General features: G+C 42.1%; 2 protein-coding genes across 3 annotated transcripts; one reads left to right on the top strand and one right to left on the bottom strand.

Annotated features, from left to right (window-relative positions):
- Nucleotides 1-68726: 68726 nt before the first annotated feature.
- LOC126272439 (BTB/POZ domain-containing protein 1-like) lies at nucleotides 68727-89784 on the bottom strand. Of its 2 annotated transcripts, XM_049975313.1 has the most exons (6): nucleotides 89498-89784; nucleotides 83758-83801; nucleotides 83528-83646; nucleotides 72907-73037; nucleotides 71050-71254; nucleotides 68727-70893 (listed from the first exon to the last, which is right to left on the bottom strand). In XM_049975313.1, the coding sequence occupies exons 1-6, from the start codon at nucleotides 89575-89577 to the stop codon at nucleotides 69883-69885; spliced, it is 1590 nt and encodes a 529-aa protein (XP_049831270.1). In that variant the 5' UTR covers nucleotides 89578-89784; the 3' UTR covers nucleotides 68727-69882. The 2 variants fall into 2 exon arrangements, with proteins under 2 accessions (XP_049831270.1, XP_049831269.1); XM_049975312.1 differs by having other exon boundaries at nucleotides 83528-83801; nucleotides 89498-89697.
- Nucleotides 89785-90701: 917 nt separating this feature from the next.
- LOC126272440 (frizzled-7) lies at nucleotides 90702-201453 on the top strand. The gene is made up of 2 exons (XM_049975315.1): nucleotides 90702-92205; nucleotides 197193-201453. Exons 1-2 carry the CDS (start codon nucleotides 91014-91016, stop codon nucleotides 197714-197716), a joined length of 1716 nt encoding a protein of 571 aa, XP_049831272.1. The 5' UTR covers nucleotides 90702-91013; the 3' UTR covers nucleotides 197717-201453.
- Nucleotides 201454-273073: the final 71620 nt, after the last annotated feature.

The raw sequence follows: 273073 nt of genomic DNA, 5'->3' as shown, positions 1-273073 counted from the left end.
ACCAACAACAGTGTACATATAGCTAATAAAAAAATCCTAGCAATGATGTACTGAGTTGGAGTGGGGTAAGTACAACCTTAAATTGTACTACTTGAACAACAAAAATTTTTGTTTCTGTGGTCAACAAAATTTCTAGAATTTACTGTTTATAGAGGCTTGATGTCTTGTCCATTGAACATGGAAGGCAGTTAACTAACTATGTCCTAAAGTCATACTACAAACTTACAATGAAATCCAAACCTTTAGCTGCTGACGGGCAATGATAAATATCAACGGGGATAGTTGAAAATGTGTGCCTCAACCAGGACTCGAACCTGGGATCTCCTCCTTACAAGGCAGACACTCTGTCCGCCTGAGCCACTGAGGACAAAGAGAATAATGCGACTGCAGGGACTTATGGCACGCTCCCTGTGAGACCCACATTCTCAACTTATTGTTCCAACACTACATTTGTAGTTCCCCTGCCCACAAACTCATTATTCGCGGCAGTCAATCTACCAATTCCCGTAAGAGTTCGGGCACTATGAGTGCACTAAAGAAGATCATTGGCCAGTTAGCCTTATCTATATGTAGATGGTATCTGTTCTTGCAGACATGGCTAAAAGAACAGATACCATCTTCATAAAGTAATACTATTTCAAGTTCAGTGGTATGCAATGGGTAAGTACAGTCAGAAGTTTCAGAGTAACTGCTGCTACTCTTTCAATGGTGCAAGAGGCTGCTTCATCTACACCCTCATCATCCTCCTCCTCCTCCTCCACCACCATCTGCGGTTTCTCACCACTGACAGGGTCTGCTTGGATCAGAAGCCTCTACATCTTCTCCAGTCTTCCAACCCCTCTCCATTGCTATTCTGCCCCAGTCTCCCAAATACTTGATTGTAATCGTTTTCGTTTTAGCCAATAGTCTCTTGGCCTCCCTTTGTCTCTTGTCCTCCTTTTCCATCTCACACTTCTGGGCACCCTCTTCTCATCCATTTTCTTCATATATCCATGGCACTTTAATCTATTTCCTTGATCTTCTCTTGTACTGGTTACTCATATGTTATCTCCGAACATTTTTATTTCTCATCTTTTCCATTTTTGTTACTCTTATCCAATTTCTCAAAAACTTAATTTCATTTGCTGGCACAGTACATCATTTCCCTTTCCTTTACTTTCAGTGTTTCTACATCATACAACAGTATTGGTATGTAATATGTTTGATGTATCACCTTAATTTTCTAGGAGACTTAGTTGTTGTATATAATTTCTCCCACACTTCTAACAAAGCTCTCAACCTGCCTTGCATGTTCATTTATCTCTTTGTCATTCCTTCCATGTTCCTGCATAATACTCCCCAGGTATGTGAAACTTCCCCTCGTTTTCAGCTATTTCCTACCCAGTGCCATTTACCTAGTACCCACCACTTTTTTCTGAATATAATGGTTATTTACTCTGCTTGAGAGTATCATTACTTCTTGTTGAAAGGCAGTGCGAGCTGCAATTATTAACAGAAAATTACCATTCATGAAGTACAAGCACAACACTGCTAAAATAAATATTATTGCATTAATGTCAATTTACAATGACTTAATACAATGTTCATGCTGTATTGTAGCAAGTGAATGATACAAGAAAGACATTTTCTGCTCATCTTCTTATTTACATTTATGTTCAATATTTCAGATTTCAGTGTTATGTTGTCCTTAATATCCCCAAAAATAATCAATTTTGGAAGATATAATGTAACTGTATACACAAAAAAAACTACTCACTAAGTGGTGAAATTTGCAAGCTTTTGGAGTCATTGGCTCCTTCTTCTGGCAGAAGGGATAAAGGGGAAGGACTGGTGAGGCTTAGGAAATGGGCAAAGTTCAGAAGAGTTGCCCAGAAGCCCAGGTCAGGGGAGACTTACTTGATGGGATGAGAAGGAAAGACTTTCTCCTCATCCTGTCTGGTAAGTCTCCACTGACCCAACGTTCTGAGTGAACTCCCACTGTTTCCTAAACCTCAGTAGTCATTTTGCTTAAGTCTTCTTCCTTCCCCTTCAGTCCTTCCACCACTGGCTGTGAAAGCTTCCAAACTTCAACACTTTTATGTGTGGTTTTCCTGCTACCACTTATGTTTAGATTTTTTATGTATCCAATTACATTATATTTTCAAGCTTAGTATCTACGTGGCATAAAAAGTCTTGGACTTTTTTGCAAAATTTTGTATTAAAATCCATTTTCTAGAAAAATTTACGTTAAGTCCTGGGTAAATTTTGTCACATCCATTGCGTAAATCTTTAATGTCTTCTATTGAGCCATTGACATCTAAAGTACTACTTTCACCTCTGGAATCACTTGTATTGTGTAATTCTGAATTTTTTGTATGTCCCTTTTTTTCACTATTGATCAGTTTTGAGTAGAAATTAAAGAGCCTTATTTCTTAAAGAGCCTTATGAGGTAATAACTTCACATCCTGTAATTACTATTGTTTGTTTCACTTTAATCTGCTTATAAAGCTCACACACTGTTTCTAACTAAAGTTCGTGATATGGAACCTTTGGTTCTGGAGTTGCTTTCTCTGATGAATCTGTCACAATTGCAGTTGCTCCAGTATCTTATTCCATAATGTTTACTTTTGAGAGAGACTGTATTTTCGTTTTGGTATGGGTCAAATCTTTCTAAACCAAGAGGAACAATTCTTTTCTGTGACAAATTGTCTACATTTCTGATGGGATTTGTTGCATAATACAAGATCTTCAAGACACTTTTGCAGCAGGTTAAAGTACTCCCTGATAAAGAAGGGATGTGTCAACTTGAGGTATTTGCAGTGACAAGCATTTCTTTTCCTAAAATTTAAAAACCACTCTTGTGGACTGCTGCTCTTGAAAGAGTTTTAACTCCAATTTCAACAACATACTGCTCCACTAGTGAAAACATTTCCTTCCTGCTAACACTAAATCTGCATTTTTCCATTAACTCAACCTCTTAGCGAATTCTTTTCCTGTATTCAGTGACAATGTTGAAGTGCGCTGCCAAGTTTTAACTTTCACTGCTCTCTGTTGTTTGTAGAGTGCCGTCTTTGTTATACTATACTGCTTTGTGGATTTATAAACACTCATGCTGTACCCCCTACTTCCAAATGGTGCTTCTTGCAGTAAATCCTGGAGATATGCAATTTCTTTATCACTTTTACTGTGGTAAACATGGGTCATGGCTGCTCTGCAAAGAGTAGACACAGGCTACTTGTATACTGTGATGTTTACTTCTCCCAGAACACATATGATAAATTTTCACCATAAAAAGTAACCATGAGGACACGAGTTCAGAGAGAAACAGAAATATTGAAAGACAATAATTGGCATGAATTACAAAGTGGAATCGACCACGGATAATGTTGCAGCTATCACAGCCGATTCTTACCTAATGTCAGTTTAAATAACAAGTGTTTTCACTCATTTAATGGCTCCTTTCATCATGTTGTCATAGATATTGAAATATCTCTGACACTGACAATGTCGACTGTTTATGGAAAAAGTTTAAGGCAATTGTAAAATGCGTTTTAGACAGGTACGTGACGAGTAAAACTGTGAGGGACGGGAAAAATCCACCGTGGTTCAACAACTAAGTTAGAAAACTACTGCGAAAGCAAAGAGAGTTTCACTCCCAAGTTTAAACGCAGCCAAAACCTCTCAGACAAACAGAACCTAAACGATGTCAAAGTTAGCGTAAGGAGGGCTATGCGTGAAGCGTTCAGTGAATTCGAAAGTAAAATTCTATGTACCGACTTGACAGAAAATCCTAGGAAGTTCTGGTCTTATGTTAAATCAGTAAGTTGCTCGAAACAGCATATCCAGACACTCCGGGATGATGATGGCATTGAAACAGAGGATGACACGCGTAAAGCTGAAATACTAAACACCTTTTTCCAAAGCTGTTTCACAGAGGAAGACCACACTGCAGTTCCTTCTCTAAATCCTCGCACAAACGAAAAAATGGCTGACATCAAAATAAGTGTCCAAGGAATAGAAAAGCAACTGGAATCACTCAACAGAGGAAAGTCCACTGGACCTGACGGGATACCAATTCGATTCTACACAGAGTACGCGAAAGAACTTGCCCCCCTTCTAACAGCCATGTACCGCAAGTCTCTAGAGGAATGGAAGGTTCCAAATGATTGGAAAAGAGCACAGGTAGTCCCAGTCTTCAAGAAGGGTCGTTGAGCAGATGTGCAAAACCATAAACCTATATCTCTGACGTCGATCTGTTGTAGAATTTAGAACATGTTTTTTGCTCGAATATCGTGTCGTTTTTGGAAACCCAGAATCTACTCTGTAGGAATCAACATGGATTCCGGAAACAGCAATCGTGTGAGACCCAACTCACTTTATTTGTTCATGAGACCCAGAAAATATTAGATACAGGCTCCCAGGTAGATGCTATTTTCCTTGACTTCCAGAAGGCATTCGCTACAGTTCCGCACTGTCGCCTGATAAACAAAGTAAGAGCCTACGGAATATCAGACCAGCTCTGTGGCTGGATTGAAGAGTTTTTAGCAAACAGAACACAGTATGTTGTTATCAATGGAGAGACGTCTACAGACGTTAAAGTAACCTCTGGCGTGCCACAGGGGAGTGTTATGGGACCATTGCTTTTCACAATATATGTAAATGACCTAGTAGATAGTGTCGGAAGTTCCATGCTGCTTTTCGCGGATGATGCTGTAGTATACAGAGAAGTTGCAGCATTAGAAAATTGTAGCGAAATGCAGGAAGATCTGCAGCGGATAGGCACTTGGTGCAGGGAGTGGCAACTGACCCTTAACATAGACAAATGTAATGTATTGCAAACACATAGAAAGAAGGATCCTTTATTGTATGATTATATGATAGCGGAACTAACACTGGTAGCAGTTACTTCTCTAAAATATCTTGGAGTATGCGTGCGGAATGATTTGAAGTGGAATGATCATACAAAATCATAAATGTAGATGTAGATCATGTCATTGTAACAGGGGTGACTTCAACTTGCCAAGTATACAGATCGGGAGTGTTATGCCAACAAAACTGGCGACACAGACAGGGATTCATGTGGCCTTGTTCGGGATGTCTTGTCCGAAAATTACCTTGAGCAGATAGAGAACCAACTCGTGAGGGTAATGTCTTAGACATCCTGGCAACAAACAGATGTGAACTTATTGAATCAGTTAATGTAGAGGAAGGTATCAGTGATCATAAGGCTGCAACAGCATCTATGACAATGGGTCCTACAAGGAGGAGGAGGAGGAGGATCTTAGTGTTTAACGTCCCGTCCGGTCCTACAAGGAATGTTAAGAAAGATAGGAAGATATATCAATCACCGAGGATGACAGGATACAGATTTAAGAATATCTCAGCAGACAGCATCAAATATTCGGTGATGAGGACAAAGATTTGGAGGACAAATGGAAAAAATTCAAAGGCATCATTCAATATGCCCTAGACAAGTGTTTCTGAGTAAGTTTTTAAGGGATGGGAAAGATCCACCATGGTTTAGTAGCCATGTTGAAAAAGCCCTACATGAACAAAGAGCACTTCATCTCAGATTCAAGAGAAGTAAAGGCCTAGCTGACAAATAAAAGCTGAACGAAGTGAAAATAAGCATAAGGAGAGCAATGAGAGAAGCGTTCAATGATTTCAAAAGTAAGACGTTGTCAATCAACCTGAGTAAAAACCCCTTTACTTTTGATCATACGTAAAATCAGTAAGTGGGTCCAAATCATTTATTCATTCTCTCAGTGAGCACACTGGCAATGAAATAGAAGATAACAGAGAGACAGCCAAAATACTGAATTTGGTCTTCCAAAGTTGTTTCACCATGGAAAACTGTAACACTGTACCTCCTTTAAATTATCATACAAATGTCAAAATGGCACATATTGAGAGAACCGATTGCAGAATTGAAAACCAGCTACAACTGCTTACTAGTGGAAAGGCATTAGAATCTGATGAGATATGTATAAGATTCTATAACGATTATGCGAAAGAACTTACTCCCCTTCTAGCAGTAATTTATCGTAGATCGCTTGAGCAAAAAAAAGGTACCTAATGACTGGAAAAATAGTGCAGGTAATTCCCGTTTTTAAGAAAGGCCATAAGACAGTCCACGCAATTATAGACCTACATCATTGACGCCAATCTGTTGTAGAATTATGGAACATGTTTTATGCTCAAGAATTATGATGTTTTTGGAAAGTGAACATCTCCTCTATAAAAATCATCACGGATTTCACAAACAGAGATCCTGTGAAACTCAGCTTACTCTGCTCCTGCAGGAGATCCACAGCTCAGTAGACAAAGACACTCAGGTTGATGCCATGTTCCTTGATTTTAGTAAGGCATTTGACACCATAGTGCATTGCCATTTAATGAAAAAAATATGATCTTATGGAGTATCAGAGCAAACTTGTGATTGGATTCAAGACTCTCTTTTAGATAAGAACTCGACACATCACTCTTAACAGAACAAAATTGACAGATGTAAAGGTAATATCCAGAGTACCATAGGGAAGTGTGATAGGACTGTTGCTGTTTACAGTATATATAAATGATCTAGTAGAAAGCATCAAATGCTCTTTAAGGCTATTCACAGATGATGCAGTTATCTATACCAAAGTACCAATGCCAGGAGATAGTAAGAATTTGCAGAATGACTGGCAGAGAATTGATGAATGGTGCAGGCTCTGGCAGTTGGCCCTGAACGTAAATAAATGTAACATATTGCGCATACGTAGGAAAAGAAATCCACTACTGTACAGCTACACTATTGATGACAAACAGCTGGAGACAGTATCTGCCATAAAATATCTAGGTGTAACTATCTAGAGCTATCTTAAGTAGAATTAACACATAAAACAGATAGTGGGAAAAGCACACACCAGACTCAGATTAATCATAATAATCTTAACTAAATGCAACTCATCCATGAAAGAAATGGATTATGAGGCACTCGTTTGCCTGATTCTTCAGAATTGTTCATCTATCTGGGACCCCTATCAGGTAGGATTGATAGAGAAGATAGAGAAGATCCAACAAAGAGCAGCGCATTTTGTCATGGGATCATTTTGCTGGCGAGAGAGCATTACGGAGATGCTAAACAAACTCCACTGGCAGACATTACAAGAGAGGCATTTTGCATAGCAGAGAGATTTACTATTGAAATTTTGGGACAGCACTTTTCAGGTGGAGTCAGACAACATATTACTCCCCCCCCTTCCCTCCCCTCCCCCCACATACATCTCACGTCTTGACCACGAGGAAAAAATTCGAGAAATGAGAGCAAATACAAAGGCTTACTGACAACCATTCTTCCCACGCACTATACACGAGTGGAACACGGTTGGAGGGATCAGATAGTTGTACCAAAAGTACCCACTGCCACATACCATTAGGTGGCTTGCAAAGTATGATGTAGATGTATATGTAAGTTATCGTAGGTTAAGACTGAGATAACTTTTGGAGTGGAGATATATTGTAAGGATACCTCTCATCTGCACAGTAGTTTGTGGTGGAGGGGAGCACCCAGAGGTCTGGGTTATGCAGCATCCTTTGAAATCAAGCATGTTACGTTCAGCTACATGTTGTGCCACAAAGTGATTCACTTTGCTCTTGGCCACAGTATGGCCGTGGCCATTCATCCTGGTGGACAGCTAGCTGGTAATCAGACATATATAAAAAGCTGTGCAATTATTGCAGCAGAGCCAGTATATGGCATGCATGCTTTCAAAGGTGGTCTGACATCTGATGGAGTAGGATATATCTGTGACAGGACTAAAATGGGAAGTGCTGGCTGACAGGGTTGAACGGGTCTTGATGCCTGGGTCTTCTACAAGGATATGATTGGCTCGGATTGGGAGTGGCGTAGGGGTGAACTAAGATGTTGTGGAGGTTGGGTGAGTGATGCAACACTACTTTAAGAGGGGTTGGAAAAATCTTGGGTAGGATGTCACTCACTTCAGGGTATGGTGGTAGATAATCAAAGCTCTGGCAAAGGATGTGCTTCAGTTGTTCCATTCCGGGGTTTGAATTGGGTGATGGAGGAGGTGCTCCTTTGTATCTGGTTCTTGAGTGTGGTGGGAGGATTTGAAGTATGTGGGGATATGACACAGGAAATCTGTTTGTGGGCAGCGGTATAGTGCCCGTCTGTGGAGGCCTTTTGAGACCTTCCGCGTACTTGTCACTGCAAATATGCTGTCCCAGGTGGCCAGGCTGAATGGGAGGGACTTTTTGATGTGGAAGGGAAGGCAGCTGTTGAAATGCAGGTACTGTTGGTGGATGGTGGGTTTAAAGTGGACAGAGCCATCAGAGAGGAGGTCAATGTCGCAGAAGGTGGGGTGAGGAGGAACAGGTGAAGCACATGGGAGAGGTGTTGAGGATATGAAGGAATGAGAACAGGGTGTCTTGATCCTGAGTCCAGATCATGAAGATATCATCAATGAACCTGAATGAGACATAGGGTTTTTGGAGGGCTGGAAGGTTTCCTCTACATTGCCCATGAACAGGTTGGTGTTGGAGGATGCCATGGGGATGCCCACAGCTGAGCCATTCATTGGTTTGTATACTATTCCTTGAAAAGAGAAGTAGTTGTGTGCTAGAATAAAGTTAGTATGGCATATGAGGAATGACGAAGAATGACATAGTGGGTTTGGAGTTCTCAATAGCAGCAGGTACCATGGGTATGAGGGATGTTGGTGTACAGGAAAGTGGCATCAACAATGACAAATAGGGATTTATCAGGTAAAGGGTTGGGGTTGGTGGAGAGTTGGTGAAGACACTGTTTGCTATCTTTCACATTGGAGTCCACATTTTGGGGCGATGGGTTTTTGATATTGGTCAATAAGAGCCAAAATTCTTTCAGTGGTCAGCATAATAATGTGCTCCAATTGGGTATCAATGATCGTTGGGTTCATGGACTGTGGGGAGTATGTAGAATGGGGGAGTGTGGGATATTGTAGGGGTGAGGAGGGAAATGGATTCAGGGGAGAGGTTCTGAGTGTAGTCCAAGGCTTTAAGCAGTGAGCGGAAGTTATGCTGTACTTCTGGGACGAGATCACTGTGGCAAGGTTTACAGGTGATGGAGTCGGCTGCAGTCTGGCCAGTGTGTGCAGAGATAGTGGTCACGTGTGCGTTAAGTGTGCTTACTTGTGTGCATGTGTTTGTGTGTTTTATTTCCTTTCTGAAGGAGGCTTTGGCTGAAAGATAAGCGTGTAAGTCTTCTCATTGTGCCTGCCTCCAACTCAGTTTATCATCTTTGTGATGAGCAACAACATATCCTTTTCATAATATTTGATATTGAGACATATAATACAGTTCATAAAAGTACTGGTCTGTATCAAGAGGCCTGGAAATGTATTTCTGAGTGTTTTTTGCTTCATAATAACGTTTAGAATCTGTTGCAGATTTGTTTTTTGGTCACACTGGCATTACAATTTCCTTCAGAAGTTCTGCTGACATTTGTGGTCTCCATTGTCTAAAGTATCTCTCTTCACACCACTGATAGTGCCAACATTTTTAGTTGTGTGTCCTTTCACACCTTTGACTCTCCTAGCCATGGATGTCAGCGAAACATCAACAAATTATAGACAATAGATTGTTTCTGAGAAACTAATTTCCAAGGAAATCTGCAAAGATTCATTGCCAACAAGCAACAGTACCTCCATTTTGACAGCTGCCACCCATTTCATATCAAATGGTCACCTCCTTACAGCTAGGTCTTCATAGCAAACAATTCTGCTTCAGTCCTGAATCCCTGAACCATTATACCATCAACCTGAAAACAGCTTTCACATCCCGCAACTACCTTCCCAACCTGGTACAGCAGCAAATATCTAGAGCCACTTCCTCATCCCCTCAAACCCACAACCTCCCACAGAACCACCCCAAAAGTGCCCCAGTTGTGACAGGATACTTTCCAGGACTGGATCAGACTCTGAATGTGACTCTCCAGCAGGGATATGACTTCCTCAAATCCTGCCCTGAAATGAGATCCATCCTTCATGAAATCCTCCCCACTTCACCAAGAGTATCTTTCTGCCATCCACCTAACCTTTGTAACCTCTTAGTTCATCCCTATGAAAACCCCAAACCACCTTCCCTACCCTCTGGCTCCTACCCTTGTAACTGTCCCCAGTGTAAAAGCTGTCCCATGCACCCTCCCACCACCACCTACTCCAGTCCTGTAACCCGGAAGGTGTACATGATCAAAGGCAGAGCCACGTGTGAAAGCACTCATGTGATTTACCAACTGGCCTGTCTACACTGTGAAGCCTTCTATGTGGGAATGACCAGCAACAAACTGTCCATCTGCACAAATGGACACAGGCAGGCAGTGTTTGTTGGTAATGAGTATCACCCTGTGGCTCAACATGCCTTGGTGCACAGCCAGCACATCTTGGCACAGTGTTACACTGTCCGGGTTATCTGGATACTTCCCACTGACACCAACCTATCAGAACTCTGGAGATGGGAACTTGCCCTTCAATATATTCTCTCTTCCTGTTACCCACCAGGCCTCAACCTCCACTAATTTCAAGTTGCCGCTGCTCATACCTCACCTGTCATTCAACAACATTTTTTCCTCTGTACTTCCGCCTCGACTGACATCTCTGTCCAACCTCTTTGCATTTACATATGTCTGTATGTGTGCGGATGGATGTTGGATGTGTGTGTGTGTGTGGGGGGGGGGGGGGGTGCGTGTGTGCGAGTGTATACCTGTCCTTTTTCCCTCTACGGTAAGTCTTTCCACTCCCGCGATTGGAATGACTCCTTACCCTCTCCCTTAAAACCCACATCCTTTCGTCTTTCCCTCTCCTTCCCTCTTTCCTGATGAAGGAACCTTGGGTTGCGAAAGCTTGAAATTTGTGTGTGTGTTTGTGTGTTTATTGTCTCTATCAACATACAAATGCTTTTGTCTGGTAAGTTACAGCATCTTTGTTTTTAGATACATTACATTTAATATGGATGTACAGTAAGGTACACACAAGATGAGAAATGTTTTTTCAGTTGTTAGTAAACAGCTCTAGTACTCCTCTGATAGCAGCCAACTTGTTGGTCTCTCAGTCTCACATCTGTCTCGCAAGTCAAGGGTACTATCAAACCTCAGGCATCACAAGAGCAACGTGAATAGGTTTTCATTCATGCAGGAGTAACATGAATCAAGTCTGTTGCCCTTTGTATCATCCCACAAGTACCGTAAATTGTTTCTAGAATGTCTCAGAGATCCATGTAGATATTGCAAACAAATGAAGCTCTGATCTCTGTGACATCTGTTTCTTTAGCATTCTTTTACTCACAAAAGCTACCACAAACTTCATTGAAGTAAACATTTGTACATGTTGCAATAATACATTTTATCTTTTCATACAAGAATAACATCAGAATATCTACTTCTGTCTTTGTTGTGCACAATTCATTTTGAGCTGTGGGCCAATCACTGGCACTCCCGAAAACAAATGATTAAAGAAACAGCAGAAAAGAACAGCTGACAGACTCAAATATGATGATCTTTGACATGAAAAGGACAAAAGAATAGGTTTCTGGAATATTAGAACATTGAGTGAAGCAGGCAGACTGAAACAGGTTACAAAGGAGATGATTAGTTACAGGTTGGACATTCTCGGACTTAGTGAGGTGAGATGGTTAGATTTTGGAGAAATCCAAACACAAGATGGATACACCTTTTTATACTCTGGACCCGCTGAAGAGGATTCAGAGCACAGAAATGGAGTTGGACTTTTGTTAACCAAAGGAGCAAAAAGGAGACTTATGGAATGGAAAGGAAATACGTTTTCCTGAACTAATTCTTCCTGTGATTCAATTTCCTGTTCCTGAATCATGAACACTTCCGTGTACACAGTCCTCACTACCTGACTCAGCAATGTCACTGTTTGACATTTCTTTCACAAACTAAAAATAAAGAGAATATTTACTTTCCTTAGGGAATATTCTAGGTAGAAAGCAAATAAACTGCAGTTAGTTGCAATATGCCCAAAATTACACACATGGAAGTTGAATTGAATAGATTAGTTTTTCGTTCCATAAATCCATGCTGAAGAGATCCTCGTGGATGTGGAACTTGTCAACTGTTTTTTTTTTTGGTTAAATAACAATACTAATAATATGAATATACACAATACATCATTTATTTCTATTAAAAAATTCATCAATAGAGTAGAAGGCATCAATAGAGTAGAAGGAGTTGGCCACTAGTAAGTCTTTCAGGCTCCTTTTAAATTGATCTTTATTTGTAACTAAATTTTTTTATGTTTGCTGGCTAATTATTGAAGATGAGTGTTCCTGAGTAGTGGACCCCTTTTTGAACTAAAGTAAGTGCTTTTAAGTCTTTGTGCAGATCATTTTTGTTCCCGGAATTGTATGTATGAACTGAGCTGTTTGTTGGAAAAAGAGATATATTATTTGGGACAAATTTCATTAAGGAGTAAATATACTGAGAGGCAGTGGTTAGTATACCCAGTTCTTTGAAGAGGTTGCTACATGACATCCGTGAATTTACTCCACAAATAATACGTTATCCACACTTTTGGACTCTGAAAACTTTTGTTTGATTTGAAGAGTTACCCCAAAATATTATACCATATGAGATTATGGAATGAAAGTAGGCAAAGTATGCAAGCTTTTTCATTTTTATGTCGCCTATGTCTGCTAACATTCGAATTGCAAATACAGATTTGTTAAGGCGTTTCTGCAGTGTGCTCCTCCCAACTGAATTTATTATCAAGTTATAATCCCAGGAATTTAAGACTGTCAACCTCTTCTATCTGCTCTTCTTCATACTTTATGCATATACTGGGTGGAAACCTCTAACAGGTTCTGAATTGCATGTAGTGAGTCTTTTCAAAGTTTAATGTCAATGAGTTGGCTTTAAACAATTTATTAATATCCATGAAAATATCATTAGCAGATCTTTCTAGAACTACACTCAACATACTATTTATTGCAATACTTGTGTCATCTGCAAACAAAATGAACTCTGCTTCTGGCAGCGTAACTGATGAGAGATCTTTAATATACACAAGAAAAAGCAATGGCCCTATGATGGATCCTTGTGGGACACCACATGTAATTTCTTCCCATTCTGATGATGACTGATGACTTAGTTCACTAGTCCCTTGTACTGACACCCTTTGTTTCCTGTTAGCGAGGTATGATTTGAGCCATTTTGCAGCACTGCCCGTGACACCATAGAATTCTAATTTATTTAAAAGGATGTTGTGGTTCACACAATCAAATGCCTTTGACAAATCACAGAAAATACCTGTTACTTGTAATTTGTTATTTAATGAATTAAGTACATTTTCACTGTAGGTGTAAATAGCCTTCTCGATATCAGAACCCTTCAGAAATCCAAACTGTGTTCTTGATAATATGTTATTTGTGGTCAGATGGTTGAGAAGCTGACTGTACATTACTTTTTCTAAAATTTTTGAGAATGCTGGCAAAAGTGAAATCAGTCTGTAGTTTGATGGTATCTCTTTATCCCCTTTCTTGAATAGAGGCTTAAGATCTGCATATTTTAGCCAGTCAGGAAATGTCCCAGTTATAATTGACTTGTTACACAAGTAACTTAGAATTGTACTAAACTCACAAGAACATGCCTTAATTAACTTTGTTGATATTTCATCGTAACCACTAGAATGCTTTGTTTTCAAAGATTTTATTATGGAAGTTATTTCTTTTGGTGAAGAGAGTGACATATTCATGTAGCTGAAGCTATTTGTAAAGGCTAGTTTCAGATATTCAAGGGCATTATTTACTGATCCTGACAACCCCATTCTATCAGTAATGGATATAAAGTACTTTTTAAATAGATTTGCCACACTATGCTGATCGGTTACTAATGCATCATCTACCCTTAATGCTATTTGCTCCTGTTCCTTTCTGGTTCTACCAGTCTCCTATTTCACTATATCCCATATTGCTTTTATTTTGTTCCCTGACACTGCTATCTTCTTCTCGTAGTGCATTTGTTTAGATGTCTGAATTACTTTTTTTAATATTTTCAGTATTCCTTGTATTTAGCTAAATCATCAGTATTGGAGCTATTCTTGGTCGACAGATACAGTTTCCTTTTTGTCTTACAGGAAATCTTTCTTCCTTGTGTAATCCATGGTTTTGTTATAGACTTCTGCTTAATTTGAGTAACTTTTAGATGAAAACAGTTTTCAAACATGGTACTGACATTGTTCATGAATGTATTATATTTTTCATTCATGTCATGGGCACTATAAACATCTTTCCAGTTCATATCTTTGAGCAGTTTTCTAAAACACTCAATTTTTGATTGACTGACTACTCTCCTGTACTCAGACTTAGCAGTCTTGATAATCTGCTCAGAATTTACATCTAGATTAGATTAGATTAGATTAGATTAATACTTGTTCCATAGATCATGAATACGACACTTCGTAATAATGTGGAACGTGTCAGGTTAATAAATAATAAAAGATGTCTGTACAAGATATTGCATTACACAAAATATTGCATGACACTAATGTTTAAGCTAGTATATATATATATATATATATTTCCCATGTGGAAGTTTATATATATATATATATATATATATATATATATATATATATATATATATATATAACAGAAAGAAACTTCCACATGGGAAAAATATATTAAAAACAAAGATTCCAAGACTTACCAAGCGGGAAAGCGCCGGCAGACAGGCACATGAACAAAACACACAAACACACACACAGAATTACGAGCTTTCGCAACTGGCAGTTGCTTCGTCAGGAAAGAGGGAAGGAGAGGGAAAAATGAAAGGATGTGGGTTTTAAGGGAGAGGGTAAGGAGTCATTCCAATCCCGGGAGCGGAAAGACTTCCCTTAGGGGAAAAAAAGGACAGGTGTACACTCGCACACACACACACATATCCATCCGCACATACACAGACACAGACACATATATATATATATATATATATATATATATATATATATATATATATATATATATATATATATATATATATATATATATTAAAAACAAAGATTCCAAGACTTACCAAGCGGGAAAGCGCCGGCAGACAGGCACATGAACAAAACACACAAACACACACACAGAATTACGAGCTTTCGCAACTGGCAGTTGCTTCATCAGGAAAGAGGGATGGAGAAGGAAAAATGAAAGGATGTGGGTTTTAAGGGAGAGGGTAAGGAGTCATTCCAATCCCGGGAGCGGAAAGACTTCCCTTAGGGGAAAACAAAGATTCCAAGACTTACCAAGCGGGAAAGCGCCGGCAGACAGGCACATGAACAAAACACACAAACACAAACACACACACAGAATTGCTAGCTTTCGCAACTGATGGTTGCTTCTTCAGGAAGGAGAGGGAAAGACGAAAGGATGTGGGTTTTAAGGGAGAGGGTAAGGAGTCATTCCAATCCCGGTAGTGGAAAGGCTTCCCTTAGGGGAAAAAAAGGACAGATGTACACTCGCACACACACACACACACACACACACACACATATCCATATGCAGATTTACCAAAATCCTTATTAGCCAATTCTGAAATATGGTAAGTGCGAAAGGCAATAATGTCTCTGTCAACAAAACTTTCAAGTCCAGGAACACTTGGTACTCCAGTACCTCCTCGTACAATGGCAACAGTAAACCATCCATTACCATGACCAAACGTATCGTTTATATCTAAACTAAAATTAAGTCTACAACCGACGAAAACAGCAGGACCATCCAGCAGCGCTTGTGCAGCGACAGACTTAACTGGAATACGATTCTTCTTGTCTCCAGCTGTTGTAGCAAACTCGATGTTCTCGATGGTTTTGTAGACTGTTTGTTTAGAAAGACAGCGATATCTTCTGTAAGGCATCTTGGCAGCGTTCAATGCAGTTGCCTGTGCAGCAGCAGCAGCGCGACGTAGCCGCTGCGCGGCAGTCGCTCGCTTATATACATGTCCGAACACGTGTGACCTTGATTCGGACTTAGAATATTTCTGCCGGCTGGCGGAGCGTTATCCCGGACGCGAGCACTAGCCGTACTAGGTGCTCGCGTCCGCTGTGCGCCAGCCAGAGGGAAAAATGAAAGGATGTGGGTTTTAAGGGAGAGGGTAAGGAGTCATTCCAATCCCAGGAGCGGAAAGACTTCCCTTAGGGGGGAAAAAGGACAGGTGTACACTCGCACACACACACATATGCATCCGCACCTACACAGACACAAGCTGCCAGTGTGTAGAAGGAGTTGTCATCTAGAAATTCTTTTAATTTATTTTTAAATGTTGGTTGACTATCTGTCTGGCTTTTGATGCTGTTTGGTAGGTGACCTAAGACTTTTGTGGCAGCATAATTTACCCCTTTCTGTGCCAAAGTCAGATTTAACCCTGCATGGTGAGATCATCTTTTCTCCTGGTGTTATATCTATGCACACTGCTATTACTTTTGAACTGGGTAGGATTATTAACAACAAATTTCATAAGTGAATATATATACTGTGAGGTTACTGTGAGGATCCCTAGATCCTTAAATAGATGTCTGCAGGATGACTGTGGGTGGGCTCCAGCAATTATTCTGATTACACGTTTTTGAGCAATGAATACTTTTCTACTCAACGATGAATTACCCCAGAATATGATGCCATACGAAAGCAGTGAATGAAAGTAGTCATAGTAAGCTAATTTACTGAGATTCTTGTCGCCAAAATTTGCAATAACCCTAATAGCATACGTAGCTGAACTCAGACGTTTCAGCAGACCATCAATGTGTTGCTTCCAGTTTAGCCTCTCATCAATGGACACACCTAAAAATTTTGAAAATTCTACCTTAGCTACAGACTTCTGTTCAAAGTCCATATTTATTACTGGAGTTGTGCCATTTACTGTACGGAACTGTATATACTGTGTTTTATCAAAATTTAAAGAGAATCCGTTTGCTGAGAACTAATTAATAATTTTGTGAAAGACATCATTTACCATTACATCACTTAGTTCTTGGTTTTTGGATGTTATTACTATACTTGTATCATCATCAAAAAGAACTAACTTTGCATCTCCATCAATGTGGAATGGTAAGTCATTAATATATATCAAGAACAGTAAAGGTCCTAAGACCGAACCCTGAGGGACCCCGTACTTGATAGCCCCCCAGTCTGATGAATCAGCTGTTGTTTTAACATTACATGAATCACTTATTTCAACTTTCTGCATTCTTCCAGTTAAGTATGAATTAAACCATTTGTGCACTCCCCCCTCAAACCATAATGATTTAGCTTGTCTAAAAGAATTCCATGATTTACACAATCAAAGGCCTTTGAGAGATCACAAAAAATACCAATGGGTGATGTCCGGTTATTCAGAGCATTTAATATTTGATCAGTGAAAGCATATATAGCATTTTCTGTTGAAAAGTCGTTCTGAAAACCAAACTGACATTTTGTTAGTACTTTATTTTTACAAATATGGGAGGCTACTCTTGAATACATTACTTTCTCAAAAATTTTTGATAGAGCTGTCAAAAGAGCGATTGGGCGTTAGTTGTTGACATCCGTCGCATCCCCCTTTTTATGCAATGATTTTATAATGGCATATTTCAGTCTATCGGAGAAAACACCCTGCTCCAAAGGGCTATTACATACGTGGGTGAGAATCCTACTTATCTGTGGGGAACAAGCTTTAAGTATCTTGCTGGAAATGCCTTCAATTCTGTAAGAGCTTTTACTTTTCAGTGAGTTTATTATTTTACTGATATCAGAGGGAGTGGTTGGTGTAAATACAGTTGTTTCAAACTGCGCCGGTATGGCCTCTTCTATTAGAAGCCTTGCCTCTTCTAGTGAAGATCTAGATCCTATTTTCTCCACAACATTTAAAAAATGATTATTGAAAATATTTTCAATTTCTGTTTTTTTGTTAGTACACTTGTCATTCAGTTTTATGGCACTAAAGTCTTCCTGTGCTCTTGGTTGCCCTGTTTCCCTTTCAATAATATTCCAAATTGCTTTAATTTTATTATCAGAGTTACTGATCTCAAACATGATACACATGCTTCTGGACTTTTTAATAACTTTTCTTAGTACTGCACAATTGGTTTTATAATATTGAACAATTTCGGGGTCAGTACTCCCTCTTGCTGTTAGATACAGTTCTCTTTTACGGTTGCAAGATATTCTTATTCCTTTAGTTATCCAAGGTTTTTTATATGTTTCCTTAGAATTATGTTTAACTATTTTCTTGGGAAAACAATTTTCAATACCCTTAAAAATGTATCGTGAAATAAGTTATGTTTCAAGTTTGCGTCAGGTTCCTTATACACTTCATCCCAGTCTAGCTGCTTTAGGCTTTCCCTAAAGTTTGCAATATTTATGTTGTTAATTGAACGCACTGCTTTGAAATTCTGATTTGATATACTGCATGGAGCTATGTCATGTACTGTAACTAACTGTGCACCATGATCTGAAAGACCATTCTCAACAGGATAAGCATTTATGTCCTTAAATTTATCTAGGTCTATAAAAAAGTTATCTATCAGTGTCCTGCTGTTCTTTGTTATCTGAGTAGAAAAATCAATGACGGAGCTCAAATTGAAAGAACTGAGTAATACTACAAAGTCATTTTTCCTATTACACTCTTTCAGGGAACCAACATTGAAATCCCCACAAATGATAATTTGCTTCCCCCTGTCTGACAGATAACACAACAAAGCATCCAAGTTTTCTAGAAATAGCTGGAAATTCCCTGCGGGGGACCTATACACTGTTACAATTATGAAAGTGCCATCATTTAGTTTTAGTTCAGTGGCACATGCTTCCATATGTTGCTCTACACAAAATTTTTTAGTTTCTAAATTTTTTACACTGTGGAAGCTTTTGACATATATGGCAACTCCTCCTCTCATCATATTATCTCTACTTACATGTGTAGCTAATTTGTACCCATTGATGCTAACCTTTTGCATATCAGTGACAATGTGATGCTCAGACAGGTATAGCACATCCATTACATTCTCAGTTTCTATATTTTCTAAACAAAGCAGAAGCTCATCAATTTTATTCTTCAATCCCCCAATATTTTGATGAAATATACTAACATTATTTTTCACTTTATTTTTGTGAGTATCTTGAACTTTATTAACATCTTTAGTACTTGCCTGGCTGAGTTTCCCACTGGACACTGATCTTACACTAAAAAAGAGTTTCTAAAACAAGGAGATGCATGTCATGATCCGATAGTCCATTTATTACAGGTTTTATGATATGATTTTGTTTCTTTGATTTGTCTATAAAAATGTTATCAATGGCTGTCCTTGAGGATTTAGTGATCCTAGTTGGAAAGTTTACAGTGTGAGTTAGATTGAAAGACAACATTACTAACTCCAGTAAATGTTTACTGGAAGATTGCATTAGAAAATCTGTATTAAAGTCACCAGCAATCAAAATTTCTTTGTTTCTTCCTGTTAAATAACCCAAAAGAGCTTCTAGATGATTTATGAATAGATTATAATTTCCTGCAGGTGCTCAGTAAATAGTTACTATTATATAGGATCTGTTATGGAACTCTACTTCTGTTGCAGATGTTTCTAGATGCTGGTCTAAACAGAATTTATTAATGTCAACGTTCTTGAATTTATGGCAGTTTTTAATAAATGTGGCAACCCCTCCATCCATATCTACTCTGCATAAGTAGAAAGCTAGCTTAAATCCTGAAAGGTCTAACATATCTATACCAGTGGTCACTTGATGTTCAGAGAGGCAGATTATGTCAATTTGGTTAGATGAATTCATTTCATCAATACAAATGAGTACTTCATCAATTTTATTTCTGAGTCCCGGAATGTTCTGGTGTAATAAAGATAACTGATACTGCATACCACATCTACATCTACATCTACATCCATACTCCGCAAGCCACCTGACGGTGTGTGGCGGAGGGTACCCTGAGTACCTCTATCGGTTCTCCCTTCTATTCCAGTCTCGTATTGTACGTGGAAAGAAGGATTGTTGGTATGCTTCTGTGTGGGCTCTAATCTCTCTGATTTTATCCTCATGGTCTCTTCACAAGATATACATAGGAGGGAGCAATATACTGCTTGACTCTTCGGTGAAGGTATGTTCTCGAAACTTTAACAAAAGCCCGTACCGAGCTACTGAGTGTCTCTCCTGCAGAGTCTTCCACTGGAGTTTATCTATCATCTCCGTAACACTCTCGCGATTACTAAACCATCCTGTAACGAAGCGCGCGGCTCTCCGTTGGATCTTCTCTATCTCTTCTATGGGATTATAACTGCTTTGGCGACGATGAACTAGCAGTTTCTGATTACTTTCTGTTAAACATTGTTTAAATGGAATCTGTGTGCTAAAATCTGACTCCTGTTCATCTGTTTTCTCAAACTGAGTGTGTCTGCCAATCTCTCTTAAAACTCGTTTTCTTTCCCCCTTCCTAAAAAAGGCATTCCTCTGACACCTGTGACCACTGGTATTTTACCACTTGTGACAGTGCCCCCCCCCCCCCCCCCTCCTTACGTTTTCTGCAATCAACTCAGACAGTTTTCCCTTACCTAATAAAGTAATATGCACTTACTCTGTTTCATATTGTAGCAGTAGAGCTGATGTGGATGGCCAGTGTCCTCCAAGCTATGACAGTGCTTCATAAACAGTACAACTTGCATAACTGAAAGCCAATAATGTCTGAAGCTAACAGATAGAGTATTAATGGAAGGGTACTGAAAATGGCATGAACTTGATCCAGTCAGTCATACAAAACTGAGTGGTAAGATCATGTGGATGACGAGTTCATCCACATTAACAGTGAATGGTTAACCATAATGAACTTTAAAATGGCAAAATACCCCATAAATTTGGATAATGTGATCCTGAGTTGTAACAGTCTAGATCACAATAATAGTTGATTAATGACAGTTTTCGACTTCATGTAGAAGTCATCTTTAGCAAGGGAGCACCACATGCGTCCTGCTGGTGGCCCCTCAGATGCTCATGCAACAACACGACTGTAAACTGTCACTATCAGCCAGATGCCGCTAATTTTGTACAGATGGTTCCTAGATGAAGTCAAAACCGGACATTAATAAAATATTTTTGTGATGTAGAGTTTTGTTAAAAACCCAGTGCTAAAATACACACAATTTGCATGCATTAACACAAAAATTAATGATAAATATGCAACTTCCATTCTATAGTCAGAATCAGTGGAACGACACATGCAGATGGTGCATCATCATTTATTTGCTGCTACTGTGAATGCTCCCCCCCCCCCCCCTCCACCTCCCCCAACCATTTAATTTCACCCATTCTATTCTACCCTAACTTGTCTAGAAGCTGAAATATTTCTGGTATTATTTGTCATTGATCCTCTACACACTGTCCTTCCCATGCTGTTGCTACCTTAGTGGATGGTAGATGGAAGAATACAATGGGTGCCTACAACATGTTCACCTAGAGACCCGGAAGTACAACAAACATCTGGAGACTTACCGGCCAAGCTCTTTAATCAGTAACAGTGTATAAGGTAAATAAAAGTTCACAGATGAATCCAAAATAAAGCAGTAATAAGAATTTATATTTTAACAGTTATAGCTGTAAATCCATATATTAGATCCTGGACTGTCTCAAGAGGAGCTAATATGAATTTGGCAACTGTACCATGTATCCTGTACCACCACAGATTTCATCCATGTCATTTCTTCCTTCAAAATGTAGATAGCAAACAATTTGACAGTATTTTCAGTTTGTCAATGGAAGTGTAAATCTATGATGATAGAACAGTGGGAGGTCATCTCATAGGGCAGTTTTCTTAGAGATGTTGCCAAATGCTAATTACTATGTTGACTTTTTAATACAGTGCCCTTCACTTCTGTTAACATTATATTCTGTCAGATGCAAGGGGAAACATTTATTATCACAATTCCATTTACCCTGCTCATAGTACAGATGTTCTACAGCTTATTGTACATCCACGTTTTCTTTGATGCAGTTGAAAGAAATACCACGTGTACAATAAAAATTCAATACTATCTCCACAATAAAAAGTCATTTTTTACAAATTCTATATAACTTGTCTTTAACCGTTTTTTTCCAGAGCAGAATTGGGAAAAAAATAACTGCAGCATGTTTCCCACAGCTTACATCAATTGTTTTTTTCAGTGGGCAATTCCTACTGTAATGAAAGAGACTGGGTAAGGTACTGCAGTGAATAAGGCAACAGATTAGCGTTTGAGAAGAGTAGGGTTCACATCCCTGTCCAGCCACCCAGATTTATCTTTTCTGTGGTTTCCCAAAATCAATAAATATGAATGCCAGCACAGTACATAAGAAACTGCCAGTGCTGCATTTTTCACAGTTTAAAAGCTAGCACTCCAATCTGAGCCTACCATTTGGTTCCTGCCATTGGCTGCTGCTGTATCCTGTTATTAGTATGTGTGAGTGTGCTAAGTGCAGTGTCACCACTTGTGTGTACTTAAATCAAGTGCCATCTGTAACAGTGTGGTCTGGCCACAAAAGACTGCCTGTAGGAAGCATGTACACGGTGCAGTCTCTGTTGTGCAATCTACCAACAACTTGTGTCTATATACATGCAGAGCAGTACTAACTCACGCTCACTTTGTTCTTTTAGTTTGTACTGCTCATGTAAGCTATTGTTTATCATTTAAGTTGTACCTTCTGAATGATTCTTTTGTCTTGTTACATGTTGAGTCACAAGAGGTTTATTTATGCTATTGTTCAGAAGTTTACAAATAAACCAATATTTATGTTACAGCAGAGTCCCGCTAATTTGTACCCCAGTAATCTGAACATTCGGTTAATCCGAGCATGAAAAATGTTAGTCTAAGTATGGAAAACTGTGTGGCAAACTGCTGTAAATACACACTATTTTAATTTACACAGTAAGGTAAATGTGTATCAGAAAAAATGGCAAGAAAACATTAGGTCTGAACAATGCATAACAATGAAAGAAAAGCTGTCAAACTTACTAAACTACAGCAGACATTTTATCCCTACATTTTAGATGACAGTAACTCAGTCATTGTTTTTTGCCATATTGATGACAGTCTGTTATATGATGCATGGCTGTGCCATCATCTCATAAACATCAAATCAGCAGGTGTAGCAGCGGACTGTTGCTCCAAATAACATAGTGCGAGGTCAAGGGCTTCTGCTGCGTCACTGAGTGGCACCAGCTCTCCCTTGTCGCTTTCAGGCTCATTATCACTTCTGTCACAGCAGTCCACTTCTTCCTGGTCTCGAGTCGCAGCAGCAACTAAATCAGTGTCAGTAACATTCTCCACACATGCCCCATCTCCTGCCATCCACTCATCTACGTCTCCTTCACTAGCTTCTTCACATTCAGGGATTGTCTGTATGATTTGTAGTAGATTTTCCTCTTGATGTTCAACTAGGTAGTCCTGAAATTCAAGAGACATCCACAGTTTTTTCTACGATTTTCTCTGAGTATTTTTTGAAATATTCTGCCGTGTCTCAGTGGCCCAATAAACAACATTCTTCACATTGGTCTTTTTTATTTTGTCCACTAAAGGAATGCCATCATCTCGGATCAGCATTCTTAAAAATTGTTTTCTGTAAATCAGTTTTAATGTTTGCAGTACACCCTGGACCATCGGCTGTAGAAGTGGTGTAACACTCGGTGGCAAAAACTTCACCACAATTTCTCCATCACATAATTCCTCAGTGCTGGGGTGAGACGGGAAGACAAATTATTTTTCTTAGAAAACCATCTACTGGCTGTGAAACCATTCTTTGAACAGCTTACCATCCATCCGTGCTTTTTTCTGGTTGCGATAATATATGGGCAGGGACTTCCTGTTGCAGTTTTTAAAAGCTCTGGGCCTAGCAGATTTACCAATCAGCATTAAAAGGTAGCTTGTGATTACCAGCAGTAATGCTGCAAACTAATAAAATCACATGATCTTTGCACATTTTAAAACCAGGAGCCTGCTCTTCTGCTTTTGATGCCAGGCTTTTTGTTGGAAATGCCCCAAAATTAATGCCAGTCTCATCAGTGTTATACATTTGTTGAGGAGCATACTTTCTCTCTCTTATCATTTTTTCAAACTCCCCCAAGTAATTCTTTGCTGCATCATGGTCAGAAGAAAGCTTCTTTCAATTAATTGTTAACTGACATATTCCATGGCGTTTCTTGAATCCGTCCAACCAACCCATATTTGCACTAAGACTCATCACCATTCATTAACTTGCTCAGGTAAACAGCCTTCTCCTGAACCAGTGCTCCTCTCAAACGAGTTCCCCTTTCTCTTTCCTGCATAAACCAAAGGAAAAGAGCTTCAGCCACTTTATCATATTGGGACTGTTACAAAGTCTGCCAAATTTCGAGTGTTTCTCCAAAGACATTGCACAGGACTGTTCAAGCTTCATTCAGTTATTCTTCTAATCACAAATGGTTGCTTTACCAACACACAGTTCTGTTGCCAGTTTAGATACATTCGCATCATTGTCTATCTGCTTCAAAGCATTCAGTTTTTTCTTTGAGAGTTAATGTTGAATGTTTCCGTTTACTCATGATGAAAATATGTACACCATTACACCTGAACGATTACAATACAACTGTTACGAGTGTCAGTGGTCGACAACTATCATAACCAAGCACTTTGTGAACCAACTGGCAGTGCACTGACCTCAGACACTACAAAGGTGTCAACAATACACAACAACAAGGGCAGGGAGTGAGAGTGAGGCATTGTTCCCACACTTGTTCCCATTTGTTACTGTGGTGTACCTACTTATCTTCTTGGTATACTTCACTTGAGAAACTTGTTATCTTCATTCTGACTAATGTGAATAAATCGGTAATTTAAACAAGGTATGGTCTCAGTTAGTTCTTATTAACTGGGCTCTACTCTGCTTGGATTGGTTTCATGTATTACTTGGTTACTACATGGTAGTGATGAGGATGGAATGGTTTCTGCATGTGCAGTCTTTACGTGCTGTTTTATCATGTTTAGTCATCATGGACGCTGTGCTACTAGCCCTGATTGAGCAGCTTACCTTGGTAATGACAAATTGTTGGCTTCCATTAAGATACAGGGTACTGTTCCACTGCTCTATCTGCCCACTTTTCCTCAAGATAACGATTCAGCCAAGGGCTGGGAAGCTTACAAAAAAAGACTCACACCATTTCCTGACTTTTGGTGTGGCAGATTCGGATTCATGCAAAGCCTTGCTCCTCTCGTGGATTCCACCCGAGGCATATCAATTACTGTGTCAGTGTGCTCCTTTACAGAACTGGCAGCTATTACTTTTGATCATGTGCAGTTTATTGTCCAGCTACCATTGCAAACAAATGCATGTCATAGTGGTTTGTTTTGTTTTGTTTTGTTTTGTTTTTGATGCAAAAACAACTAGTGTCATAGGCACACAATTCAAAACTATATAACACAAACACAAAGAGGGGAGTTGAAAATGACTATACATCAATCCCAATCAATAGAAGAGAAGACAGCTAAAATCAGGGACATGGAGAAAGGTCTATAAAATATGCTATAGAGAAACAGAGGTCCAGAACTAAAAATTAAATGGCCTTCACCACATTGCTACAGATAAAAAGTAAAATGTGGTTGACAACCTGCATGTTGATGTAAAATGGCTGATAACTCACATGACAAACACAAAAAAGAATGTAAGCAGTTAAAAAAAGAGCATTCTGTCAGGAAGTGGTGGACCTTCAAAAGTTACATGCAATGTGCACAAAGTGGTGGGAGAGCACCACTTAACAAATGGCAATGGCTACATAGACAGTGTTCAATATGCAACCAAGTTAAAATGATCTCCTCGCAGTGAGAGGGCTGAGAGGAGGTCATCCAAGCCACTGGGAGAGGCTCAATAACCTGGAGCTTGTTCCCATGAAGGTAGGTCCAGTGGTGATGCCAAAGTGACACTACCTGCTGACAGATGACAACACGGAGATCATCAGAAGGAATGGAAGAACTAGTGGGCTGAGGCATGAGGACTTCAACCAATGGCAGCAGCAATAGCAGCCTCGTTTCCTGTCAGACCAACGAGACCAGGAATCCACATAAATATCACTGTCGCTCCATTGAGAGTGAGCAAGCGACAGCTTCCCTGAATCTGTTGCACTAAGGGATGGATGGTGTACAACACGCAGAGCCTTTGAAGGGCACTAAGAGAGTCCGAAGAGATGACACAATTGAAAAGCCTGTGTCGCCAGGTGTACTGCGTGGCCTGATACAGCTCCCTGCTGTAAATACTGAGCAGTGTTCCAGAAGTTGACACCGAAAAATGTTGGTGCCAATGCCGAAGGCACATCTGGCACCACAGTCGATCCAAGAGCCGTCAGTATCCATGAAGGAACTATCGCGAAGTTTGATGTGAAGGTCATGAAAGTGAAGGCAATAGACTGAGGCTGGAGTACTGTCCTTAGGAAACTAATGAAGGCCAAGGTCAACAAGGTCTGCCACATGAAGCCAAGTTGGTGAAGGGTACATACCCAATGGCAAAGTTGTAGGTAGCGGGAAGTTAAGCTGGAGCCGAACAGATGCCACGATGATGGATAGTGTTGAGATGGTGTAAGAGGGATGAACCTGCAGATGCATAAACAAAACACCCATAGTCTAATTTCTAACAAACAAAGGACTGGTACAAACAGAGGAGGGCTAATCGATCCACTCCTCAGGAAATACCAGTGAGGACACGTAGGACATTGAGGGACCACACAGAGCGGGCTGATAGGTAAAACACATGGGAGGACCAAGAAAGTTTCCTATCAAGCAGAAGCCGGAGAAATTTTGTAGTTTCAATGAATGGAAGAGCAACAGGCCCAAGATACAAAGACAGTCAAAGAAACCAATTGCACCACCAGAAATTCATACAAACGGTTTTATCAGTAGGAAAACAAAAACCACTGTTGATGCTTCATAATTTAAGATGATCAAGACAGCACTGCAGATGCTGCTCAATGAGACAAGTCTTTGGAAAACTGCAATAGATGGCAACATCGTCAAGGACAAGGGAGCTGGAGATTCCCGGCAGGAGACAGGCCACTATAGGGCTAATGCAATAGCAAAGAGAATGATACCCATGACAGAACCCTGAGACACACCGTTTTCTGTATAAAGGTAACCGACAAGGCAGAACCTATATGTACCTTGAAAACTCGGTCTTTTAAAAATTCCTGAAGGAAACAAGGCATGTGGCCTCGGAAGCCCCAAATGTAGAGAGTACAGAGGATACCAACCTCCACCAGATGTCTTAGGCTTTCTCCAAATCAAAAAACACAGCCACAGTCTGGGATTTCTGTAGAAAATCATTCATGGTATGGGTGGACAAAGTGACGAGATGGTCAATTGCAGAACGGCGCAATCAAAATCCACACTTCACACTGGTTAGTAAATTGCGAGACTCAAACCACCACACCAGTCGGACATGAATCATATGTTCCACCACCTTGCAAGCACAGCTGGTAAGAGAAATAGTGCAGTGACTGGAAGGAAGATGTTTGTCCTCACTGGGCTTGGGTATGAGTATAACAGTGGCTTCACACCAGTGCCTGGAAAACATGCCCTCTGCTCAGATATGGTTGTACGTATAAAGCAGAAAGTGCTTGCCTGCAAGAAAAAGGTGCTGCAACATCTGAACGTGAGCATCATATGGCCCTGGGGTGGAGGATTGGGATGAAGTGAGAGCATGATCTAGCTCCCTCATAGTAAAGGCGGCATTGTGGCACTCAATTCTGGGAAAAGAAGAATATCGCCCGAGCATCCTCTGCTCATCCCCAAATCGAGCAAGGCAGGGTGATACTGGGTGGAGCCCAAAATCCCCACAAAATGGCAGCCCAAGGTGTTGGAGATAGCAATAGGGCCCACTATGACATCAACTGCTACTGTTAGGACAAACATTGGGGAATGGATCTTGGTCTCAGAGACCTGTTGGAGGATGGCCCACATGATGGAAGAGGGAGTGGAACTGTTAAAATAACTAGTGCATGAAGTCCAGCTAGTTTTTTTGCTATCCTGAAGAACACAATGACACTGTGCACACAACTGTTTATAATGAATGCAGTTTGTTATCATAGGATGATGGTTAATATCTCAGGAAGCACATCTCCACGCACAAATTGCATTGCAGCATTTGCGATGGTAAGGATAACATTTGTAAGATATTCTACCTGGTCATCATAACTGGGGAAGTGTTGTACATTGAAGGTTGCCATGGAGGAGTAAAGCCTCCATTCAGCCTTAGTAGGCTGCCATTTGGGTGTGTACATAGGTGGGGTAGAAGTCAGCAAGCAGATATCACATGGGAAATGGTCGCTCGAGTCTGAGAACGGACCACTCAAGACAGTGGGTAAGCTGAGAATGCAGACGGATAGATCCAAATGGGAACTGATGTGTGTGTGGAACCTGAAAGAAATGTAGGTGCTTCTGTGTTAGGGCAGAGGAGGGTAAGCTGACTGACAAGGTCTGCCAAAGGGGCAGAACCCCAAAGGGGATGGTGCACATTAAAGTCACCGAGCAGCAGAAAGGGGTGACGTAGCTACCCAATAAGCTGGAGAAGTCTGCCCTGGAGACATCAAATGATGGAGGGATGGGAACGGCACAAAGGGAAGTTAAAACGAACTGGGGAGAAATTTGAGAGCTCAAATCGGTCATAAGGACACAATTTTGTTTCCTGAAGGCAGAGAAAAAATGGACACTGTGATTCTAAGAGCAGCCGTAAATCCTCTTTGTTGGATTGAAGATTGTAAATGTTCCATTGGAGGAGAGTCACGAGTAGAAAAAATGAAGGGGTGTCACCTGGGCAGCTGCTGTGTGCCAGCCTTTGAAGACTTGCTGCTACAGGGCACAAAGGTAGGAGGATCCTTCTCACTAATGTTTACAGAAGTGTCAGCATTCTCTTGTCAGCCTGTGGAGAACAGAGTAGAAAAATGGTTGGTGGTGTGCACTGGCGACACGGAGGTCATCCGGGTGAGGGTATCATGTGGTGACTCCATTGAAGAGGATCTTTGAATCAGCAAAGGAGAAGACCATTTGCCTTTGTTTGACTTCTTGGCTCCTTTCTGATTGGCAGAGGAAGACTCGGATGTTGGTTAGCTGGAGGACTGTAGGAAGCCTTCAGGGGAGTATTCCTTCTGTCCTTTTTAGCCTCCCAGTTGTGTAGCTGGTGACTTCGCCCTGTGAGGCGAAAGATTGGCGGCTTGTTAAACAGCTGGAGGAGGAGATTGGGACGCTACCATGATGCTGGGTGATTTCACAAACACAGTGCTAAATTTGAGGTCGCATATCTGCATGGCCATGTCCTTCGTGGGGCGAGATGTAGCAAGAACAGTGCTGTAGGTGCCAGATGGTAGAATACAGGGTTTCTGACTAGCCAAAGCATCCCCACCACAGGTAACACATTTGGCTGGGTGTTGACTGGACACTCGAGTGTGGTTGTAACAATGACATTGGTAGCAGCGCATCAGGTTTGGTGTGATTGTAACGATGACATTGGTAGCAGTGCATCAGGTTCAGAATACACAGTCAGACTGTGGTAACTTCATAACCTGCATTGATGGAATAACCACTCTGTCAAAAGGGAGAAACAGTGTGTGTGTGGGCACTAAGGAGGCATCTACTTTTTTCATTACCCAATGGACTGTAATGACACTCTGATCTGAGACCTAAATCTGGATTTCTGCCTCGCTCAGACCTTCAAGCAGCCTAGTTTAAATAACACCACAGGAAGAATTTAGCATTCGATGAGCCTTGACACGAACAGGATTGCCATGGAGGGACAAAGCTCTAAGCAGTTGTTGTACTTGAGGATCAGAAGTAGTCTCCAAAAGCAAAGTGCCACTGGTACACAAGAGCATGATTTCACAGGACCAGCAATTGCATTGAATAGTAAATGGATCTACCACATCGACTTACCATCTTCAGTACGTGAAACTACGAAGAACCACGGTGCAGCTGGGAGGGTCCTTGAATCGTTAGCCTCATTCTGTTTATGTTTCGTAGCCATTGACTGTGCAGATGATTGGCTTATTATGAGAAAATCCCCCATGATTGCCAGCATCTCTGATGGTGCACTCCTTCCTACTGGGGCTCCCTTCAGAAGGGGGCGCATCTGAATTAGGTGATCGTTCACATCTCCCAAAGCTGACAGATGGAACAATTGGCAATTTGGGAAGGTAACAGCTCAGGCAGTACCCCTCTCCCAGGGCGTGGCCTGTGCCAGGGGGTACATGTGAACCCTACCTGTTGATACGGTCCTGGCAATTATGCATTACCCAGTCACCAGTAACACGTCAGGGGTATGGGCCGGCCTTCAGGAGCGCACAGGCAGCAAGAAGAAAAAGAGGAATCTCAAACGCCGAAGTGGAGGAAGCATAGGAGAGGGTGAATGAAGAAAGAAAAAAGGAATGAAAAACAATGGAGGATATTCTAATATTGACTAACAAAAATGCAGAATACATTTCCAAAAACAGCCCAGACATGTTCCCCAACGGAGGGGAAAAAGAACAGGAAGAGGATAGACATTCAGCATGGAAGTGAAAAGATGCAGCAAAGGCTGCAGATTCATTGTAGTGAAGCACGAACACGCCAAAGAGCGGCGAGCACCTTCGGGGGATGTCATAGGGGTGCAAATTGAATTCTACCAATCTAACAAGGAGCCAAACAAGTCATACAGGGCTTGGTCAGCCGAACTCCACTGTCTTAAGCTTACCTAAGTGGCAGTTTGTTACTGATGCCCATAATGACTCTTATGGTGCCTCTATGGTGCATGACACAACTATCTGTTTAGCTCCAGAGAAGGAAGTGCACCTTAAGGCTTTGCTCTGTGAAACCCCATATTGGGTTTTGCAAATAACAAGGCATGCAATGGGTGGGCCAATGTGGCCATCCCCGACAGGAATTTATGGTAATAGGTTGAAGTTTCTCAGGCAACGGGAGACCAATTGTGGGGCCACGTGGCAGTAGAGCCACAAGACGTGCCCAGTAGGATGACAGCTAGCGTGCATGATGAAGCAGCATTGGTGGCAGTAAACATGTGGGCCCAGTGCAGAGCAGACCAAGGCTGGCCCAAGCTACCGTAACGCGCACAGCACCAGCATCAGCATTCTGTTTCTGTATTGCACTTTCTGTTCTGACCAGCATGAACATTTGGTGTGCCTAAGTGCTGGGCTACTTACAATGCTTGCCAGAAGAAAGGCCACATTGTTTCCATGTGTCGTTCATTGGATGTTACTCAGGATAAGGACATAGGCATAAACTGTGTGGCTCCAATGCTTCTGACTTCTCCATAGTTGTTTATCAAGATCAGCGCATTTCACCAAGTGCTCTGGCTATAGGTTGATACAAGTGCTGCAGTGATGATATTGAATTTTTAAATTTACGTGAGTTAAGCTTGCCACTGATGACACCGGCCACATAACTGCTGGTCATTTGTGACGAACGGAACATTGCACTTTGGAGATAACTTACAGTGTCTGTCTCTTACAAGTCAGTGGTTCAATCCATTACATTTCTCGTGGTTTGCTGAGGCTGGTGTTGAGAACTTGTTCAGGATGGATTCATTTCAGCCATTTGGATCTTACGTCAAAGAGGTAGTTCACTTGTGTCTGATCAGGCACTATGTTCTCAATTGGAATCACTCTTTGAGCAGTTTTTGGATTTGTTTTCAGAATATGTACAAATTTTTCTTCTCACATTTCTTTGAAATTCACAGCTCATTTCTGTCATGCACTTGATCTTTCAGGATGACAAGAATAGGTCTGTTCTTGTTGTAATGCAACCTGTTACAATTAGTGAATGGTTGTCTCCACTAGTTGTAGTTCAGAAGCTATTGGGGAAATTTTGCCTCTGTGACAACTTCAGTAGTACAGTCAATGTGCAGTTGATCGCGGATATGTATTTGACATGTATCCTTTCTCACACCAGGAGGAACTGCTGGTGTAAATATCAGGTAGCCAGTACTTTTTTTTTTAAACTAGATTTGTTCGAAGTGTATCTGCAGGTTCCTGTGGATGAAGTGTCTCGGCAAGTTCTGGTTTTAAATACTCCTTTTGGTCTCCATCAGCATTTGCACTTTCCTCTTTCTAGTGATCCTGCTATTTGTCAATGACTTTTAGAGCAACTGACTATGCCTGTCCTGGGCTTCATTAATTAGCTGGATGATACTGTTGTCACAGGTCCCTCCATCGTTGGTTACTTGAAAAAATTTTCATTTTGTTTTCTGTCTTACAGTCCGCAGGCTTCCGATGTAACCTTGTGAAATCTCGGTTTTTTCATTATTCTATTGTTTATTTGGAGTTTTAGGTCTCATGGAATGGGGTTTGCCCTCTGCCAGACCACATCTCTGCTGTTACTACTATGGCTCACCACTTGGGCACAAAGGAGCTTCAGTCCTTCATAGGAAAGGGGGCACATTGGCCCACCTGTTGCATTCCTTTTTGTGCAAGAATGTGCTTGTTGACTGGAGCCTGGATTGGGAACAAGCTTTTCAAATGTTGAAATCCAAACTACTCTAGGCCCCTTGTTTAGCTATGTTCTCTCAGTTTTGGTGACTGACACCTCACAGTATGGCCTCAGCACAGTCCTAGCACACTGATGGCTCTGAACGACCTGTTGCTTTTGCCTCTAAATCTCTCACTCTAAATCTCTCTCCCACATCAAAAATGCAAGGCTCTTTCCATAGTCTATGCTCTCCAGAAATTTCATGTATTTTTGTATGGCTCCAAGTTTTACATTATTATTAACCACAAACCCTTAGTTTCCTTGTTTATCTCTCACGTGTGCACACTGTCAGTTCTTGTCTCGCTACTATCACGAAATCCATTTTCGACCTATATCTAAACATGCCAATGTGGATGCATTGTCCTGCCTTCCTGCAGGTCTTGATTCTGAGTTTGATGATGAAGAATTGTTTGCTTCCATCTTGATATTGAAATGCAAGCCACAGTTAAGGATCTCCCAATTATGAGCTTGTGCATACCAGCTGCTATTGCCGCTGACCTGGTTCTCTGCCAGATGGTCCAGTTTGTTCAACAGGGGTGGCAAGATAAAACATAAGGCTGGACTTCGGACATTCTGCACAACTATTTTTCATTACTTTTATTTAACAATGAAATTGGCTAAACAGCAGTCCACTGAGGAAGCATTTTATTATTTTTTTTCACAACCAGTTTCAGCAATTCATTATGCCATCTTCATGTGCACCTATCGAAAATAATCAATATTGGCATGTTTCTGGATGTCGTAAATTCCCAAGTCCTTCCTTCAAACACTTGACTGTTACTCAAGCAAGGATCACCAGTGTGGGTGCAAGGGTTTGGTCGCTAGCCCAAGTGGGTATCAGCCAATATCATGTATTTCTGAGAGATGCATTTAGACCCTGAAGACGACATAATTAACTGCCAAAACTGGCAGCAAAAATAAAATAAAACAATTTCTCAATTGCACGACGTTTAGGCAACTTTCATTGTTAAGTGTTTGACCGCCTGCTGTCCCATGTTCACTACGGATCACTGAAGATTTTTCCTTACAGTATTGCCTCTCTTTTCTTGGCAGTGTTTTGCTGTTTTCCATTGCAGTGTGAGGTTCTAAGCCACTGGGGAGTTTCACACACTTAACTTTTACCCAGGAGACATGTTTTTTTGGTCAGGGGTTGATGGCGAAACTGTCAGTTTTGTCGGGGCTTGTGATCAGTGTGCCCAGCAACAGGCAGCTCCCAGGGTGTTCCCATTGTCTCCTCCACACCAGCCATGGGAACGCATACATGTAAACCTTGCTGGTCCCTTCTTGAACTCCAATTGGCTGTTGGTTGTGGATGCATTTTCCCGGGTTTCTTACATTCTCCGCTGTGAGTCAACGTCAGCTGAGGTCACAATTCAAATGATTTTGACAGTTTCTTCTATCAAGGGGTGGCCTTATACCTCAGTTTCTGGCAATGGTTCCCAGTTTGTTTCCCACACCTTTCAATTCTTTTTTGGTCCTGTCATGGCATTTTTCATGTTACAGCTCCACCATTCCACTCTCAATCAAATGGCAAGGCAGAATGACTAGTGTGTAAGTCCCAAATGAAAACTTTTATGATGGGTTCTTCATTATACAATGCCCTTCTTTGTTTTCTGAGCACATATTGCTTCACACCTACGGAGAAGCAAAGCCTGGCTGAGTAATTGATGGCCGGCAACCACATATGCTCCTCCACCTTCTGTGGCCTGCACCACTCCTGCTATTCATTCAGTGCGGGTGCAAGGGTTTGGTCGCCGGCCCAAGTTGTCAACTGCTGGGGATGCCACCTTTGTGATGTCCATATGGCTGACAGACTGGTGGCACCCCACTTCGACCATTTGCGCCTCTGCTCTTGAATTAGAACAAATTTTAATCATTCAACTACAAGATATGGAATACTTTGGTTTCCCTAATGTGGTTAAAGTGAAACCCAAGTAGTTCCTTTGAAAATGGCAGGGCAGATTTCCTTCCCCATCTGTGTCGCAGGAGAGTAATTTGAAAAGTTCTCAAATTCAATAGAGAGCAATAACTTCCCTTAGTACTTGTATGGAGTGTAGCCATGTATGCAAGTGAAACATGGACGATAAATAGTTTGGACAAGAAGAGAATAGAAGCTTTCGAAATGTGGTGCTACAGAAGAATGCTGAAGATTAGATGGGTAGATCACATAACTAATGAGGAAGTACTGAATAGGATTGGGGAGAAGAGAAGTTTGTGGCACAGCTTGACCAGAAGAAGTGATCGGTTGGTAGGACATGTTCTGATGTAGGTTGCAGTAGGTACTGGGAGATGAAGAAGCTTGCACAGGATAGAGTAGCATGGAGAGCTGCATCAAACCAGTCTCAGGACTGAAGACCACAACAACAACAGTGAAACTTTTTTCATTTTTCAATGTAGTACCTCTGAACATTAATGCATTTGGTCCAGTCATGTCCCAAAGCCTTGACTCCTTCCCAAAAATTAGATTCCTGCAGACCAGCATAATACCCGTCAACTTCAGCAGTCAGTTCTTTGTTTGATTAGAATCTCTGTCCACAGAGGAAAATTTTGAGCTTGGGGAAGAAATAGAAGTCTCATGGAGACAAATCACGCAAACACACCAATGTGGCAATGGTTTGTATCGTAGTTCATGTATTTTTGTTGTGGTAATGACACTTATGACTGAGTATGCATTGTCTTGATGAAAGATGATTTTCTTCCTTGCCAAACCTGCCCTTTTTTCGTCTTTGGCTGCAGTTGGACCAGGAGTATTATCCCATAATTGTTTGACCAGAAAGAAGATAATCTATAAGCAGAATCGCTTTCACATCCCAGACAGCTAATGCCATGACCTTTCAGGCTGTTTGTGTTGTATTTTCTTTCTTTGATGAGTCAACATATTTCCACTGCTTCAACTGTTCTTTTGTCAGTGGTCACCATTTATCATTTATTGCCATAGCTACACTGTTTGCTAATCAAGACTGGATAGAATACGTCAGTGTTATAAGATTAAGATTACGCAAGCATTATAATACAAGAATAAATTAGCATAAGTATGCAGAATAATTTGCATCAGCAGAGCATAACCCTTAATGACACATACAGTGAGAACTTTTTAAAAAATACATGTTGATTTCATTTCATACAGTTGTGCACTATTTGTGCAATCAATTCTCTGTTCTACTATCAAAAACCTCATTTAAACTGTTCAGTCGTTTTTGGCATAGATTTTGTGGCATTTTTCCTTCAGATGTCACTAATTCCAAGAACAGGCTTTTGGTATTTAGGGGACTGAACATTTTAATAGCTGCTGTTGTAAAAATACCCCATGTCACGGAAATTTGACAGCTTGGTATGTTTATGTTTTCCTTGGACTTTGCTCCTGTTGATGAATGTTTCATGATCTTCTATCACTTACTTGAGACAGGTGAATACATATTGACTAAAAATTGTCACCATTCTCAGACATATGAAGATGGGCTTGAGGTGGTGTAGTGATACTTCCCATTCCTTAAATGAGAATTATCACATCCTTAAATACATATGTCAGAGAAAAGATGTTTGTCACTGAGTGCAGATGATAAGTAATGAGCACCAAACTGTTGGGAGGTGTTCTAAATCATGTGTGACAACAGAGCTAATGATCTAGTGACTGTATGGAAGTGGGTAGCAGTCAGATGAACCTACTTGCTGAGGTGGAGACAGGAGTTCCATGGAGTGGATGGTGCAGAAGAAAGAGCTCCAGGAAATCTAAGAAAACAAAATGTCAAAGATAACAAATGTATTGTAAATGTTAATTATGAAGTTCAATATCAGATATTTTATGTTTGTAGTGCACTGAGGAAGCTCTTCTCATTTATCATGTAGTGAGTTGTAATTTTGAATATAACATAAGAAGGTGAATTGAATCTCACTTCTTAATTATGTGTGGAATGAATGAGAGGATGAGAAGTTAATTTTTGCCACCTTTATCTGCAGCCTGTAAGGAGGCACAGTCTGAGCCAAGTGGCAGGAAGAAAGCACATGGATTGAAGGCACAGACTAGCTAGATCCTAATTAATAATACTTAATGGCGACTGAATATTCAGTATACAACATTCATTGTATATAAAATGAGAGTGTAGGTAACAACTTATTTAGGGGCTTTGTGCATGAGGTGAGGTATAACAAACCACCATGCAGTTCAAGTCAACCTGAAACACTTCACATGGCGATGTTAGTAGCTAAAATACAGATAAATAGTAACAAAAGAGACAAATTTCAAAAAAATTTCGTAAGAAAGCGCCAAGGAGAGAACAGGTTGCCAAGGGCAATGGGAATAAAACAACCAGATGTTCTATACAGTACAGATGTTGAACCAGAAACGAAAAATAAAATTAATTGAAAAAGGGAGAAGAACTCTGTTGTGCAGAAACAAACCAGTATTCAACCAATGAAAGAACACAGCCTACACGCAGTCATCTAATGATTGCAGCACACACACAGCTGTCAGCACATTGCAGCCTACTAAACATGCAGTTTGTCAGCAACACACAGTCATCCACAGATTGCAGACCACACCCAGCACATAGCTGTGAGCAACTAGCAACTGATACACAGTCCATCGGCAGCACACAGTATAAAGTTAATGGTGAGCTGTACTTGTGAACAATTTCAGAAGTTGTAGATGCTGTGAGTATACAATAAGACAAGTATAGAATACAATTAATTTTAAAATTAAGAATGTCAATATAGATTAAATGCATATAGAGGCGACAAATGAAATATTTGTTTATGCCTGCCATCACAAGAAAGAGGAATGAATTTAGAAACAATTTTGGGAAAATTCAATGAATTTACTATGCCGATACAAAATCAGTTTAAAGATATTAATAATAAAACACAGTCATCCAATGAGGAGGTACTTACCAGTAACAATGACAGTTTCTCAATTTGATGAGAAACTTGAGCATTTGGAGGAGCATTTAGTGAATACACTAGATCATAAATTAAATGCTTTTAAAAATGAAACTCATACTGAAATGCTTGAACGATGTGACATTGCACATAATGAAATTCACGAACATATTAGGGAAATTCATACTGATGTAGATAGCTTGCGAGAATTTGCAGTAAAGGAGTGTAAACTTGTACAGAATCAGATCTCGGATGCACTAAATTGTATTGAACTTTTAGAGCAAAGGAGCAAGAACAGATATTCTGTTTCTTCACTTTGATATCTTTACATGTTTGGAGAAAAAAGTACAGGCCTTAGTAGACAAAAAATTTCAAGAGGGTGCACAAATTATAAATAGTGTACAGCTTTCCAGGGATGAAGTACCTCATTAAATTAATGAATTTAAATGATTGTGGGATGAGTAAGCTAAAACGAGACAAGAAATCACAGAAAGTCAGTGTAGAGAGAAATCCTCAGATAAAAATACTTTATCCAAAGAACTACAATTTGGTAGTAGCATGAACCTGTGGTGTCGATAGGTCATATCAACAACAGGCAACATTAATATTTAAGATTCAGGTCACTCATCCGAGCCGCCGTGTTAATTCAGTCTGTTCTTATACCTTGTACTGTATGCATGTGGATGATAATTGTCGAAATATATGTATGAGCAGATATTAGAGGGGACAGTTTATTCCATATAACGCTATTCGTATCCTGTTCCCATACTGGTGACCACGAAGTTTCTACGTCTTCTGCGACTTCCGCGCCAGGTGTTGTAAATCAAGAGGTTATGCATACACCGCCATGGCTACCTCACCCGACACTTTGTTTGAAGATTTGGAAGCCCAACTATGACTGCCAGACCCCTTCAATCCTTCGCCAATAGCCGGCTCTCCATTACTCCATAGTGATTCGCAACCACCAACCACGTTAACCTCAAATTTTGTTGTCCTACAATGGTCGAGTGCTACACCGTTAACTCAAACAATGGACTCGGGTTCCATGTCGCCGGACTGTGCTCGCCAACATGTGAAGTGGATAATATTCAGAACTGCGTACCTACCAATCGATCGTATAATGTTCAAAGTGATCTACATTTGCACACGTACTTTGTCTCTGAACAAGCTGCAATAACAGAGTCCTGTGGAGAACCTCACAAGCGTCCTCAAACATTGCACTCTGTCCACTCATCCGCCCGGCTGATGGGTCATTTGTATGTGACTGACATTTTGTCATGTCTTGATTTCGTAGTCGACACTGGTGCTGACGTGTCTATCATACCTACATCGATGGCTCCCCCCCCCCCCCCCCCCCGTGTCTTTTCACTGATGAAGTCACTTCTACAAGCTGTCAACGCATCAACATTACAAACCACAGGCTCTGTCTAAGCTATGGTGCATCTATCTCCTCCTCTGTGTTTTCCATGGACTTTCTACATTGCCAACATCAATGAACCAATTCTTGGTATGGATTTTTTGTCCCATTACAAACTCTCTCCCAACATATTTCAGGACTCAGTACTACTCCATCCCACTAACAATCAGATACTGTGCTCCCACACTTAAGTTCCACGTTCTGTTTCTCTCACGATATGTGAGTTGGTACACGAGTGCTCCACCCTCACGGGCGACATTGTGACCTGTGTCACTCACCTACTGTCAGAATACGAATCGACAGCACAACTCTGCTGGAAAAATGATGAGCTGAAACAATGAATAGCACACACTTACAACAAGCTCGTCATGGCTCGTATCTCACTGCTGAAACTGCAGTCCACAGTTTCGCCACCTAATCGTGTTTCTCCAGCAGACACCAGCTCAGGCACTCATCAGGTCAGTCCAAAAACATTAATTGCGTGTGACAACTCGTGTCCAGTGGACTTACTCACCACATTCACTGCCATATGTGTCAGACAGTGCTTCTAATAACAGTCGCACACATGATACAACCACACCCACCACACACTCGCCCCAAGTGTTGATAAACATTCCCCCTCTCTCGCGCACCAGCCACATGACTCAGCAGCCATCGCTGTTCCCCACGTGACAACAACGCTGTCCTCGCCCGTGCTGGGTACCAAGTGCAAGGTTGACAGCACACAGTCACCGCGCATTCCAACCCGCTCCACACTGTGCGCACAGACACCCTCTCCAAACAAGCGCACACCACACTCACACACTAGACATGTGACTTTTGTGCTGCTTTTTTTTGACAACTTAGTTGCTAGGGAGTCAATATGTGTGTCCCATTTCAGGTTGCTTTGGATTCTTACACCAAGGAATTTTACACTAGACTCTACCTTTACCAATTCGTTGCCAATGTATAATTTAATTTCATTATTCAAACTACTTTTCTGAGGACATTGTGTACTCTCAGAGTGCCCTGAGATTTGATCCTAGAATTATAGATAATATTTACCTTCTCCAAGAAAGAAAGAGATTTTCATGATAAGGAGTAATGAAATATGTTAATGGTAAAACCAAAAACAAAGAAATACTTACTGCAATGATGAACTTACAAAAAAAAAAAAAACTGAAAGCAGCAGTGAAGCTATCACGTCTATTTAACACTGATATATTAACTAAAGTTGAATGTGACAAGTCGTAGGGTCAGTATTGCCTCACGTGTTCCAACATTTCTATGGAATCCAAACTGATCTTCCCCGAGGGCAGATTCTATCAATTTTTCCATTCATCTGTAAAGAATTCACGTTAGTATTTTGCAGCTGTGACTTATTAAACTGATAGTTCGGTAATTTTCACATCTGTCAAAACCTGCTTTCTTTTGGATTGGAATTATTATATTCTTCTTGAAGTCTGAGGGTATTTCGCCTGTCTCATGCATCTTGCTCACCAGAGAGTAAAGTTTTGTCAGGACTGGCTCTCCCAAGGCCGTCGGTAGTTCTAATGGAATGTTGTCTACTCCGGGGGCCTTGTTTCAACTCAGGTCTTTCAGTGCTCTGTCAAACTCTTCACGCAGTATCATATCTCCCATTTCATCTTAATTATCAAGTCGAATATCAGATCTGTCATGTATATAGTGCAGAGAGGCAGTATACGAGTTGGCAGCTGTCCTCATTTATCATGTAGTGAGCTGTCATTTTGAATATAATATAAGAAGGTGAATTGAATCTTGCTTCTTAATTATGTGTTGGAGTGAATGAGAACACACAGTCAATTTTCAGCAGCTCTATCTGCAGACTGTAAGGAGGCAAAGTCTGAGCAAAGTTGGAGGAAGAAGACACACACATTGACAGCACAGACTAGCTGGACCCTGATTAATGATACTTAACGGCAAACGAATATTCAGTAAACAACAGTCATTGTATATACAATTGTGTTCAGGTGGCAACTTACTTCAGCGTTTGGTGTACAAGGTGAACTATAACAAACCCCCACACAGCCCAAGCCAACCTGAAACACTTCAGTTGTCCAGTTTTCTGCTTGATGTTATGACCTTTATTGCTTTTGTTTGTAGTAGTACCCTAGTATTTTCTTGCAACCTGTAGAGTGGCCCCACAGGAACAGGCCACAGCTGATATTGCTGTGGAACAGTGAATTGTATTCCATTACGAAATACTCGTCAGTTATAACAGGATTTAGTTTCCTCAGGAGGTGTATGACTTGTGACATTTTGTCACATTATGTGTGTACTGTGTTCTTGCCAAATGAGTTTACTATCCACCACAAGACCCTGAAGCACAGTTCTTGCACTGTTTAGGTATTCTTTGTCACTGAGGCTACATACCAATTTTTACAGTTTTTCTTCATTTATTTTCATTTTGTTTGTAACAAACTATTCATCTGTAGCATCAAACAAAGCATCTATTACTTCTTGAGCCTTGTAACATCAGTGCCTTTTGAGCACAAAGCTGTGTCACGTGCAAATTGCAAATACTGTCCATGAGAGCTTAAATCATTCACAAAAATTAAGAACAGGAGGGGGGCCATTATTCATCCACGTGACACGTCATATTCCAGCTGCTGTTCACACAATAGTAATCATTAGACAGATGCAGTCTGACTTCTGTTTTCCAAATATGATTTGATGGTTGCAAGAACAGTGCCTCCAAATCTGTATTTACTCAGCTTGTTTAGGAGATCCTTATGAGGAATGCAGTCAAACACCCTACATAGGTCACAAAGTGTCAGTGCTACAGAGTCTTTTTTCTCGGAACTGTTCTTTACCCTAGTAACCAGACCTAGTGCTGCTGTTGTTGTTGCAGATTTGTCTTTCCAGAAACCGTGCTGTGTATCTGTGAACAGTTCGTTAATTTCAAAATAATTTGATTCTTGGTCCTTCATTGCAGTATCAATGACTTTAGTGAAGACTGAAATTAATGAGATTGGTCTGAAGTTTTCAACCAAGGCTGGGCCATCCGTTTTATAAAGATTCAGAAAGTCAGGAAATACACCTGTCCATCTTAGGTGGTCACAACAGTAATTTGTACACTAGGAGGCAGGAGACAGACCAGGGTAGTTGTGCACACTGCAGAATATCAATAAACAGTGCTATAACTGAATAACCAAACACATTTACTTTTCTTTTGAGAAGCAGTCCTGTAAAACATAGCAAGCATTTCCAATCTCTGTATAAAGTCTTTCGCTGACTCGACACTAAACTATCTTTCTAGCTGCGCTGGTTCTCGTAGACTTAACTAACTATGAAGATGGCAGCCACTGTCCAGTGGAGCCAAGCTGTCAAACTGAGGAGATAATCTGCGCTGATGAACTGCCCACTGAGTGCTGCAACAGTGTCCTTCATGCGAGCATCGGAGAGGGCGCTGGTGTTCTGTAATCTATCGGGAGAGGGAAGATACGGCATGTGATTTGCATATACTGCCACACTGGCACTACCCCTCAGGGTCTGCAGACACTGACGTTCACACTGGTGAGCTTTTCACTGCCAGCACACGAGTCTTGTCTAATGATGACACCACAACATCGGAAATGAAACACGTATTAATTACTGCAGTTAATGTTAAGAAATTTCATAGATAATTTTCTCGGGAACCTTAGTGGACATCCCATCTGCTTCTATATTCTATGCGAAGGTTTATAAGATTTTACAATCTTTATTATTTCATGTTTTTGTAATTCCTTTCAGTTAATCATGGGGCGCATTTTGTGACATATTACAGCAGCTGCAGGATCTATATTGAGGTATGGGGATTGTACTTATAGTGTTTCCACAGTGCCAATAAAATAACTGTTAAAAGTCATCTGGAATGCATAAGTTTAAGTGAGAGGGGGTTTTCTTGCTGCGTTCATTGGTCAGGTCCCAGGCTGCCTTGCTTGGATTGTGAGCTCCTTTAATGAACCTATCACTGCTTATCTGGCTTCTTCCACACCCTTTCTATGTCTTTTTGCATGTAAATATCTACTGTAGAACACTTCCCTTACACTGCGTGCCGGCCGCGGTGGTCTCACAGTTCTAGGCGCGCAGTCCGGAACCGTGCGACTGCTACGGTCGCAGGTTCGAATCCTGCCTCGGGCATGGATGTGTGTGATGTCCTTAGGTTAGTTAGGTTTAAGTAGTTCTAAGTTCTAGGGGACTGATGACCACAGCAGTTGAGTCCCATAGTGCTCAGAGCCATTTGAACCATTACACTGCGATCTGTTGTTGTTTTTTTGTGACACTATTATAGCAGTCTTATGCATTTCAATTTTTTTCAGCTCGTCTGTGTACCAAGTCTTTTTTTTTCCTTCCTTCTGTGGCTGTTTTGTGACATGCTTGTAGAATGTTTTGTGGTCATCAGTGGACAGATATAGTCAAATTTGGCTCTGATGATCTGTAAAAGCTCTTTAAATGTATTAGTCACTGCTATTTCCTGAAATCCAGGTTGCCACTGAACTGCAGACACTGCTGTAAAATTGGTTCAAATGGCTCTGAGCACTATGGGGCTTCTTACTGCTGTCAGACAAGCATTTAATGTTTCCTTATTTATGATACTTTTTGTTAATACAAACAAGCACAAAAAGCTTGTTGGTTGCCCTGAAAATGGGTCAAACACTGTTTGGAGATTTCCTTTCTGAAACATTTCTGTTCCTGCTTTAGGAGTTGCAAGTCTATCTAGCAGACAATTTTCACTGTTGAAATGTGATTTGTCCATTTACGTGACATCCCTAAAGCATCAAAACTTTCTTACACTTTTAGTCAGCATCCTCCATGATCATCTTAAGCAATTTAAAAATCATTTATGAGACAGTGGCACACCTTGGCTGAACACTATGCAGATCACTGTCCAATCTGTCTCAACCAAATGTAAACTTGTTTGTGCACTTCGCAACAGCTGAATATGAGAGAGCAGAGTCCCCAGTGTTTTCTGAAAATAGCTATGAATGTCCTTTGCTTTCATACATTTCTGTACCACATAGTTAATCACAGTTCAAATCCCATTTTTTTCCGTCTTCACAAATCACTACACAGGAGCAACAACAACACACACACATCCATTCCATAGATTTCCACCCAGTCTAGAATACCAAAATATCAGAAGTTAAGTCTCAATTGTAATGTGGAAACAGAGAATGCAGTGCACCTTAGGGCCAGGAAGTGAACTCTGAGTACATAAAATGTTGTTGTTTTTGTGGTCTTCAGTCCTGAGACTGGTTTGATGCAGCTCTCCATGCTACTCTATCCTGTGAAAGTTTCTTCATCTCCCAGTACCTACTGCAACCTACATCCTTCTGAATCTGCTTAGTGTATTCATCTCTTGGTCTCCCTCTACAATTTTTACCCCCCACGCTGTCCTCCAATACTAAATTGGTCATCCCTTGATGCCTCAAAATATGTCCTACCAACCGATCCCTTCTTCTGGTCAAGTTGTGCCACCAACTTCTCTTCTCCCCAATCCTGTTCGATACTTCCTCATTAGTCATGTGATCTACCCATCTAATCTTCAGAATTCTTCTGAAGCACCACATTTCGAAAGATTCTATTCTCTTCTTGTCCAAACTATTTATCATCCATGTTTCACTTCCATACATGGCTACACTCCGTACAAATACTTTCAGAAACGACTTCCTGACACTTAAATCTATACTCGATGTTAACAAATTTCTCTTCTTTAGAAACGCTTTCCTTGCCATTGCGTCTACACTTTATATCCTCTCTACTTTGACCATCATCAGTTATTTTGCTCCCCAAATAGCAAAACTCCTCTACTACTTTAATTGTCTCATTTCCTAATCTAATTCCCTCAGCATCACCCGACTTAATTCGACTACATTCCATTATCCTCGTTTTGTTTTTGTTGATGTTCATCTTATATCCTCCTTTCAAGACACTGTCCATTCCATTCAACTGCTCTTCCAAGTCCTTTGCTGTCTCTGACAAAATTACAATGTCATCGGCGAACCTCACTGTTTTTATTTCTTCTCCATGAATTTTAATACCTAATCCGAATTTTTCTTTTGTTTCCTTTACAGCTTGCTCAATATACAGATTCAATAACATCGGGGATAGGCTAAAACCCTGTCTTACGCCCTTCCCAACCACTGCTTCACTTTCATGTCCCTCGACTCTTATAATTGCCATCTGGTTTCTGTACAAATTGTAAATAGCCTTTCGCTCCCTGTATTTTACCCCTGCCACCTTTAGATTTTGAAAGAGAGTATTCCAGTTAACATTGTCAAAGACTTTCTCTAAGTCTACAAATGCTAGAAACGTAGGTTTGCCTTTCCTTAATCTATCTTCTAAGGTAAGTCGTAAGGTCAGTATTGCCTCACGTGTTCCAGTATTTCTACGGAATACAAATTGATCGTCCCCGAGGTCGGCTTCTACTAGATTAGATTAGATTAGATTAGATTAATACTTGTTCCATAGATCATGAATACGACACTTCGTAATGATGTGGAACGTGTCAGGTTAATAAAAGATGTCTGTACAAGAAATTACATTACACAAAATATTGCATGACACTAATGATTAAGTTTTTTTTTTTTTTTTTTTTGACTTAGTTTATATCTAAAAATTCAGCCAATGAGTAGAAGGAGTTGTCATCTAGAAATTCTTTTAATTTATTTTTAAATGTTAGTTGGCTATCTGTCAGGCTTTTGATGCTGTTTGGTAGGTGCCCAAAGACTTTTGTGGCAGCATAATTTACCCCTTTCTGTGCCAAAGTCAGATTTAACCCTGCATTCGTCTGTAAAGAATTTGTGTTAGTATTTTGCGGCTGTGGCTTATTAAACTGATTGTTTGGTAATTTTCACATCTGTCAACACCTGCTTTCTTCGGGTTTGGAATTATTATTTTCTTCTTGAAGTCCGAGGGTATTTCGCCTGTTTCATACATCTTGCTCACCAGAGAGTAGAGTTTTGTCAGGACTAGCTCTCCCAAGGCCGTCACTAGTTCTAATGGAATGTTGTCTATTCCCGGGGCCTTGTTTCGACTCAGGTCTTTCAGTGCTCTGTCAAACTCTTCACGCAGTATCGTATCTCCCATTTCATCTTCATCTACATCCTCTTCCATTTCCATAATTTTGTCCTCAAGTACATCGCCCTTGTATAGACCCTCTATATACTCCTTCCACCTTTCTGCTTTCCCTTCTTTTCTTAGAACTGGGTTTCCATCTGAGCTCTTCATATTCATACAAGTGGTTCTCTGTTCTCCAAAGGTCTCTTTAATTTTCCTGTAGGCAGTATCTATCTTACCCCTAGTGAGATAAGCCTCTACATCCCTGCATTTGTCCTCTATCCATCCCTGCTTAGCCATTTTGCACTTTCTGTCGATCTCATTTTTGAGACGTTTGTATTCTTTTTTGCCTACTTCATTTACTGCATTTTTATATTTTCTCCTTTCATCAATTAAATTCAATATTTCTTCTGTTACCCAAGGATTTCTACTCGCCCTTGTCTTTTTACCTACTATGTCCTCTGCTGCCTTCTCTACTTCATCTCTCAAAGCAACCCATTCTTCTTCTACTGCATTTCTTTCCCCCATTCCTGTCAATTGTTCCCTTATGCTCTCCCTGAAACTCTCTACAACCTCTGGTTTAGTCAGTTTATCCAGGTTCCATCTCCTTAAATTCCCATCTTTTTGTAGTTTCTTCAGTTTTAATCTACTGTTCATAACCAATAGATTGTGGTCAGAGTCCACATCTGCCCCTGGAAATGTCTTACAATTTAAAACCTGGTTCCTAAATCTCTGTCTTACCATTATATAAGGTATCTGATACCTTTTAGTACCTCCAGGCTTCTTCCATGTATACAGCCTTCTTTTATGATTCTTGAACCAAGTGTTAGCTGTGATTAAGTTGTGCTCTGTGCAAAATTCTACCAGACGGCTTCCTCTTTCATTTCTTACCCCCAATCCATATTCACCTGGTATGTTTCCTTCTCTCCCTTTTCCTACTCTCACCCATGACTATTAAATTTTCGTCTCCCTTCACTATCTGAATAATTTCTTTTATTTCATCATATATTTCTTCGTCATCTGCAGAGCTAGTGGGCATATAAACTTGTACTACTGTAGTAGGTGTGGGCTTCGTATCTATCTTGGCCACAATAATGCGTTCACTATGCAGTTTGTAGTAGCTTACCCGCATTCCTATTTTCCTATTCATTATTAAACCTACTCCTGCATTACCCCTATTTGATTTTGTGTTTATAACCCTGTAGTCACCTGACCAGAAGTCTTGTTGCTCCTGCCACCAAACTTCACTAATTCCCACTATATCTAACTTTAACCTATCCATTTCCCTTTTTAAATTTTCTAACCTACCTGCCCGATTAAGGGATCTGACATTCCACGCTCCGATCCGTAGAACGCCAGTTTTCTTTCTCCTGATAAATGACATCCTCTTGAGTAGTCCCCACCCGGAGATCCGAATGGGGGACTATTTTACCTCCGGAATATTTTACCCAAGAGGACGCTATCATCATTTAACCATACAGTAAAGCTGCATGCCCTCGGGAAAAATTATGGCTGTAGTTTCTCCTTGTTTTCAGCCGTTCGCAGTACCAGCACAGCAAGGCCGTTTTGGTTATTGTTACAAGGACAGACCAGTCAATCATCCAGACTGTTGCCCTTGCAACTACTGAAAAGGCTGCTGCCCCTCTTCAGAAACCACACGTTTGTCTGGCCTCTCAACAGATACCCCTCCATTGTGGTTGTACCTACGGTACGGCTATCTGTATCGCTGAGGGACGCAAGCCTCCCCACCAACGGCAAGGTTCATGGTTCATGGGTGGGGGGTTACAGAAAACATAGTGCAAAAATCTGTGTTTTTAATCAGAAATGCCCTGTTTAGACAATAATATCTTGGACATTTGTACTTTGTAGGTGCTCCTTGTGGTCTAGTATGAGGGGCATTCAATGAGTAATGCAACACATCTTTTTCCTCAGCTAATTTCAGTTGAAATATGGAGAATCTGCTGTGGCTCACCATGGAATATTTCCACTTCAGCCCCTTTAGTTACATGAAGTTCCGATAGATGGCGGTGATATATGTAGCTTTCAAAATGCCATTTGTAATGTAGGCGTGTTCCATCAGACAGCTGACACTGAGTCTGTCACTCCTGCAATGTTGGAACGTGTGGACACTCTCATACATGGTGATTGACAAATCACAATTAAACACTCCACTGCACAACTGGTGTCTCTGTTGGTAGTACTGACACATTCGACCACCTGATGGGGTATTCACAGGTTTGCGCCCATGGTGGTTCTCGCTGCCTAGCAGAAGACCATGAAGAGTAACGAAGGATCAACTGTGCAGAGTTGCTCATGTGTCATGAGGATCATTGTGACAATTTCTTGTCAGACATTTTCACAGGCAATTACAAATGGGCTCATCCTTCGATCCAGAAACAAAACAGCAATCCATGGAGTTGCGCCGCACCACTTCCCCTCCGAAGAAAAAGTTCAAAGCCACACTTCAGGTGGCAAAGTAATGGCGAGAGTTTTCTGGAACTCTGAAGGGGTCATTCTGTTTGATGTCCTCCCTCACGGTGTAACAATCACTCAGAAGTGTGTGTATCCTCAAAAAACTGAAGAAACGACTTCAGTGTGCTCAATGCCACAAAAACACAAACTCCTCCAACTCCACGACAACGCAAGGCATCCCACAAGTCTGTGCACCTGAGTGGAGTTCACAAAACTTCATTGGACTGTTCTTCCTCATCCACCCTACAGCCTAGATCTCACACCCTCTGATTTCCACAGGTTTGGCCCAATGAAGGCTGCACTCCACAGCAAGCAGTATTTGGATGATGGAGAGTCTATTGATGTATCAAGTTGTTGGCACTGACATCAACCAGTAGAGTGGTACCATGCAGACATACATGCCCTCCTAATAAGGTGGTATAAGGCCATCGCACTGAACGAAGAATAAGTTTAAAAATAATATTTTGTAGCCAAAATCATGGGGAATCGTATGGTATACAGGAATCCTGAATAAAACCAACCTGCTTTCAGCAAAAAAATGTTGTTTTACTTATTGAATGCCTTTCATGGTGAAGTGCGTGCCAGGAAATCATACGGTTTTTGTGACCTCACAAAGTAATATACTCAAGACATCTCAGTCAAAAATTGTGATTAACTTCTTGTAACTGGGATTCACAGTGACATCATGGTCATTTTTTGACTCAAGTTCTTTATTTGTAACACCCATTATTGCAATTTTGACAGTATCGCCATTATCAAAAGGAAATAATTGACCCTTGGGGCACACCAAAAAGTAGAAATTATCTGACATGACATGATACAGAAAGTGGTTTCATTGGGGTGAAGTTGGTTTTGTCACATAGTGTTCTGTGGAAAGTTGTTCCTGCCTACAAATCCATGTGTGAAATGCTTGGTTTAAATGCTTTTAAGTATACTGTTCCTATTCTACTACAATGTAGTCACATCCATTTTTCATAATTTCTCGCATTTAATGGAGAACATCATGTTAGCAGCTTTTCACAGAACTGGGATTTAACTACAGTACATCTTGTCATGGAAAGAATAGGCTCTACATATTTCTGCTTTGAATGGTGTTGCCTCTTGCAACTGAGTATGCATTGTAGTCTTAGTGACTACGGCACTTGTCCTTGTATTCAGATGTAATTAACAGGTGCTACGAACAATACATTTAAGCAGAAATCAATGTAGGCTACTACACTCATCCTCCCACTCCACTGAAAAGTAAAAGCAAGTATTACACAATGTCGCGCTTTCATCATTGGACCTATTATTTAATTCTGTACAAAGTGAGTTAACAAAATGCAGTAACATTCTGTAAGGTGCAAGTATATCAATACTATACCAAACAATCTGGTGTATAAATATTTGCATCAATGTAGAATATTTTTGCTGCATAGGAGTAATAGTACTAACTACAGACTCTGTCACAAACACTACAAAGTATACTGAACGCCAGAATCGACACCACTTAAGGCAAAAATACATACTCAGTCCATGACAAGATGTAATAAAGTTGAATATCAGTTCTGTCAAAAGCTGTTAGCATCGAGTTCTTCATCAAATGCAAGAAGGCTCAAAAAATGGATGTGAACTAAAATAAAGTAGAATATGAACACCATGCTTACAATGGAAAATCCAGGATGGAATGTAACAATATTATGAAAGGGATAGTACTCACCATATAGCAAAAGATGCGGAGTCCCTGAAAGGCACAACAGAAAGACTGTTGGAAAGTTATCTTTTGGCTAACATGGCCTTTATCAAAAATAGACAAAACACAAACACACGATCAAAGTCTCTGGTAGCTGAAGCCAGACTGCTTCAGAATGCCTTATGCGAAAGGCAACTGGTATGGGGTACGGAAGAGTCTGGGGCAGCAAAGGGGAGCAGTAGCAGGGTAGGGGTGGGGGATGGTAAAGTGTTGCTGGGAGTGTGTAGGGACGAGGTGAAGAATAGGGCAGCTAGGTGCAGTCAGGAGGTTAGATGGAGGGTGGAGGAGAGATGGGGGTAGTGGAAAAGGAGAGAAAGAAAAAATACTTGGTGTGTTGCTGAAATTGGGCAATGTGTAGTGCTGGAATGGGAACAGAGAAGGGGCTAGATGGGTAAGGACAGTGACTGATGAAGGTTGAGGTCAGGATATTTATGAGAACGTAGGTTATATTGCAGTAAGAGTTCCCAGCTGCGCAATTCACAAAAGCTGATATTGATGGGAAGGATCCAGATGGCACAGGCTGTAAAGCAGTCACTGAAATGAATAACATTGTGTTAACAACATGCTCAGTAACAGGATGGTCCAGTTGTTTCTTGGCCACAGCTTGTCAGTAGCCATTCATGCCGACAAACAGCTTGTTGGTTGTAATGCCCATGTAGAATGCACCACAGTGATTGCAGCTTAGCTTGTAGATCACATGGCTGGTTTCACAGGTTGACCTGTCTTTGGTAGGGTAGATGATGTTTATGACCAGACTGGAGTAGATGGTGCTGGGAGAATGTATGGGACAGGTCTTGCATCTAGGTCTATTACTGGGATAGGAAGCAAGGGGTTGGGAGCAGGGCTTGTATAGGAATGCATGAAGGTATTGTGTAAGTTCAGTGGGATGTGCCACAGCAATGCCTCTGCGACGTGCACGGCGTCGTCGCTGGCGGCACAGTGTACCTATCTATCGCAGTTTGAAAGCCATTGATATTGACCTTGCTGGTCAATTTAATAAACAGCAATTGATTGGAGGTCCGAATGTTTTTTGTGGACTCCATCCCAACTTTACCTGTGATGTACAGTGTTTGGAGGTAGTACCTGGCTCACACTTGCTGTTGTATGGGGCAATCAAGCAGATTATGGTGGCCTTGAAGCTTTTCCTGATGCTAACATTCTGACTTGGAAGACATGGAGTATTTCGGAGACTACAGGACTGTTGGCTAAACAGCCTTACGGTACTCTAGTTCCAAGCATGCCATTTGTTTTGAGTACTAGAAAGAAGAAGAAATTAAATGCTGATGAGTACCTTTTCAAATGGGCCAAAGTTGGTAATGGCAATTGTAATATAAAGATCAACGGAGATTGTATGATTTATTATAGACAATAAAAATCCTTATCTCCTTTCCTTATTTCCTTTCTAAAAAAAGATTTTGATTGAGGTGGTCATTGGTTGCACTAGACCGCTCGTGAAATTTCTTTTTTTTTTTTAAAGATGGCCCTTTTGGTTGCTCACTAGGCGGGTGACCTTGAACGGGACATAGCCGCTGGCGAGGCTGCCTCAAAACGTGCCACAGCAATGCCTCTGCGACGTGCATGGCGTAGTCGCTGGTGGCGCAGTGTACCTGTCTATCGCAGTTTGAAAGCCATTGATACTGACCTTGCTGGTCAATTTAATAAACAGCAGTTGATTGGAGGTCTGAATGTTTTTCGTGGACTCCATCTCAACTTTACCTGTGCCTCAAAACAAATGGCATGCTTGGAACTTGTGTTAACGTGCCACAGCAATGCCTCTGCGAGGTGCATGGCGTCGTCGCTGGCGGCGCAGTATACCTGTCTATTGCAGTTTGAAAGCCACTGATATTGACCTTGCTGGTCAATTTAATAAACAGCAATTGATTTGAGGTCCAAATGTTTTTAGTGGACTCCATCTCAACTTTAACTGTGATGTACAAGCAGTGTTTGGAAGTAGTATCTGGCTCACACTTGCTGTTGTATGGGACAATCAAGCAGATTATGGTGGCCTTGAAGCTTTTCCTGATGCTAACATTCTGACTTGGGATTTGTTTTGAGTACTAGAAAGAAGAAGAAATTAAATGCTGATGAGTACCTTTTCATGTGGGCCAAAGTTGGTAATGGCAATTGTAAAATAAAGATCAACGGAGATTGTATGATTTATTATAGACAATAAAGATCCTTATCTCCTTTCCTTATTTCCTTTCTAACCCCTCCCACTGTGGGAGGGGTGGGAAGGATAGTGAGTAGGACATTCCTCATTTTGCGGAGAAAGTAATTCAGTTGTTCCAGTACTGAGTGGTACTGTGTCACAAGGGGAATGTTCCTCTGTGGCCGGATGGTGGGACTTTGGGAGGTGTTGGATGACTGGAAAGATAAGGCACAAGAGATCTGTTTTTGTACAATGTTGGGAGGATGATTATGATCTGTAAAGTCCTCAGTGAGACATTTGGCATATTTCGAGTACGACCACTCGTTACTACAGATGCAATGGCTGTGGGTGGCTAGGCTGTATTGAAGGGACTTCTTGGCATGGAATAGGTGGCAGCTGTCAAAGTGGAGGTATTGCTGATGATTGAAAGGTCTGATATGGGCAGTAGTGTAGCTATCTTTGAGGTGGAGGTCAACATTGAGGAAGGTGGCTCGATGGGTTAGAAGATATTGAGGTTCTGGAGGAATGTGGGTAAGGTGTCCTCACCCTTGATCCAGGTCATGAAGATGTCACCAATGAATCTGAACCAGATCAAGGGTTTAGGATTGTGTGTGTTCAAGGAGGATTCCTCTAGGTGGCTCGTGAACAGGTTGGCACAGGATGCTGCTATGTGGGTGCCCATAGATTTGTTTGTAGGTAATGCCTTCAAAGGAGAAGTAATTGTGGGTGAGGATATAGCTGGTCATGGCAACTAAAACGACAGAGGTGGTTGGTTTGGAACATGTTGGGCACTGGGAAGGCCATGGGCTTCAGGGATGTTAGTGTATACTGAGGTGGCATCAATAGTGATGACAGGGCACCATGTGGTAAAAAAACAGGAACTGTGGGGAGTCAATGGAGGAAATGGCAGATATCTTTTATATAGGAGAGTAGGCTGCGGGTAATAGGCTGAAGGTGTTGGTCTACGTGAGCAGATATTCTTTCAGTGTGGGCACAGTAACCGGCCACAAAAGGGTGTCATGGGTGGTTAGTTTCATGGGCTTTAGGAAACATGTAGAAGGGCAGGGAATGGTAGGGGTGAGGAGAGAGATAGACTCCAGGAAGAGGTTCTGGGATGGGCCTAAGGATTTGAGGAGAGACTGGAGATCTTGCTGGATTTTTGGAATGCAGTCACTGTGGCAAGGTTTGTAGGTGGACGAATCTTACAGCTAACGAAGTCCTTCTGCCAGTAATCCTTGCAGTTAAAAACAGCAGTGGTGGAGTCTTTGTCAGCACGTAGGATTATACGATCAGGATCAGTTTTTAGGTGGTGAACTGTGGATCTTTTTGTGGGTGTAAGGTTCCTTGCATGTTGAGGGATTTGGGGAACGATGGTAAGGCAAGGTTCGAGGTTAAGAAATTCTGGAAAATTAACAGGGGTGTGATTTGTGGGCCGAAGGGGGGGGGGGGGGTGGATCACAGTTGGGTGGAGGAGTGAAATGAGTCAGGCAGGGTTAAACATTGGTCTTTGTTTGAGTCTCATTGGTAGGGTTGACGGCAAAAAAGTGTTTCCACTATAGAGACTGGAAGTAGGAGAGGAGGTCTTTAAAAAGTCCTGCATGACTGAATTTGGGAGTGGAGAAAAAGGTGATGCCTTTGGGAAGGACTGATACTACTGCGGGGCCAAGGCTTTTGAAAGAAAGGTTCATGACTGTGTTTTGGATCTGTTTAGGTTCTGGATTCTGTGTGGTGGTGGGAGGGGGTTTTGGAGGATGGTGTAAATGTAACAGGTCTGCGAGACAGGATTTGTCAGCTATGAGGGAACATGGGGAACATTTTTAGGCTGTCGTAGAGGTGGTAGATGGAGTAGACTATCGTGGGAGTAGGAAGTTGCGGTGGCCCGATGTAATATTTAGCTCTCACTATACAGTTTAAGTGTTTTCATGGACTCACTAGTTGAAGAATGCTGGTTCTGCTTTCTTGCAGCGCTGATGTCTTCTGCTGGCACTGGACGCTTCTCCGAAGATTTCACTGCTAGGAAGGGGAAATTTTCACTCACTCTCTCTCTTCTTATTTAACAAATACGCTACTCTTGGAATATCATTCAATGCACCAGAACATATTTATTTCCACTTTGTACAAAAAAAAACAACTAAACTTTATGACGTAAGGCCACACATTACCAGGCACCCAGAATCAGTTAATTACACATTTTTGAACACAATTAATACATAAAGCTTTTATCGTGGCTGACTATCCACGTCCAGTCCACATACTCTCAACAGCAGTTCAACGTCTGATAATCAATCACTATTTCGAGTCTCTCCATTTGTTTTTTAACAACACAATGCTACATTACTCTTTGCACCCAGCCACGGAACTTCCAGGACGTATTTGCTTATTCTTGGCAGGTCGCGCTGAAAACTTGCCATCGCCGACAAATTATCTACCTTCCAGTTACGCCTGCACAAACAATAAATGGGTGCAGTATCCGATGCTCATCCTTATGCCCTGCTTTAAAATAACGCGTGTTCGAAACGGCTGGAACACAAGTGTCTCCAGACTTTCGTAGAATTCTGGGGGCACTATAAAGTGAGCAGGTTGGAGAGTTTTTTTGAGGTGGTGTTGTGTTGCTCTATTTCCTGGAAGGCATGAGCTTCGATGTGTGTTATGGGATCCAGGAAATTGGGATTGCATAGCAGGAGAATTTTACGGATGGCAAGTAGGTACTGCAAAGAGGTTTGGGCCTGACTGGCACGGTTCTGCAGGACTATGTTGCTGAGGACTAAGGACTGGCAAAATCTGAATGGATGGATGTCATTGTGGAAGGAAGGGTGGCAGCCAGAGATGGGTAATTTGATGCTAAGGCCGCCTGGGGGGATTCCATGAGCCATGCAAGAATGCAAAAACAGTATGTGGGACTGGGTTATGTCTAGGGTGAGGAAATTTTTCTGCTGTGATAGAAGGAGCAAGGATCCATGATAGTAGCATCGGTACAGACCTCACAAAGCCTCCATCTCTGTTCTTTTGAACTGCAAGGATTACTTGGTACAAGGATTGCATCAGCTGTCAGAATCATCCACCTACAAACCTTGCCACAGTTTGACCCAATTCCAGAAATCCAGCAGGATCTCCAGTCTCTTCACAAATCCTTAAACCTTCCAAGAACCTCATCCTGGAGTCCAGCTCTCTCCTCTTCCCTATCACTCCCTGTACGTCTACATTCTACAAGATCCTAAAGTCCAAAAAACCAACCACCCAGGACACCCCTTTGTGGCCAGTTACTGTGCCCACACTGAAAGAACCTCTGCTCAAGTAGACCACCACCTTCAGCATAATATGTGCAACCTACTCTCCTATATAAAATATACCTACAGTTTCCTCCACCGACTCCTCACAGTTCCTGTTCCTTAACCACACAGTGCCCTGCTTGTCACTAATGCTACCCCCTCCCTTTGCACTAACATCCCTAATGCCCAAGGCCTTATGGCTCCTGAACACTACCTTTCCCTATGCCTGACGGATTCCAAACCAACCACCTCCTTCTTAGTCGCCATGACCAACTGCATCCTCACCCACAGTTACTTCTCCTTTGAAGGCATGGCACCCGCATGGCAGCATCCTATGCCAACCAATTCCTAAACACACAGAATCCTAAACCCTTGATCTGGATCAAGGCTGAGGACACCTTACCCACATTCCTCCAGAACCTCAATAACTCCTCCCTCATTTGCTTCCCCTGGTCATACTCAACCCAGCAAGCCACTTTCCTCAATGTTGACCTCCACCTCAAAGATGGCTACATCACTCTGCTCATATCAGACCTTTCAATCATCAGCAATAGCTCCACTTCAACAGCTGCCATCTATTCCATGCCAAGAAGTCCCTCCCACACAGCCTTGCCACACATGGCCATCACATCTATAGTGACGTGTGGTTGCTCTCAAAATACACCAAGGGTCTCACTGAGGCCTTTACAGATCGTAATCACCCTCCCAACCTTGCACAAAAACAGATCTCCCGTGCCTTACCTTTTCAGTCATCCAACACCTCCCAATGGCCCACTGTCCGGTCACAGAGGAGCATTTACCTTATGACTCACTACCACCCAGGATGGGAGCAACTTAATTACATTCTCCGCCAGGGTTTGGACTACCTCTCATCGTGCCCTAAAATGAGAGATGTGCTACCCACTATCCTTCCCATCCCTCTCTTCTGTCACCCACTGAACCTACACAATACCCTTGTCCATTTCTATACAACCCCTGCTCCCAACCCCTTGCCTCATATGCCTGCAATAGACCTAGATGCAAGACCTGTCCCTTACATCCTTCCCACAACCACCTTCTTCAGTCCGCTCAGAAGTATCATGTATCCTATCAAAGGCAGGGCCCAATCATGTGATCTATGAGCTAAGCTCCAAGCACTGTGTTGCATTCTACGTAGGCATAACAACCAACAAACTGTCTGTCGGCATGAACAGCCACTGACAAACTGTGTCCAAGAAACGACTGGACCATCCTATTGCTGAGCACAATGTTCTTCATTTCAATAACTGCTTGACAGCCCATGCCATCTGGACCCCTCCCTACAATACCCGCTTTTGTGAATTCCTCAGGTGGGAACTCTCACCGCAATATATCCTATGTTCTCATGACACTCCTGGCCTCAACCTTTGTTAGTCATTGTCCTTACCATCTAGCCCCTTCTCTGTTCCCATTCCAGCACTACACAGTGCTCAATTCCACCAATGCACCCAATCTTTTTATTTCTCTCCTTTTCCACTAACCCCCCACTCCCCCCTACCCTCCAACTAACCTCCCAACTACACCTAGCTGCCCTACTCTCCAACTCATCCCTACACGCTCCCAGCAATAATTTAAAATCCCCCACCACTGCCCTGCTTCTGCCCCCTCTCCCTGCCCCAGCCTTCTCCTTAACCCAACCCAGTTGCCTCTTCCATAATGCGGCAATGAAGCAATCTGGCTCCAGCTGCCAGACTATGGTCGTGTGTGTGTGTGTGTTGTCTATTTTTGAATATGGTCTTATTGGCCTAAAGCTAACTTTCCAACATGCCGTCTGATGTGCCTCTCTGGGACTCAGCATCTCTTCTATATGGTGAGCAGCAATACACTTACAATGTACTTAATTGTAGCACATGGATTTGTAGGCAAGAACAGATGTCCACAGAATAATATCCAATGAAACCAGCTTGTTTTGCATGAAACAACTATGGAATCATTTACTGCATCAATATTATGAATGTGAGCAAAAACCAAGCAAATTACAAGCACCATATTCAGAATAACCCCCCCCCCCCCCCCATGAACCACTGACCTTGCCGTTGTTGGGGAGGCTTGGTGCCTCAGGGATACAGATGGCCGTACCGTAGGTGCAACCACAATGGAGGGGTATCTGTTGAGAGGCCAGACAAACGTGTGGTTCCTGAAGAGGGGCAGCAGCCTTTTCAGTAGTTGCAAGGGCAACAGTCTGGATGAGTGACTGATCTGGCCTTGTAACATTAACCAAAATGGCCTTGCTGTGCTGGTACTGCGAACGGCTGAAAGCAAGGGGAAACTAACAGCCGTAATTTTTCCCGAGGGCATGCAGCTTTACTGTATGGTTAAATGATGATGGCGTCCTCTTAGGTAAAATATTCCGGAGGTAAAATAGTCTCCCATTCAGATCTCCAGACAGGGACTACTCAAGAGGACGTCGTTATCAGGAGAAAGAAAATTGGCGTTCTACTGATCGGAGCGAGGAATGTCAGATCCCTTAATCCGGCAGGTAGGTTAGAAAATTTAAAAAGGGAAATGGATAGGTTAAAGCTAGATGTAGTGGGAATTAGTGAAGTTTGGTGGCAGAAGGAACAAGACTTTTGGTCAGGTGAATACAGGGTTATAAATACAAAATCAAATAGGGGTAATGCAGGAGTAGGTTTAATAATGAATAAAAATATAGGAGTGCGGTTAAGCAACTACAAATAGCATAGTGAACGAATTATTGTGGCCAAGATAGACACAAAGCCCACGCCCACTACAGAAGTACATGTTTATATGCCAACTAGCTCTGCAGATGATGAAGAAATTGAGGAAATGTATGATGAGATAAAATATATTATTCAGGTAGTGAAGGGAGAAGAAAATTTAATAGTCATGAGTGACTGGAATTCATCAGCAGGAAAAGGCAGAGAAGGAAACATAGTAGGTGAATATGGATTGGGGGGAAGAAATGAAAGAGGAAGCCGTCTGGTAGAATTTTGCACAGAGCACAACTTGATCACAGCTAATACTTGGTTCAAGAATAATAAAAGAAGGTTGTATACATGGAAGAATCCTGGGGGTACTACAAGGTATCAGATAGATTATACACTCCTGGAAATTGAAATAAGAACACCGTGAATTCATTGCCCCAGGAAGGGGAAACTTTATTGACACATTCCTGGGGTCAGATACATCACATGATCATACTGACAGAACCACAGGCACATAGACACAGGCAACAGAGCATGCACAATGTCGGCACTAGTACAGTGTATATCCACCTTTCGCAGCAATGCAGGCTGCCATTTTCCCATGGAGACGATCGTAGAGATGCTGGATGTAGTCCTGTGGAATGGCTTGCCATGCCATTTCCACCTGGCGCCTCAGTTGGACCAGCGTTCGTGCTGGACGTGCAGACCGCGTGAGACGAAGCTTCATCCAGTCCCAAACATGCTCAATGGGGGACAGATCCGGAGATCATGCTGGCCAGGGTAGTTGACTTACACCTTCTAGAGCACGTTGGGTGGCACGGGATACATGCGGACGTGTATCGTCCTGTTGGAACAGCAAGTTCCCTTGCCGGTCTAGGAATGGTAGAACGATGGGTTCGATGACGGTTTGGATGTACCGTGCACTATTCAGTGTCCCCTCGACGATCACCAGAGGTGTACGGCCAGTGTAGGAGATCGCTCCCCACACCATGATGCCAGGTGTTGGCCCTGTGTGCCTCGGTCGTATGCAGTCCTGATTGTGGCGCTCACCTGCACGGCGCCAAACACGCATACGACCATCATTGGCACCAAGGCAGAAGCGACTCTCATCGCTGAAGACGACACGTCTCCATTCGTCCCTCCATTCATGCCTGTCGCGACACCACTGGAGGCGGGCTGCACGATGTTGGGGCGTGAACGGAAGACGGCCTAACGGTGTGCGGGACCGTAGCCCAGCTTCATGGAGACGGTTGCGAATGGTCCTCGCCGATACCCCAGGAGCAACAGTGTCCCTAATTTGCAGGGAAGTGGCGGTGCGGTCCCCTACGGCACTGTGTAGGATCCTACGGTCTTGGCGTGCATCCGTGCGTCGCTGCGGTCCGGTCCCAGGTCGATGGGCACGTGCACCTTCCGCCCCACCTTTCGCCGACCACTGGCGACAACATCGATGTACTGTGGAGACCTCACGCCCCACGTGTTGAGCAATTCGGCGATACGTCCACCCGGCCTCCTGCATGCCCACTATACGCCCTCGCTCAAAGTCCGTCAACTGCACATACGGTTCACGGCCACGCTGTCGCGGCATGCTACCAGTGTTAAAGACTGCGATGGAGCTCCGTATGCCACGGCAAACTGGCCGACACTGACGGCGGCGGTGCACTAATGCTGCGCAGCTAGCGCCATTCGACGGCCAACACCGCGGTTCCTGGTGTGTCCGCTGTGCCGTGCATGTGATCATTGCTTGTACAGCCCTCTCGCAGTGTCCGGAGCAAGTATGGTGGGTCTGACACACCGGTGTCAATGTGTTTTTTTTCCATTTCCAGGAGTGTATAATGGTAAGACAGAGATTTAGAAATCAGGCTTTAAATTGTAAGACATTTCCAGGGGCAGATGTGGACTCTGACCACAATCTATTGGTTATGAACAGTAGATTAAAACTGAAGAAACGACAAAAAGGTGCTAATTTAAGGAGATGGGACCTGGATAAACTGAAAGAACCAGAGATTGTAGAGAGTTTCAGGGAGAGCATAAGGGAACAATTGACAGGAATGGGGGAAAGAAATACAGTAGAAGAAGAATGGGTAGCTTTGAGGGATGAAGTAGTGAAGGCAGCAGAGGATCAAGTAGGCAAAAAGACGAGGGTAAGTAGTAATCCTTGAGCAACAGAAGGAATATTGAATTTAATTGATGAAAGGAGAAAATATAAAAATGCAGTAAATCAAGCAGGCAAAAAAGAATACAAACGTCTCAAAAATGAGATCGACAGGAAGTGCAAAATGGCTAAGCAGGGATGGCTAGAGGACAAATGTAAGGATGTAGAGGCTTATCTCACTAGAGGTAAGCTCAGATGGAAACCCAGTTCTAAGAAAAGAAGGGAAAGCGAAAGGTGGAAGGAGTATATTGAGGGTCTATACAAAGGCGATGTACTTGAGGACAAAATTATGGAAATGGAAGAGGATGTAGATGAAGATGAAATGGGAGACACGATACTGCGTGAAGAGTTTGACTGAGCACTGAAAGACCTGAGTCGAAACAAGGCCCTGGGAATAGACAACATTCCATTAGAACTACTGACAGCCTTGGGAGAGCCAGTCACGACAAAACTCTACCATCTGGTGAGCAAGATGTATGAGACAGGCGAAATACCCTCAGACTTCAAGAAGAAAATAATAATTCCAATCCCAAAGAAAGCAGGTGTTGACAGATGTGAAAATTACCGAACTATCAGTTTAATAAGTCACAGCTGCAAAACACTAACACGAATTCTTTACAGACAAATGGAAAAACTGGTAGAAGCAGACCTTGGGGAAGATTAGTTTGGATTCCACAGATATGTTGGAACATGTGAGGCAATACTAACCTTACGACTTATCTTACAAGAAAGATTAAGAAAAGGCAAACCTACGATTCTAGCATTTGTAGACCTAGAGAAAGCTTTTGACAATGTTAACTGGAATATTCACTTTCAAATTCTGAAGGTGGCAGGGGTAAAATACAGTGAGCGTAAGGCTATTTACAATTTGTACAGAAACCAGATGGCAGTTATAAGCGTCGAGGGGCATGAAAGGGAAGCAATGGTTGGGAAGCGAGTGAGACAGGGTTGTAGTCTCTCCCCGATGTTATTGAATCTGTATATTGAGCAAGCAGTAAAGGAAACAAAACAAAAATTCGGAGTAGGTATTAAAATTCATGGAGAAGAAATAAAAACTTTGAGGTTCGCCGATGACATTGTAATTCTGTCAGAGACAACAAAGGACTTGGAATAGCAGTTGAACGGAATGGACAGTGTCTTGAAAGGAGGATATAAGATGAACATCAACAAAAGCAAAACGAGGATAATGGAATGTAGTCAAATTTAAATCGGGTGATGCTGAGGGAATTAGATTAGGAAATGAGACACTTAAAGTAGTAAAGGAGTTTTGCTATTTAGGGAGTAAAATAACTGATGATGGTCGAAGTAGAGAGGATATAAAATGTAGACTGGCAATGGCAAGAGAAATTTGTTAACATCGAGTATAGATTTAAGTGTCAGGAAGTCGTTTCTGAAAGTATTTGTATGGAGTGTAGCCATGTATGGAAGTGAAACATGAATGATAACTAGTTTGGACAAGAAGAGAATATAAGATTTCGAAATGTGGTGCTACAGAAGAATGCTGAAGATTAGATGGGTAGATCACATAAGTAATGAGGAGGTATTGAATAGAATTGGAGAGAAGAGGAGTTTGTGGCACAACTTGACAAAAAGAAGGGATCGGTTGGTAGGACATGTTTTGAGGCATCAAGGGATCACAAATTTAGCATTGGAGGGCAGCGTGGAGGGTAAAAATCGTAGAGGGAGACCAAGAGATGAATACACTAAGCAGATTCAGAAGGATGTAGGTTGCAGTAAGTACTGGGAGATGAAGAAGCTTGCACAGGATAGAGTAGCATGGAGAGCTGCATCAAACCAGTCTCAGGACTGAAGACCACAACAACACTTCAGAATACAATTCAAAAAGTGAAATTATTGATCCAGAACACAATGAAATGATAACAACTTCTCTTTACCATGAAATGAGAATTAACATGGAGAACTTTAAATTAGCCAATAACAAATGATGGGTTGATAAATGTGCAGTGCTCCAGGTGGCCCAACAGTGAAGGAAGGTCATGTTAATGGAAGTCCCTTTATGAGTTTCTCCCCATGCTACTCCGAGTATCAACTCATCATGTATTCTCTCATAAAGAACTCTGCCTGAACTGGCCTTGGAGGCCCAGAGGCCCAATAGTACCAACTGATTACGGTGTCATCACAGCCGACATGTGTCACTAGATGCAGATGTGGAGGGTCATTTGGTTAGCACACTACTCTCCCAGCCGCTGTCAGTTTTTGTGACCAGAGACATTACTTGTCAATCAAGTAGCTCCTCAACTGGCCTCACAGGTGCTGAGTGTACCCCACTTGCTAACAGTGCTCAGCAGTCATGGATGGTGACCCAACCAAGTCAAGTGCTAGTGTGATTGGTACTGGTGTTACCACTAGGGCACAGCTGTTGACTTACTCATAAAGGATCATCTATTATTACGTGGGAATCTCATTCCACTAGCACTAACATGAGGCAAGATGCAACTTTTCAAACAACCCTCGTGTTATAGTTTCTACTCTGCCAAACTGATGTCATAGTTGAAAAGACACTAAATACTAACCTCCCTTTCAGTTTTTTATATTTCCTTATTATTCTTCCATTATGTGTTTCCTGTTTCTCAGTCACTTGTTAATCCGTACCACTGGTGTCTTGATTCCATAATTTTTTTCCTTAATCACTAGAAAATAATGTGCTTATGGCATACAAGGCATAATATGCAAGTTCACTAATTATAATTGATAAATTAAAAAAATCTACTTACGGAGTGGCAACAGGATAAAACAAACAAAAAAGTTAAGGAAATGTGCAAGCTTTTGGGGTTAGAGATACCTTGTTCTGGCAGAAGGATTGAAGGGGAAGAGGAATGGAGGAAAAAGACTGGCAAGGTTTAGGAAACAGGGAATTCAGAAAAGCCGTCTAGAAACTGGGCAATGAAACTTTGCAGGAAATGTTGAGACCAAAGAAATTAATGTAAATTATGGCCAGGTGGGTGGCTAGAACAAAGGACATGTTCTAATGCCAGATCCCACCTGCAGAGTTCGGAGAAATTGATGTCAGGAGGGAGAAGGCCTCAAGGTCATGATCACCACATTGTAGAGCATGGTTTGTAGCAGAATATAGTGTATTGCCAGTATACACCATCTGTCTAAGCCAATTCATTCTTACTGGTATCTTGATGGTAGCTATACCAATATAGAAAAGCCATATAGTTTTTACATAACAACTGGTACATAGCATGTGTTGTTTCACAGGCAGCTCTCCCTTTGATAGCGTGTTTTGCCAGTTACATGGCTGGAATTGGTAGTGATAGGAGGGCACAAAGAGCAAGTCTTACAGCGGGAATGGTCACAGGGGTAGGAGCCACAGGGTACAGAAGGACCAAGGCACTGGCCAGGATATTGGAAAGACTGGGGGAGAGGGCAACGAAAAGCTGTTCTAGGTGTGGTGAGCAAAATGTGAGACAGAATGGACCTCACTTCAGGGAATGAGTTTAGGAGTTCATCCCCTTGTCAAAGCAGCAAATTAATACATTCAAGACCACGATAGTACTGAATTACAACAGATGTACTCTTAAGCTTTTTTTGGGGGGGAGGGGGGGGGGGGCTCAGCAGTACCAGGATTGGATGTGATGGCACAAGAAATCTGTTTTTAAACTAGTTTCGTGGCGTAATTACATGCAGTGAAGCCTGAGGTGAGAACCGTGGTATATTGCTGTAATGAGTCTGTAACAAATATGTTTGCCTTGAATGACAATACTGTATGGCACCAAACATTTGTCATGAAAAGGTTGGCAACTCCCAAAATGTACGTATTGTTATTTATCAGTAGGTTTAATGTGAGTAGAAATTTGTAGCTGACCCTTGGCGAGGATGAGGTCAATGTAAGGGAAAGTGGCTTGGGATTCAGAATAGAAAATTTAATTGACAGAATAAATTTAGAGATTCGAAAAATTTTGGATCCTGAGAAACCTTCAGGTTTTCAAATCTTATCTGGTGCAGTCCCCAACAATCAGTCTTTCCTTCTCATCCTATAGGGTATGTCTCGCCTGACCAGGGGTTCTGGGTGACTTTTCTGTAATTCTCCCCACTTCCTAAACGTCGCCAGTCTTTTCCTTCACCCCTCTTCCTTCCTCTCCAACCCTTCTGTCAGAAGGAGGAGCCACTGGCTCTGAAAGCTTGCATATTTCCTTAAATTTTTTAAACACGTTTTTTTTTAATTTTTTTTATTTTACACCTCCAGTTACATTATATTTTCAAAATAGATTATTTTCACTGATATATAATGTCACCAATTAACTTCTTGACTCAATCACAACAAAATAGTTAATATCTAGAAAAAAAAAAAACAATTTCATCTTGTGTCAAAATGACAAAAACACATTGCTGAGAACATCATTATTGGGAGAAGACCAGACATTAATGTTTGAAAATTAAAGCTGATTTACAAAGAAATGAAAACTTGAGAATGTTCTTACAAAATACAGTATGAAACTTTGAGAAAGTAATAAGAAATAATGGTTGTAACCAGTAAAAATATTTTAAAGAATAAAAGTTTTAATTAATATGAAAACATCCCTCAGATATTTCAGGCATGATTGATTAATAGTGCAAATCCAGGTGTCCTGCCCAAGCTGTTGTTTTTGTTTTATGCATAATGTTTTGACTACCAACCCAGCCATCTGGATGGAGTCCAGGAATCAAGCACACATAACAGGAAAACTCCCAGCAACTGAAGAAGATAGCTAGGTTCTTTGTCGAAATACTGTGAACAAAATGCAAACAATAACTCAAGAGAAGACCTGGAACCATGTACCATTAATACAAAAAAGAAACTCTGACAAAATAATTTAATTGGGTGGATAAAAAAATCTACTCACAAAGTGGTGGCAGAGCACACATGTAAAAGAAAGTTATGACTAGGCAAGCTTTTGGAGCCAGTGGCTCCTTCTTCAGGGATAAGGGTTGAAGAGAAAGGAAAAGGACTGGAGATGTCTAGGAAAAGGGGTAAATTTCAAGAAAGTCACCACAAACTCTGGATCAGGGGAGACTTACCGAATGAGATGAGAAGGAAAGACTGACTGTCGGGCATTTCATCTGATGAGATTTGAAATCCTGAGAGCTTACAGGTGAAACACAGTGTAATATGCAAGACATAGATTACTCCTTAAACATAGTGCATGGGTTAATAAGAGCGAAAAACCAAGTGCAACAAAACAGAGGTGGGAAGGATGTGGTGAAAAATAAACAGGTAAGACAATGAAAGATGTACAAAACGGAGTGAAGAAAAGAATAGTTACTTAACGTTAATTTCTTCTGGCTCACCATTTCTTTACAATAACTACTCTTTTCTTCACTCCGATTTAGTTTTCTACATCTTTCATTGTCTTACCCATCTATTTTTCACTGGTCCCCTCCCAACCTCTGTTATGTACAATGCAATTAGCTTTACACTCTTATTTGTGTCTATACAAATAAATTATTTTGTCGAAACTGATTGTATTCATTGTTACAAAGAAGAAACTTTGGTAAACAAATGAGCAAATAAATATAATTCTGACTACTCAGTGTCATATCATAACCCTCTCTGCTATGTGGGAGAGAATGTTGAACTCGTCACCAAAATGATAAGGCACATAAATGAGATTCTAAGTGGTCATGGTGGTCTAGCAGGTAGAGCACAAGACTTCCGGCCCTGGAGGTCTTGGGTAGGACCAGGAATGATCTCCGCTCTAGTCTCGCCAGGAGTTCCAGGCCCACTCAGCCTGCTTTCAAGCTGAATACCGCAAGTCACTCCTGGGGTAAAAGGCAGATGGTATGAGGGCCTCGCCATGATCCACCTCCTAGTGCTATGGCGAACAGAATGCTGCACTCAGGCCAGAGGCCTGTTCACGGGTTGAGTACCACAGACTTTACTGGTTTATCTTCGCCAGATGAGATTCTCACAGCACCTAAATGGTGTAACTTTGAGAGATAGAGCAAACAATGTCACATACAAGAAATTGTACACATGGTGTACAAACATACCAATCTAATTGTACCATTGTGTTACCAATGTCAGTATTAAATATAGACAACAGAATGATCAAAGGTGCCCTTCACTGTGTAGTGGAGTCCCTTACCAATGAATAAGCATATCAACCAAAATTGGAATACAACTATTTATATACTTGTGTTCTTCTGGGTATCCCAGATTTTCCAGTGTCAAATCAATGCTAAGTATGTCAATTATACATTTAATACACTGTAGTTTTCTTACAAATAACACAAAGCAACATTTTCACTTTGAAATCATTACAATTGTTTTCAAAGGAGGGCACAGATGTGTAAATATGTTACACAACAGAGTTTACGAAATCACTGATGTTCCTAAATTACGGCAGCCATTTAGTAATTAAATGACTCAGTTTAAAAGTGATAATGATACCAAAAAATAAAATTAACTACATTTTAAATGTGTTTAGTGAACAGGTTTTAATACAAAAAATAATTGGTTGTACATCTTTGTATTGTCATTACATCGCATTAAAATTAATTTCCTCATCTTGAAGAAGTATACACAACTTTTTATAAACATCATATTTTAATGAACACCACTTTCAGTTCAAAGCATTATATGGTGGTGAAACAAACTCATTTAAAATCACAGTTTGTGCCTGAATATGTAATTTCCACTTGGATGAGCATATCTTTGTTCCTAACTTGCTGGTTCTTAGTTGCTGTTTCTCCTTGAGGAATTCTCTGTCAGGTTCCAAGCCAATTAGTGACAAAACAGTCATAAACATTTCCTATGAGGAAAGCAAGATTTTCTCAAACATTTGCCTTATAACTCTGATTCCAACTGTATGGTTAATTTCATCAGCTAGCTGAAAACATGAGTCTCCATGATTTCAAATTTTATATACCCAGAAAGGAAAACCATTCTCATCCCAAAGATTGGTTTAACACCACAATGCTTCACAAGACATGGCTCTATTAGAGGTGGTATGCCCTCAACTTCCTCCATGCTTGGAACTGTTTTTCAGAACCAATTACATGGGAACCTACAGTTTAATGATGACTCTGAACTACGGGATAACTTGGCATTTTGTACATTAAGAAATCAACGCCAGAGGTGGAAAAAAATGGTTGGTGAAAGAAAAAGCCCAATTAATGGCTGGTCATTGAATCTCGGATGTTCCCATTCATAGTCTGCTCTTTATCTAATGAATTACTGAGCAACAGAATATGGCCAAAAGTAACTTTGAATTGAATATTCATAGGCTCTCAGGTTCAGAGAAATAGTGGCTCCTATGTTTATTCTCAAACAATTACAGCTTAAAAGTTGGTGCAGCCAATTCAGCACACTAATATTTCACCTCTGTGAGAAACAGAAAATTGATGAATTTCACATCAGCTGACTACAACCATATATTTCACATTTATCTTGTTTAGACAATAACCAACATAAAAGTGGTGCCTGAAACCAATTAGGAGATTATTAACTAGAGCCAGATACTGATTCGTCAAATGGTTTAACAGTCACAGAAATCCAATCACACTAACATACTGTAATTTCACTAGAGTCATTGCATGGTCTGCATTTAACATATATGATATTTTGAAACTTAATGGAAAAATTTTCACACATTTCTGTCCAGATTTGGACTTCAACTTCATGTTTCCTCACTGATCTTCAGAGACAGCTGAATGCTTCCACACTCACAATATTTTCTCGAGTGGATGACAATTTATTATATTTACTGCCTTCTTTGTGGCATTGTTACACACAGCTCCAAAGAGTAAGACGTGAAGCAATATCACACTGATTTAGTGTTGCTGATTTTCTGTTATTGAATGAGATGCATTTAGTTGATCTATAATTTAAGGTTCATGAATAAATTAATCCGTTGGATACAGGGAAAAAATCAATTACTCAGTGACTTAATCCTCATGGTCAGTACAACAGGATGACACACATGCTCAAAGAGAAACTGTCCTGATTTTCAACAGGAATAATTAAGCCTGGTCAATGTTCCTGCTTGATCCAGTATAATGCAGTGCACCACCTTGGTATTCTAACATGTGCCAATCTTTCAAATCTGGGAGCTGTTTTCATTTTATTTACTGACTGATATAGCTGGGGTTATTAAAATGGCATTTGATCATCTGTTCACTGCATTTTGTATATCTCATCACAATGGAGAAAATCTAAAAATGTGGAATAAGTCAGAGCACACTTTAACAAAAGAGAAACATAATAAGCCAGAAAGGTGCTACTTTGAATAACGCTACCATTTTCTCAGCTACATTAAATAGCTGCCATTCATCTCCAACTGGTAGCTTACTATATGCACAGAAACATTGATCATACCACAGAAACCCTTGTTTCACACTAACAAGTTCAGATGACAGTCTTACTGAAAATATTGTTGTAAATACTTTATGAAAAATAACACCTAAATTGAAAAATGTGGGTGAAACGGTGTAAAAGGCACCATTAACTGTCTTGTATTTATCAATTTTATTTAACAGCCAATAATGTACACTACAAAAAGAACATGGGTTCTTTACATAACAGTGCCAAAAGCAACTGTTTCTACGAAAAAGAATCTTTGAGTTAATCACATTTACATACAGAAATATACATATACAAGCAAATAAAGGAAAGCACAACAGATCTGTAAGAAGAGTCAACCTTCCAAAATTCAGTCATTCAACTTTTGTGTTCATACATACAAAAATATTGGTTACATTATTAACTATTTGTTTGCGTATATACACAAATGAGATTTCCTGCACTCTTATTATTTTACTATTTTACAATACTGAGAAAGTATGCATTATTACAAGCATACCCATTAGAAGACAAAGTGTACTTGCAGCAGTTATCAAAAGGTGGTTTTCAAAACATCCATTAAATAAATATTTACTGTAGCATTTACAAGTTTTACATTCACAAATACACACATCTTCAGTACCCAATAACTTATTTACACGAACAAAGACTCAATACTACTAACTGCACAACAGATTTTCTACAGGGATTATGTTGAGAGACAGGAAAAGTGAGAAGAGGAAGGAGAAAAGGGGAGAGGGGGAGGGAAAGCAGTGTTGATGAGGGTTAGTTCCTCATTTAAAACAAACTTTTGCTTCCTTAAACAAAAAAGCTTATCTCTATTCAACATAGTAATATACAATGAAGCTATTCTGTAAAGGAGTTCTATGTATGGAAAAAAACAATGGAAACAGAAGGAAAAAACTATTGCCATTACAGCAATTTGTCATGAAAATATATGTACATATTCACTTTATCTTATATCTACTGGTCTGTGTATGAATATATGTTTACACATACCTTTCCTCACTCTAAATGTCACAGTGTACTGTTTTGACAGTTACATAAAAGATCAGTCAAATAAAACATAGTACTTACTCAGTCTGTGCCCAGTTCACACGAAGAAAATACATATGATACAATGTATTTAACATTCATTCACAGTGCTGCTAAAAAAACCTGCATACAACAATTGACTTCATGGAAAATTCCAGATGACTGAAAATGTAAAAGGTGGAAAAGCACCTGAGCAGAAAAGAGATTAATGCTGTGAAAAAATGAGGATTCATAATGCTTAACTTTCAACAGTATAACCAAGCTAACCCCATAAAGAATATATAATCTGAGTGACAAAACCAAAATCAGAGTCCTGTTTCATGTTGCTTGTCACAAACATTGGATTTGTATTTGGAGGAGCAACTTTTGTAGAATCTTTGAAAGTGAATTTCACTGGTGGGCAGTGCTCAATGTTAGAAAGCTTCCTACACAAAAAGTATGTGTTACTTGTGTATATTTGAATTTTATAACCTGTATTTTTCTGCAGAAGAACAGGATCTTTAAGGCTAATGTCAAATGCAGACCCATAAGGAACTTTTCCAGAATAAACAGTATGGCTGATGGGGCTTCCCGAAGAGTCTAGAACAGTAACAATAAAAGATTCATCATAATCTCTGGGTCCTAGAGGTCCCTGTTGAGATGGAAACAACAGTGTTGGAACTTGGATTCCAAACAGCATTATGGGAAAATCAACTCTTATCTCCAAAGAAAAATTTTTTCCACCAAGATTTCCACTTGGTGAAGCTGTAGGCATGGCAACAACAGCCATATGGGGAAATGTTGTAGGTGACGTATATGGGGGAGTATTGTATGAAGCATAAGGTGGCTGGGCAGATATCGGCTGAACTTTACGTATACAGCGCAATTTTGACAACTTCCTTGGTTTATTATCAACTGTGAAACCTGTAGGCATTGGATAACATCCAGGTACTGTCATATTCATCAGCACAGCATAACTTTCCTCAATAGATAATAAACAAGTAGTAGAATTCTCCGTAGTGTATGCCACTTTTTCCACAAACTGCTCTTTATTTAGTGCCAAAAAACGCAGTTTCCTCAGTATATCTGACCCAATAACTTCTCGTTTGTTGTTCCTATCAGCTGCTATGTTCACTTTTTCACACTGATGTTCAGCCCACTTATCTACTGCAGTGTAAATATCTATTTCTGGAACATCAAAGCAGTCCAGGTCAACCATCAAAAGCACAATATTGGCATCAACTTTTATAAAATTGTCATGCCGAAGAATTGCTAATGGATGTTTTCTGATGAACTGAAATGGAGGGAAAAAAACATGAAATTACATATTCATTCATAACTTTGTATATTTACATTAATATGCAAAATTAGCTGAGAAGGAAATACACATGAAAGGAAACAAATCATATTACGCCCAAAACAGATAATCACAAATTGAATGTCAATGTACCTTTTCACATTCTTCCTTAAGTGATGTTTCTTGGGTGTCTGATACCAACTTTAATATTGACCAGATATTATCAAGATTTAAACTTTTTGATAAAACTTTGGCACTTATTTCACATAGATGAGGCATCTGATATGTTACTGCAGCTTTGTACAGCAAACAAGCATCTTCTGATGATTTGATGATTGGTTTATCCAAATACATGTAGCTGGAAGAATTAATATTCCATTAAAAGAGAGAAAGAAAGAAAGAAAGAAAGTGTGTGTGAGAGAGAGAGAGCAACAAAAGCACATGTATTAGTATGATACTCAAAAATCCTGTGGAGCACACATACAATGAAGTGAGTATGGACAATGTAACACTCTGTCTTGGCTAGTTTTTCTATTGTATAACTTTATAATTTTGTGTGTTTCAACTTCTAGCAATCTTACTGAATCTGTCAGATGAAAAGACACAAATGATAGGTATGCAACTTACACATCACAAGTCACATACCCTGCCAGTCCAAAAAGTTTCAAGACCAAGCTAATAAAAATTACAGGAAAGTTAAGATGGTGATTTTAATGCTTCTCGTATTCTACTTATTCTCCAACCACTTGAGTGCAATGCAAAGAACATTTATAAAACCACGCAAAACTGTCACAAAAGTCCTTCTTTGGGATGGTGATCAGCTCATGTGACACATTGGCTTCATTGTTGGTTATGTCATCAAAGCATTGACCCGCCATGTGAATTTCTGAAATATGTCATTTTGAAGTTGGTTAGAACTGATTACACCAAGTTTCATCAACCAGGACGATTCTTCCCAGTAAAGAACTACTTGCGTTTTGCATTTAAATCATTAATTCAAATCATGGTAGGTGTTGTTTTTGTTCAGTACTTCGCAGGACAAGCTTTTCACACTATTTTCCCTTCTTCAAAACATTCTGGAGAATACCTTAAACACTGGATTTAGAGATGATGTTCCACTGCAGTTTGAAACACAACAATGCTGCACACTATGGCCACATACTCACTACTTAACATTGCCTATTTACGACTGACTGGTCAAATGCGCATCTGTTGTTTCCAGTTGTTAGTTCAAGCTGTCATCATAGTTATTGTGCTAACGTTGCTTATCAGGCAGGATTTAAATCAGTCACTGTACTTTTTGGAGGGATGGTGCGTGCCTATATGTATACTGTTAGTGCAGATTATTCCATAGTACAGTTTATATGTTTACAAATTTATTTATTTTACAGAAAATGACTATAGGTCTACAACTAAAATTTTTAGATACTATATTCAAAAGAGTGGCTTTACTAATGCCTCCCAACTGCCACAGCTTGCTTTATGTAGGGCAGCATATGTCTCTAAACACTAGCACTAGTTCATGGTACACTTATACATTGAAATTCTTGACGAGATGCTATGGATTCATGACCTAATAATATGGTCTGTCTGCTTCTATATAAACGTATGTTACATTTTGTACTCTGTAAGATAACTGCTACTCATTCATGTCTCTTTACCTGACAGATTCTGAAGTTTGAATGTCTTAAGTTTGTACAGTAAAAGTGTGATTAAGATGGAGTCCGGAGCAATTAGAATTGTGTTTTTTTTTTTTTTTAATTATTTTATGTCGCTCATTCACAAAATGAGTGTAGATAACTACTCATAGTAGTGGACATATAGGGAAGTACTGAAGCACTTCTCTCAGAACATTTTGAAGAGCCTACCCAGAGCTCAGTATAAACAAAAACTGGAACACATGATCATCCACCACTCCATACAAATACTACACAGTGAGTAGTTATTTTCATTCATCTCACTGTTTGAAGGCTTTCCAGAGGCTATAAAATATTTTCTTATATTACTTACTCAAGCATCAAATGAAATATACGAGGTTCCACATCAGTTATGGTAATGGCATCTTCTGCTGAACGAGTCAATAAAATTTCCTCGAATTTCACACTTGACATGCAAAGAACCATTTTATGTGTCCGTATTGTCTGGAATCAAGTACTTCAAATTACATAATGAATTGAAAGCCTGCACATTTCTTTATTTAAACTTAATAGATTTTGATTGTACCAGAAAATGAACAAAACATTCTGCACTGTGACACTCACAGAATAATTTATCAACCAGAAATAAGCCAAGGTAATTAAGTGTATTAAGGAGTCCACCCCAAATTCTAATAGTGGACCAAGTCTGAAAATCTTTATGTTTCCAGGGCCATCTTCTGCAGTAGCTGTTATATATCAACTATTACTGCATTTTCTCATCTTAAGCTTACTGCAAATTGCAAATGTTTTTTACTGTAAAGAAAAAAACCTCAAGAATGAACCCTAAAAATGATTTGTAAATAAAAGCCCAATGTGTCTGGTGAAAAACATTCTTAAAGTGCAGACAGCTTAAGATGGAGGTAGAAGGGGGAAGGGGAGGGGGACACAATGATACCTGAATTAAATCATTTAGTCCAAAAGTTACAGATGCATTATTCTGTAAATCATTGTTGTTTGTACATCCATTTATTGGAAACTAAACCGATCCTTCGACAAAGACTTCACAAACAAGAAAAATATTAGAAACAATAAGATTGTTTCAGACCTTACGGCATGACACAAAAATTATCTTTCATGTTTTCAAGACAGCACAGCAGATTTTTTTACAATGACAATGAGATAAAGAAGATATTTACACTAAGTGATCAAAAGTATCCGGATACCGCCAAAACATATGTTTTTCATATTCAGTGCATTCTGCTTCCACCTAATGTCAGGTACTCCACATCAGCGACCTCAGTAGTCATTAGACATCGTGAGAGAGCAGAATGGGGCACTCTGCGGAACACACGGACTTCAAACGTGGTCAGGTGAATGGGTATCACTTGTGTCATACGTCTGTACACAAGATTTCCACGCTCCTAAACATCCCTAGGTCCACTACTTCTGATGTCATAGTGAACTGGAAATGTGAAAGGACACATACAGCACAAAAGTGAACAGGCTGACTTCGTCTGTTGACTGACAGAGACCGCCGACAGTTGAAGAGGGTCGTAATGTGTAATAGGCAGACATCTATCCAGATCATCACACAGGAATTCCAAACTGTTACAGCAAACACTGCAAGTACTATGACAATTATGCAGGATGTGAGAAAATTTGGATTTCACAGTCGGGCAGCTGCTCATAAGTCACATATCATGCCGGTAAATGTCAAACGACACCTCGCTTGGTGTAAGGAGTGTAAACATCAGACAATTGAACAGTGGAAAAACATTGTGTAGAATCACTGTACACAATGTGGTGATCTGATGGCAGGGTGTGGTTATGGTGAATGGCCAGTGAACGTGTGTAGTGCCAACAGTACAATTCAGAGGCAGTGGTGTTATGGTGTGGTCGAGGTTTTCATGGAGGGGAATGCACCTCTTGTTGTTTTGCAGGGCATTATCACAGCACAGGCCTACATTGATGTTTTAAGCACCTTCTTGCTTCCCACTGTTGAAGAGAAATTAGGGGATGACGATCGCATCTTTTAACACGATAAAGAATCTGTTCATAAACCATGGCTTGTTGCGGAGTGATTACATGACAATAACATCCCTGTAGTGGACTGACCTGCACATAGTCCTGACCTGAATCCTACAGAACATCTTTGGGATGTTTTGGGATGTCGGCTTGGTGCCAGGCCTCACTGACTGACATCAGTCCTTAGTGGAGCAGTCCGTCAAGAATAGGCTGCAATTCCTCAAAAAACCTTCCAGCACCTGATTGAATGTATGCCTGCGAGAGTGGAAGTTGTCATCAATGCTAAGGGTGAGCCAATACCATATTGCATTCCAGCATTATTGATGGAGGGTGCCATGAACTTTCATTTTCAGCCAGGTGTCCGGATACTTTTGATCACATAGTGTATGTGGAAGAATAGACCTTGCTAGTCCATGAAAAGAATGTGTTAAGACACAAGTGTAATATTAATCATAAATGCATGTATAAAAGTGGCAAAGTCCCATAAGTATAGCATTATTTCTAATGTCTACTCCTACACCTATAATCTGCAAATGACTGACATGTGGATGGCAACAGGTACTTTCCATTGTACCAGTTATTAAGGCTTTTTCCTGTTCCATTTGTGTATGGAGCATAGGAAGAATGATTGCTTAAATGCCTCTGTGGATGCTGAAGTTAGTTTAAATTCGTCTCGGCAATCTCTACAAGAGCAAAGCCTAGGGGGTTGTCATACATTCCTCGATTCATCACTTTATATTTGTTCTAAAAAGTTTCTAAGTAGGCTTTCATGGTATAGTTTGCCTCTATCTTCATGTACCTGCCAGTTCAGTTGCTTCGACATCTTTGTGACTCTCCCTCAAGATACGATAAATCTGCGACCATCCATTGTGCCATTCTTTGTATTTGTTCAATACCCATTGTTGTCCTATCTGGTATGGGTTCCACACACTTGAGCAATATTCTAAGATGGAGAATATGAGTGTTTTGTATGCTGTCTCCTACACAAACTGATTGCATTTCCTTGGTAGCCTGTTCTACCAATGAACATCTGTCTGTCAGCTGCTTCATCAACAGCAGAGATTATGTGATTGTTCTATTTCATATACTTACAAATTGATACGTCAAGGTATTTGTATGAGTCGACTGATCTCAGCTGAAACTACTGATATTGTAGTCACAGGATACTACATTTCTTCATTTTGTGACATGCACAATATTACATTTCTGCATTTAAAGCAAGTTGCCAAACTTATCAACTGAATATTATTGCAGCTTCTTTCAGACAGTACTTCATTACAGAAGGCTGCATTATCTGCAGATTACTATTAATATTGTCAGCAGGATCACTAATGTGTCAGTCAGACCGTCAGCGAGAGCGCACCGCTAGTTCCTGCTGCTGATAAGGCGAGTACACCGTTCGTTTGTTGCATATTTTTACTAGCTTCAAACGGGAGCAACTTATTTTCAGTTATCTGTGTAGTTACTAGTTTATTTTTGTAATTTCTTGCGGGTTCGAGTGCTTACTAGGCACAACTTTTATTTCAATAACAGTGTAGTGTACAGTACCACCGTTGCTATTGACCGTTGTATAAACTCTCATATTGTGCAGGTTTTTGTTTGTTTGCTTACAACAGCTGAGTGTCAGTTAGACTATCAGCGAGAGCGCACCACTAGTTCCTGCTATTAATAAGGCGAGTACACTGTTCACTTGTTACAAATTTTTATGCACTTCAAACAGAAGTAACTGCAGCAATGGATAGGAACTGTAATTGTTGTGTACAGATGCGAGCTGAGCTGGCGACCCTTCGCTCAATTTCAGGATGAGTTGGCTTCCATCACAAAGCTTGAGGCTGCTGCCAAGGGGCGTCACTGTGGGGGATCAGATGCAGGGATGTGAGGGACTTCGAGCACGTCCCACGTGTCCTGCGATCGGTCTACTGCACTCCTGTGGCCTCCCCGGGTACTGCCTGCACTGAGGTTGACCCCTCACCTGTGGTCGAGTGGGAGATCATTCCAAAGTCTGGCAGGCAGCGAAACACTTTCCAAGATGCCAACCATAGGGCCTCCCCGGTTAGTTTGACGAACTTGTTTCGGGTGTTATCTGTGGCTGACGATGTCTCTGAGCCGAATGCACTCGTCCGCCCTATTATAGAGGAAGCTTCTCGGCCCACAAGATCTGGGCATGGGTTTGCTGGTAATTGGAAGCTCCAACGTTAGGCACATAATGGGGCCCCTTAGGAACATGGCTGTCAAGGAGGGCGAGGAAGCCAATGTGCATTCTGGGGGGGGGGGAGTCATTCTGGATGTGGAAAGGGTGCTTCCGGATGCCATGAAGAGTACAGGGTGCAGCCAATTGCAGGTGGTGGCTCATGTCGGTACCAATGATGTGTGTCGCTTTGGATCAGAGCAGATTCTGTCTGGTTTCGGGCGGCTAGCGGAAATGGTAAAGACGGACAGTCTTGCTTCCGAGATTAAGGCGGAGCTCACCATTTGCAGCATTATTGATAGAACCGACTGTGGTCCTTTGGTGCAGAGCCGGGTGAAGGGTCTGAATCAGAGGGTCAAGTGGTTCTGTAACCGTGTAGGCTGCAGATTTATTGACTTGCACCATCGGGTGGTGGGTTTCCGGGTTCCGCTTAATAGGCCAGGAGTCCACTACACACAGGAGGCGGCTACACGGGTAGTGGAGGCTATGTGGAAGGGACTGGGTGGTTTTTTAGGTTAGAGGGTCTCAGGGAACCACAGAAGGGGAGTCTGTCTAAAAGTGGGCAGGTAAAACACAGTCAGGTTGTTGTAAAAACGATTGGTATTGTAATTGTAAATTGTCACAGCTGTGTTGGAAAAGAACCAGGGCTCCAAGCCCTAATAGAAGCCCTAATAGAAAGCACTGCAGCTCAGAGAGCTGGCAAAAGCTGGAAATAAGTACAGCCGAAATTTTTTCAAACGATGTAACAGGGTTCAGAAAGGATAGATTAAATACAGTTGGTGGTGGAGTATTTATTGCTGTCAGAGGTAGTTTGCCTTGTAACAAAATTAAATAGATAGTTCACGTAAAATAGAATGGGTAGAGGTTAAACCTGACAATGGGACTAAACTATTAATTGGATCATTTTACTGACCCCCCCACTCAGAAGACATAGTTGCTGAACAGTTCAAAGAGAACTTGAGTCGCATTTCGAATAAGCATCCCACTCATACAATTATAGTCGGTGGTGACTTCAATCTACCCTTGATATGCTGGAAAAATTATACGTTTAAAGCCAGTGGCAGGCATACAACTTCATCTGAAATTGTACTGAATGCTTTCTCAAAGCGTAAATGCTTGCGAAAGCATACTTGACCTTTTAGCAACAAAGAATCCTAGACAAAATAATAGTGAGTGTTGTGACGAATAAAGGGATTAGCGACCACAAGGCAGTTGCTGCTTGGCTGAATAGCATACCACCTACAACAATAAAAAAGAAATGCAAAGAATATCTATTTAAAAAAGTTGATAAAAATGCTCTTAATGCCTTTTTAAGAGACAGTCTTCACTTCTTCCGATCTGATTATGTAAGTGTAGAAAAGGTGTGGAATGTTTTCAAAGAGGTAGTATCAACAGCAATTGAGAGATATATACCACATAAATTAATAAGTGATGGTACTGATCCCCCATGGTATCGGGTCAGATCGTTGCAGAAGCAACGAAAAAAGTATGCCAAATCTAAAAGAACACAAAATCCCCAAGATTGGCAAAGTTTTACAGAAGTTCAAAATGTAGTGGGTACTTCAATGCGAGATGGTTTTAATAATTTCCATAATAAAATTCTGTCTCGAAATCTGGCAGAAAATCCAGAGATTCTGGTCATACATAAAGGACACCAGTGGCAAGATGCAATCAATACCTTCACTGCATGGTAACAACGGTGAAGTCACAGATGACAGTACCACTAAAGCAGAGTTATTAAACACAGTTTTCCGAATCTCCTTTCCCAAAGAAGATGAATTCCAATCAAGAACAACTGCGAAGGTGAGAAACAAGCAGATATCCTCGGTGTAACAAAACAGCTTAAATCACTTAATACAGGCAAGGCCTCCAGTCCAGATTGTATACCAGTCAGGTTCCTCTCAAAGTATGCTGATAAAATAGCTCCATATTTAGCAATTATATACAACCACTCGCTCACAGAAAGATCTGTACCTAAAGACTGGAAAATCACTCAAGTCACACCAATACCCAAAAAGGGAAGTAGGAGTAATACGCTGAATTACAAGCCTATATCACTAACGTCAATTTGCAGTAGGGTTTTAAAACATATACTGTATTCGAACATTATGAAGTACCTCAAAGAAAATGATTTATTGACATTTAAGTCAGCACGGATTCAGAAAATATCATTCTTGTGAAACACAACTAGCTCTTTATACTCATGATAGTAATAAGTGCTATCGATAGGGGATGTCAAATTGATTCCATATTTTTAGGTTTCCAGAAGGCTTTCAATACCGTTCCTCACAAGCGTCTTCTAACAAAACGACGTGCCTATGGAGTATCGCCTCAGTTGTGCGACTAGATTCGTGATTTCTTGTCAGGAAGGTCACAGTTTGTAGTAATAGATGGAAAGTCACTGAGAAAAACAGAAGTAATATCTGGTGTTCCCCAAGGAAGTATTGTTTCTGATCTATATTAATGACATAGGAAACAATCTGAGTAGCCGTCTTAGATTGTTTACAGATGATGCTGTCGTTTACCATCTTATAAAGTCATCAGATGACCAAACGACTTGCAAAATGATTTAGATAAGATATCTGAATGGTGCGAAAAGTGGCAATGTTTGAAGTTATTCACATGAGTACTAAAAGAAATAAGCTAAATTTTGATTACGTGATAAGCCACACAAATCTGAGGGTCGTAAATTCAACTAAATATTTAGGGATTACAATTACAAATAACTTAAATTGAAACGATCACATAGATAATATTGTTAGTGGAGCAAACCAAAGACTGTGATTCATTAGCAGAACACTTAGAAGGTGCAACAGGTCTACTAAAGAGACTGCTTACACTATGCATATCCGCCCTATTCTGGAGTATTGCAGTGTGTTGTGGGACCCGAATCAGGTGGGACTGACGGATGACATTGAAGAAGTACAAAGAAGGGTAGCTTGTTTTGTATTATCGGGAAATAGGAGAGATAATGTCACAGACTTGATACACGAATTGGAGAGGCAATCATTAAAACAAAGGCGTTTTACTTTGCAATGAAATCTTCTTATGAAATTTCAATCACCAGTTTTCTTCTCCGATTGCAAAATCATTCTGTTGGCACCCACCTACATAGGGAGAAATGATCATCACAATAAAATAAGAGAAATCAGGGCTCGCATAGAAAAATTTAAATGCTCATTTTTCCCGCATGCCATTTGAGAGTGCAATGGTAGAGAGACAGCATGAAGGTGGTTCATTGAACCCTCTGCCAGGCAGAGTAATCATGTAGATGTAGAATATACAACATGAATAGCAAGAATCCCAACAAACTGCTTTGGGGATCACCCAAAGCTATTTCTATTTCTCCATCCATCACAAAATTGGTTTGATACCCCACATGGTCATAGTTTTGATGTAAGCATAGATGTAGTACTGAGTCAAGTGCTTTTCAGCAATCAAGAAATACTGCACGTGTTTGCCTTGATTGATGAATTTCAGTATGTTGTGCGAGAAAAGTGAGAGTCGGGTTTCAAATGATTAGTGTTTTTGGAATCCACACGGGTTGGCATGGAGAAGGGCATACTGTTTGTGATACTTCATTAGTCCTTATGTTTCAGTTCAGAATGCATTCTAAGATTCTGCAATAAATGGATGTCAAAGATAGTGGAGGGTAGTTTTCTGAATCACTTCTATTACTTCATTGTGTTTAGTAAGTTCAAACTATAGACTAATATCATTTTTCATGGTGACCATTGGGGCTACTCTTGTTAAAAGTGAGACACTGAAGTGAATGGGAAACTTAGTATTTTTTCAACAGCATTTTTACTGTGTATGTTGATATTATAGTGCAAAAATTCATATGTGTTACTTCATTGTGCTGTTATATACAACAGAAATCAGCAGAATAGGCAGATAACCATTTACGGTATGTTGACATCACAATGAACATTCTTTGACATCCAAGTGAAACCATAATGATGAAACAGTGTTTTGAAATATACACTGGCAAGGAAAGATTAGATTAAATTAGATTAGTTTTTCGTTCCATAGATCCGTGTTGAAGAGATCCTCATGTATGTGGAACATGTCACCTTTTTTTATTTTTATTTTTTTTAAGCTGAAATAACAATACTAATAGTATAAATATATACAACACATCATTCGTTTCTATTAAAAAATTCGTCAATGGAGTAGAAGGAGTTGGCCACTAGTAAGTCTTTCAGGCTCCTTTTAAACTGATCTCTATTTGTAACTAAATTTTTTTATGTTTGCTGGCTAATTATTGAAGATGAGTGTTCCTGAGTAGTGGACCCCTTTTTGAACTAAAGTAAGTGCTTCTAAGTCCTTGTGCAGATCATTTTTGTTCCTGGTATTGTATGTATGAACTGAGATATATTATTTAGGACAAATTTCATTAAGGAATAAATATCCTGAGAGGCAGTAATTAGTATACCCAGTTCTTTGAAGAGGTTTGTACAAGACGTGCGTGAGTTTACTCCGCAAATAATACGTATCACACGCTTTTGGACTCTGAAAACTTTTGTTTGACTTGAAGAGTTACCCCAAAATATCATACCATATGACATTATGGAATGAAAGTAGGCAAAGTATGCAAGCTTTTTCACTTTTATGTCGCCTATGTCTGCTAACACTCGAATTGCAAATACAGATTTTTAAGACATTTCCAACATAACTGAAGAGACAGTAGCTTGATTTTATTATCAAGTTTAATATAAAATTATCTCCTATATAGAATCCTTTATACCTATTTCATGATTCACAGTAACCTAGTTTTAGTTATTAAAGTGTCAGTAATGTCATATTTATTGAACTTACAAGCCATGTAAAAAATCATGTTATATATCTTGGCAAAACAAAATATACGAGCCAGTGTTCAGATCCCTATTATATGTTTCTTTAGAAAAGAACGAAAAATCATAGTTACATTTTCCCACTGAGAATAGCAGTATGGTTGGAATCCTAACTGGGAACACATAGAGAATCTTAGCTTACACTGTCTAATGATGATGACTACACATCATATAATCAAAATGCTGTACATCTTCTAAGAAAATTGTGGTAAAAGCTCGTTGTCACCAGTTTATAGCTGTTTCCTAATGATATAACAGTTGCACAATATTTTTTATGGGAAAAGATGAAACCATTCTCAAGCAATATACCGACAACGCATCTCTGTTCAACCATATAAACAAAGCTATCAGTATTATCACAGTAAAGAAAAGAAAAGCAAGTGAAGCTATACAATAAAAGATCTGGACAATAAAAAGTCCTATTTATGTATCTCTTTCCTTTATTTCCAACTTGTCCGCCCTCGGTAGTTGCGTGGTCAGTGCGACAAAACGTCATTCCTAAGGAACCGGGTTCGATTCCTGGCTGGGTCGGAGATTTTCTCCACTCAGGGACTGGGTGTTGTGTTGTCGTTATCATCATTGTTTCATCCCCATTGATGCGTAAGTCGCCGAAGTGGCGTCAAACCGAAAGACTTGCACCCGGCGAACGGTCTACCCGACGGGAGGCCCTAGTCACTCGAAATTTCATTTCCAACTTGTTGAGTGCCGTGCCACTACCAAATTTGCGTATTCAAATACCATCTATTGGAAAATGATAACCATAATAATAATAATTATTATTATTTTATTATTATGTTAATTTCCCACCCATCATATCTTTCATGTTCTCACTTTCTCACTAGTGAGAAATACTGAGTGATTTCCCTCCTTAAACCTCTAGTTTTTCCTTTCTTTCCTCACATTTTTGGATGAAGAAACTGATTTCTGAACCTGATACTTGTGTTGTCTTTTGTTAATGTCTGTTTCTGCTGGTGCCTATTAAAAAAAATAGAAAACAAGAAACAAAAATGAGGAAATGCAATAATTCATCTTTAACTGACTGACCCACAGTGTACAAAATGATGTGACAGCACAGACATTACCAGCATTAAAGCTACTGCTTTTTCTCTGGTTTCAGTACCATCTCGGTATGTTTATGTTGTCTCAGTGACTGTGTGTGACAGAATGTGTATTTAAACTATAAAAAGGAGTAGTAGTTAAGAAGCTAGTTACATGTGTTCTGATGTGTATTTCTATGCACCACACATCAACAATCTGCAGGTGAGTCATGTCTCTTCTTATATGATGCATCATAAAAACAATGCTTTCGTATTTTTAATTGCAGCTTCATTTCGGGGGAAATTTCCTTCATTAATTCAATTTATTCATCTAGAGCACTCCAAGTCAATGCAATAAAAAAAACTGAGTTATTCTCTAACAATAGTGGCAGCTCTCAAAACAATAGAAATGAGACATTCTAGCCATTAGCAGTTAATCTCCAGGAAGTTTAAAAGAGAATTTAAAGCACAAATGACCAAAATATGAATTTCTGAAACTAAAAACAATACACTTCCACCATACACTAGTATAATTAATGGTGAACAGAAAATCAAGCTCGATCCCCATCTAAGACTAGAAGTAAATGCTCACCAGTTCTTCTAGTTTTTTTTCATTGCTAAATGCAATTTTGCAACAGCGATAATGCTGTAAAATGCTATTACCATATTGTGCATAAGAATGGTATTGCCATAGTCTACTGATTTACAGTAGTTCACAATCTACTTGGCCCAGCTACCAATTACAGTACTACACAAGGTATACTCATAGTAACACCAAACTAGAACAGTTTATCCTTATGAAACATAAAAAATTTATCATAATCATCTGACTTCACTTATAGTATAAATAAAGTAACACAGTAATTAAAATGACATGTCTGCAACACTGACCTCTACGGCATCACCACTTCCTACAAGCAGCACACAGTCACTGAAACTGGCTGAAGTTCTCAAATATTCCAACCTTTCTTTCACATCAACTTTTGAAAGCTGCCATTTTGAGTTTTCCACTTTTGCATAAAAGTTAAACAACAATGACATTAGCATGGGTATTTGAACCTTTACAAAACATTTGTGATAAATTATTACACACAATAAGGAAAAAATCGATATGACTCTACCTATTGGTGTTCCTTCATCTCCATCACCAGCTTCCATTTTGCTACTGAAAAGCAAAAGTATTGTCAATATTATAATGCGAATCCAAGATGGAAACAAAACACAAAAAACAGTACAGGCTATCACTAACCTACAGATGAATGACAAACACCACATACAAATATCTGAAGATGAAGTAGTTGATAAGACATACAGTTTGCACTCAAAATCTAGTAAAACTAACCTACCCTGAATCAGACCCTGTCCTTCAGTGCTAGTTCTTACATAAAAAATTAAAACTACATTCAATTCCAGAAATGTAATCTTGTCAGATATTATCTTCACACTAATTATTTCCTACAATTTCCCCATACCATTTGGTCTATGCAATAATTTTTGAATGTGATGTCTAAGGGAGACTACCAAAAACTACTACATTTGTTTGTGTGTTCCGGTTTAGGCAGACACACGTAACGAACATAATGCAACTTTTGACTAAAATAAACTTTATTTGTTAAAGATTATTGAAAGCACGCATTCTCAACATGAGTAAATACTATCACTTCTTTTGATCCAGCTGCTGTAGTATTATGATGTGATTACGGTACACTACGGAAACAAATACTTATTAATCAAAACATAATAGATGGTCTACATAAGGGAGATGTACTGGAGGGCAATATTATGGACATGGAAGAGAACACAGGGGAAGATGAGAAGGTAGATATGATACTGCATGAAGAACTTGACAAAGCACAGAAAACTTCAGACAAAAAAGGCTCAACATACCATTAGGGCTACTGATAGCCTTGGGAGAGCCAGCCACGACAAAACTCTTACATCTGGTGAGCAAGATGTACGAGACAGGCAAAATACCATCAGACTTCAAGAAGAACATAATAATTCCAATTCCAAAGAAAGCAGGTCTTGACAGATGTGAAAATTACCGAACTATCAGTTTAATAAGTCACAGCTGCAAAATACTAATATGAATTCTTTACAGACGAATGGAAAAACTGGTAGAAGTGGACCTTGGGGAAGATCAGTTTGGATTCCACAGATATGTTGGAACATGTGAGGCAATACTAACCTTACGACTTATCTTAGAAGCAAGATTAAGAAAACGCAAACCGACGTTTCTAGCATTTGTAGACTTAGAGAAAGCGTTTGACAATGTTAACTGGAATATTCTCTTTCAAATTCTGAAGGTGGCAGGGGTCAAATACAGGGAGCATAAGGCTATTTACAATTTGTACAGAAACCAGATGGCAGTTATAAGCGTCGAGGGGCATGAAAGGGAAGCAATGGTTGGGAAGGGAGTGAGACAGGGTTGTAGTCTCTCCCCGATGTTATTCAATTCTATATTGAGCATGCAGTAAAGGATACAAAAGAAAAATTTGGAATAGGAATTAAAAGTCCAGGGAGAAGAAATAAAAGCTTTGAGGTTAGATACTTGGAAGAGCAGCTGAACGGAATGTACAATGTCTTGAAAGGAGGGTATAAGATAAACATCAACATAAACAAAACAAGGATAATGAAATGTAGTAGAATTAAATAAGGTGTTGCTGAAGGAATTAGACTAAGAAATGCTACACTTGAAGTAGTAGATGAGTTTTGCTATCTGGGAAGCAAAACAACTGATGATGGCTGAAGTAGGAAGGATGAAATGAAATGAAATGAAATGTCGTGTGACGAGGGCCTCCCGTCGGGTAGACCGTTCGCCTGGTGCAAGTCTTTCGACTTGACGCCACTTCGGTGACTTGCGCGTTAATGGGGATGAAATGATGATGATTAGGACAACACAACACCCAGTCCCTGAGTGGAGAAAATCTCCGACCCAGCCGGGAATCGAACCCGGCCCTTTGGATTGACAGTCTGTCGTGCTGACCACTCAGCTACCGGGGGCAAACTAGTAAGAAGGATATAAACTGTGGATGCAATGGCAAGAAAAGTTTTCTTGTAGAAGAGAAATTTGTTAACATCAGGTATAGATTTAAACATCAGAAATTCCTTTCTGAAAGTATTTTTGAATGTAGCCATGTATGGAAGGGAAACATGGACAATAAACAGGTTAGACAAGAAGAAAAGCAAGAAGCTTTTGAAATGTGGTGCTACAGAAGAATGTTGAAGATCCGATCTAACTAACTAATGAGGAAATACTGACTAGAATTGTGGAGAAGAGAATTTTGTGGCACAACCTGACTAGAAGAAAGGATCAGTTGGTAGGACATGTTCTGAGGCATCAAGGGATCACCAATTTAGTACTAGAGGGAAGCATGGGAGGGGGGTAAAAATTGTAGCAGGAGACCAAGAGATGAATACACTAAACAGATTCAGAAGGATGTAGGTTGCAGTAGGTACTGGGAGATGAAGAAGCTTGCACAGTATAGAGTAGCATGGAGAGCTGCATCAAACCAGTCTCAGGACTGAAGACCCCAACACCAATAAGTATTGCCTGCTGGTAGATTACCATTATTCATTTTGATACCAGGCTCTGAGATTTAGACACACAAAGACACAGACTGTAAATGCTGTGCATATAACGTATTTGCTGAAGTTTGGCGCTGTTTACATGACAGGCCAAATCCTTTGTGTCCTGAGAGACTAAGGTGTCTGTTCAAATCCCAGTTGCCAAATATGAGCTTCAGGAATGGTTATACTCCAGCCTGGTTTAAAATAAATTGTTAGACTGAGGGAACTAAGGCAATGGCTTCAGGTCATGGGTAACACCCATCACTGTCAGCACCTACATCTCGTTCACATCAGATTTCCATTAAAGCCTTATGAGTTTGTTGGGAATGAAAACTATGAAATATATCTAAAAAGGTTGATGAATGGGTAACATCTGTTAAAAATTGATGTACAAGTGTGGAGAGAGCTGTCATGAAGTGCCATGTAGCATTAAACACAAAATGCTGAAACTCAACGTGAGTGAGAAGGCTTGCAATGTAGTACAATGATGCAGCAGATAATGTCAAGTTTTGTTGGAAACTGCAAGAACAGCAATGTTTATGGCAAGTGTATGTAATACAGGGACGACATACCACACAGAAAAGATCTTAATAACAGCCTCAAATGCTTTTAGGATGGAAAGGAAACTGTCAAGGTTGTTCCATGTTCAGGATGACCATCACAAAGCATAACAACAGACAATAACATGCAAATGCAACACTTCTGACACAAATTGGTAACTACACCTGAGATAGACACTGCATGAACTGGTGATCGTGAGTAAAAGTCAGCATTTAATAAGTTTTAGGTACGCAGATCTGTATCCAACTTGTGCTGCAGAAAGTGATGCGAATTTTATTGACAGATAAATCTCTCTCGATATAATGCATTGATCATTTGCGACACATTAAAAAACTGTGTCTTTGACTGGAACACTGGTCTTTTGTGAGTAGTGTGGAACCAACAACAGGAACTGGGGTTTTCTCATAAACCAAATGAAAGGATAATTTTTCTTTCAAACTCTGTAGAAGTTCTCCCACAGTGCTGTGAGACTAGCACTGAGGTCTCAGTGAGAAAGACCGTGGAATCTGGCTTACCCAGAGCATCAAGATTATTACTCAGAAAGAAAGCCTTTATACTAAGAAGAGTATATACTGCACTGACAAGACTGGCACTCTCCATGAGCTGTAGCTGGATGGTGTGATTGGCGGCAGACTGCTTGCAAACAAAAGGAATACAGGTTTGAGTTTGTGTCAAGCACAGAGTTTTAGCTTGCTATTACAATCAACATTACACAGAGACTGCACAGAGCAAAAGGTTTCTTTCTCAGCAACAACAAGGCTCTGCATTGTTGGGAAGAAAAGAATAGCATTGTGTGAAAAGTTGAACTTTTGTGCGACACACACTGAGATAGCATGATTGGTAACTAAATGCCCACACAAAACGCACGAATCCAAGTTAAACTCCTGGAGACTTCACTAAGATGTACAAATGAGGTACACAATACCTACAGACAATTGACAGAGGACAGGACCAGTCAGTTCAGCTTGTTCAGTTTGGAGTAGGCAACCATCCAAACCACAGTTCAAACCTGTGTGCATCACACAACAAAGACATTCAGACCTGAGACCAATGTTGTGACTGATTCCAGAGAGGTGTCCACTGAGATCAGATCCAATTTTCCTTCCACAGACCCAAAAATGGGATGACAGTCTCCATATACAGTTAGGGAGCATCTGTAACTTAAATTGTTCTTGCATTTTCTGCCAGGTTGAGTTGTTTATTTTGCAGGAATCTACAACAAGCTGACTTGGTTCCATCTTGAAGTAATGGCCAATAAATTATGACCTAATTATTTTTTTATACCTTCTATCAGGAATCCCATCTCTAGGCTATAAGGTTCAGCATTTGTGTCAAGATAGCAGCAAATCTTGTCTACATCAAAACTGAAAAAACCCTACTAAACAATGGCTTTGACTTTTGCATGTATGTACTGGGTGAAGTAATAAATGAACAAAAAGAAATAAATCCAAACACTGATTATATTTATTTTGTTCCTATAGGCCTACTTTTTTTAAAAAATATATATGTTGGTATGACAGAATGATAAGTAGTATAATCTGAGTTCTATGTTGTGTTGAAAGGTGATAAATTGGTTGTCTGTTGACAAATTCACTGGATCTGTCACAATAACGTGCTATTTTCTGGAAAAAATATTATAGTGGCAGGGTGATCTGTAGCACAGCCTGAGGTCTAGGTTGTGTTAACAGGTCACAAAGTGACTGAGATGAAGACGCCATTGGACATGACTGTAAATTTTTATTATTATTTAACAAAAATAAACAACAGTGATTCCAAACCTCTCCAGAACAATAGGCATTCTCCAGTCAAATGGTACCTAAAAGCACACACTATGAACATTAAACAATCCACAGAAGCCACAGTGAAATTCAGACAATCAAATGTACTGCATTGAATATATTTCTGTAAAAGAAACTCTTGCCAGAGTATGTATGCAGCAATGTGCTAATTTCTGCAGAAATGCTTCAGCACTATTATTTCCACAGAATTAAGTTTATAAGCATAAATAAAATATCAATAGCTCATATAACATTTCAAACATCACTGTGAATACCATCGTCCAATGTTACAACATAATCTGTCTGTATGTACTGGCAATTATAAATTCCTTTTGCTTTGAGTTAACTTTCTGTAACAGCGTCCACATCTCTCTTACTACAATATTATTTCACATAGCCTACATAATACTTTTCTATTACAAAAGACTGGAAATTCACAAAAAGTGCGTGGATTCTAACAAATAGTAGTGATTATTTGTTCATCCAAAGAACAATGTGACAGGAGAAAGTTTTTTATAAGCACGATTTACGATCCGTAGTGGAAGCTTTTAGAAATACATTTACCAAACAACAAGCGCATGATTATAACTTATCGTAAGTGATACACATCTTCAACTAAACTGACGCTGGCCCAGTGTAGTCTAATGTGAATTTCTTACATAAAGACTTGACAAACGCCTTTAAACCGGCAAACAACTCAAGTTAAATTCCTCATAAGCCTATAAATATGTTACTAAATTCATTACAGGCAGCGATACCTTTTGCAGAAAGTACAATGCGAAACAACAAAATAAAACAGCTCTGTACTTTTCCTGTATATCAATAGGCCTCATAGATATTTGTGAATGTAAATCTATAAGTCTGTTCACAAAATAGCGAAATAGTCAAGAATGCTCTCGTAAATACAAGACGCTCACTACTGCCTGTTTAATAGCTTCAGTGTATAACGTACCTTGTTCGTATTCTTTTTCCAGATTCTGGGCTATCTGCTAAATTTTCAGGTTGAATATTTCGTTTCATGTTTGTATTCATTCCTGTTACAGTTCATGAAAAACTATCTTAGCAACTGTACACGAAACAAATACAGCGGCAACACAAACACGTCTTTACAAGTAAACAAAACACTGACGCATTTGTATACACACTACCTAAGATCTTACTGCAAAGATATTCATAAACACAAAAGACTTGAACTTTAAATTGATTTTTGATCTATAACGTCAAGTTTTTCTATAGTATCATTGCTTCAAAATACTGGTAATCAATAAATATGTTTTTCTGGTTTATGAGAACGTCGACATAATCAGATCAATACAAAACTTCGATGGCAACGGCAAAGCGTTTGGGCGGGTATTTCAGATTCATTATACACCAAACATGTAGCGATGTTTGTAGGCTAGTAATTGAACATCGCTAAATCACATTGACTGACGGCTCTGGATCTTCCTTATTTTCAGATGAAAAGGAAATGTTGTAAACAGAGAGAGACTGAAAACTTGTTTGTATTGCAAGGGCTTCATGCAGTAGTGATCTGTTATTAAGTTTTCATTCTTAAGGTTCTGAATAAAACATTGCAAAGTCAACAAGAATCTAATTTTTGTGTCTGAGATTGGCCCTAGTCATCTGCAAACTATTGGACGTTGTCTATTATTAGCCCGTGGAATAATGGAATATGAAAATACGTTTTTTCACCATTTGACGTAAACTGAAATGACCAAATACCATGGACTTCTTTGTTGAAATGAAAGGTTGCATTTAATGCGAAAACTATTCACAGTCATGTTTGGGATTAATTATATATGTTTCTTGCAGGTAGACAATACGTTTATTAACGTACGTAAGAGGTTACAAAAAATAAGATCGTTCATTACTCTTTACTGAGAAGAAGCGCTGAAAATTATGTCATTATTAAACTATATTATCAATACTAAATTTGTACTAACTGTCTGTATACATTTCAAGTGAGCGCTCACTCGAGCCATTCCGACCTTGTTACGAACTGAATGTATCTCTTCTTCGTTTGCAAAGACATTGTGTTTATTCGTTACTAAGAAAGTATAATAATATTTGTGAAACCCTTGAGCAGTCAAAGATTTGAAACAATGTTCTCAATAAGCACACTATCGCCTTCCATTGGTTGTCAGAAAACAGAATTTACTTTGGAAGAAAAGCTCGGTAAGGTTGCCTGCCCTGCTACGTCGACTGAGCGCTAACGCGCATGCGCAGCAAGGCCGCATGCGTTGTGTCGCTCAGTGAGTTCAGTTGTGTTGATGGCGGAGGTGGTGTTAGTAGTGTGGTTTGGAACTTGACGCTGAAATGTGTTTTGGAATGTGAGAGTCACGCGAGTGTTAATGTTGATAGCCTGAGCAGAAGTAGTGCAACAGTGACTGTAGCTGCAGTGTGACAATAATGTGAAGAACAAGAAATATAATGTGCCCCGATACAGTGTACTGAAATTTGCTGGAACGATGAATGCCCATGTAAGTCGGTGGCTTTTGTGGAACTGGGCAATTACTTTAGTCTCCGTATATGCATCTCAACACGGAGGAACATCGAAAATAACTGACACCGACACCCTACCACACCATGGAAGGTGTGAGCCCATAACTGTTCCATTTTGCTTGGATTTGCAATATAATACGACTATCATGCCGAATATGTTTCATCATCAGAAACAAGAAGACGCGGGAATGGTTGTTCACCAATATTTTCCGTTAGTGAAAGTGAAATGTAGTCCAGACTTGCAGTTCTTCTTGTGTTCAGTGTATGTTCCTGTGTGTACTGTGCTGGATTATCCCCTTCCTCCATGCAGATCACTTTGTTTATCTGCTAGAAGTGGTTGTGAGGACCTAATGAACAGATTTGGTTTTCAATGGCCAGAGGAATTAGAATGCTCACGCTTCCCTGATCAAGATGAACTTTGCGTTGGGGAAAATAACACAAAGAAAGAAACGAACAACCCGTCTGGCTACCCACTCGATACCACTGCTGTTGGTTCTAATTCTGTACTTGACGATTTAGGCCCAAAGTTTCCAGTTGGAGGAAAAGATCGCGGTTTCGTTTGCCCTCTTCAGTTTAAAGTTCCCAAAATGTATGGTTATTCGTTGAAAGTTGGTGACAAAGTTGAAGAAGATTGCGGTGCACCCTGTGACGGCATGTTTTTCACAAGTGACGAGAGGAGTTTTGCCCGTGTGTGGGTAGGCGTGTGGTCAATCCTGTGTGCAATATCTTGTTTATTCACTGTACTGACGTTCTTAATTGACACAGATCGCTTTCGGTACCCAGAAAGACCAATCATATTTCTTTCACTGTGTTACCTCATGATAGCACTGGCGTATGTAGTGGGCTTTGCCGCGGGTGACTCTGTTGCGTGTCGAAGACCATTCCAGGCACCTGTGGAACTTGCACAGCTTCAGATGGTTTCTACAATCACGCAAGGAACGAAGGATGAATGGTGTACAATACTCTTCATGGTCCTCTACTTTTTTAGTATGGCATCGTCAATCTGGTGGGTCGTATTGACACTGACTTGGTTCTTGGCTGCCGGTCTGAAGTGGGGTCATGAAGCCATTGAGGCGAATTCCCAATACTTTCACTTGGCTGCGTGGGCGATTCCTGCAATTAAAACCATCACGATCCTGGCCATGGGGAAAGTAGAAGGTGAGCGCTTTTACTAGCTGTTAAAGAGAACTAATTACTAAGTCGTAGTCTACATGATCTGTGTTCATATTTGTGGCATGAGTATTTTCACTCTAGGTTTACACCAAAAGCTGTTTCATTACTTCCTCGTTAAGAGATGAAATCTTCACATATAATTCTGTGCAGAGGATGTAATTGCCAGTTAGTGTTTCCTCATTGCATGCTAAATAACAATTCGCCTATATGGGTTCTTTTCTGAAAAGCTCACTTTTAACATTCTGATCTATTTTCACGTCGCTTCTCTTCCTGTCTCGTTTATAGCTACTGTACTATGTAGTATTACGGAGGTTTCAAGACATTTGCATAACGGGGATATTTTCAGTTTAGCATTAGCTTTACTGCTTAATGAGCGTTATTTTAAAAAAGTGAAATTTTGCACTGAGCTTACTGGCTTGGTATTTAACATTTGACGTACGTATGGTTTCATTCGTTTCTGTTAATCGCGTTAGGTCTAGAGCAAGCACATGGACTGCTCCTCCGTATCTTCCTCTGTTGTGGTTCGCATGTGTCAGACGTGTGTCATATACAGCAAGGATAAGATCAGTCTCTTCCGTACAGCCTAGTTTCTCCCCTCGATGTTTGGAACTTAATACTGTTTATTATTATGATACGCCAGAAGAAGTGTGTTCCGAACAGAAACTGTGGAAACTGATATTTTTGTTACGGTACACGGACAGGCGCAATTGTCATTACGTTGTACACTGTATGTACGAAAAGCGAAGAGACGGTTCAAAGACAGTTTAGATTGTCAGATAACGGGCTGATGTAATGAATAAATATATACCTACTTACGAACAACGACCACCTCTTTGTGCTTGGTATGTTGGGGGGACAAACTTCCTGTCAAATTAAAACTGCGTGCCGGACTCTAGGGGATTGCGAAAATTATCATAGAAGTTTGCTGGGGTTATTAGAAACTTGTGATCGTCACAGGTAAACTTTCAACAGAAAATTGAAATTAATTGTGCATTTAGGATCGTTCCATCGTCGTTAAAATAACTGTTCAACCACTGAGCTGTCAACAAATGATCATACGTGAAGTGGGAACCGAAGTATGGATACCCGTGTCAAATTGTTGTTGATATTGTTTTTGATATACCACCATACATTTGGTAATATAACTGTCGTATTCAGACTCTGAAGAGAAGCTGGGTTAGTTAAAATAAACGGGCTATCAAGGTTCAAAAGAAATGTAGGGGGGGGGGGCATTAATATCCGTGTGGACAATGATTCGTAACAAAGTATCATATATTTGGCAGTGAAAATCAGTGTAGATGTGGAGACTACAACGGTCACATATATTTAATATATGCTATCGTAGATGGCAGGTAGGCATAAATTCATTCTTAGAATGCTAAAAAACAAGTTAGTATGTGAGAGAGCTGTATTGTGAATCGCTTACTTGAATTACAAAGTTTCATAGATCGAAAATATAGAACCTATATTGAGGCCATGGAGTGTATAAACAGACTGAGAGTGGGATTGGCCTCAGGTTTCTTTGATTACCTGAAGAATGCCACGTTACAACGCCAAAACATCTGAGTTTGCTGATACTCAACGTCTGTTAAGTACTGCTTCGCGAAAGTTGAAGTCACAATATTTTGAAAAATCTAGTACTCGGTAACAAAGTAGGTATTGCTGACATAGGGGGCGTGAAGATAACAGATGGTAACTCGCGCTAAACCATTTCTTCCATATAGTGGTTGCTCTGCAGCACAGAAGTACCTGTAAATTTATTGGATTTCAGTTCTTATCTGCAAGTAGAATTAAATGTCAACACGCATCGAAGTGTTGAACGCACACTTCAGGTATATATTTCTGACTGTTTATGGGCACTAGGTCTTTTGTAGTGATGATTGAGATTTTCACACAGCGCTGGAATAGTTTTCAGTACGTGCAATAATCCAGAAGTTTATTGTTGGTATGCTCAACTATATCCAAACGATAGCATTGTAATTACGCATTTTTATTTGGTGTGTATGTGCAGCTAACAGGTATTGTAAAATTACGCGTTTAGGAGTCAGATTTAGTAAATGGTATTGAATGTAGTTAGAATTGCGTTTGGTCCCGTGAAACTTTCGAAACACACAGTTACTTTTCCCATCGCATCATAGCCAACGAACGTAGGCGAAGACAGGAATTTTAATTTTTCGTTATGTATTATTGTCCGTTGTTAAATATGTAACTGATATTCACCACGAACAGTAGTAACTATCTTAACGGGTAGCAATGTGCAGGAGAAAAGATCCGCTGCATTCAGGGTACACACAGTTGTTTTTCCTTGTTATATTGTTTCGGTGCTCACTTATAAAGCAAGACTCATAAATTCATCGTTTTGGGGAACAGAAAACTTATTTTGGAACCACTGAGTATTATGAACTTAGTCACTTTCTCATTATATCGATCCCTGTAGTGTAAACAAATAAGCATCAATCTATTTCTGCTCAAATGTAACTTAGGTCTCTCCATTCTAGGACTGACAGTGATTACTGTATATATCTTTAGATCTTCATTGTATCCGCTTGCGACATGCTTGGTAACTAGATGTCTACCTTGTTTACCGCGGAAAGATATATCTACAGCACCTTAGAGATATTGTATGAAGCATAAATGAATGTTGTGGGTTCCATTTTTCATGTGCCGAGAGTACGTCACCATCTGTTTCCCTTGTAAGCCCAAAGTGTCATCATCCACAGGAGCACACTTCACTTGCTTAGTATATCTCAGTATGAAAAATCATATGTAGTAGATGTATAAACGATCTAGTTAATATTTTGCCCTAATTTGGTTATGGAGTTTTTGCGTCAGTTAGTTTGACAAACACATTGTCTTTCATGTGTCATTCGTGAATGTAGAGTAGAAAGTAGGTCGTGTGATTTCCTGCGTTGAAGTAATAAGATATTTTGGAATACAACAACACAGATTGTGCAATCAGTATCGGTACCCAGCACAGCCGTTCACTCTTCCAGGGTTCTCAATTCTGGTCTCTGACTGACTTGTGCTGACTGAATCAGCCAATTAAAACACTAATTAAATGAACAATATAGCGTCGGAAGCTCTTTAAGACTGTTCGCAGATGATGCGATTGCCTGTAAGAGTGTAACAGCGCCAGAAGACAGTATCGGTTTGCAGAATGACCTGCAGAGAACTGATGAATGATGCAGGTTCTGGCAATTGACTCAGAACGTTAATAAATGTAAGACGTTGCGCATGCATAGGAAAATTACTACACAACTATACTGTTCATGAGACTACTGGAAACAGTATCTGCCGTAAAATATCTAAGTGTTACTACCAAGGACTGATGGAAGAAATACAGAAGATCCAGCGAAGAGCGGATGTTGTCACGGGATCGTTTAGTTAGTACGAGAGTGTTACAGAGATGCTTAACAAACTCCAATGGCAGAAGTTAAAAGACAGGCATTATGCACCACGGAGAAGTTTACTGTTGAAATTTCGAGGAGAGTCTGATACATAATATTTCGTGGCACATATATCTCGCGAAATGAGCACAGCTGAAAATTCGAGAAATTAGGTATAATTCAGAGGCTTGCCGTGAATTCATCTTCCCACGCGCCATTCGGAGTGCAACAGTGTAAGTGGGATTAGTTAGTAGTACCAAAGTACCCTCCGCCACACGGCGTTACATGGCTTGTAGAGTATGATGTATATGTGATCTCTTGCGGGTTTTGCATACTGCTTTCTTTGCAGATGCTATACTCCGAATTTTAGAAATCATTACGCCAATGTAAATGTTCTGTTCGCACTCCCCCAAATCTGAATTTGTATGGTTATTTGTTTCGTAAACTTACCAAATGTTCAAGTGTGTGTGAAATCTTATGAGACTTAACTGCTAAGGTCATCAGTCCCTAAGCTTACACACTACTTAACCTAAATTATCCTAAGGACACACACACACACACACACACACACACACACACACACACACACACACAATGACTCGAACCTCCGCCGGGATCAGCCGCACAGACTGCAGCGCCTGACTGCTCGACTAATCCCGCGCGGCGTTAACTTACCGCTAGATTATTTTTCGACATTTTTTGGTTACAGTACTTTAACTCTATGCTATTTTATCCTGCCCCCGTTTCCGCGGCTGAGCCAACACTGATGCCCATTTGAAGCAAGCTGCCAACACCTGCAAAAGTTAGAGTATCAACTATAAAATACGATGAGATCCAGCTATGAAAGAGCGATGTAATATGTCATTTGACGTCGTCTGTGTCTGAATGAATCACTGGCTTTCATGTCTTTTCAGAATGAGTGAGTGCCTGTCTGGGACTATTCACACCGCCTGCGTTCATTTGTTGTAATCGTGTAATTCATTTGAATATATTTTGTTTTTGTATGTATGCTAGGAGCAATTATAATAATTTTATTCGGATTAAGAGCTGAATTGAGAGCTTTACCAGCTGCTACACACATCAGACTTCATATAAATATAGCATTATGTGAAGCCTTGACTTATGACTCTCAGCTAAATATAGGCCTATGCAACCAGTCATTTAAAATTCCTCGCTATTACCAGGATGGCTCCACTAAAATTAAGTATCACAGGTTATTGATTTTATGTCATAAGATTTTGAGGGCAACCTGTGACGGTACGAAACGAAGATAAAATAGTCTTCAACCATATAAATATTTGGGGTCTCCGTTTCTTTGTTTTCGGGCGTACAGCCGAGTTATGCACAATATTCCGAGATGGGTTTCGCGTACTCTCCAACTGGATACCAGCCTGGCCATTATTGCATACATAATGAGTGAAGCTGTTAACGTTTTGTTGTGTAATAACATTTATCGGGAACGGTCTTAAGATGTACAGTATTGCTGCTGCTTGGCATAATGCACTCGTGTTGTCAACCATGCGGAGCCACGTGGAACTAAGAACATGTAACGCCAGTTCCAATTACAAATTTTTATAGAATAAAATTATTTTAATAGCTGGATAAACTACTATTGTGGTCTTTGAAATGCGGCATACAAAGCCTATTTGTAGTTCCCAGGCTTTAACATCGTATGACAGCAAAACTTGGTAGGTAGGCTTGCAGGTTAATGCAGAACCGATTTACGCTGAAGAAAATCAGTTAAAAATTTGGACACCAGGTGCAAATCTGGCTCTGTACAGCATCTCGACGTCTCTCATATTGAGCAAATTGTGTAAGCGGCGGTAAATAATGAAATCAACTTTACGCCTTCCTCGCGACTTTCAACTAAAATGTCTCACCAGTACAGGAATATACATAATGGATGTACGAGTGCAGAGTGTACACACATATGGAAGTTTGGATGTGGCCCGTGAAGTGCTCTCAGGTAGCCTAAAGTAAGCGACCGCTCGCGATTAGTGGGAAATCTGGGTTCGAGTCCCGCCCCGGCAAAAATTAAAAATTTTCGTTGTAGTTTTTCCAGTGTACAGCTGATGGTAGTCCACATTCGCAACTGAGAATACATGTCATAGATTTACACTTGGTGGCCAAAATTGGAACTTAATTTTTTTCCAGCGTAAATCGTTCCCGCCTTAATGCATCACGAAATTTACCAAGTGTCGCTCCCCATACCATGATTAGAGCCCACACTGGACCTCTGTGAGTAGCTGCAGTTTAACTGCCCGTTATAACAAAGAAGTAAATAAACAAACGTAACGATAATTTTACCCAGTAGAAAATATATGAACTTAAAACGTTGATAGAACGTTCCGGATCTGGATAACTTCTCGGGCCCGTGGTCTTCATATGCAGTACACTACGAGTTATGGTATCCCTGCAGGTTGCTCTGACACACACCAGATTTTCAACTTGTTACTTGTTTCTCTTCATCCTTCGGAGCTGGACAGACGTTCACCTGCTGTGCTACTGGTCTACTACGTATGGAAGAAGGATAAAGCTGAAAGTTTGGGTTAAACATAGGTGTGATACTGAGACGATATGTTTCTGCTCTTTAGCTGAGTATTCGCTACGGTGGACATTTCTGACAACTTAAAACTGTGTGCTCAGATCTCTGCGGAGTTTAGATGATCGGATTGAAACGCTTGCCAAATTGGAAGAACTCTTGGACTGTCTGTGTAGAAAAAGCAGGAGTTGAGGATTCCGAGTCCTGATCAACCTCATGCAATACGATCTTTTTATTAAGATAAGTCATTGTTGTCTAATGTATTAATAGTAAGAACAAATTCTTAAAATGATCGATTTTACCCAAAATATTATTATTTAAAATTTGCCAATGGGTACTTAGCACTGTCTATTTGCAAGCTGAGTGCACTTAGCAACGATTAGTATTGACTTTCCACTCTTCATTTGCCGTACGAATAAAAGAAACATAGTGCTACGAATAAATGAAACATAGTGCGAAACCTGTCAAAAATTTGCCGATGGTTCAGCACAGTATAAAACTAATTTTAGCAATCACCGTACTGCAGCAAGTAACAATGTTACGGGTGGCCCTTAACCTTTCTACCACTATCGTGCCACGTAAATTCACTAAAATATTCAGGATCTTTATCTGAGCTGTAGTTATCCACTTCATCCTCAGATTCGTACAAGTCTTACCTGAAAAACATTTTCCTGTCACAAACACCACATCCGTCGTTTGTGGCGCTGACCGCTCTTCAAACGCACGCATCGTTATAAAGCTGCCTTATATGGCGAGAATCTGAAATTAGAGAGAGAGCTGTCATTTCTCATTTTATCGTGGGAATGTCAACTAATATGAATATAGCACATCACTTATGACTCGACGCGCAAGTCGCTGAAGTGGCGTCAAATCGAAAGACTTGTACCTGACGGGAGGCCTTAGTTACACAACATTCTTTTTTTTTATCACTTATGACGTTTTACAAGCAATATGTACATATCCCATGGACTGCCCCTTACCACTGTTTACAGCTACATTTTGTAGCTCATGGGTTAAATGCCAGACAAGGCTTACGAATCCAAAGATCGGAGATTCGATACACGGTCAGTGCTAGCTGTTTCATCACTGATCACATCCTTCCCATCTGATGATGTTTGTTAATGTGATGATGCCCGATTGCACTGTGGAACTAAGTGCACTTTGAGGTGCTCTAGATCTGGCGGAGCAAGCCATTTCTGAAGTCGTGGGACAGCAAGGTCATTCCGCCATGCCTGTTAAGGAAGTGTGGTGTTCAGACCAACGTTCGGGTTAATGACAGCTGTACCTTCAACAAGTACGTGAGCCTGACTTCGTTTCATTGACATTATCTGCGGAGTTGCAGCACTTATGAGAACGCTAATATACTTGTAAGCGGTCGACCTTCTCTAGCTCCGCCCACGAATGAAGTGGCACCTCTTACTTATATTGAAATTTAATCTCCGATGTGCATGTCACCAAGGTCTTTATGACACTGTCACGATTTTGACAAAAGGTTCCGGGTTCGAGTTCCGGTTCAGAACACAGTTTTAATCTGCTAGGAAGTTACAACTTTGGCAAACTTTTCTACAAGCTGTGACGATGCTGCAACCTTCATATACTCGAATAAAAGGATATCATGAAAGTATCCGAAACATCGTTAAAGATTTTTCGAGGAACGTTTCTTATAGATTGTATTTGACGGAGCTCTTTTACTCCACAACAAGGTCCTTGTACACGAAGCGTAGAGGAAGGCGGTGGCAGGAAGCAAGCCCGCCGTGTGTGCCGGCGCGGCGGTCACCCCAGGTGTCGGCACGCGTTGTGGGAGCTGTGGCAACACTGCGTACCAGCGGGGTATCTGGCGGGAAGCGGCCGGCATATTCTGCACAGCTGAGCGCCTCGTCAGCTCCCTTGGAAACAGTTGACATGCTGGTGAAGGTCCCCGAAGACGAAACATTGCTGCGCCAGCGATATTATTAGTCAAGCATCCCTAGGGTAAAGATTGTGTGCCTAGTGCAGGAAAGTTCTCTTACACTGGATACGTAACGAAACCGATTTTGAGCACTAGCGAGTGTTCAGTTCGCACTGAATCTTCTACTGTCGATGTAGTGAAATGAGTAGAGGAAGGTGAGCGTAATGTAGTGTCGCAACGAAGCACAGACACGGTCGAAATTTTGTTTAAGGCTTGAATCATTGTCTTAAACCCCATCCGTGGTTGCGAGGTGTCCAGCTTCTTACGGTCGTGTACGGCCAAATTCGTAGAGGTACAGCCTGTCCGACTTTTGTGAGGCTTTTAGCGATTACGTGAAGCACAATTAGTCCCGATCCACGCTAAATGACGTAGGCGCGAGAAGTAATGAGATGCGCCCTAAGGTTATATAGGTATACCAATCTCTCTCTCTCTCTCTCTCTCTCTCTCTCTCTCTCTCGTCCTCTCTCTCTCTCCCTCTCCCTCCCCCTCCCATTACGACGTATACGAAAGAAAATCCCTGACCCGGTCGGAAATAGAATTCATGCCTCTTTGCTTATCAATCCGCCGAGAGTTACCGAGGCGCACAATGCTCTTGTAACGAGCCAAATACACAGTGCAAACTACGCAAAGGAAGCTGTGAAAAGTAGAATGCGCCGATTAGCCGAAGCCAAATCAGGCAGAAGAATTTAGAACGAACGTCAATTATATGTATATAATCGCCAAAAACTACTTAAAATCCCGGGCATCAGTGGATAACATTAGCTGATGTTCCAGCGTCGGAACATGAAGAAAAAAGTACGGATATTCAGTGTAGAAAAGCGCAAAGCTGGATGACAAATTCTGTGATCAGTGGCAAAATTTCACAAAATTCGTGTAACCAGGAAAAGACTACTTTCCTTTTAAAAAGCTTCTGGCACATAAAAAGTGCACAGCTTATTTCAAATCACACCATAATCAAGAATTTTACCCGTAATTATTGAAATTGGCAGAATATCACTTTGTAATTTCGCTTCATAATACCAACGTCGAAAGGGCGTTCTCTTTCATAAGCGCCTAGTGGACACAGGAATGCAATAAACTGCAAACCTATACGGCTGCAAAAATGTTTTTGTGTAATTTCAAACTGTCTTGTGAAGAGTTCCACGAAAATATTTCTGAAATAATATTCCGTTCTTAATAAAACAGCTTTAAATGAGAAATATTACTACGTAACTATAGATTATTGAAGTTTCTTTGTGTCTAATTGAATTGACAAAAGTTAATGAATGTCTCTTCGTTTTCCGTCCCAGAAAAATAAATATTTATTTTGTTTAATGAAGAACTTGGAGTTTATGTTGACATTAAGATTATCTGCCTAAGAAGACTGTGTACCTAGTTACTGTTGTAACTGTCAAATTAGAAGGGTGTTTGCTGACTTTTTTTTTTGTAGTTGAAGCACGTTTAAAGGTGATCTCACAAAAACCGGTTGTAATTGATTATTAATAAACGTATCTCACCCTATTCATCCAGAGTGACACAAGCGTGAAAGAATGAGTAGCGGATAAAAAGTAAGACTTTTTGGCTTTCAAATGGATGTCCAACCATGTTCATTTAGGTTTCCTGTGACCTCACTACATTACTTGGAGTGGTCCTCCTCTGAGGTCATGGCCTCTGATAAACCTCCCCTCCCACGTACCAATAAGAACGCGCCACTAATCTTCAGATAACCATTTGTGCTCATCCTCTTAAATTAAAGTGGGCTAATTCCACAATACAAAAGTGCCTGCAACATCCGTGGTTTACGTTCCGAAGCTGGACCATATTTTGGATCTATAGACCCCTACACCAAACGCGTGGTGGTGGTGCGGACTCACCAAGGGAAATTTTATGACAACAAGCCCGAATTTAAGATTCATTATTTAATTGTACAAAATATGACTGTACAGTTTATAGTTTAATAAATTGATGCAACTCAAAAGGCGATACCAGAGACTGTAATAACTACAGAGAAAGAAGCTTACAACATTCGTTATAAAATTTACTCCAGCAACATAAAATCAAAGCCCTAAAAAAAAAAATTATGAACCACTCTAGGAAGGAGAATAGAATGGATCACGGAAAGCAGATCATGCGCAGATGCTCACTTCACACTCTGGATGCTAACTGGAAAAAGAAAATAATTAAAACTTCAAACACAGCTGGCAGGTACTGCTTTTAAGAAAACTTTCGATGCACTTGGCAGAAGGAAACTTTGGAGGAAAATATGGGCCGAATGCGCACACCACCACACAACATAAAAACAATTCATAACATTATATAGGCATAATGTGATTGCTGTCATAACTGGACGACAACTGTCGGTATACGTTTATCGTCCAAGGAGTTAGACAAGGATGTTGTCTCCCACCATTTCCGTGTAACATAAATATAGGAGTAGAATCATCTGTGAATGGAGAAAAAATCCCATGGCAGAATCAAAATAGATCATACACGGATTCTATAAAAATTATTTGGTTTGCCTGTCTACGGAGATCAGTGTGTAACCTGTACAGAACAGCAAAAGTGTACAAGATGGAGACATCCCTCCACGAAACCAAAGTTACGGACGTCAACCGGAAAGTGCACAAGAGAACCTAAATTTCAGTAAACAGCGCAACTCTCGAGCAAAGCAGAAGCAGCCAGATATCTAGCGCACAATCTCAGTTACATTCAAGAAAACTATATGTAACACAAAATTCAAAAACTTTACAAAAGTAAAAGGATCAATAAACAGCACCTTCAAACCATCTCTTTTCCACTAGCGTGCCAGGCTCAAAACTATACGACACTTTGGCCAAACGTTCCCTTTCATATAGCAGCAAAGTTTGGACACTCCGTAGAGATGGCGAACGGAAACTAATGAACGCCGAGGTGCTGTTCATGAGAAGAGCTGTCGGCTACACACTGGACCATATGCAATACTTTCCCAAACAATCAGCCGTAAAATAAAAATTTAAAATCATCCTATTGACTAATTTGTTCGTGCCTGCACTTCGTACTACTGAAATAACTTCATAGGGAAACGCTTACGGTGGTCCCCTGACCTTGCTATGACGTCACGAGCTAGCCAGACGTTTTGAGTGTTGAAACATCTTATGCTTGTCCCTCAGTATCTCCCTAAGAAATGGTTATCTGCAAATTAGTTGTCCCCAGTTTTATAAGCTCAAGAATCCGCGTCTGCCGATATGAAGTAAATAATAAAGATAACAGAAGTATTCAGCAATGGTATAAATATGGCTTTCGGAACAGACAAATGTAAGAAAAATAGCATAGTGAAGGGAAAACACACTAAACAAGAAGATTACATAATGGAAAACCACAGCGACTGCATAGAAGCGATGGAAAAAACAGATGCCTATAAGTATCTAAGATACAGACGAAAAATAGGAATAGATAATACAAATATTAAAGAAGAACTAAATGAAAAATATAGACAAAGACTAACAAAAATACTGAAAACAGAATTGACAGCAAGAAACAAGACAAAAGCTAGAAATACTTACGCTATACCAATATTGACCTACTCATTTGGAGTAGTGAAATGGAGTAACACAGACCTAGAAGCACTCAATACACTTACACGATCACAATGCCACAAATACAAAATACATCACATACATTCAGCAACAGAAAGATTCAAATTAAGCAGAAAGGAATGGGATTTATCGACATAAAGAACCTACATTATGGACAGGTAGACAATTTAAGAAAATTCTTTATAGAACGAGCAGAAACTAGCAAAATACACAAAGCAATCACTCATATAAATACATCGGCTACACCTTTGCAACTTCATGCCCACTTCTACAACCCTTTAGATTACATAACATCAACAGATACGAAGAAAGTAAATTGGAAGAAAACACTACGTGGCAAGCACCCTTATTATCTAACACAAGCCACACATCGATCAAGACGCATCCCACACATGGCTAAGAAAAGGCAATATATACAGTGAGACGGAAGGATTCATGATTGCAATACAGGATCAAACAATAAACACCAGATATTACAGCAAGCATATCATTAAAGATCCCAATACCACAACAGATAAATGCAGACTTTGCAAACAACAAATAGAAACAGTAGATCACATCACAAGCTGATGTACGATACTAGCAAATACAGAATACACCAGAAGACATGACAATGTAGCAAAAATAATACATCAACAACTTGCCATACAACATAAACTAATAAAACAACACGTTCCCACATACAAGTATGCACCACAAAATGTACTGGAGAATGATGAATACAAATTATACTGGAACAGAACCAAAACAACACCACATAACAAACCTGACATCATACTCACCAATAAAAAGAAGAAATTAACACAACTATTCGAAGTATCCATACCCAATACAACAAATATACAGAAGAAAACAGGAGAAGAAATTCGAAAATTCATCCAACTGGCTGAGGAAGTCAAGTACATGTGGCATCAGGATAAAGTTGACATACCAATTATACTATCAACTACAGGAGTCATACCACACAATATCCACCACTACATCAGCGCAATTCAGCTACATCCAAACGTATATATAAAACTACAGAATTCTGTAATTATTTCAATTACCCGAAAGTTCCTAAATGCAATGCAACATATACCGCACAGTTAAAAGGAAGTCACGCTTGATCAAGGTCCGCGTCAGTTTCCATTTTTAACCAGACATACGTCTGAGAAAGGAAAGATAATAATAATGGGTCTGGGCTTTGTTGATATGAGGTATTGAAAACTGATTTTCTACTAAATCTACCTCATTTCCACTTGCCAAAATTTCGTTAAGCATTTCTGTAAAAGCTTTAGGATTGAAGTGGTAGGCTTGTGACAGGACGCCACTGGAAATTTGACGTGAGGGAGCAGCGCGGGGTGTAAAGGTATGAAATCCTGCAAGCAGTCCACTGAAAAATTCTACCGAAGAACCATATACGAAATAATTACGTCTTCCATGTGTATGATTATATGGGGCACCGCACCATAGTATTAAAACAAAGAAACATATTTGTGTTGTGGGTCCCTAGGTTACCGCAACTTGGATAAGCCTGCGCCTAAACTCCGCCCTAGTCTTAAGAATCATCTCGAAAGCACTGGTTGCATGCAATACTGTGTGACGGAGAGACCCTTTGGTTTTGGCAGCATGTAGCGATGCTACTGTAGCTAATTCCTTGGATACGAAACGTCTCCTGCCATTGTATTTCGTCGTCCACTGCACTCCCTATTAGTCCTGTTCCTGCCAAGTAAGTGCTTCATAGCGTCTGGCAGTTGTGGGTCTGCGTCCAATAAGAGGGCGGTGTAATGTTGGCAAAATAAGCCATCGTGCTTGAACTTGGTCTTTGTGTATGAAGTCTCTTGCAGTCAGTAAGGCATTCTGACACGTGTCGGACAGCTTATAGCGCTGGTACAGAGGGAGCCGTTAAGCACGTGGCTTCTCAACAGTCAATGCAGTCATGCCTCCCTACACCAGTTACCCAGAGAGTAGCAACAGAGGCCCGTGTGCTCATGGCTCGGCTGTGCTCTGAAAAGACTTTGTCCGTTACATTGCTTCACTCTGAAATCCTGCAAGCAGTCCACTGAAAAATTCTACCGAAGAACCATATACGAAATAATTACGTCTTCCATGTGTATGATTATATGGGGCACCGCACCATAGTATTAAAACAAAGAAACATATTTGTGTTGTGGGTCCCTAGGTTACCGCAACTTGGATAAGCCTGCGCCTAAACTCCGCCCTAGTCTTAAGAATCATCTCGAAAGCACTGGTTGCATGCAATACTGTGTGACGGAGAGACCCTTTGGTTTTGGCAGCATGTAGCGATGCTACTGTAGCTAATTCCTTGGATACGAAACGTCTCCTGCCATTGTATTTCGTCGTCCACTGCACTCCCTATTAGTCCTGTTCCTGCCAAGTAAGTGCTTCATAGCGTCTGGCAGTTGTGGGTCTGCGTCCAATAAGAGGGCGGTGTAATGTTGGCAAAATAAGCCATCGTGCTTGAACTTGGTCTTTGTGTATGAAGTCTCTTGCAGTCAGTAAGGCATTCTGACACGTGTCGGACAGCTTATAGCGCTGGTACAGAGGGAGCCGTTAAGCACGTGGCTTCTCAACAGTCAATGCAGTCATGCCTCCCTACACCAGTTACCCAGAGAGTAGCAACAGAGGCCCGTGTGCTCATGGCTCGGCTGTGCTCTGAAAAGACTTTGTCCGTTACATTGCTTCACTCTTTCCACAAGTTTCATTATAGTGCGTATCATTTGCAATTGTTCATTGTTGAGGGACATACGAAAGCTGACAAACTGGTGACATTACTCTCTGTAGCTCGCGTCCAGAGGTGAAGGTTTTCATTTAGAGATATTTCTTTGGCGTGTGCCTATTATCATAGTTCAGCCCTTCGATTGACGAATTTTGGCAGTATGCGACTTGTATTTTCTGGATAATTGCTTGTAGTCATTAAGACCCAGATAAAGTGTGTGTTTCTTTTTTTTTTCGTAACAGTCGAGGTAACGTAGTATAATTCGGTATCGCGCGGCTCTTTTTATGCGATATTATAGCCTTGCGTCGCTTTCCCAGCCTGATCCTTTAGCAGTTAAGACAATTTTAAAGGATAGTCTATTTTCTTCTGCAGAGGGAAGAGTTTTTCTAGGGATTCCTACTCGGTTTGCAAAATTCGCAAAGATAACTCTTGTTGATAAGACTGAGGAACGATGGACTTCAGAAAGCTCGAGAGACATTCTACCACATTGCAAACCATTCTCACAGAACATGTGGACGTTATCAATGAGTGTATGGAAAAATAGCTAAAAGTTATGCTAAACATAATAGTTAAAATCAAAATAAAGTTCTTCAGAGAGGTTTTCTGTGATTTGTCTCCCTCCTTTTCGGATAACCATCGTTATTTTTGTGTCTGACGTCCTCCGACGTCCATATTAGTATGGTGTGAAACGTCTCAAATCTGATGTATGTAGGAACGAAACTCCAAATGCAAATGTGGTCATTATCATCAGTGTTCTTGCTCTTCCTACCCAAGTTTTTAGCAGAATATGCTATTCAAGTGACTAGTGATGATATTCGATCCAAGCCTCAAATTTTTTTGAAAGTAAGCTTAGCGTTACCTTATCTTTTTGCTCCTACTGGAGAACGATAAGATAAGAAGTTGTAAAAGATAAGAATATAACGGGTAACCTCTCCGATGTGATAATACTACGCACAGTAGAGAACACTTTGGTTGCATGTTGTTGCTCAGGTTGCAGCCAGGACTCAGAATAATTACTAAGTGTGGGTTTGCTGGAGTTCTGTTGTCTAAACCCCATAACGTCCTGTGCCTTTCGCCCGTCAGCGTCCTGAGAATGATATGTGGAATAAGCCACCCTAACACGTTAATGGAACAGTATGGCTGAAACGTCATTACGAACCTACACCGTAAATGGTGCACACATGTTTTGCTTACATTTGTGACGGGGTGGAGATCGAAATAAGTCCTGGTGCGTTACGAATTAGGGTGACAGTAGTGCATGCAAAGTTACCCCTAAACGTATTCGTCGTCGTAGGAGACGAAAATGAGAACAGAAAAGCTCTTCGTAGTCATAATACGTAGGTTGGAACTTAAATAGTGACAACACTGCTGTGGAGACACTATGCAATGGAATCTACTATTGTCGCTGATAGCACACGTTGTTGACATATCTGCCTTACCCTCCGAGCAAATGGACTCAACCATCCCTCGTCACCGGCGAGCGCACAATCGAGGGAAATTACACTCACTTGTTTTTGAAACAAGAACAACGGAGATGGATCAAGATTGAATGTGCCAGAGGTTGTACAGCACGACAGTGTCATCAAGAAGTGTGCGGGGAATCGACATTGCCGTACAGAACAATGGCACCTCGAATAAAAGCCCTCAACGAAGGTCGGCAAACTGTGACAGACATGCATCGGGCAGGTCGCAGTAGCGTCTCTGAAGAAGTGCATGCTGTTGCCGCGTGATCAACGCCATACGCTTCGTGAGCTCGCCCACGAAACCGGATTAGCGCATACGAATGTGCTTCGCATCCTGAAGGAACGCGTGGGCATGTGAAAAATTGCACCACGATGGGTTCCCCATCACTTGACGGAAATGCAGAAATGGATGCGTTACGAGCAGCTCAGACGCACTTCGAGCGCGAAGGAGAGGCTTTCTTACGCCGTATCGTATTACTGGATGAGGCATGGGCCGTATCGTACGAGCCAAAACCGACACGCCAATCCAACGAATGGCGTCATTATGGGTCGCCGCGAAAGTCGAAAGTGCGTCAGAGCCCCAGTATGGTGAAAATTATGGTGATTCTCGTGTACGGCTATTATTGTGTTAATCTAACGCATTACGTTCCTCCACGACAGACGGTCAGTGCACGGTTTACTGTTCGTTTTTGGAGCGTCGCCTGCGACCAGCTTTGCGAAAGAAGCGGCGACGCGCAGCCCACCCATAATTTTGCACGACAATGCGCGGGCGCATACAGCGCATGCTGTGGCTGCTCTGTTCGGTCGATGGGGCTGGGAAGAACTGTACCAGCCACTACACTCCCCGGATTTAAGTCCTTATGACTTTGGTTTGATTCCGAAGATGATGAAACCACTTCGTGGCATTCGCTTCAGAACAGTTCCAGAGATTCGACAGGCAGTAGACCGCTCTGTTCGCACCACCAACAGAACAGGCTCTGCTAACGGTATAGTACGCCTTCCACATCGCTGGCAAGGGGTTCTACACAACGCAGGTGACTACTTTGAAGGACAGTAACAGGCGCAAACATGTAACTCTTTTGTATCGGTTGTGAACAAATGCATGCCACTCTTCAAGTTCCAACCCTCGTAGTACAGGTAAACACGACTCATTGATTAGGCCTTAAGGTGTTTTTCGACTGCCTGTTTGTTGCCCACAACGTAAGATGTTGCTTCGACTACTGCTGCTCATTTCGCATCACAGGGCTGACTGTTCCCCTTACGAACATTAAAATTGTCGCGATTTCATCATCCTCCGCGCATATTCTCTGTTGCGCGCGCGGCTACACACACACACACACACACACACACACACACACACACACACACACACAGAGAGAGAGAGAGAGAGAGAGAGAGAGAGAGAGAGAGAGAGAGAGAGAGAGACAGTAGTTTTAAAACCGACACCAGTGCCAAATGCAGGACTCGAATCTTCGACATCCGCTTTACGAGAGACAAACGTTGTGCGGAGCAGTAGTTTGATGACAAGCGACACGGAGGAGTTAGCACAGCCACTGTTCAGTACAGTCGCTCGTGAGTTTGATTGTCATGTATGACTTCTCTGGAATTAATACATAATTTTGTTATAAAAAGTGTGTGTGTGTGTGTGTGTGTGTGTGTTTTCTTCACCTCCTCCTAAACCACTGGACCAGTTTCAACCAAACTTCATCGGGATACAGGGACACGACATGACCGACAAAGCAGCCAAGGAAGCGTGTCGGGATGGTGTTGCCCGTCAATATCCCATCCCGTTGCACGTCGTCATCTCATTTTCCGATAGACGCATCATGCGTCAGGGGGAGCCTGAATGGTTGGAGGTGACAGAAAACAAACTGCGACCGCTCAAATCGACCATACAGGCATGGCGGACTTCATGTCAGCCTTACCGCTGAAAGGAGGTTCTGCTTACCGGGCTACGCCCCCTTCAACACGTGGCTTCCTCCCCTGGCGGGAGGATCCACCACTCTTGTGAAGTTTGCGGTGTGCCACTTTCAGTTCAGCAAAATTTGGCGACTTTTGTCCTATGCACTGATATTAGGGCAGCCCTCAGTCTCTGTGGAGATCTGTCTATCATCTTCGCCGGTACTGATTCCAGTGTTACAAGAATGGTGAAATTTTGTAAACTGTCAGGTCTCATCCCTAAATTGGTGGGGAAGGGAGGCAAATTTTATTGCATTATAAACTGCTCCGCATGTGGGGACAACTTCGTCCCCAACCGTGACATTGGCATGCTGAGTTTTCGTCATGGCGCTGACGACCATTATGTTCAGGGCTCCTCATCTCAAATCATCATCAACATCGTCATCATCAACAACAACCACACTTGGTACACATGCACCTTATAATCAGGCGACCTATCACTGTGGGATTAAGGACCACCAATGTATCAAGATGGGTCGGAGTGAAAAAGAAGCGTATCATGCGACGTGTGAATTCCTAAGCTTTATTTGTCCAGTATTTGGGAATGAGAGCACTTACCGACTAGCCATAAAATTTACACTCAATTTCAAACCCTTATGAAATTCTTTTCGACTGATGACCTCAGAAGTCAAGTCCCATAGTGCTCAGAGTCAAATTCTTTTTCTCGTTGACAACCCTTACGTAATGATGAAAGGAAAAATGTTTATCGCTTACTACTTTTCAGCTGTTAATGCCGTAAAAGTATCGCATGAGGCATGACGCTGTAATTTATTATTTCTTTACTACTAACTGTATTCGCAGCACATTTTACATACAGTATGCACATATACTGCTGAGTGTGAGAGCAAAATGTCATAACGGCACATATCAGCAGATATGACGTCATAAACAGTGAGATGCGGAAAAACTGCAGCATCGTGCATGACGTTTAAATTTAATGCCTCGTTGGTATTAACCCTATTCGCAACACATTTTACGGGCAATATCCACATTTGCCGCTGAATACACCTACAAAGTTATATCATTTGACGACACACAGTTCAGGAGATATGACTGCATTAATATTAAGCACGAGGCTAGACACTGCGTGGACGCGCACAGCTATAAGTAAATACCTGAGCAACGCGGGTTCTTGCCGGTTGGTATGAATGTAAATGCTCTGAACATAACTACCTCATTACAGTTAACGCGCTGCTTTTAGCTTCTGCTGTGTTTCTGGTCATTTCAATCAAAACATTGGATTAATTGCAAACTGCAGTTTTTGTGTGTGTAATATCTACAAGGAGCAGATTTCTGTGGAGGCTGACCCTTTTGGAAAGAGTTGATGAGGGAGCTCTCCGCACTGCTAACAAATCGCACCAGCGAGTAATAGGTCATCAGGTCTACAAGCAGTACTTAACGCGCGGTAGATCACTGTATGTAAATTGGTCGAACGCCAACGAGAATCTTGCTTTAAAGTGTAATCTGAACTGACAGATGCGTTACCAGGTAAGGGCGTACCATATGTTACGATGTGTGTCTTTCTCCGTGCGCCCTGTACACACGCACACACAAATCATTTGTATTTTATCGCAGAAGTGTAAGAATATAGTTATTCTTCCACAGTAGGACGTCAAAGAAGTGGCTGGAGTAATGAAATATGTTGCAGAAAGTAAGATGCCCCGAGTTACAGGAACGATTCAACGGACGAAGAAATACTCGGCATTCGAGACTGATCAAAGGGATCTCACACGACAGGCAAAGTGGTTAGGGAACAGCCTGTCCACAAAGATTCGGTAGACCACTCTGCCTGTCATCTTTGCCTCTTACATTCCAAAGGCTTTCCTTTAACACTCGTAGACCAAAGGCAGCCACATTTAAATTCACTACGAAGAACGGTCTAAAAATAAGTTTGACGGGGAACGGATGATGACAGAGAACGACTGGCTCGGTTCTTTTCGAGGAGAAGAGTCATGACGAACTACTGTGCAGTAAGCAGTAGCGTCGTTTATGCAGATAAGTCTCGTCAACCTGGGATACAGTGTATTGGAAAATTGGTAGTGTCGACATCACTTAGAAACAATCCTGTTGGAAGAACATCCACAATTGAGCAATATACCAGAGGTTGAAAATACCGCTTCAGTTGTAAATTTCTTCTTTACTACACGATCGGTTTCGGGCACTTGTAAGCCCATCTTCAGGTGTCGTAATTGTGCTGTGGACCCCGAGCGCCGCGGTGAACTTGTATGTAGGCGCGGTGTGCTGCCTATGAGCGCACACCCCCTGTTCTGCCTGCGCTCATAGGTAGCACACTGCGCATATATTCAAGTTCACCGCGGGGCTCGGGGACCACAGCACGATTACGACACCTGAAGATGGGCTGACAAGAGCCCGAAACCGATCGTGTAGTAATAAAAGAAATTTACAACTGAAGCAGTAAAATCACTTAAACAGCATGTCTAACAGTCTACAGAATTAAAAAATCCCTTTTAATGTGTTGAGCTGTACTGAAATGTGATTCGCAGCTAAAATTCGGTCTGCTAGATTCAGAGGCTCGAGTTTAGCCCCTTTTCGGTCGTAGAAAATATGTAACTTTTTTTTAAAATTTCGAAGCGCTATCTTTCACCTATGACACTAGGTGTATGTATATGAAAAATGACAAGTTGTAACATCGTTAGTATTCCGTATTAAACTGCAGAACCGACAGCAAGTTGGTAGTCGAGAATCTGCATCTTTCGTCGCCACTCGGGAGCCGTAGATTTCTGTAATCGTGTTGGTGATTGCCGGACACCTGTTATTCTGAGGTAGTGCTTTAGCTGTAGATATAACTTCCTACCTGCTGTTCATTTCCCTATTTCTGTGATTGCAGTAAACAGTTCTAAACAATGCAAATAAATTACCCAAAGGAATGCATAGTAGCGCTGATATATGCAAAAAGTATTGGGTATTTATTAAATTTTACGTTTGTGACACAGAAGGCCCGCAAACCGAGGTAAATGGGAAAGTTTATCGGCCCCACGAAGGTTCACAGCTCGATGACCTTTGTCTCGTTCACTTCATAGTACCTTGTTGGGTTTGTTCTCAAGTCTGTGAAAATTAAATGCTGTGTTGCCCTTTAAATAACGTCTGGCAAGTGTCTTAATGAACGACCTTGTCTGAACCGTGAAACAATTATCAGGTGCGCAATTAATATCTCTGAAGGCCCGTGTGGAAGCACAGCATTCGTTTCTTGCATTCCGAAATAAAAAATAAAAAACTGTTTGAAATTGTATCGATATACCCTATGGGAACTAAGAAGAGTTCTTTCTTTTGTCAGGATGCTGATTGAGAATGGGAAGTGGCTTCTTTATGATACTCCACGGCATCGTCATTCTTTGAGACCAGACGGTCTTCCTACCACAGAACCAAACTTATCGACGCTTTAATGTCTTCAGTATCTCACTACTACTGGAATGGAGTCACATGACCAGTTGAATCCGTCATTCGCAGCTGCTCAAACATGTTCGTAAAAAGTCGATTAGCGTGTATTCGGTCGATTAGTGTGTATTCGGAGCTTGCCAGTCACAAAGTGTCTCTCTACGTCGAAGCTAAATCCCAAATTATTGATGTCAACAGATGTACTGCTTGAGAGAGATCCTGCCTTTGGATGCTATCATACTTCCATCTACTGAAAGGAATCTACTTCGACTAAATGATGCTCTGAAATCTTTTCACATTAAGTGGTCTTACTTTGTGAAATTTGTTATGACTGGAGCGCCTTTACTGGGCATCTTTTCATTGTCATTCAGATGCAAATAACGAACAATGTTTAGAAATCATTTCAGTGACATTATATTTACAATTCTTGGTACGTGAAATTTGGGGAGGGGGGGGGGGGCAGTTGACCAATACTGGCGAATGCTCAGAAGAGAATGGAATCCCATTGTAATTAGTGTACCAATAAAAGCTTTCAGCTCCTCTAAGTTCAGATTGAGGCTGCTCTTCTCTGAATAGCATACATGTTGGACTGATCAACTATGAAATTGCGAAAAGTGTCAGAAAAAAACAGTGAAAATATCTCAGATGGGGAACTTAAATTTATTGGAACATTTGGCCCAAAATATTCACCATATACACTGTCACTGAATTTTCTTGATTCACTACCACATTTAGTGAACTGATGTTACCCCTGTGTTATTGCTGTGCCGTCAGTCTCTGGTTCACTACCTGAGTGAATAGCAGAACTTGTCAAGGAATGTGGAGGCTGAGTCATAACTGCAGGATCTTCACGTACATCACAGGTACTCTCATCTGCCGAACTGCCATTCTGCACAGGATGAACTGTATCAGGGAGGCACTGGCCCTGGGTTCAGGATGAAACCGTGAATCTTCTACATCTGTATCACCCCCATAACCAGAATCATCCGAAGAAACATCAGAATGTGAATCTTCAAGAATCTCTAGTATCTCTGCTTCGTTCAATCTTTGTCTAGGCATTTCACCACAAAATAAAATAACAATGAAAACCATTGAACGCTCGTATAGTACATACTACAAGCAGCTACGATAGATATTTCGTACATAAGAATTACTTCAAAGCAAATCGTCTTGACGCCAAACAGAAGCAAATGAAGGATGTCCAACTCAGTACTGCAGCATGCCAAATGTGCCTACAACTTGAAAATATCATCTCAGTGGAAAAGTTACTGGCTGTATGTCAAGTTCTGTGGTGTTCTTTCAATATTTCGCTTACCAAAATGCATGTATGGAAATGATGGGTCATAGTTTTTGTAAACAGACAGCCCTGTGTTTCGGCGAAATAGCAGTACAAAGAGCTTGCTGAACAGTGTAATTGCAAATCGTTAATTTCAAGATTACTAACTTTCGATTTCAAGACACTATTGACACTTTTCCAAAGATAAAGCTTCAGTGAACGACTACAATGGGTAAAATTTTTATAACAGTAATACGCTTGCTCGCAAAGTAACAAAAGCGCTAAATGCCTCTGACGCGTTCGGCAACATTCTGTGGTCGGTTTTTCAACCACAATGACAATGTGCCCCTGCCATGTGTTGAGAATTTAACGAACTACATTGTGGCTACGTTTCCAACCACTAAACGTTCTCACTGATGTGCTGGAGCCTTAAGGACTAAATCACAATACAAATCAATGATAAAATGCGCTCTATGTGCTGCGGTCGTCGAAAAATCAACCACAAACCTATGAAGGGTTACGGACGCTTAACGCTCCGCTGCGTCAAGTGTTAAGTGGTCACCTGCTGGGTTTCATTATCTCTCTGCATGAGCAGAAAAATGTCCATAGTCAGAGCCCAGATTTTGCAGAACGGTGAATAAAGGTGTGCAAATGTCATAAAAAAACCGCCTGTTTTCATATGAGTGACAAATAGTTGGCTGAATAACGGTTGTTCCTTTCTGGGACTATAATTATAAAAATATCGACGTATCGCATCTTCAGCAAATAAATCAGCTTTGGTAATTCGCTTTTTCGTATAGCGTTCTTCTCCCGAGGGGCCATCTTAATTTTCTGATTTCCTCTTCTTTCTTTTACATTTCATTGTTAATCTTCACAATAGTATTTTTGTGTCTATTCGAAGTTGTAGCAGGTATTTCGATCAACTTCTTAACGGAGATACGCGGGCCCCATTACACTTTTCTTTCTCGAGGTAGACATGGAGCGCACGAGCCCTTTCTCTCGACTGACCTCGTACGGCAATCAGCCGACCAAGAGAACGACGTCAAAACGTTTTTACTCGTAAAATTTGACGAACTTGCTTCTTACGTCGTTCTACATCACGCAATACCGCTACTACAAGAAAAGAAATCAAAGTAAGTGACAGCGGGCCCGAGCGATCACACACGGCAGAAAACTGCCTGAAGCGGAAGCATTGTGCGGGCGAGAAGTGTAGTGGTGGCGGTGAAGGTTATGGCTACAAGACTCGTGAGATTGGCTGAATATCCAGCCATGCTACCTGCTGCATCTAGTCCGCAAACAATCGAATGATGTGTGGCAGAGGGTACTAGGTGTAACGCTGTTCTAGTCACAAATAGTCCGCGGGTAGAGTGATTGTTGGTAAATCACCGTGTCATTTTAATCTATATAATTTTACCTTCTGGGTCTTTTCGCTAGAGATTCGGTGGAGCAAACAGTATATGGGGTGACTCGTCTAGGAAGTATACTCTTGCGATTTAAAGAGAAAACCAACCCGTGATGCACATCGCTTCTTTGTGCCGTCTGTCACGGCTGAATGAACCTGCAACGAAACGCGCTGCTCTTCTTTGGATCTACTCCATTAGTATTCTCATCTAGTACACATTCCAGACTGACGAACAGTATTCAAGTATTGTCGAACGAAAGTTTTGCAAATTACTTCTTTCGTGGATTCTTCCACTGCATCTCTGTCTGTCACCTGACTTGAGATTAGTTTTTGATGGTCGTACCACTTTAAATCGCTCCTAGGGTATACACCTTGGATGTGATTGCTTCCAGTGAGTGTTCTGCAATTGTGGAGCACTTGCGGGTTAACAGTGGCCCAAAAGCCTACATTTTGTTTGTTAACCACACCGTCTAAATGGTAATGCGCCTCGTCTGAAAACCAAACGTTGTTGAGATTTCTTCCCTATCCTCCGCACACTGAGCAGACAGTAGTCTCTGCTGCTTGTGTTCTTCAGTGAGCTTCTGTGCACAGGTCATCTTGTATGGGTACATATGGAGGTCACTTTTAAGACTGGATTGAACGGAGCGTCTGGATATTCCCAGTTGCACTGCTGGCTTTCTACACGATTTCCCGGGACTTCTCTGTACAGCAACTCGTACCGCTTCAATATTCTCCGGCGAACAAACAGGCTTAGGCCGAGGTCGCTTCGCTTCCAATACTGTTCCTTCCTGTACAAATTTATCGTAGAAACTGTGGATGATCTTCTTGCAAGGGACCCATCGTGTGTTAAACTGTTGTCGAAAACGCCTCTGAGTAACAACGAGGCTTTTCGTTTCATGAAAAAGTAATACAATTGCCGATCGTTGCTGTATCGTCAGTCTTCTATTGTCAGCCATTGCTGCTTATTAGTCTCCTAGCGGCACTGCTTGAGGTGTCAGGTCAGAGGGGTGTTCTGAACACAATTTCGAGACAAAGCAGCTCAATAGGCTGTGGAGTGGAAGGGTAGGCTAGCAATAGAACAGTGCATCACCATTGACTAGACCCTCATTTATTGAACACGTTGTTGTTGTTGTTGTTTTCAGTCCTGAGACTGGTTTGATGCAGCTCTCCATGCTACTCTATCCTGTGCAAGCTGCTTCATCTCCCAGTACCTACTGCAACCTACATCCTTCTGAATCTGCTTAGTGTACTCATCTCTCGGTCTCCCTCTACGATTTTTACCCTCCACGCTGCCCTCCAATGCTAAATTTGTGATCCCTTGATGCCTCAAAACATGTCCTACCAACCGATCCCTTCTTCTAGTCAAGTTGTGCCACAAACTTCTCTTCTCCCCAATCCTATTCAATACCTCCTCATTAGTTACGTGATCTATCCACCTTATCTTCAGTATTCTTCTGTAGCACCACATTTCGAAAGCTTCTATTCTCTTCTTGTCCAAACTAGTTATCGTCCATGTTTCACTTCCATACATGGCTACACTCCAAACAAATACTTTCAGAAACGACTTCCTGATACATAAATCTATATTCGATGTTAACAAATTTCTCTTCTTCAGAAACGCTTTCCTTGCCATTGCCAGTCTACATTTTATATCCTCTCTACTTCGACCATCATCAGTTATTTTACTTCCTAAATAGCAAAACTCCTTTACTACTTTAAGTGTCTCATTTCCTAATCTAATTCCCTCAGCATCACCCGATTTAATTTGACTACATTCCATTATCCTCGTTTTGCTTTTGTTAATGTTCATCTTATATCCTCCTTTCAAGACACTGTCCATTCCGTTCAACTGCTCTTCCAAGTCCTTTGCCGTCTCTGACAGAATTACAATGTCATCGGCGAACCTCAAGGTTTTTACTTCGTCTCCATGAATTTTAATACCTACTCCAAATTTTTCTTTTGTTTTCTTTACAGCTTGCTCAATATACAGATTGAATAACATCGGGGAGAGGCTACAACCCTGTCTCACTCCTTTCCCAACCACTGCTTCCCTTTCATGCCCCTCGACTCTTATTACTGCCATCTGGTTTCTGTACAAATTATAAATAGCCTTTCGCTCCCTGTATTTTACCCCTGCCACCTTTAGAATTTGAAAAAGAGTATTCCAGTCAACATTGTCAAAAGCTTTCTCTAAGTCTACAAATGCTAGAAACGTAGGTTTGCCTTTTCTTAATCTTTCTTCTAAGATAAGTCGTAAGGTCAGTATTGCCTCACGTGTTCCAACATTTCGACGGAATCCAAACTGATCCTCCCCGAGGTCTGCATCTACCAGATTTTCCATTCGTCTGTAAAGAATTCGCGTTAGTATTTTGCAGCCGTGGCTTATTAAACTGATAGTTCGGTAATTTTCACATCTGTCAGCACCTGCTTTCTTTGGGATTGGAATTATTATATTCTTCTTGAAGTCTGAGGGTATTTCGCCTGTCTCATACATCTTGCTCACCAGCTGGTAGAGTTTTGTCATGACTGGCTCTCCCAAGGCCGTCAGTAGTTCTAATGGAATGTTGTCTACTCCGGGGGCCTTGTTTCGACTCAGGTCTTTCAGTGCTCTGTCAAACTCTTCACGCAGTATCGTATCTCCCATTTCGTCTTCATCTACATCCTCTTCTATTTCCATAATATTGTCCTCAAGTACATCGCCCTTGTATAAATCTTCTATATACTCCTTCCACCTTTCTGCCTTCCCTTCTTTGCTTAGAACTGGGCTGCCATCTGAGCTCTTGATATTCATACACGTGGTTCTCTTCTCTCCAAAGGTCTCTTTAATTTTCCTGTAGGCAGTATCTATCTTACCCCTAGTGAGATAAGCTTCTACATCCTTACATTTGTCCTCTAGCCATCCCTGTTTAGCTATTTTGCACTTCCTGTCGATCTCATTTTTGAGACGTTTGTATTCCTTTTTGCCTGCTTCATTTACTGCATTTTTATATTTTCTCCTTTCATCAATTAAGTTCAATATTTCTTCTGTTACCCAAGGATTTCTAGCAGCCCTCGTCTTTGTACCTACTTTATCCTCTGCTGCCTTCACTACTACATCCATCAGAGCTACCCATTCTTCTTCTACTGTATTTCTTTCCCCTATTCCTGTCAATTGTTCCCTTATGCTCTCTCTGAAACTCTGTACAACCTCTGGTTCTTTCAGTTTATCCAGGTCCCATCTCCTTAATTTCCCACATTTTTGCAGTTTCTTCAGTTTTAATCTACAGGTCATAACCAATAGATTGTGGTCAGAGTCCACATCTGCCCCTGGAAATGTCTTACAACTTAAAACCTGGTTCCTAAATCTCTGTCTTACCATTATATAATCTATCTGATACCTTTTAGTATCTCCAGGGTTCTTCCACGTATACAACCTTCTTTCATGATACGTAAGTCACGTATTACCCAAAAGGAACAATCAGTACAAATTACAAAATAATATTCTTTTCCTTTAAGTCACTCAAACATTTAAACAGGCAAATAGCAATCATTTAACTGAAAGCCTTTTAAGAAGGCAAGACTAGGAAATTTGAATGAGGAGTTAAAACCATATTTAAATAGGCTCTGACCGAGCACATAATTTGAAACGAAATACTTCATTTGAGGAAGCAGCTATCAAAATTACATAATCCTCAACAACCATATTACATCCAAGACATTTAAGATGAAACAGTAATATATAACCTCAGAGAGCTGCAGTCCCAAGTTTTAAGCAGCACGTTTCAGATGTATTGTACTGTTGCAGCGCACTGCAAGTCCCTCAGAGGATCTCCTCACAAAGCAATTTATTGCCGCAGTCGACAAGATATCTACATCATACCATGTACAGACCTAAAACAAACTAAAAGCTCTCTTAAGTTTGGTACACTTAATTCCCTTTAAACATAACATACATCACAAGTCTAGCCCTAGGACGGAACCGACACCCCGCAATTTAGCACGCGGAAAACTACAGCGATGCACTCATCACGTATCTTTACAAAAATCTAAGAACAGAGAGCCGGCTCCCCAATAGAGCGCAGCGTGCGGGATTGCGGGATGTTGATCTCGCCCTTAACATCAACCTACAATCTTGAACCACCATACACATTCCTTCAGTTACTGCATAGAAAGCCAATGTGATAGGCAAATAGACCAGCATATGATAAAAGCTTAAGCAGTTTCCTTACTAGACAACACTTATGAATAGTGGTTGTTGTTTTTTATACGTGATCGCACCGACAATCGAAAGACAAACAACGCCAATCATAAGGACAGTAGCACATAAGCAAGTAGCAAGGGTAACTTCTGCTTAGATTGGCTACAAATCAGCGCGTGACTTAACACACCAGAGAACAGCCTTTACAACATAACCATCAATACAATAGCAATTTACTCACACGTGTACTCCCCCACGATTTCGATTCGCAAAGCCATAGACAAAACGTGGAGAACGTATCACTTAAACCAACATAATGGTGCTCCCTTAATTACCCCAAATAACTGACTCCCTTAGTTGCACAGCAAGGAACCAGACGTAATGAAACCAGTTTTCGCCTCTAAATTGTCACAGACTCAATCACAAATGTAATTTTACATCACCAGTTCCCGTATAGTCAATACAAGCGCCTGATTTTCACCCGTTTATAACGGCAGGCAGCAACATCGTACGGAGAAGAGCGTAGACACAAGCTCTTACCAATTCTCTTCTCCGAAAGCAGCCACCGCAACTCTCGGGAACCACTGGGACATCCAATGGAAAAATCGTTACTCCTCCACACAAATTACAGGACGCCCGCTTCCCGCTGCTTGCTACGGCGCCTTCCGTTCAGAGCCAACTTGTGTACCTCCGTGCGATAGGTCCGGTCCCACACTCTCGGCGTCAACCAGATAACCAACCGCCTTCCACCACGTCCCGGACCACAACACCACGGGACCTCGCCTCGTTACTCCTCGCGTAGGTCCCAGAGGGCGCTGTTTACCGCCCTGACCGTGGCACGAGAGATAAACCACCAGAGTCTTCGAAAACTACAGTGTTTAAAAGCCAGACAGTATTACGAGTCATCGTTGAGAGAGGATTCCGACGTTGCGACTTCGGAACAGAACCGGCGGCAGCTAACGCGGCTGGGCGCTGGTCCCCCTGCGCTGATTATGCAGGCAGTAAGCGGCGGCGACTCGTCTTTCACGTCAGGCCAGCTCGGGAGCAGCGCAGAATCCGCCTGCGAACCGCATTGTCAGCGGGCGGGCCCGCTCATTAAAAAGCGCGTCGTTTTTGGGGAGGCCCGCCGCGGCCCGCTTTGAGCCCGGCGACCGCTGTATAAATTTCGCTGTCGATGCGCAGACAACAAAGGAGCGGCGGACTCACGCTAGCTAGCTACCTGCTGCCAGCCACTGGCTGTGCCTGCGCGCTCACTTTCACTGTCCACCGGACACTGGACGCGGTTTATTAAACCCAGCCTCTCTCTAGTGAGTGTGTGTGTGTGTGTGTGTGTGTGTGTGTGTGTGTGTGTGTGTGTGTCGTCACGTTTCCCTTTCTCTCATTCGTGCCTACGCACATGGGCACCTCCGCGACAAGCCTGTAATTAGTGCGTCGCGAAAGTCTCTTGTAATGCTAATGGGTCCACTTTCTTAAAAAAAGGAGTAAATTGCGTATCTGCTGTGCCATTTTATTCCAGTATTATTAAAATTACTCGGTAACCTTTTTTTCTTCTGTTCTGAATTTTGACTTTTCAGTTCGAAACGAGGAAATCTGGATACGTATTTGTTCAAGCATAAACAAAACTGAAGCAATGTAGTAGTATAACTCTACCACAATATTACTGCACCTGGGGTCAGAGGCTACGTTCGGTATGCCGTTACTCAGGACATAGGATACAACGGGGCTGTTCCGCTCATTTCAACTGTAAGCCCTATACAGGGTGGTCCATTGAACGCGACTGGGCCAAATATCTCACGAAATAGGCGGCAAACGAAAAAAACTACAAAGAACGAAACTTGTCCAGCTTGAAGGGGGAAACCAGCTGGCGCTATGGTTGGCCCCCCTAGATAGCGCTGCCGTAGGTCAAACGGATATCAACTGCGTTTTTGTGAGTAGGAACTCACATTTTTTATTACATGCTCGTGTAGTACGTAAAGAAATATGAATGTTTTAGTTGGACCACTTTCTTCGCTTTGTGATAGATTGCGCTGTCACAAACATAAGGCTTACAATTTTACACGAGCAGTTGGTAACAGGTAGGTTTTTTTAAATTAAAATACAGAAGGTAGGTACGTTTGAACATTTTATTTCGGTTGTTCCAATGTGATACATGTCCCTTTCTGAATTTATCGTTTCTGACAACGCATGCTGTTACAGCGTGATTACCTGTAAATACCACATTGATGCAATAAAAGCTCAAAACTAGCTTAATGCATTTGGCAATAAGTGTAACGACATTCCTCTTAACAGCGAGTAGTTCGCCTTCCGTAATGTTCGCACATGCACTGACAATGCGCTGATGTGTGTTCTCAGGCGTTGTCGGTGGATCACGATAGCAAATATCCTTCAACTTTCCCCACAGAAAGAATTGCGGGGAAGTCAGATCCGGTGAACGTGCGGGCCATGGTATGGCGCTTCGACGACCAATCCACCTGCCATGAAATATGCTATTCAATACCGCTTCAACCGCTCGCGAGTTATTTGCCGGAAATCCATCATGTTGGAAGTACATCGCCATTCTCATGCAGTGAAATATCTTGCAGTAACATTGGTAGAACATTACGTAGGAAATCAGCATACATCATTTAAATTGCCATCGATAAAATGGGGGCCAATTATCCTTCCTCCCATAATGCCGTACCATACATAACGCCGCAGCATACGTAGCACACGCCCGTTGGGCATTTTGATCACAATGGCCATACATCAACATGACATCGACCTTTCCCGCAATTGGTAAACAGTTCATTTTAACACGGGTAATGTATCACGAAGCAAATACCATCCGCACTGCGGATTGTTACGTGATACCACGTACTTATACGTTTGTGACTATTACAGCGGCATCTATCACAAAGCGGAAAAAAGTGGTCCAACTAAAAAACACTTATTTCTTTACGTACTACACGAATATGTAATAAAAAATGGAGGTTTCCTATTTACAAAAACGCAGTTGATATCCGTTTGACCTATGGCAGCGCCATCTAGCGGACCAACCATAGCGCCATCTGGTTTCCCCCTTCAAGCTAGACGAGTTTCGTTCTTTGTAGTTTTTTTCGTTTTATGCTTATTTCGTGAGATATTTGGCCCGGTCACTATCAATGGACCACCCTGTATAATATGACATGAAAATTAAAAAAAGCTGTCAGTATGATGCAATTATGGTATGTCAGTTGTGAATATATTCCAGTATATGAAAGGTCGAAATTCCTGCACACGAGCAAAATATTAAAGAAACATCTGAAGAAAGCTACCCTGTCCGGTCTGAGGCGCCTTGCTACGGTTCGCGCGGCTCCCTACCCCCTCCCCCTCTCCCGTCGGAAGCTCGAGTTTTCCCTCGTGTGTGTGTGTGTGTGTGTGTGTGTGTGTGTGTGTGTGTGTGTGTGTGTGTGTGTGTGTGTGTCTTTTAACGTTAGATTAAGTAGTGTGTAAGCCTAGGGACTGATGACCTGAGCAGTTTTGTCCCATAGAAACTTACCACAAATTTCCACAATTCATAAATCACGGTATACAAAAATGGTGGGGCAATTCAGCTCAGTCAAGAGGTTATTCCTCCCCAGCATATTCCAGTGCCAAAATCACAGGCTTTTATGACAAGTAAACATTTTTCGTCCTTTTGCTCCCAAAAACACTTTATGAAACCATATGGCACATTACTGACACTTTACCCAAGAAGAGCTGCCTATAACACGTCTTACTACTTGTTTGATATCATCCTCGGACCATGAAGGACTTGGCTTTTTCCCTTTGGCTGTACGGACTATCTGAAAAACAAAGCAGGAAAACGTATTCTCTAGAAATTCGCAGTAAAACGTCAAAACCATATGGCACATTATTGACACTTTACCCAAGAAGAGCTGCCTATAACACGTCTTACTACTTGTTTGATATCATCCTCGGACCATGAAGGACTTGGCTTTTTCCCTTTGGCTGTACGGACTATCTGAAAACAAAGCAGGAAACCGTATTCTCTAGAAATTCGCAGTAAAACGTCAATTAAACTAACAACGTGGACGGAGCGAAACAACGCTACGTGCAGACATTTCGAAAGACGCGGCAAACCAGACCTTTGTGAAAAAAGCTAGCAGTATTTGTTGATACACAACATAACTTGTGTTCTTATACAAGTAACAACAAGTTTAAAACTTCTCGTTATTGTGCATGGTACACCTTAATTTGTTAGGCTGTATTCTGTAACTGTGGCAATAATCCATCACAATTCGTTTACCTCTAAGAGTTTGCTCTTCTGTCCTGTCAGTAATGTAACAGAAAACATCCTTACTACAGTCACATGCGGCGACACAGGGATACTGGCACAAACTTGAGGGGAAAGGACCTTGACTTCGTGAGGCACTAACGCACTGTTGCAACATTTCTTATTTTAAACGGGTTAGTGTCGTGAGCGGAATAGCCCCGCTGTACCCTAATCGGAGGTTGATACTGCGTGCACATTGACACTACGATGCGTTTTTCTTAGTCACGATTGTACTTGTTTACTGTAACGCCACTGCATGTTTCTGGTAACAGTCAAGTGCAATAATATTGTGACTGAGAAGGAGCAGGGTCCACTAGATGCCCATTTCAGGTTGTCGTTACAGTTGCAGTAGCAGTAGCCGTGTCGTCATTTTCTTCTTCAGTCCTAAGAACGGTCTGATGCAGCACTACATGCTCTATCCTGTGCAAGCGTCTTCGCCTCTCAAGCCCTAGTATCCCTCTGCAGTTTTTACCTGCAACACTTCCAGCCATCACTAAACTGACGATTCCTTAATGCTAATCAACCGAACTACTCAGGTTGTACAGCATATTTGCCTTCTCCCCAATCCGATTCAGTAATGTAGGGGGGGGGGGCAAATTTTGTCACCTTCTTGGTATAGGACCTGTATAAACCCTCAAAGTTATGGAAAAGGCTACTAGTAAGTTACCGCATTTAATGTGTGTGTCGTCGCGTACCCATTCTTTCGTGGGCAAGTACACACATGGGCGCCCTTGAAACAAGCTGTAATCAGTGCGTCACGAAAGCCCGTTGTAACTCTAATGAACCCAGGGACCCACTTTTTTTTAAAAAAAAACTTTTATTCCCCGTAAGTTCATTTTTATTGCAGCAAGTACAGTGCACTGCCATTTAAATTATTTGGTAGCCGTTGTCTTACTTTCCGAATTCCTTTTTTTCACGTATGAAAGGAGAATGTGGATAGAGATTCGTTCAAGTTTACTCTTAGACCAAAGCAAACATACCAGGCATTTGGTTATATGTTTTCTGAGTATTACCCGAATCGACGTTTTCATTTTGCGACTAATATTTCGGCAGCTGACATGTAAGACTACATTAGGCGCCCCGGGCTGGCAGACAGATACTTCGGACCACCTGAAGAATCCAAGTAGGTTACTCGTCGAGATATTGTACGCAAAAGTAATCATCAACTACACAGGAAGACCGAAAACATGCCTTTAACCACCCACTTTGAGAAAACTTGAGAAATCAGACCAAGCCGGTGTTTTCTGGTGACTAAGTCAACGCGTGATTATCTAGCGGTATTGCCTTATGACAGATTGTCTTTTGAAACAGAACGAGGCGTTAGAGACGAGTAGTATCCAAGTCGTCATCTGACGACTCTTCTTGAGACGTTCCTTCTGTTCCTGAAATTGCCGCACGGGATTAACCGGGCTGTCTAAGGCGCGCTGCAGTCATGGACTGTGCGGCTGATCCCGTTGGAGGTTCGAGTCCTCCCTCGGGCATATGTGTGTGTGTGTGTGTGTGTGTGTGTGTGTGTGTGTGTGTGTGTGTGTGTCCTTTGGATAATTTAGGTTAAGTAGTGTGTAAGCTTAGGGACTGATGACCTTACCAGTTAAGCCCCATAAGATTTCACACACATTTGTTCCTGCAATCACCGGAGGCGAATACTGGAGTTATTCCTTCAACGTAGCGGTCGCGTTCCTGTCCTGTCGTTACCCACTATCAAGCGAGGTAGTGCAGTGATCGAGTTCTGGACGATGGCGGTGAAACCTTCCCGTCTAATATTGGATGAACGTTTGCTTGCTGACTGAACGCTGCGTCTCTTAAAATCTTTTAACTGCTGCTCTGTCAAGACTACCTGCTGATTATTACGACGAAACATAAAATGTGTTGTCGCCGTGGCCCTCAGTCGTTACCTGAAATTATTAAGACTGATTCTTACCTTTAATTATTTATACTGGATCGCCATCTGACTGCTACAACAAACTGTGGAATGAATATACTTACTTCTCTTTAACATAATTATAAGCTGCTGGTGGAGTTTCATAATACTTTGTGACTGGAATTCTTTAAGTTGAAGTTAATTTAGATTTGATAAAAGCTGAAGCTCAGTTTAGACTTTTATTTTAAGATAACAATAAATTCAGTTCTTTACAAAAATTCTTAAAAAGTAGCGTTGCGCTACATACCTAATTTTCCATCAAAATTACATAACTATATTCTGAGAACGATCTTGACAAACAATTACAAGGGGCATAGTTCTTTACAAAAATTCTTAAAAACTAGCATTGCGCTACATATAGCGAGTGGCTGGCGAGCACACCGCTTCTTTCAAAGTGTTAATTCATACCTCGCTTACAGCGACCTCCTCTCATGTCTCGCTAGCTACGACTGCCTCGTCTCACATCTTACTCGCAACTGCTCGCTTCCAACGCTCAATGCTACAAAAGTGCGGTCTCGCCGCCAACAATGGTTTTTGGTGCAGACAATCCCTGCTACCATTACAGATGTATTACTGCGCGCTGTTTCCCGCTCTTTCTCAAAATGTATCTATGCGCGGTTTCCCGCTCTTTCTCAATAATACACAATGCAATTTAATTAACAAAACAATTTAAATAAGAAACAGTTCAGATAATTACATGCTAAAACAGTTTAAATACGCCTATTACATAATTACAGCGGTTTAAACCCCTGTCCAGCCATCCAGAAATAGGTTTCCCGTGGCTTCCCAAGTAGCTTAGGGCTGATGCCGGGATAGTTTCTCTGAAAAGAAAATGGCCGATTTGTTTTTCCAATCCCAAGAGGTGCTCAGTCTCCAATAGACATCTCATCGACTGGATGCTAAAAGACTATCTGTCTTCATTTTCCTTCTTTTGGTTCCACGGTATGTGTTACTGCACTTTCGGATATGTGTTACTGCACTTTCGGAAAAATGTTTATTTGTTGACACTTTAAAGTGTAAACGGTACCAGAAGCGATGTTTTGCAGCGAGTGCCATCTGACACCCTGCCTTTTGAAAGGAGGAAACTAGGACCGTGAAAGAAATCTGCGTGTTCTTTCCTAACTAACCGTAGCGGCGGTGATTTAGAAAAGTCATCGAAAAATCTGGATGGTCGGATAGGTATTTGAACCGCCATCTTGCTGAATGCAAGACCAAAGTCCTTAACTGTGCGCCTCACCGCGCACTCCGTCTTCTTAAGAGGATCACGCCGCCAGTTTTTCCCCGTTAAATTTCGGAGATTGTTTCGAATATTCCAAAAATCACGTAGCAAGTTCTTGCCTGTTATTCTCGAGACCGTTTCAAAGATTTTTCAGTCACTGTCATTTGCCTTTTGGAAGCTCATTTTCGTTTCAGAATTTCCTTCATCGTTCTCAGAATCTGCCATCATTTGAGATTCCCTACCAGAACCCTCTCACAATTATTAAAGATTAAGGTAAATTCTGTGGCTCAAGCCCATAAACGGTAGAGTGGAGCCTTTCTCCCCGTCGTGGCACTAGGAGGGGGAGACCGTCGTTGCAATTGAATTGAATATAAAGCATCTTCTCTTTTGCATGAAGGAAAACTGTGTGAAGCGGGATTTCAGTCTATTTCGAAGCCGCGATATTTGTTTATTGATTCCACAAATGAGCTTCGAACAGCGAAAGATAAGGCAAAACTTGGAGATGCATCCCTGTTCGCAAAGGCGTTTGACAAGGTCTGCAGTTCAGCTGCATTTGACACTAGGCACGCTATAAAGCGACAAAGCTACTAAGTGAGATTTCCACCTGGCGCATTAAAACTTACGATGGAATGTACTTGCCAGGGACGATCATAAAACTATATGCCGTGAAACTCCATCTCTCCCAAGAAAAACATTTATTCTGGTATGGATCAGGACCCAGTAAAAGCGAGTCAAGTGTAGATAAGGTCGTATAAAATCGTCCCCCCCGCGGACCTTGCGCTGTGAACAGGTGCCATTATCTTGTTCATACACACTGCGCCCTCTCTATATCGATCTCCCCTCCGGGCAGCGTGCAAGTTGGCTGACTGGAGCGGCGGTATATTTCTAGGAGTCTTCGGTTGTATCACTGAACCTCGCTCCACGAAACTGAGTTGTGGACCGTGCTGTTTCTGCCTCCAATTACAGCGTGGCCAGTACAGAGGCCGATACACGCGTTTCATCAAGAATTTTCCTTCTGCGTACGTATCTGCAAATCGGCTCTCATTAAACTTTGACAAAACACAGTATATACAGTTCCACACCATTTATAAATATAGACTTCAATCAGAAATCGTTAGCTAAGGTAGAATATTCAAAATTTCTAGGTGTATGCATTGATGAGGGGTTGAACTGGAAAAAAACACACTGAGGATCTGCTGAAACGTTTGAGTTCAGCTACTATTAGGGTTACTGCAAATTTTGGCGATGTACATCTGAGGAAATTAGCTTACCACGCTTATTTTCATTCTCTGCTTTCGTATGGCATCATATTCTGGGGTAACTCATCATTGAGTAAAAGAGTGTTCATTGCACAAAAGCGTGTAATCAGAATGATTGCTGGAGCTCATCCAAGATCATCGTGCAGACACTTATTTAAAGAGCTAGAAATCTTCACTGTAGCCTCACAATATATATATTCACTTATGAAATTTGTTATTAACAATACGAACGAATTGAAAAGTAATAGCAGTGTACATGGCTACAACACTAGGAGATAGGATGATCTTCACTACTCGAGGTTAAATCTAACTTTGGCTCAGAAGGGGGTAAATTATGCTGCCACGAAAGTCTTTGGTCACTTACCTAACAGCATCAAAGTTTGACATATAGCCATATAGCATTTAAAAGGAAATTAAAAGAATTCCTTAATGGCAACTCCCTCTACTCATTAGATGAATTTTTTGATATAATAAGTGGGTAATTTCCCCAACTCCCACAAAAAATTAAAAACATTAAGTGTAATGTAATATCTTGTATACACCCCTTTTATTAACCTGACACGTTCCCCATCATTACGAAGTCTCGTATTCATGATCTATAGAACAAGTACTAATCTAATCTAATCTGTCCCGCAAGCCAGCGTAATGGTACATGGTGAAGGGTTCTTTACACCACAGCTAGTCATTTCCTTTCCTGTTCCACTCGCACATGGAGAGAGGTAAAACGGCTGCCCATATGATTCTGTACGAGCTCTGATTTTCCTTATCTTGTCTGGCCCTTTCGCAAGACGAACGTTGGTACCAGTAGAATCCTTCTGCAGTCTGTAGCAAATGCAGTTTCTCTAAACTTTCTCGACGTTGTTTTCCTTCCAGGGTTTCCAATTTGAGTTCACAGCGTTTCCGTAATATTTGCGCGTTGACAAAATCTCCCGGTAACAATTGCAGCAGCACGCGTCTAAAAATGCTTCGAACTCGACTTCTGCCGGCCGCGGTGGTCTCGCGGTTAAGGCGCTCAGTCCGGAATCGAGTGACTGCTACGGTCGCAGGTTCGAATCCTGCCTCGGGCATGGATGTGTGTGATGTCCTTAGGTTAGTTAGGTTTAAGTAGTTCTAAGTTCTAGGGGACTGATGACCACAGATGTTAAGTCCCATAGTGCTCAGAGCCATTTTTTTTGAACTCGACTTCTAAGGCAGGTTCTCATTCAAAAGAACAAAAAAAGGCAAAGTTTGGAAATTTTTTTTGAGACAATGAAACGACATACAAAGGACCTGTTTGGGAGTTATGATTGATCATACTGTGAACTTCATTTTAGATTTTCAACACCAAAAAGGTCGCAAGTAATTATGTTTTGAACAAGTGCGTGCGAGATTTAATTACGCAGACCGTGTTCAGTGTAGCCCCTACGGAGTCATCTGAAATTAAAAATGCTTGGCATTAATTGATAGCACGTTAAATTTATTGGAGTGTACACCTGACCACATTGAAATAACCCCAAATTTAACAATAAGGTGCTAACTCCAACTTTGAATTCGATTTTTGGGGATTTTTTTCATTCTTTATGGCTTTACAAAAAATAGTAAATACTAACAAATTTCATAAATTGGAATCTTCTTTTAGTGTTCAACCCTAAGGTTGGTCTGCAGCAGAGCCCCATTCCTCTCTTCTGTCGCCGGCCGCGGTAGCCGTGCGGTTCTAAGCGCTGCAGTCTGGAACCGCGGGACTGCTGCGGTCGCAGGTTCGAATCCTGCCTCGGGCATGAATGTGTGTGATGTCCTTAGGTTAGTTAGGTTTAAGTAGTTCTAAGTTCTAGGGGACTGTTGACCATAGATGTTAAGTCCCATAGTGCTCAGAGCCAATTTGAACCAAAATTCTTCCAAAAAAAAAAAAAAAGTGTTTTCGTAACTTACCTTTAGCGTGCAATTTCAGACCCGTACATTAACCCTTCCTCTAACTGTAACAGTTCCTGGGGAGCAATTCCCTCGTTCTTCTTGGTGACTCAAGCTGATCTGGCTGAGCTCGATATGCTTCGTTCGGCAGGCTGCACGCTGGAGTATAAATCATAATGTGAACGTACGTCACGTCACGGTTTCTACTTGATCTGAGAGCGTCCCACGGTGGCCGTAACACTGCTTCGAACAATCGTCTATAGAAAATTTTGTAGCACATGAAATAAAAAAACTTTTTCGTCCCAACTTTCTAGACAAATATCCCTTTCCAAAAAATGCATTAAAATCGGATTTTCGACCATTCTGAATGAGAACCTGGTCTTAATCCGACCAGGTGTGGATCCCAAACATTAGAGCAGCTTATTCATCATTTGGTTTTGCAGCTCCTTGTGTTTGCCGTGTTTGCAATTAAAAATTGTTGGATGTAGGGTCCGCCAGTTGTGAAAAACACGGTTTTTCCAAGTTCCCAAACATGTTTCAGCACCTGTGTGCCATCATCAGTGGTTTTCTGTTTTATTCAATCTTTGCACTCAGTTTGCATGGTTTTTCAGAACCACTTGTGTATTATTTATTACAGGTAGCTTGTCACGTTTTTGTGTAGCAAGCCATTTTATTCTCAATTACAGTGTGTTTTGGCGAAAAGCTAGGTGTTTACGTTGTCCTCATCATTTCATTTCATCTCATCTCCATCGACTCTGAAGTTCCCGAAGCGGCGTAGATAGAGAGACTTGCACCATGAGGCAACACAACCGCAGAAGGGCCCTTCCGGCTAGCAGTGCCAGAGGATCATTTATTTATGTTCTAGTAGTGCAGAAAGAATCCAATCCGCCAGGGTAACCGAGAGCGCTTACGCGCTGCTTCCGGGACTCGGGTAGGTGCGCCGGCCACGGATCGAATCCGCCCGGCGGATTAACGACGAGGGCCGGTGTGCCGGCCAGCCTAGATGTGGTTTTTAGGCGGTTTTCCACATCCCGCTAGGTGAATACCGGGCTGGTCCCCACGTTCCGCCTCAGTTACACGCGTCGCAGACATTTGAAACACGTTCGCACTATTTCACGATTTACGCTAGATGCAGACAGCTGGGGTACTCCCTGGGGGTACGGGGTGGCGGCAGGAAGGTCATCCGGTCACCCCTAAAACTAACCTTGCCAACTCCGTTCTAACCGCGCCGACTCTGCGAACGCTGCGGGACTATGGAGTAAGCGAGAGAAAGAAAGAATCCATTCGTGCAAAATTGTGACAGTACATGACGGCTATTGTGTGTGTGTAACGTTACGGAAACTGTTCAGCTGGAGACTGCTACACAGCAAGCCCTAAGGACCAGAACGTGCATCTTCTCGCCATAGTATGGCCTTTGACGAAGATTGAGTTCAGAACGAGATTTTCACTCTGCAGCGGAGTGTGCGCTGATATGAGACTTCCTCGCAGATTAAAACTGAAGTTCACACTCTGTTGCAGAGTGAAAATCTCATTCTGGAAACATCCCCGAGGCTATTACTAAGCCATGCCTCTGCAATATCCTTTTTTCAGGAGTGCTAGTTCTGCAAGGTTCGCAGGAGAGCTTCTGTGAAGTTTGGAAGGTAGGAGACGAGGTACTGGCAGAAGTAAAGCTGTGAGGACGGGGCGTGAGTCGTGCTTGGGTAGTTCAGTTGGTAGAGCACTTGCCCGCGAAAGGCAAAGGTCCCGAGTTCGAGTCTCGGTCGGGCACACAGTTTTAATCTGCCAGGAAGTTTCAAAGATTGAGTCGTTGGCACGAAGGACATGGACGGCGGCATACCGGCCGACGGCACTGTAAGCTGTCCGTAGCGCAATGACTGCAGAACGAGTGGTGGCGGGACGGACTCAGGACAGCAGTATGGCAACAAGAATAGGCACGAGTCCTACAGGAGGACTACACCGTGAAAAGATCGTAAGATGGGTCCACTGAGCCTGACGAGCAGACGGATGGCAACAGCTGAAATATAGGCAGGGGTTAACGTGCGGAATGTCCACCTGTACCTTCGGAAACAGATTACTGGAATCTGGGCTGAGGTCGTGAATTGTCGCGCGTCGGTGACATCATACCATTCAAGAGACAATAGGATATTGAGCGCCATTATGTGGTGTTCGGCGATTAGTCTCGCTTCTGTTTGTGGCTATCAGGTATACTCCAATGTTTGCACTTAAGACCTGATGAAAAAAGTCACTGTGCTTAGCGTTTCTCGAGACCCATAAATCTCCAACTCGTGGACTCATGGTGTGAGGAACTGTCTGATATTACAACCGGTTTCATTCAGTAATTACTGAAGGGGAACTGACTGAATGCTCACCAGCATGTGGCAAGGGTGGTAAAGCCTGTTGTCATACCCTTCAGTACCAGGAGACGAAATGGCATTTTCAAGCAGGGTAATGCAAGGCCCCACAATGCTGTTCATGCCACGAGCTTCTAGGTCTATGTACAGATCCTTGCGTCATTTGTCACCTACAGAGCATGTCTGGGACGTGATGGCAAGATGTGTAGTTTCATACCAGTCCCCAGTCTGCACTATCAATGAAGTGACAGAGCATATATTCCAGGCATAACGAGAAATTCCTCATGGTTGCCTCAACGAATACAACAATGTTTTCATGCCCGTGGGGATAACAAGTCACACTTCGTCTACAGCTACATCCATACTCCGCAAGCCACTGTACGGTGCGTGGCGGAGGGTACCCTATGCCACTACTAGATATTTCCTCACCTGTCCCACTCACGAATAGAGAAAGGGAAAAACGACTGTCTATATGCATCTGAATTAGCTCTAATTTCTCGTATGTTGGTGGAATTTATGGGAAATAATGATATTAAGGACCTCTTCCAAATGGAATGAAAGTTTAATCATTTAGTACGCGTTAGTAGTTTGAGCCGCGCGGGGCAGCCGAACAGTCTGGGGCGCCTTCTCATGGTTCACCCGGCTCCCCCCGTCGGACGTTCAAGTCCTCCCTCGGGCTTGTGTGTGTGTGTGTGTGTGTGTGTGTGTGTGTGTGTGTGTGTGTGTGTGTGTGTGTGTGTGTAGTCCTTAGCGTAAATTAGTTTAAGTCAGATTAAGTAATGTATAAGCCAAGGGACTGACGACCTCAGCAGTTTGGTCCCATAGGAACTTCCTACCAATTTCCAAATTTTCCCACAAAGTTTGATAAGTATGAGACTAGCATTTCATGGCTTAACACTTAGCATTTCCCTGAGCCTAAGTCACTGTATAAATTTCTTTTCGATATGTTTGGCGTGTTTTGTAATTGCTTTCATGTGTGGTTCAAATGGCTCTGAGCACTATGGGACTTAACATCGGAGGTCATCAGTCCCCTAGAACTTAGAACTACTTGAACCTAACTAACCTAAGGACATCACTCACATCCATGCCCGAGGATGGATTCGAACCTGCGACCGTAGGAGTCGCGCGGTTCCGGACTGAAGCGCCTAGAACCGCTCGGCCACCGCGGCCGGCTTTCAACTTGCCATACTAAGTCCAATCATTAGTTGTTGAAGTGTGCACCACTATAGGAAAACTGAACTGGGTCATCAATAAAGCAATGGTATTTCAGATATTTGTATTAACACTTGTTCCATGTTTTGGACCGGGCGAGGTGGCGCAGTGGTAGCACACTGGACGCGTATTCGGGAGGACGATGGTACTAACCCGTGTCCGGCCACTTGGATTTAGGTTTTCCGTGATTTTTCTAAATTGCAAAGGGCACGGCCGGTTTCCTTTCCTGTTCCGACGACCTCGCTATTTGAACCCCTCCCCCAAATCAACCGACCAACCATCCATCTTTTGACAGGCACACACACATTATATGTATATTCGGATAAAATCGGATGGAAGGTGTGGCATTGATGTGTATAGCTTTAAAAGAACTAATATAACTGAACCATAGTAAAGTTGATATTGATGTCTTGAGGCTCGTCCCGTTTTAACCGGAACAGCAGCGCAGATTTTTGAATTTTAATAAGTGAGTATCTTAGATGTTGACCGTTTATAAAATTCGGAGCATTATACCGTGCGCCGCACCGTGTTCGTTCGCCCATCTGATCTGCTTAGTAGTTTCGGAATGTTCGCAGCAAGAAAAGTATGGAATTAAACTTCCCATGTACATCGAGGTCGTTGGTGACAGGATTGTTGGTAAATGCTGTTTGCAGTGCGGACAGACAAGTCGGTCTTCGAAGGGTCTGCGTGGGAATTGCACAATTTGTATGACAGGTGTATTACGACTCGAGTTCTTATGTATTAGCCATCGTTGTGTAACATAGGCGCGAAAGTAGGTCATGGGAAGGAGAAGCAATCGGTCGCAGCTCGAAAGAGCATCTGGCCGTGTTTTTGTGCATAGAAGCCAGTGTTTCTTATCAGTCACCAAACCCAACACGTTTCACGTGGAACGAAACGCCAGGCAGCATTCAGGATTTCACAGTGTCACTGTTCGTTAAGTCCTGAACTCGGCTGAACTGGCGCCAAAGCCCGAACGAGCGAATGCGCTTTTCCACCACGTGCAAACCACGCCGACCTCTTCCCCCCCCCCCCCCCCCCTCTCCCCTACGCGGTTCGTATTGAGCGGGGAGCGTTAATTTGGTTTTAATTGCGCGTTCGCGTAATTGCGGTGTTCCCCAATTACTTTTGGTTCGCCGTCGATGGAATCACTGCCTCTGTTCCTGGCAGATAGCCACCTGCCCCGGCGGCTGCGCTTAAAGTTCTCCCCCAGCCGGCGGTAACGTCGCGTGCCTGCGGGTGGAGGAAGTCATTTGCATCGGAGCACCTCGTCTGAGGGTATAATGCACTGAGCTGTTCGGGATTTCTTCATTTTCCCTCGAAGTTAAAACTGTTGAACTGAAGGGGTCTAGGTGTGGGTGGAGTATCACCGTTCTAAACTTCGTTTTTTTTTTATCCCTCTGGCTTAGACTCATCCTGTATGACCACTCCACTGACAGCTAGCCGGTTTCACTATTTAAGTGTGTGTTTTAACAGTTTCCATTTAAAAAAAGGACTCTCGCACTGAGGGTTCCGTACAAACTTAATTACGTATATCACAGTCTAACATAACAGTCGCGACACTTCGCCTCGATTTTGTTGCCTACCGCGGCAGCAGCGCCCAAAGCGACCAGTAACTTAAACTGTGAGTGCGGCGCGATCGTGAAAGCGAATAGTGGTTGTTTGTTTTGATTTCTACAATGGTTTTTACAAGCGGGAGCGTTTGTAGCGCAATAAATTGCAGCAGCAACAGGAAGAAGACACCACAGCTGACTTTTTTTTCTTTAAGTTTCCTCAGGTATATACCATCATGTTACTAAAACTGTATCGTCAGGATTCAGTTGCAAACTTGTGTGTTAATGATTGATGTTTCGTTTTAGGAGCAGAAAATGGCTAGTTAATAACAGACTTAGAGACCTTATGAAAAAAAGACCCAGCATAAATGTTTTGTTCGCTACATTTCGAAGAAAACCAGTTTATGAACGCAGACAATAATAAACGTGTGGAATGCAGTACCCACACTGTTTGACATCCCAAATAAACCACCTCAACTGACGAAGAGGAAACTGCCACAAAGATTCGACAATGCATCTAGAGCTGTAACACAGTCCTATGACACAGAAGCGGCCAGTTCATCTCTACATGTATCAGTGCCAGATTCGTGTGAATCGTCATCACGGACCTGCTTTGACGATGAAATGGTTAGTTTAATAATATTAGTGTCTTACAAAATCGTAATATTTGGTATGTAATTCATTTTTCTGTTAGTCGATTTTCCTTGCTTCCTTCGTGTGATGGCATTATTTTGTTAGCACCTTGTTGACTGACAGATTGTTTGCGAATTATTCAAATATTTGGTTTTGTCGTGAAATGTAATGTTATCAGCTCATTATAATGTTTTCAACATATTTCACCCACTATTTGGCAGTTGCTTGTCCCATTTAGAATAATATAAAGATGAAGGTCGTACTTGTGGCAACAGGCGACAATGACAAACACAGTAGGCCTACAGAACCATAAATGAGCTCGCTTTTGCATGTAGAGGTACATGTCTGTGCCTCTTACGTGGGAATCTGTGTGTTTATATTCTTCTGATATCAACGAGGTAAGTTGCAATTCTATCCAACGTCACAAGTGTTTCTTCACGGATGTGTGTAGCCTGCCACTCGATTCATGGTTTTTGTCCATACTTGCGGTTATTTTAGAATCATTTTTGGTTACACCTATGCCTTCTGATTCTACGCAAACCCTTGGAGGCAAGAAAATAACTCAACTATTTCGTAAATTACGTAGGAAATGGATGCAAAACAAACATTACAACGCGTCTGATGTTGACCTTACTCGCCGCTTGACGCGCTAGTGTCCTCCATCTGTCAAACTTTTACAGCAGTGAGTGTCGTGACTGATGTATACAGACAGTTCACCCATTCCGGGAATCGAAGATCGACGATTTTTGCCTGTTATCGGCATTGGTCCTGGCAAGATATCGGTCCCAGGTATTCCAAGTCTTTCGAAAACGTTTTAATTTCACATCTGAAGTCGGATAATAAATGACAAAAGAAATGTTTTTGTGATATAATTACAATTTTTTTACGTTCCGTTGGGTCTGCAGCATAGTATATGTCGGTATAAGACATTATGGGAATGAATGCTCCAAACCAACTGCAGTAAGGTAATTTTTTTTTTTAATATTTCACACGACACGCTTGTTTCGGCTTATAGCCATTATCAGACGACATGTAGTTGGAAGCGAAGACCATATTGTATCTGTAGTAAAGTCTTTGTCATTCCTCGATAAGTATAATAGTTCTTGTAGTGATCGAAACGTAAAAGCACGTTTCTGTCAGATATGTCTACTCGTTCGGTTGAAAAGGGGTCTTAACAATCGAACGGACAAACAGATAACAACGGAGTGATTCTATAAGGGTACCGTTATCACCTTTTGAAGTAAAGAATCCTTAAAAGTGCATTTGTGTTGGAGCGGTGGGGGTAGGTGGCTTGGGATGAAAGAGGAAATATTAACTTTCAACGATGTTTGTACATGAAGCCTTTTGTATGGTAAAACCGCACCTTGATTGGATTCGTGAATATTATTTCCATCCATAATGCCGGTGTATAGACCTCTGTCAAACAAATTCAGTAACAGAGTACCCCCCACAATATTGTTCAACAATTTATCAAACTCCACATTGATAGGGTCTAAAGAGTTCGCCTTCCGGGACAGCTAATGAGTTTATACAGGGTGAACGTCAATAAAAACCGACAAACTGCAGGGACGGATTCGTGACTGGAAATGGAGGAGGAAAGACCGTGTGAACGTGCGTCCGGAAATGGACGCTGTGCATGTAACGACAATAAACCGCCCCGGAACACAGTATGGAGCTGTATCGTATCCGCATCACAACATATGTTCAAAGCTGCCTTCGTGGTATGCATTGCACGCGTTACTCGTCGCATCATGGGTTTCAAAACTCTTTCGCACGTTCCCGCCTCTCTCCGAATAGTGTCACAGGCGCCGTGGGTCTGCACATCAGGAACTGGTTGAGCACACACAACGCTCTTCAGACGCCCCTAGAGGTATAACTCCAAGGGGGTCCAAGTCCTGTGATCTAGGAGGCTACGCTACAGGGCCACAGCGTCGTATTCAACATCTAGGGAAAATGTTGAAGTGTCGGCGAGCTGTAAAGCGGAGGGGGGTGCTCCGTCATGCAGAAACCACATAACCTGTCGTAAAACACTTTCTCAAACAGCCCGGGTAGAGTACTGAGCAGGATGTCTTGATACGTACCTCCGGTGAGTCTTCATGGAATAATAACCGTCCAAGTATACTGTCGCCACAAATCCCTGCCCACATATTGATGCTGAAGCGGTGCTGATGAGACGACTCAACCATTCCCTAAGGGTTGTCCGTAGCCCTCTGATGACGATTATGCAGGTTGACGATGCCGGTTCTGGTAGAGGGTGCTTCATCGGTAAAGAGGACTGATGACAGAAGCCCCGTAATTGAGATGGGATGGTGCAAAAACCATCGACAAAATCTTTCTCGTTGAGGGAAATCCGCTGCCGTCAATTCTGGTGCTCGTTGCAGGTGATAAGGGTGGTAGTGGTTGTCATGCAGGATACACAAAATCGTACTGTGGCTTACATCATGTTGGCGGGCAACTTGGCTGGTGCTTGTTTGGGGTCCGTCTCAATATACTGTAGAAACCGGTCCTGTAAACCTAACGTACCTTCCTGCGCGTTCCTGTGTCTGAAAGAACCCGTGATCACACAAACGTCCAAAAAGAGCTTGGAATGTTGTGTGATGTGGCTGGTGTGTGTGTGAGGGTACTTGTTTCGGTACAGCTGTGCTGCCTCTCGGCCGCTTCTATCTGCTTAGCCGTACCCAAACACCATCTCGGCTTGTTCCCGACATGAATTCCAGACCATTCCGCTGATTACAGTACTCTGTGCCAGTCTCACAGCTTGCAACATACAAGTAACACACGGCACGTGGTCAGAGGAACTGTCATTCATCAGCGTCATCTACCATAGCAACAATGCGTTTCCAGACACACGTTGGTAGGACCTTTTTGCTCTACTTCTAGAAAGGAATCCGCTCCTGCATTTTGTTGCTTTTATTAATCTGGACCCTGTATACATTAAATGTATCCTGTAAAAGAAGTCAGCGTGTTTATAATACGTTACACCAGGTCAAAAACAAAGGTGAAGTGGCATTCTGATGAGTGCCGGGAGACGTAATAAGGGGAAATGACGCAGTTCGCAAAGCAACCAAGGAAGTTTCCAGTGGACTATGCGCGTTGTGACTGGGTGTGCCATTCGTCTCAGCGGAAAGACGAATGTTTGAGTGCCATTAACAACGAACTGTGGTCAGCCAATTCGATCATCCAGGCGTGGCAAACCTCATGCCAGCCATAGTGATGCTCACCAGATTAACATTAGGACGCTGACAAGTAGCACATAGTATTCGCCTCCGTCAGGATTATCCTCCAATGTGTGTGAGGCGTGTGGAATACCGCTTTTGGGTAAAATATGTTCCAACTACGCGTGTTTTATGTGCTGTCATAACGGCGGCACTGTGCTTAGTTTGAGGCCTGTCCATCCTAGCTGTCAACGGCGGTAACAGGCGTTCTGCAGTGCCGCGAAGTGTCGGGCGCAGTAACCAAGCGAGGTGGCGCAGAGCTTAGCGCACTGGACTCGCATTCATGAGGGCGACGGTTCAAATCCCCATCCTACCATCTAATTTAGATTTTACGTAATTTCACCTAACAGCTTACGGCAAATGCGGCTAGTTTTCCTTTCACAGGGTACGATTTCCTTTAACATTCCTATTCAGATTCTGTTCGGTATCTAATGACCTCGTTGTCGATGGGGCATTAAACACTAGCGTAGGCCTCCACGGCCGTTGTCACTGTCAATAAAATTCTTCAATGTTTCGCCCATGTTGAATTTTACATATTGGCAATGCTATCACGTACCCTGAAGAATTTTACTAACTCTAATCTTCCTTATTCTGTGGGGCCTTCTACCCTAAATGTTGGGGAGAGGATGTCTGTGTTCTTCGAGCGCAGAGCTCGCCACCTGCTGTTTGTTAAGTGGGCTGCCATCCACATACATGGATTGAACAAAACGTGGAAGCACCAAATACAGAACACATACCATACCTGACACGGTGGGGTAAACACGTTGACGTTCAAAACGGCTCCCAGTCATCTCGTAATGGGTAAATTATAGGTCATCCATGATTTTCAAGGTAATTTTATAGATTCTTCCTGCAAAATAGTGGCAGTCCGAGGTAATGATGTTTGAGGTGCACAGAGATCACGCACCCTTGTTTCGAAAGTACATCTACGTACATAATACATATATACATACATATATGAAATGTCTACTCTTACAGGACAAATATCCAAGGAGTTCCACCCATAATATCCAAGCAGCAGACTCAGTACACAATTTATTAAATTGCGAATACTAAACTCTTTTAAATAACACATTCATATAACTTACAGAACTTAACAAATGGTTAAAAGAGTGAGCTTTAAAAACAATAACGGCGGCCTGCCACCATAAAATCAAAGAAACTTTTACAATAGTGCTTTTAGAGTTTACCCGAAAGACAATATCCAATAATAAGTTAACTTGGCATTACAATTTAAAATGATTTATATAAAGAAAAACTTTGAGAAAGATAAAGGTGCTTGGCACCATATAATGAAAGAAGCTCAAGACAAAACCAATAAATATAATAACAAAATAATAATCTGATACATCCAATGGGCAAGGGCAACTCACAGACAAGCGAGCTCTCAACACTTTGGAGCCTTCCCACGAGAAACGGTCCCCGAAATAAACGGCTGAGAGCTGCCCGACATGCCTCCCACAACTGCCCATCACTTACGCACCTTGGTTATGTTGTGTAACACACGACAGATAATATCAACACAAGATAAAATTCAAAAATCAAATAACAATATAACATCCCTATAGCACATAACCACGGCACCGTTAACTCGGGCGCTCTTAATAAGTGCCGGAAGCCAACACATACAAATCTTAATAAACAATTCTCGCTCCTTAAACCAAAACAATAAAACCCAAGCGCACATGAATAGTTAAGAGAGTCTTAGAAGTGCCTTAACGACACTGAACGCGACTATTCCACGAAGTTAATAATAACAGTGAGAAAAATACACAACATACCACTAAATGCTGTTACACAACCAAGTTGACGAGATCGTGTTGTTCAGGTCTCAGAAGACCACATATACGTAGCAGCAGTAATTCACTGTGTGTATACTGTACAACACCGCCTTTCTTAGGCAGACTTTATCTAACACATGAAATGCCAAACACACCATACATGAACGCAACTCCGGGCAGGACTCCAGTTGAGCAAATAAATTAGTATCAACAAATATCGTAACGACATACATACACACACACACACACACACACACACACACACACACACACACACACACACACACACACAGCAGAAACTTCCAACAACACCGTCCCACATCAGAATGAAGTTCAGAAACCGCTGCTGGAGCTTCCAGGGGAAAATCTGAAGAGACAACCGAGCCCACACCCTAACCTGGCAGACGACTCCGAAATTCAGCAACTAGTTGTCTCCGGGCCAGAGTATCACAGGACCCCACCGGACCTCCGCATCAGACAGGCAGGAAGGAAAGGACGCCGACTCCAATTAGTCACCACCGCATGGCCAGCACAGCGTCGAGTCGCCTCCGCCACAGACCACTCTGCTCATACTGCGAGGCACAACAACCTTAGCGCTAGTCACTAGCAGGTTAGGCAGAGCGAACTTCACGTTCCATGCAATACCCGGAAACTGACTACCCTCTCGCTTCCCGCCGGCCACCGGAAACACACGCCAGCGGCGTCATAGCAGATCGCCACCGGAGCGCCACCCGCGCCAGGACAGCGAACTATAATCGATTACAGTCCCTGCTCTGAACAAGATCACAGGACAGCGGCTCGCGCCCATATCAATACGTAGTCCGCAAGCCACCGTATGCTGTGTGTCGGACGGTACCCTGCACCGCCCCTAGTCATTTCCTTTTCTGTTCCACTCGCAAATAGAGGGAGGGGGAAAAAGACAGTCTGTATTGTTGCGTGCCATCTCTAATGTATGTGATTTTATCTTCGTCGACCTTAGGCGAAATGTACGTTGGCGGCAGTAGAACCGCTCTGCAGTCAGCCTCAAACGCCGGTTCTCTATGTTTACTCAACATCGCTCCTCGAAAAGAACGTCGCTTTCTCTCCAACGATTCCCATTTGTTTCCGAAGCATCGCGGTATGACCTGCATATTGTTCGAGCCTTCAGGTAACGGATCTAGCTTCTGAACTGCTTCAGTGCCTTCCTTTAATCCTAAGTGGTGCGGGTTCCAAACACTTTAACATTACTGAACAATGGGTCGGACTTGTGTCCTATATGCCGTCTCCTTTAAAGATGAACCGCGCTTTCATAAAATTCTCACACACACTAATAACAATGTATTCACACATTATGGGTTGTCTTTCGAAGTCATCCGCATTAAATTCCAGTTTTCTGCATTTAGAGCTAGTCGCCATTCAACACAGCAACTAGAAATTTTGTATTCACGTCAGCATGAGACCGCAAAGGCTCAATAATATTGAGACGTGGTGACCAGGGCGCCGTGACAACTCGTCGTCGTGCTCACTAAGCCAGTCCTAGACGATGCGAACTGCGTCCACAAGGGTCCTGTCGTCCTGAAACAGAGAGGTCATGGGAGAGGAAAAGCGTTGTACCAAGGGATGGATCTGATCAGCCAAAAAGGTCACACAGTCCTTGGCACTATTGCGACTTTCCAGAGTTAGCATGGGGCCCATGGAACGCCGCGATATCATTATCCAAATCATCACCGAACCCCCGCCATCTCTCACTCTTGGGACCTAAACTCGGCCAGAATTTGGAACCATTTTCAAACAAGAGTCAAATGACTTTCTTCTTTCGCTCCGTAGCCAAGATTTTACGTCTTCGGCAACATGTTTTTCTCTTACGGCCATGAGGCATAACGACAAACTAGTCAAAACGGAGAATGAACGATAATAAGAGACGCTAATGGCAAACCCTGTAGTTGGTTGTTGCGGAAGTAAAGCACTGGAGGCTGTCTACTGTATGGTATAGTATACAGCTGACCACATCCGGTGCCTTACCTACGCAACAACCAACTACAGGGTTATCTGACGTTCATTCTCTGCTTTGACTAGCTTGTGATTGTCCGTCGTCCCCCGCTCTATTCGCTCCATTGCTGTACCGCATATTCTTTGTTGACAAAAAATGGTTCGAATGGCTCTGAGCAATATGGGACTTAACATCTGAGGTCATCAGTCCCCTAGAACGTAGAACTGCTTAAACCTAACTAACCTAAGGACATCACACACATCCATGCCCGAGGCAGGATTCGAACCTGCGACCGTAGCAGTTCCAGACTGAAGCGCCTAGAACCGCTCGGCCACACGGGCCGACACTTGTCGACTACTTCATATCTTCGAGATATTGGGTTCTGTGACTAAAAACGCGGTGGACGTCTTCGTGTGCTATGTGATACTACTGACGAGCCGGTCGTGAATAAATCATGAAATAACAACTGTTTACCATCAACTGAAATTGATTTCTGTGTTACCATGCACCACTCATATTATTTTAATATGCGTTCAAAAGTACTAGAAACACAAGACGTATATTAAGATGATGGTGATGAGGTCCCATACACCGAGGAGCGTAGCGGACGCGGCGGGAAACCCGCGGCGATGTACTAGGCAAGCGGAGGTGGTTTGCCGTTGCCTTCCTCCGGCCGTGATGGGGATGAATGATGATGATGATGATGAAGACGCAACAACATTGTCATCTCGAGGCAGAGAAAATCCCAGACCCCGCCGGGAATCGAATCCGGGACCCCGTGCACGAGAAGCGAGAACGTTACCGCAAGACCACGAGCTGCGGACTGTTTTAAGAAGATAGTGTATACTTGTTAATATTTATTTCAGAGGTGTACACTGCGCTAATAAATTACTTTCGTTCACATTTGTTTACTAAAATTTACATCTTCACTTTAATTACCCCGTTGGAGGTTCGAGTCGTCCCTCTGACATGGGTGTGTGCATTGTTCTTAGCGTAAGTTAGTTAAAGTAGTGTGTAAGTGTAGGGACGATGACCTAAGCAGTTTGGTCCCTTAGAAATTCACACACGTCTGAACATTTTTTGAACTTTAATTACTAAGATGCAGTATCTTGCCTTTTATTTTGAAGCGCAGTGAACAACCGGGTACTTCTCCAAATTCTGCGGTCATACTATATAGCAGTTCAGAAAGAAAGTTTTTGCAGGAGAAAAATAATCTGTTCACATCGCAGGACGTTGACGGTGCAGAATTTAGGCGATGAGAGATTCCTGTAGACATGTGCACTGAAGCGTCTTCTGCTCCTCCAGTGAGGATATTGCCAACAGCAGTAAAAGTCGACTAGCCTGAATTTCTTGTCAAAACAGCGTCAAACTCATTCACTACCTTTTCCCCCCATATCATATCTCATGTCAGTCACCTTGCATTTGAGATTCTCAACATCTTCTAACGAGTTTTGCTGGGGCAACCCGACAGATTCTAGTTCTTTAATGTTGCTGTCAAGAACAGAACAGAATATCATGTTGCTATGGATGTACACTGCAGATTTTAGATTTGAGGTCCAGTAAAAGCATTTTGTGACTCTCGTACAAAAACTGAAAATTCTCTCGCAAATGAGTCAGTCACAGGTTTCACGGCTTGAAAATGTTCATTAGAAAAACCGAAAGTTTCAATCCATGCACAGCACTTCGTTAGGACTGGCTGAGGCGGCAACGTTAGGTTCGGCAACCAGTTCTCTGCCCAGCGACACACGATTCAGGGCTTTGATAACCTTTCTTTGCCTATAAAAATATTTCATTTACTTCTACGTAGCCGCTGCGCACTTCTTTGGCGATGCCTTGCGGTGCATGGGCCACACAGGTGAAGGGGGTTAAATGCATAGATAGGACTGTTGCTGCCTCTAGCATATAGGCCGCAGCATCTGAATACATAACAGGAACTTCTTGAATTTCGCGAAGCCACAGCACTTTCAGACTGTAATTCACAAAACGAGCTAGAATTGAATGATTTGTGCCTTCCAGCGTTTTAGGAAATGTGTACTTCTTCGAACTCTGCCAACGAAGACATTTTCAATGAAACGTTCTCGTACGTTTATTGCGTAATGGCTATCCAAATGTGGTGACTACCGGCGCTTGTATATCCGCTACACACTTTTTAGGAAACAAAATGTACACCGATTTTCCTTAAAGTCGATTCAGTACAAAGCTGTTGCTCACAATACATTTGTAGAGATGCCTGACATACAGGAAGTTGGTTTTTGTACCGTAGAGAAGCTCATACTATGGAAAAATTAATTTGTGGAGTTTTGGGCCTTCTGCATCTGCGTCAATAACATTTGCTCCGTAGACGAGTCCATTACTTAGTTCTTTGGGTGCGCAGAACAATCTCTCCCTCAGCAGTGAAAGCGTTGTCCATCGTCACGCAGTATCTCAATTTAGATGATAATTTTGATGCAACGTGAAATCTTAGGAAGTAGTATTATTTGGCAACCATTTCTTGGCGCACCCACTCCTCTAGTCAGGGAAAAAAACATCGCTGACAGTTGGCAGTGTTGTAGCCAGCTTACGGCTGCAGTCTTCTATAGAAACGCGACAACACCGAGACATTGCCATAGAGACGTATACAAATTTGGATCACGTGATTGGCTCAGCAGCCGACTCTGTAGTCCTCAATACATGAACTGTATTCGCAGTTACGATTATAGACAACCACCAGCTGCATAATGGAGGGAACGACAATGAAAATTTCTGCCAGACCAGGACATGGAACCTAGACATCCTGCTTACCGAGAGAGGTGGCCGTACAATTAGGCTATCCGAGCACGCTCCAACGGCAGAGCCAGACTTCCACACGTCGTCAACCAAGTGTCTCCAACCTGCACTCGCACATCCATTATGTATATTCCCTTACGGGGGAGACATTTTAATTGAATGTCGCTTGTCTGGTTTCGACGCATAAATACGATATTGCAGTGTTACTCAGAATTACGTCTCGGTATTCCGTGGAGCATGATCGGATAGCCTAATGGTAAGGTGACTGCTCGCGTTACGCGGGAAACACGGGTTCGAGATTTTCACTGTCGTCATTCCATCACACAGTTGATTTGTCCACATTTCCAACGGCGAGTACATTTCATGTATTTCATAACGGCTATAGCTGCCGTAGTGCCTGTTCCTTCGGACATGAATTCATATCCGAAGGAACATTGCATCGTATTTCTGAACAACGCAGGAGCTGCAATATTGTACGTATAGTTCTGGGTCCGTAGAAGTCGGAAAAATTGGGGGCGATAGTCTTTTGTTTGTCCCACTGCCCATCTCGACAGCACACGAAGCCGTTTAATACACTCAATAATGTCTACTAAAATGCTACACAATATTGCTATTATTTTGTTTGCGTTGCCTTTGAGCACTGAAATTCCTAAATCTTAAAATTAAGCAGGAGCGCGCCCTTCATAATCTCACTCAAAGTGCAGTTAACAATGTCTTGTTGCACTACAGCGTGTGTTTGGACGTAATTTACTTCCTGTCGTCAACTTTCCGATTCTGATATGTTTCTAAGGGAACTACCTAGTTGTGTGTGTGTGTGGGGGGGGGGGGGGGGGGTGAAGATACATGGAGGAGGATAAAAAATCAATAATATGTGAATTATTGTAGCATAAAGTTACAATATATGAAAACATAGTGAAATCTGTAAAATATGTAACAATAAAATGAATTACGTCAACGCTGGAAACAAATATCGTGAACATTGCTCGTTCCACATGCGCGGGGGCGAAGGAGAAGATGTAATTACATAAATTCCGCGCGGCAGTTATCGGCGTCCTTACAGAATCTGAACCAAATCCTTATTAGAATAAATTCTTTCCTCATAAGTAGTCATCTTGGGGGCAATGCCCCGTTACTGATCTGAAAGAATGTGTTCTGTTGACAACACATACAATGGTCGCTTATTGCTATATTAAAACGGATAATAAAAATCACGCATGGGAGCTTGTATGTCTACTTGTGGGTTGACGTCCTTTCCTCACACAAAACAATATAGGTACAACATAAAATCATAAGTAAAACGAGAGTTATTAGGAAAAGGTGCCAAAAGTTATTCCCTGGTACACCGACGTTTAGTAAAAATAGGGAAAGTGCCAGCCACTGTAAGAATAAATAAATGTACACTACGTAAAGCCTTAAAACCTTTTCCATTCTCGTCTCGTTCTTATTTAAAATAGAGACCATATAATGCAGACTTGGACAACCGGTGTCTATTTCTGCTGAAACTTACGGAGAGAGGTGCCGTACTGGATGTATAAAACTATTGCCTGTCGTTTCCCTCCGACTGTGGTTGACATCTTAGGAGGTAAAGCGGCAGCTGTCTCACAGCAGCGAGGAGCTTCCGACTTTATTAGAGCTGTATAGAGGGCACCACCATTAGTCGGATGATGGCGCAGTTTTTGTATCTCTCCGAGGATGTCTCCCGACGTCGGGGACGAAACGTCAGGGTATGGTTCACTACAGGAATTGGACAAAAATATGAAAACATCGCGAAAAATGCTTATTGTGTCTCACTGTTTAGAGGCACAAAACGCGTGGGTGTTTTCAGCTCGTTACTAAATGCAAATAGGTAGAAGGCCGAGTTGATAGGAGCTGAAGCAGTCCAGGTTGCAATAATATGCGGTACGGCACACTGTTAGAAAGAAGGATTATTATTCAAGAAACACATAGTAAAATGAAATTACTAGTTTGTAGGACTGCAGCTGCGGCTATGAACTGACAATCTCGTAACATGGAATACCAGGAACTAACACAACATATTGTCAGGGACTAAGCCTGACGGGCCCTCCTCAGAGAATCGATGCAAACACTACAGAACTGGCTGAGGACCGATTATGAAACTGCGTGTGCTTAGGTTGAAATCTAGCTAAGAAGTGAACGAGGCACACTCCAGTTCCGTCGAGCTGCACAGCCCGCTAGAGTGCGCTGTGCTCGGCAGACGCCGGGCTGTCAACCTTGTGTTGGCGCGGCGTTGTAGTAGTATCTGTGGCAACGATATTACAGTGCTTGCTTGAACTTAAAACGGAGGTACTAGCCAAACCTGCAGGTGGCGCTGTTGTATTTGACTACAAACGGCACCTGTGCAGTGCCCTCTATATTTTTCATGCTCGTATGGTGGGTGCTTACGTAACCAACTTAGCCGAAGTGTTCGGTGTTTAAAGAGGCACCGGATCGAAATTTACACAGCATACACGACAAAGCAAAAAATGTCTTTCGCTAAATCACAACGCGGGCGAAAGTGTGTTCAGTGATGGTGAAAGACGCTCCTTGAAAAGGACGTTAACGAAATATAAGGGGACGACAGCTCGAAAAAGTCACTGCAGAACTGAATGCCGCACTTGCGATCCCTGTCATCGCCAAAATAACACGAAAGAAGCTCCGTAAGTAGAGAATAGTAGGGCGAGCTTGAATTCCAAAACAGCGTATGAGCGATTCAAATCTCCGTGACCGGGAAATGTGGTGCCGAAGCCATAAACCTGGCTTATGGGACAATGAGAGAAACTCGTTTGGTCGGATGAGTTTTCATGCGCACTGTTTCCAACTTTCGGCCGAGTGTACGTTAGGCATATCGCCACCCCAAGTCTACGATGCTGCCAAGAGTGAAACATTGTGCGGTTCGGTGATGTTTTTGGCAGGTATTTCATGGGCTCCATAGTTACTTTTCAAAGCCGCATTCATTACTGCCAAGGATTATGTGACCATTTTGGATTATCAGGTTCATGCCTCGGTCCAATGTTTGTTCCCCAGTCGTGATGTTTTGTTCCAAGACGACAGGACCTGTATTTATCCATTCCGAGAAGGCTGGAACCTGTTTCGACAGCCAACGGTTTTCGTACACTGCATTAAGCATGGTAATGTGTTACGTTTCTGGTGTTGACCGTATTTTTGTCCATCCCCTGTATATCGGCCATTGCCTCTCCGCCCGAAAGTTTTAACAGAGAAAATGGTTCAAATGGCTCTAAGCACTACGGGACTTAACATCTGAGGTCATCAGTCCCCTAGACTTAGAACTACTTAAACCTAACCTAAGGACATCACACACATCCATGCCGGAGGCAGGTTTCGAACCTGCGACCGTAGCAGCAGCGCGGTTCCATACTGAAGCGCCTATAACCGCTCGATCACAGCGGCCGGCTTTTAACAATTGGCCATCTGGTTGTCATGAAAACTTGCCGTCTTATCAGAACATAATATGTAAGCAAGTAAAACTCGGCGCTCCGACAGTGGTACGCTAGAAGCACCGCATACTGGTGGGTCCTCCCGTTATAAGACCTTTTACGTCGGAGGACAGAGCCCTGTACTCAGTCGGACTGGAGCGATGCCCCTCTACATTCAAGCCTTGTTAGCTGAAACAGTAAACCAAATTTTTTTGTTAACTGAAGCGTACGCTTCCGTTGTTTTCTCCATTTTTGTCTGATCAAGTGTGTTGAAAATCAGGGTTTAGTTCCTGGTCTCTCGGCAGCCTATGCCACGTTTTACCTAGACCACGCGACGTCCGGCTCTGTTGGATCAGAGATTCTCGGTCCTGCACACAGAGAGTTGTAGCCTGTTGAGAATGTTCATCGCAGCGATCGCTTGGCGACGCGCCTCCAGCGCAGAGAAGCCCGAAAGGTCGCTGGAGCCGAGAGCGGTCGCTGGAACACTTTACGATCCCAGCAGGCGGGCGGCCAGGCAGGCAGGCGCCGGTTTATCGCCACGCCCGTTGCTCGCTGCCTTAAATAGCGGCAAGAGAGCGCGCCGGCGCGAGTAAAACTTCCCAGCCAACACCTCCACTCGCTGCGTTCCAGCCCAGCGGAATTCACCATTTACCAAAGGGCTGTGGGAGAGGGTCCAATTGGCCATTGTTACTCACAACGGAGCCTTCCCACCCCCCCACCCCCCTCCCCATAGATTTAGTTACAAGTTGGCACAGTGCATAGGACTTGAAAAACTGAACACAGATCAATCGAGAAAACAGGAAGAAGTTGTGTGGAACTATGAAAAAAATAAGCAAAATATACAAACTGAGTAGTCCATGTGAAAGATAACCAACATCAAGGATAGTGTGAGCTCAGGCGCGCCGTAGTCCCGTGGTTAGCGTGAGCAGCTGTGGAACGAGAGGTCCTTGGTTCAAATCTCCCCTCGAATGAAAAGTTTACTTTCTTTATTTTCGCAAAGTTATGATCTGTCCGTTCGTTCATTGACGTCTCTGTTCACTGTAATAAGATTAGTGTCTGTGTTTCGCGACTGCACCCCAAAACCGTGCGATTAGTAGACGAAAGGACGTGTCTCTCCAATGGGAACCGAAAACATTTGATCCCAGGGTCATAGGTCAACCGATTCCTCCACAGGAAAACACGTCTGGTATATTTTATACGACACTGGTGACGGCATTTGCGCCACATGACAGGAATATGTTGTGTAGCGTCCCCATACTATGTCGCAGTTACCTGGCATCGGACGGACGGACAGATAATAATTGTCTAAAGATAAAAAATTAAACTTTTCAGTCAAGGGAAGCCTTGAACCAAGGACCTCTCGTTCCGCAGCTGCTCACGCTAACCACGGGGCCACGGCGCTCCTGAGCTCACACTATCCTTGATGTTGTCTATCTTGCTCATGGACTACACAGTTTGTATGTTTTGCTTATTTTTTTCATAGTTCCACACAACTTCTTCCTGTTTTTTCGATTGATGTGTGTTCAGTTTTTCAAGGCCTATCCACTGTGCCAATTTATAACTAAATCTGAGGGGGGTGCGATGGGCAGATTCCCTTCTCAGAAGTGTTCGAGGAAGAACACTATCTACGAGGGTTGAACGGAAAGTAATCCCTTCACCTTCGTTAATTGGGTTTGGATGGGAATATTTTCATAAATCAAACGCAGAAATAACTCTTAGAATGTGATCTTTAATTACCAATATTCACTTTTCCACATAGTCACCAGTCAACTGGATACATTTCTGTCAACGATGAACAAGTGCTGACCGATGGTGGCCGAGCGGTTCTAGGCGCTTCACTCTGGAACCGCGTGACCGGTACGGTCGCAGGTTCGAATCCTGCCTCGGGCATGGATATGTGTGATGTCCTTAGGTTAGTTAGGTTTAGGTAATTCTAAGTTCTAGGTGACTGATGACCACAGATGTTAAGTCTCTTATTGCTCAGAGACATTTGAACCATTTTTGATGAACAATTTTTCTGAAGCCGTCAAAGTCGATACTCTCTTTCCGCAACCACGACAGTCTCACAGTTCTCTCAACGTCTTTATCAGAAGCATAATGATGTCCCAGCAGGCCGTCTTTTCAGTATCGGGAACAGATGGAAGTCAAACGGTGCTAAATCTGGACCGTATGGAGGATGCCGTACGGTGGTGAGATTCAGTCTCTAAAGTTCTGCTGTGGTGGCACGTGAAGTGTATGGTTTGGCATTGTCATGCTGCAGGAAAACATTTCTCTTTTGCTTTCGGACCCTTGTTAGCATCGTTTCAGAGTTCGCAGCCTCAACATGGATAACACCATCTGCGTCCCAAAACACTGTGGCCATGATTTTTCCAGCCCAGGGCTGCGTCTTTAATTTCCTTTTCTGGGGCGAGTCTTTGTGTCGATATTCCATAGACTACGTTTCGTCTCCGGCCGTAACAGGGCACCCACGTTTTCTCTTGGCACAATTGAATGGAGAAAGGCGTCACCTTCATTCTCGTAAAGCGAGAAGAGTCCCTGGCAAATTTCAATGCGCTTTCATTTCAGGAGTACGATGCATCGTGCACAGATCTTCTAACAGCCAAGCAAAGCAATAATGTGACCCACACGTTCTTGTGAAATGCCGATTGTGCTTCCAATTCTCTCTGAGTCATACGACAATCGTCCTGAATCAATCTGTCTACATTTTGCCTGTGAGACTCGGTGGTTGCTGTCACAGGACGTCCAACTCTTTGATTGTCAGTCAGGTCAGATGTTCCCGCCTCAACATCTTTTAAACTTACTCCCCCAACGACGCACAGTACTCGCCTCAACACAATCACCATAAACTGCTTTCATTCTCTGATGAATTTCCTTTGGGGTGACACCACCTGCGGTCAAGAATTCAATGACTGTACGTTGCTTAAATCATACTGACCGGCCGTCTGCGCAGGGTTCCATACTTTACACAATCTGGTGGTCGAGCAGGCCAAGCTACTCTTGTAGTGCAACCCGATTTGCATCATCATAGCGGCGCTACTGGTGCCTCTCTTATGCGACTGGCGTGAGATTTGAATAGACATAATGTTTCAGATGTAGAGATACGCGGCAGTATATTTGAGAGTTATCGGTGCTGAGAGAGTTGGTATTAAAAGTTGCAGAGAGCAAGTGACTTGATTTCCGTAGTGCGCTTGAGAGAGTGAATACAGCACGCTCACTCACGATTGAGCCTATGTGATCATACCTTCTCAGATCCCAACAGCTGTTACACCCAGCTATAGGTGTGAGTTTACTGATTCCGAAGGCGACTCATAATTGCTTTGTGAAGCACACGGTACATATAAAGTAAGTTTTCAATCTGTGTACAACTTTGAAATGGAATTTCCTGGCAGATTAAAACTGTGTGCCGGATCGAGACTCGAACTCGGCACATTTTCCTTTCGCAGGTAAGTGCTCTACCGTCTGAGCTACCCAAGCACGACTCACGACCCATCCTCAGCTTCAATTCTGTCACTACCTCGTCTCCTACTTTGAAATGTTATCAACGTCTGAGTGAATGTTGTGGAGCTCTCTTTTTTCGTTCTTCACTGTAGGTAACTGAATCATAACTCTGAAGCCTTTAATTAATATTTTCTGCCGGGTCACTAATATGCAGCAGGGTTATCGCACACTTCCGCGGGACGCACCTGTAGTTATTCCTATTTCTATCGTTGGTTGGATTGACAGAGTAATGGAAAAGCTTTGGTATGGAGAGGAGTGTCATAACACTATTCGCGAAGGACTTTGTTTGTTTTGCAATGCGTGTACCTGAACGAAAACTGCTGCTGCACTTAAATTCTAAGACCATTTACAGTGCCCCCGTGGTCTCGATAGATAGTTGACCAGTTAATATTGGTATGTCGTAGTTTATGGAGTTCTGCAGTCCTTCACAGGACAAGCCCGATAGTGCAGTGTCGTGGAAGGCCATCCTTAGAAGGTACGTCGTGTAGGAGAACCGCAACTCTCCTTTGATACGATACGACACAATATTGCAGTGCCTGTGTTATTCCGAGTTATGATGCAATGTTCCTACGAACACGCATGCATACATTTTCATGGCGGCTGTAGTCACCGCAGTGCTTGTTCCTTTGAACGTGCTTGCATGTCCGATGGAACATCAGCATCGTAATTCGGAATAACACAGGCACTGCAATATCGTATGTACTCGCCGACATCGGACGAGCGACTTCCATGTAAAATGTCTCCCCTGTACGGGAATATAAATAATGGATGTACGAGTGCAGGTTGCAGACACTTGGTTGACGACATACGGAAGTTCGGGTATGGCCGAAGGTTGTGCTCATACAGGTATATGATAAGGCAACCGCTCGCGATAAGCGTGAAATCCGGGTTCGAGTCCCGGCTCGGCACAAATTTTCATTCTCATTCCATTATGTAGCTGATGATCATCCATATTCGCAACTGCGAATACGTTTCATGTACTGATCGTTGAGGTGGACAAGATCCAATGTACAGGATGAAGCAGTACTCTGCCGATTAAACTTCGGAAGCTGTTCAGGGGCATTCTCTAGGTGTGGTGGAGGTGGTGCACTCAGGCGCAACAACACTGAGACATTCGTTTCAAATCATGATGATAAAACGGCTGCTCCTCGCTAACAGTTGTCCGGCAAGTGGAGGAGAGGTGGTTACATACATTTGTTGACCACTGGGTTGCTCGTCGTTGCCCTCTCGCTGTTCCTTGTGAAAGGATGGCGAGCGACACTGTTGAGCGAGATCTGTTCATCGAATAGAGACGTTAAGCTCTCAGACGTTCACGATGCAATTCGAGGAATAAAGACAGGCATTACAGTTTAAAGAATGAAAGCTTGGATTGTAGAAGGAAATCATCTCCCGAAGCCGCACGGTCTAGGGCGCCTTACCACGGTTCGCGCGGCTCCACCCGTCGGAAATTCGAGTCCTCCTTCGTGTGTGTGTGTGTGTGTGTGTGTGTGTGTGTGTGTGTGTGTGTGTGTGTGTGTGTGTTGTCCTTAGCGTAAGTTAGTTTAAGTAGTATGTAAGCCAAGGCACCGATTACCTCAGCAGTTTGGTCTCATAGGAAATTACCACAAATTTCCAATGTCATCTGCCGATCAAGGTGAACGTGAGGCTGGACGTGGCCAGTGGGGATCTACCCAGAACACGAGTTAAATGTTCTAGCCACTGAGCGCTTCCCTCGGTGCAATTAAACAAACGTAGGCTCTATGCTCTGCATAGGGTTTCAGCTCCTCTTCTTCCGCCGGCCGGAGTGGCCTTCTAGGCGCTACAGTCTGAAACCGCGCGACCGGTACGGTCGCAGGTTCGAATCCTGCCTCGGGCATGGATGTGTGTGATGTCCTTAGGTTAGTTAGGTTTAAGTAGCTCTAATTTCTAGGGGGCTGATGACCTCAGAAGTTAAGTCCCATAGTGCTCAGAGCCACTTGCACCTCTTCTTCCTTCTGTTTCCATAATCATTCGTGTGACTAGCTGTACACAAAACTCTACACTGTACAATAACCAGTCAGACATATGAAAATAATCAACTAGGCCGAGAAATCGACAGGAACCTTTGCCCTCTCCACCCGCGTCGTACAACTTCTCTCCTCTGTGTGGGGAGAGATGCAGTGGCGACTTTTCCGGCTTGGCACCTATGCGAAACACCTTTTTGAAACAGTTGACCAGGTATCTGTGCGCAAGCGTCTTGCTCGTCTTCGTTGACGTTTTTTCATATATTTAGCAGTTTTGAAGCCATGCTATAACGTAACTCTGTTTAAGTATCCAGCTGTTCTCGAAAGTCATTTACAGGCTGCGAGACGTAGAGGATTTAACAGAGAAACCAGGCAACAATAACAGGTCAAAGACCGCTTCATTGCCACGAATGGTGAAAGAAAAACAAGTGAGAACCTAGGCGAAATCAATGCGGACTTGGTTTCTAGATGGTGTTAGTCAATTCCTTGTTGAATTACTGCAAGTCTCCACAGTTTGCCAGCATTACTGCCTCCAAGAGTTAAAACGATTGTGGGAAACACTGAGAGAAAAATTGTCTGCGTTGCGACGACTTTAAATTTGCTTCCTCTACCACAACAGCGCTTCTAATCGTGCAATCCTCTTTTTATTTTATTATTTTTTTTTTTTTTTTTTTTGCCCAAAAATAAAACTCTATGGATTTTGCTGCCACTCTCCTCCACTGTTTCGCAGAGTGAAACAGAACCTGAAATTTAACTGTTTCGGGACTTCGAAATCATTATTGGAGACCCATTGTGTATGAACCAAGCGAAGTACCCCTTAAATATCAACCTAGCAATCCTAGTGTAACGTGATTAAGATTACCTTAAACCACTTCAGGAGAAGACTAGGCAGATCTTTCGACAAATTCATCTGCAGTTTCCTCCCGTATCCTTGTTCGACTGAGTATCCGTTCTCTTTAATGAACCCTATACCGAAAAGAGCTTCCTGGAATATGGTGCCACAATTAACGTACAGCCGTATGTGGACACTGCGAAAATTGCAGCGCGCCGTCGGGTTCAAACGCCGGCCAGGAGTGTTGGCGAACAACATCATTCTGTTGCAGAATGTTTCCAACGTTGTTTCGACAAAGCTGCAGAAGTTTCGCTGGAAAGCCCTGACACATCCTCTATATAATTCCGATCTGTCCCCATACGATTTCTATATCTTTGGATCGCTCCGTACGAAAAGGTGCATCATGGTTCGCCGGCCGCTGTGGCCGAGCGGTTCTACGTGCTTCAGTACGGAACCGCGTTGCTGCTACGGTCGCAGCTTCGAATCCTGCCTCGGGCATGGATGTGTGTGACGTCCTTAGGTTAGTTAGGTTCAAGTCGTTCCGAGTTCTAGGGGACCGATGACCTCAGATGTCAAGTCCCATAGTGCTTAGAACAATTTGAACATCATGGTTCCACAGGCAACCGCAAACGTTTTCTTTTTTGTTTTTTTTTTCTTCCTTGAAATCATTTACCGTTTCGTATCGCAGTGAAGTAAATGCATTAACAGTTATGGCGGAGTACTTTATTAATAACAAACAGTTCACTTACTTTTTTTCGTATGTGTCGTTTTCGTTTGACTGCCCCTCTTACAATACACTGCTGTCGTTAAGTATCTTTAAGACTTCAGTTTTCCCAGTTAACTGGGGGTGGGTAAAGCTCGTTTTCGCTGCGTAACATGCCTTTCGAAATGGAGTCGTCTGTGCAGATCTTCTCTTTCTTCGTGTACGCCTGTAGACTTTTATATCCTCCGCTCATTGGAAAAAAAGAAAAAAAGTTACAGTCTTTGCAAGGTAGGCTCCAGAGATAAGAGCGCTCGATTTTCGTATTTCGATAATATTTAAGTCTCTCATTTTACGCTACCAACGTTAACGTGTATAACACTCGAAGATATGCAATGCTATAAGTAGTACAGCATTTTCATAAAAGACAAAAACTCAGTGGGTCAGATGTTGGAAGCGTTTCCGTTAATACAAAGATTTTATCACTCCTCACTCTGGTTCAAGGTGCAACGACTGTTGCGCAGCGATAAAACTTGCAGTTTATAGCCCTATGTGAATAAGAGTGTGGGAGAAGCTTTTATGGACGTGGGACTGGGAAGATCTTGTTTTACGGAATCTGGCCATCTAATAAAGTCAGCCAGTCTCTTATGTGTAGGCCTACACAAGACAAGCTTGTGCCATTCCTGTCAGCTGCGCATGATCTCAGAATATTCACTGTGCCTGAATGCTTGCTTCCGTTTCTACTCAACATTTACGCCACTGCAACGGATACATAGTCTTCATAACTAGAATATTGATGTGTAATTTTAAAGCTGAGTCGGAAGCTTGGCTCGGGCAATGTTGTTCGTGCAGTTTTCTGTAGAGACTGTTCTAATGTACCGTAAATTACTGTGGATTATAACTTCAGCTATTCAGCTCGGAAGCATCTACAGATCTATAATGAAATTGAAATCATTGGTAAACTGTATTTTCCGTATACGTACGCATTGTAGCGGCTTGGGGTTGGACCTGAATTCTGTAAAAGAGGAGTTTGAAGTGCCTTTGTAGCAAAAAAACGCTGGATTGGTTCGTTTTGACGAGATCACTGCCAATCTGCATCCAGCGGCGCATTCTTTGTCGATGGTAAATTTACCTCTGCGACCATGAGTTGCCAGGAATTAATCATCGGTCAGTGGAACTGAGTACAGCATCAAAACTTCTAAGCTATATTAGCGCCATGGGTGACGATGGCTGCATAAAAAAAAAAAAAAACATATCCACTATCCCACTGGACCTGGTGGCCTCCTCCGTGTTAACAGGACCTCAGCGAAATTTTCCAGTATTATTCTGCAATAGAAATAGTGACGAAATGGAGAGGGCAAATGAAAGTGCATTTCAGTTACGTTCGCGGTCCATTGTAAGGTTGGTGCCGTGGACTTATTTTGACATAATAACGAATACATGCCACATGGAAACGACGTTCGCATTGCTGCTTTTATCTTCGCCAGCACAGTGTCTCGTCGGCTGAAGTGCGTGATGTAAGAAAGGGAAATGTAGGAATTGACGACAAAAGCGATGCGGACGTCACCGTAAGCCTACAGCGGCTGGGCGCAGTTACGATCCCAGAAGCGATTCGACAATACTGCAGCGAAGTAGCAAACCAGTATTGCAACTCTTCAAAATAAAATTAAGTAAATGGGCCTACAAAAAGAGCTGAAATAAACCAGTATTGTATTATTGTGCGGTTTTATTATTACAGTAATTACACTGTGTAAGATATTTAAGAGGAGGAGTGACGTATACAGAAATGCAGTAAGGAATGTACCGTTAGGTAACTCCAACTGTATGAGGAAGTATTTGATCAAATTTTTGCTACACACACACACACACACACACACACACACACACACACACACACACCACAATTTCATCAACGCTCTGACATTATTTTGAAGGAATATATATATATATATATATATATATATATATATATATATATATATATAACTTTGGATTCAAGTTATTGAAAAATGATTTACTATGGTTTACGCGCAACAAGTATGTAATTCAGTTTAAAACAACTTTAGGAAATACAGGATTTTGTATCAGATCTCAAATGCGTGTACGGTGATTCATTTTAATGGCTTCAATAACCGGAGAGAAGATCAATAGATAGTCAAAAATGTAAGGCTTCCAGAAAGCGAAAGCACAGAACAATAAAAATTTAAAAGTGTGCCTTGTGCATCTCATTAGAAAAAGATTTTTTGATGCACTTGCACTTCGAAGGCAAAAAAAAAAAAAAATTGAGAATTTCTTTCTATGATATAGGAGTTTTGCTATTTGGGGAGCAAAATAACTGATGATGGTCGAAGTAGAGAGGATATAAAATGTAGACTGGCAATGGGAAGGAAAGCGTTTCTGAAGAAGAGAAATTTGTTAACATCGAGTATAGATTTAAGTGTCAGGAAGTCGTTTCTGAAAGTATTTGTATGGAGTGTAACCATGTATGGAAGTGAAACGTGGACGATAAATAGTTTGGACAGGAAGAGAATAGAAGCTTTCGAAATGTGGTGTACAGAAGAATGCTGAAGATTAGATGGGTAGATTATATAACTAATGAGGAAGTACTGAATAGGATTGGGGAGAAGAGAAGTTTGTGGCACAATATGACTAGAAGAAGGGATCGGTTGGTAGGACATGTTGGGAGGCATCAATGGATCACCAATTTAGTATTGGAGGGCAGCGTGGGGGTTAAAAATCGTAGAGGGAGACCAAGAGATGAATACACCAAGCAGATTCAGAAGGATGTAGGTTGCATTAGGTACTGGCAGATGAAGCAGCTTGCACAGGATATAGTTGCATGGAGAGCTGCATCAATCCAGTCTCAGGACTGAAGACCACAACAACAACAACAACAACAACAACAACAACAACGATATGCATATAAAATATCAGTTGATTTTCAAAACCTCGACGCTGTGCCGCAAAAATGAGATTAACTATCATCTTGTCAGTTTCTTTCGCATAACTATTTCTCTGAGAGTAAAAATATGAATAACGTTTCTGGTAGGTATTCTAACCACAGACTTCACAATATCTACTCTGTAATATTGCGCTACAGTACTTTGTACACTTAGTAAACTACTGCAGTAAGTAGAAGTTCGATTTTTCTATCCTCGGTTCAGTCCCTGGCACATTGTTTATTGCTACTGACAGCAGACGACTTCTGATTCATTCTGCATAAATCAAAGTCTGCTTTGTTTAGAACAGCTTCCCTCAGTATTGTGAAGTTGCAATACTTCGCTGTCAGCTGAGCCCCAACAGTATTTCCACTAAGGCTCTCAAGTGTTTGTGTTTCGCAGTTACGTTTTTGGTATTGCGTGTGTATGCTGACGTGCCTGAAACGCACGCCAACCTAGCTTTACTCTGCTATCTCGTGGTTTGTAAGTCAGTCTAATTATATACGTTTGCACAGAATATTCAAGCGTGTTCTTGCGTGCTATCAATTATGCAGCCAACATAGGACAGTTTGAAGCAGGACTCGCCAGGTAAAGACCACATTTTGACACATAGTGTATCAGCAACTGTGTTGTAGCGAGTTTTGAATTTTGAGGGGGAATTGTTTATGAACACCGGCTCGCATTAGATGTCGAACTGTCGATGCGGACAGGTGCACAAATGTTGCATTGTACCAGCGTCGTGCTAATATTGATGACAAAGGTCTGCGAAACAGGAAGGGCGTTCGGTGTACATACAATACTGCCAGCAGCTTATTTCATAAGTGTTCATACGGTTGCTTCCATGAGCAGGAATTGAGCGATACTTAATGTCGTCTGACAGTCCATGGATTGGCGCAGAAGCCCTCCAAGAGAACGCATTCAGTTACATGCGAACTACATAGCATGCTTCTGTGCTGCGCGCACGTTATATGGTACACTAACCGGTCGCGACACACTTCCGTTCACCGTTTACTTACACACACACACACACACACACACACACACACACACACACACACACACACAAACAACCACTCTCATAACATCATGCATATTACGAATAGGAATGCACTTGTCAGAGACCGATCGCTCTGCCCTCTTACAACTCAATCACATACTGATACTGCTCCCTTTGAACCCAGTGAGGCGTAGTGGCGCTAGCTTCCACATTTCTACTCCCGTGGATAGCTGTTTATTGGCTAAGCTTGACTTCACATTTATTATTTATTTTCCCAGTCGCAAAATTGAGGTTCAGTCAGATGCTGGAAGGTTTCTTGGAGAATGGCAGAACATTATTCACGGAGTGCTGCACTGAGGAGAGGTAACGATGTCAGTCGGTGAGGCCTGGTATGAAGTCGGCGTTCCAGAACATCTCAGAGGCGTTCTATAGGATTCACGTCATGAGTCTGTGCAGGGCAGTCCATTACACGGATGTTATTGTCGTGTAACCACTCCGCCACAGGCCGTGCATTATGAACAGCTGCTCGATCGTGTTGAAAGATGCAATCGCCATCCCCGTATTGCTCTTCAACAGTGAAAGCAAGTTCGTGCTTACTACATCAATGTAGTCCTGTGCTCCTGTGCTGTGATAGTGCCACGGTAAACAACAAGAGATGCAAGCCCCCTCTATGAAAAACACGGCCACACCATAACACAACCTTCGAACTCTACTGTTGGCACATGACGTCCACTGGGCACACGCCACATCCACACACTTCCATCGGATCGCCACATTGTGTACCGCGATTTGTCACTCCACACAACGTTTTTCCACTGTTCAGTCGTCCAGTGTTTACTCTCCTAACACCAAGCAAGGCGTCGTATGGCGTGATGTTTGGCTTGTGAGCAGCCGCTCGACCATGAAATCCAAATTTTCTAACCTCCCTCCCAACTGTCGTAATACTTGCAGTGGATCCCGATGCAGTTTGGAATTCCTGTGTGATGGTCTGGATAGATGTCTGCCTATTACACATTACGACCCTCTTCAACTGTCAGTAGTCTGTCAGTCAACGTGTTCCTTCACGTTACCACTTCAGTATCACATCGGAAACAGTGGGCCTAGGGATGTTTAAGAGTGTGGAAATGTCGCGTACAGACGTACGACACAAGTGACGCGCAATCACCTGACCACGTTCGAAGTACGTGAGTTACGCGGAGCGCCCCATTCTGCCCTCACGATGTCTAATGACTACTGAGGTCGCTGATACTGAGTACCGGGCAGCACAGTGCAGCTAATATGAAACACGTATGTTTGTGGGGGTGTCCGGATACTGTTGATCACATAGTGTATGTGGCCCAGCAACACCTATCGGCTTGCAAACACAAAAGTACGTAATGGCGTTAATTGAGTTCTCGCGAATGGCTACGACGTCAACCAGACTTCATCAGCTACGGCAGGTCTTGTCACGGGTGAAGCCGCGTCAGAGAGTTCCACCGCGTGAGCGTCTAGGCAAGTGATTCCAGTGGTGGTTTCCCGTTGCCTTCCACTGATGAGGATGAAATGTTAATGAGGACAACACAACACCCAGTCCCTAAGCGGAGAAAATCTCCGACCCAGCCGGGAATCGAACCCTGGCCCCTTGGCGTGACAGACCGCTGCACTGACCACTCAGCTATCGTGGCAAACGCTGAACAGACCAGCATTTCAAGAAAGAATAATCTCCTATCCTGGACTGGAGTTATAGTTTGGTGTCTAACTACGAGGAACGTTCAACAAGTAATGCAACACATTTTTCCTCGGCCAGTTCCAGTTGAAAAAATGCGGAATATGCTGTGGGACATCACGGAATATTCCCGCTCCAGCAGCTAGTGTTTCATGAAATTCCAATAGGTAGCAGCGCTATACGTAGCTTTCAAAATGGCGTCTGTAACGGAGGCGCGTTCAAAGAAGAGAGCTGTAATTGAGTTTCATTTGGCGGGAAACCACACCATCCCAGATATTCGTAGACGCTTGTAGAATGTCTCCTGAAAGCCGACAGTGAATAGAGGCACAGTGAGTTGTTTGGTGAGGCGTCTGTGAGCAGTGTGGCGCAAATCTGTCCGATCTCCCGCATACCGGCCGCGCGACAGCTGCGAGTCCTGCTATGTTGGAACGTCTGGACACACTCATTCGAAGTGCCTGGCAGATCACAATCAAACGCCTTGCTGCTCAACTAGACGTCTCTGTCGATAGCGTCGACACACTCGTCCACCCATCCGGCGGCTCGCCGAACTTGGGTTTGCGTGGTCCAGTGAAGGATGCACTCCACGGGAAGCAGCACGTAAATGATGGGGACGTTATTCATGGTTCAAATGGATCTGCGCACTATGGGACTTAACTTCTGAGGTCATGAGTCCCCTAGAACTTAGAACTACGTAAACCTAAATAACCTAAGGACGTCACAGACATCCATACCCGAGGCAGGATTCGAACCTGCGACCGCAGCAGTCGCGCGGTTCCAGACTGCAGCGCCTAGAACCGCTCCGCCACTCCGGCCGGCGGAGTTTATTGATGCAGGAAGATGTTGGCTCCGACATCGACTAGTAGAAAGGGTACCATGAGGGCATACAGGCCCTACGAGAAAGGCGGCATAAGGCCGTCACATTGAACGGGGGTTTTGGTGAAAAGTATGGTTTTGTAGTCAGAAGAGAGGAGAATAATGTGGTATATTGGAATCCTGAATAAAACCAACCTGCTTCCAGAAAGAAAAAAAATATTGCATTAGTTATTGGACGCCCCTCGTATTTGTGTGTCTATAGCAGACGCTGTAACTTCCATCTGAATTTTAAGGTTTTACATACAAACCAAGGTCACTCAATAAGTTTCTTAAAAATGTGGATATGAAGAACTGAGGTGTTAATGGCTTACATAAACAAAATTTATGTCGTGCGTTTATTCCTGTTAATGTGATATGATTGAGATATTGATTTATTTATTAAATAATTGCCAAACTACGGATGCAAAGATCTGGAATACGAATGCTGATCAGTCCTATGACGTTTTTCGTGTCACTTAGGATTCATTTCACATCTCCCAGTGTTAGTTAATATGAAAAGTGCGAAGTTGCACCGTGGTTTGGAGTTAAACTGTACGACTCTCAATAAATGACTGGTTTACTGGTCGGAGGAAGGCAAGGAACCTCGGCTAGTAAATAACTGTGCTGTTGAGTCTAACCTTCCGGTTGGTGATATATTTATCGTTTAAGGATTATGTTATCTGTCGCGTAGCAGATAGTTGTGGCCTGAGCTGTAGACGTGGCTGAACTGGGGAATGTATCCGCGCAGATAAGTTTGTGCAGACAAATCGTAGCTTGTGGACCGGTCGTAACACAGTTCTGTAAAGGGGGGTGCGTTAGAGATGAGTTGTAGCCAAACGAATACCGCCGAGTAACCGGTCTGAGCCCCTTTACTGGCTCTTAACAAAAGGGAAAAAAGAAACGCAACGGGGCCGGCCGCGGCCCTGAAGACGTGGTGTGGCGGCGTATCCAGGCCACGCCGGCCTGGAGCTGGAGCGCGCCAAGGCCGCGCGCGGCTCCAGGCCGTTGACTCGGCTCTGCCCGCGCCCCAGGGAGAGTCAGGGGACGACGAAGCGGAAACTCGCGCGTGGTGGACTGCGCGTCTCTGCGGCCGCTGCCGTCGCGTGCTTAATTGTGACCACAGTGTGCAGCGGTTGTAGGCGGTAAACAACAAACAGTAGCGGGTCACACCGCCCACTCAGGCGTGGCCAACTTCATGCTACCCACACCGATGAAAGGAAGCGCTGCTCACCAGGTTACGAACAGGGCGCTGTTCATAGACACAGAGTTGCCTCTTCCGGTGAGGATTGGAAAAGGACACAGGTCATCCCCGTTTTCAAGAAGGAACGTCGAACAGATGTGCAGAACTATAGACCTATATTTCTAACGTCGATCAGTTGTAGAATTTTGGAACATGTATAATGTTCGAGTACAATGACTTTTCTGGAGACTATAAAAATACTCTGTAGGAATCAGCATGGGTTTAGAAAAAGACGGTCGTGCGAAACCCAGCTCGCGCTATATCCACGAGATTCAGAGGGCCATAGACAAGGGTTCACAGGTAGATGACGTATTTCTTGACTTCCGCAAGGCGTTCTATACAGTTTCCCACAGTCGTTTAATGAACAAAGTAAGAGCATATGGACTATCAGACCAATTGTGTGATTGGATTGAAGAGTTCCTAGATAACAGAACGCAGCATATCATTCACAATGGAGAGAAGTCTTCCGAAGTAAGAGTGATTTCAGGTGTGCCGCAGGGGAGTGTCGTAGGACCGTTGCTATTCACAATATACATAAATGACCTGGTGGATGACATCGGAAGTTCACTGGGGCTTTTTGCGGATGATGCTGTGGTGTATCGACAGGTTTTAACAATCGAAAATTGTACTGAAATGCAGGAGGATCTGCAGCGAATTGACGCATGGTGCAGGGAATGGCAATTGAATCTTAATGTAGAAAAGTGTTATGTGCTGCGAATACACAGAAAGGAAGCTCCTTTATCATTTAGCTACAATATAGCTGGTCAGCAACTGGAAGCAGTTAATTCCATAAATTATCTGGAAGTACGCATTAGGAGTGATTTAAAATGGAATGATCATATAAAGTTGATTGTCGGTAAAGCAGATGCCAGACAGATTCATTGGAAGAATCCTAAGGAAAAGCAATCCGAAAACAAAGGAAGTAGGTTACAGTACGCTTGTTCGCCCACTGCTTGAATACTGCTCAACAGTGTGGGATCCGTACCAGATAGGGTTGATAGAAGAGATAGGGAAGATCCAACGGAGAGCAGCGCGCTTCGTTACAGGATCATTTAGTAACCGCGAAAGCGTTACGGAGATGATAAATTCCAGTGGAAGACCCTGCAGGAGAGACGCTCAGTAGCTCGGTACGGGCTCTTGTAAACGTTTCGAGAACATACCTTCACAGAAGATCAAGCAGTATATTGCTCCCTCCTATGTATACCTCGCGAAGAGACCATGAGGATAAAATCAGAGAGATTAGAGCCCACACAGAAGCATACCGACAATCCTTCTTTCCACGAACAATACGAGACTGGAATAGAAGGGAGAACCGATAGAGGTACTCAAGGCACCCTTCGCCACACACCCTCAGCTGGCTTGAGCTGGATGTAGATGTAGATCATCCATCAGTACGAGGTGTGGCTATAAAGTAACGGGACTGATCCTGTCACAGAGTAAGTACGGGTGCGCCAGAGATAAACGACCAAGAGCTGGTGAAGCCTTCTCCAGTGCTCTCTATACAACTTGTCCGCAGCTCGTGGTCTAATGGCTAGACTTGGTGCCTCTGGATCACGGGGTCCCGGGTCGGGGACTGGGTCTTTGGGTTGTCCGCATCATTTCATCATCATTCGTGAAAGTGGGGCGTCTGCACTATGTAAAGATTGGGAATTTGTACAGATGCTGATAATCATGCAGTTGAGCGCCTCACAAACCAATTATCGTCATCATCATCATTATCGCCGCCATCATCATCTATACAACCTGGATGTAGAAGTCTGAACTCTGAATATAGAACTGCAGCGTGAGTGCAGATTCGTGTGATATGCATCGTCTGCCGCGTTGTAGTTTGGTAAACAAATTTCCATCTGCCTGTACGTGACAAAAATTGCAGACTGATTTCTTCTTCTGAACTTTATGTGAACATGCGATGTAATAGGCTGATGTGGGAGCAGAATCTAGAAGTATTTTCTAATCGTGTTCTAGTGACATTTTGTAGCAGCTATGTTGTAGTTTGGCAAGAAACGAGATATGAGCATTTGTGGTTGGCGCGATCAGATAGCTAAAGTTCAACATCCAGGTAGTATAGAGATCACTGGCCTTCAGTTGAATGCGGCATCCGTGGTGTCTCTAGGCAAATCAGTCTGGTCGTGGCTTTCGTTTGTGTGGGAGCAGGAAAAATGGTAAATGTAATAATAGTGCCACAAGTGGTCGTGTTGTTTGACATGAAACTTGGGAAAAATCGCTACTGAAACCTATCTTTTACTAAAAGAAGCGTATGGCGAAGACTATTTATCACGTAAGCGAGTTTTTTTAGTGCTTCGAGCGTTTCCAAGATGGCCGAGATGGTGTTGAAGAAGATTCACGCTCGGGACGCCCTTCAACAGCTCATACGGATGAAAATATCGAAAAAATAGGTAATCTGATTAGATCTGATCGTCGGTTTAGTGTCCAATCGATAGTTGAAGCTGTAGGAATTGACGAAGAATGCGTAAGGCAATTTTTACGCAACCCATTTAACATGAGAAAAGTGTGTGCGAAACTGGTGCCGAAAATTCAAACATAGAACAAGAAGCAGCTCGTGGAAATGTTTGCACTGACACTTTAAATACCATTGAAAATGATTTTACTTTTTTGGAAAGAGTGGGAGTACGTGGTGATTTTTTTCCACTTCTGATCCCGAAACTAAACGTCAATCCATGGATTAGAAGGGCCCAAAATCACCGAGAGCGAAAGAAGCTCCAATGAGCAAATCAATATTCAGAGCGGTGATACTTTTTTTTATTTTCCTCGATAAGATGGAATAGCGAATCTTCACTGCGTCCCTGAAGGTCAAACTTTTAGTAACCATTCCTACCTTGAGGTTCTTGCTCAACTCCGTGAGAAAATAAGATAAAGACCGACTTGTGGAGGAACAAGTGGTGGGTTCTGCATTAAGACAACGCACCGGCTCATACCGCATTGTATGTTAAGACGTTTCTGTCAATACAGCATCTCATTGTTATACTGCCCAATTATTCGCCTGACCTAGCACCATGTGACTTTTATCTGTTCCTGGAGGCCACATCTTCATTAAACGGAAGATGATTTCAGTCCGCTGAAGTAGTAAAAGGGAAAGCGACGCACGTCATCTTGAAGGTCACAGAGGAAGACTTCCTTCCAGCACCGTTTCATCAATGAGAGGTTCGCGTGGAGCGTTGTAGCGCTAGAAGAGGGGAGGTTACTGAGGGGTGACAACTAACAATATACGTTTCGTAGCCACACCTTATATACGTGAAACTTGCGGAATACTGGTTTTAGGAACAACGTACACTGCCTAACAAAAAAACGTAACTTCGTGGATTGAGAGGTTATCTGATGTTATTCCAGCGATAACAAAATAGTCAAATGTACCAAGACCTAGGCAGTATAAGCTCACTTATAAGTATGAAGTTGCACCCTCTCGGAACTTGATGGGTGCTCTGATCGGTTGGTGAAGGGCCGTTGTATCCTCTCCTGAAGCTGGCTGACTCAACTTTTGTAACTGGTCCTTGATATCCTGGATACTCACACAGGGGCGGTATTGACGTCCGAGCCTGGTGAAATACGTTTTCTAACGGGAATAGAGCTGAGGATCTCGGTGGTCACGGGAGTGTCTCACACACACAGGCAGTTCATAGAGATACGCGCTGTGTGGACGAGCATTGTCTTGTTGGAAAATGGCATCACAGTACTGTCGCATGAGAGGCAACACTTGGCGACTCGTCTTGGCTTCGACTTACCGTTGTGCCGTCAGAGTTCCGTCAGTCATTATCAGCAGTGATCTGAAGCCATACCCAGCGGCTCACCACCCTATGACGCCAGGAGTGACACCACTGTGTGTCTCCGAAAACATTGGGGGGGGGGGGGGGGGGGGGAGAGGGGAAGTGTCTCCAGGTCGCTGCCATTCTCGCCAACGATGGTCATCCGCTCTGATGCAGGACCGCAAGTCATCGCAGAACACAGTGCGACGTCACGCATCAACAGTCTATGTTACATACAACAAATCGGTGTTGTCACCCTTTCCGATATGTCGGGACCGTCACCGTTATTTATCTTCATATTCCGACGTCCCGATTTTGCGAAATGGTGTTACGAGCTTGGCTCCAGTACTGAGAAGTACGACATGTAAATACAGCCTCTGTTAGTTTTATTTACGTCACCAAGTTTATGTTGACAAGGTCATCTCACAGATAGCGTTGCATGTTGCGGGGCTGGAACTATTTAAGCAGCGCCACGCGGTAGAATCGGGCAGTTCTCATTTGAATACCGATCTGATGAGACGATTCTTTCTAAATGTAAGACGAACGGACAGCGCAAGTTAGTAATGTTGGAGCTGTTTACTGCGGGAATATAGGGCATGAAGTGTACCTGTACTTAGACACCGGCCGGAGTGACCGAGCGGTTCTAGGCGCTACAGTCTGGAACCGCGCGACCTCTACGGTCGCAGGTTCGAATCCTGCCTCGGGCATGGATGTGTGTGATGTCCTTAGGTTAGTTAGGTTTAAGTAGTTCTAAGTTCTACGGGACAGATGACCTCAGTACTTAAGTCCCATAGTGCTCAGAGCCATTTGAACCATTTTTTGTACTTCGACGACTAAAGTGTTATTGTCGACTGTTTACTGTCTTTTAATAAATAACAAGTATTTGATTGGATGACGCTCTCTGAAACTCCAGATTAGGTGATGATTGAAGACACTGTTATATGCCTGACTAAAAATGGTTTGAAGATTTCAGGCAAATATTGTTCTCAGCAATATAGATATCTGAAGCGCTTTTCAGAAACGAAGCGTGACTCGGAAGAACAGAAATCGAAACGCTCCGTGGAACGCTCCTGAACGCAAATAGCCAACTGTAAAAATTATACGAGTACTTTGTTTCTATTCTGGCACACAACGCCACTCTGGAAAGAATATTATACCTAAAGATGTCGGCGCTGTGGACTGATGAAAGAAATCGACTGCTGCCGGGGTCTGTGGATTCTCACAGTACCAGTTTAACTGCAAGCTGACGTGAATGGAGTTTTATAAATACATAAAAGGGGAAAAAAGACTTGCTGAAAAAGGTGAAATCTTCCGAAACATATGGTGTACAACTACCGCAACAAGTTCCATGTAATTTTGTTCTAAATGATAGGTAATTATATTGAATTAATTTTTTACTTCATTTCTACACCCCCATCCAGTGTATCCGTCCCAGCTAGATACGGCAACAATGACTTAAGATGACTTATCTCTTACAGAGTATTGCGCATGCTGTGGGGAGAGGCTAGTCTCTGTGGTTTGGATGTGCAGTAAAAATCTATATTCTCCCAATGACCGCAAGCGCGAGCTGATTCGCGGATGGAAAGAGAAGGGGGGTACTGCCTCCGTTAGGACTTTTTTGTAGTTCCTATTATTCAAATACTGAAGATGGCAGGGGCAAAATACAGGGAGCGAAAGGCTATTTACAATTTGTACAGAAACCAGATGGCAGTCATAAGAGTCGAGGGGCATGAAAGGGAAGCTGTGGTTCGGAAGGGAGTGACACAGGGTTGTAGCCTCTCCCTGTTGCTATTCAATCTGTATATTGAGCAAGAAGTAAAGCAAACGATAGAAAAGTTCAGAATAGGTATTAAAACCCACGGAGAAGAAATAAAAACTTTGAGTTTCGCCGGTGACATTGTAATTCTGTCAGAGACAGCAAAGGACTTGGAAGAGCAGTTGAAAGGAATGGACAGTGTCTTGAAAGGAGGGTATAAGATGGACATCAACAAAAGCAAAACGAGGATAATCGAATGTATTCGAATTAAGTTAGGTGACGCTGAGGGAATTAGATTAGGAAATAAAACATTTAAAGTAGTAAAGGAGTTTTGCTATTTGGGGAGCAAAATAACTGATTATGGTCGAAGTAGAGAAGCTATAAAATGTAGACTGGCAATGGCAAGGAAAGCGTTTATGAAGAAGAGCAATTTGTTAACATCCAGTATTGATTTATCAGGAAGTCGTTTCTGAAAGTATTTGTATGGAGTGTAGCCATGTATGGAAGCGAAACATGGACGACAAATAGTTTGGACAAGAAGAGAATAGAAGCTTTCGAAATGTGGTGCTACAGAAGAATGCTGAAGATTAGATGGGTAGATCACATAGCTAATGAGGAGGTACTGAATAGGATTGGGGAGAAGAGGAGTTTGTGGCACAACTTGACTGGAAGAAGGGATCGGTTGGTAGGACATGTTCTGAGGCATCAAAGGATCGCCAATTTAGCATTGGAGGGCAGCGTGGAGGATAAAAATCGTAGAGGGAGACCAAGAGATGAATACACTAAGCAGATTCAGAAGGATGTAGGTTGCATTAGGTACTGGGAGATGAAGAAGCTTGCGCAGGATAGAGTAGCATGGAGAGCTGCATCTAACCAGTCTCAAGACTGAAGACCACAACAACAACAACAACAATTAGTAGAGGAGCCATGGGGTTGATCCTCCTTTTTTTGTATATTCGTTAGATTTTTAGATGTGATCTCATCATTACCGTCCTTACTGAACTACGTACATAAGTAAAATATCCACACATAATAAGCTGATGGAACGGTGCAAATATTCAAGGCAATAGGGTTATATGGTAAAGACGTGCAAACGAATTGCGACGATGCCTTTCGCCAGTCGCGCGTCGTTAACCGCCTACCTGTTTAACGACGCGCGCGAGGTAGCCGTTCTGTTGCGTCACGCCAGAGCATAACGCAACGGCGCTACGTCGCACTGCAGCTGCCAACGAACCGGGTCCTGACTTCCGCCCTTTCTGCAGATGGCGTCCAGGCCGGAGGTTCGCAGCCATCTGTGACCGGCAGTACTGGCCACGTGCCACGACACTCTCCACATACAGACCGTCGCGTATTATGCGTCACGTCATCGAGCTAAAACAGCGCGCCCTTTGCTCACGATGTCGTCCTACAATACCAGTCCAGTCAGCCTGTTGGCTAGTGAGGTTGTCACGTCTCTCTCCGGTTTATTTTTTATATGTGCATTACAGCAATGGTTCCCAACCTAGGGGTTATTACCGCATGAGGGGTAAACTGAAAATTTCCGAGGGGTAAAAATCGCCCCGATTCTATTCAGTACCACATTATTAGTTACGTGATCTACCCATCTAATCTTCAGCATTCTTGTGTAACAGCATATTTCGAAAGCTTCTATTCTCTTCTTGTCCAAACTAGTTATCGTCCATGTTTCACTTCCATACATGGCTGCACTCCATACAAATACTTTCAGAAACGACTTCCTGACACTTAAATCTAAACTCGATGTTAACAAATTTCTATTCTTCAGAAATGCTTTCCTTGCCATTGCCAGTCTACATTTTATATCCTCTCTACTTCGACCATCATCAGTTATTTTGCTCCCCAAATAGCATAACTCAACTACTGCTTCCAGTGTCTCATTTCCTAATCTAATTCACTTAGCATCACCTGATTTATTAGACTACATTCCGTTATCCTCCTTTTGCTTTTGTTGATGTTCATCTTATATCCTCCTTTCAAGACACTGTCCATTCCGTTCAACTGCTCTTCCAGGTCCTTTGCGGTTTGCCGGCGATATTGTAATTCCGTCAGAGAGAGCAAAGTTTTTATTTTTTCTCCATGGATTTTAATTCCTACTCCATAATTTTTCTTTTGTTTCGTTCACTGCTTGCTCAATATAGAGATTAACATCGGGGAGAGGCTACAACCGCTGCTTCCCTTTCATGCCCCTCGACTCTTATACCTGCCATATGGCTTCTGTACAAACTGTTAATAGCCTTTCGTTCCCTGTGTTTGATCTCTGCCACATTCAGGATTTCAGAGTATTCCAGTCAACAATGTCAAAAGCTTTCTCTAAGTCTACAAAAGCTAGAAACGTAGGTTTGCCTTTCCTTAATCTTTCTCCTAAGATAAGTCGTAGGGTCAGTATTGCCTCACGTGTTCCAACATTTCTACGGAATCCAAACTCATCTTACTCGAGGTCGGCTTCTACCAGTTTTTGCATTTTTCTGTCAAGAATTCGCGTTAGTATTTTGCAGCCGTGGCTTATTGAACTGATAGTTCGGTAATTTTCACACCTGTCAACACCTGTTTTCTATAGGATTGGAATTATTATATTCTTCTTGAAGTCTGAGTGTGCTTCGTCTGTCTCATACATTTTCCTCACCAGTCTGTAGAGTTTTGTCATTGCTGGCTCTCCCAAGGCTATCAGTAGTCTACTCCTTGGGCCTTTATCCGACTTAGGTCTTTCAGTGCTGTGTCAGATTCTTCACGCAGTGTCATATCTTCCATTTTATCTTTGTTATTCAATTTCCATAATATCGCCCTCACGTACATCGCCCTTATATAGACCCTCTATATATTCTTTCGACCTTTCTGCTTTCCCTTCTTTACTTTTTCTTATGAGCTCTTGATATTCATACAAGTGGTTCCCTTTTCTCCAAAGGACTCTTTAATTTTCTTGTAGGCAGTATCTATCTTACCCATAGTGATATATGCGTTCACATCCTTACATTTGTCCTGTAGCCATCCTTCCTTAGCCACTTTGCACTTCCTGTCGATCTCATTTTTGAGACTTTTGTATACCTTTTTGTCTACTTCATTTATTGAATTTTTATATTTTCTCCTTTCATCAATTAAATTCAATATCTCTTCTGTTACCCAAAGATTTGTACTAGCCCTCGTCTTTTTACCTACTTGAGCCTCTGCTGCCTTTTCTATTTCATCCCTCAAAGCTACCCGTTCTTCTTCTACTGTATTTCTTTCCCCCGTTCTTGTCAGTCGTTCTCTCTCAAAGTCTTTACAACCTCTGGTTCTTTAATATTATCCAGATCCCATCTCCTTAAATTCCCACGTTTTCGCAGTTTCTTCGGTTTTAATCTACAGTTCGTAACCAATAGAGTGTGATCAGAGGCCACATCTGCTCCCGGAAATGTCTTACAATTTAAAACCTGGTTCTTAAATATCTGTATTACCATTATATAATCTATCTGAAACCTTCCAGTATCTCCAGGCTTCTTACATGTATACAACCTTCTTTCATGATTTTCAAACCAAGTGTTAGCTATTATTAAGTTATGCTCTGTGCAAATTCATCTGCAACTTTTCCTTCTCTTCCTACTATCCCAGTCCCCCATGACTATTATATTTTCGTCTCCCTACGCTACCTGAATAATTTCTTTTATCTCGTCCTACATTTCTTCAGTCTCTTTGTCGTCTGCAGAGCTAGTTGGCATACAACATTTTACTACTGTGGTAGGTGTGGGTTTCTTGTCTGTCTTGGCCACAATAATTACTTTTTTCGATTAGTAGCATCAAATGCGGTGGAGGTTACCGTTTCCTCACATAGTTCCTCCATTTCACACATGTGCTGTGCTTTGTCCCGTACATCGCAGATGACAAAAGTGAGTCGTACACGTAACAAATGGCTTCATTGATTTTATTATTTAGTTTCTAACCGTGCTTTTTGGTCAACCAGGTCGCCAGTAAATGCGTAGACCTCAGATTGATGATTACAATAATAACTATATGACCGCCCTGCAATAAATCAAAAGACTCCCAACAACTAGGAAGTATCTCATACTCTCCATTCCTATAGGTAACCTTCTGCAAATGGAACTTGCAGAAATTCGCGCCGATTGTGGGCACGTTAGGAGAGAGCAAATCGTTTTTCTGTCAGGTTTTCAGCGAGTGAATGCTGCTGTTCCTTTTAAACGGGTTCCTCTAATTAACGGCGAGTCCTTTAAGGGAGTTTAAATGCTGAGAGGACTGTTTGATTTCCTGAACGCGTAGGTAAAGCCTTAATTTTTCTTCGAGAGCTAAACTACAGATCGTTCCTTTGGAAATCACGTAGTGATGTGGCGTAATGGGTACCGCACTAGACTCACATTTGATAGGAATGGGCTTCGGATCTTCGTCCGTCCACCTGATTTAGAGCTTTTCGATACTTAAGCAGTGTCGATTTGCATGAATTCGAGTGCAGAATGAGATTTTCACTCTGTAGCAGAGTGTTCGCTGATATTGAAACTTCCTGGCAGATTAAAACTGTGTGCCGGACCGAGATTCGAACTCGGTACCATTGCCTTTCGCAGGCAAGTGTTGGATTAATTTTTCCTCAAAAAAACTTGTGCCGCGTATCTAATGTCTTCGTCGCCGCCGATACATGAACCATAAGCCGGCCGCGGTGGTCTCGCGGTTAAGACGCTCAGTCCGGAACCGCGTGACTGCTACGGTCGCAGGTTCGAATCCTGCCTCGGGCATGGATGTGTGTGATGCCCTTAGGTTAGTTAGGTTTAAGTAGTTCTAAGTTCTAGGAGACTGATGACCACAGATGTTAAGTCCCATAGTGCTTAGAGCCATTTGAACCATAAACCATAATTTCCTTTCTTTTTGTCAGTCCATAGTTCTGCTCTGGAATATTGTGCTATGTGACGTAATATAGTGAAAATAACCGAACTAAATGAGCATTTTGTCATAATAAAGTACTACTTTTAGAAGAGTTCTGTTCCTGAAACTGCATACTCTGTGTTTTGTTGCAGTTAAGCAACAATGACTCCCGTAAGTACACGCTGACGTACACTTCTCTGTGTACCAGTCGTGTGTATTACATTTATACATCTAAACTGTGCAAACCACTGTCCCGTGCCATTCGCGTCGGATCTCGCAGAGAATGATTGCTTAAACCCCTCTGTGCGCGTCGCAGAATGCCTTCGTGGTCCTACGGGAACGGTACGTGCCGGGTTCTAGAATATTTCTATTTTCGTCACTGACAGCTGGTTCTAGAAAGTTTTGTAAGTAGGCTTTCGTGCGATCGCTGGCGTTTAGCTCGAAGTGTCAGCCATTCAGGTCTTACGGAATTTTCGTGACGCTTTCCCCTGTGACGATTCGTGCTGCCCTTCTCTGTCACTATCCAAAATGCACGTAGTTCACACAAACTCAACAAGGAGGTGTCGCAATGTTTTACGACACAGAACCCGGATTCGAATAATGTTGCGGATTCGAATAATGTTGCGGACATGGTGATTTAAGTTTTCTTCCGTTTACGTAATTATCTTTAGTCGAATACCAGAACGGCATGTTAAAATCTGAATATTGTTTACTCCTTATCATTGTTTAACTGACTTAGGGCTTTGTCTGTAATGACCTCGCTGACGACGAAAGGCTACATTTCAACCAAACCTTTCTTCCACGAAGACGCCAGAGTCATTCGCAGATTGACAGAAACATTTAATAGTTTGTAATAATTAGTGACAAGTCACGTATACAGTGGCCAGAGGCCAGCTCGAAAACATTTTCCCACGAAAGCGTCTTTTCATTTGCCCCTCCCTCCTCGTGTCTTGTCAAACTCCAGTTTCCCTGCTGCATTTTCACGTCTTATAAGTTTCTGCTAGCCTGTTTGGTGCCCCAGCGAGCGGCCGCTACTAATTGTAATACTTCTTTACAGCAATCATACATTTCGCGGGACCTCTGGTGACCCTCTCAGCTTGTGTCGCATGGAACATAAACCAGCCCTGACAGCGGACCGCGAAAAGAACCCTGTGGCACACCCTTTTTGTACCAACACAGTGTTCGAACTCGATATACAACGGTGCTTGTTCTTAAGATTGCAACATCGTGTGTAAGTTGTACACTATTGGCCATTAAAATTGCTAAACCAAGAAGAAATGCAGATGATAAACGGGTATTCATTGGACAGATATACTATACTACAACTGACATGTGATTAAATTTTCACTCAATTTGGGTGCATAGATCCTGAGAAATCAGTACCCAGAACAACCACGTCTGACCGTAATAACGGCCGTGATAGGCCTGGGCAGTGAGTCAAACAGAGCTTGGATGACATGTACAGGTACAGCTGCCCATGCAGCTTCAACTCAATACCACAGTTCATCAAGAGTAGTGACTGGCGTATTGTGACGAGCCAGTTGCTCGGCCACCATTGACCAGACGTTTTCCATTGGTGAGAGATCTGGTGAATGTGCTGGCCAGGGCAGCAGTCGAACATTTTCTGTATCCTGAAAGACCCGTACAGGTGCTGCAACATGCGGTCGTGCATTATCCTGCTGAAATGTAGAGTTTCGCAGGGATGGAATGAAGGGTAGAGCCACGGGTCGTAACACGTCTGAAATGTAACGTCCACTGTTCAAAGTGCCGCTAGTGCGAACAAGAGGTAACGGAGACGTGTAACCATGACGAATACACACTTCCAATGTGCGTTCACCGGTATGTCGCCAAACACGGATACGACCATCATGATGCTGTAAACAGAACCTGGATTCATCCGAAAAAATGACGTTTTGCCATTCGTGCATCCAGGTTCGTCGTTGAGTACACCATCGCAGGCGCTCCTGTCTGTGATGCTGCGTCAAGGGTAACCGCAGCCTTGGTCTCCGAGCTGATAGTCCATGCTGCTGCAAACGTCGTCGAACTGTTCCTGGAGATGGTTGTTGTCTTGCAAACGTCCCCATCTGTTGACTCAGGGATCGAGACTTGGCTGCACGATGCGATAAGATGCCTGTCATCTCGACTGCTGGTGATACGAGGCCGTTGGGATCCAGCACGGCGTTCCGTATTACCCTCCTGAACCCACCGATTCCATATTCTGCTAACAGTCATTTGATCTCGACCAATGCGAGCAGCAATGTCGCGATACGATAAACCGTAATCGCGATAGGCTACAATCCGACCTTTATCAAAGTCGGAAACGTGATGGAACGCATTTCTCCTCCTTACACGAGGCATCACAACAACGTTTCACAAGGCAACGCCGGTCATCTGCTGTTTGTGTATGAGAAATCGGTTGAAAACGTTCCTCATGTCAGGACGTTGTACGTGTCGCCACCGGCGCCAACCTTTTGTGAATGCTCTGAAAAGCTAATCATTTGCATATCAGAGCATCTTCTTCCTGTCGGTCAAATTTCGCGTCTGTAACACGTCATCTTCATGGTGTAGCAATTTTAATGGGCAGTAGTGTAGTTCACTCATCATTTTTACAAGCTCATGTCAAATTTCCAGGTTTCTGTAACCGCTGAGATGCGGATCTCCGTGACTCGGGCGAGAGCGAGTAGGCGGTGATTACAGGCAGCACTTGTCAGCTGCATTATTAATGCGCGCGGCTGTACCTCCGCGGCAACCTGTTGCTCGCCGCCAGAGGCGACGGCGCCGATTGCTGCCTCCGCCAGCACCGCAATTTCTTTTCACTTCTTCCTCTCCCACGGCAGCGGCAGTTCCTGTACCGGTATCGAAATGGCGCCCACATTCGCCTGTTGTCGGCGCCGCCTCCCCTCCAGTACACCGTCGTGCACTCTTTCATAATCTCCCTCGCACGGAGGGTGCCGCGGTTGTAATAAAAGTAGGCACCTATTCACCCAAGAAGAAAGAGACGGCAGCAAAGTAGCTGCTGGGGCATTTTAAATTGTGCGGCCCGTGCGCTTGCCGAGAAGACAGCCATAACAGAAAGCACCTGTACGCTGCGGCCGAGTATAACCACTTTTGTACAGATACAGATCTTTAGTTAATGAATCGCGACACATGGCAAAATTAGATCGAATGCCGCATACTTCTCCGGAATCCGAATATTCCCTGCAGAAATCTTTAAGTATAGCGTAAAAAAAAAGAAAAAAAAAGCGGAAACGGCGTTGGAGTTCCTGCAGAAATTCTTCATATTTGGACTGCAGTACTGTGCAGTTATCACCACTCCTGTTGCATCAGCCTGTAAGCAGTTTTCAGTTTTATTGCTCTGTCAGTCCACTAAGTATTTCCTATGGCTTGAAAAAACTTGCAGGGGGTAAGGTAGATGAATCCTGACAGCTCCGAATATACAGGGTGATCAGGAGGAAAGGTACATGCTTTGAGGGGTGATGGTGATTCTGTACAAAAACTTTGCATGGACGTATACCCTGTTCCGAATGGTTTCCGAGATAGAACACGTTCAATATCACTTTCGTACGTTTTTCTTGAATAACTCGAATACCGCACCCTCCAGGTAATTTTGTACTGCGACGCGTTTTCGGTGGAGGGTGCGGTATTCGAGTTACTGGAAAAAAAAAGCACAAAAGTGATGTTAACTGTGTTCCATCTCGGAAAATATTCGGAATAGAGCATACGTCCATGTGAAGACTTTTGTGGAGAATCACTAATACAATCACCCCTCAAAGCATGTACTTTTCCTCCTTACTCACCCTGTATGCAGGGTGTACCATAATTAGTGGCGTAAACCCATACAGCTGAAAGTACACGAAACTAGAAGCAAAAGAAGTCTCGATAAACATAGGGTCGAAAATGCATACCTTAAGAACTACAAGCAATTTTTCATCTTGCATACTGTGGAGCATATCTCTTCTGCTGAAAGTTCTTTGCTTTCCATAATTTGAGAACTGCTAGTATGGACCAAAACAAGAAAAAAAGTGCCCAGTAAACGTATGGTCTAAGATGCATTCCGTAAGAGCTATGGGCACTTGTTCAGCTTTGCTGCATCGAAACGCAACTCTTCTAATGATCAAGTGCTCGTAACGTTTAAGGTATGCGTTGTAGAGCATATGTCTGCTGGAAAAATATATGTCTGCTGGACACATTTTTCTTATTTTGTTGTCCATACTACCACTTTCTAAAATATGGAAAGGCAAAGAACTCGGTAGAAGACATTTGCTTCACAGTATCGAAGATGAAAAATTGCTCACAGCTCTTAAAGTATGTAATTTCTACGCTATGTTTACTGAGACGTTTATGCTTCTAGTATCGTGTACTTTCAACTGTATGCTTTTACGACATTAATTGTGATACACCCTGTACATACTCCTCCAGGGAACATACTGGTGAATGTGAGGACAATTTCCTACCAATATTAGTAAGTATGTTTTAATCAAGGACTCTATTAAGCGATGGAAAATGAAATGCTTCCGTACCCGACCTAATCTCTCTCGCCTTATGCTCATGATCCCCACACAAGATATACGCTTTTTGAAGGAAAAAAAATAACACAGAAGGGAGGCAGAAACGAAACAAAATTACATGGATGACATGGCATTTATTTCGGTGAATGTAAAATGGCGCCAAATTCAGAATGAACTTGGCAGTAGAAGCCCAAATACCTGTGTGAAGTTTTGGACCCCTCTAACCTTGATGCATGCACTGATGCCGCTGGGAAAGCAGCTATTGTATGCTCTCCTGAGACACCTCGACCCACAACTGTTGTATCTCGTCCTTCATTTCCCGGATGCTGGCACCACGAGCGAGCTGCCGTACAAGCTGGTGCCACACCTGTTCTATCGGGGATATATGTGGGGATCTTGCTGGCCACTGGAATAGCTGAAAATGATGCATACAGATCACACAGACACACGTGCCATGTTTGGAAGAGCATTATCCTGGTGAAAAATGGCACCATGAAACTGCCGCATGAGAGGTTCGCAGGATGTCTGTCACATACCGTTCTACTGTCAGAGTTCGCTCAGTCAGTACCAATCATGTTCCAAAGTCATACCCAATGTCTCCCCATCCCACGACTCCCGGAGTAACAACCATTCCGCCTCTCCAGAAAATGAGAAGAATGGTATCTCCTCCAGATGGCGCCGCCATACTCTACGATGATTTTTCAGAGTATTGCAGAACTGGGATTCATTACCGAACACGGTGCGATATCGTTCATCAGCAGTCCGTGCTTCCAGGTTACGACACAACTCCAAACATAGCCGTTTTTTTTTTTTTTTAGTGGTGTTAACGCCACCATACGCGTGGCACAGTTAATTCTCTGCAGCGGCTGCTACTAATTTCTGACCTGTGGTGCGGGATGACACAGAATGTTGCACGGAGTCCTTTACCTGTTTTCGGATGGAATATATGTTATGTTACGGTGTACTTGGTGCAGAATACGGCGATGCTCCGTTGTTGTGGAGCCTTGACGACTTGTATGTCTGTCATCGCGTTACCATGAGGTCCAGCACTGGACCACTATCACATGCGAATGTGTCGCAAATCTGGATGTTAACACGTTTCGACCAGCCGACCAAATGGAGACCCACAATGGGACCCCCTTTCAAGCTTTGCCAAACACTGATAACGCTGTCTCACACGAGTACCCGGCATCTCCGTGTCTTTCAGTGACAACTCAACATCTGACTATGTTCCCGCCCCTCATATACCCTAACAAGGCTACTAACGGCAACAGACATGAACTCATTCTGGTGGTCGTTCTACCTGTCAGTAATCGTTTACATATCCGCCTATAGTGTGTACGTGTACGAAGTTACATTGACGTCTGGCCATTCAAACAATACCACCACTTGCAAAGTAGGTTAGAAATCAGATTAATAATGTTGCTCACGCAGCATATGCTCGCTTTATCGGGCAACAACAAAGCTATTGACTGTGGATGGTATCGTCACAATGTAAATAATGAAGTCACTGTAAAAACGTCATTAATTTTGGCACTTATCTTGAATGGATTTCCACGTAGATTTCGTCGAATTTGTTATGGCTCATCTTGTTGATTCCAGGGTGATTCTACTTTGACTGCTAGAAGGTCCAGATCTGTATTTTAGTAATGTTTGAAGACCTAACAAATGCGTTTTTCAGGAAATTCTTAATGATCCTGCAATCCCAGATCAGAACAATGGTATGGTAGAAATAATTTTTGACTTGGTGCTCACGAACCACATTTTTATTAAACTTCTTGTAAATTCACATATACAAGAAAACAGTTTTGCATCAGTCTTCGTATATTTAATTTCCACTTTAACTTAACACAAGACTTGATTGTTCCTTTACAAAGCGAAATAACAACTTCTGCAAAGTGAAACAAAGCCTGCTCTGCGCGCATACGCGCCAAAGTGATTCCAGGTAAGTCAAAGATTATGACAATCTCACAGAAATGAATACACACAAGAACCATATTACTGTAATATAACGATACATCGGAGTACCTATACATTAACAAAACCAAATGTGAATATGGTCACAAAAATATGTCTGTTACGTCGCAGAAAAGTAGTACGATATTACTGGTATCGAGAACTGGGGTAGCAGTGCCGTAATGGGGTCACGTAAATAAAGAACCATTACACCATGTCTTCTGGATGGTTCACTTTTCGTCAGGCGGTTTAGATAGAGGCTGTAAAAATGCTGCGCTGTCTCGAATACTCGTTCTCTATAGTTGCCAGAACGTTTCAGGGAGAAATCGCCTTTATTCCGACAGTCTAATTAAAGTTTCCTGAGGTGCTCTGTTACAATGTAGTGCGTGTTTGATAAGGACAACAAAAGTTGCAGCAGTAGCTCTGCTCTAGAACAGTTTCCTTTACAGACGGACCGTACCGTCCGAGAACCGTCCAGACAAATCTACTCTTCCATTTGTCTCTCTTACTTTTTATTCCTGGTTTTCATCCGTTTTTAGTGTTCCGTGCCTCAGTCTGTAAAAGCGGAATCCTTATGGGATTGCTTCGTAGCCCATCCGTCTGTCCAGTTGTTAAGAATCCTTTTTTATGAAGAATGGATACACGTATAAGGTTAAAATTTGTAACACATATTGAGGTCTGTGGGCCCTTGGCCGTAGAAACTTTTCAAGCTTCTAAGTCTTTTCAGATACGGCCATTTGTGTTACATACTGTCTTTTACTATTAGAAAGATCACTCGTCAGAACGTATACGGTGCTTTCCGTTGACCTAGAACCATGAAATTTGGCTAGAAGTAAGATTTCACCGTGCGAGCAAAGTAAAAAACCTGAAACTTCTTAAAGCAAAATTATATCACATATAAGTATCATTTGCCATTTGAACAAACATTGCATTCATCATCTGTCGATAGCATAACACACGAAAACTACTGCATCCAAATATAAAATGCAAGTTGTAGTCATATATACGGCGAAGATTTCATAAACCATCTTTAATTTACGTACTAAAACATGAATAAAATTTACATTTTATGTTTGGAGAGACACACACACACACACACACACACACACACACACACACACACAAGTCCCCTACTTGCTTCTAGTCAGTGGGACTACAGAGAGATTTTGATTTTGAAATTCTAACTGTTGCAGGGATTGTGATACGATCTAGAAATTCTCGGGATCAATACCTTGCTACCCATCGATTAGGGGCAAAAACAGTTGAGATTCTCGATGCCCGAGATGAATGAACTGTACAATTAAGCTTGTACGGAACCCTCTGTGCGCGAATTCGCTCAGACTTGGTCAATTTTTCATCTCCCGTGGTAGTATTCCTCCTCGGTATTTTAACGATGCGAGAGATTTCAGAAATGTACCACTAACGTTGTAATTTATTTTTAGAGCAAAATCTACCCCTTGTAGCGGGTTTGTTTGAACGCAGCGTTGCTTTATAAGGCATGATCCTATTGGAAGTGGTACGCCGTTGCATTCCTCAGACCTTCGAACTGGCTTAGCCAGACAGTTATAAGGGGACCTACTCTTTAACGTGGATTCCGAACCACGGTGCTAAATAGCATTTTTCACACCAACAAATGCTAGCAGATATGAAATAAGCGATAAAGCGCGAGAAAGAAAATCTGAGACCGAATGGGAATCGAATCCCAAACAATTGGACTTTTAGTATGGCACTTGCTGTTCAAGCGAGCCGCGCAATCTGTCTTGGGGAGTTCTTTGTGTTTTGTTACTAACATAACCTTTTAGACAGTCATCGTTGCAGCAAGTGAGCACCTAAGTATTTATAAACAGGAATCGCCTGTAACTGAATATGCAGATTTGAATCACGTCATTTTTCGATGTTGGAAATATAATACTATGAAGAAACAAAGTTCTCCCTCTTCCTATACAAGCTGCTGAACTTTGTAACACCCATCTCGGTATCACCCGTCCTCAGCTTGTGGTCTAGTGGCTAGCGTTGCTGCCTCTGGTTCAAGGCGTCCCGGGTTCTATTCTCGACGGGGTTGGGGATTTTCTCTGCCCGGTGACTGGGTGTTTGTGTTTTCTTTATCATCACCATCATCATTCGTGACAGTGCCAAAATTGGACTGTGAAAAAATTGGGAATTTGTACGGGCGCTGATGTCCGCGCAGTTGAGCACCCCACAAACCAAACATCATCATCGGTATCACCCTTTCAGGCATTCGGAGTGTTAAAAGTGTCCCATGTATCTAGATCCAACATCCAAGCCGCGTTCAAAGCCTGTAATTCCCGCCGTTCGGCCATAATCACGTCGGAAAACTTTTCACGTGGATCTCAAATGACGTCCTTTTATATCTTGTGTATGCGACGCTTCCGCATTTTATATGTGTCCTTACCGGCATCCCACGGTTTTGGCCACTTCACTGTGTGTTTCACGATAGTGAAGATAAAGTAGTTAGTGCTCATAGCTATTAGGGTATGCATTTTAGAGCACTGTAGACAAATTGCCCCATTCGTCGTGGCCTGCACAAATAACTTTTTGTCTTGAAGCTAATAAAAAATGTGACGATCAAATTTTTTATTAGCTACCAGGAGAATATTAACCAGCGTGAGGGTTGATTTGGCGGGAGGGGACCAAACTGCGAGGTCATCGGTCTCATCTATTTAGGAAAGGAAGCCGGCCGTGCCCTTTCAAAGGAAACATCCCGGCATTTGCCTGAATGAAAATTCGTAAGACTTTTTTTTTAAGTAGCATTTACTCTAGTCAGGCCCTGTTGTAGAAAGTATCACAATGTAACATTCACATAAACATGGCGTTATTAAAAACGTAACGTAAAAGTAAATTTCACTGTTCTGTACTTGCTCGCAGTGCACGTAATCGGTGTAATGTAACTCGTCCACTTGCTGGTTGTAGGTGCTACAGTCTGGAACTGCGGGACCGCTACGGTCGCAGGTTCGAATCCTGCCTCGAGCATGGATGTGTGTGATGTCCTTATGTTACTTAGGTTTAAGTAGTTCTAAGTTCTATGGGACTGATGACCTCATCATTTAAGTCCCATAGTGCTCAGAGCCATTTGAACCATTTTATAGCCATTTGAAACGTACAGTTTGGTCGTAAACAGGAGCTTCAACGTTATGATGTTTGCATATACATAATTGCAGACACAGTTGCTCATTACAAATAATAAAGCTGATCGTTTGGCATAATACTGTAACTGTTTCCACAAAGACTATACACAGTCAGAAAATGCTCCACCCTTCTTCATTTTCAGTAGACGCGTCTGTTTCATTTCCACTGCCAGAGTCACATGATTCAGCTTCACTTGCGGAATCAGTATCACTTGCGTCACTATGACTACCACTATTAGATTGTTTAACACTCTCCCCCCCCCCCCCCCCCCCCTTTACGATCGTCTTCAGCGCTTGGTCCAGTATACCATCACTTGAAATATATTGCTCTTCAAATTTACTAACGTGCCCACTGAGTTTCTTCCAGTCTTCTTTTGTTGTGGAAGCAATTGGTTCATCTATAGGTGTTACTAAAGTGCCTATTCTGAATGTGACATTACGTTCAAAAACTTGACTGTTGCCCTTATGATCATTATAGGATGCAATTCTAGGTGGTATAGAGGAAGTAGTAACACAGTATAACTATGTTCGGTTCGAATGCTGTCTATTTTATGAGTGATGGGCCTGGTGTGTTCATTTTGATCGGTGAGTACAACCGGGGTCTCAGCATGTACCTGTCTTTTCTCACGGAGTTTGATGTTAGAGCACGAATTCGTAATTTTTCGTGACGGGGCGTTACCTGTTACGAGGAAAGTATGAGATTGTACACTAGGTGTTAATCTCTCTTTCCGGGGGTAGTTTTCATAACTTAATAAATCCATGTTGTAATAATCCCCTGTTTTCGGGGCCAGGTTTAAACCTTACATGTGCATTCGGTACGAAATCGTCCTCCCCGCCTGCATGGACGATGATCATTCTGCTTCCTTTCGGAAGACCTTCAGTGAACTGTCACTCCATCCGTGTGATACTGTGTGGCAAGTGTGAACACATGTCTCGTCCAGAAGACAAGTGGACGACTCTCACGTCTGTTCCGTCGGATAATTTTCAGAGGAGGAACACATTTTTCCTGATACTACTTGGTTCCTACTTTCCTGTTATTCGCCATCTTCTTCCATCTGAATCCTAAAATGCTGTGGATTTTACGAAGTTTCGCTTTCATTATTCTCTGGGGAGACCGCCGAGACAGCCCGAGCTGCTCTGCTGCATACCTTGTTGATGTAGGGGGGCTTCCTCATTGCGTAAGGCTGCGTTCACTCCAGGGCTACAACTCGCACTCGTCGTCCTGCGTGGCTCTTCATGGAACCATATAGGACAATGTCTGAACAAATCACCAATCTGTCAAAAGCCGGGTAAACATTAAGCAAAATCTGCTTCAGAGGATGCTTAAATTTTGTCATTTCAGATTTCACTGTTGTTTCATGCGCGTCTCAGTAAAGCGGTATTGCAAAATGTACGTAGAATATCTTAACGATCAGCAAACGCTGTTCCAGTGTTCTACATCTATATATACATACACATTAATACTCCGCAAGCCACCGAACGTTGTGTGGAGGAGGGCACTTTACGTGCCACTATCATTACCTCCTTTTCCTGTTCCAGTCGCGTATGGTTCGCGGGAAGAACGACTGCCGGAAAGCCTCCGTGCGCGCTCGAATCTCTCTAATTTTACATTCGTGATCTCCTTGGGAGGTATAAGTAGGGAGAAGCAATATATTCGATGCCTCATGCAGAAACGCACCTTCTCGAAACCTGGACAGCAAGCTACACCGCGATGCAGAGCGCCTCTCTTGCAGAGTCTGCCACTTGAGTTTGCTAAACATCTCCGTAACGCTATCGCGCTTACCAAATAACCCTGTGACGAAACGCGCCGCTCTTCTTTGAATCTTCTCTATCTCCTCTGTTAACCCTCGTACGAATCCCACACTGATGAGCAATACTCAATTATAGGTCGAACGAGTGTTTTGTAAGCTACGTCCTTTGTTGATGAACTACATTTTCTAAGGACTCTCCCAATGAATCTCAACCTGGTATCCGCCTTACCAACAATTCATTTTATATGATCATTTCACTTCAAATCGTTCCGCACGCATACTCCCAGATATTTTACAGAAGTAACTGCTACCAGTGATTGTTCCGCTATCATATAATCATACAGTAAAGGATCCTTCGTTCCATGTATTCGCAATACATTACATTTGTCTTATGTTAAGGGCCAGTTGCCACTCCCTGCACCAAGTGCCTATCCGCTGCTGATCTTCCTGCATTTCGCTGCAAAATTTCTAATGCTGCAACTTCTCTGTATACTACAGCATCATCCGCGAAAAGCCGCAGGGAACTTCCGACACTATCTACTAGCGCTCCCCCGTGGCACGCCAGAGGTTACTTTAACGTCTGTAGACGTCTCTCCATTGAGAACAACATGCTCTGTTCTGTTTGCTGAAAACTCTTCAATCCAGCCACACAGCTGGTCTGATATTCCGTAGGGTCTTACTTTATCAGGCGACAGTGCGGAACTGTATCGAACGCCTTCCGAAGTCAAGGAAAATGGCATGTACCTGGGAGCCTGTATCTAATATTTTGTGGGTCTCACACGGTCGCTGTTTCCGGAATCCATGTTGATTCCTACAGAGTAGATTCTGGGTTTCCAGGAATGACATGGTACGCGGGCAAGAAACATGTTCTAAAATTCTACAACAGATCTATGTCAGAGATATAGGTCTATAGTTTTGCGCTTCTGTTTGATAACCCTTCAGTTTCTATCGTGAAATGTGAATTTAGACACCCGTGAATGAGCTATACAATTTTCATAGTACACAAGGAGAATAATTTGTGGGACGCAATTAAGCCATAGCAGACACACTCTTCCTAACACGTATTTCGCGCCATCCTGTAAGTGGAAAACCCAGTTTATGCAGGTGGTGTGGATTATACGGCCCCCGTCACATTGCACGTTACGAGAATTCCGCGACTGGAAGTTCTCGTGGTATTCTAGTCAGAGATTCCCTCACCGCTACCATAGTAAAGAGTGAAGAGTGGAGCCACTGTGTTGTACGGCCCCGGCATCCAACGGTGAGGCTGCGAAGCGCTGTGGCGGGCGGAGTTTTCGTTGAGACGAGATCAGGCGAGTGAACCGGTTCCGCCGCGGCTCTGATTGAATCACTTTGAGTTTTAACGAGGCTCGCATGGGAACTGGCGGGTTACGGAGCACCGCTTTTACTGCCCTTGCTGCATAGTAATGACTGGCCTGTCGCAGTAGTAGTCAGTCTCTCTCTCTCTCTCTCTCTCTCTCTCTCTCTCTCTCTCTCATTTGGAGGACGGGCAAGGTGCCACAGTGGCCTTCGTGCAATAAACACCCTCGGCCTAGCACTACAGTAAATTTTGAGCAGCTACGGCACCTTTGCCCGCGGCGGCAGAATCCCTCCACGCCTAGAACTCCTCGGCTGCCTCATTAATAAGTTTTTTGAAAGACTTTAGGACGTACGAGGGTCACTCCAAAAGAAATGAACACTATTTTTGTAAAAATACAGTTTTCATTCTGCATGTGTCAAAATTTTACAGCGTGTAGATACATCCGTCCCGCTTGTTTTCAAACTTAGTTCAACCTGTTCCCGTGAGTGGCGCCGTCACAGCATGTCTTCAAGATGGCTGCTACATTTAACGTTCGCCAGAAGCGACGTGCCGTCATAGAATTGCTGTGCTGTGAAAACGAGGCAGTGGGAAACATCTACAAGAGGTTGAAAAAGGTGTATGGAGATGCTGCTGTCGCTCGCAGTACAGTTAGTCGGTGGGCAAGTAGGTTACATGATGAAAGCGGGTACGGCAATATTGAGGATTGTCCTCGCAGCCGCAGGCCTCGCACTGCACTCACTCCAGACAGTGTGCAGTGAGTTAACGAATTGGTGAGAGCTGACAGACGCGTCACAGTGAACGAATTGTCACGTTACGTTGGGGTACGGGAAGGAAATATTCGCAGATTACTGAAAGTGTTGGCGTTAAAAAAGGTTTGTGCCAGGTGGGTTCCCAGGGTGTTGACAGTGGCTCACAAAGAAACAAGAAAAACGGTATGCAGCGAACTTTTGGGACAGCACGAGAATGGTGGAGATGAATTTCTTGGAAGAGTTGTGACAGGTGATGAAACATGGCTCCATCATTTTTCACCAGAGACGAAGAGGCAATCAGTGGAGTGGCATCATGCAAATACACCCAGGAAAAAAAATTCAAAACCACACCTTCTGCTGCTGAAGTTATGGCTACGGCGTTTTTCGATTCCGAAGGACTCTTGCTTGTTGACATCGTGACAAGTGGAACCACCATAAATTCTGATGCATATGTGACGACACTGAAGAAACTTCAAGCTCGACTGAGTCGTGTTCGACCACATCGGCAAAAGCAGGATGTTTCGCTGTTGCACGACAATGCACGGCCACATGTCAGTCAAAAAACCATGGAAGCGATCACAGAACTCGGATGGACAACACCGAAACACCCCCCTTGCAGTCGTGATCTGGCTCCATGAGACTATCATCTGTCTGGGAAACTGCCTCTCTTCGTGAAACGAGGTTTGAAGATGATGACTGCCTTGTGCACGCTGCCATGCAGTGGCTCCAACAGGTTGGTCCAGAATTTTACCGTGCGGGTATACAGGCGCTGGTTCCAAGATGGCGTAAGGCAGTTGAGAGGGATGGAAGTTATGTGGAGAAATGAAAATATTGTTCCTAAAGGATGTATCTACACACTGTAAAACTTTCAAACATGTACAATAAAAGATGGATTAAAAAAAAGTAGTGTGCATTTCTTTCGGAGTGACCCTTGGAGGAGCGCCGAATGTAGCGTTTCCAGGAGCCCTCCCGTGCGGCCAGATGAGCGCGCTCGGTTCGGGAAAGAAACGCTCCTCTGGGGGCGGAGCTAGGGAAGAGGAGCGTGCCGCCGGCAAACCTGTATTTCAACTCCGCCGCGGCGGCGGACGCAGTATGTCCGTGTCACCGGCCGGCCGTCACTCGATCGACAGGTACAGTCGCTGCACCGGGGGGCGACCTCTGCAGCCCTCAGGACTGCGCTCTTAAACGGCGAGTGTCGCGGAAGTTCCAAATGGACCGTCATTTGTCCACGAATGTGCCGACCTATCACAGTGACGTGCTCGTAAAGGGTAGCTGGCGGTGGTGGCGAAGCGCAAATAGCCAGCAGCGGTGTGCCATCTGACACTCCAGCCTCTGTCATCATTCTACCGCACCTGAATACAGCGTGCGGTTCGAGGTACACGTTAAACATTTAGCCTCGATATTCGTGTACAGTGTGTTTCACAGTTAAAATTAACAGCAATACCAGCCCTCGGTCGCAAAGAGAGGAGTCTTTTGACCCAGGTTTCGGCACTGCTATGAGTGCCTTCATCAAAAGTAAAACTCTCAAATTGGCATGTCAAGCATTAAACTAAAAATCAAGGGATAAAGCTTTAGTGCCTCAGGGACGTGTGGTAGGTCTGCTGTTGTTTTCTATCTACATAAATGATCTTTTGGATAGGGTGGATAGCAATGTGCGGCTGTTTGCTGATGATGCTGTGGTGTACGGGAAGGTGTCGTCGTTGAGTAACTGTCAGAATTTATGATTGGTGTAAAGAATGGCAGCTAACTCTAAATATAGATAAATGTAAATTAATGCAGATGAATAGGAAAAAGAGTCCCGTAATGTTTGAATACCCCATTAGTAGCGTAGCGGTTGTACAGTCACGTCGATTAAATATTTGGGCGTAACATTGCAGAGCGATATGAAGTGGGACAAGCATGTAATGACAGTTATGGGGAAGGCGTATAGTCGTCTTAGATTCATTGGTAGAATTTTGGGAAGATGTGGTTCATCTGTAAAGGAGACCGCTTATAAAACACTAATACGACCTATTCTTGAGTACCTCGAGAGTTTGGGATCCCTATCAGATCGGATTGAGGGAGGACATAGAAGCAATTCTGAGGCGGGCTGCTAGATTTGTTACTGGTAGGTTTGATCATCACGCGAGTGTTACGGAAGTGCATCAGGAACTCGGGTGGGAGTCTCTAGAGGAAAGGAGGCGTTCTTTTCGTGAATCGCTACTGAGGAAATTTAGAAAATCAGCATTTGAGGCTGACTGCAGTACAATTTTACTGCCGCCAACTTACATTTCGCGGAAAGACTACAAAGACAAGAGAGATTAGAGCTCGTACAGAGGCATATAGGCAGTCATTTTTCCCTCGTTCTATTTGGGAGTGGAACAGGGAGAGAAGATGCTAGTTGTGGTATGAGGTACCCTCCGCCACGCACCGTATGGTGGATTGCGGAATATGTGTGTAGTCGCAAAATTTGTAAAACAGAATACATATTTCTGATGAAGGCACTCATAGCAGTGCCGAAACCTGGGTCAAACGACTCCTCTTTTGCGGCCGAGGGCTGCTATTATTGTTAATTTTACTGTGTAAACGGTCGCCGACCACGCAGCCATGTTCAAAATTTTATGCTTCACAATTCATGTTGCACACTCCTAGAGGTTGTAGAGGGGACTTAGTAGATCAAGTCTTACATAGGAACCCAGCGACGCTACAGAGCGTCAAATTTATAGGCGCCGTGCTTGAGAATCTTATGTAATTACTGGGTGATTCCGTGATGATATCACAAACTTTCTAGGATGATGGAGAAGCTAAATGTATCAATTTGACGCAAGGGCCCCTCTAGCGCAAACGAAAGAGTCGAAAGGTATAGGCCTAAGCGAAAACCGTTCTGATTCCCGTGACGTGTTCCGGTTCTGTTATGAAGACTGTAGGCTAGGCAACTTTCAGACGTGGTGGTGTGGACCAAAACAAGGAAAAATGTCTTGCAATCATGCTCTCTGTGTGAAACACATGTCTACTAAACAAATTGTCGTAGCTCTTACGGTACGGTTTGTATACCGCATGTTTACCACTCATTATGTCTTGTTTTGGTCCGTACTGCCACCTGTGAGAGCTGCCTACCCTACAATCTTAGCAACAACATTACTGGTACATGTATTCCACTGTCAGAGATATCAGAATGATTTTCGCTTGTAACTTCCGACTCGTTCATTTCCAAACAAGGGACTCTTACCACAAATTAATACATTTATACTTCTATGTCATCCTAGAAAGTTTGTAGCATAGACACGGAACCACCCTGTATTAATTACATGTACCGGCGCTCTGTACCGTCGATGGTTGACGTTTCCACACATGGATTCCATGTGGAAATCTATCTACTAGCTCTAGAGGTGTGTAATCTGAATTATGAAACAATCTCTATATCTCTGTACTGTATATAAAAGGCAACATCCTGACTGACTCATCACCGCCCAGTCCAAACCGCTATGGATGGAAAACTTGGGATTTGGAGAAGGTGTGGATCTTATATCGTAGCCGTCGTTCAGGAAAGAATTTTTCGAAATTCTAACTGAAATATGGATGAAGGTTTTTTCTAAAAAAAATGAAGAAACATGTTCCAGCATTTTCGAAATTTGACCCTATGTTGGTGAAATAGTGACTGAAATCTTTTTTTATAAACATATTATTCAACTACTACAGTATTTTTAAAGCTACATCTATGAACACTGATATTTCGCTTCACGGTTACAAATAAAAAAGTACGTGTTTTAGTGTTTTTGAAAATTGAACCCCTAAGAGGATGAAATAGTGGATGACATTTTTATGAAAATATTTTATTGCGGAAGCATTTTTAAATGCTAAATCTATGAAAACGTAAACTTGGCTTCTCTAGAAATAAAAAAATACTCGTTGCACAGTTTTTGGAAATTCAACCCCTTTAGGGGGAGGAACAGGAGATGAAAGTTTTTATGGAACACAAGCATTTTTGAACCTAAATTTATGCCTTTTTCTATTTAGCTTCTCTGTTAGAAATAAATACCTGTCACTGTTTCTGGAAATTCAACCCCATAGGGGTTGAAATACTGTCAGTCTGATTCAGTGACTCACCATCGTCAAGCCCAAACCGTTAAGGATAGGAACTTGAAGTTTTGTCCGAAATTCCACTCCTAAGTGGGTGAAGTAGGGGACAAAAGGCTTTTTGAAAGTATATCAGAATATAAAATAAAACGTGTTGCAGTATTTTGGAAATTCAACCACTTGGGGTAAAAAATTTGGTGAAAGTTTTTCGAAAATAAATAATTAGCAGAGAACTACTAAAGGATTTTTGAGGCTGCATCTACGACAGTTGTTGTTTGACTTCTCGGTTAGAATTAAAAAAAAAAAGTGCAGACCGGGAGTCGAACCCGGAATTCCCACTGATTATGAGCGATCGCCTTACCATTTGGCTATCTGTGCAAGCCGCACGGCCAGACCAAAACTTCCGTATGTCGTCAACCATGCGTCTACAACCTGTGCTCTTACATACTTTATGTAGCGTATATTCCCGTACAGGTGTGACATTGTATTTGAAAGTCGTTTGCCTTGCTCGTTGTCGGCGGATAATCACAATATTGCAGTGCCTGTTGCATTCTGAATTACGATGCAAAGTTCCTTTGGACGTGGATGAATGTCCAAGGGAACTTCGTATCGTGATTCAGAATACAACAGGCACTGCAGTAACGTATTTTCTACGGTAGTCTTTTATGCTTTTTAATAAAATCGAGGTCAACACTGCAAAACGTCTTATATGTTAGGACCATCTGTTCTTCGAGCAATTTGATGATATGATACATGAAGCAACAGGGAAATTTTTGCAATTGCAGCACCATTGAAGGTAAAAAAGTGGCAACTATAGGTACGCGTTAACCCTTGCAGATCTTCGCGTTTGGAAGCATTTCGCTTATCCGCACAGTTGCCAGGTTATGGTGCACAGTGAAATCATTTAGTTGTCTGATTGGATTGGATTGTTTGGGGGAAGAGACCAAACAGCGAGGTCATCGGTCTCATCGGATTAGGGAAGGAGGGGGAAGGAAGTCGGCCGTGCCCTTTCAAAGGAACCATCCCGGCATTTGCCTGGAGCGATTTAGGGAAATCACGGAAAACCTAAATCAGGATGGCCCCAGTTATTATACCGGTACATAAGCCTATTAGCAGTATGACAGCTATAAAATAAATTATCTGAATCCGTAAACTGATACCACATGCAGCAGACCTGTCGAATGTTAGTTTGCATTTCTCATTTTTCTTCTCCTAAATCTAAGTCCATAATCAGGCACGAAAACCACAGTTTCCCGACTGGACGCCATGTCATTCTTTGCCACTGGCTTCTCTCGGATGCAGTATTATTTACACGTCAAGTGGCGTAGGACCAAATAGAGGAGCAAATCTCCAAGGTCATGGAACGTGTCAGTACATGAACTTACTACACAAAAGTAATAACAGATAAAAATAAAATGTTCATGAACCTGAAAAAAGGTCAGTCTATAAGTTTAAGTAAACACTATCAGCAATACATTAAGAATCAGCTTAATTCTTCAAGGATCTCCTCGACAGAATAGAAGGAGTGAGCCATTAGGAAACTCTTCAGTTTCAATTTGAAAGCGCTTGGATTACTGCTAAGATTTTTGAATTCAAGTGGCAGCTTATTGGAAATGGATGCAGCAGTATACTGCACACCTTTTTGCGCAAGAGTTAAGGAAGTCCGATCCAAATGGACGTTTGATTTCTGCCAAGTATTAACCGAGTGAAAGCTTCTTATTCTTGGGAATAAACTAATATTGGTAACAAGAAACGGCAATAAGGAATATACATATTGAGAGGCCAATATCAAAATACGCAGAGTCGTGAACAGAGGTCGACAAGAGGTTCGTAAACTCACACCACTTATTGCCCGAACCGCCCGTTTCTGAGCCAAAAATATCCTTCTAGAATGGGGAGAGTTACCCCGAAACATAATACCATACGACATAAGTGAATGAAAATAAGCAACGTAGACTAATTTACGTGTCGAAGTATCGCTCACTTTTGATACCGTTCGAATAGTAAAAATGGCAGTATTAAGTCTTTGAACAAGATCCTGAACGTGAGCTTTCCACGACAGCTTACTGTCTATCTGAACACCTAGAAATTTGAACAGTTCAGTTTCACTAATCATATGTCCGTTCTGTGAGATTGAAACGTCAGGTTTTGTTGACTTGTGTGTTAGAAACTGTAAAAACTAAGTCTTACTGCGATTTAACGTTAGTTTATTTTCTACAAGGGCACTATTTGAAACCGACTCAATGTTGCACGCAACATCCTTTACTATCAAGCTAGTCTCATCAGCAAACAGGAATATTTTAGAGTTACCCATAATACGAGAGGGCATATCATTTATACAGAGTGTTACAAAACGGTACGGCCAAACGTTCAGGAAACATTCCTCACACACAAATAAAGAAAAGATGTTATGTGGACATGTGTCCGGAAACGCTTAATTTGCATGTTGGAGCTCATTTTAGTTTGTTCTTCCACCTACGCTCAATCGAGAACGTTATGATTTCATACGGGATACTCTACCTGTGCTGCTAGAACATGTGCCTTTACAAGTACGACACAACATGTGGTTCATGCACGATGGAGCTCCTGCACATTTCAGTCGAAGTGTTCGTACGCTTCTCAACAAAAGATTCGGTGACCGATCGATTGGTAGAGGCGGACCAATTCCATGGCCTCCACGCTCTCCTGACCTCAACCCTCTTGACTTTCATTTATGGGAGCATTTGAAAGCTCTTGTCTACGCAACCCCGGTACCAAATGTAGAGACCCTTCGTGCTCTTATTGTGGACGGCTGTGATACAATATGCCATTCTCCAGGGCTGCATCAGCGCATAAGGGATTCCATGCGACGGAGGGTGGATGCACATATCCTCGCCAACGGAGGACATTTTGAACATTTTCTGTAACAAAGTGTTTGAAGTCACGCTGGTACGTTGTGTTGCTATGTGTTTCCATTCCCTGATTAATGTGATTCGAAGAGAAGTAATAAAATGTGATGAATGTTTCCTGAAAGTTTGGCCGTACCTTTTTGTAACACCCTGTATAACTATGGAACAGGAGCGGCCCCATCACTGATCCCTGGGGCATCCCCACCTGACAGTACTCCACTCAGATCCCACATCACAGCCGTTGTCAACATTGTGAATAATGACCTTTTGCTGGCGGTTGCTGAAGTAAGAGGTTGCTGTCGGCCAGAAAGTCCTGAATCCAACTGCAAATCTGGTACGATACTCGTTTCGCTAAATGACGATGGAGAATTACGTCGAATGCCTTCCTGAAGTCAAGGAATGCGTCATCAGCATGAGCACAGTGCTCTGTATCTCACTGACGAACAGTGAGTGCCGAGTTTCGTCAGATCTGTGTTTGCTAACTCCATGCTGTATAAAGGGAATTTTCGTTCTCCATGCCCAAAGAGAACTCATCCATACTGTATACCGGGTGATCAAAAAGTCAGTATAAATGTGAAAACTTAATAAACCAAGGAATAATGTAGATAGAGAGGTACAAATTGACACACATGCTAAGAATGACATGGGGTTTTAATAGAACCAAAAAAACCAAAGTTCACAAAATGTCCGACAGATGCCGCTGGATAGCAAAACGTCAGTGACTGCGCATGACAATCTTGTATTGTAGGGAGAGAGAGAGAGAGAGAGAGAGAGAGAGAGAGAATGAGAATCAGATGCGCCAGCAGTCGCAGCATGTTGACGTTACCTGAAAAGGCGCTTTTAGTGAAGCTGTATTATCAGAATGGGGAATGTACTAGTTCAGCGTTACGGTCCTATCGGCATAGGAAGAGGATTTGTACGAGTTAAGGTACGTTGACAAATGCAGCTGTGGCGAGAATGATTTCGAAGTTCGAAGCCACGGGCTGTTCAGACGATAGACCCCATAGTGGCCGACCGAGCAAAAGGCGTAATGCTGCTGAGACAGTTCAGGAAGAAATGGAGACTGTAGCGGCTTCGTCTACGTACGGGTAGTCAGCGCTCGTGCAGTCGCACGTCGCACCGGCATTCCATACGCTAGTGTTTGGTTGGCACTGAGGCGTACCCTCCGACGCTATCCGTACAAAATCCAACGGCATCATGAACTGTTACCTGGCGATTGAGTGAAGCCGAGGGCATTTGCGGTGTGGGCGTTTCAAAAGATGACGGAAGATGACGCAACTGCAGAATTTGGGCTACCGAAAATCCTAGAACTGTCGTGGAAACTCCATTGCACGACGAGAAAGTCACGGTATGGGTTGGATTTACCACATCTACCGTTATCGGACCGTTTTTCTTCGAAGAAATGCGTGATTCTGGTTTTGTAACTGCTACCGTGAAAGGTGAGAGGTACGCCGATATGTTACAGAATCGCATCATCTCCAGCCTGGCTGATAAACACCTGCTGGAACGTACGATGTTTATGCAGGATGGCGCTCCACCCCATATTGCTAGACGCGTGAAAGACCTCTTGCGCGCTTCGTTTGGTGATGATCGTGTGCTCAGCCGCCACTTTCGTCTTGTTTGGCCTCCCAGGTCCCCAGACCTCAGTCCGTGCGATTATTGGCTTTGGGGTTACCTGAAGTAGCAATTGTATCGTTTTCGACCGACATATCTAGGGATACTGAAAGACAACATCAACCGCCAATGGCTCACCATAACTCCGGACATGCTTTACAGTGCCGTTCAAACAGTATTCCTCGACTACAGCTATCGTTGAGGAATGATGGTGGACATATTGAGCATTTACTGTAAAGAACATCATCTTTGCTTTGCCTTACTTTGTTCTGCTAATTATTGCTATTCTGAGCAGATGAAGCGCCATCTGTCAGACATTTTTGAATTTTTGTATTTGTTTGGTTCTAATAAAACGCCATGTCATTCCAAGCATGTGTGTCAATTTGTAAGTCTCTATCTACATTATTCCGTGATTTATTCAGTTTTCTAATTTATACTGACTTTTTGATCACCCGGTATTGCCTCCCGTAGCAGAACCGTAGTGTGGGCCACTGCCCGTGCTGTTGATTGCTCGGTCACTGATGGCACCCGTCTGTCCTCTGTTCCAGGCGACATCCTGAGCGGCGTGTGCTACGTGGGGGTGTGGGACGCGGAGTCGCTGCGCGGCTTCGTGCTGGCGCCGCTGTTCGCCTACCTGGTGCTGGGCACCGTCTTCCTCATGGCGGGCTTCGTGTCGCTGTTCCGCATCCGCACCGTGATGAAGCACGACGGCACCAAGACGGACAAGCTGGAGAAGCTGATGATCCGCATCGGCGTCTTCTCCGTGCTGTACACGGTGCCTGCGCTCGTCGTGCTCGCCTGCCTCTTCTACGAGCAGGCGCTCTTCGACAGCTGGATGATGACTTGGAGCCGCGACATGTGCTCCAAGAGCGGCAAGTACGCCATCCCCTGCCCGCCCCCCAGCGCGGACCCGCCCCGACGGCCCGACTTCGAGTTCTTCATGATCAAGTACCTCATGGCGCTCATCGTCGGCATCACGTCCAGCTTCTGGATATGGTCCGGCAAGACGTTCAACAGCTGGCGGGAGTTCTTCCACCGGCTGCAGGGCAGGCCTGCCCAGGCGTACGTGTGAAGGCGGGATGCTCTGCCCCTGTTACAAAGAATTTCATCAATGCACAGGGGGAAAGGGGTTTTCGCTGAAAACCCTGGTGACCCATCTGGAAGGAGTACAGCACAGCATCTGTTTGCGTTACTATTTACAAATTAGCAGATATCCTCTTATTGTAGCTGGGAAGACACTTTCTCAAACGTCTTCACTTGCCGTAAGTGCTGTGGTCGTGGTAAATTTTCTGTTTTGCACGAGTCACAAAGTGTTACAGTGCTCGACAGCTCATTACTCAAGTTTCCCCTAAAAGATGAAAATCGTTCCTTTCCATATGTACAAAACGTGTATCGCATCTCTTATTCTTTCTGTACATACCGACATAGCTTCCTGTGTAGCTTCCCAGAATTATACTGTACCGGTGTAAAAATGGCTGTAATCTTGTTGTCAGTGTTTCTGTGTTTGTTCAGGGTAAGTGGAAGTGTGAAGGAATTATATGCCCTGCCATGCGAGGCACGTGTGTCTGGCAATGAGGTCAGTGTTGTGGCCAGCTCTGCTTCACACAATCCAGTGGGGGCTAATAGCATACTTAACGCACATCGAATTCGGTAAACCCTCGTTTTTCTGTAATATTATCTTCTACGACGAAGGAAGGTAAGGGAGTGCGGATTGAACGTACCTCGGCAAATGACCCGTCGTTGCTCCGATCACCTGCTTTGACTGGTAGGGTTATATAACTCACATCCAACAATTACATATGTTACAATTTGTATGTTCCTGTAATTATCATGTGTGTCTTCATGTTTAACAATGTACGTACATGGCAAAATGTAATTCTGTTAGTGCCCTCACCATTTTATAAACAATCCTTATCACTGTCTGCAATGCAAACTTTAATCAGAATTCTGGCACGGCTGTCTGGCAGTATTATGAAATATTTGCAAAGATTTAACTCGAAGTAATTCCCCGGACATATGAAAATTAATTTCCAGTCACTTTTGGAGTATTTAAGCTATTCTTTGGTTAGATAAGTTGCAATCGTTGTTGTTAGAATCCTTACAGAGGGGCAAAGCAATTAGTGCTACTACACATTCTCTTTATCATATATACAATTATTTTCACCATATAGTTGCTTTATTTGTCTCAAAAATATTCTGTGCAATGATGTATCCTCTGTGCTTACAAACAAAATATGTTCTCATGAAGTAGTTCTTTCTTTTTGATTGTTTCTCTTTGAAACAGATTTTCCTTTCATTTTGATGGGCATTTTAAAGCTTCAATATCATCACCTTTTCTCTTCTTCCATTAGAATTGATGAATAAATGTGCTTACAGAAATAAGACTAATCATGGTGGGAAGGAGGTGGACAAACAATGTAAGACTGAAAATGGAAAGGTTTTGTATGATGTCATGAGCCCCCTTTATTTGTCATTTATCTTTTGTTAGGGGACGATATATTCCAATCCAGCGTAATCCTGATACGATAACTTCAACCCTCTGTTACTCAGATACCTGCATGAAATGTTTTTGTGACTTCATTTATTAGAATTTCTCAACATTTTGTTAAAATCCAGTGGTACATGGAAAACGTTTTTATACTGCAGCAAATACATAATGTTAAGTGTTTTTGTGATAGTTTTACATGCAAGTCACAAGCAGATAGTTACAAAGAAGGATTTGTGCTATAGTATTTTAATGCCTGAAAATTTTCAATTGAGAAAACACAAAGCTGGATTTGAAAGTCTGAATGTTATTGCAGTGGATTAGTGCATTTACCAGGAGCAACTTCATTGTAATTAAGAAGAGAATTTGTGGTAGAAGTATATATTTTAGCTTATTTATTATACCCATCTGGTTTCACCAACTACAATTCACAGGTGTGCCACAGATTGGCATGTAACTCATAGCTTTATGAAAGCCGACCATTTGATACAAACTGCATTATTTTATTATCACACAAGTATTTGGAAATTAGTCAAATTTTAATGAACTGCATAATTATGAGGGTTAATCATGCCTACAAAATCTGTTAAAGAAGAGTAAATATATGTTGAATGTTAGTGGTTCTGCTGATGTCAAGGTTTTCAGACAGATGGTTACAGTTAATATTTTGTATAGAAAGAAAGGTGCATTAGAGTCACAAATATATTCTTTAGATTTTAGTTATTAACAGTTCTGAAATTACTGAATGTAAGTTAATTTATGCCAGCTTTTCCAGCTGCAAAGCCTTATGTTTTTGAAATAATAGTGCCTTATTTCAGAGTATTCTGGAAGATTAAAGTACAGTTCAGGTAACTTTTGTTGAAAATTTAATGAAGAGCTGCATTTTAAAGCAAAAGTAGTATTTAAATTTTTGCTGATACTATGTATTTTTAAAATACTATTAACTATGAAATGTATATATTGTTAGATTTTTAAAAAAAACAATGTGTCTTGCCATATGATACTGCCAGTTTCAGACTTTTTTACCATTACATGGCATTGCTTTGACTGTAGACTCACTATAAATTTATAATACATTTGAATTGTGATTGTTAGTATCAGACAATGTACACATTGATAAATTTTATAATTTTTTTACATTATTTTTTCTCTTTTAATGTATGCCTAAAAAGCTATACATCAATAATACAATTCCGAAAGTAGTCAGAACATTCACACATATATTTGTTTATTTGAAGCAGTAAATTTGCAAACATCAGGATTAATTAGATTCTCAAGGCATTAATTTCAAATCTATCTGTGTAAGTCGCTGGTTTATTGGGGGACAGGAATGGAGCACTTATAGATATTGGCAACTTTTTACCCCAAATTAGTACAAAAAAATCATTTCACTGCCAACAGCTTTTACTTTTTTCTATCAATTTGCCTTTAGTTCAGTGTTTTAAGCTTTCAGAATTACTGTTTTCCCTTTATATGTCAAACAAAATGCTTATTGCATTTTATGTGAGGGTCGGTATCCTATAAGGAACAACTGGAACAAATATCTGCCAAATTGTAGCATTCAGAGAGTGATTTCTTTTTGTTTCCTTGTACCTGTGATGGACTGAAGAATCCATTGCTTAATGGTTATTATCTGTACAGTACTCCTCTGCTTGTATTGATGTTTTACACGTAATACCTCACTTGTAAATATAATGTATATACCATGTATATTCAGTGTAAAAGATGTTACAATATGCATGTAAAAATGTGTTCGATGTTTGTGTGTATATGAAACAATATAGTGCATAAACAATTGTAAAGTATTTAAGTTTCTAAAACACATAAAGCACTGTATTGTAATTGAACTTAAGTATTTGTCTTCTATATTTTGTTGTAAGTCTCTCTGTTTCTGTCAGACTATAATTTACAACATAAATAAATATTTATTTAATACTATGATGTGCATCTGTAGAATGCAAGTTGTATCCTCAGATGATTTCACACTACTGCCCAGAATACGATAAACTAATTGTTATTAAATAACAGCAACAAAACAATATATTATGTATTTTTAACAGTGGCTTGTCTAGTCTCATTTCAAAATCAATAATTATATATTTCTTCGAGCAAATGTAAAAACATTTATAGCCATTCAGAACTTCTTGTCATCAAGTCACATTTAATCTCAAGTGGCATTTTATTAAAATTACTGTTTTATAGCTCTTAGTCTGACTCAATGTTCCTTCTTGTCTTGTATTATTTATATGAAATTTTCTGTTTTTTTTATTTGTGTTAAATCTATAGACAAGACCATAAAAATAAACTTGAGCTGTATGTTGGAATATTGTGTTTTTTCTTGCAAATACCCAATTTCTCATGATCACAATAAGCCTGATACAATTAAAAGGGAAGTAAAAATACAAAAATGAGATAAGATGCCCTTCTATGGAAAGGAAAACACAAAGTGACAGTAATTTTATCATCATTCTTTCTGCAAGCACTGAGCACACAATTGTGATTTCTACAAAAGAAATTAAGGTAAATCTCTCCTAAAATTGAACCCAGCCATTTGTAGGTCATCAGTTTCTAGTTTCATCAAATTAACTTGTGTTAGACTGGAGGAAAAAATAAAAACGCACACACACAATTTGTGGAACTTCAGTTAGGCCTGAAATGGCAGAAGCCCATTATAAAATGGAGCCCAGACCACATTGCTTGTTTAAGAACCAGTGCTGTTCAACAGTTACCCACATCAATTAGATAATGTACTAGGCAGGCTCCTCAGTGTGCCCATTCCTCTACAGCTCACTTGTATTTAATGTTGAACATACAAATAGAAAGCTACCAGCAGCAATGTGACCCATGTGAAGGGGTAACGGCCATTCACATGGTATTATCACAGCAAGTGGAGATAGTTAAAATGAAATGTTGACACTGTGGCTGATGGAAAAGTGACTGCCTCAAGAGATGGAGCAACCTAGGAGAGTGTGTAAAAACCCTGTGCCCCCCCTCCCCCTGCTCTCTCTCTCTCTCTCTCTCTCTATCTATCTATCTATCTATCTATCTATCTATCTATCTATTCGAAAATTGTGGTTATGTATATGTCATGCCAGCAGAGATGTTAGATTTCAGTAGCCCTACACCACATTAACCAGTACATCATAACTGTAAATTTATTGATTAGCTCAAAATTATGTACAATATTGCAAATACAAGATCCTCCTGCAACATAAAATGCTTAATCGCATTATCCCTACATACTGAAGGAGAGTGTAACAGAGTTCCAATTTGTGTGTGAATCAGTCTTTCACTCACAGATCACCTCATTTGAGTGCTTCTCAGTTCAGTACATATTAAGCAAAGATTTTAATTCTGAGCACCAATGAAAACTCAGAATTTCAGTCTATGCCCAGTACAGAAGAAAAGCAAGGTACAGTGTTACCCTGCTATAAACTTCACAGTGGTTTGCAGAGTAAAGATGTTGGCAGTTCGCACTGAACCAAGAGAAGTTTTGGTGTGGTGCAGATGTAGCCTAGTTTCAGTTTTGCTTTTACCGTGTAATGAACACCCCCCACGATCACAGACGGTTCGTTTTCTAAAATTTAAAGAAGAGGTTTCAGTCTTTTCAACCAAAAGAGAAATTTGATAGGTTTTATTTTTGTAATAAGTTACACTTGTACGATTTGATGGGTAAGTGTCATGTTACAGATCCAAATGTCCAGAGTTCACTCACTGGTCAATTTAAGGTTGTTTTTTTTTGCCAATGTTAGCTTCATTCATGTCTGGAGATGATTTCTTAGCATGGAACTGGCCAAGTTGCACTGTTGTTCGGAGTCCATACGGAACTGTAGGTCCCACTATAACTGTCTAAGTACATTAGTTCAGAGTTAGGAGAGAGGCACGGGCATACTGCCTGAAACCTAGTAAAACAGAGCAGTGATCAAACCAACCTTTGCTTTGATGGCAACTTCTCACTTATGAAGATGGTACACATTGACTGCTATGATATACTGAACCAGACATGTACAGAGACCAAATGACAGAATGCTTGGGAAGATATTCAGCACCATGCCTGCAGGAACCATGAGTGCAGGAAGACCAAAGGTAAGGTGGGGGGAAGGCGTCAGAGAGGACATGCGGAAAATGAGATTTCGAAGTTGGTGGAGTTTGGCCCTAAATAGGGAAGGTGAAATAATCTACTACAGAAGGCCAAGGCACAGAGAGGCCTGTTGCACCGATGATGACGATGACAGCGGCACACTGACTGCATGTTCTAAATGAACTTCACTCTTACATTTGCCCTTATGAACATGTGTATTTAACTGAGCAGATTAATAATGTGCAGTCTCACATTGTATAATGTAGTCTCACATTGTCATACTACAAATCCAAATGTTTGCTACTTAACATTACTCACTCTGAAAACTACTTCTAATGTTAGTTTAAGTTCTGGCAATACTTACAAGAGCCGTCTCTTGGATTGAACAGCAATTTGTACTGTATTTAAACATTTGCACAGAGATCCATCTCATATTTGTGACTATACCCGCAATTGTGTGATCATGTAGATCTTTGTGTGTACAGATCAGTGCGCACAATCTTGGAGGAAGTGGGGGGGAGGGGAGTTAACGGGCCAGTCAATCGGTTACATTATGTCGTAGTTGACATGCTTAGAATGCATGTGTCAATATTGTCATACATATGCTGCAAAAGTGAACACCATTAATGTTTGGAACGTTTCAAATGTTGGGGTATACAAGTTAAGAAGGCGTTATCCATAAGAAGACGGTGTAAAACAGGATGATGACACTTTTGCAAATGATTTAGGTGGATCGGGTTATTCAGAAACGTGAATATTCATTTGACTGCTTAGTTGCCATTACGTTGGGTAGGGCAGTGGATGAAGGAAACTACTTTATAACGCCCGGAACATCAATGTAATTCTGGTTATGTGGAGGAAAAAACAACGTAAATAACGTCCATTTTGAGGAAACAAGGCAATCAAAGAACTGGAGATAAGACAACACATTCTTTCCCAATTTGACATAGCAAGAAATGAAGCAAAATGTGTATCACTGGCACCAGGAATTTGGGGCAATGCAAAAAGCAAGAGAAAATGGGCACACAGCATTTAAATGTACTGCAGTTTTTATAGTACGTCTGAAGAAAGAATATAGAATGTGCAGTAGATACACCACCACTTTCATGGCACTCAAAGATGTAAAGGTAGAACAAGATATTCATCAGTTTGGGGACAGTTTTGTCAAAAAAGTAAACCAGAAAACTGGAAGTTTCCACATACAGGCATACTGCATTTGGAACACTGATCAAAGTGGATTTAAGTATGAATTAACTTCTGCTGCCACACTATCTAAAAAGAGGGAATAATCCATCAGTTGCCTTTGTCTAGTCTGCACACAATACAACTCATAGTTACACAATAGATGTTGATTTTCAATGTGTGAACATGTAACAGAAAAATTACATATTTGTCTTCTGGAAGAAACTTTCGGGCCACAAGTTAAAAACGCTTTTGAAGACAATCTTACACCGAAAATACATTCAGAGGCTTGCACAAATGAAAAAGTATCAAAACACAATTTAAAATCCTGTTTCGTGAATACTGTTAATGACAGCGACCCAAAGAAACAGAACTGTACATTACTTTGTGATTCTTGGAGGACATAACAATAGCATATCAATCATTTGCAGGTAAAGACATTGAATGCACGATCATTCCACCAGAAACAACAAAATACATACAGCCTTTGAATGTATGTTTCTTCTGGCAATATAAAATATGTGAAAGAAGGATAATAGCAGACACTATAATCCTTGCAGTGACTTTGACACTAAATAAGAAACAGAATTTTCGTAAAGAAAATTCTTTCTGTTACTTATAAACATCTGACTGCTCCAGCGTATCACCCTATGCCTCAATACAGGGTGTACATAAAGTCTAGGAAGACTTTCAGTTATTCATTGCACAAGAACTAAGCATTATACAGATGCCATACGAGGGTGAGTCAAATAAAAACCTTAAATTTGTAATAACAAATCGAAATTTTGCGCCGTTATCCCGTAAGTTGGTTAGCGTGCTAAATAAACGTGCAGAATGACCTGTAGGTGGCAGCAGAGTGCATATGCACACATACCGTCGCAGTATCAGAATAAAGATGGCCGTCCCACTTGTAACTTGCACCAGGGAAGAACAGCGTACTGTTATTCAGTTTTTGCGTAGTGAAGGTGTGAAACCTATTCAAATTAATCGACCAATGAAGGTTCACTACGGCGATGCATGTTACTGCGGACGAAACCTGGGTTCACTTCCACCAACCGGAATCGAAGAGAGCGCCGATCAAGGAATGGAGCCATTCCTCATCACCAAAACCAAAGAAGTTTCCAACAGAACCATCAGCAGCGAAGGTTATGCTGGCTCTCTTTTGGGACGAAGAAGGCGTCATTTTGGACCATTACATGCCTAGAGGGACCACTGTCACCAGTGCATCATACACAGATCTCCTAAAATTCGTCTAAGGCCTGCAATCAAATCAAAGGGACGTGGATTGTTGTCAGTAGGTGTCCTTTTGCAACATGACATTGCAAGGCCCCACACTGTCCGTACAACACTTGCATCAATCACAGACCTGCATTTTGAGTGTCTTCCTCATCCACCATACTCACCACACCTTGCCCCAAGTGATTTCCATATGTCTGGACCACTCAAAGACGCAATGGGAGGAAAGATGTTCCGTTCTGATGAAGAGGTACGCCACGAGGTGCATGAGTGGTTGCACGGACTATCAAAAGAATTTTTTTCCAAAGGACTTTATGCACTTTGTCAGCGCTGGAGAACTTGTATTAAAGCGTGGAGGAGATTATGTTGAAAAGTAATACAGCTTTGTACCACTTCTGCACAATAAATAATATTTAAAAAATATTTGTTTTCATTTGACTCGCCCTCATACATACTGCATTTTGAAGATAAAACCTGAACCTTGTTTTTTGTTTTGTTATTAACAAATATTCTTTATGTGAACCATGAGTGACCCGGCAGATGTCAATATGGTAATCGAATTCTTGCCATACCCGTCCCAGCATGGCATCGTCGACTGTGGCAGTCGCTTCCCATATTCTCTCCCGGATGGTTTCACAGACAGCTTCTGTCGCAGGACTTTCCACACTGTCATTGGAGCCATTTAGAGTTCACGGGATGCACGACGCACCGATTTCTTTGGATTCCTTACGAAACTCTCTCGTACATGCTCCACATTCACTTCACTGACATTGGGACGTCCGCTTCTCTTTGCAGGGCACAAGATTTGTTATTCCAGTGGTAAATGGCCTTCCTTGTCAATGACGTTTTGCCCAATAACATGAGTCAATGGTTGTTTTTCGTTTTAAATGACCCTGTTTGCGTATTTTGTTGAAACGGATAAACTGAAATAGTGTCTTGACTTCCTTTTGCAATTCTTTCAAATAAGGTTAGGTTTTATAAAGAGACTATTACGTCATTTCCAACAATTACGAGGGTCGGTCAAAAAGTAATGCCTCCCATTTTTTTTCTACTTAAAAAAATTAAGTTAAGTGAAAAATTTGAATTTGGCGCCATTCCTCAAACCTTCTTCTGCAATCCACTGCAGTAGTAACTTTCTGTGTCAACAGGTGGCAGCACAGCAGAAGTTTGTAAGATGGCCGACATCGATGTTCGTTTGAGACAGCGTTGTGTGATTGAATTCTTGAATGCAGAAGGTGAAACGCCCATACGCATTCATGAAAGACTGAAGAAGGTGTATGGTGTTGTGACAGTGGATGTCAGCACTGTTAGACGATGGGTTCGGCGTTGTAAGGAAGCTGAAGGGCAAACACCGTTGACTGACGAAAAGCGGAGCGGCAGGCCGGTGAGTGCAGTGACTCCACACAACATTCAGCAAGTTGATGACATCATTCGTGGTGACCGTCGGGTGACTGCAGATGAAGTGTGTCGCATTATTTCTCTTAGTAAAGGCAGTGTGATCACGATTATTAAACAATTGGGGTACTCAAAAGTTTGTGCACGGTGGGTTCCAAGAATGTTAACAGATCAGAATAAAGAGACAAGGAAAACAATAGCCTCCCAACACTTGCAGCGCTACCGTTTGGAGGGAGATGAGTTTCTGAAAAAAATTGTGACCGGGGACGAAACATGGGTGCATTTTTTTGAACCCGAATCAAAGAGGCAGTCAATGGAGTGGCGTCACACAAGCTCGCCGAGGAAGAAAAAATTCAAAACTGTGCGATCGGCAGGGAAAGTTATGGCAACAGTTTTCTGGGATACAGAGGGTGTGATTCTGGTTGATTTTTTGGAGCAGGGATGCACAATAAATTCTGTTCAATACCTCACAACCCTCAAAAAACTTAAAGCACGTCATCAGCGAGTTCGCCCAACAAAATCAATGGCAGATGTTCTTCTTTTGCATGACAATGCAAGACCACACACCAGTCGTAACACCTCTGACGAGATTGTCAAAATTGGATGGGAAGTTTTGCCTCATCCCCCATACAGCCCTGACCTGGCACCATCAGACTTCCATCTGTTCGGGCCACTAAAAGAAGCTCATCATGGGATTCATTTTGAAGATGAGGAGGCCGTCAAAACATCCGTGCGTCAATGGCTTAGGAAGCAGAGCTGTGATTTTTACCGTGCTGGGATACATGCCCTTGTTCAAAGATGGACCAAAACTGTAGAGATGGGCGGAGATTACATTGAAAAATGACAAAATGATCCTCAATGTTGTGGTTTTCAACCTATGTAATTGCATTTAGATTTCCTGACAATTAAACGTAGAAAAAAAATAGGAGGCATTACTTTTTGACTGACCCTCGTAATAACTGGGTGGCTGAAATCAGTCGTGGCCATATTTCCCTTAATTATTAAATGAGAATTTCTCGCAATGTTTTTATCTTTTTACTACTGTGGATGTGTGTGATTACACAACACCGTAATGAAACGTCTATTAGATCTGTGGATGGCTAACAATGACCCTGCACCGAAAAAGGGACACCGTTTGTCATAAAGGATTACAGGTAATCTCTAGGAAGCAAAAAGGAATTTTCTAATACATTACTTTGCAAGAGGAACACAAAAACATTCTAATAATGCACATCCACGATTCACAACCCCACAATTATCTCCCATTGCGATGCAGATTTTGAAATTGTCTTTCAAAGGTCATATGAGGTGTAAGGTGGCTTCATGACGTCACATCGCCAAAAGGTGGATCTGCAATGTCATATCGGCATCAAACTTCACCACCATTCTGCCCAACGCCACCGTGCAAGTGTCACACGATGCGAAAGTCGTCACACCCCCTTCTTACCAACATTTCACCTCTTCTCTCGACCCCTCTACTATGAAGGTCAGAACCGCTACGACCAGCACTGAAATGAAGCTGTTTTCTTACGAATGGCAGAGAAAAAATTTCAGGCTTATCTTCACTTGCAATCGACGCGAAAAGGCCTCAGGGGCTGGCGTAAAAGACGTCAATGCGACCACCCTTTCCCATGGTGCGTTGATACACATTTCGCGGTGACACTGTTGATACCACGTGAACGATCCAGCCCTTCCCTGAGGACAACGAGTGCCTACAACTCCAATGAACGTGATCACAGCCCTCTGAAGTGTCGCATAACCAAAATTTTTGCTCTGGTGGAGGGACTGAAATTATTAGAGACCGTTAAAAGCCATTTGACGAAATTTGAACGTGACGGGATGCAGCAAAGGATGTTAATGGTTTTTTATCCCTATCCCCGCCTGTGCCGTGATCACGGCGGCTGGGGGAGGCGCAACACTGACAGAGGCGTGAATAAAAAGGCAAAGGGTCCCTCTAAGACCCCCCCCCCCCCCCGACTTCACCCACCCTACCCTTGGCGGCACATTTGGTGCTACTGGCGCACCTACACTATGTGATCAAAAGTATTAGAATACCTGGCTGAAAATGACTTACAAGTTCGTGGCGTCCTCCACTGGTAAAACTGGAATTCAATATGATGTTGGCCTAACCTTAGCCTTGATGACAGCTTTCACTCTCGCAGGCATACGTTCAGCCAGGTGCTGGAAGGTTTCTTCACGGAGTACTGCGCTGAGAAAAGGTATTGATGTCGGTCGGTGAGGCCTGGCTAGAAGCCGGCGTTCCAAAACATTCCAAATGTGTTCCACAGTATTCAGGTCAGGACTCTGTGTAGGCTAGACCATTACAGGGATGTTACTGTCGTGTAATCACTCCGCCACAGGCCGTGCATTATCAACAGGTGCTACAATGTATTGAAACATGCAATCGCCATCCCCGAATTGCTCTTGAACAGTGGGAAGCAAAAAGGTGCTTAAAACATCAATGTAGGCCTGTGCTGTGATAGTGCCACACAAAACAACAAGGGGTTCAAACCCCATCCATGAAAAACACGACCACCCATAAGACCACCGCCTCCTGATTTTACTATTGGCACTACACACGATGGCAGATGACGTTCACCGGGCATTCGGCATGCCCACTCCGTGCCATCGGATCGCCACATTGTGTACCGTGATTCGTCACCCCACACAACGTTTTCCCACTGTTTAATCGTCCAATGTTTACACTTCTAACACCAAGCGAAGTGTCGTTTGGCATTTACCGGCGTGATGTGTGGCTTATGAGCATCCGCTCGACCGTGAAATCCAAGTTTTCTCACCTCCCGCCGATCTGTCACAGTACTTGCAGTGGATCCTGATGCAGTTTGGAATTCCTGTGTGATAGTCTGGACAGATGTCGGCCTATTACACATTACAACCCTCTTCAACTGCGGCGGTCTCTGTTAGTAAACTGACGAGGTCGGCCTGTACGCTTTTGTACTGTACGTGTCCCTTCACGTTTCCACTTCACTATCACATCGGTAACAGTGGACCTAGGAAAATTTAGGAGTGCGGATATTTCACTTACAGACGAATGACACAAGTGACACCCAATCGCCTGAGGACGTTCGAAGTCCGTGAGTCACGCGGAGCGCCCTATTCTGCTCTCTCACGATGTCTAATGACTACCGAGGTCGTTGATATGGAGTACCTGGCAGTAGGTGGCAGCACAATGCTCCTAATATGAGAAACCTATGTTTTTGGGGGTGTGCGGATACTTTTGATCACATATTGTATGTTGGACACATTAAAAATGTCCCTGTACAGAGACAGCTATACACCGATTCCTAGGATCCGGCGTGACAGCACACCTCACCTGAGTGCACTACATCGCTGAACTAGTGCCTGCTGGCCACTTGTGAAATTTGAAGGGTGTCGAAAGGGATGTCTGCCATTTCGCCACCTAGGAACCAGTGAAAAAGCTGTTTATGTGTAATGACAGTTTTATAGCGTCCAGCTAAGACGGGAAAGTGTTGCCAACTGGGTGACACGAGAGGAACAGCTTGTCATCTTATTCACCCAAGTGTCAAAGTCGCACATCCGACTCCCTGCCATGATTTCTCCACAGGAGGCGCTTGCTGCTTCAGATCACATTCGCATTTCGTCGAATGGTTTTGAACGGTCTCAAGTGGTTCCACCCTGTACACCAGAGCAAAAATCGTAGTCGCACTACACTCCAAAGGTTGGTTTGTGAGATTGAAGGGACCAGACTGGGATGGCCATCGGTCCCTACACTCCAAAGGGGTGTGTTCACAGTCAGTACGGTTGCAGGCCCAAGATGTTCTTACAGAAGGTCTGGATCGCCAGGTGGTGTCAGGGGGGAATGTCATTGGCTGTCAACTACGTCGTCCTGTTGCTCATCGAACTACAAACTATCGTTTTGGACCATAAAAGCGTGAGAAAATGGTTCAAATGGCTCTGAGCACTATGGGACTTAACTTCTGAGGTCATCAGTCTCCTACAACCTAGAACTACTTAAGGGGGGGGGGGGGGGTAGGACGTGAAACGGGGCGACTTGGAGCAGGAGAGGCACCACAGGACATTTTAATTTGTACTGTCTATACTTTTACAAATAAATTCATAAAACTTTGTCAGCATGACAAGGAAGGATTCAGGATTCACACTGATAGCAGAGGAAGTTCAAAAACATAACAATTTTTTTTACATGTGAAATTGCATTTTTTCACTTGGTATTGGCTGCATTTGTTGCTGTAGGTACACTTTTCTTCATAAGTAAGATAGATTCTTCGATGAATTTTGCACAGCATATACACCATACCTACAGGCAACAGTAAGTGAAAAAATCACGAAATTTCACATTTAAAAAATATTTTTTCGTGTTTTTGAACTTCCACTGCTATGAGTGTGAATCCTGAATCCTTCCTGGTCATGCTGACAAAGTTTTATGAATTTATTTGTAAAAGTATAGACAGTGCAAATTAAAATGTCCTGTGGTGCCTCTCCTACTCCAAGTCGTCCCGTTTCATGTCCAACCCCCCTTAAACCTAACTAACATAAGGAGACCACACACATCCATGCCCGAGCCAGGATTCGAATCTGCGACCGTAGCAGTCGCGCGGTTCCACACTGTGGCGCCTAGAACCCGTCGGTCACTCCGGCCGGCAAGCGTGAGAATCTAATGCCTCAAGTAAAGGGATAGTTTCATTGACGCTAGTTTCATTGACACCTCTTATGCTAACCCCTGAGACTTTTCTTGTCGATTCTGAGCAGCGGTGTGCGTGAAATATTTTCCTCGCCCGCCCATAAGAAAACTTACGTGATTTTAATGCTGTGTGTTGCTGTTCTGACCTCCATCGCAGAGGCGTCAAGAGAAAGGGTGAAATATGGCTAAGAGAGGGTGTGACGACCTTCCCATCGCGAGGAACGTTCACGGTGGCTTTGGGCAGAACTGTGGCGAAGTTTGATACCAATGTGACGTTATTATTCCAACTTACACCTCACGTGAACTTCAGAGCTCTGGCTTGTGTCGATGTCTTTATGTTTGAAGCATCCCCGAGCCCTAGGTGGCGTCGCAGAGCTCCACGCTTTTTCACCATTAGAGAGGGAGGTTGCACCACCTTTCAGTCTAATTTCGAACTTCTGCATCGCAATGGGAGACAATTATGGGGTTTCGAAAAAGTGATCCGTTAATCGTGTTGCCGAGTGCTCTTGACGAAATGACGAACAAAAGAACTTGGCAAATCAGTATGGCAAAACCTTAAATAGTAATAGTGCACATACCCTCAACGATTCACTGACAATGGCAAGATTGAAGGATTGAAGTAGGAACTGTTGAAAGACTATGTCTTAACAGATTTAGCAGTCTCTTACATCCATGTATACCCATCTAAATACAACTTTTTAGCTATAAGACTTTTTATTCCATCAAACAGTGTTACAGCAACCATAATTGGTATTTTTCAAATTTTCCAGAAATGCATTTAAATTCAGATTATTGAACGACTTATAACAACAACATTTTAAATTCAGAATCTGATATATCTCGAACTTCAATCAGCCAAAGTGCATGTGTATTTTTAATTACGTGTTTCCTATTCATAATGTATTTCCCTACTTGTGCAAGCAGGTTAACTATAATTATTAATTCCTAATTGAGAATTTAGCTGTTTAATTAAGATGGAAAATTTCAGAATTTCATTACCGTGGAAGTCACATTACACATCCCACACAGGTATATAAATTTGAACAATTAAACACTTGGATCTGACCAGTAGATGTCAACTTAGAGAACAATTTTGGAGATGTTCTAAGCCATGGCTGCTTAGAGACTGGTCTCACGAGCGACCCATATTGTGTTGGTACGTCAAAGCACAACAGTAGCGAAGACATAGAAGGACGGAAGTTATTCAAATGTTGTTATTGGTTTTTTCTCGTCTAGTGGTAGCAAGTCGTTCTCGGCTGACAAGGGTAGTAAAAGTTGTGGTGTTAAGTTCCTGATCAACAGTCTTCGCGCCATTGTCCTTCATTAAATTCCTAACCTCTCTGCAGTCTCCCATGAAGTGAGGGCATGTGACACTGTTTATGGTGATCTGTCCATTGACTGTGGACATCAAGCCAGTGGCTCTCTTGGGCTCTTTGTGCTATTTGGGAGGAGTGGGCTATATGCGATCACCTAGTTTTAACCTCTCCCTCCTCCTCCTTCTCCTCCTCCTCCTCCTCCTCCTCCTCCTCATCATCATCATCATCATCATCATCATCATCATCATAATCCAACACAAACATAACACCACACTATACACTCATCCACTACCCTCATCGACACTCAAAGAATACAAATAAGACACATGTTGATGGTGTTGGGATAGCAACAAGCCACAAATTTACTTTCAGTTCCTTTATTCAAATGATTATTTCTTGAAGTTTTCGATGTACCACTGATTCAAAAATGCCAGCTGGTGTGACCGAGTGATTCTGGGCGCTTCAGTCTGGAACCGTGCGACCGCTACAGTCTCAGGTTCAAATCCTACCTTGGGCATGGATGTGTGTGATGTCCTTAGGTTAGTTAGGTTTAAGTAGTTTTAAGTTACAGGGGACTGTAGGCTTCAGATGTTAAGCCCCATAGTGCTCAGAACTATTTGAACCATTTCATTCAAAATAAACGCCATGTCATATTCTATTCTGGAGTCAGATTCTTTCAGTCACCGTCTTGTTACATTGTTACCCTACCATACCCAGCTGTCAAAACTGTATACAAGTTACAAGCAGCTGATGCTTAATATTCATACTGCCAGCTATTCTCTTTCCGTTGATAACGCAGATTGTGACATGAAAGTGCATGCTTTTAAAGGCATTAGCACCACAACACGCACTTCTGGGTTGAAATTAACTCACTGACAGAAATGTGACCAATGTGCATTTACCTTAAAGGTGGCTATGTTGAAACTTAAGATAATTTTCATTTGCAAAAAAAGTCCAAAACATTAAAATAGAGTGACATCAACAGTTTTTAGGGAGAAAAGGACGCATCTTTGCATTATGTGCATTTATATTCCTTAAAGTGCACAAAAATCTAGGCAGCAAGGGATTTGTAATGATGTTTAAGATTCTCCATATAGATGCTCATACTGGAATGCTGAAGACTTAGCACACCCAAAAGGTGAACTGCTTTGTTGTACATATTCTGAAATGTAACTAACTACAGTCTATATTCCTTCTGGATCACCAGCAAGTACTTGCTGATGAATGTGAAGGATGATTTTATCATAATTACAATATGGTAACTGTTTCTTATAGAAACAAAGCCTTTACTGGAGCAGAGTTTAAATATAGTCCCAGACAAAGTCTCATGTATTATCCATGTCATTTCACCATGTGCACTGAACTGAAAGTTGGTTTCAGTAGAAACAAAATTTCTTTACATAACAAGTTGATGTAATCAACAGAAATAATTGTGACACATGTATGGAACTAAATGTAACAAACAAAATAATTAGATCTAACAACTTAGTATTTTTCTTGCACATAGAGAATCACCAAAGACAATTGTTATAGTTCCAAAGTAAATGAAAAATAATTTTGTCTCCATGTTTTGTACTCTGGCACCAATAAAAAGTTTTCAATTTTAAGGATGAATGTTATAGTGTACAGAAAGACTTGCCATGGGATCATATGTAAGTGGTTTGTGGGCCAATATTTCCTTAACCATCCTGAAAACGAAATCTTCAAAGAAATAAAACCTAAACAGTATAAAATAATACAGGCTATTTGTACCACTATTTTTGTTTGTATTTGTTTGTTAAGTGAAACACATGACTGGATACTACAGCTATACCAAAACATCAGTTTTACCCACCCAAGCTTCAGTTTCACACTTCTAATTGAAACTGACAAGAAATTTTACTTCCTAGACATCACAAAAGAAAACAAAACCTGCCAACACCAGTTCTCAATATACAGAAAACTAACAACAAGCGCAATAACACACAACAGACCTAACCATCTCACAGAGCACAAACAAGCCAGCCTCAGATATCTCATACTCAGACTGAACAGAACTCCAATGGATAAAGACAGCTATATATCAGTACTAAACATAATCAGTCAACCACAAAAAATGGTTACAGACTAAACACAGCAGACAAATTGGACCATAAACTAAAAGCACAACTGACACACAACAGCATTACTGCACAACACATCAGAAATGAGTGTGCAGTAAACAAATGAGGTGAGGGCACCACAAACAAAAGGAGCACATGATACACTCTACCATTTGACAAGAAAGTAATTCAAAGAATAGCAAACATTATAAGAAAGAAAGAAATGCATGTGACACATGCAACAAATGATACACTATGGAAAGAGATAAGACACCCAATACTGCCTTATACAAATTTATGAAAGCAGATACATACCAAATAACCTGCAAAAATTGTGATTCAGTATTTGAGAGACAGACGTGTAGAAATTTCAGAAGAAGGTACTCTGAACATTTAAGAGCACTGAAAACAACCAATTCAAACTTCACTTCCATTAATACAAAACAAAACAGTTAAACAAATAATTATCATGTCTGAAACATAAACATGCATAACCCACAGCAATGTATTAACATAAAAATTCGCCAATGAGTTAGAGAAAATGTAAGTACACTTTGTTATACACTCACAACACAATATGTAAATATCGAAACATGCCAAATAATTTTCCAAACTAAAAACTCAAACAAATTTGACGATGCATATAGGCCAATTTAAACATAGAAACAACAAAATACTAAGCAGGCAAGCTTGAACCAAGTACAGATCAAGACAAATCAACTATAGCAATGGTAAGTTTTAAGAAAGTGGCATATGGCACTATTTTACTGGAATGCGTAGTTTAGCGATTAGATTCTATGTAAAATTTTCAGTAGACATAATGAAGTTCATACATAATATAACTCTGATGTTAGTGTATTCTTAACCTACATAAAATTTGTATGTACACATTTTGGAAAGAACAGAAGAGGAAACCCAATGAAGATGGCACAACTATGATGAAACATATTTGAGGATTAAACAAAACAAAAATTGTGTTCTTGCAAAAAAGCTAATTCCCTTTAAGTCATTATGATTTTCTGTAAGAATGAGAACAGAGCTTAAAATTATAACTGTAACAAGTATTTTACCAAGGTCAAGATACATGTATCCATACTAATATAAATTCAACATACTGAGCACATTATGTGGTGGTTACTCAGGACCCACCAACATGGGAGTTTGATGCTCACTTGCAGCAGCTAATTCTGGCAGAAAGAACGTGTTCAGCAAGTGTACATAACGTTCAGAATTCACTGCCACTATTATGCTACCCTCTGAAGGGTAAAAAAAAGTCGAATCTAGCTCTGACTGAAATTATGCCAACTATTACAGAAAGTCATTACTGCAACAAAAAAATTAAACAATGATTAATAATTAAGTAGAAACAAGGCTAACAGAAAAGTGAAGTCAGTTTGAAAAGTGATAATTTAGGCAAAAGCAGTGTCATAAGCAATCTGAGTGGGAAAGCAACAAATAATCCCTTAAATATTGTGAGTATATTCAACCATCATTAATACAACAGCTCTATGAATCCTAAACTATGTTTCTGTATTTGTAATACTAAAAGAGGTAGAGAATGCAGTCAGCAAGCAAAAAATAAATTATCCTGTGGTATTGATGACTTTCCAGATAAAGTAATTAAACACAGCATATAGCTTGTAGGTATCATCCTTGTAGGTATGCATCCTTCAGCACCAGTATTTTAGCTATCAATAATAAAACCTTTATATAAAAACCAATGATACTTGTGATGTCAGAAACTTCAGATCTTTATCAGTAGTATCTTCTTCCCTAAAAATTATTGAGAGAATAATGTACAAGAGACTTTCTTATTACCTGAACAAAAACTGAATATTTAACAATGAACAAAACGGTTTTAGGAAAAAATACATCAACTGAAACAGCTATATATAATTTCCTAAAACTACTTCTAACTTCCACAGATCATAATGAAGTAAATTGGAAGGTGTTTTAGATTTATCCAAGGCATTCGATGTTACTGATCATAAAATATTGTTTGAAAAACTATACTACTATGGAATCTGTGGTATTGCTCACATGCAGTTTAAACCATACTTGTGCGATACATACCAATTTCTTGCACTAAACTAATACTTTCCTTTTGTTCTTTCTTTCGGCCTTTGTCCAGCGTCAACGCGTGGTCGGCCGTGTTATTACGGATTGGGCAGTGTTAGTGACAGAGGGTGGCTGGATGACCTTCCTGACGACACCCTAACCCCCTGGGACGTAGGTAGTGTACCCCAACCTATATGCATCTAGTGTAAGCCATGAAATAGTGTGAACATCTGCAGATGTCTGCGAGTCGTGTAACTGAGGCGGACTGTGGGGACGAGCCCGGGGCATTCACTTAGTGGGATGTGGAAAACCGCCTAAAAACCACATCCAGCCTGGGCGGAATACTCGCCCTCGTCGTTAATCCGCTAGGAGGATTCGATCCGGGGCCAGAGCCCCTACCCTCGTCCAGGAAGCAGTGCGTTAGTGCTCTCGGCTAGCCAGGCAGGTACTAAACTAATACATTACAACAATATTTAAAAAAAGAAATCTTATAAGCATTCTGTCACACTCAGATAATTTACAATGATTATAAATAAAGGTTTGTTCATAAATAAATACTTGTTCTTGTGTAAGAGTGCTCACGATATATGCAAAGAAACTGTCGTTATGTGTTATCTAAACAATATATCTATGCCTTCTTGACAGAAACATCTTTTGGTTCTCATTTGAATTATGTTGTCTGCTAACAAATGCGACTGATCACTTTTAAATTAGCTCAGTTTTCTAATAGCACCTGGAATCAATGTTTAAATAAAGTTACTGGCAAAATAGTAAATTGTTTATTAAATATAAAAACAAATATTACAAACTATGAGGTACTGATGATGTGTTCATTTGTTGTATAGATGTGGAGAATATGATGTTCTGAAAAACATTTACGTAACAAAAAAGTTATTGGCGACGTCTCAAGTAAATATATAAAATAGGTACAGATGACTGGCTTTCTGGGATGATAGCTATCATGCAATGCTATCATTTGTGATATCGTTCTTTGAAACGATTAAAAGTTCTTAATTCAGAGGTTCATTGTGTAGATGTTTGTTCACTGTGAAATATTAACTTTTGTAGTTTTAAAAATATTGAAATATTGCTGTTTTATCGAATGTGCCTCATTTTTGAGATAGAAGATGTATTGAGATTTGTACTAATATTGGACTGTGAGGTATTGTCGAATTTCAAAGAGCTGTAACTAGCCCTCTTTCAGATTCTCTGACACTCCGCCATTTCTTGGGGCAGATTCTGCACAAGGGCATGCGGGTACAGCCGTCCAAATTCCCAGCTTCGGGATTTTCACCGACTGCGGCGACGCTGCTACTCTTGTTACATGGTATCGCTCTACAGGCCACCCAGCCGTAAGCCGAAACTGCCACGGCACGCCTCAGACCTGGGCCCGCTAGCATTTTGTCTTACAACAGATCCGTCTTACCTCGTAGTAGTTCTACACCACCGATTAGCTCGCCTACATACGCGTAACCTTACATGGGAAAACACAGAAATCGTCAGAGCAGCCAAAAAGTAACTTATTACTATTTTATGTACAAAACGGGATGTAAATTCTTTTCAAATGGTTCAATCGCTCGGAGCACCATGGGACTTAACATCGGAGGGCATCAGTTCCCTGGAACTTAGAACTACTTAAACCTAACTAATCTAAGTACATCACACACATCCATGCCCGAGGCAGGATTCGAACCTGCGACCTTAGCAGTCGCGCGGTTCTGGACTGATGCGCCTAGAACCGCTCGGTCACCGCGGCCGGCCAAAATGTTTTAAATTTATGATTAATATATGTATAACTAGATTGTAAACTATTTCAGAAATCCCATTAAAGATGTCTTTGATTACTGACTACGAAAAACGAAGAAGCACTACGAAGGAATTGTCAGAATGGGACGGAAATCAGTGGATGTGATGTATATGTACGGACGTACAAATGATTACAATTAAGAAAAAATGGATGATTTGTACAAGGGAAAGAGCTTCACCAATTGAACAAGTTTAATAACGGTTTGGTTCACGTCTGGCACTTATGCAAGCAGTTATTCGGCTGGGAATTGTTCGTCAGAATTATTACGTGTTCCTCAGAGGGCATCTTGCCAAATTATCCAGTATGTTGTGTGAGTTGCAGTAACCAATCGACCTCCTCCAGAAGTAAACTTGAGATCCCATTACAGTGTCGAAGAGTGCTTTTTCGTCCAGGCAAAAAGCTTCCTGCAATTTTTCTTCTATTTAGTAAAGTAATAGTAATAGTAATAGTCGTACCTGCACCGATTCATTCAATGCATGAGCAATGGTTTGTAGATTCTGACTTATAAAGTAAAACATAAATAGCTTTATAATGTCAAAGAAGTTGCAGCCCGCCATTACATGGTGTGTACGAGAGTCTATCATAAATGAGCTTTGTTACGATTGGTCGAGATCCGAAGCCTGCACAGTATTCGAATTTGACAGCTGGTGTACACCTGTTTCGGGCTGGCTTTTTTACAATATGACGCTCGTTGCGAGGGTTAGCGCGTCAGTGTATTTCGAATTAACTGAATGTACTTATGGGTGCATGCATACTTATTATTTAACAGAACTGGTACAATATAGTAACCGCAACTTTGGTGCTATAGCCGGACGATGTGACCGAGCGGTTCTAGGCGCTTCAGTCTGGAAGGTCGCAGGTTCGAATCCTGTCTCGTGCATGGATGTGGGTTACATTTAAGTAGTTCTAAGTGCTCATAGCCATTTGAACCATTTCTGATGCTAGAAGGTGACGTTTATTTAATTTTCTTGATTCTGGTGTTTTCATGTCTGAGTAAAGGTACAGGGTAAGTACATCAGTACATGCGATCTCTCATGTGTCCTTGGCGCGACTGATTAATAGTGTGCTTCCAGGTGTTCTGTCTAGTTGTTGTTTCCAAAAAGTACACAATATTTCGATGAACCACCCAGTTTTCTCCATGTAGGTACTGCATGTTTTACTGTTATGTCTAATCCTTGCTTGGACTCCATCCAGATTGTGAACTATTGTTCGTCTCGCTCTGCTAATGATAGCCCAGTTCGACATCCGACGCTGGCTACATCCTTTGTTCAAAATTTTCAAATGTGTGTGAATTCCTAAGGGAGCAACCTGGTGAGGTCATTTGTCCCTAGACTTACACACTACTTAAACTAACTTATGCCAAGAACATTACACGCACACACACACACACACACACACACACACACACACACACACACACACACACACACACACGAGGGAGGACTCCAACCTCCAGTGCGAGGGCCCGTGCAATCCGTGACAAGGCGCTTTAAACTGCGCGGCCACATCCTTTGTAATGTTAGAGGCGATCTAAAACTCCAAAAGCCGGATGTGTATCGCGTTCCATGCAAATGTGACACGTCTTACGTGGGGAAGAGTACAAGAACAGGGGACGAGAGACGTAAAGAACATGAGCGACACGCCAGACTACAACAACCAAGCAAATCAGCTGTCGCCGACCACTGCCTCGAATGTAATCGTGAAATGAAATGCGATGAGACCAGTATCATAGTGTAAACGCCAAATTTCTGGGACAGTATTATTAAGGAGTTTATCGAAATAAAGACGTCAGAAAATGGGATACACAGCGGAAGAGGTCTGAATTTACACAAGGCTAGCAATCCGGTGCAAGACCTCGCCGGCCATCACATCCACCAGAGCTGGAAAACGCTGGGAGAATTTGTTTCTCACGGAACACCAGTGCGATCTCTGAAAAACAAAAGAGCATCAAAGGGCGTAGCGAGCGTCGAACTCGACAACAAATAGTGGCGTGGGACCAACAATAATTCACAGGCTGTTTGCAGTCCAGGCAGCGAGTGTACTTGACAACAATACTCGTAGCGCCTGAAGCAGATGGCTGGGCCGGTTGTCGAAATGTTTTGCATGAAGTGGAGGAGGTACTGAATAGAACTGGTGAGAAGAGAAATTTGTGGCACAACTTTACTAGAAGAAGGGATCGGTTTGGAGGACACGTTCTGAGGCAATAAGGGATCACCGATTTAGTAGTGGAGAGAAGCGTGGAGGGTAAAAATTGTAGAGGGAGACCATGAGATTAATATGCTAAGCAGATTCAGAAGGAGGTAGACTGCAGTAGTTAGTCAGAGATGAAGACGCTTGCACAGGACAGAGTAGCACGGAGAGCTGCATCAAACCAGTCTCTGGACTTAAGACCACCACCACCACAACAACAACAACACCAACACCAACAAGGCGGCAACAACTGGACAAAACTTGCGGAAGCTCAGCATTTTATGAGTGCAGCTTTACAGCTTTTGGATTTCACAGTAAATTTGATTTCATTCTTTTGGTTCCGAATTCGATGCGTGGAGTTAATCACTGTTAACTAACACTAACATTTGTGGTAGTTCCTAAACTAGAGGTCAATAAACAATTGAATTCTGAGCCTCCATAGATTACACCATAAACCCAAGTTTTGTATTTCATAACATGATGAATTAATTAACCTGGCTGCAGTTCATTCCTAGCAGTAATAAGTCAAAATATGTTTCTGTTACATAACGCTTGTTATGTAAACACAATTAATACTCACAATCAGAATTAACAGGCGTCAGCCATGTTTTTCCAGTGTTATCGACCTAACTTTGGCAGACGGTTACCAAAGATACGCATACTGTCCGTCACGACATCTACCTCATTGTCAGCTCACGATGAACTGCCTGTTGGCAACTCTCAACAAAGAACTGCCTGTTGGCAACTCTCAACAATCTGTTTAGACGTGCCTCTCCCACCAGTTTAGGGGATATGAGGTCACAAAAACGAAGTATAAATGTGCATTTCAATGTAGAAGTAAGCTGCCTGATGGGTAGCTCTACTTTAATTCATATTAGTTTTTACATAATAGGGTGGGTCTTGTGGGCACTGCAGTACTTATTATATATACTGCTGTGGTATCAACAACATATGACTCATTAATTCCTCCCCCAAAGCGTGATCTCCTATTAGCTAAATAAAATAAGGTAAGTTTCTACGAAAGTTAAAGTGACAATGAAATGATGTGTAAACTCTCTTATTGTAAAGGAAATTTCATACTGATTTCAAAACTGGTGTTAGACTTCGCGAAACTGTAAACTTTCCGAAGTTACCGGGATTTAATATTGAGATTAATATGTTACTAATAATAGTTCACCTAATGCGTTTAGGTTACAGCTGGTCGTGCAAAACATGTTCTTTTGTTGTCTAGCACTGGTGGGATGAACATTACGTCTCAAATGATCGTTTAACTGAATTTTGCGAATGCGTCATAATTTTTCTCTTTGATCCTTGACACAACTGTGGAATAGGTGACCCATAAGGCCTATTATCCTTTTATGATTTTTACTCGTTATAGGTACTCACATCATGGCAGGAAAACATGGGCTACTGAATTTATCTGGTTGCAACATCCGAAATATGGACGTCCCACATGACCCCTAAAATAAAATTTAAGACTTCTTGTATGGACTGAGCGAGTAATCAGGAATCTAGTGCTATTGTTGTAGACAGGTCTTACACATAAAATTATTTAAATTGCGAATTATTAACGTAGAGTCAAGGAGTCTGATGCTAATGGTCGTGACAGACTTTTGCTAAACAATCTATACACAAAAGTCGATTATACCATAAGTTCATTCAGAGTAATATAAGGAGATAAGGTCACGACTGGAATTCAATGTCGGTTACACTATTTGAATTTAAATAGCCTATTCCTCTTATCAGTGGCGGTCGCTCATCATTTGCTAATATGCTTCAGCACACTGTAAATATCGTACATAAATTATGCCATTTCTCTTCGATAGTGAGCCGGAAATCGGATTAAAAGTACGCCACTTCTCTTCGAATGGGTGCTGGTATGCAAATAAAATGGACGGAATCATGCTATATGGCGCTCCGCCGCTATAACTAGGAAGCCAGTCCACTGCTGGAACAGTGGACAACTGCACCACGATTAACTCAGATACGGGACGCAGCTGTCTGTTTTCGACAGCGCATGTTCTGTCCCGATACAATCCCGTCTATCACTATGAGTGCTGTGTTCTTCACAGCACCAGTTCAATGTTTTTCTTTGAAAGTGTGTGTAAAGAACTGTGCATGCATATAGTTGAGGGATTTTTAAGGTGTGGTTGACATGGTGCTGTGACCCACAGGTTAAGACCACCGACTGGCAATTTGTCAAACCGGGTTTGTTTCCTGGTGCTACAATGAACTTTTATTTTTCTCCTCACAATGTTAAGCTATTAATTATAAATTTAAATAAATTTAAACAGTTAAATTTGTATATGTAAAGTTAATATATTACGTTTACTTATGATAACTATCCCCCACCCCCCACCCCCTAATGAACCACGGACCTTGCCGTTGGTGAGGAGGTTTGCGTGCCTCAGCGATACAGACTGCCGTACCGTAGGTGCAACCACAACGGTGGGTTATCTGCTGAGAGGCCAGACAAACGCGTGGTTCCTGAAGAGGGGCGGCAGCCTTTCCAGTAGTTGCAGGGGCAACAGTATGGATGATTGACTGATCTGGCCTTGTAACATTAACCAAAACGGCCTTGCTGTGCTGGTACTGCGAACGGCTGAAAGCAAGAGGAAACTACAGCCGTAATTTTTCCCGAGGGCATGCAGCTTTACTGTATGGTTAATGATGATGGCGTCCTCTTGGGTAAAATATTCCGGAGGTAAAATAGTCCTCCATTCGGATCTCCGGGCGGGGACTACTCAGGAGGATGTCGTTATCAGGAGAAAGAAAACTGGCGTTCTACGGATCGGAGCGTGGAATGTCAGATCCCTTAATCGGGCAGGTAGGTTAGAAAATTTAAAAAGGGAAATGGATAGGTTAAAGTTAGATATAGTGGGAATTAGTGAAGTTCAATGGCAGGAGGAACAAGACTTCTGTTCAGGTGAATACAGGGTTGTAAATACAAAGTCAAATAGGAGTAATGCAGGAGTAGGTTTAATAATGAACAAAAAACAGGAATGCGGGTAAGCTACTACAAACAACATAGTGAACGCATTATTGTAGCCAAGATAGACACGAAGCCCACGCCCACTACAGAAGTACACGTTTATATGCCGACTAGCTCTGCAGATGACGAAGTAATTGAAAAAATGTGTGATGAAATAAAAGAAATAATTCAGACAGGGAAGGGTGACGAAAATTTAATAGTCATGGGTCACTGGAATTCGGTAGTAGGAAAAGGGAGAAAAGGAAACGTACTACGTGAATATGGATTGGGGCTAAGAAATGAAAAAGGAAGCCGCCTGGTCGAATTTTGTGCAGAGCATAGCTTAATCATAGCTAACACTTGGTTCAAGAATCATGAAAGAAGGTTGTATACATGGAAGAAGCCTGGAGATACTAAAAGGTATCAGATACATTATATAATGGCAACACAGAGATTTAGGAACCAGGCTTTAAATTGTATTACATTTCCAGGGGCAGATGTGGACTCTGACCACAATCTATTGGTTATGACCTGCAGATTAAAACTGAAGAAACGGAAAAAAGGTGGGAATTTAAGGAGATGGGACCTGGATAAACTGAAAGAACCAGAGGTTGTACAGAGTTTCAGGGAGAGCATAAGGGAACAATTGACAGGAATGGGGCAAAGAAATACAGTAGAAGAAGAATGGGTAGCTTTGAGAGATGAAGTAGAGAAGGCAGCAGAGGACATAGTAGGTAAAAAGACAAGGGCTAGTAGAAATCCTTGGGTAACAGTAGAAATACTGAATTTAATTGATGAAAGGAGAAAATATAAAAATGCAGTAAATGAAGTAGACAAAAAAGAATACAAACGTCTCAAAAATGAGATCGACAGGAAGTGCAAAATGGCTAAGCAGGGATGGCTAGAGGACAAATGCAGGGATGTAGAGGCTTATCTCACTAGGGGTAAGATAGATACTACCTACAGGAAATTAAAGAGACTTTTGGAGAAGAGAGAACCACTTGTATGAACATCAAGAGCTCAGATGGAAACCCAGTTCTAAGCAAAGAAGGGAAAGCAGAAAGGTGGAGGGAGTATATAGAGGGCGTATACAAGGGCAATGTACTTAAGGACAATATTATGGAAATGAAAGAGGATATAGATGAAAATGAAATGCGAGATACGATACTGCGTGAAGAGTTTGACAGAGCACTGAAAGACATGAGTCGAAACAAGGCCCCGGGAGTAGACAACATTCCATTAGAACTACTGACGGCCTTAGGATAGTAAGTCCTGACAAAACTCTACCATCTGGTGAGCAAAATGTATGAGACAGGGGAAATACCCTCAGACTTCAAGAAGAATATAGTAATTCCGATACCAAAGAAAGCAGGTGCTGACAGATGTGAAAATTACCGAACAATCAGTCTAATAAGTCACGGATGCAAAATACTAACGCGTATTCTCTACAGACGAGTGGAAAAACTGGTAGAAGCCGACCTCGAGGAAGATCCATTTGGATTCCGTAGAAATGTTGGAACACGGGAGGCAATACTGACCCTACGACTTATCTTAGAAGCTAGATTAAGGAAGGGCAAACCTACGTTTCTAGCATTTGTAGGCTTAGAGAAAGCTTTTGACAATGTTGACTGGAATAGTCTCTTTCAAATTCTGAAGGTGGCAGGGGTAAAATACAGGGAGCGAAAGGCTATTTACAATTTGTACAGAAACCAGATGGCAGTTATAAGAGTCGAGGGGCATGAAAGGGAAGCTGTGGTTCGGAAGGGAGTGACACAGGGTTGTAGCCTCTCCCTGTTGCTATTCAATCTGTATATTGAGCAAGAAGTAAAGGAAACGAAAGAAAAGTTCAGAATAGGTATTAAAACCCATGGAGAAGAAATAAAAACTTTGAGTTTCGCCGGTGACATTGTAATTCTGTCAGAGACAGCAAAAGACTTGGAAGAGCAGTTGAACGGAATGGACAGTGTCTTGAAAGGAGGGTATAAGATGAACATCAGCAAAAGCAAAACGAGGATAATGGAATGTAGTCGAATTAAATCACGTGATGCTGAGCGAATTAGATTAGGAAATAAAACACTTAAAGTAGTAAAGGAGTTTTGCTATTTGGGGAGCAAAATAACTGATGATGGTCGAAGTAGAGAGGATATAAAATGTAGACTGGCAATGGCAAGGAAAGCGTTTCTGAAGAAGAGAAATTTGTTAACATCGAGTATAGGTTTAAGCGTCAGGAAGTCGTTTCTGAAACTATTCGTATGGAGCGTAGCCATCTATGGAAGCGAAACATGGACGATAACTATTTTGGACAAGAAGAGAATAGAAGCTTTCGAAATGTTGTGCTACAGAAGAATGCTGAAGATAAGATGGGCTAGATCATATAACTAATGAGGAGGTATTGAATAGGATTGGGGAGAAGAGAAGTTTGTGGCACAGCTTAACTAGAAGAAGGGATCGATTGGTAGGACATGTTCTGGGGCATCAAGGGATCAACAATTTAGTATTGGAGGGCAACGTCCAGGCTAAAAATCGTAGAGGGAGACCAAGAGATGAATACACTAAGCAGATTCAGAAGGATGTAGGTTGCGGTAGGTACTGAGAGATGAAGAAGCTTGCATAGGATAGAGTAGCATGGAGAACTGCATCAAACCAGTCTCAGGACTGCCTATACCTGTTTCGTTGGCGCTTCAGTGTATTTCTATTCCTTCGACGTTTCTTCGTTCGGATTCGGCTTCGGGCAGATGTAAACGGAATTGGAAACGCCGGTCGCCTGGCCAGTTTTCGACAACACGGAGCAGGGACAACAGCGGCTGTGCGAGGCGCTGATGAATGCGGGGGAGGCTGCGGCGGTCGGGCGCGGCAGCTGGCGGTCCGGCTTTAGGGACAGCCGGGCAGGGCGGCCGCGGCCGTGAGAACGCGTGACAAGCCAGGCCCGGGGGGCTGCGACGCCACAATGGGCTGGCCGCGCGGCCGGCGGCGCTGAATGGCCGCATTGTCGGCGCGGCTACCTGCGCTCACACCTCGCCACATTGTGCGCGCCGCCCCCGCACGCCTCCGCGGCGTCGCGGGTACCCCCCCCCCTCCCCCCCCCTTCCGACGTTCCGGAAACAGCGCGCAACTCGAGCCCTGCGTTCCTGGTTAGGCCGTAATGAGGAACGTCATACACCACGCGTGTCTGCCGTAAAATGTCACGGGCCTACACTGCCACCATCTTATCCCCTCCACTCTACATCTACACCCATACTCCGCAAGCCAACTGGCGCTGTGTGGCGGAGGGTACCTTGAGTACCTCTATCGATTCGCCCTTCTATTCCAGTCTCATATTGTTCGTGGAAAGAGAGATTGTCGGTATGCCTCCGTGTGTGCTCTAATCTCTCTGACTTTATCCTCATGGTCTCTTCGAGAGATATACATTCAGTCGTGGAAGTATTCGGACAGTGGGAAGTTTCACAATGAGTACTCGAGAAACACTGACTATGAAACCCAAACATATTTATTAGCAATATATATGCGTAACAACATTAATTACAAAAGAATTATTGTATTATTTCGTTTCCAAAACATAAATAACAGAAAAATTAACAACAAAAATGAAACATCCTGCACACCCTGCTCCTACAAAAGTATTCGGACACTGTCCAATAAATGTTCGTAAGTTGTACGACGAAAATGTCAATACCTTGTGGGTCCACCTTTCATTTTCAATACCTCCTCCAATCTACTAAGCATACTTTCCACGAGTTTTTTTCGTGAAATCTGGGCCTATATTTGCCCATTCTTGACGCAGTTTCTCTTTCGAGGCCTCCTTCGTATGCAGCGTGTTACAAAAAGGTACGGCCAAACTTTCAGGAAACATTCCTCACACACAAAGAAAGAAAATATGTTATGTGCACGTGTGTCCGCAAACGCTTACTTTCCATGTTAGAGCTCATTTTGTTACTTCTCCTCAAATACATTAATCATGGAATGGAAACACACAGCAAACAGAACGTACCAGAGTGACTTCAAACACTTTGTTACAGGAAATGTTCAAAATGTCCTCCGTTAGCGAGGATACATGCATCCACCCTCCGTCGCATGGAATCCCTGATGCGCTGATGCAGCCCTGGAGAATGGCATATTGTATCACAGACGTCCACAATACGAGCACGAAGAGCCCCTACAGTTGGTACCGGGGTTGCGTAGACAAGTGCATTCAAATGCCCCTATACATGAAAGTCAAAAGGGTTGAGGTCAGGAGAGCGTGCAGGCCACGGAATTGGTCCGCCTCTACCAATCCATCGGTCACCGAATTTGTTGTTGAGAACCGTACGAACACTTCGATTGAAATGTGTAGGAGCTCCCTCGTGCATGAACCACATGTTGTGTCGTACTTGTAAAGGCACATGTTCTAGTAGCACAGGTAGAGTATCCCGTACGAAATCATGATAACGTGCTCCATTGAGCGTAGGTGGAAGAACATGGGGCCCAATCAAGTCATCACCAACAATGCCTGCCCAAACGTTCACACAAAATCTGTTGAGCAATGAGTCGCATGTCAACACAAGCACCGAAGTCAACATTACCTTACTTCAATTGGGCCAACTGGCGGTGAATCGAGGAAGTACAGTACATACTGACGAAACTAAAATGAGCTCTAACACGGAAATTAAGCGTTTCCGGACACATGTCCACATAACATATTTTCTTTATTTGTGTTTGAGGACTGTTTCCTGAAAGTTTGGCCGTACCTTTTTGTAACACCATGCGCAGAGGGTCCGTTTCAATTTATCCCACAAACGTTCGATTGGGTTAAGGTCTGGAGATTGGGGAGAGGGGGTTGCAATACTTCCGGGCAATTGAAGAGCAACCACATTTGTACAATATGCGCGGTATGCTTGAGATCATTATTGTGATAAAAATGAAAGTTGTTCGCAATACCTAGATGTCGTGCACTCTACTTCAAATGTCCTCGCAGTATATTCAGATACGCTTCCTTGTTCATCGTATCATCGATGAACACTAAATCACCCACACCATTGCATCCCCACACCATGATGCTCCCACCTCCAAACTTTACTGTTGGTTTGAGGTTCCTGGGACTCAGCTCTTCATTGGTCTTTCGCCACACGTTTGCCTTTCCGTCGCTTTGCCATAGTGTAAATTTACATTCGTCGCAAAATATCACCCGATTCCACTAAGCCTGATCGTATTCGGCGTATTCCCTCGCAAACTGCATGCGTTTCTTCTGGTTCACTGCATTTATGAATGGCTTTCGCCGTGCCACTCGACCATGGTACTGCGATCGTCGTAGTACTCTCCGCACGGTTTGGGGATGGACTTTTATACCAAGGTCGCCCTCCACCTCACTTGCAATTCCTGTAGCAGATATTTTCGGATTCTGTTGTACCTTTCGCACAATCACACGATTATCTCTCTGTGAAAATGTTCGTGGCCGTCCTGTACTGCAACGGAATTCCATTCGGTCTTCTTTCTCGAACCGTTTAATAATGTCGTGAACTGTACTTTTCTTCATGTTCACTATTCCGGCTATTTCCCTGTAGGTTTTCCCCTTCGTGTGATGATAAACGACAAGCTGCCTTTGCTCGAGCGTAGAACACTTCCCTCTGCGTCCCATCGTCGACCTGCACAGGCTCGCGATACGTGTTTACTAATCATCCCTATCGTCTCGCGGAAATGTCGGACACACTGCAGTCGCTTCACCCTCTGTAAGTCACGTTATCCACCTTTGTGGGAAAACTTTTGTTGCACCTTCCCATGCCGTTTTCAGGAAATATTAGGTAACAGACACATGTACAACTACAATTCTTCGTATTTGACGCGTGTTTCACGTTGCGATATCGTACCCGGAGTCCCAAATACATTACAAAGTGCAATTTCTGTATTTGTTCATGCGGCAAACTGCAAAATTATGCGCCGTTACATGCTGTCCGAATACTTCTGCGACTGAGTGTACGTAGGAGGGAGCAATATACTGCTTGACTCCTCGATGAAGGTATGTTCTCGAAACTTCAACAAAAGCCCGTATCGAGCTACTAAGCGTCTCTCTTGCAGAGTCTTCCACTGGAGTTTATCTATCATCTCCGTAACGCATTCGCGATTACTAAATGATCCTGCAACGAAGCGCGCTGCTCCCCGCTGGATCTTTTCTATCTCCGCTATTAACCCTATCTGGTACGGATTCCACACTGCTGAGCAGTATTCAAGCAGTGATCGAACAAGTGTACTGTAACCTACTTCCTTTGTTTTCGGATTGCATTTCCTTAGGATTCTTCCAGTGAATCTCAGTCTGACATCCGCTTTACCGACGATTAATTTTTTATGGTCATTCTATTTTAAATCACTCCTAATGCCTACTCCCAGATAATTTATGGAATTAACTTCTTCCAGTTGCTGACCTGCTATATTGTAGCTAAATGATAAGGGATCTATCTTCCTTTGTATTCGCAGCACATTACACTTGTCTACATTGAGATTCAGTTGCCATTCCCTGCACCATGCGTCAATTCGTTGCAGACCCTCCTGCATTTCAGTAGAATTTTCCATTCTTACAATCTCTCGATATACTTTATTTAAAAAAGCGGATAAAGTGTCACTAGAAGCCTTCCTAAAAGACAATTTCCATTCCTTCCGAACTGACTATGCGAATGTAGACGAGATGTGGCTCAAATTCAAAGATATAGAAGCAACAGCAATTGAGATATTCATACCTCATAAATTGGTAAGAGATGGAACGGATCCCCCGTGGTACACAAAAAAGGTCCGAACGCTATTGCAGAGGCAACGGAAAAAGCATGCGAAGTTCAGAAGAACGCGAAATCCCGAAGATGGGCTAAAATTTACAGACGCGCGAAATTTGGCACGTACTTCGATGCGAGATGCCTTTAATAGGTTCCACAACGAAACATTGTCTCGAAATTTGGTAGAAAATCCGAAGAAATTCTGGTCGTATGTAAAGTACACAAGCGACAAGACGCAGTCAATACCTTCGCTGCGCAGTGCCGATGGTACTGTTACCGACGACTGTGCCGCTAAAGCGGAGTTATTGAACGCAGTTTTCCGAAATTCCTTCACTAGGGAAGACGAATGGAATATTCCAGAATTTGAAACACGAACATCTGCTAGCATGAGTTTCTTAGAAGTAGATACCTTAGGGGTTGCGAAGCAACTCAAATCGCTTGATACGGGCAAGTCTTCAGGTCCAGATTGTATACCGATTAGGTTCCTTTCAGATTACGCTGATACTATAGCTCCCTACTTAGCACTCATATACAACCGCTCGCTCACTGATAGATCTGTACCTACAGGTTGGAAAATTGCGCAGGTCGCACCAGTGTTCAAGAAGGGTAGTAGGAGTAATCCCATTTAACTACAGACCTATATCATTGACGTCGGTTTGCAGTAGGGTTTTGGAGCATATACTGTATTCAAACATTATGAATCACCTCGAAGGGAACGATCTATTGACACGTAATCAGCATGGCTTCAGAAAACATCGCTCTTGTGCAACGCAGCTAGCTCTTTACTCGCACGAAGTAATGGCCGCTATCGATCTCAAGTTGATTCCGTATTTCTAGATTTCCGGAAAGCTTTTGACACCGTTCCTCACAAGCGACTTCTAATCAAGCTACGGAGCTATGGGGTATCGTCTCAGTTGTGCGACTGGATTCGTGATTTCCTGTCAGGAATGTCGCAGTTCGTAGTAATAGACGGCAAATCATCGAGTAAAACTGAAGCTATATCAGGTGTTCCCCAGGGAAGCGTCCTGGGACCCCTGCTGTTCCTGATCTATATAAATGACCTGGGTGACAATCTGAGCAGTTCTCTTAGATTGTTCGCAGATGATGCTGTAATTTACCGTCTAGTAAGGTCATCCGAAGACCAGTATCAGTTGCAAAGCGATTTAGAAAAGATTGCTGTATGGTGTGTCAGGTGGCAGTTTACGCTAAATAACGAAAAGTGTGAGATGATCCACATGAGTTCCAAAAGAAATCCGTTGGAATTCGATTACTCGATAAATAGTACAATTCTCAAGGCTGTCAATTCAATTAAGTAGCTGGGTGTTAAAATTACGAACAACTTCAGTTGGAAGGACCACATAGAAAATATTGTCGGGAAGGCGAGCCAAAGGTTGCGTTTCATTGGCAGGACACTTAGAAGATGCAACAAGTCCACTAAAGAGACAGCTTACACTACACTCGTTCGTCCTCTGTTAGAATATTGCTGCGCGGTGTGGGATCCTTACCAGGTGGGATTGACGGAGGACATCGAAAGGGTGCAAAAAAGGGCAGCTCGTTTTATATTATCACGTTATACGGGAGAGAGTGTGGCAGATATGATACACGAGTTGGGATGGAAGTCATTGCAGCATAGACGTTTTTCGTCGCGGCGAGACCTTTTTACGAAATTTCAGTCAGCAACTTTCTCTTCCGAATGCGAAAATATTTTGTTGAGCCCAACCTACATAGGTAGGAATATCATCAAAATAAAATAAGAGAAATCAGAGCTCGAACAGAAAGGTTTAGGTGTTCGTTTTTCCCGCTCGCTGTTCGGGAGTGGAATAGTAGAGATAGTATGATTGTGGTTCGATGAACCCTCTGCCAAGCACTTAAATGTGAATTGCAGAGTAGTCATGTAGATGTAGATCCGCAAAAAGCCTCAATGAACTTACGATGTAATCCACAAGGTCATTCATACATATATATTGTGAATAGAAACGGTCCTACGACACTCCCCTGCGGCACACCTGAAATCACTCTTACTTCGGAAGACTTCTCTCCATTGAGAATGACATGCTCCGTTCTGTTATCTAGGAACTCTTCAATCCAATCGCACAATTGGTCTGATAGTACAGATGCTCTTACTTTATTTATTAAACTACTGTGGGGAACTGTACCTCTGCTCTAACATTTCTGACATCATAATGAGTGGGTGACGGCTCTGCAGGAAAAGTACCAACTCCACTGAGAGAATTTTGGAGGTTGTTAAGGGACGTTTTCGGATTATTTTCGTGTAAGTTACTCGTGGTCACGGTGGTTAGTTACAGCACGAATTCCGAAAACATTGCTCACTGAAGTCGGCAATTCCCGTTACAAACTCCTAAGACTTGTCGAGTGGAATGAGTACATAATATTTTGATTAGGAACCCGAGCTACAACCATTTGTAACCATATTGATAAACAACTTTCAAATTGTTCAAAGGCTCTAGGCACTATTGGACTTAACATCTGAGGTCATCAGTCCCCTAGACTTAGAACTACGTAAAGATAACTAACCTAAGGACTTCACACAAATCCATACCCCAGGCAGGATTCGAAACTGCGACCGTAACAGCAGCGCGGTTCCGGACTGAAGCGTCTAGAACCGCTCAGCCACAGCGGCGGCATAGTGTTTTCAGTTAAACTATACATGAATTAAGTGTTGTTCATCATCCTACTTCACTAACCACAGTAGAATTCTATTCTTCCACTATTATTGCCGAGTGAATCTTAACTGAGAGGTAAGATTACTTCAACTCAGAGAAATTTTATTACATTTGCCAGTTACTTTAAAATAGATGAGTTCATAGAACTAGATGCAGTAATAAGTAACTTAAGTTCAGAATACATTCTTGTGTTTCTACTGCATCGTATCAGTAACTAAGTAATAACAGTGCATCCTGGTAAATTAAAGCGAGTATTCAATTTTGCAAAAGTGTGTTTGTGAATGCACATGCATTTCTATTTTCTGAATACTGGTGCTGCCATAGCGTTTGTTGTTTGTTAATGAAATTGAAGTAATTGAAGTAATATCTATTTTAAAATACTGATTAATCGTGGGTATTTGCCTCCCAAAATCTGACGACAGATAGCGCTATAGTGCGTGATACCACGCAGTCCTTCTCACTTTACGTGTTCAAAAATGGTTCAAATGGCTCTGAGCACAATGGGACTGAACATCTATGGTCATCAACCCCCAGAACTTCGAACTAATTAAACCTAACTAACCTAAGGACATGACACAACACCCAGTCATCACGAGGGAGTCACTTTACGTGATGCTAGTAGGTAAATGGTATTGGGCTTCACTAGTTACACAGAATTCCAGTACATTTCTCATTAATTTAAATGCATCTTATCAAACGAGGCTTTTCCATTAAAGCTAACGCATGTGCCTCTTGTTCCTTTTTGCCTACCTACACATCTATAATTATTTAGAAATTTCAGTTTCAAATCAGTATTTAACAATCGTTGACTTTTGCTAACTTATGTGCTGCCGACCGTTAATTATTATCGGTAATCAGATTTCTTATAACTACAGTTACATATTCATGTTCAAAATTGCAATACTTACAGTGCATTATTTAATTCCGTACGAAATTTCTTCCCGATTATTGCCGTAAAAGTTTTTGTGCGATAGATGTGAAGTTACAATCTTGCTTACCTTCTTTCAGTTAGCAGTTAGGTGAAACAAAACTCTCAATTTTCTCAAATGTCGTGCCGAAAGCCACGGATCATGTCACTCAGTTAGATGCAGTATTCTTTCAAATCCGAAAAGCGTTTGAGTCGTTGTCGTGCCAAAGTTTACTACCAAAAGCACTTTTGTGTATGAAGGGAAACTGGTGACTTGTTTTAGAATTCAGGAGTGGGGAGGAAGCAGCACGTTATATTAGATGGATAGCCATCGATAGAAACAGAAGTAACTTCAGGCTTGTTCTGGTAGTGTGTGTTAGGACCTTTGCAATTTGTTTTCCAGTATATAAAAGTGAATATTTGTGCATCCTGTTTGTTTGTTTGTGTGCGTGTTCCAATGCTAATTACGATGGAACTTTGGTTAGTTGTTGTGCCCCCGCCCGCCAAAACTTTGTGTGGTAACGTAGCACCTACCTCCCACAGGGATGAGGATGAGAAGGGATGACACAGAAGCTCAATTCAATAACAACTGTATATACGTGACTCAATAATTACTTGTACAATTATTTCCATGAAAATGTTGTGGGAATAATATACCCCAACCACGCCTAGCGAGGCGCGGTGGGGAGGGGGGGGGGGCAGAGATGGGGAGAAGATGCGACATGTAAAATTATTCTATTACGACCGATATTACTATCAGATGCACGGTTTTCGGAGTGGCTAGACTTGCTAGTGATGATCGCAATGACGTTTCACCCCTACAATTGTGGGGCAGGGAAGGGGTGGATAGAAATATAGTGACATTTCAGCATCTCTCTTAAATGCCTGAAGGAATTTCTACCATAACTGGCACACATATCGCTTGCTATCGGGAAAAATGTACTGTCACAGTAAGAAACCCCTAGCACCCTTCTGTCGCTGAGCATTTGGGCTGAAAAGGGGTGACATGAAGGCATAACTCAGGAACGTCTGAGGCAATTAAACGCAAATTTAGCATACACATGACTCATTAATTGTATAAAAATACCGTGACAGTTCTACCCGTAGGAGTGGGGGCGAGGATGACAGGGGTGACACGTAGAAACGTCAGAAAAACGACCTGTCAGTATTCCTTCCCTACAAAATTACTTGATGTGGAATACTTTAAAAATATGAAAGTGCCATATATCCTTTATTTCGTCGTCAAATGAGCACTGCAGCGAGCCAGTAACTTTGCCAACGATCACGACACGCGCCTCAATACCACAAGTACATTTAACGTCTCTCCAGGTTCACTCGGCGTAAAGCGGCGGAGAATCGGACGGATGACAGCAAAAGTCCTTTTTCTCGGAACGACAATGAGAAACTCGCTGTCTTACAAGCTTTCTGAGAATCCATCTGAAACTTCAGGGCGAAATTCGATAGAGATACGAATGATATATGTTTACAACTACGTGTGAAATGTGTTAAATGTATGTGAAATGTGTATACAACGTGTCCCAACTAACTCTCCCACCTCATATTTCCGAAACGAAACACAATGTGAAAAACGCAATTTCCCAGGGATGCATCTATGTCGGCAGGGGCTCACACAATGGACAGGAATGCGCAGTCCATAAATGCAAACAAACATCACTTTAAACGCAAAGTTAGGTTTTCTTTAATGCCACATGTACGTTTTTTCTACGGAAATCAAAACCAGAGGTAGAATAGGTGACAGCAGACTAGTTTACGCAGTTCCCAACATCATGCCTTGTATAATACATGGAGTTTAAAAGGTGGCAACGACGCAACAATTTCTGTTGTAACGCGCAAAACAAGGTTTGCCTACAGCAGACTAGGAGAACGCAGCCAACCCCCCCCCCCCCCCCCCCCCCACACACACACACACACTACAGCATTATAGCACTATGGTATCCCGTTATTTAAAGTCAAAGCATTCCAGAAGATATAAGGTTTAGAGCAATAAAACCAAGTCTACAATCACTAATCGTTCTTCTAGTTTAAATATCGATAGAAAAAACCTATGTCCCATTTAAAAACCATAACTCTGTAATGATGGTGATGTTTCTTTACTTGTGCCGATTGTGAATTACTGCCCACTGTGTGAGCGAAACAGCGGGTAAAAAGCAAGTGTTGTATGTTAACGACTTGGATGACATGGGAGATAATAATAATAATAATAATGATAATAATAATAATAATAATGATAATAATAATAATAATAACCACACTCGTTTTGAAGATGACGCAGTTACCTATAGTGAAGTGCTATCTGAAAAAGAGTTGTGCACATGACCTGACATCTCTTGATAAGATTTCAAAGTCGTGCTAAGATTGGCAACGTGCTCTAAATGTACAAAAATGTTAAATTAAGCACTTCACAAAACTCAGAAAGTGAATTCCTGTGCCTACGATGTTAATGAGTTACAGCTGGAATCAGTCAATTCGTACAAATACTTGAGTTAACAACTTACACAGATATGAAACGGAATAATCACATACGTTCAGTCACAGGCAAAGCAAAAGACAGATTTCGGTACACTGATAAGTTACTATGAAGATGCAGTCAATTCACGAAGGTAATTTCTAATAGAACACGCGTGCGACTCATCCTAGAATACAGCGCAAGTATGAGGGACCCATACGTAACACATCTACAGCTACATGGATACTCTGCAAATCAGACTTAAGTGCCTGGCTTCGAACTATTTTCACAATAATTCTCTATTATTCCACTCTCGAACAGCGCAATGAAAAAAATGAACAACGTATCTTTCCGTGCAAGCTCTGATTTATCTTATTTGATTACGATGATCGTTTCTCCCTGTGCAAGCCGGCATCAGTAAAATATTTTCGCATTCGGAGGAGAAAGCTGGTGACTGAAATTTCATGAGAAGATCCCGCCGCGACGAGAAACGCCTTTGTTTTAATAACGTCCGCCGCAAATGCTGTATCGTGTCCGTGACACTCACTCATCTATTCCTTGATAATACAAAACGCGCTGCCCTTCCTTGAACTTGCTGGATGTACTCCGCTGATCCTATTTGGTAAGGATTCCACACCGCCCAGCAGTATTCTAAAAGAGCGCGGACAAGCGTTGCGTAGGCAGTCTCCTTAGTAGATCTGTTACATTTGCTAAGTGTCCTGCCAGTAAAACACAGTCTTTGGTTCGCCTTCCTCACATCGTTTTCTGTATGTTCTTCCCAATTTAAGTTGTTCTTAGTCGCAATTCCTAGGTTTTTAATTGAATTTAAGGCCTTTAGACCTCATTGGGTTGTCGTGTAACCAAAATTTAACGGATTCCTTTTAGAATTCATGTGAATGACCTCACACCTTTCATTATTTAAGGTCAATAGTCATTTTTCGCACCATAGATATCTTTTCTAAATCTTTTTGCAATTTGTTTTCATCTTCTGACGACGTTACTGGGCGGTAAACGACAGCGTCATCTGCAAAAAGCCTAATACTACTATTTGAATTGTCTCCTAAGTCGTTTATTTAGATAAGGAACAGCAGAGAGGTTACAAGACTACCTTGGGGAACGCCAGAAATAACTTCTGTTTTGCTCTATGACTTCCCGTCAATTTGTACGAACTGTGATCTCTCTGACAGGAAATCAGGAATCCAATCGCGTAACTGAGACGATATTCCATAAGCACAAAATTTGATTACAAGCCGCTTGTGAGGTACAGTGTCGAAAGCCTTCTGGAAATTTAGAAATACAGAATCAGTCTGAAATCCCTTGTCGATAGCACTCAACACTTTGTGGGAGCACTGAGCTAGTTGTGTTTCACAGGAACGATATTTCCTAAATCCGTGTTGACTATGTGTCAATAGATCGTTCTCTTCGAAGTAATTTGTTCCAAAACTCTGGGGCATATCGACGTTAATTATACGGGCCTATACTTTAGTGGATTACTCCTATTGTCCTTCTTGAATATTGGTATAACCTGTGCAACTTTCAAGTCTTTGAGTACGGATCTTTCGTCGAGAGAACTAAGTAGCGGCTTGAGAACTAACAACGGATACTGAATGCATACAAAGAAAAGAAGCACGAATGGTCAAATGATGTTTGAGCCATGCGAGAGCCTCGCGGAAATTGCGAAAAATCTGAACTGACAAACACCTGAATACAGGCGCAGGCCATTCCGTGAAAGCCTGCTTAGAAAGTCTGAGGAACCAGCTTTAAGACAGGACTATAGACCAACCCTCCCTCTATGCGTCACTCCAGTATGGGTCGCGAAGGAAAGATTAATTGCAGCGCGTAGAAAGGTATTTAAGCATTTCTTCCGTGCCCCACACATGAACGTAACGCTAAGAAGCACTATTAAGTGTGTGACTTTCCTGAATAAAAATAAATAATAAGCTGAATATTCTGAACTGTAACTGTACTGTACTTGGACTGGTTTCCTTTCTTTAACTACCTAAGTGTCTGTTGTAATCCCGAACAATGCAATGGTGTATTTACGGAAACATTATCTGATAAGAGCGAGTCGTCAAAACTATCCCCAACTGTGTAAGTGTATGTGTATTAACGTTTACCAAATTAATTAGAAAACGCAAAACTGTATGTTCAATAAGCTTGCCTGTGAAATTCTGTATTGTGCTGTGCGATGAACAGTGCTACAGTGTGTGTCGTGTAATTTCAACACTAAGTATTTTAGTAAATGACCAAAAATGTTCCCAAAAATGCCCTGTGATTCTACGTGCGCAATTGACTAAAATAAATTTCAAACACTAGGTGATACGCACGCAAATGTAACACTGCCCTGGTAGAATAAGACTGTCTGACAAGAAGTGTAATCTGCACTGAACTTTACCTAAACTGAACCTGATGATAATTTTGAAATGTCATGCTTGACTGAATGATTTTTCTATGTTCTGCCTGTGATGTAAAACTAGCCCTAACAAATTTTCATGGCTTCCCTGTTTTTAAAGTTTGGTTTTGTTGGGTGCTCGACTGCGCGGTCATCAGCTCCTATACAAAGTCCCAATTGTTCACACAGTCCAATTTTTTTACTCAGACCAATTTAGCCACTGTCACCTGTGGCAACGGAAACTCGGTACGACGTCCTAGAAGTCCTGAACCGCAGCAGCAAACCAGCTAATGAGAAAGAAGGCCTTGCATTCGTCACAGTGCAATAACATGCAGCTATTCGAACCATGTCATGCTTTAGCCTCAGTGTTCCGCAGACTGCAATGTGACGACACACATTTTCAAAACCAAATTTTCATAAGGAGACGGTGGATGATGTATTTACTGAATGATGTTAAACGACGTTAGCATTCAAAAACTACAATGTAATACTGATACATTCTTTAACAATCACAACCATTATTACAGACCTTACCTCTTACTATAAATAGAGCTCTGCAATGAAGTTGATTATTAAAATGGTAAATAAGTATTAAATCTGTAACTTCTGAATGAAAGGCACATGAACAGATACTTTACTTATTCACCTCTGAACAATGACACTAGCTAACTCGAACCAATAAAACTTTCCGTTTTCCAAACACATCCTAAATTACGCACAGGCAAGCAATGCAGCACCAACATTACCTGAAAACCTTCTCTTCTCATATTAATAGTTACCAAAGCATATTCCCAAAATACAACAGCTTCTATATCTTTATATCTCTGCCCTCCAAGCTACTTCCAGACCGCTCAGTACTGTGATCAACACCCGACTCAATCACTCACTTACTTCTCTCACAATGTAACTAACAACGACAATTCAACTGACAAGCAAAGAACACTTTACTTCTACTCAGAACCTCTGTCGCGTAACATATCGACTATTGAAGACTACTGTTTGAAAGCTATCCAGAGTACAAATATGAAGTATGACACATTGATTGAAAATATAGAGCTCACATCACGTTCCTTGAGTACCAAAAATAAACTAGAAACCTTACAAATGCTACAACACACATGTGAAGCACCCCCAGTCAAGCACATCACAGAGGCTTGCAGGGTATGGTTTTACATCTAAGCGTATTTGGTTCGTTACCCCAGTCGCCTTTGTTTATGTGACAATACCTATACGCTAGTGGAAAAGACTGTAATACTCAGCCACATAAACGAACAGTACAAAACACAGAGTAATGTAACAGCACTCAGACGAAAGACGTACACTTTCATCGTCGTGTGTTCAATCTCTTCTGGCATTGCACAGGAGGTAACAAATGTAGAACTGTTCACTTGCACGTATTGTTCAAAATGTCGACCACCATGGTCATGGCAAAATGTTTTACACGCTCCCATTAGTCTGGAGTACTATTTCCGGGGCTGCTACAATCCTAGAAATCAGGTACACATGAAAATCTACCGAAATATCGTGAACTATGCTCTTCTCATGCTCCGAGAAGAATACGTTAAATGGTATCACTTCCGGTGACCAAGATAGCAACTGCAACCAATATATTCTTGCTGGCTGACAAACCTGGCACTGCCCGGGTATTTATTTTGCCAATTTTCTGTTAGAAGCGAAAACAAAAAGTGAGTTGTGTTTGCCGGCCGTGGTGGACGAGCGGTTCTAGGCGCTACAGCCTGGAACCGCGCGTCGGCTACGGTCGCAGGTTCGAATCCTGCCTCGGGCATGGATGTGTGTGTTGTCCTTAGGTTAGTTAGGTTTACGTAGTTCTAAGTTCTAGTGGCCAGATGGCTTCAGAAGTCAAGTCTCATAGCGCTCAGAGCCATTTGAACCACTTTGAGTTGTGTTTGTAGCGTAAAATCCCGGACAGTTTCTGTATGCTGGGCACATCTACTTCACGTGTCTACAATGCAATTTGGTAAACGTCTCTATGGCGTTTCTTGATAGATGGCGATCACTTTCGTCTGCAGCCGTTTGTGCTTCGCAGGTGAAAAATGTCAAAAGCACTGCTAGGTGACACCAATTTCCTTAAGTCGACTGGACTGTAGGAGAATCTTGGTAGTGAAGAACAAATGTGTTAAAATGCTGCGCCACGACTAAGTACAGGAGTGGATTTGGGCAATTCTTGTAAATGTCGCGCAGCTATGGCTAGACGATAGTAGTTAAGGGACCAATTGTTACATCGGACGGCAGGGCTGGTACGGTGATGCTTAGCAAACGATTCTGTGAGGCCGGTTTATGACACCGCACGCAGGCGAAAAGACAAGGCCCAGCAGGAACTGTATACAAGTGGGGAGTAATCAGGACAGCACAGGGCACCGACGTGCTGTGAAGAACCCATACGTTTAGTTACAACAGTGCCAAAGCCAAAGCGGGCTGAGGAAACCTGACGTAATTATTGAGGAGCACTCCACTTGTCCCCTCCAGAGGAACGAGAGTCCATCAGTAAGTAATGTCCCACATTTTAAAAAAAAGAAAGCCACTAACATACACAGACAAACGTCCTTGTTGGTGAATCACGTTTGATGTTTGTTCTGTGCGCCGGCGAAGTTCTGGTACATTGCAGAGCCGTAGTACAGCATCAAAATGGCGTCTACATACGACTCACATTAGAAGCAGCGTGCTGTTATTGAATTTACGTATGCAGAAAAAGAAACCGGCACAGCCACTGCTCTAGACAGGTTGAATCGTGCGGATGGCATTGTCAGTGCCGACCGGCGCATCAGAGCTCGACAATTGACTCTACAGTTATGTCAGCATTGTACGTGCATCTGCAGTGATCGAGACTCTTGTACGTTCAAAGAGGTTCTTCACGATGGGTTCCACGAAGGCTCACAGCGGACCACAAGATTCAAAGAAAGCCGATTTCATCTGAATTCCTGGAGCTTTTAGAGAGTGACGGAGAAGTTTTTCTGTCACGGATCGTTACGGGGGACGAAAGGTGTTTGAGAAATTTTCAGAGTACGGATATGAAGTATGACACACTGAATGAAAACAGAGCTCACATCAGATTCCTTGAATACTAAAAATAAACTAGAAACCTCAGAAATGCTAGAATGTGAAGAACGACCAGTAAGGCACACCACAGTGATTTGCAGAGTATAGTTTTACATCTAAATGTATTTGGCTCGTTATCCCAGTCGCCTTTGTTCATATGACAATACCCACACACTAGTGGAAACCAACGTAATAAAGTCAGTGACACACTTGCTGGTGTTTTTCTGCACGTTCTGACGTACTACAATCCCTGAGCTCGGGGGGTTGTAGCAAAAACTTCATGCATGCTACGGCATTTTTTTACGAAGCCCAGTGTTTATGACATCTTTATAATATGTATGTATGGATTCAAACTGTACACCAATGTAGTTCCTAACACAGAGTGGAAAATGTGCGGCTGCATATGTTGAAACCACATACACAAGTGAATTCTCAGCGGAATATCTTCTAGGAACTGTACGGAGACCCGTTGATGTAAAATTTTGTACGCGAGTCCGTTCAGTTGATCAGAAAGTACGCAATGTCCAGTTTCACAGTCGTTGATAATACCATCCCAAATGTTAACAGCGATCTTGTGTTCGTAAGAACGATACATACGTGCGGGTGAATTTTCGTCCACATGGCTATTCTTGCTGCTTTACGTGCCACCTCTCGTGAAGGTAGCTCTGTAAATAAGAAACATGAAAGCAGGAAAACTCTGGTTCTTTGCACATTGAACCAACTTGCAACCTCCACTTGGCACAGGCAGTCCATTCGCTGCAACGACTCCACCTTCTGTGGATGATACGGGTGTAGCTGCTGCTAACACAGGAGTCTCAAAACAGTAGTTTAGCCTGTGTTCAGGCCTCGTGCAACGCAACGAACCCTGGTGCCACGACTGCCGCCAATCGCCTGTAACAAATTATCATTCAGAGCTGGTATTCTAGCACACCTCTCATGGTCATTAACTCCATTCTATCACGGTAAAATCCGGGTTCTCACAGACACCTATGTGCAGCTGCAAAAGTACTGTGACGAGGTTCCTGTCTTTGTGGAAAAGCTCAGCATTTACTTCTCTGATCAAATACGTCAGGATACCCTTATGTAATGTGGTGTTGGCCACTATATGTCACAAGAGGCGGACCCGTCATTATAAATGGAGGTGGGAAGTACTGTGATGTTGTAAGTAGGCTGTTTAGGTTTTTATGTTGGTAACTCCACGTTATCCTTGGGTAACAGAAGAAATATTGAATTTAATTGATGAAAGGAGAAAATATAAAAATGTAGTAAATGAAGCAGGCAAAAAGGAATACAAACGTCTCCAAAATGAGATCGACAGGAAGTGCAAAATGGCTAAGCAAGGATGGCTAGAGGACAAATGTAAGGATGTAGAGGCTTATCTCACTAGGGGTAAGATAGATACTGCCTACAGGAAAATTGAATAGACCTTTGGAGATAAGAAAACCACTTGTATAAACACCAAGAGCTCAGATGGAAACCCATTTCTAAGCAAAGAAGGGAAAGCAGAAAGGTGGAAGGAGTATATGGAAGGTCTATACAAGGGCGATGTACTTGAGGACAGTATTATAGAAATGGAAGAGGATGTAGATGAAGATGAAATGGGAGATACGATACTGCGTGAAGAGTTCGACAGAGCACTGAAAGACCTGAGTCGAAACAAGGCCCCCGGAATAGACAACATTCCATTGGAACTACTGATGGCCTTGGGAGAGCCAGTCCTGACAAAACTCTACCATCTGGTGAGCAAGATGTATGAGACAGGCGAAATACCCTCAGACTTCAAGAAGAATATAATAATTCCAATCCCAAAGAGATCAGGTGTTGACAGATGTCAAATTACCGGACAATCAGTTTAATAAGCCATAGCTGCAAAATACTAACACGAATTCTTTACAGACGAATGGAAAAACTGGTAGAAGCCGACCTCGGGGAAGATCAGTTTGGATTCCATAGAAATGTTGGAACACGTGAGGCAATACTGATCCTGCTACTTATCTTAGGAAGATCACAACAATGCCACATAGCGCTCTGTATGAAAATCACTGTGCTGTGCTGTGTGCAGTCTGTGGCCGGGTGGCATTGTTGTAATACTCGCCATTGTAGCGTTGGGCAGTTGGCTCTTAAACAGCGCGTAGCGTTGCGCAGTTGGGGGTGAGCCGCCAGCAGTGGTGGATGTGGGGAGAGAAATGGCGGAATTTTGAGGGCGGATGATCTGGACGTGTGTCCATCAGAAACAGTACATTTGTAAGACTGGATGTCATGAACTGCCTTTTGAACACTATTAGGATAAATACATTGTTTGTTCTCTATCAAAACCTTTAATGTGCTAACTATGCCTATCAGTAGTTAGTGCCTTCAGTACTTTGAATCTTTTATTTAGCTGGCAGTAGTGGCGCTCGCTGTATTGCACTAGTTCGAGTAACAAAAATTTTTGTGAGATAAGTGATTTGTGAAAGGTATAGGTTAATGTTAGTCAGGGCCATTCTTTTGTAGGGATTGTTGAAAGTCACATTGCGTTGCGCTAAAAATATTGTGTGTCAATTTAACCACAGTCATTTATAATTTTTCTAAGAGGACTTTTCAATGTCAGCAGACATGCAGTAACAGCAGAATGAATCGGTCAGGGGAGCTCAGTGGCTTCGATTGTGGACTTGTGATTCGATGTCATCTAAGGAACAAATCCCTCAGAGACGTGACAACACTTATAAAGCTGCCCATGTCGACTGTTAGTTACGTGATTCTGAAGTTGAAACGCGAAGAACGACTTCTCTCCGTCAGTTGTGGTGCCCATGGAGATCGACGCTTGCAGTCCCCATCCCTGCCACCACTGCTGACGTCGATGTCAGCACCCGTCCCACAGCCTGAACCGATGTCTGTGGATGCATTACCCCCAGGAAGGTTATCGAACTGCCCTGGATGGGGCACAGCATCTGCGCCACTGGGTGCGGGCATGCACACTGGAATTGGTTTCTCGAGTGGTGTTTCTTGTTACCCACAAGGTCGATACAGTGCTGCAGACAGTTGCCATCGGCTACAGTTGGACTTCCTGTCTCTGCATTTTCATTTGCATTCCCATTCCGTCCCCCCCACCCCTCCATCGTCGTCACATGCGCCTGCCCTACACGACGACGGTATAGATGTTTGGGAAGTAGGAATGTGTTGTCGTCCGAAGAACAGGGTGTCAAAGCAAGGTTGGCACCTTGTAACGAATCCACAGAAAACTGTAGTCGCTGTATGCCGCACCGACGAATGAGAAACGCAGGCGTAGCCACGCCTACTAGAGCTTCACTATACCAGTGCAATCTATGGTCTAGTTACAACTGAGCAGAGGAATGCTCAGCTCAATTCGCAGTTAGATAGGCCGCCATTGTACTAAATGTGTTACGCAGAACATTGAACACTGCTACACTTCGGGCCAACGGCCTTGCCGCAGTGGTACCTCCGGTTCCCGTCAGATCATCGAAGTTTAGCGTTGGGCTAGCAGTTGGATGAATAACCATAAGTAAAGAGTCTCGTAAATTTGACTATATCAAGTGATACATCAATATTCAGAGACAATCGTAAATACTCAGAAAATTCCTGTGGAAGTGGACTGTTACAAGTTAAGTAAATGTTCTTATCCATATTGCAATAAAGTGGGGCCAATTCTCGTGTCCGATTCCACTCGTCGGTTTGTGCAATGACGTCATAGCAAAGGCAGAGACGCTACAGAGAGGCAATCTCTGGAAGCAACACAACTTATTCGTAAACAAACGAACGTACGATACGATAAAATTATAAACACAGATCACTTGGTTAAATACTTAGCCATAAATTATACCAACAAGAATTAAAGGTAAAGAAAATAAGTAAGACCAGAAACGGAGAAATATACATGTCTGATATAAATTATTATCGTCATTTATTGCGAGTAAGAAAAGCACAGAGAATCTTTAAATTCAGTACAGTACAGCGCATAGTGCAGTCATTAATATTATGAATCAACATTAGTTTTTAATTCTAATGATTAAATTTAATGGGACGAGTATACAAGTAACGAAAAATGACAAAAAGTAGCATCTAACAAATACTGGAATCGGTAACTGGAAATGACTTATGTATGTTAATTGTAGTTACAGATTCCAACCATTCCACGGATCGTTATTTAGATCGTTTTAATAACAGGTGCGTACACTAAAGTGTTACAGGAGTTCTACATATGGCATTACTATGAAAAAGAGAAAAATTTGGCAGCTATACCTACAATATTTATTAGTTTTTCGTAGTAGTACTGAGATCAATAAGAAATCTAGAAATCCTACAAAAACATAGTCAACAGATTAACTGTAGAAATGTCTAAAATTGTGAACCATCCAAAAGCTGGAATCGGTAATTAGAACTGACCTCCTATATTCTAGTTACCAATTCCAGCCATCCGATGATTCATTACTTAGATCGTTTCTTTTTTCAGTATGTGTGTGCACTAAAATGTAGGCTAAAATGATTTCTGCACTTGTAATTGCTCTCTAAACTACTGCAGAAGTATTATTAACACTGGAATCGGTGACTAGAATTGACCTATATAGAAGGTCTGTTCTAGTTACCGATTCCAATTTCTGTTATACACCACCGTAGTTTTAGAGAGCAACTACGAATATAGAACTGCTATTACGTTTCAGTGCATACAACTGCAAAAATAATTTACATATAGCCCATGGAGCGGTTGGAATCTGTAACTGGAAGTTATCTATATAGGTTAATTCTAGTTATCAATTCCAATATTCTTCATTTTTTGTAGATATTGTTTGTCATGTACTGGCTTTTCTTTTACAATTTAGTGCTTCAGTTTCTGCACATTTTATGCAAGTGTTTCGTATTTGTTACCATTCATTTAATTTTCTCGTTTTTATGATACATTTTAGTTTCTCCCCGCCCCAAAAACTTCACTTTCCAACGTTTATCTCGTTACATTCAATAATTAATAGCAAAATTAATATTATTTCATAAGAGTATGACTTCACCATTCATTTTACTGTAATGCAATTTAAAGGTTCTCTGTGCTTTTCTAGTCGCATAAATTACGAGAATACTTATCAGATATGAAAATTTGTTTTTAATTTTTATTCTTAATTATTTTCTTTATCTTCAGTTCGTTTCGATATAATTCATAACTAATTAAATAACTGCGTGAATGTGATTGCAGTTCTTCGTATGCTACATTCGTTTGATTACGAGTATGATCCAATGCCTTCATTGACCGCCTATACGTAGCGTCTTCGCCTTAGGTATGACGTCATCTTCAAAGCCGGCGAGTGGAATCGGACACTAGAGTTTATACATGAAGTGAACTAATACTTTACGTGTTGTACCACTGTCTCCTCCAAGAGCAAACCAAAGAACCCACTATTGTACTGGTGAGTGTATTTTCGTCCAGCACAACGGTGGTGTTCTTCAAACACCTGGTCTCTAAACGTACTGTAGACAGTACGAGATCGACTTCCTTCCAAGTTGATTAGTGACAGTGATAGTTGCAGTGGGCTGGGCGGCCTACCTCAACCAACAATGTAACGCAATTTTGTAAACATATCTATGCAAACGCCTCAGTGTTGTCAACAGCTCTCTAGACGACTACTGTTTTCGCCTGCAGCCGTTAGGGCTTCACGGTTGAAAGTTTGGCTACAGTGCTACGAAGTGTCGGGGAACTTCTTACGCTGTTTCGACTCTAGCAGCGGTTCTCTGAATTCGTTTAATATTTGCTGTCATACGTAGTTGGTAAGTACTCAGAACGCTAAAGCAACACAAACTGCTAACACTAGAGCTTTGTGTATGCGATTTCTTTTCTACAATCATAGCATCTCCGCTTACCTCTCACAACATGACTCAAGTCTTGTATTCGATTTCTCACTGTAGGTATTATGTGCTCATGACATTTCACTTCTTAGCACAACGTGCCTGTTGGGCAACCCCGTGACCTGGCTATTGACCTGATTGCAGGTAGAGTTGCAGCCTCCCTTTACCGCAGCACCACGTGAGGGAGGGTGGAGGACCCATTGTCCTGACCGCCTTTTACCTTTGGGAAACAACACCGGTGCTTATTTTCGCTTGTAGAGGAAGACATAAGCGTTTTTCGTCCGTCCAGTATCTAATAGACGTTTTCTGAACTTACCAAGCAGTTTCAGTTTTTGTGAGGAGAAATGCGTGAGGTGTGTAAATGTGGCACGGCCCTAAATATTAAGTTACCCTGGAGCGTTCAAATCCAACCCTTCAATCCAACACAGGTCGCGGGCTATGCTACACAACCAAGGTTCCATAGAGTAGGAGAGGTGCCCAGCATCACACTTCACGCTCTAGTGAAACGTATCAGTGGTGCTGCCAGGTAAAATACCAAGTGACATTTTTTTCTCAGAACAAATTAGTTTCTTGGTTCATTGCTTCGACCATTGTTGTTGTTGTGGTCTTCAGTCCTGAGACTGGTTTGATGCAGCTCCCCATGCTACTCTATCCTGTGCAAGTTGCTTCATCTCCCAGTACCTACTGCAACCTACATCCTTCTCAATCTGCTTAGTGTATTCATCTCTTGGTCTCCCTCTACGATTTTTACCCTCCACACTGCCCTCCAATATTAAATTGGTGATCCCTTGATGCCTCAGAACATGTCCTACCAACCGATCCCTTCTTCTAGTCAAGTTGTGCCACAAACTTCTCTTCTCTCCAATCCTATTCAATACTTCCCCATTAGTTATGTGATCTACCCATCTAATCTTCAGCATTCTTCTGTAGCACCACATTTCGAAACCTTCTATTCTCTTCTTGTACAAACTATTTATCGTCCATGTTTCACTTCCATACATGGCTACACTCCATACAAATACTTTCAGAAAAGACTTCCTGACATTTAAATCTATATTCGATGTTAACAAATTTCTCTTCTTCAGAAACGCTTTCCTTGCCATTGCCAGTCTACATTTTATATCCTCTCTACTTCGACCATCATCAGTTATTTTGCTCCCCAAATAGCAAAACTCCTTTACTACTTTGTCTCATTTCCTAATCTAATTCCCTCAGCATCACCCAACTTAATTTGACTACATTCCACTATCCTCGTTTTGCTTTTGTTGATGTTCATCTTATATACTCCTCTCAAGGCATTGTCCATTCCATTCAACTGCTCTTCCAAGTCCCTTGTCTCTGACAGAATGACAATGTCATCGGCGAACCTCGAAGTTTTTATTTCTTCTCCATGGATTTTAATACCTATTCCGAAATTTTCTTTTGTTTCCTTTGTTGCTTGCTCAATATACAGATTGAATAACATCGGGGAGAGGCTACAACCCTGTCTCACTCCCTTCCCAACCACTGCTTCCCTTTCATGTCCCTCGACTCTTATAACTGCCAACTGGTTTCTGTACAAATTGTAAATAGCCTTTCGCTCCCTGTATTTTACCCCTGCCACCTTTAGAATTTGAAAGACAGTATTCCAGTCAACATTGTCAAAAGCTTTCTCTAAGTCTACAAATGCTAGAAACGTAGGTTTGCCTTTCCTTAATCTATCTTCTAAGATAAGTCGTAAGGTGTTCCAGTATTTCTACGGAATCCAAACTGATCTTCCCCGAGGTCGGCTTCTACTAGTTTTTCCATTCGGCTGTAAAGAATTCGTGTTAGTATTTTGCAGCTATGGCTTATTAAACTTATTGTTCGGTAATTTTCACATCTGTCAACACCTGCTTTCTTTGAGATTGGAATTATTATATTCTTCCGGAAGTCTGATGGTATTTCGCCTGTCTCATACAGCTTGCTCACCAGATGGTAGAGTTTTGTCAGGACTGGCTCTCCCAAGGCTGTCGGTAGTTCCAGTGGAATGTTGTCTACTCCAGGAGCTTCGACCATAGGAAGGTTATAAGCGTGACGCACAAAGTTCTTAGCCAAAGCAAATTTTACAACTACATTAGGACAATATATGTCTACTCATTGTTTCTGTCACTTTTGGCAATGTGAACATGAAGGAAAAGAAAACATGCTCTCTTAATAACTAGCTGAGCTAGAGTAGTGCAGTTCTTATTGATAACCTGTAATTTGATACATGATAACATTTGAAGACATTCACTGAAATATAGTTAGCTTACAGACAAAAGCGAATTCCACGAAATTTAAAAAGTAGGCCTGACATAACTTTATGGAGATCTTGAAAAAGTGGTACACCTGAATGGAGACGCTATACGAGCTATGGAGGATAATCAATTCATCATTTGCAATTATTAATGTTTTCTTGTCTTGCCCTTCCTGAAATTTAAAAAGAAATTTTTCACCAGGTGCGTTTCGCTTGTATTTACAAAACATAATCTGCGTTCACTGGTGGTTTTGTCCCCTCGTTTACAAGTTTTGAAAAAAAAAAAAAAAAAAAAAGAGCTGCACTCGAGCCATGAACTATAAAACATGTAAACAACAGGAAGAGATACCAACACCCACAGAAGATGGTTTATAAATATATGCGAAACATTTCTCATTTTTGGTGAAAAGATTATTTTAAATTGGAGTGAACTAGAGACGGGAAAAAAAAGAAATGTACATTTCTAAATAAAAGTCTGGTGAAAACCTTCACTTAAACTTCATTAAGCTTCAGACGGGAAAAAACACTAAGGTATACGCAACATCTGCTGCGGGAGAGTACCATATAAATAAGCAAGCAACATTATGTTACGAAACCATTCAAATGTACCAAGCAATAAGTTACGAATAATATAATTACGTCATTTCAGAGAGGAAATGTTGCCGTTCCAAAGAATTCAAATCGATTTCTTCCATAATGTTTGACTTAGAGGTCCCTTTACCGAACGGACCGCGCTGGTCGTACTTTATCTCGTAGGTCGGTGAACGGCCTTTCCTTTTACAGGAGGTGCTTATCCGGCCCACGGGCCGTAGTTTGATGACCCCAGGCATACAACATAGCATATGGTGTAAACCAATTTTATTTTCACTTCCAGTCGTATAGTTTTGTAATCATGATTGGCTTGAATGTTTAAATCGTCATCAGATAGCCAATAGTGTAGTAGCTCTTGACCCGCCTAGCGAATCGTCTTCGCTAATCTACAGCAGCTGAACGTACATCTCCACTGCAGCTTCTAAGAAAAGGATAGTAAATAACTACGATCTGTTTGCAAAAATATAAACTTCTTGTTGTTGTCTTCAGTCCAGAGAGTGGTTTCATGTAGCTCTCCATTCTACTCTATCCTGTGCAAGCTTCTTCATCTCCCAGTACCTACTGCAACCTACATCATTCTGAATCTCTCGGTCTCCCTCTACGATTTTTACCCTCCAAGCTGCCGGCCAGTACTAAATTGGAGATCCCTTGATGCCTCAGAACATGTCCTAGCAACCGATCCCTTCTTCTAGTCAAGTTGTACCACAGATTCCTCTTCTCCCCGATTCTATTCAGTACCACATCATGAGTTACGTGAACTACCCATCTAATCTTCAGCATTCTCTGTAGCACCACATTTCGAAACCTTCTATTCTCTTTTTGTCCAAACTATTTTTTCGTCCACGTTTCACTTCCATAAATGGCAAGACTCCATACAAATACTTAAGACTCCCTGATACTTAAATCAATACTCGATGTCAACAAATTCCTCTTCTTCAGAAACGCTTTCCTTGCCTTTCCCATTCTACATTTTATATCCTCTCTAATTTGACCATCATCAGTTATTTTACTCCCCAAATAGCAAAACTCCTTTACTACTTGAAGTGTTGCATTTTCTAATCTAATTTCCCCAGCAATTTCCGACTTAATTCGACTACTTTCCATTATCCTTTTTTGTTTTTGTTGATGTTCATCTTATATCATCCTTTCAAGACACTGTCCGTTCCATTCAACTGCTCTTACACGTCCTTCGCTGTCTCTGACAGAATTACGATGTTATCGGCAAACCTGAAAGTTTTTATTTCCTCTCCATGGATTTTAATTTCTACTTCGAATTTTTCTTTTGTTTCCTTTGCTGCCTGCTCAATATACAGATTCAACAACATCGGGGGTAGGATATAACCCCGTCTCACTCCCTTCCCAAACACTGCTTTCCTTTCATTCCCCACGACTCTTCTAACTTCCATCTCGTTTCTGCACAAATTGTAAATATTCTTTCGCTTCCTGTATTTTACCCCTGCCACCTTTATAATTTGAAAGGGAGTATTCCAGTCAACATTGTCAAAACCTTTCTCTAAGTCTTTAAATGTTAGAAAAGTAGATTTGCCTTCCCTTAATCCATTTTCTAACATAAGTCGTAGGGTCAGTATTGCCTCACGTGTTCCAACATTTCTACAGAATCAAAACTGACCCTCCCTGATGTCAGCTTCTATCAGTTTTTCCATTCGCATGTAAAGAATTCGTTTTCGTATTTTTAGCCGTGACTTATTACACTGATAGTTCGGTAATTTTCGCATATGTCAACGCCTGCTTTCTTTGGGATTGGAATTATTATATTATTCTTGAAGTCTGAGGGTATTTCACCTGTCTCATAGATCTTGCTCACCAGATGTAGAGTTTTGTCAGGGCTGGCTCTTTCATGGCCGTCAGTAGTTCTAATGGAATGTTGTCCACTCCCGGGGCCTTGTCTCTACTCAGGTCGTTCAGTGCTCTGTCAAACTCTTCACGCAGTATCGTATCTCCCATTTCATCTTCATCTGCATGCTCTCTGTAATAAAAAAAACTGAGTCAAGGAACCAACGATCAATTTGAAAGGATGTCTTGTGACGTCCGCCCCGAGCAAACGCAACGAACTATATCGAACAAAAAAAATAAAGTAAGCCCGACGGACTGTCAATCCTAAGGGCCCGGGTTCGATTCCCGGCTGGGTCGGAGATTTTCTCCGCTCAGGGACTGGGTGTTGTGTTGTCCTAATCATCATAATTGCCGAAGTGGCGTCAAATCGAAAGACTTGCACCAGGCGAGCGGTCTACCCGACAGGAGGCCCTCGTCACACGCCATTATTATAAGGGAATGTTGTCTACTTCCAGGGCCTTGTTTCGAAGTAGGTCTTTCAGTGATCTGTCAATATTTTCACGCAGAATCATATCTACAATTTCATCTTCGTCTACATCCTCTTCCATTTCCATAATATTGTCCTCAAGTGCATCACCATCGTATAGACCCTCTATATACTCCTTCCACCTTTCTGCTTTCCCTTCTTTGCTTCGAAATGGGTTTCCATCTCAGCTCTTGATATTCATACAAGTGGTTCTCTTTTCTCCAAAGGTCTCTTTAATTTTCCTATAGGCAGAATCTCTCTTACCCCTAGTGAGATATGCCTCTTAGTCCTTACATTTGTCCTCTAGCCTTCCTTGCTTAGCCATTTTGCACTTTCTGTCGATGTCATTTTTGAGACGTTCATCAATTCAATATATCTACTATTACCCAAGGATAAACTTACTTATTAAAAAATCTTCAACTACAATACATCGAACTCTCCGATATTCCATTTTTTTCTGCGTGTTGCTGAGTCTACATAACGACGGAAAGGAATGGATTATCAAGTGAAAGAAATGAAGAATTCCGTTCCCAATAAGAAAGAAGTACTTTTACTCAAGCGCTACCTTGAGGTTAAATGATATATTCTGAAATTGAGTCGGAGCAGAATCTGCTGCATAGAACTAAAAAAAAAAAAAAAAAAGCCGAGCAATAAAACAAGAGACCAAGAAGCTGAATCCATCTGTAGTATTGTAGATAAAGAGACAGGATGGAAACAGATATCTAGAAGGTTTACAAGGTACTGTTGCTTCCTTTACTTGTAATTTCCTATAAGGAAACTTAACTGATGGCAGTGTATTATTACGTAGATCCTGGTTCAAACTAATCTGTCGAAAAAGCTTGAGTTCAGTAGTCTCGAATTACAGTTGACAATTATTTTTCCAGTTACCACGCCGAGTATGTTTTAATGTGTACTTCTACACTCGTTTTGCGCATAGCATATCAATATGAAAATAAAACATGTGAACTTTTTAACGGATCGATAGACAAAGAAAATTTAAAGTATTTGGTTGCGGTTCTCTGCCAGGTTTTAGTGATTTACAGTGTTTCATGGGATATTCTGAATTATACTAGGCGCCATTTTGCTGATTCCAGTACTCGATTTGTTTTTAAAAGAAACCAAACGCCTGAGTTGTGGGAGAATCTAGAATTTACGTTCGTTCCACTGTTGGGTCTTGAGTGACTTCCTGCACTGCCAGTCTGCAAATTGTCGGTACTTTCCGATCGAATTGTTTGCCTTCCCCACGGGTTAAAATTGTATGGCCGCTGCATTTACTGGTCAGCCCAGCGGTTTCCACTAGCAGGTTATTGATGCCGTAATGGCCCTCGTGTCTGAGCACCGTGCTTTCTTGCTTTGGAGGCACTGGGGTGGATAGGGAGAGAGGTTTGAGGAATCGATACGCGTTAGCTTTCACTGATTTTCACGGTCTCCAAGCTTCGCTTCCATTTATTCAAGTTGTTTATTTATTTGGCCTTCGGCAGCTAACGGCTATTTAGCGAGCTAAAAGATAAAGCACGAAATGTGAACTACAAAGATACCTTGCTAGCTTGTAAACATTTAAAAAGTTCTTTATTATATTACGCTCGAGAATTTTCGGCATGCGTTGCGCTATTCATCGCACGACATTTGCGAAGAGAGATATCTGAACGTGGAGGTGAAATCCAGTGGCAGATTTTTCCCATTAGGCTACTTCGCTCGCTTCGTTTACCGCTACTCCTGCTGATAAGATGGGGAAAGTTGTCCCGCCGACCATTCCGCGCTGATGCCCTTCCGTCGAGAGCGCCAAGCTGTGGAGGCCACCACACTGGTTACCAGAAAGTTCAGCTCAGGTCACTGTGCCAACGCTTGCCTCTTGTTCGAAGAAAAACTTGGAGACCATTGTGAGGGATGCACAACTGCGTGGGCTCCAGGTGGCTACAACAGCAATGTGAGGCACCAAGAGCGAGAGATGAGACCACAGTGAAATTTATTCCGCCGATTACGGACATGACATTATACAAGTGTTAAGCATTGCAGACTAGTACATGCACTGTGGCCGTGGATATTTAGTGCATAGTTACGTCACCACATGCTGCAATCTAGACGTCGTGGCATGGAATCAAAGAGCGCTTGAATATGCTGCTCGGAAATACTCTGCCACATTGTTTGTAGGCGTGTCCAAAAAGCATCAACTATAGCTGCAAGACCTGAGCGAACAAGTTCCCGACCGTCAATAACCGAGACATGTTGGATGGGCGACCTTTCAGGCGAACATGCAGGACAAGGTAGGACTGGTAACTGCGGTTCTTCGAAGGAGGCTTCCACATTCCTCGCCACATGCGGCAGGCCGTTGTGCTGTTGAAACGTGGCATGTGCGACTGACTGCAGTACAGGCAGTGCCACGGGCTGTAAAGCCTACGTGATGTTGGCGTAGTTGTTCAGGTCGCCCTCAAGACATATGAGGCGAGATCCCGTGTTACATGCAATGACGCCCCAAACCATCATAGTTGGGTGTCCGCTATGCCTCTCAACAATACACTACTGACCATTAAAATTGCTACATCACGAAGATGACGTGCTAAAGACGCGAAATTTAACCGACAGGAAGAACATGCTATGATATGCAAATGATTAGCTTTTCAGAGCATTCACACAAGGTTGGCGCCGGTCGCGACACCTACAGCGTGCTGACATGTGGGAAGTTTCCAACCGATTTCTCATACACAAACAGCAGTTGATCGGCGTCGCCTGGTGAAAAGTAGTTGTGTTGCCTCGTGTAAGGAGGAGAAATGCTTACTATCACGTTTTCGACTTTGATAAAGGTCAGATTGTAGCCTATCGCGATTGCGGTTTATCGTATCGCGACATTGCTGCTCGCGTTGGTCGAGATCCAATGACTGATAGCAAAATATGGAATCGGTGGGTTCAGGAGGGTAATACGGAACGCCGTGCTGGATCCCAGGGCCTCTTATCACTAGAAGTCGAGATGACAGGCATCTTATCCGCAAAGCTGTAACAGATCGACGACGTTTGCAGCAGCATGGACTATCAGCTCGGAGACCATGGCTGCGGTTACCCTTGACGCTGCATCACAGACAGGAGCGCTTGCGATGGTGTACTCGACGACGAACCTGGGTGCACGAATGGCAAAACGTCATTTTTTCGGATGAATCCAGGTTCTGTTTACAGCATCATGATGGTCGCATCCGTGTTTGGCGACATCACGGTGAACGCACATTGGAAGCGTGTATTCGTCATCGCCATACTGGCGTATCACCCGGGCTGATGGTATAAGGTGCAATTGCTTACACATCTAGGTCACCTCTTGTGCGCATTGACGGCACTATGAACAGTGGACGTTACATTTCTGATGTGTTACGACCCGCGGCTCCACATTTCATTTGAGCCCTGCATAACCCCACATTTCAGCACGATAATGTACGAGCGCATGTTGCAGGTCCTGTACGGGCCTTTCTGGATACAGAAAATGTTCGACTGCTGCCCTGGCCAGCACATTCTCTAGATCTCTCACCAATTGAAAACGTCTGGTCAATGGTGGCCGAGCTACTGGCTCGTCACAATACACCAGTCACTACTCTAGACGAACTGTGGTATCGTGTTGAAGCTGCATGGGCAGCTGTACCTGTACACGCCATCCAAGTTCTGTTTGACGCAATGCCCAGGCGTATCAAGGCCGTTATTACAGCCAGAGGTGGTTGTTCTGGGTACGATTTCTCAGGATCTATGCACCCAAATTGCGTGAAAATGTAATCACATGTTTGTTCTTGTAAAATATATTGGTCCAATGATACCCGTTTATGATCTGCATTTCTTCTCGGTGTAGAATTTTAATGGCCAGTAATGTACATTCTGTCCGAAGGCGTTCATCACAGCGATAACGTCGAACGCAAATGCTGCCATCACTGTGTAATGGGACTTGTCCGAAAACACTACATTTTGGCACTCAGCTCGCCAGTGTCGGCGTTCACTTGCTCATTGTAATCTGCGGCATCAGTAGGTTCTGGTCAGTGGCAGCCGACACAATGGCATGCGTGCCAACAGTCCAGCTCGTATAAGGCAGGCTCGAAGCGTTGACGCACAGACAGGGCGATTGAAGTTGAAGTTTCAAACAGCTGTAGAAATAACACCACTGGTCAGCGTGACGTCAAATTGCAACGGAACATTATCGGTGAAGAGGGAAAACTTATGGCACAAGCAAAACAGTTACATAATCTAGCAATAGATGGCGCTGTTAACATCGTAATTTGATAGTAGTCTACTACAAATGACAAATGAATCATACAACAACGCCTAAGGTGTACTTTTGACTTTAAACAAACTGTACTGCTCAGTGTGCACGGGTGTACAGGTGTGATAGTGTTAGTCACAGAAGCCCATCCACAACGGCAACGTCATATCATATCGGATGGGAAAAATCTGTTTTTAATTGTCCTGAGGCCAAAAACCGCACAAAAAGCATCAATCAAAATCAAATCGGATTATCAATTTCCGTGTGAATGGCGTGAAACATGTTCAATATGCTGTCCACCGTTTTCTGCAACAAGTTGAAATCGACAAACAGCATGTTTCACAACTGATCGAACTGTTTCCCGGGTCACGTTCAGAATGTGTTGCGTGCCTTCAATGCAGCTACGTTTGCAATTGGAACACTGAACACATCATCTTTCAGATAGCCCCACAGCCAGAAGTCACACGGATTAAGATCAAATGATCGTGACGGTCAGGCTGCAGGGAAATGGCGGCTGTAATTCTAGCATTTCCGAAATGGCGCTTCAGTAGATGCTTAACTGGATTTTCAATGTGCGGAGGTGCGCCATCTTGCATAAAAATGACCCCATCCACAGATACACGCTGTTGGAGAGCTGAAATGATGTGGTTGGGCGAAAGACACTCACAGCGCTTACCAGTGACGGTACAGGTAACAGGACCCGAAGCACCTGTCTCTTCGGAAAAGTATGGCCCTATGATAAATGATGCCGTACACCCCCACCTTGCAGTGACCTTTTCAGGATGTAGTGGTATTGGTTGATTTGCGTGTGGATTTTCCGTTTGCCCATATTCGATAGTTCTGTGTGTTGACATATCCTGTCAGAGAAGTGGGCTTCGTGCGTCCACAAAATCTTCCACGGCCAGTCATTGTCTACTTCCATGCGAGCAAAAATTCTAAAGCAAAGGTCTCTCTTGGTGGCAGATCAACAGGAAGCAACTCGTGTATATAGGTAATTTGGAATGGATAGCAAAAAGGATGTTCGTAGGAATTTACGCACTGTGGTCAAGGGTATGTCCAATGTTCGGGCAGTTCTCTGTTCACTACACGTTTGCACGCAACTACTCGTCTACTGCTGCATAGCTGTGGCCACTGCTTCTACTGACGTCGAACCAATTCGTTTCCTCCCTCTACCAGGATGCACACAAAAGAACCTGTCTTTTCGAATTTCCGAATCATTTTCTCCAGACCCACGGCAGTTATCGGACCAGCGCCTTTTATCAAGCCCTTCAGTGTCCGGAACTTCTGCAAAGCGATGTGTTCACAGTCATCATTATTGTAAAACAGCTTTACAAGCAGAGCGCGATCCTGCATTGAGACAGTCATGGCTAACGCCGCAGACGCGGTAGGAGGAAAGCCTAGCCCCCTGCGTATTGACACCAACTTCAGTGGATCGTGCATATGACAGGTGATTTCATTCACGTACTGTGACACATACAGCGCCATCTATTGATCAATTTTCACACTTGTTTTCTCCTGCCATACGTTTTCCCCCTTCTCCGATAATATTCCGTTGAAATTTGACGTTATTCTGACCAGTGGTGTTATTCTTAGAGCGCTTTGAAAGTAATAATCACCCGGGTTCGATTCTCGGCGAAGTCAGGGATTTTCTCTGCCCCGTGATGGCTGGGTGTTGTGTGATGTCGTTAGGTTAGTTAGGTTTAAGCAGTTCTAAGCTATAGGGGACTGATGACCATAGATGTTAAGTCCCATAGTGCTCAGAGCCATTTTTGAATTCTAATCACCGTGTATATCAACACCTACTGCAGTGCTTCAACGTCGCGCCAACACTGTTCCATCCGTTGCTGCCTAGAGGACATGATGGCAACATCTCACGCTGTGGTCACATTATTTCGTCCAGTACCCTGTCAGCACTGTGTACGGCCCTCTTCTCTCCACTGGTTCCATATACGCCTCGCTGTTGAAGTTACGTGCCCTGTACGAGTCGCATTGTCACGGAACGATAGACCCGCATCCGAAGGTGAATCATTCTGCCCCTTTCGAACGTATTCACATGCTGATTTTCCACCGCATGATGTCGGCGAGGCATGGTGGCACTTTGTTACAATTTTCCATTTAACATGACAGCTGCGCACTGTTGCGTAACACTTTACCTCTCTGGCCATACAAAAGAAGGCGCTGCTGGGCCTACGTGCACAGCACCTTCCTGCCTTTTAAATCACTTATTATGGTTCCGTTGTTCTACACTTCCTCTTATCGTGGCGTGCTGCAGGCGCTGGTTTTGAGTGTTTCTCATTTTACAAACAATAGTGTAAATGAGTTGCTAACTGCAGGAAGGGAACGAGACTACTTCTACAAACTTTACAGGAGAGACGAAAACTGCTTCATGCAAAAGTTCTACAGTACAATTATTCCATATTTTTTTAAAAAAATATGGGGCTGTACGCTGCTTTAGATTGGATAATTTTTATTCAGGTTTGTGTTACCTGTAGCTTAATTTTTTTTGGACTGGGCATGTTCCCTGTTTGCAGTGAACAATGTGAAATATAAATTAAAATCCTTATATTTTGAGGACATAAATTTGTTTTACACATTTTTTCAAGCTAAATACATTTTAAACATTATTACACATAAATAAGTTCATGGATTTAAACATTATCATCTGTTTCATTTCTCTATTTTTGTTGAGTATGTCAAAATTTGATTTAAAAATTGTACATTTTCTTGAGGAATGTAAATCAGAGTGTTTTTTTTTAAATATCATCCATTCTTAAGACTTTTTAATTTGGCTTAGTAGGCAGCTTCCTAGCGAAGTTATAGATTCATTTAAGTATTTCTTAAATAAAAGCTATCTTCACACAGGCCACTAATATTTATCTTACATTGAGCTACATTTGGGGTATCTGCTGAATCTAAATTCGTTTTATTTTGGTAGAGCAAGAGAAATATTTTGCTTCCTTGAAACACCTTCTTTGTCAGAATCATTACTAAGGCAAAGATTTCATTTAGAGTTTGGCCGCCAAGTATTTTAATCCGTAAATTCTTCTGTTTTCATGAGAGCAGCACTAGGTTTGTCTTTCTTACGCGAAGAATCCAATATGACATACATCACCTTACTAACAGTGTAATATTGTTCCTGGTTTCTCAGTTTTCTCCTGACGTTGCCAAAATCCCTTTCATCCCTAGCCTTTTCTGCAAGAAGTAGTGAGTTACACTTGTTGTTAGAGGCGCCGTATTGACTGTGGACAAGTTGCGTATCCGTAGTAAACGATGCGCCTATCCAGTGAGACTTCATTGAAGCAATAAAAAAAAAATTCCGAAATTTTTGACTTGCTTAATTTCTGCAGTTAGCGATTCACATACCTTTTCTTCTTTTCACAAACAGCACCAGTTCGACTAATTGGCGTGACAAAAAGACAGCAAAAAAAAGGGGGGAATGTTGTCCCGTATATCCTTGCTGTAGTTTGATGAATTTGTGAGGGGGGGGGGGGGGCGAGGGGAGGAGAGTTGGCAGACGGTAGCTGTCTGCAAACAAGTGAACTTTGCGCCTTAAACTAAAGCTACGTTCAGATTAACGCTCTAGAATACGAGATATACTTTTGTAACTCTGCTGTAAGTTACAAATATCCCACGATAGTCCTACGCTTTTGTTTAACACGATAGTCTGACATCCGAATTTGAGGACCAACTGTATTAGAAGGAGAACGTAGTGCTTACTTAAGAGGTTGGACGTAAATAGGGAAACACCGCGCGAAATAAATGCTTGAATATACCAGGTGATCAGAAAGTCAGTATAAATTGGGAAACTGAATAAATCACGGGATAATGTAGATAGAGAAGTACAAATTGACACAAATGCTTGGAATGACATGGGGTTTTATTAGAAAAAAAATACAAGCGTTCAGAAAATGTCCGACAGATGGCGCTTCATCTGATCAGAATAGCAATAACTAGCATAACATAGTAAGACAAAGCAAAGATGATGATCTTTACAGGAACTGCTCAATATGTCCACCATCATTCCTCAACAATAGCTGTACTCAAGGAGTAATGTTGTGAACACCACTGTGAAGCATGTACGGGGTTATGGTGAGGCATTGGCTACGGATGTTGTCTTTCAGCATCGCTAGAGATGTCGATCGATTACGACACACTTGCGACTTCAGGTAACCCCAAAGCCAATAATCGCACGGACTGAGGGCTGGGGACCTGGGAGGCCAAGCATGACGAAAGTGGCGGCTGAGCACACGATCATACCCAAACGACGTTCAGAAGAGGTCTTACTCGCGTCTAGCAATATATTTTTTTTGATCTAATAAAACCCCATGTTATTCCAAGCATGTGTGTCAGTTTCTGCCTCTCTATCTACATTATTCCGTGGTTTATTAAGTTTTCAAATTTATACCGACTTTTTGATCACCCGGTACATGCAGATGCTGGTAAAGCCTTCAGGTTGGGGTGCTGTATTTGACCACGAACGGCACGTGCCCAGAGTCCTCAATACGTTAGAAGTATAAGACATGGTCAAAACAGTGTGCAGTGTAGTCGTGAGTGCATAATGTCCGAGCTAAATGACTTCGAACTTGGGCAAATTGTTGCAGCTTGTATGGTGGGTCCTTCCATAATCAACGTAGCGAAAACGTCTGGTGTTTCAAGAGGCACCCTATCGAAGATTGGTACCGCGTACAGGGAAAGTGGATAAACGTAACCCGCTGAATCACAACACTGACGGAAGTGTGTGCTGAGTGATCGCGACAGATTGCCATTGAAGGAGACTGTGACGAAAAAATAAGAGGACGACAGCTGCAAAAGTCATTGTAATACTGAATGTCGCACTCGCGCACCTTGTCAGTAGCAAAACAACACGAAACATGCTCCATTACCAATGGACTGCAGGCGAGCTGGAATTCCAAAACCATTCATTAGTGAAGCAAACGTCCGTAATAGGAAAATAAAAATCGGACTGTGAACCAATGAAAGAAAGTCACTTGATCGAATGAGTCTTGTTTCCAACTTCTGGACCAGTTTACGCTGTGTGTGTGTGTGTGTGTGTGTGTGTGTGTCTGTCTGTAAATTCCTAAGGGACCAAACTGCCGAGGTCATCGGCCCTTAGACTTACACACTACTTTAAACTCACTTAAACCACACACACACACACACACACACACACACACACACACACACACACGCACGCACCAATGCCGGAGGGAGGACTCGAATCCGTGACATGGCACCTTAAACCGCGCAGCCACTCCGCGCGGGCCCAGTTTATGTCCAAAGAGTGAAACATGGTAGGGACTCGGTGATGATTTGGGCATCCATATCGTGGTATTCCGTTGGCCTCACGGTTGCTCTACAAGGTCGCATTGCTGCTAAGGACTGTGTCATCATTTTGGCTGATGAGACCTGTCGAATGGTTCAATGGTTGTTTCACAGTGGGACGCTGTGTTCCAAAACGACACGCCCCCTTATCACATACTTCGCATCGTCCAGGACTGGTTTTGTGAGGACGAGGGTGAATTGTCGCATCTCCCCAGCCGATCATAGTGGTCATTTTCAGAATTATCGAGCATTTGCGCTCTACTGTGGGGAGAAGGGTGCTTGATCGCTATCCACTACCATCCTTGTTACCTGAACTTGTTATTTTCGAGGGATAATAGTATAAGATTCCCTTGAACACAGTACAGGATCTGTATATATCCATTCAGAGACGAAAGGAAGCCGTTTTGGATGCCAACTGTTTTACAACACCATATTGGGCACGGTAATGTGTTTCTGTGTTTCCTTAGTTTTATTCACCCCTCCCTATACGTGTAATCCTTTTCAGTCACCTCCCAAGAGCCTGAGCAGCTCAAAACGAGAAACTGAGGTTTTTTTTCAGTAACCCTGTCGAACTACCTGGTGGCATTGTCTTTACTCTTGTGTGAATCCCCAATACATGAGCAGGGAACGTACACTTTCCCGACGTATACCGCTGATATATTCTCGAGTTTCCATTCGGGTGGCTGCGTTGAAATTCCGGGACGTTTCGATGAGTGTCACTCTCGTCATATTCTGGTCAGTAGACCCAAGAGGTTCTTGTGCAAAAAGATGAAGGGACAAACAGCTCCTCATAGCACTTACGAAATTTACTAACCGGTGGTGTTTCTTTTTTGCGAAACATAAATGACGCCCTGCCGAATACAGTCGTATAAGATTATTACGGTACGTTTCTGCTGCAGGCGCTCACACGTGGCATTTCGTCTTACTGGTGCATTTTTACCCCAGTGCACTGTCCTCCCAATTACTGGAAACCACGCTACAACAGGATAGGTCTACAGCTTTAGCATTAACGTGTCGTAACAACAAATCGTCAAATTTCCTCTGTACTTGTGTCGTAGAAAACGGTGAGATGACAAACGGTACAACCTCAGATTCCATTTTGTACGGTCAGTAAGAATAATGAAATAATATACGGTAAAACTAAGTCATATGCTTCGCAAGGATATCGGGCGGAAAGCGGAAGTTAAGACAGAGAACGAGCAGAAAAAGCTGTTTTAAACGTAGGGTATTTCATTCTAGTGAGGCTTGAGTAATGCATATGCATACCGTCGTGATTTCACCTCATAACCAAATACTTAAGCCACAAAATGCAATGCTTATAACCAGTCGTCTAGTTAACTCACATTGCCTTCCATATCAAAATATAAGGCAGAACGCCGCAACTGGAACTGTTGATGAGGGACCGATCAACAACAGCATCCACGAAACAATCTAATTCCCGCGTATACAGCTTCTACCGCACAGCACCTTTAAAAAAATCGTATGATTATCGTTTGCCAGGAGTAGTTGGTTTGGCTTTCCGCGGCCTTAATGCATTCGAAAGAGAAACGCCGTGAACTCTGATTTTACTTTTGAAACATGCAGTTTCGGCTGTGGCGGATTTTTTTATGTGCTAAAAACTGCAGGGAGAAATCAACCATAATCTGTTTCCCTCTGTATTTAATCGTTTTCGGCGCCTATGTTTTCCTACAGTGCATGTAGCAGCTTCGCACATTTTTCACAGCACGTTAGAACCACAAGATCACACGAGCACCACTGTAGGGACAGAGAAAAATCGACTGGTCAGTGAGATATGAAACAAGAATTACACGATATACACATTTAAGGCGGTGGTTGGTGGAAACAGTGGAGAATTAAAATGCTTTAGTGTGCCTCTGTGTGCCAGTCGCCCTAGAATAACAACGTAATACTTTTGAAGGGCTCGTTACCAGTGGCGTCGTATCATCTGGTATAGGTCCGCTGCGCCCTACAACGAATCACCGAACGAACGTCTGTTTACATGGAGGTTGAAATTTGCCCAATACAGTGATGTTACACACACACATTCCACAGCCCACATATTGCAGCTTGTGTCCAAATCTGCTAGTCCCCAGACTCTGGTGACTTCGGCGTCGACGGATCTTTGAACTGTAACATTTCTTCTTTCCTCCAGTCTTATGTTCAAGCTATAGTGTCCCCGACAAACGTATAGGTCAAGGACATAGATATCGACAGTGTCACGGAAGTGTCAGGGTAAGAGCTTCACCGGCGCACCAGCCCGCGGGGTCTCTGACCGACAGCTGAAAATAAATCGACATCTACAGACAGCGGCAAGGAATACAGTGTTTTCGCTCATGTCGCTATCGCAATCGCCTGCTCGTAAACTTGAAGTGACTACTAACTGTAGATTTATTTTGTCGTTGGTCGTACTCTCGCCTATTAATGGACGTAACTCAAGGACATCATACTGACTAGATTGTGTTTTGCAACAAAGAGGATATTGCCCTCAACCGACTATCAATTAACAGAGTATTTCTATGTCAGTACTACTTTAATGCCATTCACTTGGCCACATAATGTCAATAACGATACAAAATAGAAATTGGGGCATTTTAATTGATTTGGCTACTAGGATGGCTCTTGATTTTCAATTTGGATTTTTTTTTCTATGAGCTATTCACCAGTTTGGTTCTCCTACACGGAAAGAAGAGTTATCTGGAATTTTCCTCAGTAAGAAAATTAGAAAGTGTGTCCCCAACCTCCGCATATACAAAACCTAAAATAGCGTAAAACTTTGATATCTTCCTTTTCCAAACAATAATGTATATAAGTCGGTGGGTAATTATTCTTTTATAACTTTATTAGTACTACTGCGTTAGCTTCGGTACTGGTATGTAGATACATCGGAGTTTTACGTCCCGTCGACAAAGACGTCAATAGAGACGGAGTACAAACCCGGGTTACCAAAGGATGCAGAAGGAAATCGGCCTGCCCTTTTCAAAGTAAGGAGCCTCAAGAGATTTAGCATGCGATTTGAACCATCGTCCTCCCGAAAGATAGACCACTGCACCACCTCAGTTGGTGGTTCGATAATATGTTGTTGTTGTCTTCAGTCCTCAGACTGTCTACTACTTTGTGAGACAAATATGATGATAAAATCAAGCTTCCTCCAAAGAACGTTATTCTCTGATAAATTGCATTTTTATACCTACGAAAAGTCGGATGATTCTCAGGTATAATCTGAAGTACATACTGTTTCTGTTTCTCGATTTCTGTCGGTAATTTATTGTGATTATCCTTGAGACTGACAGCTTCGTCAGGCGGTACATTTACAACTTAAAGCTTATACCTAGGTAACGCTCTAGCGTAGATGAAATCCTCATTTTCCTGTCACTCAGAAGGGTCTGTCTTAACTTATTAGTCACTCAAGTCAAATTTGGAAAAAAATAAATAGTCTTATTTCATTAGGAACAAAGTGTTCATCACATTATTGATAGCTCTGGGGAACTGCTTGATTCCTTTAGAAAACATTTAATGTTCTGATTTGTTGGTTATTCATCACACTTTTCATTTCCGATACGGAAAACAAATTGGGATAAAAGATTTTGAGCTGTCACCAGGGCGACAGATTTAGTAAGCAGGTACCATAACTGGTTTTTCGGTTTCTGTAAAGCCACACGACAGCCATATAGTTATAAAAATTTGGAAGGATGATGAACTTGAGAAAGCGTTCCTTGGCTATAGAGGTGGCACAGAACCCCGCTTCGACGTACATACTGACAAGTATCATCACGGCATGTTTGAGGCCCAAGCAACACAAGCCGAGCTTAGGGTACCAAGCTGAGAGCGAAGCCCAAGTGCAAGATTTGTGTACAGTGCGTTATCACAAGTAGTACCGAAAACTGCCATGACGAGGTGTAGGTGAATGGCGGAAACGGGGGCTCCAAATGAGAAATCGCTTCCACGTTCTCTGACTGGCTCCGAGTACCGCACAATTACGATACTCAGAGCCAGTCCGAGAACATTTTCTCTACTTCAACCGGTAATTCACGTTCATTTCGTAACACAAAAGGTTTTTAAGCAATAAGCAGCTTTCGTGATCCACGTTTCATGCTGAATAGCGCTTGGAGCACGTAGAGATACGCCACGAAGCGGTGATTCGCCAAGAACAGAATTTATTGCCTGGTACAGCCAACTTACGAAATTCCAAATTTTTTAAAGAAAACCATTAACTTTTGTCTGTCAGATAACAATGTGGTACCAGTAATTTCGCGTTGGTAATACCCGAGCAAATAAATTTTCTCTCAGAAACGAATCAAAGACGAACGAAATGTGCCTGAAAACACAGCTACTTTCCCTCGAAAGTGAAAGATGACTGGAATGGTGCTGGTTGGTTATTACGAAGGAACAGCTCGATTCACTGCGCCTTCCCTTTACCAGGCCTGAACCGTCATGTCACCCTGCCAATGGGAACTGTAAAATAAGACCGAATTCAGTTAAAGAGACTGGAGGGAACAGCCAGAGTACAGTAGTTAATGAATCGGTTTGTCATGTAGGAGTAATGTGTTTCATGTTGATAGTTTTTCATAGATTTTTCAACTTTGAAATCATCGGCGCACCATTTGACAATATTCTCCCGTGCCTTAATTTCCAACAACTTACTTTTACATAAAATGGGACCAAACTGGGGCACAGCCCAAGAAAAATTAGCGAAACTGTAATAGGTGCCGTGTGAAAGCCACTCCTGTGAACGCTGATGATGAAGCTAGTTCTGTTGCGTTGGAGCGGTCTAACGGTCAACAACTCTCGATTATTCACAATGTGTATGACACAGCTACTTTGTGGTGGAAGACTGAATGAATTGCTTAACACGTTAGCGTGCCTGTGAAATCGGAAGCACAACGATACAGCCAGCTGTTTAAGAAAGGATCAAGGAGGAAGACAAAGAGCCGTGCATAAAGAGAGAGACGTACGGTGAACACAATGACAGAGGACGTGTTACAATCCACTTCGTTCCCAATCTCACAACGGAGAACCCGAGAACACACACACACACTACCTATACGTGTTGTGTAGAGAGCTTTCACCTGCTTCCAGCTCAACGTTTGCACGCTTTGCCAATGTCGCGCCCTATAGTGTACAGTTCTAAAAATGTAACACATTGACTGCGCTCTTGAGCTGCCGCCACTAACAACTAGAGCATCACACACACACACACACACACACACACACACACACACAGTGAGAGAGAGAGAGAGAGAGAGAGAGAGAGAGAGAGAGATAAACAACCGTAGACGCAACCAGCTGCAGGTTGGCCGATCAACGGGAGCCCGTGTTTCTCCCAGCCACAAAAGCACGTCCTGCCGGATTCAAGAAGCCGCCCCCCCCTCCATCATTCCCCACCTGCTCCCGTTGGCTATACAGCCGGCGGTAGAGGTTCACCTGCACGTTCGCTCAAGGTCGTTCTCCTCTTGCTCCTCCCCTGTCCTTTCTTTTTCCTTAGACCTTTTTTTAAAACTGCGGCCGTGTCATTGTGCTTCCGATTTCACGGGTACGTCGAGTTGCCCGGTTCGATTTTGTCCGCGGTGAACACGTTTCGTCAGAAACCGCGGCTGCGGCCTGCTTGCTCGCTCCCTCTGGCCGTGTTCCACTACGATCGACCAAACATAAAAAATGGAGCTTCGAGTCACTTTCCTGTGGCTCGGAGTGCACCGCTGTGACGAGTGAGACCAATGATTTCTTTTCCGTGTTGCGAAGAGCAAAGGATAGTAACGTACGTCCATTAACAACATGAGGGATTTTCTTTAAAATTTGGCCTCCATCTTTCCCTTTGTTGAAATCTGTTAAGATGTAGTGGAATCTCCTCCCCATCTCCTTACGTGAGGTCTATCCTGTTGTAGTCGGATAAAAATACGTAAAAATGGAATTTTTAAATGTTTTAAACATAGATTAAAACGCTTTAAGAAAACCATGCTTTTTTTATAAAGTATATTGAACAGTTTTTTTTAAACACGTGATTAAAAATAATTTATTTTAATATGCCAACCATGAGTCGTGTTCGGACGAACAAACTGTCAGAGGCAGGCACACGAAAAGGCTCTACGAACATAGCATTAACCGTTTTGAACGATCGCAAAAAAATTACGTTTTATTGGTATATTACGATATACAGACATTAAATGTCACCGATCCTTTACTTCAGTGGTTCCCAACCTTTCTTAGACCATTGCCCCTGAGTGCAATTAGACATTAGCTAACACCCCCTCCGTCCCTCCTACCCCCGCCCATATTATCACCAAGTCACCAACTTTAGCACCTAGCTGAATTCTAGAATGAAAGATTTTTCTTGAAACATTTTTATTTTTAAGATGATGAAAGATGAATGATATTTAATGTGTGTGTGTGTGTGTGTGTGTGTGTGTGTGTGTGTGTGTGTGTGTGTGAATGAATGACGGCGGACCGAAGAATTCCTGGTGCATCGCAAGTGCCACTCGTAACTGCTCCTCAAACAAGAAAGCTAACTATATACAGAGAGGGTACACACTGATTACAAAACATACTTCCCTTGCATTATTCTTCTGCATTGTGGCACTTGCTTGATCTGCACACTGCAATCCCAATGAAAGTCAATCAAGTTAAAATATGTGCACTATACTTAATGTTCATATATCACTTGACTGCTGCAGTCCTTATTTCTGAACTGGCACAAGCTGGAAGATTTCAGGTTTTCAATATTTTGTTTCTGACAACTGCCACTAGTAGTAATAGTAACAACAACAACAACAATAATAATAAAAAAATAATAATGCTGTGTACAGCACTGTAGTAGCCCTTATGTAGTTACTGCTGTGAGATGCTGTCAATTAATTCGTGTATCTGTTTCGAAGTGAGCAGTGAAGCAATTTCCGGACTACTGCAGGTCCTATCTACAACTTGGAGAACACATTTTCATGAGATGTTTAGCTTTTGTTACGTGTATGTCCCACTTGTACCATCAGCGATGTGAGAGACAAAGCGCGGCATCTGTGCGCAGTGGATGGACTGTGTGAGGAACCTGTAACCTCCATCGCTTTAATGCTACTAATTGAGAAGTAATTATTGATAACTTATATGATCAGTATTAGAGTCTTACAAAATTGTGATAATAGTAATGATCTTTTGAAAATAACAGTTTCGGGACTGAAACAGACTCAAATCATTTAGTTTGTACCCCTGAGAAAGTTTCATTTTACCCTTCAGGGGGAAATTACCTCTAGGTTGAGAACCACTGTTTTGCTTATTTTGCTAATGAAAGAAAACATTGTTTGTTCCTTCCTTTGAAGCGCAAGATTAGGTAGCTTTTCAGTCTCTTTACTTACATAACCATAAGTGAATTCTTGTATGTGAACTTTAGCTTAGCTTCCTTCCACAAACGATTAACTTCCCAATACATTTGTTTGTGTGGCCATCTTCCGCAGCAACTGTTAACATCTGTTATTGTAGGTAGATAAGAAGATGCTTTGTAAATAAAATCAAAACGCGTCTAGTGTAATTCTTTTTAATTACACTGCAGTCAGCTCAAGACAGATAACGTTTAATAACAGAGACTAACTCCCTGTTCGCATGTGTGTGGGCTTGCTATTTGAAAGATGCATTCTAAGAATTTCGATACGAATTTAAGTTTTATACAACAACATAGGCTTCATATGCGTTGTTGAATATCACGACTGACTTGCTGACTGACGCGCAGTGTTTCCGACCCGTGCGGTGGGGCACTCCCCGAGTGATATCTTGCACTTGGGCGGCACATGTTTCACATCGGGGAATCATAAGCATGTAGTTGTTGTGGTCTTTAGTCCTGAGACTGGTTTGATGCGGCTCTCCATGCTACTCTATCCTGTGCAAGCTTCTTCATCTCCCAGTACCTACTGCAACCTACATCCTTCTGAATCTGCTTAGTGTACTCATCTCTTGGTCTCCCTCTACGATTTTTACCCTCCACGCTGCCCTCCAATACTAAATTGGTGATCCCTTGATGCCTCAGAACATGTCCTACCAACCGATTCCTTCTTCTCGTCAAGTTGTGCCACAAACTTCTCTTCTCCCCAATCCTATTCAATACCTCCTCGTTAGTTATGTGATCTACCCATCTAATCTTCAGCATTCTTCTGAAGCACCACATTTCGAAAGCTTCTATTCTCTTCTTGTACAAACTATTTATCGTCCATGTTTCACTTCCATACATGATCCTAAGCATGTACGTGTAATGCATTCAGTTCAGATCAGAGAGTCATAAAGACTGGTGAGCACTTTAATACCGTGTACGCTAATTATATAAAACAAAATTTCATCCCTTATCATAATGTATATCCTGCGAATTAAATCGTTAACGTGAAACTTTCATCCCACCAGCTCCCCCCTTTTTTAAATGACATTTAGTGAGACACTGCCGGATCCCACCCCTCTCATATTGTGCTCACGTAATTAATGGACGTCCCCATACTAGCCTAGAAAGGGCTCCAGTCTCAAAGGGTACAGAGCAAAGAAATGACGAGAATCGACCAAGCAATAGTCTGTATTGTAGTTGTAATTTGTTGTAGCTGTGTTGGGAAAGTACCAGAGCTTCAACCGCTGATAGAAAGCACTGAACCTGAAATCGTTACAGGAACACAAAGCTCGTTAAAGCCGGAGATAAATTCTGCCAAATTTTTTACAGAGGCGCAAACAGTGTTCCGAAAGGATACATTAAATAAAGTAGGTGGTCGTGTGTTTGTGTCTGTTGGTAGTAGTTTATCTTGTAGTGAAGTTGAAATAGATAGTCCCTGCGAATTACTATGGGTAGAGGTTATACTCAACAGCCGTACCAAAATAATAATTGGCTCCTTCTACCAATCCCCCGACTCAGATGATATAATAGCTGAACAGTTCAAAGAATCTCATTACAAATAAGTACACCAATACAAAAGAGAACTCCGGGAAGTACAAGATCAGTTGACGCAGGTAATAGAAAAATTACATATTTCAGAGGACACTCGCGCTCCAACACGGGAAGAGGAACTTAGAAATACGGAAAAGCCACAAAATAATAACACAGGGCATTTCGGAAATTATGAAAGAAATTGGCAAGGTGCCACGAATTTTGAGATGGAACCGCTGACACGACGTAACAATGACCGATATGCTACCCGCCGACACGATGATTTTGTTATACTTGGTGGAAACATCAATCTACCATCGATTTGTTGGCGAAAATACACGTTCAAAGCCGGTGGTAGACAGAAAACATCTTCCGAAATTGTACTAAATGCTTTCTCTGAGAATTACTTTGAACAGTTAGTTCATGAGCTCACACAAATTGTGAATGGTTGCGAAAACACACATGACCTCTAAGCCACAAATAATCCTGACCTACTAGAGACAGGGATTAGTGAACATAAGGTCATTGTAGCGAGTCACAAAACCATATCAACCAAAACCACTAAAAATAAACGCAAAATATATGTATTTAAAACAGAAGCTAAAAATTCGCTTGCTGCCTTCCTAAGGAAGTGTCTCCATTCCTTCCAAGCTAATTATGTAAGTGTAGACCAGATATGGCTCAAATTCACAGATACAGTATCGACAGCAATAGATGGATTCATACCGCATAAGTTAATAAGAGACGGGACTGATCCACCATGGTACACAAAACACGTCGGAGCACTCTTGCAGCAGCAACGAAAAACAGCATGCCAAATTCAGAAGAACGCAAAATCCCAAAGACTGGCTAAATTTCACGGAAGCTCGAAATTTAGTGCGGACGCCAACGCGAGATGCTTTTAATACACTCCTGGAAATTGAAATAAGAACACCGTGAATTCATTGTCCCAGGAAGGGGAAACTTTATTGACACATTCCTGGGGTCAGATACATCACATGATCACACTGACAGAACCACAGGCACATACACACAGGCAACAGAGCATGCACAATGTCGGCACTAGTACAGTGTATATCCACCTTTCGCAGCAATGCAGGCTGCTATTCTCCCATGGAGACGATCGTAGAGATGCTGGATGTAGTCCTGTGGAACGGCTTGCCATGCCATTTCCACCTGGCGCCTCAGTTGGACCAGCGTTCGTACTGGACGTGCAGACCGCGTGAGACGACGCTTCATCCAGTCTCAAACATGCTCAATGGGGCACAGATCCGGAGATCTTG

This window comes from Schistocerca gregaria, chromosome 5 (assembly GCF_023897955.1).
Source record: "Schistocerca gregaria isolate iqSchGreg1 chromosome 5, iqSchGreg1.2, whole genome shotgun sequence".
NCBI classification, from domain to species: domain Eukaryota; kingdom Metazoa; phylum Arthropoda; class Insecta; order Orthoptera; family Acrididae; genus Schistocerca; species Schistocerca gregaria.
Note: the sequence above shows the minus strand (reverse complement) of the source record. Positions and strands in the feature narration are given on the sequence as shown.

Bases quoted from the DNA above. Each gene is read 5' to 3' on its own strand.
- LOC126272440 (XM_049975315.1), top strand. From the start codon at position 91,014: ATGAATGCCCATGTAAGTCGGTGGCTTTTGTGGAACTGGGCAATTACT. The intron at 92,206-197,192 runs GTGAGCGCTTTT...CCTCTGTTCCAG, and splicing joins GGCCATGGGGAAAGTAGAAG to GCGACATCCTGAGCGGCGTG.
- LOC126272439 (XM_049975312.1), bottom strand. From the start codon at position 89,577: ATGAATACAAACATGAAACGAAATATTCAACCTGAAAATTTAGCAGAT. The intron at 73,038-83,527 runs GTCAGTGTTGCA...ACTTGATTCCAG, and splicing joins GAAGTGGTGATGCCGTAGAG to ACAATACGGACACATAAAAT. The intron at 71,255-72,906 runs GTAAGTAATATA...TAATTCTTCCAG, and splicing joins ATATTTCATTTGATGCTTGA to CTACATGTATTTGGATAAAC.